Genomic DNA, 288,358 nt, shown 5'->3' with positions numbered 1-288,358 from the left:
CACTGTTGAGATTACATTAGTTTTTTATTATTAACAAAATGTTTTTTTATTGACCGTATGAATGGTTTCGTTTTCAAATAAATATTTGGAAACGAAAATGTACGCTTTGGTGTACTTTTACAGAGTTTTACAGGCGGCTTCCCACTGTGGAGCCAAGGCTTCTGTGTGGCAAAACTGGACGTGCACCGCCACTGTGCGGAAGGCGGGGAAGGTCATCCAATCAGAAAGATAGACTGAGAGTTTGAATTTGAGTTTAGATAATTAATTGGTTAAAAAGGAAAACAATCAAGGCATTGAGGATGGTTGTAATCCAGATTGTCCGGCCGGCTGGCGTCAGCTTTTTCATCACGTTATTACTCGTCAGTTCATAATGAACAGAGATTTCGTTTTAGTTTTTGTTGTCAGTACTTATTAAATTTCCGTTCTTATCACATAAGTGATGATGATTGGCTTAGGGAGAGGAAAATTTCATCATAAACCAATCAGAGGCAGAGTAGGGTGGGTATTCAAAAGCACACAGGCAGGGTTGCCAGGTCCGCTTATTAGCCGCAACTTTGGGCTTGGTTCGCTTACAAATACTGGTAGGTGGGGGTTGCATTTTTGGGCTTGTTTCTAAAGTGGAGTTGCTTATTAGGGCTTGCTCTCTAAACGTCTCTATATATATCCGTATAATAAGTTATTTAAACGCACGGTAGTAGGTCGCACTGCAGGATGTTTGCACAGCTCTGCTTCCTTCTCCGCACACACACAGGTGACAGTCAATGAGACTTTTCACATTTAAATTGCCCGAGTAATGGAGGTTCTTTAATTATTTCACTAACAAGTGGACAAAATATGAAAAGAATACAATAAAGATTTGTAGAAAGAGAGAGGATTAAAAGATTCAACTTCAAGAGGGGGACGATTCAAAGGCAGCGTGCAAATTCAGATTCTGTGTGAAATATATACTCATCATTCAGATCTTGTCCAGCATACCAGTACTGTTACAGTGAAAGTAAAATGGCTCGTTATATGTCACAAGTTCTAAACCATCTATTGTGTTCTGGTGTTCCACCGTCTAATACTGAATTTGTCTGTGTCTGTTACATTGTCCCACACAACAATACAGTGTAGTGTAGATAAGTGTACAATGTTTTATAATAATTTATTCTATTAAGTGGCAATTTAATTCATTTAACATATTCAATGTTGAGTTTCATTACATACAGTTCCATTAAGGGGGGTGTCCAAGCAATTTGACATATTTGAGCATTTTATAAAAAAGTAACACTATAGTTAGTTTTCTAGGTAATTAGTTACTTTTATAGTGCAGTAACTCAGTTACTAACTCAGTTACTTTTTGGGGAAAGTAACAAGTAACAATAACTAATTACTTTTTTAAAGCAACATTCCCAACACTGCTTCTCAACAGTTGGGATGTGGCAGCCCAGACCCCACCTATTCCTTTATGCACAAATCGCATCACATGCTTGGGTATCAATATTTCCCCCAAGATGACAGAGCTGTTCAATCTGTAGGAACATATTGATATCTATTCTCAGCAAGGCCGGATGTTTAATGCCCTGCCCCCTTACTGACCGCAGTCAATTTCAATTCAATCATCAATCAATTTTATTTATAAAGCCCAATATCACAAATCACAATTTGCCTCACAGGGCTTTACAGCATACAACATCCCTCTGTCCTTTGGACCCTCACAGCGGATAAGGAAAAACTCCCCAAAAGAACCCCTTTAATGGGGGAAAAAAAACGGTAGAAACCTCAGGAAGAGCAACTGAGGAGGGATCCCTCTTTCAGGACGGACAGACGTGCAATAGATGATACAGAACAGATCAGCATAATAAATTAACAGTAATCCGTATGACACAATGAGACAGAAAGAGAGACAGAGAGAGAGAGAGAGATGCAGGACAGACGGTAATGACAGTAGCTTACAACAACATTAATGAAAGTAATAATATTATCGTTATAGTTCTGGCTACTGTGGTACAATATGTTGAAAGTATATATTAGTATCTGGCAGTATACATGTGTGATAATAATCATATGTATATAATAACAGTAGAAGTATGACTAATGACTAATGATGGCAGCAGCAGTAGCAGGAGGCATCTGGCAGGACCACGGCAGCAGCACAACCACACACGTCACGCTATCCAGGCACCGCTGCGATATGAGTTAACCTGAGAGACAGTGGAGCACAAAGGCTCCGGAGAAGAAGCCGAGTTAGTGACATCCAGAATGGCCGAGTTAGCAAGATGCAGTAATGGGATACGAGAGAGAGAGAGAGAAGGAGGGAAGGTGCCCGGTGTATTATAGGGGGGTCCTCTGGCAGACTAGGCCTAAGTCAGCCTAACTAGGGGCTGGTACAGGGCAAGCCTGAGCAAACCCTAACTATAAGCTTTATCAAAGAGGAAAGTCTTAAGTCTAGTCTTAAATGTGGAGACGGTGTCTGCCTCCCAGACTGTAACAGGAAGATGATTACGCAGGAGAGGAGCCTGATAGCTGAAGGCTCTGGCTCCTGATCTACTTTTGGAGACTTTAGGGACCACGAATAACCCTGCGTTCTCTGAACGCAGTGTTCTGGTGGGATAATAAGGCACTATGAGCTCTCTAAGATATGACGGAGCTTGACCATTTAGAGCTTTATAAGTTAACAGTAGGATTTTAAATTCAATTCTGGATTTTACAGGGAGCCAGTGCAGAGAAGCTAAAACAGGAGAAATATGATCTTGTTTCTTAGTTCCTGTTAGTACACGTGCTGCTGCATTCTGAATTAGCTGGAGAGTTTTTAAGGACTTACTAGAGCTACCTGATAATAGAGAGTTACAGTAATCCAGCCTTGAGGTAACAAAAGCGTGGACCAATTTTTCTGCATCTTTTCGGGTCAGGATAGGCCTAATTTTCGCAATATTACGCAGATGAAAAAATGCAGTCCATGAGGTTTGTTTTAAATGAGAATTAAAAGACAAATCTTGATCAAATGTTACTCCGAGGTTTCTTACGGTAGTGCTAGAGGCCAGAGCAATGCCATCTAGAGAAACTATGTCATCAGATAAAGAGTCTCTGAGTTGTTTGGGGCCAAGAACAATAATTTCAGTTTTGTCTGAATTTAACATCAGGAAATTGGTGCTCATCCAGGTTTTTATGTCTTTAAGGCAGTTATGGAGTTTAGTTAATTGATTACTTTCTTCAACCTAGGCTGTCCTGGTGCCACGTGCACTGATGGGCATCCTTATGCTTGAACATGGTGTTAGTTATAGCCAAACTGCGACCCGCACAGAAGTCCAATAACTGCACACCACTCGGGTTCAGATCGGGCAGGCCGTTCCTCCCAATCACGCCCCTCCAGGTCCTGCTGTCATTGCCCGCGTGAGCGTTGAAGTCCCCCAGCAGAACAATGGAGTCCCCGGTCGGGGCACTGTCCAGCACCCGTCCCAGGGACTCCAAAAAGGGCGGGTACTCTGAACTGCTGTTCAGCGCATAAGCGCAGACAACAGTCAGGACCCGTTCCCCGACCCGAAGGCGCAGGGATGCAACCCTTTCGTCCACTGGGGTGAACCCCAGCGTACAGGCAGAGAGTCTGGGGGCTATCAGAAAGCCCACCCCGGCCCTCCGCCTCTCACCCGGAGCAACTCCAGCAAAGAAGAGAGTCCAACCCCTCTCAAGGACTTGGGTTCCAGAGCCGGAACTATGTGTCGAGGTGAGGCCGACTATATCTAGCCGGTAGTGCTCAACCTCTTCTACAAACTCTGGCTCCTTCCCCGCCAGAAAGGTGACATTCCATGTCCCAAGAGCCAACTTCTGTAGCCGAGGATCGGACCGCCAAGGCCCCCACCTTGGTCTGCTGCCCGATCCACACTGCACCGAACCCTTCTGGATCCCTCTGCGGGTGGTGGGCCTGCAGGCGGACGAGCCCTTGTAGCCGGTTCGGGCTGGGCCTGGCCGGACGCCATGGGCGAAGGCCCGGCCACCAGGCACTCGCCCATGGGCCCCAGCCCCAGGCCTGGCTCCAGGGCGGGGCCTCGGTAACCCTCCGGGCCGACAGACATGGCAGGCCCAAACGAGCAGTGAGGGTCAGCTGGGAACGCCTGGCGGAAGAACCTGTCAAGATGATCTTCAGCTCCCACCTCCGGGAGGGCTTCGACCGCGTCCCGAGGGCGGAGGGGGACATTGAGTCCAAATGGGCCTTGTTCCGCTCTGCCATTGTCGAGGCGGCTGTTGCGAGCTGTGGCTGCAAGGCCGCGGGGGCCAGTCGCGGTGGTAACCCCCGAACCCGCTGGTGGAAGCCAGAGGTGAGGGGAGCCGTCAGGCTGAAGAAGGAGGCCTACAGGGCATGGTTGGTCTGTGGGTCTCCAGAAGCAGCTGACGGGTACCGGCGGGCCAAGCGCAGCGCAGCAGCGGCAGTCGCGGAGGCAAAAACTTGGGCGTGGGAGGAGTTCAGTGAGGCCATGGAGAAAGACTATCGATCGGCTCCAAAGAGGTTCTGGCAAGCCGTCAGGCGCCTCGGGGGGGGGAGGCGGCAACTTGCTCACACTGTTTACAGTAGGGGCGGGGGATTTCCCACTCCGGGTCGGGGGGGAGGTCCTGCCTCAGGTGGAGGAGTTTAAGTACCTCGGGATCTTGTTCACGAGTGAGGGTAGGATGGAGCAGGAGATTGACAGGCGGATTGGGGCGGCGTCAGCAGTGATGCGGACGCTTAACCGGTCCGTTGTGGTGAAAAGGGAGCTTGGCCAGAAAGCGAAGCTCTCAATTTACCGGTCGATCTACGTTCCAACCCTCATCTATGGTCATGAGCTCTGGGTAGTGACCGAAAGAACAAGATCGCGAGTACAAGCGGCCGAAATGAGTTTCCTCCGCATGGTGGCCGGGCTCAGCCTTAGAGATAGGGTGAGGAGCTTGGACATCTGGGAGGGACTCGGAGTAGAGCCGCTGCTCCTCCACATCGAGAGGAGCCAGTTGAGGTGGTTTGGGCATCTGGTAAGGATGCCTCCCGGACGCCTCCCTTGGGAGGTATTTCGGGCATGTCCAACCGGGAGGAGACCTTGGGGCCGCCCCAGGACATGCTGGAGGGATTACATCGCCCGGCTGGCCTGGGAACGCCTCGGGGTTCTCTCGGAAGAGCTGACGGAGGTGGCTGGGGAGAGGACTGTCTGGGCTTCTTTGCTGAGGCTGCTGCCCCCGCGACCCGGACCCAGATAAGTGGAGGACGACGAGACGAGACGAGACGAGACGAGATGAGATGATTACTTTCTTCTGGCTTCATCGATAAATACAACTGTGTATCATCCGCATAACAATGGAAATTTATAGAGTGATTTCTAATGATGTTGCCTAAAGGAAGCATATATAGAATAAATAGGATTGGTCCGAGCACAGAACCTTGCGGAACTCCAAAACAAACTTTAGTATGTAAGGATGATTCATTATGAACGTCAACAAACTGAAAACGATCAGATAAATAAGATTTAAACCAGCTTAGTGTAGAACCTTTTAGGCCAGTTAAGTGTTCCAGTCTCTGTAGCAGAATTTGATGGTCAATAGTGTCAAACGCCGCACTAAGATCTATTAAATCAAGTACAGAGACAAGTCCTTTGTCTGAAGCAATCAGAAGGTCATTTGTAATTTTTTGACGTAGGCTAGCTGATATCATGGCATAATAAGTGTATTTTGATTTAATGTTAATCTGTATGTTTAATTGGATGCTAAGAAACAATGTGGACCATAGTGGGAAGAGTATGCGTCACTCGCGCGTAACATATTAAAGTATACGACCTCGTATCAGGAAAGAATTAAAGTTTCCTCTGATTATTTCTCAGAGGGACATATTCTTTACCACGAGGAAAATCTCAACCTTTTGATCAAGCTCGCCGCCCAGTTTTTGACCCAGTGAAATACCCGGGCGCTGCTTGCTCTCTCTCTCTTGTTTACTTCTCTTGTTTACTTCTCTTCTATCTTACTTCTCTTGTCTTCTGCGCTCTTCTGTTAATCCTCTCTTAATCTTAGTCTCTTCTCTTAATTTTTCATCTTGTCTTGTTTTACGCGCTCTTAACTTTTAACTCTTGCTTCAATTTTTTTCTCGTTTTTGTCTGCCGTATTTATTCGCATTTTTAACCTTTTTGTGCTCACGAGCAAAGTTATTTTTAACTTTGAAATTTTATCGATCCAGTTTTCTTTTATTTCCAGTGTTTTCAACATTTTTACGCGTAATAGTAACTTTGACAGCAGTATCGAACGGCCAGCGATATTGTTGTCACATTATTATAAACGAGTAACCAGAACGAAGCAGACCAGCACCTGTCAACCCAACTCTTCGCTCCAGATTCATAGGAGCCGGCTGCCAATCACTTGCCACAGTGATCCTCCTGCCAGCCAACAGGCCTTCTCCAGCATGGGCCAACCAGCTGGGTACCCACAGGACATCGCGAATTCAACCGCTCTCCCGGCTGTGAAACAGCCGTGCTATTCTGCTGGAAAACCCAGGAGCAGCTGAGCGACAGTCCAGGGACCCCAAAAAAGCTCCACCTGTGATCCCCGCTGTTGAAAGTAGGCCCAAAACTTCCATAATCTGAGTTAACTGCTGTACGGTGAAGAGAGAGGTCAAACAGGAGGCTTAGTTAATTATCCCGATTTTAATTTAGGTTTCATTAGGTCTAAGTGAATGATTTTGCGCATTACTGCGGTCCCCGTTTATCATATGCTGTCTCAGTGTTACTCTACCACTATCGCCAAACTAAGCAAATCAAACGAGTGTTACTTTTTATTTCATTCATATATATACTGTTAATTTTGTGTTGTGTCATATAATCATCATTTGCTATTCATTTACTCAGTGTTACTCATTTAGTTAAATAAATCTTCATTTATCGCCAAGTTGTTGTTTGTGATATATCTTGTGTACAGGAGCTGAGATCACTGTCTAGAGAATTCATAACCCAGATATTGAGATTGATTCATTATTGATAAGCGTGCTGACGAATTAAGTAATTTACGGAGTTATTAATTTGATTAGTCGCTTCCCTCGTTAGGAGGGTGGAGCCCCAAATTCATTATTACGAGTGCAAATATTCTAAAAGAGGTATTTCCCCTACATATCTCAACTTCTTCCCACTTCTTAAAACAATAACTGACAACATCCACTGCTGATTGGACTTACCACTTAACATAATAGGCAGAAAAGCAACAATAAAGATGTTTCTATCATGAGAGACACGTTTTTATAGTAAAAAGAATATTTATTAACATGTGCACATAAGAATGCAAAATGTGAAAAGTCTTCGGCGATTAGACCCCGTAGAGATGGTATGATTTAAGGAGGGTGATGAATCCATAGCTGAATAGGGAAATACATATTCAAATGGATTCACCCCCAACAATCAGATATTACATGGTTAGATATAGAACAGATGGCTTGCAAAGATATTTTCATCTCAGATTTACCATTTCTCGGCCAGTCCATTAAACGCCACACCTGTTTCAAATTAATAAGAATATCTGCAACTTTGACAGTCTGGTGGAAATTCCACAAAATCACTAATTCCACTTAAGGATCATCCATTTTCACTCTGATCTGGACCAATCCTGACTTTCTAAGTAACAAGAAACCAATTAATTTCCAAACCTGGTTAGAAAAGCAATCACACACTTGCAACACATCTTTCAAAATAATACACTGCTTTCATTTCCCCACCTGGTCCAGGAGTATGGCATCAGGAGCAAACAATTTTTAGAATTTCTACAACTCAAATTATCTAAGCCACGTATAGTATTACAACAATCAACCTTGATCTCCCTCTTCAAGCTCAGGGTTATTTCCACACAAACAAATCTCCTTTCCAAAATTTACAGAATAATCTCACAGTCTGATAAAATACTATTTGTTCCATCAACAAAGTGGGAAAAAGATCTGTCTGTTACTCCTGATGCCGACTTCTGGAACCAAATCTACCAAAACATCTACATCATATCAAAAAACCCAAATCTACAACTAATACTTTTTTTTGTTTTGCCTGTAAATCAATCCTAAGTACAGAGACAATTACTGAAAAAGAAATCATTCATTCAAACATTCATACATGCACACATAATTACACGCATGGACTCAAAATAAAGGGACAGTAGCTTAACAAGGGCATCATCAAAGACTAAATGCTATTAATAACAATGTTGAAGCACAACGTACAGTCAATGGTCACATTATTATTAAATAACTTAAAGTTTTGTGGGCACTTTATGCTGTGGTGTGTCTGTGTGTGTGTTGCTCACCTGGCAGCTGCAACTCCACCGCTATTTCCTTCAATGCTTCGTCCTTCCACCGTCCACTGTTTTAGAGCCACAACCAAAGATAGAGGTTCACAGTGGTCAACTTTCTTCTGGGATGGCCCAAAATTGCACAGTGAGCTTTAGTCTACATCCACCCAGTGAAAAATGGTTTAATTGTGAAAGTTCAATCAACATCTTCAAATGATTAGTGAGAAAACTTTAACTTTAGAACCAGTTCTGTATGTCTTTTCACTGGTGACCATAGACATTTTTTAAATGTATTTTCAATGGGAAAATGCTCGCATAGTAGAAAGGTCCATATGGTTTCACTGTATAGTTTTTTGAAATGAGTAAAATCACTTTAAATTATATTATAACTCATTGATCATTTCCTCATATTAGAATTTTCATTTAAAAAAAAACCTTAGTAGGTTATATGAAAATTTTAAAGGATTGATGACACTGACTATGTCCATGTCAAGTTTCATGGGATTTTACTGTTGAGATTTTGAGAAATTTAAAGGGGAAAGTCAGATCAAATTACACGCTGCCGGACCTGCTGGCCATGCCCCTGCTGGTGACGCCATTCCTGCTGGCTGTGCTGCTGATGTCGCTGAATACTACTATCATCGATAACTCCATCATTCGTCATGTCTCAGTGAAGGGCTGTGAGACGACACGTTTCCCTGGCGCTACAGTGGAGGACATGACCATCATGCTACCTCGCCTGCTGAATGGAGCATCCCAGAACTCACTGGTGGTTCATGTCGGAACTAGTGACATGAAGGCTGGTACCTCAGAACTGCTTAAGGAGGACTTTGTCAAACTGCTTGACACTCTCTGGCAGGCTGGCATCGACTTTGCAATCTCTGGTCCCTTACCATGTTTAATCAGGGGGTGTTTAGTGTCAGATGGGATATGTTCAGCAGGGATGGTCTGCACCTGAACCATTTTGGCGCCAAGCTGCTCTCATTGAACATACATGACACACTAGATTCCCTCCACTATTGACGTGATGTGTGCCCACCTGGTGGTCTGGCGTCCTCTACTGCCCTCAATGGCAATGCCAATTTTATCATTTCTGCCAGAATTACTGCAAGACTACCGCGTGGTGTCAGGGGAAGAGGTGTGGATCATCGTAACCTCTGCTCACTGAAATGCACACAGTTGCAAAGACTCTGTGATAGAGCTACAAGCAACACTCCTTCTGAACAATCTACAGGGTTAGATCCCACCCCAGCACTCCTAAACAACCCACATACTTTTAAAGAAAGGAAAGGCCTGGGACTAATTCATTTAAATATACAAAGTGTCCTCCAGCATCAAAAATTAGATCACATCAAAATACTTGTCTCACAGGCTGATCCTGATATTCTCATTCTGTCTGAGACTTGGTTAAAGAAATCTGTCAGTGACTCCGCTGTATCTTTGCATCCATTTAATGTCTTTAGATGTGACAGAATTGGGAAAGGAGGTGGTGTGGCCATCTTTGTTATACCTTGTTTTACTGTTTCTATTATGGATGCTATTACTGTACCAAAATGTTTTAAATGCTGACCTTAAAGATTGATCTGGGTTCGTGCAATTTTATCTATGTGGTTGGTGTGTACAGGCTTCCTTCAGCTGATGCCAGCTCCACTGATAGACTGGCAGAGATATCGTCACAGTATTTAGATAAGGAATTGATTGTTATGGATGACCTTAATCTTGACTGGCTAAGTAGTGCTCCTGATTATCTTAAAGAGGTTAGTGGAAACCTCTGCCTCGCCCAGCTGGTTACTGAGCCTACCCAGCCAATTCCCAAAAATGATTCAAGGTCTACCCTTATTGATTTGATTTTTTCAAATAAATGTGATAAGATCTCTGCATGTGGGGTCTTCCCACATGGTATTAGTGATCATTGCTCCACAGCATGTATCAGAGCTCAACACTGGTGAAAATGCAGTCATGCACTGTTCTAATAATCAGGCCTTTTAAAATGACCTTTTAATAAGCAATAGTCAGCTTAAACTTGATACTACTGATGTTCAGGTAGCCTTAGATTCTTTTGCTCAATCTTTTAACTTAATTGTGGATAAACATGCTCCACTTAAGAGGATTCGTATCAAAAAACGGAGTAACACCCTGGTTTTCCCAGGAACTGTCTTCCTTGTTTAATGACAGGAATGTAGCATGGTCACGTGCTAGGCGATCAGGTGACCCTCAACATTGGCTAACCTTCAGACAACTCAGAAATCAGTGTACAACTTGTGACGGCCCCTGCTTGGCTGCATTGGTTGGTTTAGTTAGTTTAGTTGATGACGTAATTGGTGACATGATGTGTTGTCTTTTCCCTGAGGTCATCAGCTGATTGTCTGGATCACGAGCACCTGGGCCCGGTGTGTGGACAGATATAAGCGGTGTTGGCTGATGCCGTGCTCTCTCTCTCTCTCCCGACTTCGCCAGCGCCCGTACTTTTGTTTGACTCTATTTTATTTTAGGTTATCTTCACAACACCACACCTCGCATGCTCCACACATCCACATGTACACTACTGATTACACTGACTAACACACCCCATACCTGCATTATGTTTATTTACGTTGTTTTATTTAAATGAATATACTTTTGTATTTGAGTTTGCGCTGTGTCTCTCCATTTTTGTCATCGCCTGTGAGCCGGGTTATGACAAACTGCAGTTAGGAAAGCCAAAACTAACTATTACCTTGAGCTTGTAGCTAGTTCTTACTCCAATCTGGCAAAGTTTTGGCGTGTAGTGAACTCAAGTAAAAGTAAGTACTTGGTGGGGCGGCAGTGGTTGGTGGGGCGGCAGTGGCTCAGTCCATAGGGACTTGGGTTGGGAACCGGAGGGTCGCCTGCTTGAGTCCCCGTCTGGACCAAAATATGGAGCGTGCACACTAAAAAATGCTGGGTTATTTTTTCTACCCAAATGCTAGGTTGAGCCTGTTGGGTCATATTTATGGGTTATTTCTAAGGAGTTGGGTAGTTTTTGTGACCCAACCAGTAACCTAGCTGGCTGGGTTAGTGGTTAGGTCAGCTCTGGGACATTGCCCCTCCCCAAAATTCAAATAATAACCCAGCAAGGAAGTACAGTTTACCCTGCAGCTGGGTTAAATTGTGGCGCGACCTCTCTCCTGGCTTCCCTCTACCTCCTGAGACGGTGCCAAGCGGCCAGCCTCGTGCTTTGGGAGGATAAAGTAAAAGAAAAGGTTTGTATGTACTTTATAAGTTACCTTATAACCTGTCACATACAAGCGAGAAATATCACTGTCTGTATAACGCTAGTTATCCCTACACCAGCTCCGTCATTTTAGCTAGCGGTTAGCCGTTGGCCAGATTAGCTTGCGTTGCTAGCTGGGCTGAAGTTAAAAGATTTTAAATTCAGTATGGTCCACATTTATTTTGGGACGGTTAAGGGAGGATGGTGAAAATGAGCTGTGATGTCGAGAAAGAGGTTGTGTTTCAAAACGCTGCTTAATAACAATATATATTGTCAGTCAAGCTAATATCAGGAAGTTGTTTATTTACAGTGTTCTGTCAAAATATGTTCCCCGGACAAAATGTGTTTCCCTCCGGGTTAACGTGAGGGTAAGGGGAAACACATTGCCGGGAGACACGTATTGACAGTAGAACAGATTTCGATATACCACCGACAAGGGGCCGTCATACAATGCCCGACCCAGCCCTCACGGACCCAGCCGTGGCTGGCTCACGCTCTGCAGTGATCATTTTGGCGTGTGGTCTGTTTGTTTCCGCAAGCGGCAAGCGAAGCAGTCAAGCAGCACAGAGCAGATCAAACCAGTCAGACACAGAAACCGCATAGAGACAGTCCGGTAAGTTGTCAAAATAAAAACCCCTGTGAGGTGGCTGTCCTGGGCCTAAACGTGTAAAATTGATGAGGTTTGCAGTTCTGTCTGCCGACGCTGGGCACATCCTGGAACAATAAGCTCACTTAGGTGCTAACGCTTTTGTTGTGATTTTGTTTTTATGGTTAAAACGCTACAATCTGATCACAGTTAGCACGTCGCTATACGTTAGCTTGCCTGTTCATTAGCACTGAATGTAACGTCACATGTGAGTAGAAAGTGAATACTACCCACATATGTCCATCATCAACAAGCAAGGAGACATCATAAAAGCTATGTTGTTGCTATGTTGTTGCTATGTTTAATTCTGTCTTTTTGTCTCAGGTTAGCTTTCTAAATGGACAGCTTTGTCATAGACAAACTGACAGAGTGGCAGCTTCCTGAACTTATAGATAGTTTTAAAGGTAAGCATATCACCTTTTTTTCTTATTGTAATGTTCCCTGCACCGATAACATCTGTGTGTGTAAAATTGGTCTTAAGTTTGTTTTTTTTGTTACTGAAGGATATACTGTACTTCTAGAATTAAAAGAATAAGTGTATAATAGTAGGTTTCTGGCCAATATACTTTTTTTTTATCCCTGTAACTTCTCAATTATACAGATTTGTATGGATTTTAATAACACTGTGCACATATAAGGGTATCAAACACCGGTACTCCACAACTTGGGCAACAGGCAATTTCAATTAGAAGACACTTTTATCCAAAGCGATGTACATCTGAGAGTTCATACAATACAAGCATGATCTAGTCAGAAGATAACATACACTCACCAGCCACTTAATTTGGTACACCTGTGCAATTGAATGTAATCCAATACAACAGCTCTGCCATACATTCTTTTACAACCCTTTTACATTTTCAGTTTTTGTTGACATTGTCAAAAAGGTGATAATTATACTTTGTTTATATTGAGGTTGTAGTGGGTGGTGCTGGCGTACTGGAGTAAATATATTGAAAAGTGTTCCTAATATTTTGTCCCCCTCAATGTATGTTAATCGATTGGACAAAAGTATGACACCGCTCAGTATAATGTACTCCAGTACACCACCACCATCCACTGTGAACTCAATAATAAAAATAAAGTAGAATGATCACTTTTCTGACAATGTCAACAAAAACTGAAAATGTAAAAGCTTCTTAAAAATAGAATTTATGATAGAGATGTTGTATTGGATTGCATTAGATTGCACAGGTGTACCTAATGAAGTAGCTGATAAGTGTCAGGAGGCAAATTGTGTGTCTGATAGGATGTGGAAGCCAACAGGTAGTGCATAGAGCGGGGGGGAAAAAAAAAAGCATTTCTTTTTATCATTCATGTCCATCGAGTGTGAAGGTGTTCATGAAAAAGCTGGTCTTTAGTCTTTTCTGAAAGACTTGGGATTTTTTTCTCTTTCCACCACCAGAGAACTACAGACCTTGGTTACTGGGATTTTTACTGTTGTCAAAATGACAGTCTTTGTGTTCTGTGTCTTTCTTGTCTTTCAGATCAGGGAATAGACGAGTAGAGTTTTCTGCTGTTAGATGAGGGGACCATCAGCTGTCTGATCCCCAAAATTGGCCGCAGGCTAAAGTTTGTAAAAAACTTTAGGGAACTTGTAAGTAGTTTGCTGCTGATGTAAGGGGCTTAATTATTTTACACTTCATGCTATTCTTTTTGCAGATAATTTAAGATACAGGGCGAGATGGCCTATGTTTGCTTTTGGTGCAAAAGGCAAATTCTTGGAGATGTCAAGAGTCTCTTTACACATTTACGTGCAGTACATCATGTTAACAGTTCATCAACATATTTCCAATGCAGTGAAAGTGGATGTGGCAGAACATGTTCTTACATCAGGTCTTACAGGAGACACCTAGTACAGCAGCATACAAACCAAGTAGAACAGACACTTGATGGGCCTCTGGAAGGTCCGCTCCAGCCTGATGTACTGAATGCTGAAGAGGAGCCAGTACAGGAAGCTGAGGATGAATGGGATGAACTACAGCAAGAGGGCATTACCAACAGGGTAGCCCTTTTTCTAGCTAATCTGAGGTCTAAATCCTCCCAAACATTTTCTAACTTAAACTTCATGGTTCAACAGACCTCTAGTTTAATTGCCGATATTGTGAGCAGACTACAAGCAAAGACTATGTCTTTATTTAGTCAGTTTGGTGTTGATCAAAGTCCACAGGTAGAGGAGCTCAGGCTGGAGTTCATGGAAGCAGCAGAGCCTTTCAAAGGACTGGAGACAGACTACAAACAGTTGCAGTATTTTGCCAAATCAGGAAACTTTATTCAGCCAGTTGAGGAGGTTTTGCCTGAGGTTTCCTATGTTCAGCAAAGGGACTCTGCCACTGGCACTGTCAGACAAGTTGCCGTTGCTGATTCCTATCAGCGTATTCCGCTGCCTTGCCTTCTAGTCAAGATATTTGAAATTCCTGGTGTTTTTCAGGCCATGATGGAATGGCAGCAGAGAGAGAGTGATGTGCTTCAGGATGTCTTTGATGGGGAGTTTTGTAAAACACATCCACTATTCTTGAAAGAGGTTTCAATCCCGCTTCTGCTATACAATGATGACTGTGAAACTGTCAACCCTCTTGGGTCGAAGACCGGGATTCACAAGTTAGGCTTTATATATTTCATCTTGAAGAGCTTGCCACCACACCTGCTGTCAACATTGAGGTCGCACTTCCTATTCGCAGTGTACAAATCAGATGATGCGAAGGCCTATGGACTTGATGCAGTACTGAGCCCTATAGTCGAGGAGATCAGGTGTCTTGAGAGGGATGGCATCACTCTTGATACCCCCCACTATCAAGGTGTTGTTAAGGTCACAGTGGTCCAGGTATTAGGAGACAATTTAGGCTTGAATGCCATTCCTGGCTACACTGAAAGCTTCACTGGAAACTATGTGTGTCGGTGGTGTAGAGTTAATAGAGAGGTTTTGAAGGTGCAGACACTGGAAGATCCTGCACTTTTACGTGATGTCTATACTCACGAGGCAGATTTGCATACAGCCAACCCCTCCAAGACAGGCCTGAAAAGAGATAGTGTCCTTAACAGCTTGACTTTTTATCATGTAACAGACAATGTCGCACCAGACATCATGCATGATATCCTGGAAGGGGTGGGGCCATATGAAGTCAAGCTTGTATTGAATTCGCTGATTGAGCAAAAGCATCTCACACTTGACAAGCTCAACTACAGAATCACAAGCTTTGATTACGGCTTTTGTGATGAGGGTAACAAACCTTCTGTGATAAGTAAGAATGATCTCAGAAACCTTGATGGCGCCATGCGGCAGTCAGCAGCTCAAATGTGGTGCCTGCTGAGGTTACTGCCGACAATGATTGGTGACCTGATCCCCATGGAGAACAAGGAATGGCAACTTCTCCTACTCTTGCTCTTGTGTTGTGGAGTTCATCTTCTCTCCTTCTCTTACAGTTGCAGCAACACTGTACTTGAGTAAAATCATTGAAGAGCATCACTCCCTCTTCCTGGAACTCTATCCTCACCTACATCTAAGGCCAAAACACCACTTCATGCTCCATTACCCAAGAGCAATTCGAAAACTTGGACCCTTAATGCAGTTCTGGGCAATGCGTTTTGAGGCCAAGCATGGATTCTTCAAGCGGGTCAGTCATGTCACATGCAACTTCCAAAACATCTGCAAAACCATGGCATTTCGGCATCAGATAATGCAATGCTACCATTTCCTGTGTGGCTCTGTGTTAAGCTGCAATGCAGAAGTTGGTCCAGGAGTCTCTACCTTTCTGGCCAACTTTGAGGGATTTAAAGACATCAAAAGTGGTCTAACAGGTATTCCCCTTTTCAGCGAAGTGTTTGTGCCCGCCTGGGTTACCTTTAAAGGCACTTCATATAGACCAGGCATGACAGTATTCCTGTCCTATGACCCAGATGGAGAGCCAGAGTTTGGGCTCATTAAAGCCATTTTAGTTCTGGATCAAGCAACACTCATGCCAAAAGTAAAGCTTGTTGTTCAGAGGTGGGAAACACAATGGTTTGAGAGGCACTTTTTTGCATACAGTGTGATCCCCACACACGGTTTGGCTGCTGTTGATGTGACAGAGCTGCTTGATCATCATCCACTACACGCAGTCAAGTCATACAGAGAGAATGATGACAATTTCTACATTTCCCTACGCTACAGACTTTTCTAGACTGAACTGCCACTGTGTGTGTGTGTGTGTGTGTGTGTGTGTGTGTGTAAATAGTATTTTCACAGTTGGGTTTATATCAGTGAAAATGTCTTGTTAGAAAACCGATTATTTAAAGATGAAGTATGTATTGTCAAAGTCTGAGACTGTTGGCCTTGTCTCAGACAAAGCTAGGGAAAGTAGTTCATAGGGATGTAAAGGTTTTGAACCGATCCGGAAAACCTAGGTTCAAAGGATTTAGGTTTAGGAACTCATTCTGTCTTCCCAAACCAGAAGTTTTGAAAACGTTTCTTTAATAGTTTTGAACCAAACCGTTGGTTCGGTGAACCGTTACACCCCTATTAGTCATTCATGCTGTATAAAAAGTCCTTTTCTACAATGCTCTCTATTGAACTACTGGGATGGGATAAGATTGATGGGATATATTGTACTGTACAGTAAGTATTTATACTTAATATTGGTTTCATCTCTTTTAATGTCTATAAGCCCAAAATGTTATATTAACCTGGCTTTTCTGCATAGATTGGAAATGCTGTGCCACCTACTATGCCACATGCAAGCTCTGATGTCCCACCAACTGCCACACCTCCATCCCCCATGGAGGAACAAACGGCACCAATGGATCAGATAGTGCCATTGGTACTACAAGTAGTTCCAGTATTTGTAAGTTCCACTTTTAATGAGGTTCTCTTTGCGTTTCAACTCCAAACAGTGATAAACCTCAGTCATGTTGTCTCTTATTGTCATTCTCAGGATATCCGCCAGATTCTCACAGCTTCACCTGAGGGCAGGCCGATTCTTCAGAGGCTTGATGAGGATGGTGTGATCACAATCAAGCAGAGACATTGCCTAGTCCGGATTCTGGTGTCACACTTCATGGAGAAGTTTGGAGAGAGGTACTTTTTTAAAATGGTTTTGTTTTTCAAGTACGCACACAGATGGGGAGTGGATGAAATGCATACTGGCGCTCTTTAATTTCAAGTTTAATTTTCAGTGTGAATCACAAATTAACTTAAAGGGATAGTCCAACACTTTGGCAAATTCGCCTGTTAACATACTCACTATAGTCAAATAAGTAGGTACATTCCATTTTCTCATCTGTACCTGCAGTGTGGAGTAAGCAGAGCCACAGATACGCTAGTTAGCTTAGAATAAGTTTAGCGTTTTTGTGTGCCGGGGGAAAACGCGAAGTGTATTTTGTGTTGCCTTTTACACTCACCAGCCACTTCATTAGTTACACCTGTGCAATCTAATGCAATCCAATACAACATCTCTGCCATAAATTCTACTTTTATGAAGCTTTTACATTTTCGTGTTTTTGTTGACATTGTCAAAAAACTGATCATTCTATTTTATGTTTATAATTGAGGTCACAGTGGATGGTGGTGGTGTACTGTAGGGCATTATATTGAGTGGTGTCCTTATACTTCTGTCTAATCCATTAACATACATTGAGGGGGACAAAATATTAGGAACACTTTCCAATATATTGCACTCTAGTTCACCAGCACCACCCACTACAACCTCAATATAAACAAAGTATAATTATCACCTTTCTGACCACGTCAACAAAAACTGAAAATGTAAAAGCTTCATTAAAAATAGAATTTATGGCAGAGCTGTTGGGTTGCATTAGATTGCACAGCTGTTCCCAATGAAGTGGCCAGTAAGTGTAAACTGAACTAAAACATTTTGAACTGGACTGGGGAAAAAAGTGATTTATTTTCCCTTTTTGCTGAATATGAGTTTGAAAATTTGAAGTTCTTTTGTGGTGGTAGATATTGAAAATTGAGTGTTTATTTTACTGCTTTTGCCATTTTCTACAAGATGTGTAGTTGAAACATGGAAAAATTAAGGGTGTGTTTTTTTTATGCATATATCCTTTTGTGGGGTTTGAAAATATTTCATATTGTCCTTGGTTTAAACTGGGTCAAACCGCGACAACTTGTCACGTGGCTTAGAACAAAACTCACTCACCCTTTCACTCTTTAGGCTGGTTCCATTAGCCTGACAAAAATGTAATAGTGTAATTGTGTTTGTCTATGTTTACAGCCCTACCTCTCAAACAAAAACGCCATGGCTTCATCTTTGGTTCAGACATTTCCCTGCTTGAAAGACACATCAGGCAGTGGTAATGTAAGTAGTTTTTGAAAAACTTCATAAAGGAATGGATGATGTCTAGAAAAATTTTAATTTTCTGAAGATGATGTGAATATGTTTGATAAATGCAATTAATGGTGCCCTTATTTAGTCAGTTTCGTGTAAAGAAGAGAATAGAAAAAGAATCATAATCTGTGCCATCTCTGTTCACACAAGATTTTAATTTCTTGCCAGGAAATATGGTATACCCAAGGCCGGAACCACCGTCCAGCCACTGGATTCCTCGAAGAAAGGCTGAGGAATATTAGGAAGAGGATGAGATCATTGAGCAGGCCTACCAGGCAAGAGGGCAGCGAGCCTGAAAGGGTGCACATACCAGGTAATGGTTGAACTGAAATATGCTTTATCATATAAATATATATGTTAAAGCAGAAGACCTATATAGTTTATTTACATAATTCTTGTGTGTTTTTTGTGTGTTTTTATAGACTCTACCATATCTGATGAGAGAGCTGAACAGATGAAAGAATGGCTGAGACACAATTCTCAGCCCCTCAGCCAGGTGGAGGCATACATGCAGGACACAGTCCTGTACAGGGCACAGTGGATAAGGGGACATAACTCTAAAAATGTATCGGAGATCCTCAAAGAGTTCCCGCATCTGACTACTCAAGGCATGGTATGTATCTAGTGTAATATAACTTTACATAATACACTTTGTGAAAAAAAGTCATTAAATTTCAAGAAAAAAGTTGTAACATTTCAAGAAATTTCCTAAATGTCTTTGAGTGTCCCTAAATTTGATCTTTTAGGAGTACATGTACTCCTGGGGGAAAATGTTAGCATAGAGCCCTGATTATTTGGTCTCTGTTTTGTTTATGGGGTCAGATGTGGACCATGAACATGTGGGCCATGAGTGGGAAAAGAACCACTGTTCTACAGGGTGTCAGCCGTTCTCCTGGCTTTTACACTCTTCTTATTCAAGACCAGGCCATAGGCTGGCATCTCCCCTTTTTTATGTTGCATTCTGTGCACATCAAGTCTCTTCTACACTGCTCCGTCACAGAGCCACTTCATGTAGCAGTGTACAAGGGAGAGAAGCAGAGCTCACGGACGTCTCTGAGCTCTGCTTCTCAGAATGGTACGTAGATCTGTGGTCAGTCCGATATTTGAGTGAATTGTCAATTGTCGGACCTGATACCAATATTGGACCAGATCAGTCTTAACTCTAAATAATTAGTATGGCAGATTTAATTCCCTCTCTTTAAATTGTTTTCCGTTCCTTAGATTGCACAGGACTTTCAGGTTTTACATGGAGAGGCGGCACCAAAACTCAGTGAAACATTGCTGCCTGTATACACTGAGAAGATCCTGAGCCTGGCAAGACGTGAAGGGAAACTTGCATTGCCTGCAGATGAAATGACACTGGGTAAAATATTATTTGTTGTTGCTGTACAGTATACTTGGCATTGATTTTATTATACTGTATTTAACTACTAAATGACCAAATCACATTATATTTATACCAATAAAATTGTCTCCCTACAGATGCCAAGGGGGAACTTACGTTCAAAGTATTACCTGCAATGCTTCCACCTACAGTATATAAAGTTGGCCGCAAAGTGTTCAGACACACGATTGAGGAATCCAGGTTGGCCTTCATTGACTGTAAACCTGTAAGTACAGTTTTGGATGTTTAAAGGGAAATGTTGCTCATTTTATCCTGCTTACTCTTTACTGTTGAATATAATCTTTGCTTTCTTTTATTTATTTCTTAGGTCGGAACAAACATGGTAGAGTACCTCCAGCACGCAGAGGTTTCGAGGTCATACCCCTACGTCCTCTCTCTGGGAGATGACCGCCAGTGCTCTTGCCAGTCATTCATTATTCTAGCAGGTCAGGCTTTGGAGCAGAGCACACTGCTTGGGGCAGTTGACGTCTGCTTCAAGGCATTTTATATCTTTGACATCAACTACCCCAAGCAGTGTGCCCCTGCTTGGGAATTTCTCCAGAAAGTGGTCTATGAAATGGGAGGAGGTGAGTCCACCCCTGTAAACTTTCTGCATACAGCAATACTTGCTTGCAAGTAGAGACTAGAGGATTCGATCATTTTCCTTCTGCTGTCCCCTGGCTGAGACTAGTTCTATGTATCTCTGGTTATTGGTATGTAATAATGTCCATTTAAAAGTCAAGAACAGTTTGGTTTTTGTATGTTTTTGCAAGTAGAGACTAGAGGACTATATCCGTTTCCTTCTGCTGTCCCCTGGCTGAGACTAGTTCTATGTATCTCTTGTTATTTACACTTAATAATGTCCATTTAAAAGTCAAAAACAGTTTGGTTTATATGGGTTTTCACATAGTTTTTAATAGTTATTGGAACACCCATACTAGAGGTCCTGCTTTTCCAACATACTGAAATATGCCAATGTTCATACACTGACAGTTGATCTCTTGAATTAGATTTTTTTCAAAATAAATATTTTTGTAAACTGTCAACTGTTTAAAAGTGCATTTATTGCATATATGTTAATCTTAATGTATTTTGTACTAGACCAGTATATCAGTCATTTAACTGTATAAAAGTGTACTCTATTGAACTTCTTTTGATTGAACTTTTATTTTAACTGATTTTATTGTAAAGAAACATGAAAATAATAACCAATTTATGTGGTAGAATTAACTCAGCATTGCAGTTAAAATGACCCAGCATTTGGGTTGAATATATAACCAATTTATTTAGTAGAATTTACCCAGCATTGCAGTTAAAATGACCCAGCATTTGGGTTGAATATATAACCAATTTATTTGGTAGAATTAACCCAGCATTGGAGTTAAAATGACCCAGCATTTGGGTTGAATATATAACCAATTTATCTGGTAGAATTAACCCAGCATTGCAGTTAAAATGACCCAGCATTTGGGTTGAATATATAACCAATTTATCTGGTAGAATTAACCCAGCATTGCAGTTAAAATGACCCAGCATTTGGGTTGAATATATAACCCATCTTGCTGGGTTAAATAAGAAACCCATCTTGCTGGGTTAAATTAACCCAGTGTTGGTTTGGTCCAATAGTTACCCAGTAGCTGGGTTGAAAACTACCCAGACTGGGTAGTTTTCAACCCAGCAGTTTTTAGAGTGTGGACTGGTGGCTGGAGAGGTGCCAGTTCACCTCCTGGGCACTGCCGAGGTGCCCTTGAGCAAGGCACCGAACCCCCCAACCGCCCGGGGCGCCTCACCAAGGGCAGCCCCCTCACTCCGACATCTCTCCACTTTGTGCATGTATAGGTCCTGTTTGTGCATGTGTGTGTCTTTCAGACCTGTGTGTAATTGACAAGCAAGAGTGAAAACATTGAATTTCCCCTCAGGGGGATTAATAAAGTAAATAAACTAAACTAAACTTTCTTTGAATGATGTATATGATGCTCTACATTCTATTGACCCTAAATTCTCTACCGGTGAGGATAATCTTGAGTCTTTTTTAATTAAATTATCTGCTCCTTTTATCACCAAGCAACTGACATCTATTTTTAATTAATCTATTGCCTCAGGTTGCTTCCCTCTTTTCTGGAAATCTGCCAGAGTGATCCCTTTACACAAGGAGGGTGATAGGGATGTTCTAGACAACCATCGGCCTATTCCAGGTTACCTTACCTCGCTAAAGTCCTGGAGACATTAGTCAATAATCATCTTAAACTTTTTCTATCTAACAATTCAGTACTTTGCCCGCATCATTTCGGTTTTAGAGCCAACAACAGTACAACTTCAGCTATTTCCCTGGTTACTAATGACATAATTACTGCACTAGACAAGAAAAACCATTGTGCAGCCCTATTTGTCGATTTGTCTAAAGCATTTGACACTGTTGATCATCACCTCCTGCTAAAGAAATTATGTAATATTGGCTTAGACAGTGGTGCCTGTGATTGGTTTCATGACTATCTATCCTCTGGTCGTCAGTGTGTGGGCGCCAGTAATGTCCATTCTGAATTCTTGTATGTGACCAAGGGTGTAGAGCAAGGTTCAGTTTTGGGTCCGGTCCTCTTCACAATTTTTATTAATGACATTTTCACACCCTTGACTGACTGTCATGCTCATTTATATGCAGATGACCCAATTTTATATTGTATTGCTGACTCTGTACAGCTGGCCATGGAGAAGCTTCAACTTTCTTTTAATGCTCTGCAGGAGGCCCTAATTAATATAAAACTAGTTCTTAATGCAGGTAAAACTAAATTCATGGTGTTTTCTAGATCAAGAAATATTGATTTTAATCAATTACAACTCTGTACTGTAAGTTGGTCCTCCACTGAGATGGTCAAAATATAAATAAATCTTGGCCTATGGCTAGATGAAAAATTGTCATTTAAATATCATATTAATAATCTTGCCTCTAAGCTACGACAGAAAATTACCTTTCTCTACAGAAACAGGTAGAATTTTCCTCTATTTAGCAGGAAGAGGATTGTTGAATCAGTTTTTTTCTCAGTTCTGGATTATGGTGACATAATTTATAGACATGCTGCAGTCACAACCCTCAAACCCCTTGACTCTGTTGATCACTCTGCGCTCAGATTCATCACCTGTACAGCATACATTTTAGGACATCCTCAGGTGTCAGGCTTCAGCGTCAGACCTTAGATGAAAAGGCATAAGGTCTCAGAAAAACCTCTGTCAGACGTCACACTAAACAGCCTCAGAAAAAAAGTCATCGGACCAAAAGGCGTCAGAAGAAAAGATGTCAGACCAAAAGGCATCAGAACAAAAGTCGTCAGACTAAACGGCCTCAGAAAAAAGTCATCAGACCAAAAGGCATCAGAAAAAAAGTCGTCAGACCAAAAGGCCTCAGAAAAAAAGTCATCAGACTAAACGGCCTCAGAAAAAAAGACGTCAGAAAGATCAGTCTCATAAAAACAGACTATTTTTATTTCTTCAAACTTTAAAGAAGCAACAGACAGCATTTTTGCCATATATATCATGAAAATAATGTGGGTTGCACAGGGTAGTATACACAGTAAAATCAGACTATCAGCGTTTACATAGGTTACTTAGTGACTTTGCAATAAGCTTCTGCAACCGGGGACGAATTTTCGCGGAAAAAATCTGCTTTACGGCAGGAAATGCGTCATGTATTACCAAACTGGTCGGTCAGCCAATCAGGGACTGGAGCTGGTCCTCATGAGGAACTGGCCGGAGCATGAGATAGTTGAGTCAGGAGCACAATGGCAGACGGACAAAGTTTGGAGGTAAGTGAAAAACAGCCTCCCAAAACAAAACGAGCTAATCTGTCTGAGGAGGCGAGGATGCAAAAAAAGGAGAGTGATAAAAGAAGAGGAAAAACAAGAGTAAACCTCAGTCAGGCGTTCAAGAGATGGAGGGAACTCCGTGACCAAAGAGGCTCCAGCTAGCTTTCTTTCTAATGGATCAGTAAGTAACACGGCTAAATGTTAGCTAGATGAGAGAGGACTGTACTGTACTGGCTACTAGCTCATTCCTAGCTGGCCAGCATCGCAAATTGCCACAACCAGGGACCAGGTAACAAGTGTTGGTCGGCTGACATCCTCGTTGCCATTCTACAGCAGCCCTCGGACAGTGATACCCCCCCAAATCTGATAATTGTTGCTCGGTCTCTTTACTCTTTATTTATTTAGAAGAGTGTCCACACACTTTCTCATTCTACATATACATAGAGGTATACTGGTGGCTTTACAGCCTACATTTTATTGATTATCTCTGATCCCCACAGTCAATTTGGTCGTTGCGACAGTGCGAGCAACACCGCTGACGCTAGGTGGCGCCAAGCTAAAAAAAAAACCCGAATCCTATCTGTTGCCTCTTTAACAGTCTGCAGACCATGGGTGCAGACTAGTAATTCGTTTATCTATCTCAAAAAAAAAACAGGGGATGCAAATCTCAGCAGGTAATAAATACACCTCTGCCGAATAATGCATCCAGGCTGTAATTATATTTCAGGAGGTCTGTGAATCAAAGGATTTTACCAGCTCATATTCTGGGTCCTTTTGGCTCAACAGTGTGAATTTCATTCATTTAATAATGACCTAAGCATAAATAACAGGGGATGCATTATTTGGCAGCAGCAATCAGTTCTGTCAAAAAATGCATGCACCCCTTAACACGCTCATGAAACTTCAAATCAAAGTTTGATAGGAACACCATCATGGCTTTATCAGCACATAGCATACTTTATTTGATGGGCCTTGACAGTGCGAATGACTCCTTACATTAATTTTCCGCATTTTAAAACCTTGTTCTTAGAGCTTTCTGAAATCCCATGCTTAAGAACGCAGCCACACAAAATAGTGAAGAGTTGGCTGTAACGCCCACCAATGTAATAACTGTCCACAAACCATAAACGTAATAAAAATCTGCAGCATTTAATGTAATAAACCCACAAATATAATACATTTTCCACAAACGTAATAGCCGCTGCCTAAATGTAACACGCGATTTCCCACAAATGTAATAACTATTATGTTTGCAGGGATTTATTACATTTGTGGGGAAGTGAAAATCTTTATTGTAATAACTTCCCACAAATGTAATAATACAATGAATAATGGTCGTTGTGGTTGTTGTTTGTTTGTTTGCCTATACACCTACTACTACTACTGACTGTGGGTGCAAAATCCAGCTGCTGACTCTGCAGTAAAGTTACATTTCAGGGAGGACCAGGCAACTTCCCCCTTTCAGTAAACACAGAGCAGCAGTACCACTAAACAGCTGCAATGTCTCTATGTGCGGACTGTGAGGACAGTTGCATTTATCTCATCGACGGGAAATCACATCATCTGCTATATGTGACGTACATGCCCTTATTTGGATAACACATCGTGGTATTCCTCACACACAGGAAGATGTTTTAAGTAGCAGGGGCTGCCAACTGAATGAATGAATGAATGAGTGACATCACTGTATTTTTTTCCCTGCTGTATGGCGCATTGCACATCGCCACTCACTAGGGTGCTGACTGGCTGCCATAAGCTACACACAGATAAAACATTAAGAAGTTCTAACAAATGCAAATTTTATTACATTTTTTCCATAAGGAGGCCAACAGTAGAATTCACCACATGACAAAAGCAGACAAGAACTACCGTAGTTTGAGCGCTGTCCTTGGTGCTGAAGATGTCCCCCAGGCTGTTACAGGCAGCAGTTATAACAAAATCACTTTAAGCGCTGTCCTTGGTGCTGAAGGTGCAAAAACAAACAAATGTCTATACTCAAAAACTCACTACCTCTGACATGACAAACCAAGACAGTGTCCATGGATAAAAAAACAACATCAGCAGAAAAAAAGAAGTCCTGCAAACCAACAGCAAGCTGCGATCACCATGGGCAAATAACGTCGCATATCTGTAACTAGAAAAGCACTCGGAGAGCGCAGATCTCCGCCAAGCAGCTCGGATTTCCCGGCATTTTATTATTTTATCCACTTCGCTTCAACCGATCACCACCAAAATTTTACCATCTGTTCCTTGTCCCATTATATTAATTATTAATTAATAATAATAATAATAATAATTAATTTCATCAAAATCCGTTCAGAACTTTTTGAGATATTTTGCAGACAAACAAACAAACAAACAAACAAACAGACCAGCACCAGCAAAAACATAACCTCCTTGGCGGAGGTAATAAAGAAATAAAAACAAGACAGCTGCTGGCAACTAACGCTGTTGCTGCTGCAGCTACTATTAGGCTACTACTGTTATCCAAACTAAATTAAATGAAGCAAAGATTGTTTAACCTATAATTCCACATTATGTTGCCTTCTTTCCACAGCTAATAAATTATTTCCCTTTAAAGAATGGCTCAGAGAAATGCCGTCTAGCAAAGTTAAATATTTTCACAACCATTTTAGTTATGAAATAGCCTTACATATGATATTCAAGGTGTACGCACACACAAGCAGGATCTCACACACATAAAACGTGACTGGAATTTATAAACAAGCGGTAAATGCACAGTGGGGGTTATTTGTTTTCTGTATTGGCGTGACGCGCTGTGTTAATTGAGTGAATCGTCCAAGCTGGACGCGTGTTAATTTGAGTTTGATCTAATTTAATTACACTAAAGTTGTTGAGTTAAACTAACCATACGAGTCCTTTTCGTTTTTATACAATTTATTGCTGCATTTTGAAAGCAAAAAGAGTAAAGTTTTTTGGGGGGGTTCATGTTATATCAGGGGTTTCAGCTTGGCACCATGAACCTGTGCCTCCCGTGATCTGTAAAAGTAGCGTTGTGACATAAGCTTCAGTTTCTGTTGTTGGCGAATTGTTACAAGCTGATGAATTCGCTGGTCAAGGCTAGGCAAAACGTTAGATGGATGGTTTGTCTCTAACAAAATACTTTCTGTAGACGTGCTGCAAGAACGGATTAATGCTTAATATACATCTGCAGCCAGAGCACATTACGCTGTCAATAGGTTTTATGTGTGGGAAATACCAGGGTGTGTTATCCAAATAAGGGCATGTACGTCACATATAGCAGATGGATGTGATTTCCCGTTGATGAGATAAACGCAACTGTCCTCACAGGCCGTGCCGGCACAGTGAGGGAGAAATGCATAGACTGCTTCATGTTGGAAGTGCTGTGGTCGAGCTAACTGGCTGGCCACCCCCTGGTTTTGCCGGGGGATCCGTTGTGTGATAGCGGAGCAGAGCGTCAGCAGCTGGATTCTGCACCCACGGTCAGTAGTATTAGTAGGTGTATAGGCAAACAACCACAATGACCATTATTCATTATTACATTTGTGGGAAGTTAAAGATTTTTACATCCCCACAAATGTAATAAATCCCTGCAAACGTAATAGTTATTACATTTGTGGGAAATCGCATGTTAGGTTTGTAGTAGGCAGCGGCTATTACGTTTGTGGAAAATTAATTAAATTTGCGGGTTTATTACATTAAATGCTGCAGATTTTTATTACGTTTGTGGTTTATTACGTTTGTGAACATTATTACATTGGCGGGCGCAGTTGGCATTAAGAAATAATGAGAGATTAATCAAGCAGACTATTCAGACCAATCCAGGAAACGCTACTTTACCGATTCTAATGCAACATTGATGACGCTAAACGTTAAAAAACTAGACTTCAGATCAGTGATCATCACTGATGAACCTGACAAAGAAGATTATTTCGTTTTTAAACAGTACTTTTCCTTAAAAATCAAGACGGTAGCTTTCCTTTCAGCTGTGCGCGCGCTCCCGCGAAGTTCATGCAGTTCTCGGGAGGCATGCAGATCTCGGCATAACACCGGCCATGCTCCTAGCATAAGAAGTACAGAGTTTTCACCAATACTGGCATCGGTTTTAAAGGAAATATAAGCAAATTTATGGATAAACTGTTCGGAGATCACAAAGATCATTCATAATTGTCAGTGACGTGACCCGCACAGCTGGAGGGCAAAACAGCGGTTCAACGACACGACCGGACACTGTACAGAGCAGCAATAAGGACTGTTAATTTCCCCATCTATCAACCCACGAATACTTAGGTCATCTCACTGATCATGAACATAAGAGACATTGTCAAACTACAAGTTTTGGGTGATTACGATCAGTATTCAGCTCTCGCCGCTGTATTTCAGTCACTGAAAACAGTCCCCGTCCGGAGGATCCCTCGCCTAAAAGCCCAGATCAAAGCTTTAAAACTACAGCTGTCATTTGGGAGGTGAAGGCTAGGGATGTATACCGAGAGCCGGTATTTTTTGGTACCGGTTCCAAATTTTTCGGTGCCAGAGAACCACTAAGATTCTGGATAAATGATACTGTTATCTGTATTTTTTAAAAGCGTCGACCTAACTGTCGATGTTATGTTAATCCCGTAGGCGGTATCAACAGAGCAGCAGCCATCACTGCTGGTTTGCTGATGCAGACAGCCCCATTCACAATCGCCAATCGACGTCAAATGAAGATGTCTGCAGAAAAAAACGAGGAATGCCACAGAGCCGTTACCAAGTTTATTGTGAAGGATCTACAGCCCTTAGCTACAGTCCAATCCAAGTGGTTTAGGTAGGTACTAGGCAGTAGCATAAGTTAGCCTATATTGCCAGCTGCTAGCTGTAACGTTGGTCCAAGTTTGAAGGCAGAGCGCTGTTAGCTGTCATACAACTAATTTTGTATTGCTTTTTCTGTGATGATTGTCAGGGAGATGACCAGAGCTCTCAACCCAGGTTACACCCCCCCTTCCAGGCAAGTCTTATCAGGCACCCTCCTACCAGCTTGGTATGGAGTTGAGAAGAAAAATTTAATAGCTGAGCTTGTTAATGTGACAAAAGTGGCCATAACCAGTGATGGGTGGACAAGTATCACACAGGATCATTATGTCACTGTCACACTCCACTATGTGAATGAGGGCCAGCTAATGCACAAAGTACTATCAACGCAGGCATTGTATGAGTCACAGAGTGGTCCAGTTGTAGCTGAAGAGATAGGAGACGTGCTTGCAGAGTTTGGTGTTAGAGCAAAAGTCATAGCCATGACAGTAGATAATGCAGCCAACATGGACGTTGCTGCACGAGAGCTCCAAATCAGAAAACTTGGCTGCTGTGCGCACATTCTCAACCTCAGTGCACAAAAGGTCTACACCATCCAAACTGTCGCCAAGTGGTCTGCGAAAATCCGGGACTGTGTTGTGTGGATCAAGAGATCTTCCACTGTGAAGAACGTGGTTGAGGAGAAGCAGAGACTTCTGGGTAAGAAACTAAGCCTCATTGTTTCAGTATCATCACTCAGACAGGAGCCACAGCAGGACTACATATCTAAATTGATTTCCATGTGTGTTTCCATATGTTTCAGGCATGACTGTCCATACTGCTGTCCTGGATGTGAGGACCCGCTGGAACTCGCTGTATTTCATGGTGGAAAGATTTATTGAGATATACGCAGCCATACAAGCTGCCCTCTTGGACCCATGAGCCAAAAAGCTGATGAAGAGAGACAGGTAATCTAGTAGGTTGGAATTCATAATGACACTGAACTAGTATTTTCAAATTAATAAATAACTCTAGTATTAACCATAATTATTGATTGAATGATCTGAAAAGTGACTATGCCAGAATGATGAACATTCATGTCATGATAAAACAAATGCAACTGCATGAGTGTACAATAAATACATTTTAATAAATTCATCTCAGACTTGAAAAGTTCACAGAGGACGACTACAAAAAAGCCCAGGAGTTTGTCAGCATCATTGCGAATAATGTACATGTCCACCCTGGCTGTATCAAGTGACAAACAAGCCACCTGCAGCCAGATTCTCCCTATACTCACAAAGCTTGAGAGCCACTTCAAAATTGCAGCGGATGACTCTCCGTTTGTGGCCACCATTAAGGAGAAAGTCTGGGGTGACCTGTCAAAACGTTATCAGGTGCAAAACTAAAAAAAAACCCACGCTATCAATCCAATTCATACATGGCTGGCTGCTCACCATAGAGACAAGATATACATTCATATTCATACTTATGTATGATGATGATGACACTTCCTTGCCTGCTCGTTTTTATTCCTTGCACTGCACATGTTGACTTGCTAAGGGCTTAAAAGGCAGCTGCTGTAAGTTGTTTAATGATGTTGCTGGTGTTACCCCCTTGTGGTAATAAAAATCGACTGAATCATTTACCATCTTGTAATGTCTTTATTTTTTACACTAAATTACATGTTGTGGTATCGATAAGAGAATTGATAAATATCGGTACCGATAAGGAGTATCGGTATTTGTATCGGTATCGATAAAATCCTAACGATACACATCCCTAGTGAAGGCAGGGTTTCCCCCATCGTTATAACACTTGCTCAAGTCGAATGAACAGGGAATATGAAAAAAAACTCTGCGTATCCTCTGAATAACATCTCTAGCTATTTCGCCGCCGCCACAACAACAACAACAACAACAACAACCTGCCTCTACAAACAAATGTTGCTCGTCGTTCTCTCAGCATGTGTCAGTTAGTTCACAAAAGCAAACATATTGACTCACTGTTAACTGGTAAGTTAGTTAGTTGGCTCCTCTGACCTGCTGCTGTTGCTGCTTATAAAATGCACAGTTCGTAGTGAATCCGTCTACGTTAGGACCATAAAGAAATATAAAATAAGACGCCCGTACGCACACTGCTTCGGCACATGGGCTACCGAAGCGGTGTGCGTACAGGACATGCAAGTCCGACACCCGATATCCCAAAAGTTTAGAGGGTGATGTTGAATTTTTAATGATTTTATATATATATGTATATATATATACACATATATATGAATAGTCAGTTTTTATATGAGACTGATTATATGACGACTTTTTTCTGAGGCCGTTTAGTCTGATGTCTGACAGAGGTTTTCCTGAGACCTTATGCCTTTTGATCTAAGGTCTTACGCTGAAGCCTGACACCTGAGGATGTCCTAAAATGTATGCTGTACACCTGTGATAGTTATGACCCACACCACTGTATACTGTACAATAAGGTAGGCTGGTCCTCTCTAGCTGAGAGGTGTAACAAACATTGATATTTGTTTATTTTTTAAGCCCTAATTGGCAAGCAGCCTCCTTATACACTGCCTGGCCAAAAAAAAGTCACCACCAAAAAAAAAGGTCATACACTCTAATATTTCGTTGGACCGCCTTTAGCTTTGATTACGGCATGCATTCGCTGTGGCATTGTTTCGATAAGCTTCTGCAATGTCACAAGATTTATTTCCATCCAGTGTTGCATTAATTTTTCACCAAGATCTTGCATTGATGATGGTAGAGTCTGACCGCTGCGCAAAGCCTTCTCCAGCACATCCCAAAGATTCTCAATGGGGTTAAGGTCTGGACTCTGTGGTGGCCAATCCATGTGTGAAAATGATGTCTCATGCTCCCTGAACCAGTCTTTCACAATTTGAGCCCGATGAATCCTGGCATTGTCATCTTGGAATATGCCCGTGCCATCAGGGAAGAAAAAATCCATTGATGGAATAACCTGGTCATTCAGTATATTCAGGTAGTCAGCTGACCTCATTCTTTGAGCACATACTGTTGCTGAACCTAGACCTGACCAACTGCAGCAACCCCAGATCATAACACTGCCCCCACAGGCTTGTACAGTAGGCACTAGGCATGATGGGTGCATCACTTCATCTGCCTCTCTTCTTACCCTGATGCGCCCATCACTCTGGAACAGGGTAAATCTGGACTCATCAGACCACATGACCTTCTTCCATTGCTCCAGAGTCCAATCTTTATGCTCCCTAGCAAATTGAAGCCTTTTTTTCCGGTTAGCCTCACTGATTAGTGGTTTTCTTAAGGCTACACAGCTGTTCAGTCCCAATCCCTTGAGTTCCCTTCGCATTGTGCGTGTGGAAATGCTCTTACTTTCACTATTAAACATAGCCCTGAGTTCTACTGTTGTTTTTCTTCGATTTGATCTCACCAAACGTTTAAGTGATCGCCGATCACGATCATTGAGGATTTTTTTCCGGCCACATTTCTTCCTCGAAGAGGATGGGTCCCCACTATCCTTCCAGTTTTTAATAATGCGTTGGACAGTTCTTAACCCAATTTTAGTAGTTTCTGCAATCTCCTTAGATGTTTTCTCTGCTTGATGCATGCCAATGATTTGACCCTTCTCAAACAGACTAACATCTTTTCCACGACCACGGGATGTGTCTTTCGACATGGTTGTTTAGGAAATGAGAAGCAACTCATTGCACCAGTTGGGGTTAAATAACTTGTTGCCAGCTGAAAGATAATCGCCCATGCAGTAATTATCCAATAGGAGGCTCGTACCTATTTGCTTAGTTAAATCCAGGTGGCGACTTTTTTTTTGGCCAGGCAGTGTATTTCATCAATATTAGAATGGTCCTCTGGATCATGCATGACTCGGTCAGTGTTTTGTTGCTTCTAAAGGCCCCTCATGCTTTCTCTGACCTTAGGAAATTAGCTTTCTCCTTCGATGCCCCCAATTCTTGAGACTTAATTTAAACATAATTTAAACGGATCCTATCTGATCACTGTGTTTCAATTTGTAATTGTTTTAGCTGACTATCATTTTACTAATTTTATCGATTCTATTTTTTAAATTATTTTATTGTTATGCCTGTTATATGTAATCTCTCTGTTATTGTTTTTGTTTGTAAACTCGTCTTCGCTGCAAATGAGGGAAATCTCAGAGATCGAGTGTTAATAAAGGTTGAAATGAAAATAATAAGATCATTCATAATTTCTTCATATTTATCTAACACATCCCCTTCCAATTTAATTGGGTGGGGCCAATGACAATAGTATGATGCGGTTTACTGTAAGGTTCCATGTTACATTGTGTCTGAATATGGATTGCTATAATTAAACAGGTTAAGCTCTAAATTATTTTGAAATATTGTTCCATGTGCCCCTTTGCACGGCCCTAAAACACAGTAGTGAGATACATAATTCTACCCAATGTTTATCAAAATGTCTGAGACTGTGTCAGAGAAACTAACACAAACAGATGAACTGAGGGAAGTAAATATGATGAAACAATCAGTGATTGAAGTGGTGTATTCTGCCACTGAGTGATTTTATGAGGACAAACAGAGTGGGCGGGAAAGGGAGAGGAAGGCTCTCCCTCAGCACACCACCTTTGTGAAGAGCTCTTCCCATTTGACAAAGGCCTAAACACACACTTGTGCACATTCGTGCATGAGCAGACACACACATATAGGCACACCAAATGAACTTTTGGCTTGTTATTCTCCCACTACATGGTGACAGAGGGCTGTCACTCCAAAGGGTGAAGGAAAAAACTAATTTGAATTAATTAAGACTTAACTGATAACTATTTTAAGGCCAATAATGATATTTACTTTCTTTAATTTTGATCACTTGAGGAGGGATCCGTCCTGGAAGAGGGATCCCTCCTCAGTTGCTCTTCCTGAGGTTTCTACCGTTTTTTTTCCCCCGTTAAAGGGTTTTTTTTGGGGGAGTTTTTCCTTATCCGCTGTGAGGGTCCAAAGGACAGAGTGATGTTGTATGCTGTAAAGCCCTCTGAGGCAAATTGTGATTTGTGATATTGGGCTTTATAAATAAAATTGAATTGAAAATTGAATTGAGATACTGATGGCTAGGTTTTTGTTGGGTGCAGGCCACTGTGCACAGTATTGCACGCACACAACTATTGAACAGGACTCCCGGGACATAGTCCATATTGTAACTGTGGACAAGCGTGAGACCAACAGGAATTCGGTGATCATGGAGAAGGAGTGCTTTATCATAACGATGGATATACTCCTTCAGGAAATGCGCCTGACGGAAGTGGTCACCGATGCCCATCCACAAATCACAGCTTTACTCAGTAAGAAAAAGGCTTTATTTTTTTGATTCTTGTGTTTGGTGTTGGTGTTTGTGATGGTATAAGCTATATTTTTTTGCTACAGATCCAGAATGGGGAAAATACAAGGGGCTCTAGTTTCACAGACCGGGCGTGGCGGGGGTGCAGTGCACCTTCGCTTCGCCAACTGGGTGTGGCCAGGCGGATTTTGCAAGTTTGGCACACTGTGCGCCTGGCGCAGCTACTCCTCTTTCCCACCTCCGTCCCTCCTACCTGCGCAAGTCGGAAAGAGGGAGGAGAGAAGGCGTGGAGTGGGTTTTACACACATCACACCAATCAAATGAGCCCCTCTCCTCGCCTTTAAATGCGCCGCGCGAAGGCGTAATGAGAGTTTACTCAATTCGCCATGGCAGAAGAGAGCAGCAGCGTCAGACGGCCAAACTTCTTCCAGGAGGAAACTGATGTTTTGGTCCGGGAGGTCCAAGCTCACAGTGTCCAAATATACGGAACTGCAAGCAGACCTCCACGGGCTGATGATGCAGTGACACTGGGAGGAGGTCACCACAATTGTAAATCAATGTTGCGTTTCTCTCGTGCGTGCGCGCTCTCTTTTTCTCTCGCAGTCTCACTCTGTTTCTTTTCTTTTGATTTTTCTAAGATGACAGATGCTGAATATATACTCCCTATCTGATGCTGTGGCTGTTTGTGGTTGGCTGAGAGGGATGTGAACTCATTAGTTTGCAGCTGTGTTGATCAAATCAGGTTGGGTTTCCATTACGCATGCCAAACGTGCCAAACGGTGCCAATCCCCTTTGATCTGACATCAGATGTGACAGGACAGTCGATATAGAGATACATTTATGTGCTGATTGCAGATAGTTGCATTGAATAGTGTTTATTTGGGTATTTATTGCATCGTTAATGTGCCTGATATTCTGGAAACCTGCCTGTGAGGTTTTGGTGACGTGTGCGCACTGTCCGCCCGTCAGCCAAACTTCGGCTTACACCGGCTGTGCTCCCCCTGCGCTGACAGTAGACCTGGTTTCAGCTGGCGAGCTTTTAGCGCACCTTTGGCAAAGCCTTTTGGCACGAAACTGTCACTGCGCCAAGCTGGATCTGTCGGCACCTCCCCCTGCTGCGCCACCACACCCATCTCAGCGCACCTCGGTCTGCCAAACTACCAAACTGAGCGCGCCTCGGGTTGCGCTGCTCACCCTGCGCCACCATGCGCTGCGCCGGGAAACTAGAGCCCAAGGACTGGGGTGTGAAACATTCCCTGGATAACTGGCATGCAGCAAAGAATTTGGGAAAAAAGCTGCGACGGGTATGATGTCTTTTTATATTATAAATGGGTTGTTGATGTCTGCATTTCCAGCCGTTTGGGCAAGGAAGGAAACTATAGCAGCAGTGTGTTGAATGACACCATCGCTTTTACATCTTGCTTTCAGGCTGGTACTGTGAGGAACCAGGCTAAAATCCTGACTTGGATAAAAGACATCGTGAACCATTTCTGGTATTGCTGCAAACTAGCCTCCTCTGAGGAGCAGTTCAAGGTATATTGGGAAAAACTGTAATGTTTGGGTAAATGACCAATGTTTTCGATTGGGCAGAAGGAGAGAGACCCAGTAACATGTTCTATTTCTGCAGCTGAAGTGGCATGCTCTTATGCACCATGTCCGCAACCAGCATACATGGTCAAAAGGATGCTGTGATCATGAGCCACTAGGTGATGACAGCCAGGAAAAGCACTGGATGAAACAAGGTAACTAATCTGATTTAGGGGATATTTCTGCTTTGAATGGGCTGTCCTCCTACTCACAACATAATGTGGTTACAGGGTCAGCAACTCACCAGGCACTTTCAGCCATTGTGTTGGATAAGCGCTGGCTAAAGGATGTGAGAAAGTTCATCACTTTCAGGTATTCACTCTGCAGTTCTACATTTACATCCATTATCAAACAGATATTCTTGGAATGACTACACGTGGTATGCATGTAGAATTGTTTTGTTGCAAGACAATTTATGATAAATATATATTATCGTCATATATATTATGATAAAAAAATAATATATAATTTATAATATAATGGGACCATATTTTTTCACTGAAAGAAATTTTGCTTGTGTGTTTTATTACATACCATAGGACTACCTCGGATCTGGAGAATTTCCAGAACCACATTTTGATGTATGCGGGTAAGCGGTTTGCCTATAGTCCACCTGTATACCGCACACGGACCCTGCTGGCGGCAATCAACTACAACTGCCACAATCAATGCCTTCCTGCACGCAAGAGAGATGGACACAAGATGTAGGTTTTCAGTACAGTTACACACTTTCGTACAGAAATCACACTGTTGTTGCCCAACAGTAAAACTGTAAAAGAGTGTTGTTTTTCTTTTCCAGGTACAGACGATACTACAATAAAAATGCTGGAGTGTCTATACGCTTAAGGAGAAGAAGAATTATTCCTACATCGTTGACCATCAGAGAGCCATTGTTGCCAGGAGGCTTGGAGGTGGAGCTGGTCTTCCAAGGAGGAAGTCCCTCAGACCTGATGATCCCAGGCGCTTGGGACTTCTGGCTGCACAACCACCACCGCCCACTGCAGAGCTGAGTGAGTGTCAGGACTCATGTACAGCGTGGGGAGGGTGTTCCCCAAAGTGACATCTGTGTGTGTGTGTGTGTGTGTGTCAGTGTGTGTAGATCTGTACATAGTTATTGAGGTGTGTCAATAAAAGCTGGTACACTTTTTGAAAATGACTATATTTATTTTGAACATTTTTAAATAAACAGGTAATCAAATTTGAACATTTATAAACAAGTAATCAAAAGTGGGTAAAAGGCAAATCAAGTCACATGATAAAACAAACTATTTACAATAATAACTATATACAATGTTTACTGCAACTATTCAGCTACGGCAGCTGGCGCTCCCTGAACCCAGTATACTGACCTCTTGGGTCAGGGAAAGTGTCCCTTATCCTCCACACGCAGCAGCTGGGTATGACCACTCTGTTCCCCACCCCATGCTGCCACAGCACAAACTGCCAGTAAGCTGTGTGCCTATACTTTCTCTGCTTTGTTCCCGGCTCCTGGTCATCGTCCACAGCAAATATGTCATTCCAGGCTGCACGGGCCAACCTCAAAACTCCTTCATCTAATATATAATACTGCATGTGAGCCATCCTGCTTATGCAGTTCTGCAGGGTCTGGCAACAGTACAGCCTTTCTATGTCAGTGTTCGTGTCTCTGCAATTTGAGCATGAGCACCAGGGAAGACCATCACCATCAGGGGCTCCCGGCCTGTCAGGGTTTTCAGGGTTTTCCAGCAGAGCCAACACATGAACCATAAGTCCAGGCATCTTGATCATAATTGTTTGTAGGAGCTGGTCTTTCTGTAGGCCTGCAAAAGCCTGGAGCTTTTCCTGCATTTCTTGGTTACGACAGTCTTGCAGATTCTGAAGCTGCCTCCTGCTGTCAGGGTCAATGTCCTCCCTCCTGGCTCTTCTGCTCCTTCCCCTCCTTGCTGCACCTCCCCTCCCCTCTCTGCGACCTTCTGAGGGACCAGGATCAGAAAGGGCAGAGGCAGACGTGGATGTGGATTCCTACAATGAAAAACATACAGTGCTTTGGTAGAAGTCCAAATGTCATACAATCTTACTAATACAATGTGTTTTGTTATCCATCACAAAGTAAGATTGGAAAAAGTTGTAATAACATCATTTGTTGTGGCTGCATGGAAAGTAATAACTAACCTCGATAGCTGCCAAAATAATTAAAGTTTTGAACTTCATGTCTGTTTACATTTCCCCAGAACAATAAACTAATACTACAGCGTGTTTACTTTACGTCAGTTTTGCCATTTCCCCGGATCAATCAAGCAATATGATAATAATAATAACAATAAAATTGATCATATTCGAATCAATAAAATAATGCTCCGGCACATCTACTTCATGTTTGGGTTGACATTTCCCAAAATAAACAAATGCTCCAGCACTTCACATCTGAACGGTTATGGACATTATGGCTATATGAGTACATGAGCGTTTTTTATTCCATTAATTCAATTCAATTCAATTCAATTTTATTTATAAAGCCCAATATCACAAATCACAATTTGCCTCACAGGGCTTTACAGCATACGACATCCCTCTGTCCTTAAGACCCTCACAGCGGATAAGGAAAAACTCCCCCAAAAAAAACCCTTTAACGGGGAAAAAAAAAACGGTAGAAACCTCAGGAAGAGCAACTGAGGAGGGATCCCTCTTCCAGGACGGACAGACGTGCAATAGATGTCGTACAGAACAGATCAGCATAATAAATTAACAGTAATCCATATGACACAATGAGAGAGAGAGAGAGAGAGAGAGAGAGAGAGAGAGAGAGAGAGAGAGAGAGAGATGCAGGTAATGACAGTAGCTTACAACAACATTAATGAAAGTAATAATATTATAGTTATAGTTCTGGCTACTGTGGTACAATATGTTGAAAGTATGTATTAATATCTGACAGTATACTTGTGTGACAATAGTCATATGTGTATAATAACAGTAGAAGTATGACTAATGACTAATGATGGCAGCAGCAGCAGGAGGCATCTGGCAGGACCACGGCAGCAGCACAACCACACACGTCACGCTGTCCAGGCACCGCTGCGGTATGAGTTAATCTGAGAGACAGTGGAGCACAAAGGCTCCGGAGAAGAAGCCGAGTTAGTGACATCCAGAATGGCCGAGTTAGCAAGATGCAGTAATAGGATGAGAGAGAGAGAGAGAGAGAGAGAGGGAGAGAGAGGGAGCCCAGTGTATTATAGGGGGTCCTCCGGCAGACTAGGCCTAAGTCAGCCTAACTAGGGGCTGGTACAGGGCAAGCCTGAGCCAGCCCTAACTATAAGCTTTATCAAAGAGGAAAGTCTTAAGTCTAGTCTTAAATGTGGAGACGGTGTCTGCCTCCTGGACCGTAACAGGAAGATGATTCCACAGGAGAGGAGCCTGATAGCTGAAGGCTCTGGCTCCTGATCTGCTTTTGGAGACTTTAGGGACCACGAGTAACCCTGCGTTCTCAGAGCGCAGTGTTCTGGTGGGATAATATGGCACTATGAGCTCTCTAAGATATGACGGAGCTTGACCATTTAGAGCTTTATAAGTTAACAGTAGGATTTTAAATTCAATTCTTGATTTTACAGGGAGCCAGTGCAGAGAAGCTAAAACAGGAGAAATATGATCTCGTTTCTTAGTTCCTGTTAGTACACGTGCTGCTGCATTCTGAATTAGCTGGAGAGTTTTTAAGGACTTACTAGAGCTACCTGATAATAGAGAGTTACAGTAATCCAGCCTTGAGGTAACAAAAGCGTGGACCAATTTTTCTGCATCTTTTCGGGTCAGGATAGGCCTAATTTTCGCAATATTACGCAGATGAAAAAATGCAGTCCGTGAGGTTTGCTTTAAATGAGAATTAAAAGACAAATCTTGATCAAATATTGTTCCGAGGTTTCTTACGGTAGTGCTAGAGGCCAGAGCAATGCCATCTAGAGAAACTATGTCATCAGATAAAGAGTCTCTGAGTTGTTTGGGGCCAAGAACAATAACTTCAGTTTTGTCTGAATTTAACATCAGGAAATTGGTGCTCATCCAATTTTTTATGTCTTTAAGGCAGTTATGGAGTTTAGTTAATTGATTACTTTCTTCTGGCTTCATCGATAAATACAACTGTGTATCATCCGCATAACAATGGAAATTTATAGAGTGATTTCTAATGATGTTACCTAAAGGAAGCATATATAGAGTAAATAGGATTGGTCCGAGCACAGAACCTTGCGGAACTCCAAAACAAACTTTGGTACGTAAGGATGATTCATTACGAACGTCAACAAATTGAAAACGATCAGATAAATAAGATTTAAACCAGCTTAGTGCTGAACCTTTTAGGCCAATTAAGTGATCCAGTCTCTGCAGTAGAATTTGATGGTCAATTGTGTCAAACGCCGCACTAAGATCTAATAAAACAAGAACAGAGATGAGTCCTTTGTCTGAAGCAATCAGAAGGTCATTTGTAATTTTAACTAGTGCTGTCTCAGTGCTATGATGCACTCTAAATCCTGACTGAAATTCCTCAAATAAATTATTATCCTGGAGAAAATCACACAGCTGGTCTGCGACTACTTTCTCAAGGATCTTTGACATAAAGGGAAGATTAGATATTGGTCTATAGTTGGCTAACACCTCTGGATCCAGGGTGGGCTTTTTTAGGAGAGGTTAATTACAGCTACCTTAAAAGACTGTGGTACATAGCCTGTTAATAGGGATATATTGATCATATCTAATATATGAGTGTTAACTAAAGGAAAGACCTCCTTAAGTAGCCTAGTTGGGATGGGGTCTAAGAGACACGTTGATGATTTAGATGAAGAAATCACTGCGGTCAATTCTTGAAGAGAAATTGGGGAGAAGCAATCTAAATATATATTAGATTCTACAGCTGTGTTTGAGGTTAGATAGGTAGGCCTACCATCTGAGGGCAGGAGGTCATGAATTTTGCCTCTAATAGTTAGAATTTTGTCATTAAAAAAGCTCATAAAATCATTACTGCTAAGGGCTAAAGGAATACAAGGCTCAATAGAGCTTTGACTCTCAGTCAGCCTGGCTACAGTGCTGAAAAGAAACCTGGGGTTGTTCTTGTTTTCTTCTATTAATGCTGAGTAATAGTTTGCTCTGGCATTGCGGAGGCCCCTCTTATAAGTTTTGAGAATGTCTGTCCAGATTAAACGAGATTCTTCCAGTTTGGTTAATCGCCAATTCCTTTCAAATTTTCGCGATATTTGTTTTAACCTACGGGTTTGAGAGTTATACCAAGGAGCAAACTTTCTTTGCTTTCTTAACTTCTTTTTAAGAGGAGCTACAGAGTCGAGCGTTGTTCGCAGCGAGCCTACGGCGCTATCAACAAAATGATCAATTTGGGAGAGGTTAAAGTCGGCACGGGAAACCTCTGTTACTGAAGGTATTGGTATTGAATTTAACGACGAAGTAATCTTTTCCTTAAATTTTGCGACAGCACTATCTGATAAACATCTAGTATAGTAACTGTTGCTGAGTGGCGTGTAATCGAGTAAAAAGAAATCAAAAGTAATCAGATAATGATCTGATAGCAAGGGATTCTGTGGAAAGACTTTTAGGTTATCAATTTCAATTCCATACGTCAGAACTAGATCGAGGGTATGGTTAAAACAGTGAGTGGGTTCATGTACACCCTGACTGAAGGCAATGGAGTCTATTAATGAGATAAACGCGGTAGCCAGGGAGTCATTATCAACGTCGACATGAATGTTAAAATCGCCTACAATAATAACTTTATCTGATTTAAGAACTAAACTGGATAAAATAGAATACGGGCCAGGAGCACGGTACACTATAACAAATAAAAGTGGCTGCGAGGTTTTCCAGGTCGGATGTAAAAGACTAAGAACGAGGCTTTCAAATGAATTATAATCTAGTTTAGGTTTAGGGCTGATTAACAGACTAGAGTTAAAAATGGCTGCAACTCCCCCTCCTCGGCTGCTGCCTCGAGGAATGTGGGTATTATTATGACTGGGAGGAGTGGACTCATTTAGACTAACATATTCATCTTGACACAGCCAGGTTTCAGTGAGACTGAGTAAATCAATATGATTATCTGATATTAATTCGTTTACTAACACTGCTTTAGACGATAGAGACCTGATATTTAACAGTCCGCATTTAATTCTCCTGTTTTGTCTTTCTGTCACAGAAGAGGTTTTAATTTTTATGAGGTTGTTATGCACAACTCCTCTTTGTTTAATTTTAGATTTAAATAATTTAGGTGGTCGGGGGACAGACACCGTTTGTATAAAACTATGAAAACTATGGCTGGGTAACTGAACTAGAAGCTCAGAGAGGCGTTTAGGACTGCAACTCTCTGTCCTGGTCTCAACTCTGGGTTGTCAGGGATTTAAATTACTAATAAAATTTGCCAGGTTCCTAGAAATGAGAGCAGCTCCATCCAAAGTGGGGTGAATGCCGTCTCTCCTAATAAGACCAGGTTTTCCCCAGAAAGTTTGCCAATTATTAACGAAACCCACATCGTTTGCTGGACACCACCTGGACAGCCAGCGGTTAAATGATGACATGCGGCTAAACATGTCATCACTGGTCAGATTTGGGAGGGGTCCAGAGAAAACTACGGAGTCCGACATCGTTTTTGCATATTCACACACCGAGGCAATATTAATTTTAGTGACCTCCGATTGGCGTAACCGGGTGTCATTGCCGCCGACGTGAATAACAATCTTACTGAATCTACGTTTAGCTTTAGCCAGCAGTTTTAAATTTGATTCAATGTCGCCCGCTCTGGCCCCAGGGATACATTTGACTATGGCCGCTGGTGTTGCTAACTTCACGTTCCTCAGAATAGAGCTGCCAATAACACATCCTTTGCAAACAATGTTGAACCACGCGAACCATACGAGCAAAATGCAAAATGCCACCATTCTTTGTGTCATTGTAGTTTTCAGTCACAGTAAACAAAACAATGTAATGATATTTTGTAAATATAGTGTAACTTATGCTACTTTACCTTGTTAGCGGACGTTTCCAAAAGAGGCTTCGAGATTCGCCGGTTCCGTCAACAAATTCACATGTATTGATTTTCCCCAGGGATGCTCATACAGCAGCAGTATTTACGACACTGCAATTGTGCTTCTCAACCAGCTGGGAGTAGTAATGAGTCCAAACTACCTAGTGTTGCTTTAGCAATGCACTAAATAACTTTGTCAAATCTGAGAGGTGTTGCTCATCAACACCTGGCAGTTGACTTTTACGTTTACATATGACATGCTAGGTATCCTCCTGTGTCTGTTGCTGATGTTCTGGGACACCATGTCAATTTACACCTGTTACCTGTATTGTGTCTTTTCAAAATACACTTCTGTTTTCACACTTCTGTTTTCACAGGAACTGTACAGTTTCTGCTTGCTCAACCCGGTCTCACTCCATTGGAGCTCGTTCAGCGACTTCCGGCATCAGACACCGACGACAAAGACATAGTTCCACGTCGAAATGATGCGTGGCCGGTCGCTGTTATTGTTTAATGGTGCCTGGTGGCCTCAGGGGGAAACACTGCGGGACAACAACAAAAATTAGGGGGGTGGAATTCCAAATAGAGTGGGCAAGAGGGGTTGGGGATGAGTACAACAACCACTGACTTTCACCTGGGAGGCTGGTGTTCGCTTTTTCTTTAACCCAACCTTGTGTTTTTGTTCCCTTAATCCAACCCCATGCATGTGCTGGCTAAACGTAACCATGTGTGTTTATTACTGAAGGAAAAAAAAAAACATCAATTTGAAGTGTGCATAATAGTGCGACATAGTAGTGCATGTACTTTGTAAGAGAGTGTATGCAAACTGTACATTTCCTGTGAAAACTGAAGTGTATTTTAAAAACAGACAATGGCCGCGTTTCCCAGTTAAGATCGATCTTAAGACTTAAGAGCACAGTTAAGAATGTCTTAGCTAAGAAGGGTCGCTAAGATAAGAGTGTTTCTTAGAATCCCTCTTAAGATTGCTCTTTAAGAAGCTCTTAAGAGGAGCTGTCCGCTACCGGGATGCTGAAACTAAATCAATCGATGTCAGGCAAATCGATCACCCACCATTTAATCAGTGCATAACCACCCCCCCCCCAGATGATCACGCTTCAACACCCAGGCGTGGTGCCCACCCTCGGTGCTCTCACCCAAGCAAGCTCCTTCTCAGTGGAGCTCTAAAGTTTTTTTTCTTTGGTGAGGGCAGGTGAGGGGGAAGGGAGGGAGAGACAACCGCATAAGTGATGATGATTAGCTTAGGGAGAGTAAAATTTCATCATAAACCAATGAGAGGCAGAGTAGTGCGGGTATTCACAAGCACACAAGCAGGGTTGTCAGGTCCGCTTATTAGCCACGACTTTGGGCTTGTTTTTTTGTAAAGTCGCTTACAAATATTGGTAGTCACGGGTTGCGTTTTTTTTTTTGGGCTTATTTCTAAAGTGGAATTGCTTATTTGGGCTTGCTCTCTAAATGTCGCTTTTCTCTATATATATCCGTCTAATAAGTTCTTAAAACGCATGATATTATGTCACACTGAAGGATGTTTCCACAGCTCCGCTCCCTCCGCCCCTCTCCTTCTCTGCATACACACAACTGACGGTCAGTCAGTGAGACTTTTCACATTTAAATTGAGTGATTACTGGAGGTTCTTACACACACACACACACACACACACACACACACACACACAACAATGCAGTGTAGTGTGTTACTTTTTGGGGAAAGTAACTAGTAACTATAACTAATTACTTTCTTAAAGTAACGTTCCCAACACTGCCTTCAACACACATTTTGCTGCTGCTGGAAATCCATTTGATATGGTTTACTCAGATTACTCTCTTAATAATGACCCTCAGGATCATGTGCTCCCCTTATCTCAGTTCACCCTTCAGACTGTCACTTCATCTGTTGTTAGGGAGACACTGCAAACTATTGATTGCAGGAAAGCAACTGGGGAGGTTAATTTAGACCCCTATTTCTTAAAGGTCTCTGCCCCGATTATTCCAGGTAAAAAAGTGGTATACTTTAGTATATATAAAATATAATTTAAGTTTATAAAGTTTATTCAAAGTACACTTTCAATTTTTGTACTTATTTTAAAGTATTTTAATATTATACTTATAAAAACTATACTTTAAAAAAAAGTTGTAATAAAATTCAACTGTAATGTACTAAAAATAAATATACTATTTTACCTTATACTTAAAGTATAATTTCAATGTAATTTTCTAAAATGTACTTCATTGAAAGTATATTATAAATAATATATAAGTACACTATTAAAAAGTAGACTAAACTGAAGTTACTTGTAAGTGATAATTTAGTGTACTAAAATAAAGTACTTATTTTCCAGTCATTCATAATACACTTTCAATATACTTTATTAAATTGTACTTTATTTAGAGTATAAAGTATATTAGAAATTATATTAGAAATTTACTATATATATATTTAAAATAAGTGTGCTTTATTTAAGTATATTAAAAGTATTATAGCAGTGTATTTTAAGAAATACACTAAATTTAAAATAAATAACTTAGTCACAAATAACTGTATTTGTATGAAGTACACTTATAGTTATATCATTTATGGTACACTATTAGTATACTTTATTGAAGTGTACTTTAATTACATTATATTAGATATGTATTAAAATGTATTTAAAATAAGTACACTTTAATGGAAGCATATTTAAAGTTATATTTCAGTGTATTTTGAAAAAAATTACACTAAACTGAATATACTTAGTAGTAATTTTGCGTACTTATGGAAAGTACACTCATTTTACTTTTTGTGTAATACATTATGAGTATACTTTACTAAAATGTACTTTAATTCTCCTCTTTTATTAATGAATTTTTAAGCAGTGCACTTTAATGTTAATACATTAAAAGTTGAATGACAGTGTACTTAAAAAATATACTATTCTAAATTGTAAATACTAATTTAGAGTACTTATGATTCAGATTCAGATTCAGCTTTATTTGTGTCCCCGTAGGGCATTTAGTGTTGCAGCAAGTAAAAAAGACATAAAAAATGTACAAGACATACAATTAAAAGTCTAAGAGGGGGGTATAATACAATGTGCTGAAACAACATCAGTAGCAGCGACTCAAATAGCCCGTACAAGATAGGAAAATCAGACCACTCACATGCCTTCCAGAATTTCCTTTCTTTGATAGACCGTGGTACTCTTGTAATCTCAGTAGGTGGCAAGATTGCTATAAGTTCCTTGTCAGTCTGCTCAGTTTTGGTGCCTATGTACCAGCCATTTTCATGATTTTCATGAGTAGCCAGCTGTCTAATAACTCCGAGACATACACTGTGCTGGTATTCAGGGACAAAGCCTTGGATCATTTGAAATTTGTCTAATTTCATTAGTTGACTTGGGCGTTTCACTCCCATGATTGGCTGCTGGGGTGTGGCCTTCATGGCATTGTCAAAATGCTCAGCTTCAGTATGAAGACAAGGCTCAGGACTAACATATGAATAAGGACCACCACCTCTTTGGTAACAGAAGTCACAACCATAAATCCCATTAAACTGTTTTGTATTTCAGAGCAGTGGCCTGGCAACTGAATCTGAACTACATACAGTACAGGCCAAAAGTTTGGACACACCTTCTCATTCAATGCGTTTTCTTTATTTTCATGACTATTTACATTGTAGATTCTCACTGAAGGCATCAAAACTATGAATGAACACATGTGGAGTTATGTACTTAACAAAAAAAGGTGAAATAACTGAAAACATGTTTTATATTCTAGTTTCTTCAAAATAGCCACCCTTTGCTCTGATTACTGCTTTGCACACTCTTGGCATTCTCTCCATGAGCTTCAAGAGGTAGTCACCTGAAATGGTTTCCACTTCACAGGTGTGCCTTATCAGGGTTAATTAGTGGAATTTCTTGCTTTATCAATGGGGTTGGGACCATCAGTTGTGTTGTGCAGAAGTCAGGTTAATACACAGCCGACAGCCCTACTGGACAACTGTTAAAATTCATATTATGGCAAGAACCAATCAGCTAACTAAAGAAAAACGAGTGGCCATCATTACTTTAAGAAATGAAGGTCAGTCAGTCCGGAAAATTGCAAAAACTTTAAATGGGTCCCCAAGTGGAGTCGCAAAAACCATCAAGCGCTACAACGAAACTGGCACACATGAGGACCGACCCAGGAAAGGAAGACCAAGAGTCACCTCTGCTTCTGAGGATAAGTTCATCCGAGTCACCAGCCTCAGAAATCACAAGTTAACAGCAGCTCAGATCAGAGACCAGATGAATGCCACACAGAGTTCTAGCAGCAGACCCATCTCTAGAACAACTGTTAAGAGGAGACTGCGCCAATCAGGCCTTCATGGTCAAATAGCTGCTAGGAAACCACTGCTAAGGAGAGGCAACAAGCAGAAGAGATTTGTTTGGGCCAAGAAACACAAGGAATGGACGTTAGACCAGTGGAAATCTGTGCTTTGGTCTGATGAGTCCAAATTTGAGATCTTTGGTTCCAACCGCCGTGTCTTTGTGAGACGCAGAAAAGGTGAACGGATGGATTCCACATGCCTGGTTCCCACTGTGAAGCATGGAGGAGGAGGTGTGATGGTGTGGGGGTGTTTTGCTGGTGACACTGTTGGGGATTTATTCAAAATTGAAGGCACACTGAACCAGCATGGCTACCACAGCATCCTGCAGCGACATGCCATCCCATCCGGTTTGCGTTTAGTTGGACGATCATTTATTTTTCAACAGGACAATGACCCCAAACACACCTCCAGGCTGTGTAAGGGCTATTTGACCAAGAAGGAGAGTGATGGAGTGCTGCGGCAGATGACCTGGCCTCCACAGTCACCGGACCTGAACCCAATCGAGATGGTTTGGGGTGAGCTGGACCGCAGAGTGAAGGCAAAGGGGCCAACAAGTGCTAAACACCTCTGGGAACTCCTTCAAGACTGTTGGAAAACCATTTCAGGTGACTACCTCTTGAAGCTCATGGAGAGAATGCCAAGAGTGTGCAAAGCAGTAATCAGAGCAAAGGGTGGCTATTTTGAAGAAACTAGAATATAAAACATGTTTTCAGTTATTTCACCTTTTTTTGTTAAGTACATAACTCCACATGTGTTCATTCATAGTTTTGATGCCTTCAGTGAGAATCTACAATGTAAATAGTCATGAAAATAAAGAAAACGCATTGAATGAGAAGGTGTGTCTAAACTTTTGGCCTGTACTGTATAAGGGCATGCACTTTAGTCTTGCAACCATTTGCCCAGGTGATGCCGTGAGTCTGAAGTTCCTGAAGTTCTTTTACAAACGGAATGAGGAGAGCCTGGATGTTGGGCTTGCTCTTTCCAAACCAAAGGCAAGGAACACAGATGTTGTTTTTCCGTTCTGCAGGTTGTAACTCAATGATCTGGCACTGAATAGGCCATATTTGGCAGTTAGAGCTTTTAAAAACAGGAATCCCATCACAGTTCCAGAGCAGACTGATGTCATCCTCACCAATTTCACCACTGTCTTTTAGCTTCCTATACTCTCCTCCAAATTGTATGTCACAGATGAAACCTGGAGTTGATATATGTTTTGAGATTTGGATATTTGGATTTTCAAGAATCGCTTTTATCTGTGAGGATAAACTGGTAACCAAAAAATATAAACTCATTTTTAGGCCAATGTTCACATCAAAGGCTAATTGACACAGAGCACACTGTGTCAAACCACATTCTTTTGTTCCAATATAGTTCAAACAACGATGACAGTAAAAATGTGGCTCATACTCTCCCTATTTACCGTATGATTTATGGAAGAGATATGAGGTGGCTGGCATCAATCTGGGGAAATGTTCATTAAAAATCTGGAGTAGATGATCCAGAGCAATCCCAGGAGGGTATGCCTCAGGACATAGGACATCAGAAACAGCAGACTCTGACCTTTGGTAATTGGTGCTCCAGCGTACAAAGGTTCATCGCCATCATTTTCATCCTAAATAGAATGGGAGCTCTTGATTAATAATCATACAGTATATTTGAAAAAATGTTCTCAATAGTGCATGTTCAAATTAACACTAGACCTGCAAGCAGTTATGAATGGGGGCCAAGCCTCCCTGCGCAACTCGGCCCCCGTGCCCCACGGAGCCCATGGAAGTCGGCCCTGAAGCATGACGGGCTCAGGGCGAGCGCAGGGACGCGGGCCGACGTCCGAGCCGTGGTATTTGCTGTAATGGGAAATGCGCCGGAAGTGTGAAAGGCTGAATGTGTGGCAATTTGGATTTATTGTAATAAATCACGCCCACTTTGACCAATTATTACTTAACTTTATGTCCGGCCTCAGGAGTGACCCCACATCACACTCACCAAATTTTGTTCAAATCTTGTACTTGAGACTTGATGTTTGTGGGTTTTTAGCACCCCCCATTAGCCAATTTACACCAAATTTGGCATAGGGCCTCTGGATGACCTCCAGAACAAGTGAATTAGGTTTGGTATTAAAAACATTTACTTTGACCAAAATATGAAACAATATGTTTTTTAGCTAGCAAAAAAGATTGTTTAGTTATAACTAGCACATTTTTGGAGTGCCAAAATCCTTTTGATAACTTTTGATCAGACACATCTGGAGATTCTATGTGCAAAGTTTCACACAGATGGCGCTTTAACCGTAGGAGTAGTTCAAAAAATAGGTTTTGGATATGTGGTGACTTAGCAAGGGAAAATTGCAGCAGAAGTGGGCGGGGCCTATGTCAGAAAACCCACCTCTATTCAGGAAATACATTGCATTGATGTCAATGAATGTGTTGTTTAAAATGTGGAAGGTACAAGCAAAATCGCATTTGCATCTGTCATAGCAACACCTATAGGCCGATTTGCACCAAATTTGGCATAGAGCCTCTTGATCACCTCGGGAACAAGTGACTTAAGTTTGATGTTGAAAGCATTTATTTTGACCAAAATATGAAACAATATGTGTTTTTTAGCATTCTTTTGATAAATTTTGATCAGACACATCTGGAGATTATATGTGCAAAGTTTCATGCAGGTGGTGCTTAAACTGTGGGAGGAGCTTGAAAAAGTAGTTTTTGGACATGTGGTGAATTAGCAAAGAGAATGTGCAGCAGAAGTGGGTGGGGCCTATGTCAGAAAACCCAGCTCTATTGAGGAAACACATGGATATAATGTTTATGAATGTGTCATTTAAAATGTGGAAGTTACACACAAAAACGCATTTGCATCACCATTTAGTGGAGCATATGTGCAATTTTGGTATGGAAGATCTGTGTCCTATTCTATATGTACCCTATAAATTTCACAGCTCTCAGCATAATAGTTCAGCTGTAGTAAATGTTTGTTGTTTATCCTACAATAAGCCACGCCCACATTGGCCAGTCATGACCACCTTCAATATATGGCCTCAGGAATGGCTCTACATCATACTGACCGAATTTCATAGAAATGGGTGTAGCCGTTTAAGAGATATAAACTTCCCATATTCGTAGCGCCTCCTAGTGGCCAACATTCACCAAATTCAGCTCATACCTTCACAGTGTCATGCCAACTAAGGATCTGAGATTTGGTGTTGATAGCATTAAGTTTGACTGAGATATGCAACAGTTTACATTTTTATAGCTAGCTACACAAATTTGTTCATTAATAATTTGCGGAATTTTTGACAGAACAAAATTCTTTTGATAAATTTAGATCAAGTCCAGGTGAAGAGTGTACGTGCCAAGTTTCACGCAGATCGGACAAAATCCCAAGGAGGAGTTCAAACAAGTAGGTTTTCCAGTTTTTGCGGAAAAAAATTATAGGCGGAAGTGGGCGTGGCCAATTGCAAAGTGATTCAGCTCTCAGGGAATTTAGGGAATCTGGGGATATAACGTTTTTGAATGTACGACATACAGTGTGGGAGTTATAGGCCAAAATGCGTTGGCCTTGGTTATAGCACCCCCTGCAGGCGGACATATGTAGTTTTTTGCGTCTGAGGTACGTGCAGGGGTCTGGACCAACCCTCCAAATTGCACCACCCTCACTTGCACGGTTTAGCCTGCAGCAACACTTTTATCAACGGAAGAATAAAAATAGAGAAACGCTATAAAAATCTTTACAAAAACAATAGGGTTTCTTGCACTGCTGGTCCTAGGAAACGCATCTGCTTGCATACGCATTCCCCAGTGCCCCTCGGGCTTGGCCCCCTAATTATGTGTGTGTGTATATATATATATATATATATATATATATATATATGTGTGTGTTAACCCTTCTAAACAGGTAAACACATCCAGTATCAAATAACAGCAAAGCTGTTTCTAGATGGAATGCATTTAATATATAGATGGGATACATTTAATATATGATTTAAGTTAAATACAAATAGCAGAACATATTTGTATTATTTTAAAAACATAATGATTAAAAATGAAATACCCTTTTGTGCATTATTGTGTTTAAATCTTGGGATCAGCAGCTGCGGGCACCTATGTCTTAAAGTAAACCATTTCCTCAACCTTTCCTAGAGTTCAATACATGTGCTTTGGTTGGTTTGCCTGATTGAACTTATTTTACTGAAATTTTGGGATTCACTGTGGGGACCAAAAATGAGGTCCCCATGGCTAGAAGCCTCCTAGAGCCGTAAAACTTAGAATATACGTGTCTCATGAAATTTCCTACAAGTGTCCCCTTGGGGTTATACACATGAAAAATATTAAAGTGTGTGAAATTTGATGCGCCCCTAGTGGACACACACTGGTACTGCAGTCCCCACGGGGTTCAACCGGAATGGTTGTGTGTGTGTGTGTGTATGTAACATTACTTACTCGTCTAAAACTCTTGTCTTTAACTGTCTATGTGAGCTGGAGGCTGAAACGGCGTGAGTCTGAGGTCCCGCCCAACGCTGCTTGCAGCTTTAATTTAATTTTAATTTCATTTTTAATTTCTATTTATGCACTTATTTTAATATATTTTATTTTATGTCTATTTTAATACCACTGTGTTGTTGCTGATGAGGGGAAGTGTGGTTGTTTTTTTTGTCTTTTATGAGCTGCTAGACAGTTGAATTTCTTTTCGGGGAACTATTCTATTCTATTCTATTCTATTCTATTCTATTATATTCTACATACACTATCATAGTAATATAAACATATAACATAATATACTGTCATAAACTACTATGAGTAATATTCATATTTCTATCATTACTCTAATTGCAGTTATGGTCATTACTGTTGGTGCTGAGCATCTCTTTCTCTCTTTCCCTCTATGTATCTTTTTTTTCATATGGATTACTGTAATTTTATTATGTTTATCTGTTCTGTACACAGGACATCTACATCACATGTTCGTCCTGGCAGAGGCATCTCTCCTCGGTTGCTCTTCCTGACATAGCTACTTTTTTTTTTTCCCTGTCTGAGGGACTGAGGGATTTCTGCTGTAAAGCCCTCTGAGGCTAATTGTGATTTGTGATATTGGGCTTTATAAATAAAACTGAATTGAATTAAATTCAATGGGAAACATTTGGTAAACATTTTATATGCTAAATGAACAGACTCAAATTTAAGTAATATAAGAAGTATCTATCATAGTAGTATATATGTATAGATCTATGACTAATATCTAATATTATAGCTGCATTAGATCTGTGCTGTCCTACTAAAGGAGCTGTACCTAAATGCCTCAAGTCATCATATATTTAAATGTCCAAATTCTTTTCACGCTGTTTAAATGTCCCTTGCTTTTGTTCAGTGAGAAGTAGTTGCTGGTATTTGCTGACAGGTATAGTATGGTGCAGCTCTGGGGAGCTGCCTCTTATTACAGAATAACAGTGACCTTTAAAACATCCCATCAGGCACCCTGGGTGTTCATGGTAAAACATCTGTTAGTGTAGCTCACAGCCACACACCGCCACCAGCACCATATCTCAGTGTCCCACTCTGCTCGCTTCAGTTCTGCTCCAAAAACTTTTTGGACGAAACTGCAGGATTTTGCATAATATACAGCATAATAGGGGACATACTCTTCTTTACTGTCTGCTGGACTAGGATGGTTTGTATCTGTTGAAGAAAGGGTTCAACAATCAGATTGTATGCCTTTTCCAAACACATATTTTTGTCTACGGCTGATAAGCTTGATATTTCAGTATCAGTTGTACATCTCAACAGAATGCAGCTAGTTTGTTTACAGTGTAAAATCAGGATTATGGACCATGAGGCTTTCAGCCTAGTGGCCTCGCTGTGACTCTGTCCGCATACAGGGCTGAACAAAAACAGGCTTTGTCCCAGAAACGCAATTTCGAACATTGCTGTTGGGCTCGCCCCTCCTCTGGCCTCTGTGAAAAACATCAAAATAACTGCACTGCGGTTTGACTCCAAATATACAAAAGGGCTGTTTGTGGAAAGTTGTTAAGTTTGACTTGACAATTATTATTAGAAGGGTACCAAGTACAATAGTAAGTGAGACTTAAATATAACATTTAAGTTTTAGTTTGGTTTATTTCAGTCATGTTCCAACTTATAAAAACTCAAATACACTGGCAGATAGACAATAAATAAACATAAAGTTAATGCTTTTTTAGCATTTAAAACAGACAAAACAAAACAGGTTATTATTGCTATTTTTTCTCTAGATTGCAATCAAATAATCTTTAATAATTATGTCCTGTTCCAGTGCCAGATCTAGTACATTCAGCACCCTAGGACTGTCAGCAAGCCAACTGTTTAGTCTGATAATCTCAATCACTTTATGTGAAGGTAAAACTAAAAGTGAGTGCATTCAAAATGCCAGTAAATTCCCCCAGTAATGAGTAATGATTTTAATATTCACCTTTGTTTTCTGTCCATATTTGGTTGAGTAGATGCTATTAGCACCCAGGTGACCGTTGCCAGCAGTGTTACTTGCACCCAAGATGTAAATAGCCAATGTAGCTATATACACTTTGTGTGCAAGGATCACAGAGTTATTTTCACCCACCCAGCAGTTTTTCACAGTTTTGTTGTTGCTGCTACTATCTTCTTTGAGCATCCAGCAGAGGTCTTAAACACATCTACACACTGTATTATATTTGACTGTACATTTACAGTAAATTACTGGCTACTAGTTGCATTACCTTCACAGTAAATTACTGTCATTTTTACAGTAAACTTGTGAAATGACAATCAATCAATCAATCAATCAATCAATCAATTTTATTTATAAAGCCCAATATCACAAATCACAATTTGCCTCACAGGGCTTTACAGCATACGACATTCCTCTGTCCTTTGGACCCTCACAGCGGATAAGGAAAAACTCCCCAAAGAACCCTTTAACGGGAAAAAAAAAAAACAAACGGTAGAAACCTCAGGAAGAGCAACTGAGGAGGGATCCCTCTTCCAGGACAGACAGACGTGCAATAGATGTCGTACAGAACAGATCAGCATAATAAATTAACAGTAATCCGTATGACACAATGAGACAGAGAGAGAGACAGAGACAGAGAGAGAGAGAGAGAGAGAGAGAGAGAGAGAGAGAGAGAGAGAGATGCAGGTAATGACAGTAGCTTACAACAACATTAATGAAAGTAATAATATTATAGTTATAGTTCTGGCTACTGTGGTACAATGACAGCTATATACTGTGATCTTGCAGTAGGTATGCCTGCATGTTACTGTGATATAACAGTGTGTTCTTGTAAATAACTGAATTTAACTAACTTTAAGTTTATGTACATTGGACTACTGCAATTTAGCAATATGCTCCTGTAGAATTACCACATTTCACTGTAATCTCACAGTAAAACCCCATATATTATTGTGATTTAGCAGTGTACTTCTGTAAAATTACTATATTTACCTGCATCAATTTCACAGCTTGTGAGGTGATAATAATCTAATTTATTGTGAAATATTATAGTTACATATTTATCTTCCTGGAAGTCTTATTTGACTGCTGGGATTTTAAAATCAGTGCTGTGGGTTGATTTAATTTTACTTTAATTCAAACTCTGAAGTTTTTCACCTTTGCCTTATGGTGAATTTTTTCCTCATAACACTTTTTGTACAACTTCTTGAGGGCTCAACCACCAACCCTGGCTGTCCTGGTACTCTTTTTTTGGCACTTGAACAATCAACATTATTCCTATTCTGTAGCCTGAAAATTACACTTCTAACACTGACTGAGCTGTTTTTCCCCCAGTGTTCTCCAGGGCTCGCAGTTATTGATTGAATCAAAAAAGCCGAAATGTCAGCAGGGAATACACACTTCAGCAGGCAGATTTATCAAAGGTTGCCTGTTAATAATGTCACACCAGGAAGACGGAGGGAAAAAATGTCAAGAGTGACATGCAAGGATTTCAACTGAAGACTAAAAATCTGGCAAATTGATTAATGCCCATGTGATTTGCTTTGATCATTGTTCTAATGTCGCCACATTCCTACTTTGGGACATAGTCATGGTACATTTGCACCAAATCATTTTTTCAAATTTTATGATAACATTTCTGTGCAGATTGAAAGCATGTGTGAAAGCATTCGTGATTCAGTGGGTTTGATGAAAAGACCAAAAGACCTTGTCAGATCAGGACAGCCTCTGGCAGAGAGCGCTGGTAGACTGGTAAGAGTGTTTTCAGCCTCCCGGTCACGGAATTTGGATGACTTTTACTTTCTACTGTGATCCTGCGATGGAGCATGTGCCCTGCACAACACAACAGTCTGCATGTGTGCCATACTGCATTGTGATTTTGTGTGTCATTTCTGTGCTATGCTATGTGCTTGCATGTGTGCATATGGATGTGTGCATGTGTGTGTGTGTGTCTGTGTTTTTTATGTGTGTGTGGTGGTAGCGTGAGCAGGAGTGTATGTTTTCAGTGCTTCCGTGACTTGCCAGGAAGCCCCCCTGCTGTGCTGCTGAGTGCCTCCCCTTCAGACGCATTAAAATAAGATGAGTGTGCCTATGTGTGTGTGTGTGTGTGTGTGTGTGTGTGTGTGTGTGTGTGTGTGTGAAGTAAAGAGGGAAGGAGATAGTAAAAGAACAGAGAAATAAAGAAGAGATTAAAGGATTGCAAGCACACACATCATGAGGCAATCTCTGTGTGTGTGCAGTCACACTGCACACATGCAAACATGCCTGTATGCATGTGTGTGCAGAAATGTGTGTGTTGTAGTCCCTCTGGGCCATTAAACTAAGATGAGTGCCATGTTGGACAGCAGAGAGGGAGAGATAGCAGAGGAAGAGGAGGAGGAGCTGTGTACATGGTGGGTAATTGGCTCTTAAGTGCAGCACGCGTATTTACCCAAGAGCCTCTCCTCTCCGTTCCTCTCATGGCTGCTGTTTGTTGGGCTGCAAACTCCATCCACTTATCTCCTCAGCCAGCAATCACTACAACCTTAAACACACACACTGTTTATCACTGACTTACATGTTTTCTTCTGCTCTTCTATTCTGTCTGGCTGTTCATTCTTACTCCTCCCTCCTTACCCCCTCCTCTTTGCCTCTTCCTCAGATACATACATATTCACCAGGGACAGCAACAGAGTACAGGGAAACAAAGCAATGCAGATGACTGCATACTATCAGTGGTGATTTTAGGATTTAAAAAATAGTAAGGCAACAACTATTTTGTACAGATAGAAAACCAGAAAATTACACAATTTTATAGTTTGGCATATTGTGGAATTTCACATTTCCCTCACAGTTTAACACAGGTGATAATCCAACCAAGCACTTACCTGTTCTCCTCAACTTGCTATACTCTGTATGTACCGTCAATTTGTGTAGTTATGTATGTTCTGTCAAGCAAGACCAGTTTTACTGCTCCTTGCTATAGATGCTTAAAGCCCATTCTTGACCAGGTACCAACCCCTTTCGAAAAGTGTCTTCTCTGACAAGTTAGCAGTTAGCCATTTTCTACATCTGAGATCATCATTTTTATTATCTGGTGATGTCATCGGGGTTATCTCAGCCTGGGATTGGAAAATAGACCAAATCACAATGCTTATTTACAGTAACTTCTAGGTAGAAAGTCCTTACGTCATGTAAACAAAATTAAATGGCACAGAACAAACGCTGCCTAAATAAGTTTTTAGCCACCTAAAAAAGGCCCACCAATAAAACAAAAGAGTCACTATGAGTTTAAGTGTACACTATAGTTAGAATATTTAGACAAAGTTTTTTTTACTGGGAATTGAAGCCCACATATCAAAGCCACCAAACTCCACTGATAAAAACAATCACTGGAGTTGCCACTATGGCCTGGATTGGTTCAGGCTGTTCTCGTAAACTGTACATACAAAATTATGAGCCAGTAATTCTTGCATAAACCACATATTTTTAACGGCTGGGATCCAATGACCAATGCGCTGACAGGAGTGAACAAGGAAGCCGTCCCGAGCAGTCTATATGATGTCCATGTCGACATATGACGTGCAGGGTACCCTGGGTGCGTTGGTTGTTGAAGTTCTGGGACACCCTGTCAACTTCAGCCTATTACATGCATTGTCCGTTTTAAAAATACAGTTCCGTTTTCACGGGAAATTCACAGTTTGCATACAGTCTCTTTCAAAATTAACTTACTGTGTCGGTACAACACCGTAGACTGACATTTTCTTTTCCGTCAACAACAAACACACGTGGTTACATTTAGCCAACACACATTAGTGGTTGGGTTTAGGCAACAAAAGCATGTGGTTGGGTTTAGGAAAAAAAGAACAGGGTGCAGTCATACAGGAAGCGAACACGGACTCACGGGTGAAAATCGGTTGTTGTTGGACCAATTCACCACTCCCCCTACCCGCCTCACTCAGACTTCCGCCGTCGGGTGCCATTACACAATAACGGCAACTGGCTGTGTATCGTGCCGAGTGTCTAACCCTGGAAGTCACTGACCAAACACCGGTGTTTAACGACTTCAGAGGGAGACTAGGTTGGTAGATGGGTAACAAAACACAGGACTTTCCTCAGGAGGCGGGTGTGTGGAACTGTTTGAACTCTGAGTCATTTTAAGGTACGTCCTCACCATATTTCTTTTTCTAAACCTAACCTCAGTAGCTTTACTTGCCTAAACCTAACATCCATATCTTTACGTTAATGAAATATCTATACGTTAAGCTGAGCAAATGTTAAAATGTTGCATACCCTTACACTGATATTGATTTATGGCTAAAATACATTTTGCTGTGACCCCGTCCACAGCAGTACATTGTTTGGCTTCCGTGCCTGTATTTTTGGTTTGGATCATAGCAAAACAACACAGTACATAAAATAAGCACAGCAGAAATGTCAGATAGTTTGGACCACATGCTTTTAAACGTCATAGTTAATAGAAATCAACAAGTCTGCCGATTTTATATATTTCTGCAATTGTAATCAACTGCCAGTTGTCTACCTAAAAGTCACTGTTGTTGTTAGCACAATGTCATGGTGATTCGGTCTATACAAATTTATAAATAAAAGCCTGCAAATTGAAGGATGTGGAGTTTGAAAGACCTAAGTGTTGTTTAAGCAAGAATAGGCACCATGAAGTGGAATAATTTGGACCTTGACCGATGCTAGGGACTAAACGTGATCTCTTTTTAAAATATGGCTTTTGTGATTGTCCCAGCTTTATGGAATTGCACTACTAATCACTGAAACATCCCTTTAAGGACCCTCTCTGTGGTTTTGTATGCATATTTGTATATATAAATGTACTTAATTGAGTCAAAATAGATCACCCATGTTTGCTTATAGTTTATTTGTTATCTGATCTTGTGACAAAAATAGCACAGGAATTCAATGCCTCTTAAAAAGACTCATATGTCTCAGCTATTAGAGCTCCCTTGAATGCACCAACAAGGAAGAGTTCTCAGAACTGACAGATGAACTGTATCAATCAAGATTCAGGTCCCCTAAAATTGACTTCAAAACCATACTGAAATGAACTGAAACTCTTATTGGCTGCCTGTAATGTAGAAAACAATTTAAAATCCTTTGCAAAAAAGTGAAAAAGAACTTTACCTGATAAAAAAATGAAAAAAATAAATACGCGAGAGAGGGTGGCTGGTTTGTTTTTTAAACTTCCACTTGCACCAACATGTGAAGGGCTCACTATAGTAAGGGCCATACTGAAACATATACAGCAGTAATGAGTGGGAGAGGACAGTGAGTCTGCAGCAGTGCTGCACTACCTCTCCACAGAAGCACAGGTACTGAACTAAAGAAGGTAACTCTCTGCAGGATTTTTAAGTGATTATGGCATATTTAAAAAGTTTCAGATGGGTTTAAAAAAAAGTAGGACACAACCCTACAAAAAACTGGTAGGGTTTGTGTTGCATTTACTATCAGTGGGCTATCTCATGTTTGGAACTATGCTGTCTGCCCAAGTGTCTCTTCTGATACTACCACCAGGGTCCGCTAAAGTGAGACACTTATAAATCCTACACACAAGTTAAGGTCCATCCTGCTACTTCGTAAGATGTTGTGCTGATACACAGAGACTTTTGCAACATTTACCTTACACTGCCTGTTCATGACAGTTACAGACCAAACAAGTGTCACAAACCTGTTTAGGAGTGGCACGTTACATAGTGCAAAGTATTGTGTTATTGTAATTGCACTACTTTTGTTGGTAACTAGACATGAAACAAATTACTTTTTCAATTAAACAATTAATTCAGTGAAATTTAAATGGGCTTGTTACTGGTTACTTTTGTGTGGTGGCCGACAGGGATAAATACGTTGCATATACAGACAGGCGCTGCATATACAGAAACGTGCTGCAAATAAGAAAACAATTGCAAAAGGAGAACGCTGCATACACAGAAATGTGCTGCAAATAAGAAAACAAATGTAAAAAGAAAACGTTGCCTATCCACTCATACAACAGAAGTGCTCCAGGACCTCTGGGGGCAGTGCTGAGCTTCCACCCGAGAGACAGATAACGGATGTATCAAAATGGAGCAGATATGGATGAAGGAAAGTTGGAGCCGGGAGAGGCTTTTTCTTTCTTTCTTAATTTTTTTTTTTTTTTTACATGTGGCCCTCATCTTTTACTGTATTATGAAAGTGCAGCTGAGTTACATAGCTGATGTTAGCGTGCTAGAGACTTTGAGTTCTACAAGAGTAGTGTATCTGTAATGGTAATGTTAGCTAACGTTACTGTATCCAACGTTACTTTCCTGGACAACCCAGGGATTTGTTTGCATTTAACGTTTATTTTCGGCCTCGTCTCCACATATGATTAGATACTTTATTGATCAGTGATGGGATTTTGAATCAGAGGAAGGTAGAAAGGTGATGAGGAGGGAGAGAACAGAGTAAAACAAAAGACAGGGTAAATGTCCATATCGAAAGTTGCATAAATTAAACACACACACACACACTGTCACATTCCTCTAATGTAACCATTCTCTTTATTTTGTGATGATTGCTATTTATGTGATTTTTGATTGAGTTTACTAAATGGATTCACCATATGTGAGCATACCTTCACTTTTTTTCTGTTCCTTCTTTGAAAAGAATGTCTTTCTCTCCCTCTCTTTTGTTTCCCTAAATTTGAAAAAGAAAATAAATTCAGAAAGAAAATAAGAAGAAAATACAGGAATGAGACATTAATGACTTTTTTTAAATTCATTACTCTTTTATTTACTATTTTTAAAGGGGACTTATCATGCATTGCATTGCATGCATGCCTTTTTCCTCATTACATATATATATATATATATATATATATATATATATATGTATATAATGTTAAAATATTGCATGCTCATATTATACATAGCCAAAGTTTCAAATAATGAGGGAAACGTACGTACGTAAGTAATCCCTGTGAGTAGAAAGCACAAGCCTCACACTGCTCTGAATGCCAGCTGATGTCATCTCGTGACATATTCCATATTTCATAAGCTCACAAGCACTTGGTTACTATAGTTTGTTTTGGTTGCATCAGAAGCAAAGGAGCAGGACAGAGTGGGCTCATCAGGATCTAAATAGCTTCTGTGGCTGATACAGTTTCAGCCAGAGGCTGAACTGAGGGGCTCCATAAAGGCCCAGTACAAGACAACAAGGTTTTTTTTAAAAAAAAACAAAACAAAAAAAACTAAGATTCATGCAAAGCTCTCATGGAGTCTGAGGATAAAACTACAAAATGAGCATAATAGATCCCCTTTAAGCTCACTAAAGGTCTCATCATTGATCTTTGCAGGTCATTTTGAAATACATTTAATATGCTAGTAACTGAATTAGGCAAGCAAGATAGTACCGAGATCCACTTGAGTACAAGAACACAATTTGAACTCTTAAACTTATTTTTCTTTACTACAACTACAGATCTATGTACCTGCACAAGTGCTTGGCTATGCATTAGGATGTGCACTGGTGGTGGGCATCTCCTCAAGTGGGTTGATTGCCATATCTTTTAGAAATTTAATGTTTTTGTCACACACACACACACACACACACACACACACACACACACACACAACAAAAGCCTGGGGAAGCTGTCATGGTAGATCCACAGAAAGGACAGTACATCAGTGGGAAAAAAGAGGAGAGTTTGCAAGGTCAGTGAGGTTATGTCAGAGACAGTGGATAGTTAGTTTTCCTAAATATTTAATCAATATTATCTAATTACCGTCTTCTCCCTGTGCTCTCACTGCTATTTACCTGCAATTGAGTTGTCATCTCCTCACGGCTTAACTTCTTTTTGCCCTCTGCACCTCTCCCCGTTATATTTCTTTCTACACACCTTCTCTGCTCTCCTTTTCACCTTTCTCCACCTTCCTCTTATTCAAAATCCCATCACTGATCAATAAAATGTCCAATCATGTGGAGACGAGGTAAAAAAAAAAGTTAAATGCAATCAAATCCCTGTGGTGTCCCAGAAAGTAATGTTAGTTACAGTAACGTTAGCTAACGTTACCACTACGGATACACTACTCTTGTAGAACTCAAAGTCTCTAGCACGCTGTCAGCCATGTACAGTCAGGTCCATAATTATTTGGACAATGATACAGTTGTCATCATTTTGGCTCTGTACACCACCACAATGGGTTTTAAATGAAACAATGAATACCTGCTTAAAGTGCAGACTCTCAGCTTTCATTTAAGGCTTTTTTCAAAAATGTAGTATGAACTGTGTAGGAATGACAACCATTTCTTCACACAGTCCCCCAACTTTAAGGGCTCATAAGTATTTGGACAAACTAACATAATCATCAATTAAACAGTCAGTTTTAATACTTGGTTGCAAATCCTTTACAGTCAATGACTGCCTGAAGTGTTGGACACATAGGCATTATCAGATGCTGGGCTTCTTCCCTGGTGATGCTCTGCCAGCCCTTTACTGCAGCCGTCTGCACTTCCTGCTTGTGTTTTGGGTGTTTTGCCCTCAGTTTTGGCTTCAGCAAGAGAAACGCATGCTCAGTTGGATTCAGGTCAGATGATATGACTTGGCCATTGCAGAACATTCCACTTCTTTGCCTTAAAAATGTCTTTGGTTGCTTTTGCAATATGCTTCAGGTCATTGTCCAACTGCACTGTGAAGCATTGTCCAATAAGTTTTGAAGCATTTGGTTGAATCTGAGCAGATAATGGTGCCCCAAACACTTCAGCTTTCATCCTGCTGCTCTTGTAAGCAAGACAAGACTTCACTAGAATAAATACAGAGGGTTTATCACAAGATGCAAACCATTGGTTAGCCTTAAAAATGGAAGGCCAGATTAGAGTTTGTCAAAAACCATCTAAAAAGCCTGTACAGTTGTGGAAGAGCATACTATGGACAGATAAAACAAAGATCAACTACCAGAATGATGGCAAGACAAGAGAAGGAAGAAGGGAAGGAACTGCTCATGATCCAAAGCACACCACCTCATCAGTGAAGCATGGTGGAGATACTGTTATGTCATGGCCATGTATGGCTGCCAGTGGAACTGGTTCTCTTGTATTTATTGATGATGTGACTGCTGACAAGAGCAGCAGGATGAAAGCTGAAGTGTTTGGGGCTACATTATCTGCTGAGATTCAACCAAATGCTTCAAAACTCATTGGACGATGCTTCACAGTGCAGATGGACATTGACCTGAAGCATACTGCAAAAGCAACCAAAGACATTTTTAAGGCAAAGAAGTGGAACGTTCTGCAATGGCCAAGTCATATCATCTGACCTGAATCCAACTGAGCATGCGTTTCTCTTGCTGAAGCCAAAACTGAGGGCAAAACACCCAAAACACAAGCAGGAAGTGCAGACGGCTACAGTAAAGGGCTGGCAGAGCATCACCAGGGAAGAAGCCCAGCATCTGATAATGCCTATGTGTCCAACACTTCAGGCAGTCATTGACTGCAAAGGATTTGCAACCAAGTATTAAAACTGACTGTTTAATTGATGATTATGTTAGTTTGTCCAAATACTTATGAGCCCTTAAAGTTGGGGGACTGTGTGAAGAAATGGTTGTCATTCCTACACGGTTCATACTACATTTTTGAAAAAAGCCTTAAATGAAAGCTGAGAGTCTGCACTTTAAGCAGGTATTCATTGTTTCATTTAAAACCCATTGTGGTGGTGTGCAGAGCCAAAATGACGACAACTGTATCATTGTCCAAATAATTATGGACCTGACTGTAAATCAGCTGCACTTCCATACAGTAAAAGATGAGAGCCACATGAGAAAAAAAAGAAAGAAAAAATAATACATACCTTTTTTATGTAGCGTCTCCCAGTTCCAACTTTCCTCCATCCATAACTTTATTCTTCTCACTCACTCATCTGCTCCATATTGATACATCCGTTGTCTGTCTCTCAGGGGGAAGCTCAGCACTGCCCCTAGAGGCCTGAAGCACTTCCGTTGTACCATACTTTTGTGTTGATCATAACAAACGCAGCCTGTTCCCCAGATTATTTTTTACAACTATGTGTGGATTAATAAAATAAATTAATAAATAAAATAACTGTAGCAGATATTTAAATGTAATGCAAAAGTTACTTTTGGTTTAAATTCAATTGGTAAAGTAATTCAGTTACTTTTAAAAGAAGCAACTTGTAACAAATTACTAATTTCAGTAACTTGCACAACACTGGTACCAAAGAATCATTGAATGTACTTTGGGTATTTTCAAGGATTTCTGAGTTTGATCATTGACTTACACTTGAATTGAATTAGATCCTTAAAGGAGCATTCTGTAGGATTTAGTAGCATCTAACAATAATAATAATACATTTTATTTGTAAGCGCTTTTAAAAATATTCAAAGACACTTTACAGTTTTTAAAAATCATAAAATAGAGCTAAGTCAGAATAAAATAAAACCCGAAAACAGCAATTAAACAGTATAAACACATAAACTTGTACATTAAAAGCTAATTTAAAAAGGATAGTTTTGAGCATGGTCTTGAATGTCAGGAGGTGTGTCCAGATGGGTTTGGGGAGTGAGTTCCAGAGGGAGGGGGCAGTGATGGAGAAGACCCTGTCCCCCCAGGTTTGGTGCTTGGTCTATGCAGGTAGTGAGAGGAGATTTCCTTCGAATGAGCGGAGGTCGTGGGAGGGGGTGCGGTGGCGGAGTAGGTGTGTGAAGTAGGAGGGGGCCTGGTTGTTGAGTGCTTTGTGTGTGAGGAGAAGGATTTTAAACTGTATGCGATGTGTGATGGGGAGCCAGTGTAGGTTTTGGAGGACAGGGGTGATGTGGTCTCGGGAGCGGGTGTGGGTGAGCAGATGGGCAGCGGAGTTCTGGATGTATTCTGAAGTTTATTGAGGAGTTTCAATGATGAGCCATAGAGGATGCTATTGCAATAGTCCAGTCTGGATGTGATAAATGCATGGATGAGGGAGTGCAGTTATCAAAGGTGAGGCAGAGGTTGTGGGTGGCTCTGGTACGGGATGTGGGGTCAATGATGATTATGTCTGATTTGTCACTGTTCAGTTGGAGATAGTTTGTTTGCATCCATGATTTTATTTCATTGAGACAGTTGGTGAGTGTGGAGTGGGTGGTGTTGGTGATGGCTTTGGTGGAGATGTACAGTTGGATGTCGTCTGCGTAGCAGTGGAACTGGAGGCCATGACGACGGATGATCTTGCCAAGGGGGAGCATGTAGAGGATGAAGAGGAGGGGATCAAGCAGTGACCCCTGGGGGACACCTTGGGATAGGGGAGCGTTGGGGGAGGTGCAGTTGTTTATACTGATGAACTGGTGTCGGTAGGTGTGAATTGAGGAGAGTGCTGTGCTGGTGATGTGGAGAGATGATTCCAGTCAGGAGAGCAGGATGGAGTGATTGGTGGTTTTGAAGGCTGCTGTGAGGTCAAGGAGGATGAGAATGTTGGGGTGTCCGGAGTCTAAGGAGAGGAGGAGGTCATTGGTGACTTTCAGGAGGGCTGTTTCAGTGCTATGTTTTGAACGGAAACCGGATTGGAAAGATTCAAACAGGTTATTGGAGGTGAGGTGGGTTCTGAGTTGTGAGGCGACAGCACGTTCCAAGATTTTTGACAGAAAGGGGAGATTGGAGATGGGGCGAAAATTACTTGGATTGTCAGGGTTTAAACCAGGTTTTTTGATGACTGGTGTGATGGCAGCCAGTTTGAGGGTTTGGGGGACGGAACCAGAGCTGAGGGAGGCATTAATAATACCAGTAATGAGTGGGGAGATGACAGGGAGGCAGTACTTAAAGGGAAATTTCGGTTTATTTCAACCTGTCTACTATCGTCCTAAATTTGTTTCAAGTGACTAGTGACATAAAAATAATAGTTAGCACGTTAGCCGTTAGCCTAGATATAGCCAGGGCGCATTGTAGCATCAGACCTGTTAAAAAAAAGTGCAAAGTTAGTCCACTAAACAAGCTTTTTTCCACAAAGACTCATATCATTAGGATAAATGTCAGAGAACATATAGAAAATGACATGTAAACATGTTGTCTTACCTTACCGGTGTGGTGCCATGTTTGTTTACCATTTAGCTCTGCTTTCCAAAGCGTGGATGATAGGATAGGAAATTAGGATGATAGGAGACAGGTTGAAATAAACCGAAATTTCCCTTTCATGAGTTTGGATGGTATGGGATCCAGAGTTCAGGTGGAGGTTTTTATTCTGGTCATGATGGTTGGTGCTGGTGATACTGGAGAGAAGTGGGATTGGGGCTGAATGGTGATGGGTGGTGAGGCAGGTGGGAAGATGGGAGGGATCCTGGAGGTGTTGAGGTTACTGTAGATGGTGTTTATTTTTGTTTGGAAGAATGTTAAGAAGGACTGGCACATTTCAGTCTTGAATGATGAAGAGGTGTTGTCATGTGGTTTGAGGAGGGAGTTTGAGAGCCAGACTGGATGAGCTGAGAGTAGTGGGTGGACCGGGCAGCGCTGAGTGCATCTTTGTATTGTTGTAGGTGATCGGTGTAGGCTAGGAGGTGAACTGATAAACCGTTTTTCTTGCAGAGTCTTGTAGACATACAACATAGTTGTATGTTGAATGTTGAGATTAGTGGAGTAGACCAAGTCCAGAATGTGACCACGGTTGTGTGTTGGGAAGTTAATGTGTTGGGTAAAGTTGAGACAGATGATGGAGAGATGGCAGATAACTGGGTCAAAAAGTCAGCAAGATCAGAGAGGAAGGAGGGATGTGGTTTGGGGGGCAATAAATGATGTCTGTGATCAGAGGACAGGGACCAGAGAGTTTGAAGGTGAGGTGTTCAAATGAGGGGGCAGGAGGGATGGAGATGGTGGTTGTTTTGATATTTTTTCTGAAGATGGCAGCAATGCCACCTCCCCGGCCTTCTGTAAGGTGTTTGTCCATGTAAGTGTATCCTGTAGGGGTGGTTTGGTTTAATGAGAAGTAGTCCAGAGGTTTTGGCCAGGTTTCAGTGAGACAGAGAAAGTCCAGGTTATTGTCCATTATGAATTCATTGAGAATGAGACTTTTGTTGTTGAGGGAGCGGATGTTGAATATAGCCAATTTCAGGTGACGTTGCTTTGTGTTTGGCTGTGAGCACCGGGGAAGTGGACAGAGATTGACCAGATCAATATGTCTTGTGCTAGGTGCATCTGATGATGTAGATGGTGTGGATGTGAGAAATAACAGATTGTAGTTGTAATGACCGAGGAGGGGAGCTAGAGGGCAAAAATGAGCAGCGTGGTGCCCGTGGAGCTTTGGGAGGAGAAGAAAAGTGAGTTGCGGGGGTGCGGCAGATAAACAGTCATTCACATTCACGTGTAGCAGTCTGGATGGCGTGTTGCAGGTTAGCCATTGGCATGCGGCTACCGTGCCAGTTTGGATGGACGCCGTCAGCAGGATGGAGTGGTTCCAGAACAGATTAACATTGTCTATGAAGTTGATATTGTGAGTGAAGCAGGTGGACTGTAACCAGGTGTTGAGGCTGAGAATCCTTGTAAAACCTTCTGCTCCGTGGGCCTCAGTGGGAATCAGCCCAGAAATAAAAACAGATTTCCCGCAGCTGGTTAAAAAGTTTAAAAGATCCTTAAAGTAATTTTTTTGTCAGTTCAGACTGTCTACGAGCGGTGTCATTGGAGCCAACATGAACAACCACTCGTTTTATGGAGGACGGAAGAGAGCACAGCAGTGCTGGGAGTTTTCTCAAGTATGACAGGAATTGTGGACCCAGGGAAACAGTGTGTGGCAACGTTGAAAAAGCAGACATTTCTGATTATTGAGTCTGCAACTATTAATGCGGTTGGGGAGACGAGTGGACAAGGAGGTGACGACTGCTGGTTCCCATTGCCTGGGAGAGTGGAGTCTGAGTCAGCACTGTGAGAAGGGGAAGTGGAGTGAGACACTGAGTGCAGTGCCAGACAGATAGAAGTCAGGAAAGGTTGACTGTCTGTCTTCTCTACTTCTGACAATCATGATCTTACTCTTTTCAGCATTGTATTTTATATATTTATATTGTTGTATATTATGATTATAAGGCCGTACACACAGGTCAGAGTTGGTCAACGAGACTTACTGGCGCAGGCCCAAATACTTGGCCTGGTGCATTGGATCAGCCTCCGGTAAGCTGTGTTGGTGGTCTTCCGTAGGGGTTAGCCCAGTGCTAACAGTGGTTACGCCATCTGACAGCTTCTGTCAACCCCTTTGTGCCTGGTTGGTTGCCTCATAGTGACGTTATTCTCCTGAAAGCTAACCAGCTGTTAGGTAGCAGCGAGATTCTAGCTAGCTTCTTCGGCTTGTTCCCAGGTAGTTCTGCTCTGTAAGGACGTGACTGTCCTTGCTGTTATGTATGGCTGATGTAGATGGGTCAAGGTCTGCTGTGAGTTGGAATATCCACCTGTGCCGAGGCTGTAGACCCTCTGTTATTTGAAACTAGGGCTGAGGCCCAGGTAGATGATGAAGTGGTGTTTCTAAGCATAGTACCAAAGCCTGGAGAGTTTTCTTCTTCTGACTGAGGCCAAACACTCAGGTCATCTGGGTAAAAGTAATGGTTGAAGATCTTGGACTGGCCTTCCTCTAGTGGTGAGGTTTCAAATACCCCTCCCTCTCAGGGGTCGACAATCCACAACTGTGGACCCACATGCGACTCTTTAGCCCCGATCCAGTGGCTCCCTGTCAGTTTGACAAAAAAACAAAAAAAAAACAAAATGAAATACGAAATTAATTTTGATTTTCATTGATTAAGGTTGGGGAGGTGTGGTAGTTAGCCCAGTCGCTTCATAGCAAAAGGGTTCCTTGTTCGAGCACAGAAGGGAGCCCTTCTGTGCAGAGTTTGCATCTTCTCCTCATGTCAGCGTGGGTTTTCTCTGGGTACTCTACGCCTCTAAACTGTCTCTAAACTGTCCGTAGGTGTGAATGTGAGTGTTAATGGTTGTCTTTCTCTATGTGTTAGCCCTGCAATAGTCTGGCAACCTGTCCAGGGTGTACCCATCCTCTTGCCCAATGTCAGCTGGGATAGGCTCCAGCCCCCCCACAACCCTCAAGAGAATAAATGGTTAGGAAAATGGATGGATGATTAATGTTGTGGGACTAAAGAAACTGATACATTCTCCAACTGTAAAAATGTGAAGCCTATATACCAAATTTATTTTTTTTTTTAAAAACATTTTAACAACTAAAATGTACATCAGACATCTAGAGCCTAGCACCTTTTTCTCTAGAATTTGCTGAACCTCATTAGGAGTGGCTAGTCATGACCCTAGCTAGGCTAGTGATGGATTCTAAAAAAAAGAGAAAGGGAGAAAAATGGAGAGTTTTATTGTTGTGTAGACAGTTCCTTTGCTTTCACTGCCAACTAAAAGTACCAAATAATCATAAATAGCCCACTGCAGAGTAGCCATCTTGTGGTAAAACACATTAACAAATGCCCATTTAGACATATTAGTAATGTAAATAGGCTAATTTAGACTTAATAGGTTGCGATATCTTCATTATAATGCTCAAATAAACTGTACACACAAATTTTTAAAAATTCCTTTGGGTCAAAAATGGCTTTTTTGACGGTAAAGGTTGTCGGACCCTGGTGTCGGAGAACCTACGGTGGCCTTCAGGTAAATTGCAAAGAAGTCAGGGTTTGGTTTGTCCATTCTGAGCTACTGCAGAAACATGGCAGTGCAACACAACTCTGTGGAAGAGGACCCGCTGCTTATGTAGAAGGGCTCATTCTAAGGTTATGAAAACATAGTGACAAACTTAGTTTCGGGTGATTATACACTAATGAAAACATAATTGTGAATATTCTTTTTCTGCCTATAGATCCTCCTAATTCCTACACACTGGACCTTTAAATATAACTTCCATTCAATGCAACTTCACCAATGTAGGTCACCTGGCAACCTCAACTGACAAGATGACTTATCTACCCATAAGCGGCCGACAACAGGAGGCGTAGGTGTTTGGCTGTACCCTAAACCTGGCTGTCCTGAGGCAATATGGACTTGAATTTGGTCCATGACCTTTTTCGCATGTTGCCCCTCCCTGTCTCCCGTCTTTCCTGTCTCTCTCTGTCTAATGAAGCAGACATGGAATAAAACTGCCGCTTGGCGAGGTGTTTAAAGATAATTTAGTGCATCTGTGCTCTATTCAAAAATGGAATGAAACTTTTAGAATATTCCCCAGATTCAAACCAGGTACTGTATGCTCATACACACATACACAAACACATGAAAAACAGTACAAAGTCATTTATTTATACAGCAGCAAATATCTGTTTCCAAATCTGTGGCTCACCTGAGTACAGTCTGTTATAGAGTTTGCCTGAAAGCATGAACTTTACTTAGTCATTTTTCTTCAGCAGACACAATATGGTGGCAAACACACTAAAGTTTGTCCCATAGGTGCCCTTAAATAACATCTGGTTTGTATTGTTAACATTTGTTCCAAAAACCAGGGGACCCAACAAGCTGCAAACCCGCTTCAGCATTCTCCCCCTGGTGTGAAAAGCATCTGGTAAAGAAAATTTCCCAATTAAAATCCAAAATATCATATTTTAAGAATCGTCTGTTAAGATCCATCAAAGTGTGCAGCCATGGGTGTGGCAAACAAACACAAATGTGTGTAGCTCCCGTGTCTCAGGGTTGACAAACCTTTTACATTACAACACCATGACATATCAGTAGCTTGAATGATGGAAGAGCGATTAGCACATGCAGGGCTAATTCAACCCATCTAAAAATCCTATCATCCCTCTGTCCCTCCCCGTTTCCCTGTTGGTAATAAGAGCTCCAGAATCCCAACTTAAAGTATTCACAGAGGAGAGATAAGCCCCTCTGCTCTGAGATTTTTTTTTAACTCCCGCAATGATAAACAGCTGCTGGAGAAAAAATAATATTCCTCAACAGAGTGAGAGAAACGGCTTATGTTTATGATTTCTCAAAACAACTTTATTTCTGACCTCTCCATAATCCCCAGAAAGTCTTTCAATTAGAGAATGGCTGAGATTCCCCCTATTTCTGAGTGCCCTGCTCCCAGACAGACTGGGGAGAGAGGGAGATAATTGGCCAATAAAAATGTAAATAGGGTGGTGGAGCAAACCAGCATGTGATGTGGAAGAAGGGGGTGCTGGTGAGGGAGGGAGGCGAGGTTTTGGGATAATCCACTGTGACAGGTTGTGTTGGTTTTGTTGGTTGCTAATTGGATGCTCACAGAGTTCTTTTCTGCATAAATACCATAATACCACACATACATGATTATTGATGGGAGCAAAATGAGATGAGGATGGCCCAAAGCCCGAGCAGTTTGGATGGGACCCCCGCTCTTCCCTCACCTGACCTCCTGGATGATGGCTTTGGGTAATAGGTGAAACTGTGGAAAGACATGATTTGATTTGTTTGGGTAAGAGTTCAAAGTAGGGTTAGACCTGTAATTGGAATTGACAGCAGACAATATAGGTCTTTAATTAAAACTCCGATATGATCTGGTGTAGTCTGGCTCCACTAAGATGGATGGGGATTCACACAGTGTGTACAATTATGTATTTGTTGAATTTGTTGAATTTATCACAGTGCTACACTAGCTGTTTACAAGACAGCTTTAGAAATACTTTGATCAGATTTAATTAGGCTATTTAATAAGTTTTACTGTATTTTCTAACTTCTGCCTAAAGTAGTAGTTCAACATTTAGGGAAATATATGTTATGTATGTTTTGTACAACCCGCAGATTTCCTCTCATTTCTGAGCAATAGCAGCTGCTTTTAGAAAAAAAGCTCTGATAAAGCCACGGTTCATCAACCTACTTGCTGTAGACAGACAGTCTAAAAACTGGTGAAGATGGTGGAGCATTTAGCAGCTATAGAGATATTTTACTCATGAGTAGGCCCATACTGAATCTGCGTAAGCAGAACTCCACAGATTTTAGGAATATAAACGCCGCTTGTAAAACTCAGAATGTTGTCACTGTCTCCTCAGCCTCTTGTGCATGTGTATGACAATTGTGTGTCGTATTCAGTTAGCATTAAAATTAAAGTTAGTGGTGTAGTGAGAAGAAATGTCAAAAATTTACTGTTAGTAGATTGTTCATAGATTAATTTTTGGCAAATTAAGTTTCGTTCTCTTGGCTCCACACATAGAAACAAAATTCTTTGGAAACAGTTGAGATGTTTGAGCACTTTAAAGAGATTGTTGACACTTCTCACAAAGAAACAGGGAAATACATGTTACATTTTAATGACCATGTGTCCCACATTTTGTTGATTGACTTTTCTAACAAATGTTTAAGTATTCATGATGAATTCAAATTTCTGATTCAAAATTTCTACTCGAATCCACTAAGAAGGGGAGAGTGGGGCACAACCACACATTTTAATTTGGGCTAAATGTTCTTAAAACAGCTTGAGATAACATGCACATCTCTGCTACAAATGAACTGTTGTTTTTTTTTTTTTTTGTAGAGCTTACCTTTCTACTCCAATTGCACCAAGAAGTGGTGGAAGTGAAATGTTACAATGTACCGCATGGGGGAGGCAGAGGGTTAGTTGTAACACTTGGTGGAAAAGTCTGTTTAACACAATTAATTCAATACAATTATATTTATATACTATAAGTTGATACTGTTTATGGATCTATCTATGATAGATATCCAAACATCTGTACATCCCTCATCTAACCACCGATGCTTCATGAATGGAAAGATGAGCACAGAAGGATATATAGTATGTGCAGAGTGATGGAAATATGTATGTGGATACCTATCAATCCATCTACATCAGGGGAAGGAAAGGTAATCATACAGGTATCCATCCATCTGTTGGTCTATCATCCATATTCAATGGTTGGACTGATAGATGTACACAGACTTGGATAACCTAGATCCACATGTCAAAATATAAGAATTGAATATATGAATACAAGACTGTGGACCTGTGTGTCAACAGATACTTGACAAATTAAAAATGCAAAGTATATCTAATTAAATTAAGGGCATTAGTTCAAACTGAACATAAGAACATAATAGAGAAAATGCACTATAGGCGGCAGGGGCAGAAATCCCAGGGGGGACATGTCCCCCTCTCAAGTAAAGCTGTACCCTCCTAGAATAATTTGAGACACAATTAATAATTTTTGAACAATGCAGTAGTATTTATTAAAAGCACAATGTAAGCGGTGCTCATTATAATCACACAATAATGTGCTATTTAAATTGTAAAAGATTTAGTCCCCACCCCTCCCATTCCTAGTAGTGGTATATCCCACACTCTTTCCAACGGGCGGGGCTAGGCTGGACCCAGCTGCCCACATCGCGTATCGCGGGGTAAGATGTACACTCACGCAGACACAGTTTAACTTACACAAGTTACAACACATCCCATTTACTGTTACAACACGCCCCAGGCCCATTTTTGTCCTCTGTGGAGGACATTGGTCTAACTAGTGTAACTCAAGTATTCTTTATGCTGTTCATTTGGGTCAAATTGTGTTCTGAAGAGGACATCCAGGGCTTTCTAATAGTAGTAATAGTAATAGTAATAGTAATTGATCATTTTCTGGCAAAAGTTATAATTATTTTGTTAATATTTAATCAGTTTCCTGAATATAATGGTCTTAACTTTAATTTAGAGAGATTTCAGAAATCCAGAGTAATTTTAACCTTTTCAAAATACACCTTTTATTCAATGTCCTCTATAGAGGACATCAGGACTTAGTACCCCCTGTCTTTTAACCAGTTTCCATGATTCAGCAGGCAGAAGGCCCTTAAGGGGAATGACGTTTTTTTCTCATAATTTCTAACACATTTTAAAGGTTAGTCAGTGTGAAAGCAGAAATTTGGCTTGGACGGAGACTCTGAAGTAATGTGTATGCAAGAATTTGGAGGTTTATTGGAAAATAACACCTTAGGTGCGTACATTCGTACATTCCCATGCATCTATGGTAGGATACTACCTAAAAGGAGGATTTCGGGAAACTTCTTGCTCTGTTTCCTTTAAACAATGACAATTCTTGCTGAGAGTGTATTCACACATACAATAGTATCTATAAAGCTTCACTCCACTGTTCTTTACCCTTCCTAGGCCACCACACACAATAAAGTTTACCTGGTCTTTGGGGTCTGTCACATAGGGGTCATGGGTCAAACTATGGGGCTCCCCATCACTTCTTATTGCCTGGGCGAGTGTTAAATGACTACATAGCAAGCATTACACCTCATCACATCATAGATAGTGAGGGGTGAGTGCAGTTGGACCACTAGGCCCTTAAACCCAGTGGTACAGGGTACCAATCCTGCACCCTGACTGCAACGTCAGGCCCATTGGTATAGCTATTAAGAATACACTCTACCTTGCTACAGCTATCTATCATAGTGTTAAGCATTGAAGACAGCCACATAATAATTCCAGGGGAGTAAAAGTCCTTTGTAGCTCATATATTTAGAGATAAAGCATAAAATACCCCGTAGTCCCATTATAACTCAATTGAAAGTCATTGACTAACTCTGGAAATTTAAGACCCGACTAAGTCCCGATGTCCTCTACAGAGGACATGTGATAAAAAATAAATAAATAATATTTTTGAATTTTTTTTTGATGCAAAACGTTTCTTTCAAGTCTAATACTTAAATTACATAAAACAAATCTTGATATCAAAACTTTTTTTCTTCTGGGTCCCAGGAGGATAATATAAACTGTCTACAACATTTCTACTGCACTGCAAGTTTAGTGATAGTCAAAGAGGACAGGAGAGAAAGAAGAGGGAGAGGACAGGACAAAAGCAGTCAATGGCGGAGCGGCTAGTATGGGTACCTGTCTGTAGGCTCTCCACCTGTCAGTGAGACAAACATGAAAGACGTGCAGTTTAACGGACAAGGTGCGGCCATTACGCGCGACTATTACGCACGGTTGTGAGGTGCGCAGCGGCAGATCTCACAGCACACTGTTTATAAACCAGTTTACCAGTTTAATTGCAGGAAATGTTTAGTTGTTAAGCCATTTCTCATGGCTTGAGTCTTGACTCTCTTGTTATCAATAACTTGCAATGCTGAGATAAATGTTCAAAAAAAGTAATTTATTACGAACAGGTCAATAAAACAGGTTTCAAAATTCAAAATACCTTGTAAACAAACGAAATATTCAGTATTACACATTTTCTTTGGTTACTTTTATTTCAAACATTTTTTAAAGTTATGATCTCACTGCCGGTAAAAAAAAAAAAACAGGAAACAAAAAAAATGGTTTGCTCCTGCAGCCAGCCAGAGACGAAGAATCCATTCCACACACCTGAGCCAGAGAAAAAAGAGGGAAAGAAGGAGAGAGATAGAGTTTCGGTCTTTGATGAATAAAGCCTTATAGTTTTGCTGCTATTAAACAATGAGAGACATGTTTTCTCCGTTTACTTAATAGCATAAATATTCACACTACTGCACACGGGGAGACAGAGACCTGCTCTGCTCCAGACACACTCAGCACCTTGGACAGCACGGCGCACCTGACTGTTGTCGATGTGTACAGTGGCGAGCCAGGAAGAACGGATGGAACGGAAGCACGGTGTGGCCAGCCATGGGATCCACCCCAAAGAACGGAAGAGCCTCTACTCACTTCACTCTCTGAAACCAGATAAGAACAATCATACACAAAATCTACCTGGGTAGTCATAGGAACATTTCATACATATGCACAACACAGGACTGAACTCTTATAGTAAAGAGGGGACACTTTTGTTTGAACTTTTATTTTTTATTTTCATCTTGAAAAAGCTATGTTTTTTTGTGTTTTATTTCTTATACACATCAAAGAATTATTCTTGTCAAACAATAAATTGTCAATGTTCAACTTTATGGTACTCTCTCAACGTGGGTCATTGAATAACTTAGGAGTCCAACTCTCTGAACCTAGTGGGAATGTGAGTGTCACTAGTATGTTTCCTTTGAGTACTGCTAAGGGAGCTACACTATGTTTTAGGAAAAAAGACAGTTATTAGTTGATACTGTATTGGATTCTGTCACTTACAAAAACAGCTCAGTCATCAAAACGCAAGTATGACACAGAAATGAACTTATGTCGCTTGAAAACACTCTGTCACTGAACTCCACTGAAACACATCCAATCTTTGTGGAATTTCGTGATCACCGTCTGGCAGTATTGTGATCAACTGGCCAGAGACACAAAAGGATCAACCCTGTGTAGCCACTTAAAAAGGCTGTGTTACAATTCACCCCACATTAGGAGTTTCCCCACACTGCCCTAGTGTTATTAGCCTGCTTGAGGTAATTTCAGGTTTTGATGTATTGTGTAAGATAACTTTTGCAAGCAATAAAAAATAAAAAGTGCAAAAATAAAAAAAAATCTGCAGAATTCTGCAGAATTTTATTTTGTATCACCGCTGAAAACAATTGAAAAAATCTGCAGATTCCATTTGAGCCTGCCCATGAGTAGATGGAGCCCAAAACAGAATTAAAATGAGAGTGACTATTGGACTAGTATTTGTCAATTTGTATTTGGTCAAGCAACACGACTCCAAATAAATGCTAATGTCACTCTGTGTCTGACAGATATGTAAACAGGCAATAAGAAATTAGCCATATCAACTTTGTAATTCATTCATTTCATTCAACCTTTATTTAATCTCGAGATATCATTATATCATTGAGGGACCGCCCTCATTTCCAATGATGTTGAGAGTACAGTTAGAACAGAATAAATATGATAACCAAACAGCGCAAGAGCAAATATGTATATATATATATATATATATATATATATATATATATATATACATACATACAGGCATATACATATACACATAAACATGCATAGACACCACATACATTAACATGTATATACTCATATACACACATATACACACACATATATACATACAAACGAGAGGATCACACACATGGTTCAGACAATCAAACAACAGAACAGTTAAAAACAGTCACATTCAAGAGTGGAGTAGTTTGTAATCATGGTTTTAAACAGGCCTGTAGATACAAGTGCATCAAGTTTTAGCGTTTACTGTAAGGTGATCCATGTATTGGCAGCACAAAAACTAAAGGCAGTTTTCCCAAGTTCAGTATTTGCACTGGGGACTTCAAGTGTCAGCCAATCAATTGAGCGAGTGGAATAATGACTAGTTTAATAAGCAGGAGATCAGTGGCAGCTGCTGGTCTTTCAAACAGGGGAAGCTCACTTTAAGTTTACATCATAAGATTTGTCATATTGTAGCGAGGCAGTAACTTACTAAAGGAACATTTAATTGAAGCCATTTTTCAACCACACTCGTGATTGATTTGATTGATTTTTTTCGGTCATTAAAAGCAACAGAAAAAAATATCAGCAACAAAGCACAAGTAAACAAAACAAGGACTGACCGAAAAGGTGTAGGCTGAATCAAAGGCTTATAACGCCTACCCTTATCACAAATAAACCATTTACAGTTGAGGACAAAATTGTTAGCCCCCCTACAAAAATGTCATTGTTTTAAAAGTATTTCCCAAGTGCTTTTAAACAGAGCAACACATTTTTAACACAGCTTTTTAGACATCCTAGTTTTATTTTGGATGCTTACATTAGTTTAGTTTGCACACAGAAATGAAAATATTCCACAAAAAACAAAAACTACCAGGGTCAAAATTATTAGCCCCCCGGATCCTAATAGTCAATTGTGTATCCTTTTTGCTGGATCCCAGCCCATTCTTCTTTGGCAAATCGCTCAAGCTCCTCCAGATCTGATGGCCTTCTGGCATGGACGTTCTTCTTTAGGTCACCCCACATATTTTCAATGGGATTTAAGTCAGGGCACTCAATTACATTCACTTTGGTCTTCTGGAGATAGTTCTTCACCAAGAGAGACGTATGTTTTGGATCGTTGTCATGTTGGAAGACGAAGCGACGACCTAGACCCAGTTTTACTGCTGACTGCTTAAGGTTTTCTTTCAAAGTCTCCACATATCTTTCTTTGTTCATGATTCCTTCCACCTTGACAAGATTTCCAATTCCAGATGCACTGAAGCATCCCCACAGCATAATACTCCCACCACCATGTTTCACTGTGGGGACGGTGTTCTTTGGGTTATATGCCTCTCCCTTTTTCTCCAAACATAAGCAGTGTCTCTATGGCCAAAGAGCTCTAGTTTAGTCTCATCAGACCATAGGACACGCTTCCAGTTGTGATGATTTTGGTTCCTGTGGTATGTTTTTGTGTGTGTTCTCTCTCTCCCTCCCCCTTTCTTCTGTTCTGCAGTGCATGTGTGTGTCAGGGGGCGTGGCTGTCTTCTCCTGCAGCAGCAGATGAGGCACACCTGTCTTCAATCACCTCATCTTCCTGTCTACAAAAGCCTGGTCTTCACTCCACTACACTGCCAGATAATTCCGTCATGTTCGGTAGAGCTCTGTGTTCTTACATTTTGTATCTTGTGCTCAACTTGCTGCATAGCCGTATTTTGCTGCCTATTCTTCTAGTGTTGCTAGAGGTTTTTGTACTTACCTGTGGTTTTTTCCCTGTTGTACTCAGGTCGTCCTTTGTGCCTCACAGTGTGCCTGAGTTTTTTCAATCCATCCTTCGGTGAATATTCTACGAGCCAGCCAGCTCCCTGCCTCCACCGCCTGCTCTTGTTTTTTCTTATTGTTAATAAACCTTTTTTGTGACTGACCTGCATCAGTATCTGCTTTGGGGTCCAAACAAAACCTGTACCTAACAGAATTATCTGGCCACCATGGACCCCGCAGATACTGAGAGGATCAAGCAGGCAATATCCTCTCAAGGAGCCCTTGTAGGGCAGCACGAACAAGCCCTACAGGAGATTGTGGACACTCTTCGCAACCTTACCACCAGTGTGACTCAGCTTGGCGGCCGTATGGACCAAGTCTCCACTCATCTCACCACACTGACAGCTCCAGTCCTTGCCCCAGCTCCCCCAGCTCCTCCAGCTCCAGCTCTTCCAGACATCCAGCCCAGCCACCCCCGTGAACCCTTCATCCCCACACCTGTCAGGTATTCAGGAGAGTTAGGGTCATGCCGTCAGTTCCTTCACCAGTGTTCTCTTGTGTTTGATCATCAGCCATTAACGTATTCTACTGATAAATCTAAGATTGCTTTTATTGTGAGCTTGTTAATTGAGAAGGCATCAGCTTGGGCGGTGGCTATGGCTAACAGTAACTCACCCATTAGTCAGTCTTTTCAGTCACTTACTGCTGAGATGCTGAGAGTTTCTGACCATCCGCTACAGGGTAGGGAGGCCAGTAACCGGCTTCTTTCTTTACGTCAGGGCTCAGATTCTGTTGCTAGTTACTCCATTGATTTCCGCATTCTTGCAGCTGAGAGCGGGTGGGATGAGAAAGCCTTACAAGGGGTGTTCCTTCGTGGCTTAAGTGAGGAGTTAAAGGATGAGCTAGCTGCTTGGGATGAAACCTCCTCCTTAGAAGAGTTAATTTCTTTGGCCATTCGCTTAGATAACCGCCTCCATGAGAGACGTAGGGAGAGAACAGGCAGGCAGAGTTTCCCTTTTCCCCTCTCGAAGCCCAAGTCTCCCCGGCAGCCGGCACCATCTGCGTCTCTGGAGCCACCTTCCTGCAGTGTTTCTTCGCCTACGGTCTCATCACCTCACAGCAGCGAGGAGCCCATGCAGCTGGGGAGGATGAGGCTCACCCCTGCAGAGCGTCAACGCCGTTTCCACCAGAGGCTCTGCATTTACTGTGGCCAGGCTGGCCACATCCTAGCCAACTGTCCCGCTCTGCCAAAAGAACAGGCTCATCAGCCACAGGGGGGGCGCTGGTGAGCAATGCATCTGTCATTTCTCCCCCCTCCAATCGCATTCAGCTTAAGGGTACTGTGTCATGGTCACAAGTTTCTCTACCTCTCCAAGTCTTGGTTGATTCTGGTGCTGATGACAATTTTATTGACTTTGATTTTGTTCTGCAGTCTGACTTACCCACAGAGCCCCTTCCTGAACCCAAGGACATTTTTTCCCTCGATGGAAAGCTTCTCGCCCGTGTCACTCACCATACTGCCCCAGTTTCACTGCTACTTTCTGGTAATCATCACGAGACTCTTTCACTCTACATCATTTCATCGCGCACTTACCCGCTAGTGTTAGGTCTCCCTTGGCTTAAGTTACACAATCCACACATAGATTGGTCTACCTCATCCATCACCAATTGGAGTCTGTTTTGTCACTCACATTGCTTACACTCAGCCATCCCCACCACTGCCACCATCACACCAGTTCCTCCCAAGCCTGTTAACCTCACCTCTGTCCCTGTTGAGTATCACGACCTCCAGGAGGTTTTTAATAAGGATCGTGCCTTGTCTCTACCTCCTCACAGGCCTTATGATTGTAGCATTGACTTGCTCCCTGGCGCCCCCTTACCTTCCAGCAAACTGTATAATCTCTCCAGGCCCGAAAAGGAGGCCATGGAGACTTACATAACTGACTCCCTTGCTGCTGGAATCATTCGTCCCTCTTCCTCACCGTTGGGGGCAGGGTTTTTCTTTGTTGATAAGAAGGACAAGACTCTACGCCCCTGTATTGACTTCAGAGGTTTGAATGACATAACTGTTAAAAACAAATATCCCCTTCCACTCATTGATTCAGCCTTCGGTCCCCTCCACCAGGCCACTGTTTTTTCCAAGTTGGACCTCCGCAATGCCTACCACCTGGTGAGAATAAAGGAGGGGGATGAGTGGAAGACTGCCTTTAACACTCCTCTGGGTCATTTTGAGTACCTTGTAATGCCTTTTGGATTAACAATGCACCAGCAGTTTTTCAGGCACTCTAACGATGTCCTGCGTGACATGCTCAACAGATTTGTGTTTGTTTATTTAGATGACATCTTAATTTTCTCTCGCTCTCTCCAAGAACATGTCCAGCATGTTAGATTGGTGCTGCAAAGACTGTTAGAGAACAGACTCTATGTTAAAGCCGAGAAGTGTGAATTTCATGTTTCATCTGTTAGTTTTCTGGGTTTTGTGGTGGAGAAAGGGCAGATCAAGACCGACCCTGCCAAGGTTCAGGCAGTGGCCGAATGGCCCACTCCTACAACTAGAAAGCAACTTCAGAGGTTTCTGGGGTTTGCAAATTTTTACCGCCGGTTTATCCGTGACTATAGTCAAATTGCTGCTCCACTAACCAAACTTACTTCTGTGAAATCTCCCTTTGTGTGGTCACCTGCAGCCAAAGCTGCATTTGTGAAGTTAAAGTGCATGTTTTCTTCTGCCCCTGTGTTGTCTCACCCTGATCCTGCAGCTTGTGGTAGAGGTTGATGCCTCGGACTCTGGTGTTGGGGCAGTCCTCTCCCAGCGCTCCACCTCGGACCAGAAGCTGCATCCCTGCGCATTCTTCTCCCACCGACTCACCCCGGTGGAAAAGAATTATGATGTTGGGAACCGAGAACTGCAGGCGGTAGTTTTAGCCCTCCAAGAATGGAGGCACTGGCTGGAGGGCGCTACTCACCCATTTGTTGTATGGAATGATCATAAGAACTTGTCTTACCTCCGTTCCGCCTGCAGGCTCAACTCACGCCAGGCTCGGTGGGCCCTGTTCCTGGGCTGGTTCAACTTCACGCTCACCTACCGGCCGGGATCCAGGAATGTCAAGCCTGATGCCTTGTCACGTCAGTTCGCCCCTCAAGTTGAGGAGTCATCTGAGGAAACCATCCTGCCATCTTCCTGTGTGGTGGGAGCAGCCAGGTGGGAGATTGAAGGGGTGGTCCAGGAGGCCCAAGAAGATCATCAGACTCCCGAGGATTGTCCACCAGACCGGCTGTTCGTGCCTCCGTCTGCCAGATCTCCTGTGCTCCAGTGGGGACATGGCTCCAAGGTTGCTTGCCATCCAAGTTTTCATCGGACCCTGGCCCTTCTTCAGCAGCGCTTCTGGTGGCCCTCCATGTCCGCTGATACGAGGGAGTACGTCTCCGCCTGCGCCGTGTGCGCTCGCAGCAAGGCATCTCACCGTGCCCCCGCTGGCCTTCTTCGCCCCCTTCCCATTCCTCACCGACCTTGGTCTCACATCGCCGTGGATTTTGTCACCGGCCTGCCTCCATCGGAAGGTAACACCACTATCTTAACTATTGTTGACCGTTTTTCCAAGGCTGTGCACTTCATTCCCCTGCCTAAACTACCTTCTGCTCTCGAGACTGCTACTCTGCTCATCCAGCATGTCTTCAGACTTCATGGCATTCCGCAGGACATAGTGTCAGACAGGGGTCCACAGTTCTCCTCCCGGGTATAGAGAGCCTTTTGCCAGGCATTGGGGGCGTCGGCCAGCCTGTCGTCAGGTTACCACCCACAAACTAACGGTCAGACGGAGCGGGCGAATCAGGACCTGGAGGCAGCCCTTCGATGTGTCACCTCTCATCACCCGGTTTCCTGGTCCACCCACCTTCCCTGGGTTGAATATGCCCACAACTCCCTGGTTTGCTCCGCCACAGGTATGTCTCCATTCATGGCATCTAATGGTTTCCAACCCCCACTGTTCCCAGCCCAGGAGACGGACGTGGCAGTTCCCTCAGTGCTGGGGCATCTCCGGCGTGCCCGCCGAGTCTGGCGTGAAGCCCGGGCAGCTCTCATCCGCACTGCTGCTCGGAACCAGAGACTGGCAGACCGCCACCGCACTCCAGCCCCAGATTACCAGCCTGGTCAGAAGGTCTGGTTATCCTCCCGTGACCTCCCACTTCAAACCGAATCCTGGAAACTGGCACCCAGGTACATTGGCCCTTTTGAAATTGATCACATTATTAATCCCAGTGTGGTTAAGCTAAAGCTACCTCCCTCCTTGAATGTCCACCCGTCGTTTCACGTGTCTCTCCTAAAGCCAGTTTCCACTAGTCCTCTGAGCCCTCCGGCCGAACCCCCTCCACCCCCCCGGATCATTGACAACCACCCTGCATTCACCGTCCGGCGGCTGTTGGATGTACGTAGGCGGGGCCGGGGTTTCCAGTATTTGGTAGATTGGGAGGGGTATGGGCCAGAGGAGCGTTCTTGGATCTCTCGCTCCCTCATTTTGGACCCTGATCTCCTCAGAGACTTTTACTCCCAGCACCCAGACAAGCCTGGTAGGCCGCCAGGAGGCGTCCCGTGAGGAGGGGGTACTGTGATGATTTTGGTTCCTGTGGTATGTTTTTGTGTGTGTTCTCTCTCTCCCTCCCCCTTTCTTCTGTTCTGCAGTGCATGTGTGTGTCAGGGGGCGTGGCTGTCTTCTCCTGCAGCAGCAGATGAGGCACACCTGTCTTCAATCACCTCATCTTCCTGTCTACAAAAGCCTGGTCTTCACTCCACTACACTGCCAGATAATTCCGTCATGTTCGGTAGAGCTCTGTGTTCTTACATTTTGTATCTTGTGCTCAACTTGCTGCATAGCCGTATTTTGCTGCCTATTCTTCTAGTGTTGCTAGAGGTTTTTGTACTTACCTGTGGTTTTTTCCCTGTTGTACTCAGGTCGTCCTTTGTGCCTCACAGTGTGCCTGAGTTTTTTCAATCCATCCTTCGGTGAATATTCTACGAGCCAGCCAGCTCCCTGCCTCCACCGCCTGCTCTTGTTTTTTCTTATTGTTAATAAACCTTTTTTGTGACTGACCTGCATCAGTATCTGCTTTGGGGTCCAAACAAAACCTGTACCTAACACCAGTATGCATAATCTTTCTCCAGGTTGTCCTGAGCATACTTAAGTCTGGCTTGAAGGTGTCTCTTCTTCAAAAGTGGAGTTTTTCTTGGTCTGCAACCTCACAGTCCATTCCTGTGCAGAGCTCTAGTGATTGTCTTCTTAGAGACTACGATTCCTGATGTGTAAGTCATTCACCAGTGTTTTGGCAGTTGTTCTGGGGTCTTTAGACACATCTCTCACTAGTTTTCTTTCCAGGGTCTTTGAAATCTTTCGCTTCCTACCTCTGCCAGGCTTGTTCTGTACTGTGTGGCTGTCTTTGAATTTCTGGATTATACTTCTCACTCCAGTTCTTGACACTTGGAAAGGCTTGAATAGCTTTGTATATCCTCCTCCTGCTTTGTGTGCATCAATAATTCTTTTCCTCAAGTCCAAACTGATTTCTTTAGTTTTCGGCATGGTGCTTTCTCAACTGACAGCTCAATGACCCATACTGAGGCTTTTATACCATGTTTTAACTTAATTGTTGAGTGAAATCACCTGATTCACCTGATCACCTTTAAGTACATCACCTGTGAAGTGAAAGCACATCATTGCACAAAAGTGGTTTGTGCAATGACTTAATAAATGGTCATTTCTTAAAGGGGGCTTATAATAATGTCCCTGGTCATTTTAGTTTTTTCTTAAATAATTCTGTTTTGGTGTGCAAATATAAATAATTTGTGCCTTCTAAAGAAAACTAGTATGTTCAGAAATGCTATGTTGAAAATTCCTTGCTCTGTTAAAAAAGTACTTAGGAAAATCTTGAAACTTCAAATTTCATAGGGGGGGCTAATAATTTTGTCCTCGACTGTACACTCAATGTGAGCTAATCCAAACATAACTACTACATAACTAACTTAGTGCATTTTCAGTCAACCAAAGAAACAACTTTCAGTCAACCAAAATACAAACTTAAATACTAATTGGTAAATTTTTAGTCAACCAAAACATAAGACACCAAGCAGACAAGACACCAAAAACAACATGACATGGATTCATGAGCTCAAATATAAGATATACTTACTATTTTTTGACAGTGTATTGCATAATTATGGTATTTTTATAAAGTGCTTTTAGTCTGGCCAATGTACTCTAGTTTTTATATTTTCAGAACAACTGTTCCACAAGTTCACCCTCTTAACTGATGGACAATGACTTTTGACATTTGTACAGATCTTTGGTTTTTCAAAAATGATTGTTCCCCTCAGATTGTAATAGCTGTCCCTCATAAGGATACTTTGTGGTAATTGTCCATTTCTAGCTTTATACATACTTTGTATTTTGTAATCTACAAAGTTTTGGAATTTGAGTATGTTATGTTGAATAAATAATGAATTGGTTGGCTCTTGATAGGGTTTTTTGCTTACAATACATTTTGTAGTAAGAAAATGGAGTGTGTTTGTTTTATAAGTGTTTCCCCATATCTCTACTCCATACATCATGTAAGGGACTATGAATGAATGGTAAAGTGTATACAAAGAGCTCTGGTTTAGGAAATCTTGAGCTTTGTGCAGGATTGCAATAGATTTTGACACTTTGGATTTGACATGATCTATGTGTGGTTTCCAACTGAGTTTACTGTCAGTTATTACTCCTAAAAAATTTATTTCGGTTACTATATCAATTTCATTTATTCTAATTTATCTCTCAGTGTTTGGAGCACGATTTCCAAATATCATATATTTTGTTTTACCAAGGTGAAGAGATAGTTTAACATCAAACCATTTTTTTATAATCTGCAGTTCTTCTTCCACTGTATCCAGAAGTTGTTTTAAATGTTCTCCACTGCAAAAAATAGTTGTATCATCAGCAAATAATATGCACTTCAGTGACTTTGAAACCAAACATGTCATTAATATACAGAATGAACAGCAATGGTCCAAGTACCGAACCCTGTGGCACCCCACACCTAACCTTTAAGTAGCTTGAATTTGTCACTATTTACACCATCTGTACTGCTTGGAGGGATAATCGAATTTGCTAAATTTCTTGCTACATTGACAAAATATTCATTAAAACTATCTGCTATCTGTTTATTTTCCTCAATCAAATGATTGTCCAAATAAAAATACTGTGGGTAATTTTGTTTTTTGTCTTTTTTTTAATGATTTCATTCAGAACTTTCCATGTGTTTTTAATATTGGACCTGTTTTTTTCAAGTAGTTTGCCATAATGTGTTTGCTATTTCTCATAATACTAGTTAGTTTATTTTTATGTTTTGTATCTGTTTTCAGTTTCCTTTGTTCTATATTTTATGAATTCCTTATATAATTGTTTATTTTTACAAGCATTTTGTATCCCCTTTGTTATCCATGGCTTGTCCACATATTTGTTTTCTTCTCTTTTAATCATAAGCGGACAATGTTTATTATACAAGTTGGATATAATTGAATTAAATGTTTTATAGGATTCATCTACATCTTCAACATAAATTTCACTTCAATCCTGATTAATTAGATCCATCCTAAGATGGTCAATGGTCGTCTAGCCAATTTCCTGGGCTTTTTTTCTTCATTCTTTTTACCACTGGATTCAAAGGAATGATCACTAACATCATTTATAAGCAAACCTCCAGTTATATTTCCCTCAGTAACATTTGAAAATATATTGTCAATGAGTGTAGCTGTGTTTAGTTATCCTGCTAGGGTGTGTGATTGAAGGATACAATCCCATACAGAACATTGAATTTATGAAATCTGTTATTTGAATTTGTCCATGGGGATTCAAGAGATCAAAATTAAAATCTCTATATACACAACTTATAATTATATTTTTTGATTTCTCTGATTTGATTTCAACAGTAACACATTCCATGATGTTTTCTATTGTAAAAGACATAATTTTTAACAATTTCACATTGGTAAGATGACTTAATATATAGTGCAACACCCCCACCCCTTTTATTCAACCTATTCATAGTAAACAAATCATATCCTTCAATCTGCACCATGGGAGTATGTTCATCATTTAACCAAGTCTCAGAGACAGCTATGGCAGAGAAATTCTTGTTGTATTGTTTCAGACAGTCCTGGATTTTTTTCCTACTATTGAAATGTATTATTGAAAAAGTCAGATCAATGATGACATAATTTCTAAATTGTTCCTCTGTAAAATAGTTACATTGCTGAATTATGTTGTGATAAAATTGTTTATCAGGGTCAATATCATGTTCAATATTGTGAAATCTGCGGTCTGTGAAGTCAAAAGTTTTTAAACAGAGTTCGTTCGCGGAGGGCTGAACAGAGTTTGTTTTCGTCACAGTTTCAGTACTTGTCGGTCCTTTATCATACAAGTCCACTCATGCCATAGAACCACAGCAAAACACACCTCAAAGATTTTCAGATGGGTTGTATAAACGGTGAAAATGAGCTATATCGCTTATGGAAATAAGAAACTCTGGACGGCACTCTGTCAGAAGACTCCATTCGCAAATAAGCACATGGGACTGAGCTCAAAATGCGACGATGCTGGTGTGTATTTCGAAAGCACTTTGCATCACAAAGGGGTTCAGCCTTTTAGACAGTTCCTCCAATCATCATGCATACACCGAACGTCCTCTCCCGCCTACCACTCCATTAGGTTCTAAGGAAGCTGAGCCTCCCTGGAAGTGATGATTTTGTTGCATTTATCCAATGACCGTCTCGCTTTGCTGCATGAAAAAAACCTGCTCAGCACTTTCTCACCGTGCTGACACGAGAATGTATGACAGAGAGGTCGCGTTTGAAAACTGGTGATAAACAGCTGACATTTGAACATCATGGTCATGATGTTAAACGCATCCTAGTTTAATGTCATTGGATGCGAGCCGTGCCTATAAGGAAAAATTACAACATCTTTCCTGTCAATATGACCAATTAGGAAGTATTATAAAGTCTGTTGTTGACACATTGTAAAACAACATATTTTGAAGGTCCCACTTGATGCTGTTTAAAGCTATAGATGTTGGAGAGCTAGCAAAATTTGAAAGCGGCATCTCCTCTAAGCTCCACCCCCTCCTCCCCCTCCCGTCAGTGCTCCGTCCAAAGCCACGGCCCCACACAAACTTGGAACGCGCATCCTGCAGTAGGAGTCAGCAGGGCAGAGGAGAGCTGAGTGAAATAACAAATACCCCCGAAGCAAACAAATAATTACCTGTCCAACAGAAAGACAGCAACCTCTGCACCACTTTTCAGGCCCTTCAGCTCCCTCAGTTGTCTCCACCGTTCAAAAGCTGCACTGATGTTGACGTCTGGTTTGTCCTCTTGCTTTATCCAAAGCCTTTTTCATCGTAGCCTTTTCTGCCTCCGACTTTCTTTTCTCAGCCTGTTTAGCGGGGCGAGCCATTACAAGTAACACTGAAAGTGGTACTTTTGGCTGCATTTTCTCTGCCATTGTTCAGCAAACTCCTGCTGAATCTGTATTTCTGCTGAGGAATGTCCTGAATATTTCTGGCAACGGTGACACGTGATGAGTGCACGCAGGGAGGAGGGGGCATGGGCAGGACGAGACATGAAGGCATGTGATTGGTTCTTTGCATTCGCACCGAATGGCAGGGATTGGTCAGAGTTTTTACGGGCTTGCAGCTGCCACAGAGGTCGGATTTTTTTCGTTCCTTTTTCTGAACACATTATGTATTGACTACTCTCAGGATGGAAGGACCATTTCACCCGATATAACAAGAAGTGTTTCTGAACAGGATTACCATCTATAGCTTTAAACATGCCTCATGGGTCTCTGGGGGTACCTCTGATAACATAATGTTAGGATAGATCAATTTTTTGTTAAAAGATGATTAGACATGTTTCCAATCTACAGTTTTGTTACAGACAAGGTTTGGTCTTTTGCATTCAGTTGGCGAGGCGGTGATATAGGGGGACAAATTACATAATTGCTGCTTTGTCACAATGTTGCAGAAGTCACAATTGTTCACTTGGATGCATTTTTTGATGGTGTGATTAATCTGAGGCGGCAAGGGAAATCCTGTTTTGCACTAAATGGGACCTTTAAGGATGAGGCTCATTGCATTATGTAAGCAAAAGTTTTCCTGATCCGTGATCGCTACATTAAATCGCACCAAAATAGATCAGTGTCACTGTGTAAAGTATGTGTCTAAGGTGGTCCAACCCTTCTACTTAACACATTTATTACTGTAACCATTGCATCACACCGTCAACCATTACCTATCCCCGCTATTCCTGTGTGGAGTCACATCTGCCTGGAGCCTCTCCCACTACTCACAGAGCGAGAGTCACGGTACACTGTGGACAGATTGTCACTCTATCACATTAACATCACACATCCAAACATTTCTCTTGCTGGCATCCAATGTACACACAATTATAACTAGTGTTACGCAGTCATGCATATAATACATACCCTCTTGCATCGGGTGGGGTTATGTATGTCTTCATCTTCCTGGGGTTCTCGTAGTACTGCAGTGCAGCCCTAAGGAAATATGAATATGGGCATTTTAGCTTTAATTTGCAAGCACACAGTATAGAAGTGAAAGGAAATAATGGGACAGAGAGGAGAAATTACATGATGTAACAAAGGTCCCCAGGAAACTGGGGTGTTGGTATCAGTGTTTCCTCTGGAATAGTTTTTTTATAGTAGTGTATTTCATAGTACCTTGTGTGTACCTTGGTTGTGTCTGTGTAGTAGTGTTGCACGCTATACTGGTGCCTGTGGTGTATCGCGGTGCCAAAACATCACGGTGCCTGCTATACCAGGTGCTTTATACAATGCTACTACCGTAAGATTACAGTACCAGCAGGACCATTAATGTTTCACCTGTGTTCCCTAATTCACTGGTTTCTGCAGTCAGAATATTATTGACACCAGCACCCCCTCTTCAGGCAGCAACGAGTAGCAGCGCTGCCTTTCATACGTGTGTGTTTATGTTTGTGTGAGCCAAACTGCGAGCATCATGGCAGAGGCTGCTCCTAGCCTTAGCTCCGAGTCTACACCATTAACATTACTTAAGAAGCCAAAAGTCTCATATGGAATTTCTTTGGCTTTTTTACCGGATGAGGACAACAAAGCTGTGGATGATGGACAGCCGTTGTGCAGGTGTTGCAATAAAGCATACAGGGAAAATGAGGGAACACATCAAATCTGCTGAAGCATCTCTATACCGTCACCCAGACCTAGCACTGGAACTGCAAAGAGCTAATGCGGTTAGTACGGCTTGAATGAATAAACATACTGAAATTAGGGATTGACCAATAATCGGCATGGCTGATAATATCGCCCGATATTCGGCATTTTTATGATAATTGGCATCAGCCATTTTTTCCACCAATAACTGATAAAATAAGTTTATTTTAAAACGCGTTCCTTTTAAAATAAAATCACTCAGCAATATGTCAAAACAACAACATCACTGGTATCCACACTAATAACATGATGCATAAAATAAGCTTATATGCAGATGATGTACTTTTATTCATACAGAACCCAAACAAATCAATCAAAGAACTTATCCAAACCATCAATACATACTCCAGTATCTCTGACTACACAATAAACTGGAACAAGTCCACCATCCTAGCATTAAACGGAGACAGCTCTCATGTAACATCACAGATCCCTCACTTACCACCCCCTACCGGCAACATCACATATCTAGGCATAAAATTCTCCTCCAAGCTGTCAGAGTTGTTCCACTTGAACTTCACTCCGCTACTAAAAACAATACAAGACGACTTAAACTGATGGATGACACTACCACTTTCAATTACAGGACGCATAGCAACAATAAAAATGATGATATTACCAAGAGTCAACTACTTATTTACAATGATCCCAACCCAACCTACAGCAAAATGGTTTAACACACTGGACACACTAACAACAACATTCTATTGGAAAAACAAAAAACCCAGAATAAAACTTAACACATTACAACAATCCAAACGTCACGGAGGCCTAGAAGCACCAAATTTCCACCACTATTATTTAGCAAATCAGTTACAATACCTCATCAAATGGATTCACGCAACTCATCACCAACACTCATGGATAGATCTAGAACAAACAGAATGCCAAGACATAGCATTAACTGACCTGCCCTTCATCAGCGACACAATCAAACGCCACAACTCTGACAGCTTGGTGGAAAGTCAATAAAATAAAAAACACTACAATCTCACCTACCACTCAAACACCCATATGGAACAATCCAGACTTCACTGCAAATAAATCACCTCTAACAGGCACCAAATGAAAAGAAAAAGGAATCATGCACCTCCACCACATTTTTAACCATAACACTCTTTTACCATTTCAACAACTTAGTGATACATATGGCCTTGAAACACAACAATTTCTACAATATATCCAATTAAAAAATACCATCAAAACAAAATTAGACATCTCAAACACACACCTAGAACAATCACAACTACTGGGCAGCATCAATAAAATCGCGAAATCAAAAAAAATCACTCTCAAAACTGTATAAACTTATATCCTCCACTGACAATACACATCATATTCCAATAAACAAATGGGAAAAAGATCTTAACATTAACACTGACAACCAATTCTGGAACATTTGCAACAACATTTTCAATATGTCCAGGAACACTAACATAAGACTGATACAATACAAGATCATCCACAGAACTCACATCACACAACACAAAATGCATTTAATGGGGTTGGCCAATTCAGACACATACACTCATTGTACACTCAATACAACAGATGACCACCTCCACGCACTCTGGCTCTGTCCACCAATCTAACAATTCTGGAGAGAAGTAACCACCATACTATCACAATTCACTGGCTGTAACATCCCACTGTCTCCGTCCATTTGCTTACTTGGCAATATGGATACATTTAATACAAACTCAAAACAAATCATAACACTCCTACTTGTAGCCCTATCGCCAAGAAAACGATATTATTAAACTGGAAAAATAGGAAAAAGGTCAACATCACACAATGGCTGGATCTATTAAGACAACAGATATCAATGGAAAAACAATCAGCTTTACAGACAAACCAATTGGAACAATTCAATAATATATACGCAACAATTCTCAGCGCAATTCCTTTGCCGGTGAGCTGATGCCACAACATTAATATAAGCAAACACAGGCATGTAGCTGGGGGGGGGGGCATAAAATAAAATGTGTATATGGGAACATATCAAAAAAAAGGAAGATCACCAAACAAAACCCATCCTATAACCCAAAATTCAAACCCAAACAGATCATACTTGATTCTTTTTTGTTTTTGTTTTGTTTATCTCAATTTTGTCTTGTTTGTTCTTGTTGTTTCCCTTTGTTTTTTTTTGTTTTTTTTTAGTTTTGTCTCTTTCTTTTTCTTTGGTGTTGCTACCACTGTCGCTATTGTTGTTGTTGTTTGAATTTGTTTTGTTTACATCTGCCTGTTTTATTAATCACTGCTTGTTGCAAGCAATTCCACTGCTTGTTATCTTTATATTTGTCTTTATATTTGTATATATGTATATATATTTGTATGCACTAAATGGTGAATAAAGGGGAAAAAAAAAAAAACGCGGTCCTCTGGGTCTTATGCAGCCGTCTCTCTCTGCCTGAAGTCTCCACTCTTGGCTGTGTAACAATGTCCCGCCTACAGCGCCCACTGATTGGCTACACAGCACAAGTGACAGCCAATCATCACTGAAGCTTCTAGTTGCAGCAGCACAGAGAAGAGAGGAGAGGTGAAGACTGCTCCGCAGAGGTGTGTTGTTTGAAGGTAAGGCAACAGAAAATGTCGAAGTTGCAATAAAAATCCTCTGCTGAAGTTTTAAAGACACTACAACCTTATTATGATCAGTTTCAATGACGTGCTTGACCAGAGAGTTTTTTCAAACACTTTACGGAGTTTCATCGCATGCCTCCTCCGGGCAGCCATTGGGAACAATAATGTCGTCTACAAAACAACTTCAAAATGGCTGCTAAAGCTAACGGACATGTAGAAGTTTACTTTACTGCATTTCAGCTGTGTATTGTCATGCATGGTGCTTGTATGTGTGTGTCGTGCTGAGAAACTGCAGCTCTGGTGACATGAAGTGTGTGTGTGTGTGTGTGTGTGTGTGTGTGTGTGTGTGCGTGTGTGCGAGAGAGAGACCCATTCTCACCAATTGCATCAAGCCTAGGATTTTAAATAAGAAATTAATCCTTCAAGAGAACCATCGGGTAATTACACAAAGATTAACTATTATTGTCATCTCACCTGTAATGGATGTGGGTTGGGTCTCTGCACAGTCTGGGGTCCTTGTATAGCATCATCTCCATCTCCTGGCCAAGTCTGATGTTGGTATAATACACTGCCTGGCCAAAAAAAAAGTCACCACCAAAAAAAGGTCATACACTCTAATATTTTGTTGGACCGCCTTTAGCTTTGATTACAGCACGCATTCGCTGTGGCATTGTTTCGATAAGCTTCTGCAATGTCACAAGATTTATTTCCATCCAGTGTTGCATTAATTTTTCACCAAGATCTTGCATTGATGATGGTAGAGTCTGACTGCTGCGCAAAGCCTTCTCCAGCACATCCCAAAGATTCTCAATGGGGTTAAGGTCTGGACTCTGTGGTGGCCAATCCATGTGTGAAAATGATGTCTCATGCTCCCTGAACCAGTCTTTCACAATTTGAGCCCGATGAATCCTGGCATTGTCATCTTGGAATATGCCCGTGCCATCAGGGAAGAAAAAATCCATTGATGGAATAACCTGGTCATTCAGTATATTCAGGTAGTCAGCTGACCTCATTCTTTGAGCACATACTGTTGCTGAACCTAGACCTGACCAACTGCAGCAACCCCAGATCATAACACTGCCCCCACAGGCTTGTACAGTAGGCACTAGGCATGATGGGTGCATCACTTCATCTGCCTCTCTTCTTACCCTGATGCGCCCATCACTCTGGAACAGGGTAAATCTGGACTCATCAGACCACATGACCTTCTTCCATTGCTCCAGAGTCCAATCTTTATGCTCCCTAGCAAATTGAAGCCTTTTTTCCGGTTAGCCTCACTGATTAGTGGTTTTCTTAAGGCTACACAGCTGTTCAGTCCCAATCCCTTGAGTTCCTTTCGCATTGTGCGTGTGGAAATGCTCTTACTTTCACTATTAAACATAGCCCTGAGTTCTACTGTTGTTTTTCTTCGATTTGATCTCACCAAACGTTTAAGTGATCGCCGATCACAATCATTGAGGATTTTTTTCCGGCCACATTTCTTCCTCGAAGACGATGGGTCCCCACTATCCTTCCAGTTTTTAATAATGCGTTGGACAGTTCTTAACCCAATTTTAGTAGTTTCTGCAATCTCCCTAGATGTTTTCTCTGCTTGATGCATGCCAATGATTTGACCCTTCTCAAACAGACTAACATCTTTTCCACGACCACGGGATGTGTCTTTCGACATGGTTGTTTAGGAAATGAGAAGCAACTCATTGCACCAGTTGGGGTTAAATAACTTGTTGCCAGCTGAAAGATAATCGCCCATGCAGTAATTATCCAACAGGAGGCTCGTACCTATTTGCTTAGTTAAATCCAGGTGGCGACTTTTTTTTTGGCCAGGCAGTGTATGTTTATCAAGTTAGTTGCTTATCCTAAAGCATGTATTAAATGCAGACATTTTGACCATGTACTCGATACGGTAGGCAGGGTTCAACAATGTTAAAATCTTAATCATGTCAGTGATCCAATTATGTACTTATGTGCCCCAACACCTATCTTTATTGTCCTTTGCAAACATTTTAATCAAATGACTATAAACTTTTTTTTCATGAGTGTGTTTCTAAAGCACTGAAAATAAATCAAATCAATATGCACGGGGTGTCAGTGGCTTAGTGGTAGAGCAGGCGCCCTGTATACAAGGCTGTTGCCGCAGCGGCCCGGGTTCAAGTCCAGCCTGTGGCCCTTTGCTGCATGTCACTCCCTCTCTTTCTCCCCCTTTCACGCTTGTCTGTGCCGTCCATTAAAGGCTTAAAAAATATCTTAAAAAAAAAAAAAAATCAATATGCACTGTTAACAGCTGACAGGTGAGTCATTGTTATCTTACCTGAGACAGATTTGGGTTGGGTCTTTCTGCTCCCTGTCCCTGTACAGTCTGTTGTCCTTCTACCACAACATCATCTCCAGCACCTCGCCCAGTCTGATGTGCATAAGGTTATGTATAATGTTAGTCACTTTAGTGTAAGCATGTATTACATTAACTAAATTCTAATAATTTACTCAGGTAGGGTATCCAGGTGTATGCGGTGATAGTTGATTTATCAAGCAATCATACCTGGCCCTAGTTCATCTACTTAGCCTGGGAGATAGATAGTCATTGAGTTCTGGACAAAATCCCATTCCATTCATATAAAAGGCATGCATAAGTATTAGAACACGATATACATACTTGATTCAAAGATGTTTCTTTCCTCCATCTGGTAGTTTTGGGAACGCTTTGGTTGCCTTCAAAATCACAATGTAGCTTGTAACGTTTTGGTAGCTGGTGATGGTTAAGAAGACAAAAAAGCAAATTCAGTGATGAGTTAATTAAAATAAATGACAGATGTTACAGCCTATTAAAATTTTATAGAAGATGGATGTAGTTGGCAACATACACATCAGTACTTACTGCTGTTCCTGATGGTCTTGGTGATTGTGTAGAATCATCCAGATATGTCTTGTTCCTTCTTTTTAAAGACATATCTATAAGTCAAGTCAGTCTATCAAGGAGAGTTAGGAGCATGGACGTATTATATTAACTGGACACGGTGGCGGAGGACGCCCCATTCATTCCTATGAAAGTTGCTCAGTGGTGCACGAAGCAAGTTTTTGGCGGTTTCCGGCTTTTAAAACAGCAAACTGTGCATGTTCCAGAGTCGCGACCCCTCACGAGTTTGCGCAGTATGCGGCGAGAAGCTACTTCCTGTTAGCCTATCCGGCTAACTTGGATGGGGTCCAAACAAATCAATATTACAGCCATTAAAAACAGGAATTGAACGAAAAAATCAAACGGTAGACGTATCTTTCCCAGTGTAAGTCAATGGGAAAAGGTGTTTCTGGGCCCAGTGCATCACGTGACCATATGCTGCATTCAGGTGTTGGAAGATCGGAGTTTCCGAGTCGGCAAGTCATCCTTCTGACTTTGTTGTGTTCATGTGCTTCAAGTGGTAACGTGGGAAAAACATGGATGCACATTTTAAACACAGAGCAATAGAGTGTGCCAGTAAACCCGGAACTCCATTAGCGTTTTTAGCACTTCCGGTTCTCTCGTCTAAAAGTCAATACGTTTTTTGAATGGGATTTTGGTAAAATGCCTCAAATAAGGTCTGTGGTTAACAAAAGCTTAAGCGAGTTTCAGACATAAAACACGTCAGTAAATACCCTACTTGTGAATTTTGAAGCTTTTACGTGTCGTAAAAAAAGCGGTTGCTAACAAGTTGCACAATACGACTACAAACCCTGTCGGGGACATTAAACATCATCACCCCCGAACAGGCGAGAGTGCTGGCAGTCTGCCACTACAGCTTCTTATTTAGCTTAAACAGTCCGATTTCCCCATTATACAATGTTTTTAAAATAAAGCAGCCAAAATCAGTTGAAAGCTTAGTGGCGGTGACATAATACTAATAATAATAATAATAATAATAATAATGATAATAATAATAAATCAATTTTATATAGTGCCTTTCAAGAAACCCAAGGTCGCTTCACAAGACATCAAGAGTCATGTGACCTTGGAGTAGTCATGTTGTCCGTTAACGCCTAACGTTAGCTTTTTACTTCTGACGATCGCATATAAGCTTCAAATGTGGTATGAAAGGTGTTCATATGTGAAGATTATCTCGCTAAACAAAACCTGTAAGTATCATAAACTTGTGTTAGCTACAGAGCTTATTTTCTGACATAATCCAAAACGCAATGCAAAAATCACATTCACTTTCTCTTCCAGGAACCAGCGCAATGCTAAACTTCCGAGTTTTGATGTCAGCCCTGGCACACTCTATTTAAAGGGTTTTACATAAAAGCAGAAAAGGCATCAAGACAGAAAAGTGACACAGGCAATTTAAAAACAGAAATTGAAAAGAAATAACACAAAGCAATACAAACAAAAATATTAAAACAGATGTTATGATTTAAGTTTATTTTAAGTTTTTAAAGTTTATTTACTTGATTAATCCCCCTGAGGGGAAATTCAATGTTTTCACTCTTGCTTGTCAATTACACACAGGTCCGAAAGACACACACATGCACAAACAGGACCTATACATGCACAAAGTGGAGAGATGTCAGAGTGAGGGGGCTGCCCTTGGTCAGGCGCCCAGAGCGGTTGGGGGGTTCGGTGTCTTGCTCAAGGGCACCTCGGCAGTGCCCAGGAGGTGAACTGGCACCTCTCCAGCCACCAGTCCACGCTCCATATTTTGGTCCGGACGGGGACTCGAGCAGGCGACCTTCCGGTTCCCAACCCAAGTCCCTATGGACTGAGCTACTGCCGCCCCAATTTATATCAGGAATCAAAAGAGCGCAAAATAAAACAAACATTAAAAAAACTGTAACATACTGTTTCGTATTTGTATTTTTGAATAGAACAGATAAAACGGGAAGACTGATACGTGATTTAATAAAAAAAAGTGTCTTACCCTTAAACATTTCTCTCATCTGCCACTGTCCTGTCAATATGACATCACTTTCAAGTCAAGTCGGCAACTCATGTACCAAATTTATCTCCGAGTTTCCCAGTTGTTTTTTCCCACATGAGGAGGCGTTCATGTGAATTTTCCCACTCGAAAGGTTGTTTTTCCGATCATTTTGACATCACATGAATGCAGCAATCGACTGTATAAAATCATGTGGCCGACAGATAGAGTTTACGGCGCTGGTTTGAATCAGCCTATTTATGACGGTTAATGCAGCTACATGCAAGTCGTGTCCTGTCGTGTACAATGTCGCAGTTTAAGCATGCGCTTTTTTATTTCCTGAACAAGACAGTCAGTGTGGATAGCACAGAGCTCATTAGAGCTGCTTATAAAAATACAGCTAAAAAACAGATCGCCAGCATGCCAGACGTCGAAAGTGAAGATGGCTGGATTAAAGTGGAGTTTCACCACCGAGGTCCACCGAAAGTAATGGCTGCAAAGATTCTTCTTTTGGGAAGTAAGTTGTGGTTAATACTCATTTTCCTAAAGGTCATGGTGAATTTGTAATCAAACCAAATTATCAATGCTAATGTTATTGTCTTTGTTTTATTAGCTGGCCACGTGGCTCACGTTAGCTATCCCTGCTGAAAAAAACAGCATGGACCAGCATAGAAATTATGCTGGTCCATGCTGGTTTATGCTGGTCTATGCTGGTCTGATGCTGGTCTATGCTGGTCTGATTTTGGTCTGATGCTGGACCATGCTGGTCTACGCTGGTGTGATTTTGGTCTGATGCTGATCTATGCTGGTGTGATGCTGGTGAACCAGCATGGTGTTGCTGGATTAAAATTTTTGCTAATTACTTTGTAGATATTTATGTAGCCAGTACTTATGGTCCTTGTAGTTATAACTTTTTCTTTCTAAATCCAAAATAACTGAAATACAAGAGAACTGAAACAGAAATCAGGCTAGCAATGTCAACGACTTATTCAAGGGAAGTAAATACATTTATTTTAATGACTTGACAACACATACTGCTGCCTCCATTTTCTTACTCTTAAACATTAACATCTGAATTAGGTTTATAATATAGCCCACTCAACAATCACAGGAAGTATTTGATAGCATCTCCATCATGGCAATATGCACTACATTCAATATTCACATTAATACATCTTACTACCCAACATATGAGATAAATCCATGCTGCCTAAAGCCTCTCCTGTCAGTCAGTCTTCAATCACTGTAAAACTGTAACAAATTACATCAACAGTGTTGCTACAATCATCAATCAGATAGTACATTCAAATCAAAATCAAATCAAATCAACTTTATTTATATGGCACTTTTCATACAACAGTAACATAAGGGGCCTCACAGAGGTTAAAAACAACAAAGATCCAAAACAGAAAACAAAAAGAAAAGAGAAAACCCAACCTGTTATATTCCTGTAACTTTGTAACTTTGTAAAACAATTCATCACTGACAGTTGCCATTGACAGGCCCCTTTACATTGGATGTGAAGTTTAGGTATAGCACTGTGTAGTGTAAGTGGTTATTTTGAATATATCTTGTTCTAAAAGTAAAAATTGCTTTCATTTTCTGCATATGTATTGCTCGGTGACTTGGCAGATGGCGCATGAAACTCCCTTGCTTGAATCATCAATACAAAAGATGAAAATCTGTTGATTTTAAAATACAATTCAAACGGACAAAAAAAAACTTCAGAATACTTTAATATTCAAAAAATAAGTCCTTGGATACTGTTCTTTTGTTTTAAATATATTACAGACATTTCCCTCATCTCTAAAGTTACAAGAAACAGCTTCAGAAAATTACACTTATTAATTAATTTTTTTCAGTGATCGGTAAAATGAAACCCCGATACCGATAATCAGCAAAATGCCGGATATCGGTATAATTGGTCAGGCCAATAATCTATTCCTACGTGAGTACATCTTATCAAGGAGGTGGTAGTGGTGGTCATGTGAAGTAATGGAGGTATTGTGAAAAAAAAAACACATTTGGGTGGTCTAACCTACTCTGCTAGTTAGTTCATAAGTCCAGCTTTCAAACAATACAGGGTTAAAAATATACTGGGTGCGCTGGCAGGATGACTTTTTAAGGGACAAATTTTGCTTCTCAAGGGTGAGTAATGATGGCTTAAAAAGATTCAAGAGCTTTATTTTCATCTCACCTGGGGCCCATTTCAGAAAGGAGGTTCAACAAACTCTGAGTCTAACCCTGAAAACTCTGAGTTGAGTTACCCTCAGATGGGAAACTCTGGGTTACCGGTTTCAGAACAGCTGATTCGAGTTAGTTCAGTCGACTCTGAGTTAGGCCGACAATAAAAAGCCATCATCAATGGAGCTATGATTCCACGATTCACCATTGCAACAGGTAAATAAAAGACAGCACCTCCATTTTAATCCAGCGGATGTAGAGATATTAATGCATGTGTATGCAGACGCATGCATTTGTCACAACATCTATCTTTAAAATAAAGAGCCTGGGTCAGGGCAAGGAAAGAGTCAGTAAGTTAACAATAAAGTTTTATTCAGTGTTGTCCGTTTATTCATGGTTTATCAGACTTACATTTCCTTAATGATGATAAAGTGGTGAAATCTGACTGTATCAGGCTGCAGCTACATTACATTTTAAATATATTTGTTCAGATTTAATCTGACGGGGAAAAAACAGGAGGCAGCAACTGAAACATACGATTGAAAATATATAGGCTATAGATCAAAGACATAGAGACATGACTGTAAACTCACAGTCTGACCCAGTAATAATATGTTTGGTGATTTGCACTTGAAAAAACGTTGAGGTTAAAATACAGTAGATTTTAAAATGTTGGACATCTATTTGTATCTTGACTCAACAGCATTCAGTGACTTGATTTCAGCTACAAATGTAGTAAATTTAAAGACACTGAAATGCTGTTAAAACACATTCAGACTATTTAAGAAACTCACTTTCAAACTACATCCTGCAGCTGCAGCTCGCTCGTGCTCACTCAGAAATATTAACATACAATCCCCAATATTAGGCTACAGGAATTATGTTCCATCAGTGCGACCAATGACATCAGTGATATAGATCATTACTCATTGATCCTACATGTCTAAAGCTTCATACCAGTTTTTAAAATTAAAATAATTAGGCCTATACATTATGTGCAGTAAATATTTCAGTGCAGGAGCTGCTCTAACAGACTGACAGCTGTCTGATCAATGTGCACAGAGATGTTATAAAAAATAAAAACTTCCACTCGGAATAAAAAGAACAGAGGTTTGATTCTGAGCTGAGGGTGAATTCACGCTGTGTAATATTTGAATGTGAAGACAAAAAACGATGTTCAAAGAAATGATTGATGTGCATAAAATCAGTAAATTTAGACCTGAATAACAAACTAATATCCAGCCAGGATTTAGATTGTGACAGACGGTAAATCTCCGCTAATTAATGCTCTTTGGTATGCGCTTTGATACAGACTGAATGAATGAGGAAATGAAACAGCATGTCTGACTCTGTAAGAGGGAGGAGACAGAGAGAAACTCGGGGTTTATTGAAGAAAACCTGCTCCCTACCAGGTTAGGTTCACAGACTCAGTTGCCATAGTAACTGACACTGAGCTTAAAGGATAACTTGGGTATTTTTCAACCTGGGCCCTATTTCCCCATGTGTATGTGTGCGTATGATTCATAGGTACAACTCGTTCTAAAATTGGTTCAGTATTGAGGGAGGCGTATGCAGCCGGGAGCCGCGAAACAAGCTAAAACGGTAACGGGGGCAAATACGTCCCAGGGGAGCAGACCGGGGGAGAAAAAAAGACATTTCTTTGCTCTGTGCTTTCAGAAAATAGTCCCACTGTGTTTGCCAGGGCATATCAGGCTATGTGATTATGCACAAAGATTGGTTAATGCATTGGAGCAATTTCATACAACTGCGGACATTTAACATGATAAACTAATTTCAGTTCAACATGGTCATTTGCTTTGAAGATTCAGTTGAAGCATAATGAGTGTTATATGTTATTAAGATGAAGTATTTGCTTGTTTTGTGGTTAATTATGGACATAATCCGTTTGACCCCATCATGCGGTCCGTTCGTCCCTGCAGACAGGGTTATATTGTTCCTTAAATGGCTTGATTTAGTTATCAAAGTTTCATTTTCTTAACAAAACATTCTAGTTCTCTTTATAACTGCATGTTATTCTAAAATAACTTCAAATCAAATCCTTAATCATTGATAAGTATGCGTGCTTCCCCCGCCCCTCCCAACAAAAATTTGCTCGTGTGCTCGATTTAGCTTATCTCGTGCGCACAAGATAGTTTTTTTTTCTTTTTGGGGGCCTTTAGGGGCTCCGTAGAATACACCCTAAATCTGTTTCCATCACACTTTTTCCACATTTCCTCTTTTTTGATATGCCAACTTTTCCACCTCCCTCAAGCGTAAAAAACTCATTCGAACTTTCCATTCAGGTTATTTTAAGCACAAACTGTGCAAATAAAAAAAGACTGATGGAAACCTCTCTCATATGCATTTGGGAAGTCACAAATGTCCGTCTGATCACCTGTTTTTAAAACCATGCATTTCTGCTCTAACCTGTCCACTGAAATCAGACACACTGAAGAAAAAGGGCTTCCACGTACAAGTCCGATATGTGACACAAACCCATAACCGTGTGATAAAGGAAAGGAGTCCTGAGTATGAAGCCTTTTGAAAAATACAGCGATTTCTGTACCACCCTCTGAGGGAAATGATATGATATTCTGGATTTCCCCATAAACACCATCACTCAGCTTTGCAAAACAGTCTCTGCGTCACTTACTGAGGGTATAGCTTTCGCTGGTATAAACCAGTCCATGTACCATTCTCCTGTGCGCTACCATTTCATCTGGTGCATGTTTTTGTGCAGACATGAAGGCATGTTTCTCATCATCAGTAGTTTCTGTGACCCTGCCATTATCCAGAACAGTTGTGTCTTGCCATTTTGTGGAACTCTTTACCCTTCGGTCATTTTTCATTTCCAAACAGAACTCCTTAACTTGCTCACTTTGTGGTGAAGAGCGGTATTGCTCTGTGCAAAAGGAACTTGTTCACAATCTGCAGAACAACACACTTTGTTCCGTGAACCAGTTTCAACAGACCACCATTTGCATTTTCAAAAACAAATGCTGAGTGTGCCCACAGTGGCCCCCACAATTTCACTGACTTTGCAAGGTGAGTTAGCAGGTGTACATTAAATGTCACTGATGCTTGCCCATACAGCGACTGAAACCTTGCCACAAACTCAAACAGCATGTTATCTGCTTTGTTGGTGTCTTGGAAGGTAACATTCTCTTTCAAAAGTTGAAATACTGCTGACACCAGAAGGCCTAGATGCTTCACATATCTTGGATGTAGCACACCATTCAGAACGGGCAAACTGTAAAACAGGAGCCAGGATCGCCACTCTGAGGCTTTCCAGTACTTGAACTCTGCAAGGGGTCTGGGCAGTCGTGTTATCAGGTGTGGTGGCTTTATGTCCTTGATCCTGTTTTCTAGCACTCTCATAGTGTTGGGACTCCCAGTGTAGTAGGGTTGACCACTGCTGTTCAAAAGAAGCTCTGTGAGCTGTCTAATTACACCGAGTAACACAGCATGCATATAATCTGGAACAAAGCCCCACACTATATCAAAATAAGGCACGTTTATGAGCGGTGATGGACCTTTCACTCCTCTGACACTTTTCTTTTGTGCTACTGCTTGCTCCATATCTGCCAGCATTTTCTCAGCTTCTCTGTCAGGATATTCTGTGGCAGTTACAGTGTACTTCACTTGTTTCTCTACCAGAGTACCAGGATGTAAACAGAAGCCACAACCAAAGTATCCATTAAACTGTGTGGTGTTTTGCATGGCTGGTCTTGCCTTTGAGTCTACACAACAACACAGTCCAACAATTTTGCTATTCAGAGAGGTTCCATTTTTTCTCCAAGACACACCTTTGGATGCCAGTGTTTTGGCCTGATCAACAAATGGTCTGAGAAAAATAGACATGACTGGCTCTTGAGACCCAAACCAAAGACCAGCAAGCACTACATTCTGGAATCTCATTTTGGGAGGGAGCTCGTTTAAATGCAGCTGTATGGGCCACATTGAAAATTTGGAAGACTTGGATACAGGTGAGCTGCCAGAATTGAAATTAAATGACAGATTGTTTGGATCTGAAAGAATTCCACCTGGCTTTGACAAGTTTTGATACTTTTCACCATCATAAATGTCAGAGATGACATGATCATTGCGTGGACTTTGGTGTCTGGAGCTCATGCCGTTTTGAATCTCAGGATTTTCAAGCAGTGCCTGAATTTGAGGTGCAATTGGTACGTTGATAAAAAAGCTTGCACTGTTCAAGGAACTGATTTCAATGGGAGCACTACAGGTTGCACACTGTGTTTGTTTTTGTCTTTTATGTATTCTTGTGTGCCAATGTATATTTTACAGGTTTTGCAGTAGAAGTGAAAGTCCACTATTTCTGAGTTGTTTTTAAAGACCTTATTGAACAAATATTTTGATCTGGGTAACACCTCTTTGCCAAACAGAGTATTTATGAACTTCAACAAATCATGAAGCTGGGTTCCTGTTATATTATGCCTTGCTGCATGACTCATTACCATGAGCAGCGCTCAGCCTTTGTTGTTGTACCTGCTGACATTAGTAAACAGTCCATGCCTGTATCAGAACCTATCTGTCTGAATGGATCATCTTCTGGAGGATCTTCAGTTTCAGAAATGTCACAGCCTTCAGATGATGAATCACAACCAAACTGCTGGGCCAGGTCACTTGGTTGCATCTCAGATGTACGGAGACAGCGACCAGGTGAAGACAGGAGCTATAAAATGATAAAGAACACACATTCATTAGTACCTGTGTTTACATAAAATGACAGTGAACCCAGAAATTAATATCTAGTTGGTAGATTAATTTGATGCACTAGCTAAGTCTGAGGTGAAGCCAAGCCTCAATACTAGCTTGACAAGGACTGGGCAAGTTTGAATTACTACATTTACATAATCAATCAGTCAACAAGTTTTAAGAAACAGAATTTCCCAAAACTAATGCAGAAGAGCTCACCGGGTCAGCCGTGTCATCTGGATCAATGTCATGATCAGGATGGCCAGATGGAGACCTCGTCTGCACAGGATGAAGAGACGGCACAAGCACATAGTAAAGATTAGAGATGAAACAATGTAAGAATTTCATAGCATGACTATAGTGACAAAAACAAATCACAGTTATCAGTGTTATTGCAGTATTGTTAAAATGTGATGAAAATGTTAAAAATGTGCAATCATTTCACTAGCGTAAACATTAGAATAATAGCATAGCCAATACTAGGGATGGCAGGGTTGCTGCACACTTTTTGAAATCAAATTTCATACCTCTACATAAAAAAAACTGTAGATAAATCACTAACCTCTACATCTGCAGTACTCTGGTATGGACTGGTTCTGTCCCTTTGATCTCTGTGATCGCCAGTGCGAGCCAAATCCTGAAGACCCCAGGGTCGTTTTAGAAAACCATTTCAGCAACACGTCACAATCTTGCAGGTGTGGTTGGTAGTAAAACTCACCGGGTCAGCTGTGTCATCCGAATCAAAGTCCAAATCAGGGTGGCCAGATGGAGACCTCGTCTGCACAGGATGAAAAGATGGCACAAGCACATAGTAAAGATCAGTACTATATGTAGTACTTACTAGTCTTACAACAAATCACAAGTTTCCCATGATATAGATCAAGGTTGATGGCCTGACATTACAATATCTCCAGCTGACTACTTCCTACTAACTTTTTCACCCTTCAGGGAGTAAACATAATATCACATCATACAGGAAAACCCTGTATGATGTGATATTATATCGATTCTTTGGAGAAAGATACAATATCTGGTGATATAATTAAGTCTGCCATGATACAATTTCAATTCAATCCAGAGGACTGTGATTGAAATGAGACAATATCATAGACCCATTTAACACAATCAGTTACATTTACAGTATATTATCTCACAAAAAACAACTAAAGGGGACTGTAATTATTGACCTCTTCCAGATATTCAAATGAAAAATTATATATTATTTTTAATAAAAAGAATAAAATAGACTTGTTATACTCATTGGTTTTTTGTAGTTGTAGTTAAGGTCTTTGTGGGGAAAAAAAGCTGGCCAATTTCAAAATAGATGTTTTTATATTATATTAGAAACAGCACAGACTTATGGGAAATGCATTTGCTTAAACTTAAAATAAAAAAAGACAACCGTTTGATTTATAGATGAATCAGCATTGTGTTTCATAATAACTCAAACTACTGTTTGTGTGCAAACACAATATTTTCACTTTGCAGCAATACCAGATCATTGATTACTGAAACGATATGTATGATATCGATGTATTGCTGAACCCGTCTCACCACAAATTTGAAGAGCACATTACTCTCTCACCTCAACATCTGCAGTGTGTGGATCTTTGCAGTCATCCTTAAAAGAACATACTCAGGTAAGACATAAGTTATAGATCCTTTGAATAATAGATTGAATTTCATATAATTGATACATGGGTTATCACATATTTCTCATGAAGTGACTTACATGCAAATGTCGACTTTCCAGTCTTGGACATGGTATTTTAATTGTACTGTTAGGCTCCAAGAACTTCTTGTACTTGCGTTTTGGCATTCTAAATTTAAAAAAAGAACATGGACATACAGCAATTATTGACTGAGCCTGATACATACTTTTATTTTATGTCTTTTCAACATACTGCAAATGTCCCCCCTGGTGTGTCTAGACGCCCAAAACTATGAGAAAAGATCACCCTCAGTGTTTCTCCTGCTCCATCTCTCAGTAAATGTGTGTTGGCTGGTGTTAACACCAAGCTAAAACTGATGCTGCCTACAGTTCTGTGATAAATCCTCCTTCATGAAGATTATAATGTTATTGTTATTAACTCATATCGCAGCGGTGCCTGGACAGCGTGACGTGTGTGGTTGTGTTGCTGCCGTGGTCCTGCCAGATGCCTCCTGCTGCTGCTGTTATCATAGTCATACTTCTACTGTTATTATACACATATAACTATTGTCACATATATATACTGCCAGATATTAATACATACTTTCAACATATTGTACCACAGTAGCCAGAACTATAATATTATTACTTTCAATAATGTTGTTGTAAGCTACTGTCATTACCTGCATCTCTCTCTCTCTCTCTCTCTCTCTCTCTCATTGTGTCATGTGGATTACTGTTAATTTGTTATGCTGATCTGTTCTGTACGACATCTATTGCACGTCTGTCCGTCCTGGAAGAGGGATCCCTCCTCAGTTGCTCTTCCTGAAGTTTCTACCGTTTTTTTTCCCCGTTAAAGGGTTTTTTTTGGTGAGTTTTTCCTTATCCGCTGCGAGGGTCATAAGGACAGAGGGATGTCGTATGCTGTAAAGCCCTGTGAGGCAAATTGTGATTTGTGATATTGGGCTTTATAAATAAAATTGATTGATTGATTGATTGATTGTTGAAGCTGATTTGGAGATGTGTTGTTTCAGCTTTTGGAAATATAACAGTCATTACCTAAGTTAACACCAAATCAGCATTATGAAGTATTATGAAGGGAAGATTCATTAAAAGGACATTTGTGAATTTTTAACAAATCATAACTAACCTTTCTATATTTCATCCAAACCATCAAAATCTGTAAGGCACTGCTTTAAAACGAAGTGAGTTCTTATCTATCTACATATCTCTCACACTTGACAGAAGACTGTTACCATGGCAACAGGGCATGGCCTAGCGCACATAGCCTCGCGCTTCCCGCCGTTCAAGTAGAAATCACTGCATCACTTAGAAATTCATTGGGATTATAGATAACGGTAACTGCAACTGAAAAAAATGTTTGCTTATGTCAAATATATTGATGATGGATGTAAGGAAATTGTTCCTACATCCTACATTAAGGATTTTGAAAGCGACTGCGACCCTTTAAAAATATACTGGGTGCGCTGGCAGTATGATTTTTTTAAGGGACAAATTCTGCTTCTCAAGGGTGAGTAACGTTAAAGTTAATGGTGGCTTGAAACGATTCAAGAGCTTTATTTTTCAATGAACACCACAACGAAATGTTTAAAAGCAACTAACGTTACTGTAAAGTTACCCAACAAACTGATATGGCATACTTGGAGACCTTTAACTAACACTACTACATACTACACATACTATATTTGGACCGCCTGGCAGTATTAAAGTCAGTTTAGCTTTCAAATAATGTCTGTTTGTGCTAGCAGCTAGCGGCTAACTTACGTTAGCTCCGTTTCCTCACTGATTAAACTTATACTTTTCTAACGTCGTCTTCACAAGTGATAGGCTTGCAATAGAGCCATATTTTTAAAATGACCAGAATTCTCCTTAAACATAACATAACTTACCTCCAAATGTCGTTTACATTGCAGAGTCCAGGGAAGAAATTGAGGAGGAACTGGCGAGGGGAAAATGAGTGCGAGTGAAGAAAGTCCGGAGGTACGTCCCAAGTCCCTTAAAATTTCTGCTAACCACTTAACCTAGCCACCTTACCTAACTGTTTAGTCCCTCCCACTTAGGAAAACATTTAAGGAGTCAGGAGTTAGGAGTGAGGAGCGAGGATTGCTGATAAGAGACATGAGACGGCCTTAGTCTGAAGCGTCACGTAAAGCAATGTCCTATTCTGGTGACGACGGCACCTATGGGCGGCACAGCTGGATCTGCTGCATAACGGAGCCAGTGTTTGGCGTACATCCCAAGTCACATTATATTCGCTGATCAAAGCCGTAACCGCCCTAAACCTCAGGAAGAGCACGAGGAGGGATCCCTCTTCCAGGACAGACAGACGTGCAATAGATGTCGTACAGAACAGATCAACATAATAAATTAACAGTAATCCGTATGACACAATGAGACAGAAAGAAAGACAGAGAGACAGACAGAGACAGAGAGACAGAGAGAGATGCAGGACAGACGGTAATGACAGTAGCTTACAACAACATTAATGAAAGTAATAATAATAATATTAATATTACCTACAGCCTATTAAACATTATTCCACTCACATGACATGCAGGACAATTAATGATGGGCAAATGTGTTTGTGTAGGTGTGTGTGCGTGGTGTTATATCACTCGAGCAGCTGCACATTTAACAGCCACGCATCACAGACAGTCCGCTGAACAACGCAACAGGTTGTGAATGAAATAAACTTAATAACAACATGACAGTCTTGCACGAAATATCATTAACGTTACTCTTTGTAGTCACGTAGGCATGTGAATTACAGTGTTTCATTGCAAAGAATGCATGTAACGGGTACACTTGCGCTATTTCTCCGCCATCTCGTTCAAATGAACCAGACGTAGGGGGCGAGTATTTATACGTCATGGCCTCAAAGCTGAAAAAGACTTCCTGTTAGGAACCTCTCGTGTTACCTTACTCATCGCACCTAACAGATCCCTCCTAACGCCTAACGCTAAGTCCTTACTGGCAGGAATAAGAGACATGAGACGGCCTTAAAGATAGAGTGGAAGGATCATAACAAAAAATACAAAAGACTGTAACGTTAAAAGATATCTGCCTGAGGTTATTAAATACCTGCAGCGAGCACCCCACCCCACCCCCCACCCCGCAGCAGAAACAAAAAGCGCGTTTCCCCATAAAGAGAGACGCTGTGCGCATTTACGCATGAGGCACAGCAGCGTCCCTTTTATTATTAATATTATTATTATTTATTATTTATCTGTCTATCTATGCAGTAGGGGCACATAATATTGATTAAACAATAAAGGCCAAACACAAGTTAATTACTGGTTGTGGTCTAATTTCGCCTCCAATTGCCCATTTGAAGAAGAAAATGGAAAAAGTACGTGGATTTCCATTATTTTTTTTATTCACATTGAAAAAAAAAATAATGCATTTAATATTTGTTTATCCTGTTATAAAACAAACAAGTTGAACACAGCTGTGGACGGAGGGGACACGCACCGTAACATATGCTCAGTTTGCATCAGTCATTTATTCATTTTAGCGTTGTTGTATTGCCAGCCTTTAGTAATATCATTAATTCATTTTACTACTTGGGATTCAGATGGATGAGTGTGAGCAAACATTCTCAATGTGACAGTTTCGTTTCAGTTTGTGGCTGGCAGCCTATATTAATTTTTTTTAATTCAATTCCGACCTTAGTAATTAAACAATATCTTTCACCGTGTTGTCCACGTTTATATATCCTGCATGAAACAACATGATGAGAACGTTCTCATCGTGTGCATTTTGTAGTCCATCTTCAGAACACTGTAGTTTCACCACAGTAGACCCACATCAATAACATCCGCCGTCGTATGATGACGTAGCCCAGCGTAAGTGCGGTCGGATTTTCTCAGCTCCGCGGTTCTCTTTTCCTAAGTCCTTATGAATTCTCCTACTCATCTTTCCTTGACCTCGTGACGTTTCCCACCAAGGTCAAGGAATAGTGATTAGGAATAGACGATAGGAGGGACTTTCCGACCGCAGCCTAAGAGACTTGGGACGTACCCCGGGAAAGCACTCCTTCACCGCCACCTTCCGAGAGAGCTGAAGCAAAAGCACAAAAAGTAACCCGGCAGCGCCAGTGACATCTAGTGTCTCGGAGTAATAACCTCAACTGTAGAAGTCTATTTGGGGCAGTCTATGCTTGAAACATTTTAGTATTAAACCTTGTGCATCTATCCAAATTAAAAACCGTCCAGCATCAGTCACACAATGGTTTCAGAAAGAAATATTTGAGATCAAGTTCCAATAATGGTATTAATCTATCCAGTAATTATATGTTGATTTCACACTGTTGGGTATGTTTGATTTGTTTGTATGCATGCGAGTCTTGTACTGATGTCTTTTCCTATTTATGCTTTTATCCATGTTTTCCAGACAAATCAGAAAAAAGCTGCTGAGGAGGGCAAAAGAGGAAACCTCTTGGCCATAATTCAAGAGAGGAAAATTAAGAGGAAACAGAGTCCACTCTGCCCAACCCCATCAAAAAAAATCAGAGAGCTTGTATTAGATGATCAGTTCTCTGATGATGAAGATGATGATGGTGGAGTCATTCCCCAAAAAGTTTTTGAGGAGGCAAAAAAAAAAATATCAAAAGAAATTCAATGAAGTTTCTCTGCAACTGCAGGAAAAACAAAAAAAGTAAGGGAGTTTTGAATAGGCCTGAGCAAAATGTATGCTTTTCTTTCAATGTCTTCTGACATGAGAATTGATATTTAGAGCAATGTGTGATTTAACCTGCTTGTCATATCACCCAAAGTGTCTGCAGGTCTTAAAAATGTTATATTTAATTTAATTTATCCATCTTTTACTTTGTATTTGTCAGAATGAGTCAAGCTTCTCTGTGTGAAAGCTTACATTTGATGTGACATATTTTTATACCTACCACTGAATACTGCCTTTGTACTTTATACTTGCATTTAATGAAATTTAATTTAATTTAATGAAATTTAATGAATAAGATCTGATACAGGATACAGATCCTCTACATCAGACTCAAAACAATAACAGTCATACAGTACAAAAAACACTCAATTATACAGTTAAAAACTTCAATAATCTATACATGTCATTTAAAATACATATAACAAAAATATCCAAGATAAATTCCACATTACCTCAACAATAATCAGTCTACAAAAAAATCATATCTTTGCTTTGTAATTATCTAAAAAGTCCTCATTCGCCCAGAATTTATCAAGCCAATTTTTAAAAGAATTCACTAACGGAGCCTGCACTACTTCCTCTGGAAGCTCATTCTATACTCTTACAGCTCTAAGTGTGAAAAAGTGTTTTGTCAGAGTAGATTAACTCTGATAACCACATTTCCACATAAAAACCTACTTCTACACTGGACCACATATACACTACTTACCTGCAATGCTTGAATAAATTAAATTAAATTAAAATTAGTGTAAGATGTATTGAAACGGTCTTTGAAAATACCTTTTCAATATATTTTTAAGTGTCTGATACCTGCAGACACCCTGAACACTATAGCAAAACTAGATGGATATACAGTGTTTCATGACAATTAAAAGTTTCTTGCTGGGGGCGTCGGTGGCTTAGTGGTAGAGCAGGCGCCCCATGTGCAAGGCTGTTACCGCAGCGGCCCGGGTTCGAGTCCAGCCTGCAGCCCTTTGCTGCATGTCTCTCCTTCTCTCTCTCTCCCCCCCCCCCCCCCCCCTTCACGCTTCACTGCTGTCCTGTCAATTAAAGGCAAAAAATGCCCCAAAAAAAAAAAAGTTTCCTGCTAAAAAAAAATCACTTCTGAAAGGGCTTATTGAGCTGTGTAACCATTATATTCCCAAAGTAATTGTGTTTATATTCATCAGTTCACTGTGTGATGTGATATTTTCTGTATTGTATGCCAAAACAGCATGATATGGAGCTGCTCTTACATAAGCTACATTAGGACAACATACAATTTAGATTTGGTCTTTTAGTGATTTCTGAATATTGACAAACTGTGTGCGCGTGCATCTGTCTCCACTACAAGTAGCTAGATAACATCACTTAATAAATTTCAGTAAAAATAGTTGATGTTTCTTATGTCAGTTAGTCATGACATATTTCCTTCTGTTGTAGGTTGGAGGAGCAGGAGAGGATCAGAGCAGCAGTTGAGGCTGAAAATGATACTCTTCGTGCCCTGAACATCAAATTGCAGCAACAACTGCTGAAGAGGCTGGACACCAATTCCTCATCACCAGGAAACTGCAGTGGTGATGACATTTCTCTATATGAAAAGTGTTCCTAATATTTTGTCCCCCTCAATGTATGTGAATGGATTGAACAAAAGTATAAGGAACACTGCTTAATATAATGCACTCCAGTAACCCACCAATTCCGTTTTGGTGTAAAAGCCAAGATTCAGTAGAATTTGAATTGGGCAACTGTAATAATTGTATTTAAAAATTGAATTTGAATAGCATAATTTGAATAATTGTATTTAAAAACTGAATTTGAATGGCATAATTTGAAATTGAATTTACTCTTTGAAACTGAATTGCAATAATTTGAAACTTAATTTAGTAAAATGAAATTGAATGCTTTGCTTTGAAATGGCATTTTATGCTAACTGCACATTCAAATCATACTTTGTGTCGGTCTATCAAATCAAATCCCAATAATATACATTTAAGTTGTGCTAACATGACAAAATGTGGAAAAGTTCAGGGGGTATGAATACTTTTGCAAGGCACTGTATAGCATATACAGTACACAATATATACATATATACAGTATATATGTAACATGTACATGTATTGAATATTGCTAGTCACTTGGGCTGTTTTTGTTGCACAAATGGAAGGAGCTGACACTTTTATTACATGTGACAAATAGATTGGTTGATTAATATTTGTTCTCTTTCTAGCTGTCAGAGACTGCACCGAAGCCACCCAAGACTTCACAAAGTAAGTGCAACAAAAATGTCACTCAAGGATTCTTGAAAATAAGGCCTGTATTTACTAAACTGGTATAAATGAAACTGTGAAAGTTCAGGCCCTGATGCAAGTTGGTGAATTGAGGCAAGGTGTCGCTGTTGATGTTTACATTGTGCTCTATTCTGTTGCAGAGTCTGACAGTGAGAATCCAGAGGAGCAGGAGAGGATGGAGCTGACTCTAGAAGGAGACAAAGTAAAATATTTGTCCTGTTTACTATAAATGCACACAATACATTGCCACGACAAGCATAGCTACAAAACTTTAACAGCTATTCTATGTGCATTGTTTGGGTCATTTCAAATTCTTACTAAAAGAAAAATAATACAGATATAATTTTTCAACCTGAAACTCCATGGCTTTGGTTTATTTTCTGTGAAGATTTGGAGAACATGTAAAAGAAAAAGAAATTCATTGAGTACACATGCTACAACACCCCATTTTGACCCACAGACACCAAACAAACTCACTCACTCACTCACTCACTCACTCACTCACAGACCATATGCAGAAACTGTATAATGTACATCTGTAGTATGCCTACCCTCAAATTCAGTGCATCATGTCTTGTGTAGACATGCACAAACACAATTTTATCCACCTCAAAATTAAAGATATATATTTTTCATATGTACTATATTTCATTGACAGCAACTAAAATAGTGTTAATTTCGTCCATGTTTTGTATTTCTATTTTTTGTAAATCATTTGCATTCTCAAACTAATTTTTGAGTCATTTCTGGACCCCCCAAAAAATTGACAATTTGGTTCTATTTTTCCTGTATTTGTGTAGGTATATATAGAACTAAACAAGACCTCTGCATCTGTATGGGTTAGCCTACCATCTAAACTTAAAGTGTTTTGACTTTTGTATGCAAATGTACAATCTGATACCCTGATTACTTTTGCTTTGGATTATTGTCAGATTCACTTGGGACAAGGGGTGAAACTCAGAAGAGAGCTGTGGAGGAGAATAAACAATCACACCCGTGATTCAATGTTTGTGAAGGAGTTGGGTGTGGCAATATGGGGCACCAAGACTATAGGGGAAAGGAGCCTTACAGGCAAGGAATGCCCCATCACCAAAACAAAAAGGATGCCTTTAACCCCAGAGAAACTCCACACATTGAAAGGTATGGAATTCTTAGCAGTAGAAACCACATTGTCTTTGCAGGATGCCAACAACTGATATTCATATGGAGTATTAAATCTTTCTTTGTTCTGGTGTGACAAACACTGTTTATCTGTGCATTTATTCTCAGTCTGCTTCAAGGATTGGCTTCAAACAAAAAATGTGGATGAGGCAGAGCTCCGGGCCAGATTGGGAAAGGCTGGACGGTACCTGACTGAAAAAATAATGGACATTAACAAACACACAAAAAAATAATCATGTTTTTAATGCAGATGTTGGGGTAAGTTTGCTGTTTGCTATGTTTTAGGGGGGATGTTATGTTATGTGTTTGCTTGTTGTTCTTTGTTCTTTTGTTGTTCTTATACATTAAATGCAGATGTTGGGGTAAGTTTGTTGAATTTGTTTTAGAGGGTATGTTAATAATATGTTATGTGTTTGCTTGTTCTTTGCTTTTGTGTTGCTCTTGTATATTAAATAGCCATACTGTTAAACCTACATTGTCTTTATTTTGGTAGTTATGAGCATGCATGACACAAAGAGGCATTGTAAAATTTTCCTATGCTCTGACCTTTATCATCATTCCAACATTCAATTCCACCTTGATAAACAAGTTAATATCCTCAATATCTAGTACTGTTGACCAGCATAATATCACAGTTAACTATTTTAGTCATCACTAGCATTTTGTTGTCTTTTGGTGCTGGGATGCTGGTCACCAGTAGCCTATTATGTTTTGTTCTGGTGATCCCAGCATCCAAGCAACCAACACAACAAAACCAGCATAAACCAGTATACCAGCATAAACCAGCATGAACCAGCATGAACCAGCATACCAGCATACCAAAACACAACAAAACCAGTATGTACCAGCATAATGTCTGCTGGTCCATGCTGGTCTATGCTGGTCCATGCTGTTTTCAGCAGGTGTATGTGTGTGTGTGTGTGTGTGTGTGTGTGTGTGTCCGCCCAGATGATTACAAAGCCATGGTTGACAAGAAAAAGCTGTTTGAAAAAAACAAGGACATTTGGAAAGAGTGGAAAAGATCAGACATGAAGAAAAAGCAGAAAGAGACTGCCTCCCAACCTCAAGGAATCCCAAAGGTTTGCTTATTGCTCTCTAATTTTTGTAAAAATTAGACAACCTTGTTAGCCATATATGATTTCCACATTTTCCTTCACTCCTCCCTTCACTGAAAATAAACATTTTCTGTAGCCATCATCAGCTGTTAAAGATGCTGCAAGAGATGCTGCCATAAACCAACTGAGGGACGAATTCCAGCATCGGCCTCAAGGTTTTTCTGCACTGAACGATGATGACGATACGCATATAAACATGTTTCCGGGCTATGTTGGTTTACAAACCGTAAGTCTTCAATCTAAAGCAGTTGTACCAAGTGTTTGTTTGATTTCTTTTCAAAACACATATCCCACAACAGTCAGGAGGAGATAATCTCATACAAAGAACTTCTCAAATATTTTCATGTCAAGGACCTCGAAGATCTGTATTAAGCCGTGGAACCCCATTTGAAAAGATTTAGACTCATAAGTCAGTCTTTCGACACTTTGCTTAACTAAAAACTGATGACTTTCTCCCTGATTTTGTGTTGAGATGGGCAGATACAATTTCAGAGTTTAAAAAAAATCCCTACTTTGCAGAACCAATAGTAAATCCAGGGCAGTCCTTCGGTGGTTCGCTGAACTCTTATGCTCGTAAACATAGTCCGACTAGAAACAGCGGTAGCGGTACAAAATCAAAGTTAGTGGATGTTTGTCGCGTTTGCGGCGACTCTCGCCAACTAAAAGAAACAAAAATAATCTTTTACAAGGCCATGACTCATCCGTCCGGCCGGACTATATAGGAAGTATATAGTATTTGTTCACAAATATTTCCGGGTAGAAAACCAGCAGAGTTCAGCTATATATATCTATATATCTATATCTATATCTATATATAGATATATATATCTTTATATATAGATATACAGTACAGGCCAAAAGTTTGGACACACCTTCTCATTCAATGCGTTTTCTTTATTTTCATGACTATTTACATTGTAGATTCTCACTGAAGGCATCAAAACTATGAATGAACACCTGTGGAGTTATGTACTTAACAAAAAAAGGTGAAATAACTGAAAACATGTTTTATATTCTAGTTTCTTCAAAATAGCCACCTTTGCTCTGATTACTGCTTTGCACACTCTTGGCATTCTCTCCATGAGCTTCAAGAGGTAGTCACCTGAAATGGTTTCCACTTCACAGGTGTGCCTTATCAGGGTTAATTAGTGGAATTTCTTGCTTTATCAATGGGGTTGGGACCATCAGTTGTGTTGTGCAGAAGTCAGGTTAACACACAGCCGACAGCCCTATTGGACAACTGTTAAAATTCATATTATGGCAAGAACCAATCAGCTAACTAAAGAAAAACGAGTGGCCATCATTACTTTAAGAAATGAAGGTCAGTCAGTCCGGAAAATTGCAAAAACTTTAAATTTGTCCCCAAGTGGAGTCGCAAAAACCATCAAGCGCTACAACGAAATTGGCACACATGAGGACCGACCCAGGAAAGGAAGACCAAGAGTCACCTCTGCTTCTGAGGATAAGTTCATCCGAGTCACCAGCCTCAGAAATGGCAAGTTAACAGCAGCTCAGATCAGAGACCAGATGAATGCCACACAGAGTTCTAGCAGCAGACCCATCTCTAGAACAACTGTTAAGAGGAGACTGCGCCAATCAGGCCTTCATGGTCAAATAGCTGCTAGGAAACCACTGCTAAGGAGAGGCAACAAGCAGAAGAGATTTGTTTGGGCCAAGAAACACAAGGAATGGACATTAGACCAGTGGAAATCTGTGCTTTGGTCTGATGAGTCCAAATTTGAGATCTTTGGTTCTGTGAGACGCAGAAAAGGTGAACGGATGGATTCCACATGCCTGGTTCCCACTGTGAAGCATGGAGGAGGAGGTGTGATGGTGTGGGGGTGTTTTGCTGGTGACACTGTTGGGGATTTATTCAAAATTGAAGGCACACTGAACCAGCATGGCTACCACAGCATCCTGCAGCGACATGCCATCCCATCCGGTTTGCGTTTAGTTGGACGATCATTTATTTTTCAACAGGACAATGACCCCAAACACACCTCCAGGCTGTGTAAGGGCTATTTGACCAAGAAGGAGAGTGATGGAGTGCTGCGGCAGATGACCTGGCCTCCACAGTCACCGGACCTGAACCCAATCGAGATGGTTTGGGGTGAGCTGGACCGCAGAGTGAAGGCAAAGGGGCCAACAAGTGCTAAACACCTCTGGGAACTCCTCCAAGACTGTTGGAAAACCATTTCAGGTGACTACCTCTTGAAGCTCATTGAGAGAATGCCAAGAGTGTGCAAAGCAGTAATCAGAGCAAAGAGTGGCTATTTTGAAGAAACTAGAATATTTGATTTGATTTATTTGGATCCCTATTAGCTGTGGCAATGCCAAAACTATTCTTCCTGGGGTCCATACAACATCTTTACAATGTATCAGTGCAATTTGCATCACATACAATATAATCCACGTTCAATTACAACATAAACACAAAGAAATACACACAACACAACAATACACGGACAATACAAGACAGCTCCCCAGGTCAGACAGGTCTACATGTATATTGGTCACACAAATAGAACTCAAATTTCTTTAGTGCCTTGATGTTACATCCAGCTCCATAGAAACTCAAAACCCAGAATCAACCAGATTTGACAGTTAGAATTAAATAAATTTGACAGTTACCTTTCTTTCCGTTTACATCTCCCCAGAACTATTTCTGTTGCAAGAAGGTGCAATTTTTAAGTAATGTTTGTACTTCCAGTTGTCCTATATTAAATCTCTATTGTGCACAGGTGTTTTTTGACTAACTTCTTAAAAATGATTTTACTATTTTCTTGTGTAATGTTTTCTGGTAATTTGTTCCATTCTTGCATAGCTCTGTACATAACCATTCGTTTAATTGTGTTTGTTTTTGATTTAGGTAGTGTAAAATTTCCTCTGGTAGCATGTCTGGTTGCATATCTGTGTCTGTCTGAACTAAAATATACATTTTTATACAAGACTGATGGTTTTTTTGTAATTAAAATATGTCTAAAGAAAACCAGAAGTGAATACAATAATCTTTTCTTAACCGATAGCCAGCCCAAATAGTTGTGCATGTCTATACTGTTTGTTCTGTAGCCACAATGCAAAGCTATTCTTGCTGCTCTATTTTGTACAATTTGCAACTTTTTAATATTTTCTTGTGATGTATTAGACCAGACTACTGGACAGTAGTCCAGAACTGATAAAGCTAAAGATTGTAACACTACTTTAGTTAATCTTATTGACATGAAGCCTGCACACCTTCTCACAACAGAAACAGCACTTCCCATCTTGGATACCATCTTATCAATCTGTTTAGTCCACAACAATTTATTATCTAACACAACACCCAGTAATTTTGTTTCTTGTACCTGTTTTACAGACACATTATTTATAATAAGATTCAATTCCGGCTGTTGTTGTAAAGTATATAATGTGCCAAATATAATACTGTTTGTTTTTGATACATTAAGAACCAACTTATTTTTTCTTATCCATTCCACCACAGATTGCAATTCCTGCTGTAGGGATGTATTTAACTCTGAACATTTAGGTTCTGACAACCAAATTGTAGAATCATCTGCATACATTGATATTGTAGCCTTATTTAATATAAGTGGTAAATGATTTGTGAAAATTGTATATAATAATGTTTTCAGTTATTTCACCTTTCACCTTATTTCACCTTTTTTTGTTAAGTACATAACTCCACATGTGTTCATTCATAGTTTTGATGCCTTCAGTGAGAATCTACAATGTAAATAGTCATGAAAATAAAGAAAACGCATTGAATGAGAAGGTGTGTCCAAACTTTTGGCCTGTACTGTATATATATATATATAGATATAGATATATATATGATCACATTTTTCACGTCACTATATCACCGTTTAGACCAATCTGATGTTTGTAAAGTCTATAAACACAATGATTGAACAAAGATTACTATTTCAATAACATGGTTATCGTAGATTAGCTGGGCTAGATGTTTGCCCTGTTAGCCCTGTTAGCCGTTAGCGGTGTCTGTAATAGGTAATAACTCATTAAACGGTCCGTGAAAAAAATATTTTTTTCCAGCAGATATCTTGGTTACAACATGGTTGAGCTAGCAAAGCAGTTTTGTGTTGCTATGTGTGGTATTTATTCAGTTTTGGGAAATCACGATGTCTAGAAAGCATCAGTGGCTGCAGCTGACAGGGTAAGCTAACAGCAGCAGCAAAACTAACATCAGGACGTCATCTGTTAAAAGCCCCCCGTTGTCAGATATGACATGAAACTACTCTGATTAGCTCAATCATGTTGTGACATCCGCTGGAAAAAATATTTTTTTCACGGATGAGCACACGTTTGATAAAACGGAGTTAAATCTCTCGGCATCCATTTTCAAGCTCTCTGTGTGTTTGTTTCCTTGCGGGTGAGAAAAGGGGGAGCGCACATTTCCGGGGGGTCGTGTCCTTTTAAAAATTGCAAGAGGCGTTGCTTTGTTGCCGGCCGTTTTCGCCAGTGTATTAAACACACTTTAGAAAGGAGTGTCCCCAGACTATCAGAAGGCAGAGATCTCTGATTGTCTGGTGGTGAGACTAGAAAAGATTTGATGCCAGGAGCACCCCATTAGAGAAGATCTTAGTTGTTAAATTAGATTAAATACAGAATTGTACAACTGTCTGTACTGTAGGTGGGGCGAGATCGTAACCTATGATCTGAATAGTCACTCTAATACATTCTCTCACTGGATTTCCCTTTAGCTGATGAAATGATAGTGAAATCAACCACTTTCAACCTGGTGTCCCTATTTTGTGCATGACATAGGCAACAAGTAAATTTAAAAATGGCATATCAACAAGCTCACAACAAGGCCCCTCAAGAACCCCTGGGGGTCCCCAGACCCCATTTTGACAACAATTAGTCTAGTTGGTTAGCAACGCCACAGAATGGGGGCAAATGTTAGAGCTGTTCAAAATCATCAAAAACACACATCTAACTGTGCCAAAATACATGTTCCCCACACAGAGAACCTTTCCTCGTTTGGCTGTATACAACAGGATGCAACAAATAGGGGCATTATGACAGTATAATGAACTAACTGTTTTTATTTTCTATTTTTCCGGCAGTTCGGAAATGTTAAGTCATTTTATCGACCAAGAATGGTGAGTTTTTGTTTATCAGGATCCCCATTACCTGACTATCATTGTCTAAAACAGTGTTTCTCAGACTTTTAAATTTCAAGGACCATTCCATTTGTATACTGTCAAGAGTTACAGACTTGTCAATTTAGAACCCCCTCAAGGAACCCTGAGAGTCCCTGGACCCCACTTTGAGAATCACTGGTCTAGAGTTCTCCATGATCTGTTTTGCCCCTTACTTGTGCTTTTTAATGATTCTCCAAAACATAGGCGTTTCTAGCCCGTTTTTGGGGGTGCTGAAGAACCCCTAAATTGAATCCCAGCACCCCTAAAATTTGAGAGATTTTTTATTTTTTTACTGTATGTACCTTTTTAACAAGCTAGAAAAGTGTCAAAACCATACAGTACTTGGTTGCAACGTAATATTTTAACAAAAAAAAATACAGCAGCACCCCCCTTGCCTAAAAAGGGTTTGATCCACCCCATCCCTCCCACCTTTCCCCGACTCGGGCTCTGAGCGCTCTATATGCACAGAGCAATGCGCTGCCTTCCAGAGTGGGTGATATGCAGTAGTGGTGTAAGTACCTGGCTTAAACCAGGATATGTGGCACATTTCTTAACTCCTACCACTCAATACCAACACATTATTATCATTACCAGTCCTCATTTTTGCTGCATTTAATCGTAGGTCACTGTTTATGTTGTTAGGTAGGAGTTAGCTGACGTTTTTTCTAGCTAGGAAACGTTACAGGTGGTCATTACCACTGTCCTCTGTTTGAATTGGAATGAGAGAAGCTAGCTGTTGTTTCATGTGCATGTGTTAATATTAAAGCCAAGGTGCTACTGACTAGCTAACTGACTGGATGTCCATTAACATTATAACTCCTATTGTGTGTATTTATTATTATTATTTTGTAGATTTCAAGCACTTTTCTTTTTTGAAGTGTATTTTTATTTATGTATTTGTATTATAATACAGACAAACACTGAAAAAGTTAATTACTGTTCATGTGTTAATGTTACATGTTGTGCATTGCATTTCAAATAAAAGTCCAAAAAATAAGTCCAAGGTCCATTTTTGGTATTTTTGGTACTCACTATAGGGGGCTGGTTTACTCCAGAAACATACATACTGTTTATCTATGTTGAGGAGCTGCTGTATGAAAATGAGTTATTCTCCCCCAGAAATTAGGGTTACAATATGTTTCTTTTATGATTCCAATCCATTCCTCTTATGCTGTGGCTCAGGTTTTAAATAACCTTTATCAGATCTGATGGTTTAGTCAAAGACTTTCCTAAAAAGTGTTGTGCTTTTCTTTCACAAATGTGGGAATGAAATTGAGTTAAAATGTACAAAAGAGTGAAATTTATCTTGCCTGGCCGGGCAGCTCTCTGGGTGCTCAGCACCCCTAAACCTCTGATCCTAGAATCGCCCCTGCTCCAAAATGTGCAGACATACAAGTAAATCCACACATAACATATCTTATATGCTGTACTGTGTAGGTGTGGTGTAGACCTAGGGGAGCAGCCCAGGACTTGCTTAGCGGCGCTGATTTGTGCTATGTAACTTTCAGAGTAGACCTTGAGAAGCAGATGACCACAACACCACTGAGCAATAACCCACACACAGTGACAAAACCAATTGATCCTACCTAGTAAGCTATTCAGACTCTGGTGGGGTGATGGAGTTGATGAAATTGAGCCAGCTTAAAATATGTGATGTGCATACTATTTTTGGTCTGTTTTTAACATGGTTGTGATAAATCGAACATGTCTTCCAGTTTCAAACATTTGAATACTTAACAGTTTTTAAGGTAAGCTAAGTACACACTAATATTTTGAGGATAATACTCCATGTTTTAGTGATCTGATTTACATGCATGCCACTGACAAATGCTTGCGCTGGTTAGACAGGGTGTATCATAGTGCTCCAAGGCTTGTCACAGACTTCAGATTTCTCACTCACCAGTGCACCTTGTATGTAGGAGTCGGGTGGTCTTAATTTACTTCACGTTGGCTCACTCACAGGTACTTATTTATCTAAAAATCCATCCGTGTTTTGCTTCCCTCCTACCTTGTGGGTATATTACACACAAAACCAGTAACTACAGTTTATGTTCAAGTAAGGCTGGGCGATATGACATGAAATTCATATCACGGTATAAATTGATTCCTCTCACGGTAACGGTATGCACCAGTTTCCCAACCTATTTGGGCTTCAATCAATCAATCAGTCAATTTTATTTATAAAGCCCAATATCACAAATCACAATTTGCCTCACAGGGCTTTACAGCATACAACATCCCTCAGGAAAAACTCCCCAAAAAACCCCTTTAACAGGGGAAAAAAAACAGTAGAAACCTCAGGAAGAGCAACTGAGGAGGGATCCCTCTTCCAGGACAGACAGACGTGCAATAAATGTCGTACAGAACATATCAGCATAATAAAGTAACAGTAATCCGTATGACACAATGAGACATAAAGAGTGAGAGACAGAGACAAAGAGAGATGCAGGACAGACGGTAATGACAGTAGCTTACAACAACATTCATGAAAGTAATAATATTATAATTATAGTTCTGACTACTGTGGTACAATATGTTGAAAGTATATATTAATATCTGATAGTATACATATGTGACAATAATCATATGTGTATAATAACAGTAGAAGTATGACTAATGATAACAGCAGCAGCAGGAGGCATCTGGCAGGACCACGGCAGCAGCACAACCACACACGTCACACTATCCAGGCACCGCTGCAATATAAGTTAACCTGCGAGACAGTGGAGCACAAAGGCTCCGGAGAAGAAGCCGAGTTAGTGACATCCAGAATGGCCGAGTTAGCAAGATGCAGTAATAGGACACGAGAGAGAGAGAGAGAGAGAGAGAAGGAAAGAAGGTGCCCGGTGTATTACAGTAGGTCCTCCGGCGGACTAGGCCTAAGTCAGCCTAACTAGGAGCTGGTACAAGGCAAGCCTGAGCCGGCCCTAACTATAAGTTTTATCAAAGAGGAAAGTCTTAAGTCTAGTCTTAAATATGGAGACGATGTCTGTCTCCCGGACCGTAACAGGAAGATGATTCCACAGGAGAGGAGCCTGATAGCTGAAGGCTCTGGCTCCTGTTCTACTTTTGGAGACTTCAGGGACCACGAGTAACCCTGCATTCTCCGAGCGCAGTGTTCTGGTGGGATAAAATGGCACTATGAGCTCTCTAAGATATGACGGAGCTTGACCATTTAGAGCTTTATAAGTTAACAGTAGGATTTTACATTCACTTCTGGATTTTACAGGGAGCCAGTGCAGAGATACTAAAACAGGAGGAATATGATCTCGTTTCTTAGTTCCCGTAAGTACACATGCTGCTGCATTCTGAATTAGCTGCAGAGTTTTTAAGGACTTACTAGAGCTACCTGATAATAGAGAGTTACAGTAATCCAGCCTTGAGGTAACAAAAGCGTGGACCAATTTTTCTGCATCTTTTCGGGTCAGGATAGGCCTAATTTTCGCAATATTATGCAAATGAAAAAATGCAGTCCGTGAGGTTTGTTTTAAATGAGAATTAAAAGACAAATCTTGATCAAATGTTACTCCGAGGTTTCTTACGGTAGTGCTAGAGGCCAGAGCAATGCCATCTAGAGAAACTATGTCATCAGATAAAGAGTCTCTGAGTTGTTTGGGGCCAAGAACAATAACTTCAGTTTTGTTTGAATGTAACATCAGGAAATTGGTGCTCATCACTTATGAAGTTTAGTTAATTGATTACTTTCTTCTGGCTTCATAGATAAATACAACTGTGTATCATCCGCATAGCAATGGAAATTTACAGAGTGATTTCTAATGATGTTACCTAAAGGAAGCATATATAGAGTAAATAGGTTTGGTCCAAGCACAGAACCTTGCGGAACTCCAAAACAAACTTTAGTACGTAAGGATGATTCATTATGAACGTGAACAAACTGAAAACGATCAGATAAATAAGATTTAAACCAGCTTAGTGCAGAACATTTTAGGCCAATTAAGTGTTCCAATCTCTGTAGCAGAATTTGATGGTCAATTGTGTCAAACGCCGCACTAAGATCTAATAAAACAAGTACAGAGACGAGTCCTTTGTCTGAAGCAATCAGAAGGTCATTTGTAATTTTAACTAGTGCTGTCTCAGTGCTATGATGCACTCTAAATTCTGACTGAAATTCCTCAAATAAATTATTATCATGGAGAAAATCACACAGCTGGTCTGCGACTACTTTCTCAAGGATCTTTGAAAGAAAGGGAAGATTAGATATTGGTCTATAGTTGGCTAACACCTCTGGATCCAGGGTGGGCTTTTTTAGGAGAGGTTTAATTACAGCTACCTTAAAAGACTGTGGTACATAGCCTGTTAATAAGGATATATTGATCATATCTAATATATGAGTGTTAACTAAAGGTAAGACCTCCTTAAGTAGCCTAGTTGGGATGGGGTCTAAGAGACACGTTGATGATTTAGATGAAAAAATCACTGCGATCAGTTCTTGAAGAGAAATTGGGGAGAAGCAATCTAAATATATATTAGGTCTTACAGCTGTGTTTGAGGTTAGATAGGTATTATCTGAGGACAGGAGGTCATGAATTTTGCCTCTAATAGTTAGAATTTTGTCATTAAAAAAAGCTCATAAAATCATTACTACTAAGGGCTAAAGGAATACAAGGCTCAATATAGCTTTGACTCTCAGTCAGCCTGGCTACAGTGCTGAAAAGAAACCTGGGGTTATTCTTGTTTTCTTCTATTAAAGCTGAGTAATAGTTTGCTCTGGCATTGCGGAGGCCCCTCTTATACATTTTGAGACTGTCTGCCCAGATTAAACGGGATTCTTCCAGTTTGGTTAATCGCCAGTTCCTTTCAAATTTTCGCAATATTTGTTTTAACTTACAGGTTTGAGAGTTGTAACAAGGAGCGAACTTTCTTTGCTTTGTTAACTTCTTTTTAAGAGGAGCTACAGAGTCGAGTGTTGTTCGCAGCGAGCCTACGGCGCTATCGACAAGATGATCAATTCGGGAGAGGTTAAAGTCGGTACGGGAAACCTCTGTTACTGAAGGACATGGTATTGAATTTAACGACAGAGTAATCATTTGTGAGAGCACTATCTGATAAACATCTTGTATAGTAACTGTTGCTGAGTGGCGTGTAATCGAGTAAAAAGAAATCAAAAGTAATCAAATAATGATCTGATAGCGAGGGATTCTGTGGAAAGACTGTTAGGTTATCAATTTCAATTCCATACATCAGAACTAGATCGAGGGTATGGTTAAAACAGTGAATGGGTTCATGTACACCCAGCCAATGGAGTCTAATAATGAGATAAACGCGGTAGCCAGGGAGTCATTATCAATGTCGACATGAATGTTAAAGGGAAATTTAATTTTTTTTCAACGTGTCTCCTATTGTCCTAAATTTGTTTCAAGTGACTAGTGACATAAAAATAGTAGTTAGCATGTTAGCCGTTAGCCTAGATACAGCCGGGGCGCATAGTAGCGTCAGACCTGTTAAAACGTAAGTGAACGGGCATCCTTCAAGTGCACATCACACTGGTAAGGTAAGACAACATGTTTACATGTCATTTTCTATATGTTCTCTGACATTTATCCTAATGATATGAGGCGGTCTTTGTGGAAAAAAAGCTTGTTTAGTGGACTAACTTTGCACTTGAAGGTTGCCCGTTCACTTACATTTTAACAGGTCTGACGCTACTATGCGCCCCGGCTGTATCTACTGTAGGCTAATGGCTAACATGCTAACTATTATTTTTATATCACTAGTCACTTTAAACAAATTTAGGACGATAGGAGATAGGTTGAAATAAACTGACATTTCCCTTTAAAATCGCCTACAATAGTAACCTTGTCTGATTTAAGAACTAAACTGGATAAAAACTTGGGGCCAGGAGCACGGTACACTATAACAAATAAAAGTGGCTGCGAGGTTTTCCAGGTCGGATGTAAAAGACTAAGAACGAGGCTTTCAAATGAATTATAATCTAGTTTAGGTTTAGGGCTGATTAACAGACTAGAGTTAAAAATGGCTGCAACTCCTCCTCCTCGGCCGCTGCCTCGAGGAATGTGGGTATTATTATGACTGGGAGGAGTGGATTCATTGAGACTGACATATTCATCTTGACACAGCCAGGTTTCAGTGAGACTGAGTAAATCAATATGATTATCTGATTTTAATTAGTTTACTAACACTGCTTTAGACGATAGATACCTGTTATTTAACAGTCCGCATTTAATTGGACTGTTTTGTCTTTCTGTCACAGAAGAGGTTTTGTTTGTTTTGTTATGCACAACTCCTCTTTGTTTAATTTTGTATTTCAATAATCTAGGTAGTCGGGGGACAGACACCGTCTGTATAAAACTATGGGTGGGTAACTGCACTAGAAGCTCAGAGAAGCGTATAGGTATTTCAACATTTTCCGTAAATGGTGCATTTTCGACTTTGTTGATCATCTTTGTATTGACCATTGTGTATTACGGAAACGCATTGCATTCACTGGATAAATAAAAAATTGGACACCTTATCTCTTAATTATGAGAAAAGATCTCGTAATTATGAGATCAGGAAAGGTGGCCACTGCTTCGCTCAGAACCACATACTGAACACCCACGAAGGGGGGTCGGAACTACTGTAACCAGCTGCCACTCGGGTTGTGCCATCTTGACTATATCCCATATCTTTATTATAATGTGTATATATTGTAAATTACGATGGAGTATTACACTAAGCAAGGACAGTGCACACCGTATATTTTAATCTATTTCATACTTCAGATTTATATTGTTTGGCATTAATTGGTGACAGAAAAGAACGAATTTCATTCTGCAGGGAAACACGTGTCCTACTGTGCATATTGAATATTGAATCTATTTTTTATGAAGACCCTGTGTGCGCTCAGAGCTGTGGCACAAGTTACGCACCGAAATCTGTCAGAAGAAAAATAATATTAAGATGAAAAATAAGTAGGCTGTGTGACTTATGCCCTGATGAAGTGGTGGGTGATCGATGTGCATCGATTGATTTAGTTTCAGCACCACGGTAGTGGCCAGCTCCTGTTCAGATATAAACAGAATGAAAGCGGACAAGGTAATTACAGAACTTGTCTTGAGAAATAGCTTTCAAATTGAATCAGAGATTAAATGCATTTTCAATAGAGGCAACTTTTTAAAATTAGGCTATTGCTTTCTTTTCACTTTCTGTATCCATTTAAGATTTTACTTGAGATCGCTCTTTAAGAAACTCTTAACAGGAGCTGGCCTGATTTCGTAATTACGAAAAAAATTAGACACTTTATATCGTAATTATGAGAAAAGATCTTGTAATTATGAGATCAGGATCTCGTAATTACGAGATCTTTTCTCGATATAAGGTGTCTAATTTTTTTATTTATTTTATTTATTTTTTTATTTAGTGAATGCAATGCACTTCCGTAGTGTATCATATACAGACCAATATAATAATAATTTGTAATTTTTTGTGGCAAAGGTGCCAAATTCTAGAATTTATTTTTATTTTTTTTGAGAAATTCCCAGCAAACTTTTTTTTTTTAGTTCTAATATTTCTGGAGAAATATGTCAAATATTAATAACAAAATAGTCCAAATACAGTATTTTGTGACAAAGTTGTAAAATTTCATGAAAACAAATATTTTTTTACTCAAATTGATAAATTCTTGGAACTTTAAGGGGACCCCATTTGAATTCCAGGTGACCCCACTTGGGATCCCAACCCCAAGAGAACTCAGAATTCGAAATCAAACATATCACTCAATGGTGTAAAAAGATATGACTCTTTTTGACTTTTCTTGACTAACACTAATAAAGTTGCATATATTTTAAATAGAAATTGTACTTAAGTACAGCAGGTATGTGCTCTGTAAAGGAAAACGGTGCAAAAGTGACACTTTTTGGTTTTATTTTGAAGTGAGTTGATTACTTCATCAGCAAGAGTTATCACGGTATGGCGATACAGCAAATATCTCTATCTTAGGCCAAATTTATATCGTTTATATCCTATATTGCATATATTGCCCAGCCCTGTGTTCAAGCGACTCCTTACTGTCCCTAAAGTTTGAACTTAACTTGACAAAAACAAATTCATGTGCATTGCCACTGCAGCTTGGAATCAATTGCCGACTCATTTGAAGTTAAGGACTTGATCATGCTTAGGTCTTTTTAAAAGTTTACTGTCCGATCTGATGGCAGACTTGAACAGACAGTGCACCTGCTTCCCAACTTAAATGGTTTTGATACAAAATTCAGGTATTATTTCAACTGCTAGTACAAACTTATTTGAAATATTTAATGTAAACGTTCATTTTATGTAAGTATCAATTTGTGCAGCTGCTACCCTTAACAGGGCTCCCTCGAAAAGTGATAATGTATCTCAATGGGATTTTTGTTTAAATAAAGGTCAAATAAAATGAAGTATGTGTCCTTTGTTTTAAGAAGCTGCACATTTGGGCCATAAGACAGAGGTCATTTGTTTTTCAAATGCATACCATGAAACACGTCTCTGCTGTCTGCTTTCAAATAAAATACCCATTCTTATTTCCTCAGGTCAGCATTGAAAAGAAAGGACCTGATGATGCAGAAGAGCCAGAAGGACCTGATGATGCAGAGAATATGGATAATGAGGAGACTGTGGATGATGAAGACAGTCAACAAACCACCTCATCCAAGACGGTATGTCGTTGCTCCAATGGGTCCTGGATGTTTTTCTTTTTTGTTTTCCTTTCGTTTTTTCTGTCTGTGACTGATATATTAAATAATTTCCTATCTGTATTAATAATGTACTTTGATATCAGTCACAGCCTGGATTTCTACTAGTACTTCCAGCATTGCAGGTCACAGAATCTGATAGCCTAGGTCACCAAATTCAGTGTAACACCGGGTAAGGAAGCGCAACTTTGCCAGGCAGGAGCTTATTTCACTTATTTTCACAAAATCATCATGAACGTTACCTACAACAATAGTGTGACATTCGCTGCTGATGCAGGTCACATTAAAATGCCTGTCATTACCAACTTAGGTTACATAACGTTGTTAACTTTAGCAAGCTATCTTAACTCTAGCAAGCTAACTGATGACAGGCTCTCCGTTAGCAACAACTCATGCTCTCCGTCAGCAACAGTGCACATTTTAATTAGGGATCGACCGATATGTTTTTTTTTAGGGCCACTACCGATACCGATTATTAGTAATCAAGGAAACCGGTAACTGATATTTAGAACTGATATTCATTTGCCGTAAAAATTAAAATTTTGGTGTCAAAATTTAGAATAACACACTTGGGATTAGACTGAATACAGTATACTGTTTGTTTTTTGTACATTGTGAAAATCTGTGATAGAAAGACCTTAAACTTTTGTAGAATAATACCAACTCTGACGCAAATCTTGTTTGAAATGGTTCAAGCAATTGTTTTATTATATAAAAACAAAAAGTGCAGAGATCTTTGCAGGCATTACACACTGCCTTTCCTGGGGTTGGTTGTGTGAAATACTGGCATACAGCACTTTTTGCCCTTCTCTTTGGTCCATCCATCTGTAATTAGGATTAAGAAAAAGAGACACATAAAGAGAGTGAGTTAAGAAGTGAAAATGTATATATACAATATATATACTTAATTTATTATAGCAAAACAACTTTGGAAAGTCTCTAGTTGGTTTCAATTCTTTAAATACAGTAATGGAAAGAAATATTTACGGTAACACTACATAATACGGCCCGCGACTTAGAGCGTACCTACCGTTCACTTTGCACCTAATTTAACAGAAGTACTGCATACTCACCCCCCCCCCCCCATTTCCCCCATGTTTTACAGTATAACTAGGCTGCTTCTTAGCGCGTAACTACCATTGACTTATGTCCTACTTTACACCAACTTCCACAGAAGTACAGAGTAACTCTTACTCACTTCCCCCACTATTTCCCCCGTGTTTTACAGTATAACTAGGCTGCGTCTGAGAGCGTAACTCCCGTACAATTACGTCCTACTTTACACCAACTTAGAGTAACTCTTGCTCACTTTCCCCCGCTACTTTTTCTGTGTTTTACAGTATAACTAGGCTGCGTATTAGAGCGTAACTCCCGTACAATTATGTCCTACTTTACACCAACTTAGAGTAACTCTTGCTCACTTTCCCCCGCTACTTTTTCTGTGTTTTACAGTATAACTAGGCTGCGTATTAGAGCGTAACTCCCGTACAATTATGTCCTACTTTACACCAACTTAGAGTAACTCTTGCTCACTTTCCCCCGCTACTTTCCATGTGTTTTACAGTAACTCCCGTACAATTACGTCCTACTTTGCCCGGACTTACAGTGTAACTCCTCCTGGTCTTTTTTTCCCCACCAATCATTTTAAGTACCAGGTATATTAAATTAAATAGTCTGCTGTACAACATGAGCACAGCCTTTCGCTCTTTGCAATTGTTACAATCTTGTTTTTTCTAAGTGTCAGCAGGCAAATTTCACCCCTATTCCAGAGATGTACTATTCATTATGGTTTGGAAAAATAATGTTGGGAAATGGGAATACGGTATGGAAATTGGCTAATAACAGGCTGGCTGGTAGCAAACTTACCTCTCTAAAATGCACATCTATGGAAGTCTCGTACTGTCATCCAAGGGCAAAACACAAACTATACAGTAATAAATCCACAATAATGAGTCATTCAGAGTTATAAAATGTTTTTATTATGTGATTACACAGAAAACACATGACAGGCACTATTCCTCTCAACCATACTCCGTAAGTACAGTAATTTTTATTTATTTCATTTATCCTTTATTTACAGTCAGGTCCGTAATTATTTGGACAATGATACAGTTGTCGTCATTTTGGCTCTGTACACCACCACAATGGGTTTTAAATGAAACAATGAATACGTGCTTAAAGTGCAGACTCTCAGCTTTCATTTAAGGCTTTTTTTCAAAAATGTAGCATGAACCGTGTAGGAATTACAACCATTTCTTCACACAGTCCCCCGACTTTAAGGGCTCATAAGTATTTGGACAAACTAACATAATCATCAATTAAACAGTCACTTTTAATACTTGCTTGCAAATCCTTTACAGTCAATGACTGCCTGAAGTGTTGGACACATAGGCATCATCAGATGCTGGGTTTCTTCCCTGGTGATGCTCTGCCAGCCCTTTACTGTAGCCGTCTGCACTTCCTGCTTGTGTTTTGGGTGTTTTGCCCTCAGTTTTGGCTTCAGCAAGAGAAACGCATGCTCAGTTGGATTCAGGTCAGATGATATGACTTGGCCATTGCAGAACATTCCACTTCTTTGCCTTAAAAATGTCTTTGGTTGCTTTTGCAGTATGCTTCAGGTCAATGTCCATCTGCACTGTGAAGCATCGTCCAATGAGTTTTGAAGCATTTGGTTGAATCTGAGCAGATAATGTAGCCCCAAACACTTCAGCTTTCATCCTGCTGCTCTTGTCAGCAGTCACATCATCAATAAATACAAGAGAACCAGTTCCACTGGCAGCCATACATGGCCATGACATAACAGTACCTCCACCATGCTTCACTGATGAGGTGGTGTGCTTTGGATCATGAGCAGTTCCTTCCCTTCTTCCTTCTCTTGTCTTCCCATCATTCTGGTAGTTGATCTTTGTTTTATCTGTCCATAGTATGCTGTTCCACAACTGTACAGGCCTTTTAGATGGTTTTTGACAAACTCTAATCTGGCCTTCCATTTTTAAGGCTAACCAGTGGTTTGCATCTTGTGATAAACCCTCTGTATTTATTCTAGTGAAGTCTTGTCTTGTTTGGGGCACCATTATCTGCTCAGATTCAACCAAATGCTACAAAACTCATTGGACGATGCTCCACAGTACAGTTGGACATTGACCTGAAGCATACTGCAAAAGCAACCAAAGACATTTTTAAGGCAAAGAAGTGGAATGTTGTGCAATGGCCAAGTCATATCATCTGACCTGAATCCAACTGAGCATGCGTTTCTCTTGCTGAAGCCAAAACTGAGGGAAAACACCCAAAACACAAGCAGGAAGTGCAGACGGCTGCAGTAAAGGGCTGGCAGAGCATCACAGGGAAGAAACCCAGCATCTGATGATGCCTATGTGTCCAACACTTCAGGCAGTCATTGACTGTAAAGGATTTGCAACCAAGTATTAAAACTGACTGTTAAACTGATGATTATGTTAGTTTGTCCAAATACTTATGAGCCCTTAAAGTTGGGGGACTGTGTGAAGAAATGGTTGTCATTCCTACACGGTTCATACTACATTTTTGAAAAAAGCCTTAAATGAAAGCTGAGAGTCTGCACTTTAAGCAGGTATTCATTGTTTCATTTAAAACCCATTGTGGTGGTGTACAGAGCCAAAATGACGACAACTGTATCATTGTCCAAATAATTATGGACCTGACTGTAACCAGGTGAGTCCCATTGAGATTGACATCTCTTTTACAAGGGAGCCCTGGCCAAGAATGCAGCAAACCAAAATTACAACAATAAAACATCATAAAACATAAACAGTACATAGATAGGTACATGAAGTACATACAGTACACATCAAACTGTAATCAGTGTCTAAGTAGATCTTTATTTCCCTGTAACTAGTGTCTAGATATAGCCTACCTCTCCTCTAAGTACTGCCAAACTATGGAGAACCGGGCTGTATTATGAAGTTTGCACTGTTATCCCCTCCTTAATGTGTAAGTACACCCTAGCTCTCCTGGAGGTACACGCTAACTACGGGGAACTGGGCTGTATTATGAAGTTTGCACTGTTATCCCCTCCTTAGTGTCTAAGTACAGTCTACTACCACTGTAACTAATGTGTAATTAGAGCCAGTGAGTTAGAACACAGTTACTTCAATGTTTCACAAAATAACATCATCTGAAAACAATCCAAAGATGAAACTAAGTGTCCCTGACAACATAAAATAACACATTTCTACTAGTTATTGTTATTTACGTTCAGTTTTGTTCCTTCTGTTATAAACTGTTCAATTTAGTCTTGATCCTTTATTGTGATCCGTTTGGTTTTTCTAAGTCAAAAACAGTCAGTCAAGTCAGTTTCAGTTGACAAATGTACTTTCTAAGTCAAAAGTCAAGTGGAAAAGATCATTGTGGTACTAATATCATACTGGAGTGTGACACCCAGTGATGGAGATGGAAGAATGTATGAGCTCCTCCGTATAAAAGGTGATCTTGATCCAACTCCTTGGGTCAAGGCAGAGATCGGGGTCATGGGTGGCTAGCCATCTCCCTCGTCAGGTTGAATGTCAAATCCACATGTAATTTTCCACAGAATCTCTAAAAAAACATCACCTGTGCAGAAAGAGAGGTATTACTATGTTGCATCATCAACTTCAATTTCTTTTTGTGGTCATCATCATTATTACGTAAATACATCACAGTAACACAAAGTGAGCAAACTTTTAACTGTAAAGTTTTTCTCAGCATGGAATACTTTATCTTGTCTTTACATTTCACATCATGAATCATTAGCCTTTTAAACCATAACAAGTGGATTACATTTCCTTTTGAACTACAAAGTTTGTGTTTTTAAACATTCTTAACTGTTTTCCACTTAACTATGGATAACAAAATGTATTTCAAAAATATAGGCTACATCAGTGCACACACCGTACTACACTTGACTATTCATCGGTCAAATAGCATTCATGACCCAACTATAATGGTGCAAATGTATACAGTACACTAACACAAATACAAACGGCAAGGGGCCACGAGGCAAAACGAGTGCAGCATTTTAGAGTTACAAGTAGGTCGCTAACAGTAATTGCAATGCCAAGTAAGTGTAGTGTAGAGGGGAAGCACACACACTATAGCTATGTCCCGATTCGGGGTCTGCATCCTTGAAGGACGCAGCCGCGAAGGCTGCGTCCTTCAAGGATGCAGGGGCGTCCTCCGAACACCGCCTCAACCGTTGTGAAATGGGACGGTCTAGCCTTCGGAGGATTTCCTGGTTCATGATTTGTGTCGCGTCACGACACAAGGGGCAAAGGCAGTTAATATTTTGTAGTGGTTTTTATTATTGTATTTTATTTATTATATTTTCATGGAGGAGGAGTTGCGTCGGCAGCGGTGGAACCGGCTTATTCACCTTATTTTCAAACACGGAAGTAAATAGTGATCAACTTCCGTTTTTTTGTGCGTGACTTCCGGTCAGCCGCTTTCCCTCATGCTTTCCCTTACCGGAGCTAACGGTGCAAGCTAATTTTTTTTTCAATTTTCAGTTGTTTATGTTAGTCAATCAGTTAGTTAGTCAGTTAGTTAGTTAGTTAGTCTGTGTATTTTGTATAGATAACTGTGCCCACGTTTCCGTTATAAAGGAAATTTATTCCCTCTAAACGCAAATAAATCGCACATCAATCATAAACTATGAACCAAAAAAGCACAATCTATCCCGAGTGAGACAAACTACTTGATCCCTGTCTCCAGTGTACCAGCAGAGAACCTGCAAAACCGAATCAGCGAAAAAACACACCGGGCTACACAGCCTCTCTACCTGAGCAGCTGAAGCTGCGGCTCACACCCTCGACACACAGACACACAGACGGCGCTTCTGCATGCCAGCCAAACGTGTGCGCACCTGTGAGAAATAAATATGTGAGGTGTACGCTGCTTTTCTATCTTTTTTTTCCTTTTCTTTATTTCTTTCTTTCTGTCAGCGACATACACTCCTAACACAGGACGGGTTGTTTTAATTGACTGAGTTGATCATTAAGCCATAGTGATGCGCGGATCGGCTCTGATAGCACCTGAATCAGCATGTACGCATCAACCATCCAGCCGTTACAACATGATTGAGCTAGCAAAGCAGTTTTGTGTTGCTATGTGTGGTATTTATTCAGTTTTGGGAAATCACGATGTCTAGAAAGCATCAGTGGCTGCAGCTGACAGGGACAGCTAACGTTAACACTAGCAGCAAAGCTAACATCAGGATCGTCATCCGTTAAAAGCCTCCCGTTGTTGGATAAGACATGAAACTACTCCAATTAGCTCAATCATGTTGTAACTAAGTCATCCGCTGGAGAAAATATTTTTTTCACGGGCCACTTTGTGAGTTTAGTGAGTTATTACAGACACGGCTAACTGCTAACAGCTAACGGTTAGCCCAGCTAATCTACGATAACCATGTTATTAATTACACACAGAGAAAATACTAATGTTTGTTCAGTCATTGTGTTTATAGACTTTACAAACATCAGATTAGTCTAAACGGTGATATAGTGACGTGAAAAATGTGATATATACATATATATAGCTAAACTCAGCAAGGTAAACAACAAGGCGATTCCCATTTACACAGTGGTAAGAGTGCTGGACCGGAAGTGTCGCACAAAAAAACGGAAGCTGGCTGCGTTCTGTTTTGCCTCCGTGTTTCCGTGAAAAATAAGGTGGATATGACGGGCGTCTTCTGCAGCACAAGCTAACATTGCTAGCTGCGTTAGCATCAACTCACCAAGACGTTGATAAACGCATTAACACTCCCACAGCACAGGTCCTCGGTCCCTCCTTCACGTCTCCTGCGAGGATCTCGGAGTGTTACTGTTGTGTTTATAGCAACACTTCTCACCGTAGACATTGTGTAGTTTCACTTGATTCCCTCCGTCGTCTGACTCCTGTGCCTGCGCAGTACAAGCTTGTCCCCTCGGCCTCGCTGAGAGGTGGTACTTCCTGTCTTAACCAATGGGAAATGTGCACCTCCCTGTTTGACCAATGACTGCAGGTCTAAGCAGAGTGGCTGTGATTGACACCTTGTTTGATCAATGAGACTATGCCAGAGCGATCTCGTAATTGACAGTTAACAACGTAAAACCTAACAAACAAACAAACAAACAAACATTAAAGCAACTTCAAGACAACTGAGGAATCATACGGGAATATTGTAAGAAAATAAACCGGGTACTTTCTCTGTTGACAATCTCAAGCAAACTATGTCCCTCTGATGTTACAGCAAGGGACCTGTGATTAGGTGTTCTGTTCAATTCACTTTTGTGTCACAAACTAATACCATACAACATGTCATCAGACAATTTTTGCATAAAATAAGAAAAAAAGAACTGATGAGATGTCAATCTCAATGGGACTCACCTGGTTAAAATAAATAAAAATTACTGTACTTACGGAGTATGGATGAGAGGAATAGTGCCTGTCATGTGTTTTCTGTGTAATCACATAATAAAAACATTTTATAACTCTGAATGACTCATTATTGTGGATTTATTACTGTATAGTTTGTGTTTTGCCCTTGGATGACAGTACGAGACTTCCATAGATGTGCATTTTAGAGAGGTAAGTTTGCTACCAGCCAGCCTGTTATTAGCCAGTTTCCGTACTGTATTCCCATTTCCCAACATATTATTTTTCCAAACCATAATGAATAGTACATCTCTGGAATAGGGGTGAAATTTGCCTGCTGACACTTAGAAAAAACAAGATTGTAACAATTGCAAAGAGCGAAAGGCTGTGCTCATATTGTACAGCAGACTATTTAATTTAATATACCTGGTACTTAAAATGATTGGTGGGGAAAAAAAGACCAGGAGTTACACTGTAAGTCTGGGCAAAGTAGGACATAATTGTACGGGAGTTGCGCTCTAAGACGCAGCCTGGTTATACTGTAAAACACATGGAAAGTAGCGGGAGAAAGTGAGCAAGGGTTACTCTAAGTTGGTGTAAAGTAGGACATAATTGTACGGGAGTTACGCTCTAATACGCAGCCTAGTTATACTGTAAAACACATGGAAAGTAGCGGGAGAAAGTGAGCAAGGGTTACTCTAAGTTGGTGTAAAGTAGGACATAATTGTACGGGAGTTACGCTCTAATACGCAGCCTAGTTATACTGTAAAACACATGGAAAGTAGCGGGAGAAAGTGAGCAAGGGTTACTCTAAGTTGGTGTAAAGTAGGACATAATTGTACGGGAGTTACGCTCTAATACGCAGCCTAGTTATACTGTAAAACACATGGAAAGTAGCGGGGGAAAGTGAGCAAGAGTTACTCTAAGTTGGTGTAAAGTAGGACATAATTGTACGGGAGTTACGCTCTAAGACGCAGCCTAGTTATACTGTAAAACACATGGAAAGTAGCGGGGGAAAGTGAGCAAGAGTTACTCTAAGTTGGTGTAAAGTAGGACATAATTGTACGGGAGTTACGCTCTAAGACGCAGCCTGGTTATACTGTAAAACACATGGAAAGTAGCGGGAGAAAGTGAGCAAGGGTTACTCTAAGTTGGTGTAAAGTAGGACATAATTGTACGGGAGTTACGCTCTAAGACGCAGCCTAGTTATACTGTAAAACACATGGAAAGTAGCGGGGGAAAGTGAGCAAGAGTTACTCTAAGTTGGTGTAAAGTAGGACATAATTGTACGGGAGTTACGCTCTAAGACGCAGCCTAGTTATACTGTAAAACACAAGGAAAGTAGCGGGGGAAAGTGAGCAAGAGTTACTCTAAGTTGGTGTAAAGTAGGACATAATTGTATGGGAGTTACGCTCTAATACGCAGCCTAGTTATACTGTAAAACACAGAAAAAGTAGCGGGGGAAAGTGAGCAAGAGTTACTCTAAGTTGGTGTAAAGTAGGACATAATTGTACGGGAGTTACGCTCTAAGACGCAGCCTGGTTATACTGTAAAACACATGGAAAGTAGCGGGGGAAAGGGAGCAAGAGTTACTCTAAGTTGGTGTAAAGTAGGACGTAATTGTACGGGAGTTACGCTCTCAGACGCAGCCTAGTTATACTGTAAAACACATGGAAAGTAGCGGGGGAAAGTGAGCAAGAGTTACTCTAAGTTGGTGTAAAGTAGGACATAATTGTACGGGAGTTACGCTCTAAGACGCAGCCTGGTTATACTGTAAAACACATGGAAAGTAGCGGGGGAAAGGGAGCAAGAGTTACTCTAAGTTGGTGTAAAGTAGGACATAATTGTACGGGAGTTACGCTCTAAGACGCAGCCTGGTTATACTGTAAAACACATGGAAAGTAGCGGGGGAAAGGGAGCAAGAGTTACTCTAAGTTGGTGTAAAGTAGGACGTAATTGTACGGGAGTTACGCTCTCAGACGCAGCCTAGTTATACTGTAAAACACATGGAAAGTAGCGGGGGAAAGTGAGCAAGAGTTACTCTAAGTTGGTGTAAAGTAGGACATAATTGTACGGGAGTTACGCTCTAAGACGCAGCCTAGTTATACTGTAAAACACAAGGAAAGTAGCGGGGGAAAGTGAGCAAGAGTTACTCTAAGTTGGTGTAAAGTAGGACGTAATTGTACGGGAGTTACGCTCTCAGACGCAGCCTAGTTATACTGTAAAACACATGGAAAGTAGCGGGGGAAAGTGAGCAAGAGTTACTCTAAGTTGGTGTAAAGTAGGACATAATTGTACGGGAGTTACGCTCTAAGACGCAGCCTAGTTATACTGTAAAACACAAGGAAAGTAGCGGGGGAAAGTGAGCAAGAGTTACTCTAAGTTGGTGTAAAGTAGGACGTAATTGTACGGGAGTTACGCTCTAATACGCAGCCTAGTTATACTGTAAAACACAGAAAAAGTAGCGGGGGAAAGTGAGCAAGAGTTACTCTAAGTTGGTGTAAAGTAGGACATAATTGTACGGGAGTTACGCTCTAAGACGCAGCCTGGTTATACTGTAAAACACATGGAAAGTAGCGGGGGAAAGGGAGCAAGAGTTACTCTAAGTTGGTGTAAAGTAGGACGTAATTGTACGGGAGTTACGCTCTCAGACGCAGCCTAGTTATACTGTAAAACACGGGGGAAATAGTGGGGGAAGTGAGCAAGTGAGCGGTAGGTACGCTCTAAGTGAGCGGTAGGTACGCTCTAAGTTGCGGGCTGTATTATGTAGTGTTACCACATTTACATAAGTACTGTTATACTAGTACTGTTAAGTATAATTTTTAAGGTACTTGTACTTTACTTTTCCATTTGATGCTACTTTACTTCCACTCCACTACATTTAACAGAGAACTGTTATACTTACTTACTTTCTGCTCTTATGATATATGTCTTATGTTCTCTCACAGGTACATCTGATCCAACCTGATGAAGTGCAAACCAATAAAGTGGCAGGAACAGGAACCTTGGCTCACTTCATTTATTGATAGCTTTAATAGTTACTTTTCAGATTTCTTTTTTTTTTCTTTTTTTTACATCAAATAGTATATAGTATAATTAGTTTATAAATAAAGATTAAACTTTCAGTGGTTACCAGACTTATTTTTATTAAAGTAATTTGTAATTACATGTATTTAATATACCAGTTACATTTCATTTTTTCAGCAAAATGAGTACTTCGACTTTAATGCCAAGTAAATTTAATTGATATTCTTCTATATACTTTTTAAATGCAGGTCTTGATTTTTTGCATTGTAATACAGATACAAGTAAATGATCTGTTTATTTATTAATGTGATAGCAGGGAACCTGTCATTCAAAACTAGGCACAATGCATTACTAATGATTACTAACATAGACGAATACTAGTACAGTGCCCGTTCTGTCTTTTCTGTACCTTGTGAAGACGTGTTAAGTTACTGCTGCTAACACACAACACTTCCTGCTTTTGCTGCATTACATTAAAAGCTGTCGCATAAGAAAATAACGGGACCTTTGTTGTGAAAGTTAATGGGAAGTGATATGCTTGGAGTAGCAGAAAATTGCATATTAGAGTTATAAATTAGTATGCGCTTTGTAGGTTGCTGTGACTATTGTGTTAACATGTAGCCTACCGGTAAATGAGGCAGCCAGTGGGAAAAACTAATGTAAGCTACAAAACTACTTCACATCGTTTGCTGAAGCTACCGAGCATGTACACACACACACACACACACACACACACACACACACACACACTTACTAATGACATCATTGAATAATCAATAATAGCATAATAGGCTACCTAACATGCGCAAGCACACACACAATAATGGTAAGATTTTATTACAAGGAAGCTATAAATATCATAGTAAGGCTGCTTATCTCTACACAACAAATGCAGTAATGTTAGCTAGCTAACATTACAGTACTAACATTACATAGTAGTTAGCTAACTAGTACCTACATTGTAGTTGCTAACTACAAAATAGGCTGATTTGATGACAATAATACTATACTTTATCACACAAAAGTCATGGATGTGGAAAATAAGTTCATATTTTATAACGTCATATGTATTCCAAGATATAAAACAAATATAATACTAACATGTCTGTGGTATAAAAATCCTCCTGGGTGGTGAGACTGCTGGCATTACATGTGTAAGTGCAACAGTAAATGTATACCTGACAGTCACAGTCAATAAGAATCAAAGACTCCTAGGTCTAACCCTTGATATTCCATAGGAAATGCTTGGGGTCATTTTTGACCCCACTTATGGAAGAGTGGGGTAGTGATACAAAAACAACAATTTCTTGAAATGTATATAATTTTTTTAAAAATGCAAATGGCCTCATGTCAAAAACATGTTTTATGAGGAATACCTGGAATATGAAATGATAAAAACTTTTAATTCCATAGATATTGAAGAAAAACAACCCCTGGGGTCATTTTTGACCCCACTTATGCATCTAAGGGTTAAGAGGCCATAAAATCCAAACTGTTTGAGTAATGTCAAAGTTATTCAGATGATCAGATGATGTTCAGCAGGGGTTGAGCTGTCATGTGTGCGAGTGTGAAGCCGATACCATAAACGGTGTAGGAGGAAATATTTTCTGAGAAAGAGAATTTTTGAAAAACATGTTATTTTGAAAGGGCAAATAGCTCACTTCCTGTTGGATTTAGGTCAGGGGTGTCAGTGCATGATTTGTATGTGTTGATAAGATAAACAAGCCAGTTTAGGTTTTGTCTTTCTACGACATTCCTACGCGCCGCAGCGGCCATTTTAGTGTGTCTAGGTGGTGCAAAAATCGTCAGGAGGTTTTGTGGCACGTCACGGCATGCCTTCAGCCAAGGTCCCTAATTGAAATAAAATTTCTCATTCCACAGTCCAGTCCAGTTGTGGCTAATGTGATGTGTGTTAGTGTGTGTGTGTGTGTGTGTCTGGATTCAGGTGGTGTTAAACACTGCCATGAGTACAGCTCTTCTGTCACTCCATGAGGGTGTGGAGAGGGTGTCAATATGCCCCTCTCCACCACAGTTCTTAGTGGGTCCAGTCTCCTGCTGAACACTGAGCCAGCTTTTTTAACCAGCTTGTCCAGTCGCTTGGTGTTTTTGTCTGTCAAGCTGCTTCCCCAGCACACTGCAGCATAAAAGAGTGCACTGGCCCCCACCGTATGATAGAACATGGTCAAGATCTCCACACACATCAAAGCACCTCAGTGTCCGCAGGAAGAACAGGCGGCTCTGCCCCCTCCTGCAGAGGGTGTCATTTTTAGATGACCAGTCCAGCTTCTCATCCAAGAGGACCCCCAGATATTTGTAGGTGTGCACCACCTCAATGTCCTCTCCCTGTATGGAGACTGGTTGATGGGGTGACCTCTTCTTTCTGAAATCCACTACCATTTCCTTGGTTTTAGCTGTGTTCAGGTGGAGACAGCACTTACTGCACCAGTCCCTGAAGGCATCCACAAGGTCTCTGTACTCCTGCTCCTGATTGCTCCTGATACAAGCCACAATAGCTGTATTGTCAGAGTATTTTTGTATGTGGCAGGACTCTGAGTTGTGCTTAAAGTCCACTGTGTAGAGTGTGATCAGGAACGGTCTTAAAACAATTCCCTGTGGAGCACCAGTGCTGCTCCTGACCATCCTGGAGACACAGCTTCCAAGCCTGAGATACTGAGACTGCTCTGTCAGGTAGTCTGTTATCCAGGAGGTCAGGAAGCGGTCTACTCCCATCCCCTCCAACTGGTCTCTCAGTATAGGGGGCTGGATAGTATTAAATGCACTTGAAACGTCAAGGAAAAGGATCCTCACACACATCCCGGCTCCTCCAAATAGGTGTAGGCCCGATGCAGGATGTAAAGAACTGCATCTTCCATTCCAGTGTGCTCCTGATAGGCAAACTGGAGGGGGTCCACAGCATCAGTGACCTCTGACCTCAGGAAACGGAGGACCAGGCACTCCAGGGTCTTCATAATGTGTGATGTTAAGGCCACTGGTTTGTAGTTATTTAACTTGGCTGGGTGCCCCACTTTGGACGCAGGTACAAGACAAGATGTTTTCCACCGCACCGGGACTTTGCCTGTTCAAAGACTCCTGTTGAAGATCCACTGAAGGGGCTCCACTAGCTGGGATGCACAGTCTTTCAGGAGCCTTGGACACACTCCATCTGGGTACACAGACTTCCCTGTACGCAGTCTCCCAAGCTCCGCCCTCACCTTGTGTGCTGTAAAGGACAGTGGTAGTTGGCCGTGGGTGGTAGATGTTGTAGTTGTAACTGTAGCTGCAGTAGTGGGGGAGGGGGAACTTCCCAGTGACAGTGAGCAGGAGCAGCAGCAGCAGCAGGTGGCTGGGATGTAGGGATAGGGTAAACACTGCCTCCACCATCAAACCTGTTAAAGAACAGATTGAAGTCTTTGGCTTTGTCCACACCATCCATAACCTGGCTATTCTTTTTTGAATAGTCTGTGATGTTCCTCAGTCCCCTCCACACATCTCTGCTGCAGCTTACTCTCCACCTTTCTTTTGTAGTCTACCTTTGCCTGAATCAGTCTCCCATTCAGCTCATGCTGAACCTCCCTGAGCCTCTCATTGCCCCCCTTCTTGAATGCCAGCTTTTTCTGGTAGATTAGCTGCTTGATATTTTTTCAGGGTTTATTATTGGGAAAGCAGCGTACAGTCTTCACTGGCATCACAGTGCCCCTACAGAAGTTTAAATATTCTGTCAGAATGTCCACCCTTCTGTCCATGTCCATATTGTTGTCCTGTGGTTCTGGTAGTACTGTCCAGTCTGTACATTCAAAAAGTCACTGAGAGACTCACTGGTCTCCAGGGACCACTTTCTGACTGAGCGGGTGGTAACAGGCAACTTTAATACATAGGGTTTATATGTAGGCTGGAGAGAGACCAGATTATGATCTGATCTGCCAAGAGATGGTAGGGTAGCCCATTCTTGCAATGAATGCACAACAGTGCTGGATCTGAATCTTAGCAACATTTTCATGGATGATGTCACATGCCACTCTGTTGCTGCCCATGGTGAAATGTAAACAATGATGGCGACAGTGTGTGAAAACTCCCATGGTACATAATCAGTATAAGACAATAATAATCATGTGTTAATAATAGTAGAAGTATGACTAATGATAACAGCAGTAGTAGGAGGCATCAGGCAGGACCACAGCAGCAGTGCAGGGCAAGCCTGAGCCAGCCTCAACTATAAGCTTTATCAAAGAGGAAAGTCTTAAGTCTACTCTTAAATGTGTCAGAAATTTGGGATGATCATCTCACAGTGTGACTGCTGTTACGACCTATGTCTACTAACCAACAACAGAAACCCAGACAAACAGATGCACTAAAAGAAATGTGTGGGATTCCAGCAAAGAAAAAAGCTTTGTGGAGTGGTGGCAGCAGAAGCTTGCCTGTATGATGTGTCCTCCAGCTCTTACCATGATCGCATAAAGAAGGACGAAGTATGGAAGGAAATAGCGGTGGAGTTGCAGCTGCCAGGGGAGCAAATTCTATTCTGGATTTTACAGGGAGCCAGTGCAGAGAAGCTAAAACAAGAGAAATGTGATCTCTTTTTTAGTTCCTGTCAGTACACATGCCGCCATGTTCTGAATCAGCTGGAGAGTCTATAGAGACTTGTTGGAGTAACATGATAATAAGAAAATGAAGCTCAGCCTAAGTTCAATCAGGAAGACTTTCTTTATGCTATATCCATTCATAATTCTCTCTCTATCACACTCCCACCACTTCCACCAATCAACTGACTATGGGCATTCCCTCTCTTGGTTAGCCAATCAAAGTTTGCCACAATCTTCTTCAGCCATTCAAGTTGCAGATACCAAACTTTTAAATCTATTCTCCTCTCTCAGCTGTCATTTCAGGCAGAATCGTTGTGACCCCCTCCACCCCATTCACCTCTAGTCACCTTATCCAGAGCCTGGGATGAGCTCATCAAGAGCCCACCCCTCTTCACATCCAGATCCTCAGTTCCGTCTTCATCTCATCTCATCACCACCATTACCACCACCAGCATCTACAGATTCCAAAGGGGGGTTCCCTTACCGACTGCATCTTTACCACCCTCCTGGAATAGATGACACCACAATGGGGTCTCATCACCAAAGAAAAGTAAAAGAATATATTTTACTCTCAGAACAAGTCTCTCCTTATTGAATTGCCTGGAAGTAACAAATGCGACAGTATAGGCCTAATTTTTGCAATGTTACACAGGTGAAAGAACATGGTCCTTCAAGTTTGTTTTATATGGGAGTTAAAGGACAAAGCTTGATCAAATATTACTCCAAAGTTACTTACAGTGCAGCTGGAGTAGTTCACAATTTCTCCCGTCACAGCCGTCACTTTGACCAATAGGAACACAGAGCGACCTGCTGCCGTGGACAACTATATGACAACAACACCCCAGGGTTTTTGATATTTCCTCTAGGGATGTTACCACAACAGAGTAAAAAGGGAAAAATTTTGGTGTTAAACAGCAGAGACACTTTATCAACCCGGTGGGTACTGCCATTATCAAATCAAATCAAATCAAATCAAATCAAATCAAATCAAATCAAACTTTATTTATATAGCACTTTTCATACATTAAAAATGCAAGACAAAGTGCGCACACACACACACACACACACACACACACACACAGAGTCAATATTGTAACATGGCACAGGGCACTGAGGAACCAGGTGAGGAAAAACCACCTATGGGGAGCTCATACACACTGAGAGGTGTCACAGCCTATGGCAGGGCTGGAGTGGGACTCATTTTCAGCCCTGGAGTTTCATGCCTCAGACCGGCCCACTTTAGATCACAACCTATTATAACCTTACATGTTAAGTCTACAATAGTACACTGTTCTCTAAAGCCTCGTAATTCAGTGTATTTTTCTAAAATATTTCTAATTCAGTGCAAGTATGGGTTGCTTCACAATGTAGTTTTATTTCAACATGAGTGCACATCTCCAACATTATTCTTTACAACACAACATTCTTTTCAACAATATCAGAATCTATATTCTGCTCAAATAAGTGTTCACAGATATCCAAACCTTAAAAATGAAATAAAATAATAAATAAAAAATATTAATAATTTAATATTAAATATTAAATTTGAAAAAATAAAATAAAAAGTGTTGCACTCTCTAATAACACCATCTCTCAGGGTTTTCCCTGGGTTTTTTCAAGACCAAGGTGGCAAAGGCCTGTGGCGGGGGGCATCCTGACAGCTTTTAGATACGGCCCCCCCCTCTATTAAATATGAAAGGAGGCCCCCACATGCTTGAGCTTTACACTGCTGACTTGTATAATCAGAACAGACATGTCCTGTGATTTTCAACCTTCTATGATTATACACTGCCTGGCCAAAAAAAAAGTCACCACCAAAAAAAAAGGTCATACACTCTAATATTTCGTTGGACCGCCTTTAGCTTTGATTACGGCACGCATTCGCTGTGGCATTGTTTCGATAAGCTTCTGCAATGTCACAAGATTTATTTCCATCCAGTGTTGCATTAATTTTTCACCAAGATCTTGCATTGATGATGGTAGAGTCTGACCGCTGCGCAAAGCCTTCTCCAGCACATCCCAAAGATTCTCAATGGGGTTAAGGTCTGGACTCTGTGGTGGCCAATCCATGTGTGAAAATGATGTCTCATGCTCCCTGAACCAGTCTTTCACAATTTGAGCCCGATGAATCCTGGCATTGTCATCTTGGAATATGCCCGTGCCATCAGGGAAGAAAAAATCCATTGATGGAATAACCTGGTCATTCAGTATATTCAGGTAGTCAGCTGACCTCATTCTTTGAGCACATACTGTTGCTGAACCTAGACCTGACCAACTGCAGCAACCCCAGATCATAACACTGCCCCCACAGGCTTGTACAGTAGGCACTAGGCATGATGGGTGCATCACTTCATCTGCCTCTCTTCTTACCCTGATGCGCCCATCACTCTGGAACAGGGTAAATCTGGACCAGACCACATGACCTTCTTCCATTGCTCCAGAGTCCAATCTTTATGCTCCCTAGCAAATTGAAGCCTTTTTTTCCGGTTAGCCTCACTGATTAGTGGTTTTCTTAAGGCTACACAGCTGTTCAGTCCCAATCCCTTGAGTTCCCTTCGCATTGTGCGTGTGGAAATGCTCTTACTTTCACTATTAAACATAGCCCTGAGTTCTACTGTTGTTTTTCTTCGATTTGATCTCACCAAACGTTTAAGTGATCGCCGATCACGATCATTGAGGATTTTTTTCCGGCCACATTTCTTCCTCGAAGACGATGGGTCCCCACTATCCTTCCAGTTTTTAATAATGCGTTGGACAGTTCTTAACCCAATTTTAGTAGTTTCTGCAATCTCCTTAGATGTTTTCTCTGCTTGATGCATGCCAATGATTTGACCCTTCTCAAACAGACTAACATCTTTTCCACGACCACGGGATGTGTCTTTCGACATGGTTGTTTAGGAAATGAGAAGCAACTCATTGCACCAGTTGGGGTTAAATAACTTGTTGCCAGCTGAAAGATAATCGCCCATGCAGTAATTATCCAATAGGAGGCTCGTACCTATTTGCTTAGTTAAATCCAGGTGGCGACTTTTTTTTTGGCCAGGCAGTGTATTTATCCTTTACAGCAGGCACATCCTGACAGCTGAGAATATTACTGTCAGGTATTGTCCCGCCTCTATTAAATATGAAAGGAGGCTGAAAATCACAGGACATGTTTGTTCTGATGACACAAGTCAGCTGTCCTGAAATGTGTGTTTCTCTTCTATAATACATATTCTACATCTTGGAGGCGACGTCTTACCACATACGGGCTTTCTTCGCCTTTCAAACGGGGCAGAGCTCCGTTGGAAACATTAGGAGAGACACAGCCCGAGGGGGAACCGGGATCTGACACAACACCGGAGGGAGAAGCAGGTCCATGGAGCTGTGCGCCGCATGAAAAAACAAGCGCGTCGCACCGAATGCAGTCTGCTATGGTGTGGCTTTGGGTTGTGGCGCATGACGCGCGTCTAGATTGAAAATGGGTTTGTGCGCGCAGAAGACGCTACATCTGAATGCCCCTCATGCACACACACATTAGGATGCATCTGCCAAAAAAAAAAGAAAAAAAGAGCTGCCAGTGGAGGCGGCCCAGGGCCAGTGGTAGCAGCATACATGATACCCAGTGCAATGACTGAACACCGGCCCAATAAAAGAAAATAACTGAACACCGGCCCTCGCCGGCCCAAACGTCAGACTGGCCCACCGGGAATTGTCCCAGTCCTCCCAATTAGCCACTCCAGGCCTGGCCTATGGCCAGAGGGAGCGCCACCACAGAGACCACCCCGACCCAGATAGACCGGGGTAGACTCCACAAATGGTGCAGAGCCTCCCAGTCCTCCGGACCTGAGGGATCTCGAGGACGACATCCCCGCGGGCAGACCAGATACACCTCCCAGTGTGGAGGCCCCCCATGAGGAAACACTGGAGCTAAAAACTAAAAACTAAAAGACTAAAAAGCAATAGGATAGGATGAAAAAAGTATGAGATAAAATAATGATAAAATGCATAAAAAATTTAGGATTTAGAAAAAATTAAAGATTTAAATAAGTTTAATAATAACAAAATGCATAAAGATTTAAAAATAAATCATTTAAAAGCATTAGAGATTAAAATAACATAAAACAGAAGAATAAAAAGAATAAAAGAAATCAGTTAAAAGCCAAACTAAAAAGGTGAGTCTTGAGCCTCCTTTTAAAAACATCAACAATCTCTGCCGTCCTGAGGTTCTCCGGCAGGCTATTCCATAAGTGAGGGCCATAATGGCTGAATGCAGCCTCCCTGTGGGTTTTTATTCCAACTTTTGGAATGATTAAAAGGCCGGTGCCGGAGGACCTCAGGATCTGCGAGGGTAGATATGATAAAAGCAGGTCAGATAAATAAGATAGCCCAAGACCGATAAGACATTTAAAAACTAATAAAAGAACCTTCAAATCGATCCTGAAACACACGGGGAGCCAGTGCAGGGATTTTAAAACCGGTGTAATGTGCGCCCGCCCTCTGGTCTTTGTCAGCACTCATGCGGCTGAGTTTTGGAGTAATTGCAGGTTAGAGATGGTCTTTTCGGGAAGACCAGAGAGCAGGGCATTACAGTAATCTAAACAACAAGAAATAAAAGCACCTCCATGTTAGCTTGAGAGAGAAACAGGCGGACATTATATATTCTTAAGATGATAAAAACCTATCTTTGTTACATTTTTTATGTGTGGAATAAAACTAAGCTCAGAGTCAAAAATGACGCCCAGGTTCTTCAGACATTGTGAAGGTTTAAAATCTTGTAGTTTTGGTGAAAGTTTCTCTCTCTTGCCTCCAGGACCAATAATTAAAACCTCTGTTTTGTCCTGGTTGAGCTGTAGGAAATTCACTGCCATCCATGACTTGATATCTAAAATACAGTTAAAAAGGGTATCAACTGGCCCTGTGTCATCAGGAGACACGGCGACGTACAGCTGTGTATCATCTGCGTAACTGTGGAAGCTGATGCCGTGCCTCCTGATGACGTCCCCAAGGGGAAGCATGTATAGATTAAAAAGAATTGGACCTAAAATTGACCCTTGGGGCACCCCACACCTAATAGCAAAGAATGTATAATGGAGATGGACATAAAGGAAGAAAATTGAAAAATAGTGACTTTTACTTTCAACTACAGAGGCTACAGCTTCATTTGAAACAGACTGCATTATAAACGGGCCGTTATTTATTATTCCCTCTGTATTTTTATATTTCTACTTTTGATCCGCTCCCATTAAAGTTAATGCATTGTGCTGTCATTTCAAACTCAACACTTCTGTATCTGTTTCAAATTAAAAGGTCCTTGTAAGTTCGGTTGAGAGAATCCCTTCATTTTCTAAATAGGCTTTTATCGTGAAAGATTTGCAGGAACTTGTTGTGGAGGATTCAGTGACTCTTGCATGTTTGCATATGGTACTTCAAATGTAGCTACTTTCTTTCTTTTTTTTCTTTTTTTTTACATTTTTTCAGGTTCCTGGCCATTGCTGATTTTTTTGCATCAAGAATAGTTGCCCAGTGTTTACTAAACTCTGAAGTAAATACGCTTAAAGGCCAGCTAACCCTGCTGTCTTGACACAAGCAGCCAGAGTTTCATCCTCACTTAACTACACAATATTAAATATTAAAAACCACATGCATAATTGCTCAGCTGTTTTCACACAGATTGGGAGTAGAGTTGCGGGACTTCCTGTGGAGCATGGAACGTTTTTTTTTTTTGGTTTTTGTTTTGGAAATCAGAGGATCTGTGAAGACTCACTTCAAGATATCGCTACATCTTACAAGCAAACTGCAGCTGCATCAAAATCTTTTTTTTTTTTTTTTAGGGTTAGGGTTAGGTAGGTTGTAGGTGGTAGGGTCTTTCCATTATGTATGCATCAGTTCTGGCTTTAAATTTCACTTTACATCATAGAATGTATCTGACAGGCAGCTCTCCCCACATATGTGGAGAAAACAGGAGGGGACTTCTGACTGAAGATGAGAGCAGCAACAAGCGTATTTGGAACAACTGAGAGTTTAAAATTTTACACAAAGCTTTGAGAGGGGATCAGAAACTGCTGCTCTGCTCACACACATAGACTCTGCTGTTTGTCACTGTTAAGGTTTTTCCCTGAGCCACCCACCTCCTTAATCCAGTTGGTCCCACCTTATGTCTGACTGAAGATTTTTATTTTGTTAACGTGTTAGCCATTGTTATAGCCTCCATACAAACAGAAAAAAAAGCTGGCTCAAATAGGGGAAGGAGGCTGCAACATATAAAAGAGGACGCCACAAGCTTTATTGTTTAACCCCAAAGCATTTAACAAAGGCACACACAAACTAAAGGAAAACAAAAAGGGACTGGAGACCCCGGCCAAAAGGAACAAAAGGAGGAAAAGACACTGGGCCAACCATGCAGTGGGTTGTTGCTCCCAGCGTCTCCCCCAAACTACCTAAAACAGAAGTTAAACAAAGAAGCATATCAAGGTAAGTTATAAAACATAGCTAATTAAACGACACAACAACATGAGCTAGTTGTCAGTAGCTAGCGCTAGCTACCCTCAACCCAGCATGGCCAGATATGCCTCGGTGAATGTCACCTCAACGTTGCGTTAATCAGCTAGCTGACTTTTTTTTTTTTTTAGACTTTTATTTATTTGCATATATAAGTATAAAACAAAACAAATACATATACATATATCTCTTGGTAGAGAGGAAGATAAGGAAATGTGAAGGTGAGGTCGGAAACCCGGAAGGCTTATAGAGTGACCTCACCTTGACCCAACAATAATTTAAGCAAAGAAAAGAAATAATATTGGCATACCTTGTGTGAGGTAGAGAAAGAGAATAGAAAAAAAAGTAATAATAGTAGTAATAATAGTTGTAATAATAATAGTGATAACACTGAATAAATAAAAGGGAAAAAATGTGACAGAAAAATTAAGTTCAAGTAAAACAAAAACAGTGTGGTACTAGGGAAGGAAAAATTGGACAGTCAAACCAATTTCTGCTGTTCTGTTAAGTTCAATAATAGTTATTTTTTAAAATATTGCCAAGGAAGAAGAGCTGTCAGCCAGTTGGTGATATTCATTCCACAACAAAATCCCTCTGTATTTGATGGTGTACTACCCTCTGGTGGTTTTGCAACGGGGTCAGTGCAGGTGACCTGCTTGTCTTGTTGCATGCGAATGGAAACTTGAATTTATGCGAAAGTATTGTTGAAATTGATTTGGTAATACATGACTTTGGTGGATTGCTTTGTAGATGAAGCTTGCTAGCCTGTAAAGGCTGTCACTCTGTGTGTGAATGTTAATTTGTTTCAGACTCACATTACTAATTTTAACTTTCTCCTGTTTCATGATACATGTACCCTAAGCCAATTTGTAGACCACATTTCTTTTTCTAACTGTAAAATGTGGCATTGAAATCAAAGTGCTCATTAAACATAAGGCATTTCAAGTAGGCTAAACACACCCATTTTTCATGATGCAGGGTTGGTATTGATAGAACTAATGACTGAAAAGCCTACTGAGTTTAGTTATGGCAGAGAGGGTAAAAGCGGAGCAGTAATGAAGGATCTTTGGTTATGGGTAGCTTGCTGAATTATTTTGATGTACAGTGGGTATGTTACTTACTAATATGCAGGCACTCTAATTAAAGTTTTGTGCCATTGTATATTAATTAGCCCACAGTGTCAAACTTGAATCAGAGCAGTTATTATGCTCAACTATAATGTTGCTCCTGGTACAATTCTAGTAAGGTAAAACTATTTTTTTTTGTCTGTTTCAAAGCAAGCATGACTGCCACCTGCAAAGATATGAGGAACTCACCTCAGCAAAGAGAAAAAGGAAGACTGGGACTCCCTCTGCCTCCATCAAGCAGGCCATGTTAGTGAGTACCTGGACTATGCCTCAGAGATCAATTGATAAGGCCATTGTTAAGTATGTGGTCCAAGGACTCCAGCCATTCAACATTGTTGAACAAAAAGCATTCAGAGAATTTGTGGGAGAACTTGTGCCAAATGTCAGAATCATGTCAAGATCCATCCTTACATCGATGATTGATGATGCCGCTAAACAAATGAAGAGTGAGGTTATTGAGGCCATGAAAGCAGTTGATCACAATGCAACCACTACAGACTGCAGGTCAGCCAGGCGGCAAAGCTTTATTGGGGTCACTAGTTTAAAGAGATGGTCAGCAGCCCTGGCCTGTAAATGATTAAGAGGCTCTCACATTCGACCTACTAGCAAATACGCTAAATGACATCCATGCAGCGTTTGAGATTCAAGGAAAGCTAGTCAGAACAATGACGGACAATGGCTCCAACTTCGTCAAAGCTTTCAAAGTCTTCGGTGAAGATGAAAATAACAATGCTGGTGCACTAGTTGAGTTGAGTTGAGTTGAGTTGAGTTGAGTTTTTTGATACATCTTCACTTCACTGGATCAGGACAATGGTTTTGAGTTTCACCTCCCGAAGCACCAGCGTTGTGCATGCCACATTCTTAACATCATAGCTACTGCTGATGCCAATAAGGCAGTGTCCACTGAAGCATACAAAAAATTGTACTATTCAGCATTGGACAAATGCAATGCACTTTGGAATAAGTGTGCAAGATCCACAATCTTGAGTGAAACTGTCGAAGATGCCAGCTCCCTCCAGCTCGTGCGACCGAATGTTACAAGGTGGAACTCTGTGTTCATGGCTGTGGAAAGACTGCTCAGGATAGTCAAAGACAAGGGAGAGGCAGCAATGAGAGGTGTCTGCACAGATTTGAAGCTTCCAATGTAAGTACTGTTTCATATTGTATTCTTTCTGTTTACTTGGACAACATTGTATTTTATCCAGTAGAATGATGAACCAGTCCAATGAATGATGATGATCCAATGAATGTAGCAGTGCTGTTTTGTGTCTCTTATCGTTTGTATGTTGTTTTTGTTTTTATCACAGGTTTAATCCAGCTGAACTTGCATTCCTCATAGAGTATGCTGCTGTCATGACTCCAGTCGCCAAAGCAACAAACATCTTGCAAGCTGAAACTAATGTCCAGATGGGGTGGCTGCTCCCAACCGTGAAGCTCCTGACAATTTTTACTCTTGTGTGAATATATCCTCAACAACACACCTTAGAATAGTCATTCCTGCATTGCAGGAAAGCTTAAAGTCTTGTGTTACAATGGGTATCGCTTTCATTCTTTTAACTTATTTTATCAGTGATTTATTAATCATCAAAGACACACACACATTGTGACAACCAACCCCATCGCGGGGTTGGTTGTCACACACTATGGGGTTGGTTGTCCCATGTTATTTCAATGGGAAAAATTAAAAAATGATGCCAACTTTCAGAATAAAATTTAAAAGTGAATTTTTATTCAAACATTATAAACATGAAGGAACATTAACAGGGCACATGGAACATCATATCCTTGAGGTTTTTGTTGAACTCTGATATCAAAACACTGGAGAAATCATAGAACATAGAATAATTCAAATAGACTGAACAAGTCAGCTATTCACTGTCTGAAACACAGTGATGACAGATGAAGGGTCTGCACTCTCCAGATATGCAGAGCTCGTGTGCCCACTGCTTGCACATCACACACTGCTCCCAGAACTCCTTTGAATGGCTGTTGGAGAATGGTTCCATACAAACAACACAGAAAGATTCCTCTTCATCTGATGAAGACTCCTTTTCACGTTTCTTCTTTGTCTTCTGTTGCTTTCTTGATGTTGTTGCCTTTGGGTATAGACATTTCCTCTTCTTCTTTTGTGCTCTCTCTGCTTTTTCCTGTTGTATTTGTTGCTTTACTGGGGTGTCAGTGAGGATGGAGCTTGACAGAGTTTTCCTCTTCTGGGCTCTTTTCCTGGCTGGAGCCTTTGGATAAGGCCTCAGCTCTTCTGGAGTCACTCCTCTCTGTCCAGAGCTAGTGGATGGTTGTGGAGGAGTAGTGGGGTGAGCTGGGATGGGCTGGGGTGCACTGGAATTAGCAGCAGGGATGGGCTGGGGTGCACTGGGCTCGGCAGCTGGGGTGGACTGGGATGCACAAGGCTCAGCAGCTGGGGTGGGACGGTCTGTTGTGGTAGCTGGTGCAAATTCTGTCTCCGGGAACACCTCTCTGTTCAATGGATATATTCCTGTTGCCCAGAAACCTGCCTGGATGTTGCTCAGAGTAAATGCGAGAGGGAAGGCTGTAGCCACAATTTTGGGGATATCATAGATAGTCATGGTTTTCCCAGGGTTGTTCAGCATCCAGGCAGAGGAGGCGGAGTTGATTTGCCTCTTCAATGGGCTGTAGACAGACACATCCAGGGGCTGCAGGCGATGGGAGCAATGTGGAGGGAAGGACAACATCACAACTCCATTGTTCTTGGCATACTCCAGCCCCTCTACAGACAGGTGGGAGCTATGATTGTCAAGGAGCAGGAGGCATGGCTTCTCCCTGCTGCATCTTGTATGCGCCACAAAATGCTGCAGATATTCTGCAAAATGCTCCTCCTTCATCCAACCACTTGGATTTGCTGATCCTGCACTTCCGGTAGGGGCCGACAGTAAAAAGTGACTGCGGAAGTTCACCCTGGGAAAGATGAAGAATGGGGGTATGCTATTCCCAGTGGCAGAAATGGCACAGGAGAGAGTTACCAGGGTTCCTCTCTTGGCAGAGGTCAAAGATCCCACCTGTTTGAAGCCTTTTCTGGCTACCACCTTATTTGGCTTATGGACGGTGGTAATGCCTGTTTCATCCATATTCCAAATGGACTGTGGCTGAAACTTATATCTTGCCATAACCTTCTCCAAGTTAGCGAAGAAGTGGTCCACGTTGTGCTTATTAAAAGCACTGGCACGTGCTAGGCTGGTGGCCTCGGGGGTCCTGATTGAAAGTGACGGGTGTCACTTCAGAAACCCAGAGAACCAATCTGGCCCTGCTATACCGTTTTCTGCCCAGTTAGTGCGGACAGCAATATTATTGTGCACTGCAAAGTTGTACGCCAGTTTGTGGACTTCAGTTGGAGAGAGGCCAAAATAGATGTCAGAGGCTTTTTTTATATATTCCTCCAGCTGATGTTCCTGCTCCTCACTCAGAACCATACGGTTCTTCACATAGCCCACTGGCATCGATGGGCAGGCGTCCCTCCCTGCGATCTCTTGCTCATCTATCTTGGAGCAATATCTAGGCAGTGTTCTATAATTTATCCCAAACGTCTTGGCAGTGCTCCGGATAGTCTTCTGTTTTAATTTCACCTCCCTGACTGCCATCATCATCACATCTGCCGGGGTCTGGCCTTTCTCTGTCTTTTTAACAAAATTTCTCCCCATTTTCCTTTACATAAAAGACAGAATTCAATATTCATTTTAATTAATACTTAATACTTACTTCTACATCATACTTTTCAATAGTAACAATTGTTTTGTTATAAACCCAACTGATTTTAATTCATTTTAATTTAATTTTTTAATGGTAACAATATTTTGTTATAAAACTAGCCCAGAAGAAAAATACTGACAAGCTTAATATTTACAAAGTGACATGAAAAACAGCCATCTCCTGTGAACATAGGGAGTGTGGGGTTGGTTGTCACATGTGACACATGTGATAACCAACCCCCTCAAAATGTGACAACCAACCCCAACTGGAATTTTTGGCTAGCAAGAAAGCTAGCAACCATCCAGTAACTACCTGGCTAGCAAATGACAACCAAAACTATAGCTTTCCCTTCATACTTTTTAATGGTAACAATTTCTTTGTTTGAAACCCATTGTGTAAAAGCCCAGAAGAAAAATAGTGAAGAGTGTAATATTTACAAATTGACATAAAAAAAAGTTATATCCTCTCACCTCAAGGTCAAGCATCACGCTCTAGCAAGGACTATGTAAATTAACTCTGTTCCCAATTCTGGTCATTTCAATAGCAATATTGTGTGACAGTGCCCTCTGGTGGGCGAGTTATAATGAGCGTGACAACCAACCCTTGTGACAACCAACCCCATTCTCCCCTACTGCAAACCGCTTGTGGATGCCTTGCAGATGGGCATTCAGGACCGCTTTGGGCCCATGATGGAAGAGATCAAAATTCCAGACATATTGGACACAGGAAGATGGCACAAACAAAATTGGTAAGAAAGAATAGTATATGGGTGTATTATGTGTGTATTTTACCAATTTGCAATCATAGTAGTGACAGAAGCACATATAAAGGAAGAATGTAGCAAAACAAAGGATGGGTGGGAATTTATTTTTAAGACCTTACATTAAAATGAACACTTTAAATAGAATAGAAAAATCTTTGGTTACAGTCATGACATGTTTTATTATTATCATTATTTATAATATACTCTTGGCTTTCAGGAATGGACTACATCAAACTACACATTGAAGACCCCTCCTTGCAGTTCAGTGAGGCCAACAGGTCCAGCTCTTCTGATGGAGATGACTTCTTCTCTGGCTTTCAGGAGTCGAAGGCACAGGACAACGCCAAACAGCTAGATGCGTACTTGTCCTATTCAGCAGATAACATGGACTTGATAAAATCTTTTCCAGCTGTCTGCAAGTTGTCTGTTAAGCTGAACACACCTTTACCGGCATCAGCAGCCTGCGAAAGGCTATTTAGTATTGCAGGATTAGTCTTTAGCCCTAGAAGAGCGTGACTGAATTCACCCAATTTTGAAAACCAACTACTTTTGAGGATAAACAGCAATTTTCTTACTTCCAAACAATGACTGTGCTTTATGCATACGAGTTTCAGAGTGGAATAAGGAAGAAGTATAAGCAGGGAGGAAAGAGAAGGGAGGGATTGAACGAAGGGTAGAGGGGCAGATATTTGGTCTCTTTTTGTTTACAAAGAGTTAAGCTCAGTGTTTCAAAGTGCTCTGATCACTGGCTTTGTTTTGACAACAGAAATACTTGTACGTGGGCTTTGAGAGCTCAGGTTGGTCTAACAAGTGATGTAAGCGCGTTCTTTTAAGGTGCTGAATTGGTTTAAATATCCTGATGGTTTGCTGTCAAAATATTGTTGTTTAGCCCTTCTGTTTTGGGCCTTCTAAGTTTGTTTAGAGAGTGAATTGAAGACTCCATGTACGTGTACTACGTCTTGTACATTCCCAGCCTTGTATTGCTGCTATAACCAAAGGAAGTTTGAGTGTCCTTCAGGCTAAGCGTTTAAAGATATTGCATAAACAATATGATATTCAAACTTTGGACTACTTTCTTTTTTAACTACATAACATAGCCTATTAAAACTTCATACTTGTACTTTTACTTTCAATACAATACTACTTAAAATACACTACTTTTAATACTTAAGTACAAGAAATATTGAATCCTTTAATACATCTACTTGAGTGTGGTGCTTAAAGTAGATTTCAACTTCTACTGAAGTCATTTTTTTGGTGAGCATCTGTACTTTTACTCAAGTCTGGGTCTCTGGTACTTTATAGATCTCTGGTTAAACCTAAAGTAAACAATAGAAACGAATAATGTAACTACCAGCAATCTCCAGTCCAAACTAACACAACAAACTAAAACAACAAAACCCCAGCACCTGAATGACATGGGGGATAAGAACCTGCTTGGGGAGAGAAAAAAAAAAACAAGGGAGGAAGAAAAAGACTCCTCACTACCTGTGCAGTTGTGTGTCAAGTGCCGATTGCACTCAGGTGCTCAGTATTCAGAGGAAGGAGGGAGACAAGGCTGACAGAGAGAGAGAGAGAGAGAGAGAGAGAGAGAATGAGAGGGAACACGCTGCTGCACATAATAGCCATAGCCAGGGGCGGGGCTTCAGGGGGTTCTGGGAGGGCGGCAAGCTGGGCCTCTACCACGGCTGAGGGGAGCTGGAGAAGGCGGGCCCTCCCATGACTTGTGCCCAGAGGAGCACAGAGTATGGGTACAGTCTGTTTAACATCACCCATCATGCAGATTTATACAGGGGTTATATAGGTTGCCCCAGTCAGGACTGAGTCATGGTTGCTAAAAACTTTACAAGACCGACTGACTTTAGTGATGTAGTAGGTGTAAAATATTGAATAAAATGTTGTGCTGCATGACTGGCTTTATTTTCACTCTCACATGTAACTTTATGACGCGCAAATTTACAAGTGGATCGCCGATAAGTGTATTTTGGGTAAAACTCATCACCAACCGTCCACCAACGTCATCATCAGTCACTTGTCAACAGATTGCAAACTAGGTGGAGCATTTTTACGGACTAAGTTAACATGAGTGGCACTTCATATAAGCATAAAAGTGGAGCGGCAAAGCGAAAAGAAAAGGAAAAAAGAGAGCAAGGAAAAGCCAAGTTACAAAAACTGGACACATATTTTGTTCGGTGTTGATGGACTGAGAGTCTCATCCTACTCTCTAATGTGCTATGTGTGAGCTCAGTCCTGCGTGTTCTTTAATGAAGCAATAGGAGAAGATATTCGGTCTCAGTTAATGTAGTTTATTAAGCAGTAAAGGAATAAAATTACAGAGCTCTGGGTCTCAACTTCACGTCCCTGACGAACAACAAAGGTGTGTCAGTTCACGAAGTCTGACCTCCTGTCCTTTCCCTGACCCAGTATATTTGAGCGTAACAGAGTGTCATTGTGCACGCAAGGCATTGTCCTCTTCTCATTGGCAGTTCCACTTCCTCCTTCACCACACCACGCCCCTGCCTCGTGTTAATCTGACTCCTTCCTGCTGGCGGTGGGGGCGTGGTTCCTGTTTTGAAAGACAAAAGAACAACACAACTCCCTACACGTGCTGTACCTTACTATCTGTATATCACTTTCTATTCTTTTTACCATATATGAAACTAATTATCTAAGCATTGCGGTATGTGCTCCTCAGACTTCATGTCTCTTCCTCTCCTGTACTTTTCCACTTCTGCAAAGCAAACATATTCAGATCAGCTGAAATCATCTCAGTATTCTCATTGTTCACACATCTAAAACTTATATAGTGAAACACAACTTATAGTAAAACACATAACATCATTCTATTCCCAACAGTGTCCTGGAGATGAACCCGACTTTTTTGTTGGCAGCGATTCAGGCCCGCCAAAACTGCCAGGACAGCCAGGGAGCCAGGTTAATTACAGGTAGCAATTCTAACAATCACTATACACAATGTGTGAGTTAGTTGTAAACTGTTGGTGGTTGTAAATTGTAGTAGCTCAGCCGCCTAGCTTATATCCCCTACTTTCTCTCTCGGAGGTATAGCGGTGATGTCAGGGACTCAGCAGTTGCTAGCTGCTCCAGGGTAGAGCCAGACCTGGTGCCTGACCAGCAGCCCCCCTCCTCACCCGCGCTGGACACTGGAAATGAAAGCAGCAGCAGGTCTCCTCCCGCTACAGGTGACACGCAGACCGCGGATGATGAAAACCCTCCTCTGGAATGTTTTCCGACTGATCGGGCCAATTTTGCTGAAAACATCCAGGACGCCAACATTAAAAGATATATCCTTAAGATGGGCCCATGCAGACCCAAAGGTCCATTTCCCACTGATAACGACAATCGGTGTTTTTCGGAAAGTTATTACACCTCTACCACTAAAGTTGGGATGAAACTTCCCCGCAGCTGGATGTGCTATTCCCCCAAATTAGACTGCTGTTACTGTGAGCCTTGCTGGCTTTTTGCAAACCGAAATGCCCCGTATTACAACAATGCATGGGTAAACGGAATAAGAGACTGGAAACATCTTTCTGCCAAAGTTGAGAAGCATGAACCCACGCAAATACATCTTGGTGCATGCATAGTCTACAAGCAGTGGAAACTCAACAGCACAATAGACGCTGAAATGGAGAGGAATGTGCGTAATGCAGCCTTGTTTTGGAGACAGGTCCTGGAGCGCATTGTAAATGTCACTCTTACTCTGGCTTCATGCAACCTGGCATTCAGGGGGCACAGGGAAGTTCTAGGTCAGGGAAATGCTGGCAACTTTTTTGTCAATAATCGAGTTATTAGCTCGCTATGACCCTGTTTTGAAAGAGCTAATCAACCGACCAGAAGGGTCAGTGAAATACCTAAGTCACCAGATTCAAGATGAGATTATTTACATCCTGTCTCAACGTGTGAAAGCTGACATAATTAATGAAATAAACGAAGCCCCGTTTTATTCCATTATCATGGACACAACGCAAGATGTGTCAAAGATAGACCAGCTGAGACAGGTGTACCGTTACGTAACTGTTGTTAAGAATGACATGGATATTGCAACAGATATACAGATCAATGAAGTGTTTTTGGGTTTTGAAGCGACTGTGGGCTCATCAGCGTCAGAGCTTGAAAACCAAATCCTGGGCTCTATAGAGAAAAATGGAATAGATCTGTCAAAATGCTGCGGACAGGGCTATGATGGGGCCGCGAATATGAGTGGTGCGTATTCAGGCGTACAGGCAAGAATAACAGAGAGGGAGCCCCTTGCCCGTTATGTTCATTGCGCTGCTCATAACCTCAACCTTGCTCTCAACGACTCTGTTAAAAATGTCCCTGGAGTGAAGCAGTTCTATGACACTGTAGAGAACCTGTACAACTTTTTTGGTCACAGTATCAAACGATGGGCGCTCCTCAGTGAGTTAATGACGCCAGAGAGCAGAACTGTCACATTAAAACGCCTCTGTCCCACTCGCTGGTCATCTCGACATGATGCGCTTTTTGCGTTAAGGCACAGATATGGAGACATTATAAAAGCCCTCGTCAAAATATCCCTGACCAGTGACAAAAAAGAGGAGCGTAGTGAAGCAAGTGCGCTCAAGAATGCCATAAGCAAATTTTCTTTCATATTTTTGGTCAACATGCAAACCAAGATTCTTGAGTGTATAAACGCTGCCTCACAGTTACTGCAAGCTAAGGACGCGGATATTCTGAAAGCATCTACTCTTCTGCAAAACGCCATCAGTGTTTTGATGGAGTTTAGGGAGCAATTTGATGAGGCTAACTCTGCCACTCTTGCTCTAGCTACAAAATGGGGAAGTCAAACGCAGTTTGAAGCAACCAGGGCCAGAAAAGTTAAGCGTCACTTTGATGAACTTTCTGAAGACAGCCGCCTCACTGACGCAGAGAGCAACTTTCGGGTGAACGTTTTCAATGCCTGTCTTGATATTATCATCCAGCAACTGTCCCAAAGATTCACCAGCTCAAATGGAACTGTGAATATGTTTGAGGCAATTCACCCCAACACACTGCTGCAAGCAGGAGATGAGGAGTTACACCAAGCTGCCCAGCGGCTTAGTGAGCACTACAGTCGGGACATCGCCCCCAGCTTCCCTGGCCAGCTGCTTTGTTTTAGAACCTCTTTCAGGGACCAGATAACAAAGCAAAAGTCTGTAGCGGATCTGGCAAAAATGCTCCTTGTCAACCACCCAGCAGTAACTTCTACATTCAGTGAGGTTTGCACCGCCCTCCTTTTATTTTTGACTCTTCCCGTCACCGTTGCAACCTCTGAGCGCTCATTCTCCAAGTTAAAACTCATTAAAAACCACTTGAGGAGCACAGTGGGACAGGAGAGACTGAGTGGACTTGCCATGTTGTCCATAGAGAATGAGAGATCAAAGAAAATGGACATACAGAGCATCGTGGACGAGTTCGCGGAGCGCAAGGCTCGTCGTATGCCCTTCAAATAGTGGTGAGTAGGCCTATAGTACTTCATATTGAAACTGTGTTTGTGAACATGTGGGCCGCTGTGCCAGTTTTACTAAACTTTATAGCTACTGATACAGGCTCTGAGTTGAAATAGTTAAAGTGGGTGTGAAAATGATGCGGTCGCTATCCGTGGTGCTGAACTGCTTTGACTCTGTGTTGTTTTATTATTAGTGACCATGTAGCCTAATGTTTTTGTTGTTCTCTTGGTTTGTTATACTTCATGTCCGTTTGATGGACTTCAAAATGACATAGTCGCTCTCCGTGGTGCCGAAGCTTGTAAGCCCCGCTGTTGCGGGCATGTGTATGTTGTAAAATGATGTTATCATGAGCTTTGATTTGACTCTGATTTGTTCCGCTAGTGGCCATAGCAGTTGATAAGGTGATAATAAGTCATGTGTGTGTTGTTTCAGCTTGTTATGTAGTTTCTCTGCCAGCAAATGGTGTCTTGTAGAATCAATTACTGCAACATGTAAGTAAGTTTGTAGAAACCGACAAACTGGACCAAAGGTTTTGATTGTAGAGTAAATATTTATAAAATAAAAATATAGTCCCTTTCACACATGCACTGAAATCCAGAAATTATCTACACATTATCTACACCCAGAGGAGCTGTATGTGAGAACGCAAACATCTGAATCAGTTGGATGGGACACTAAATAGACTTTACCCCACCAGCTCCCAGTACAAAAAAAAAGATTCAGAATAAGATTTCAAAACAAGACCATAAGATCTATTGCCAGGTAGGTTTTTTACTCACATGGAATTTCTTTTAGTTTTTGATGCACCACTTAAACATACAACAAAAAATATTAAAAGGAAATAAGAATAAGGTGAAGTACTGCAACACTCAGGAAGATAAACATAAATAGAAAAGTAACAATAAAAATATGATGAAGATACTTTTAAAAAGTACTATAACATAAAAAAATATGTACAACATAAATGTTTCATAATAAAAGAAGCTCTACAGTTTTGTCCAGGATGTGCAAAATATTAATAAGGGGATTCAATACAATTTTAATTCAGTTTTAGTTATAAAGCCCAATACCACAAATCACAGTTTGCCTCAGAGAGATTTACAGCATACAACTTCCCTCTGTCCTTTGGACCCTCACAACAGACAAGGAAAAACTCCCCAAAAAACCCTTTAACTGGGAAAAAATGGGCAACTGAGGAAGGATCCCTTTCTGATGATGGACAGAGGTGAAATAGCTGTTGTGGGCACAGAACAGATTAACATAATAAACGTACAGTGATCCATATGACAAAATGAGATATTAAGAGATGGAGAGACAGAGACAGAAAGTGAGAGAGAGAGAGAGAGAGAGAGAGAGAGAGAGACAGAGAGATGCATAGTAAACAGTAATGACAATAGCTACAATAACATTAATTTTAGTACTAATATAATGATCATAATAATAGTATTTTGATAGAATATGTGTTTTATGAGTATATTAATATATGATAGTATATGTGACAATAATAATCATATGTGTATAATAACAGCAGTAGTATAGATATCAGGCAGGACCATGGCAGCAGTGCAACCACAACCCACGAACCAGGTGTAGCGCGATTTGAGGAAACCTGTGAGACAGGGGAGCACAAAGGCTCAGCAGAAGAAGCTGACTTTGTGATATGCAGTAATAGGACGTGAATGTTAGCAAATAAAGAAGAACCAACTTTTCAGAATCTGAGAGTGAGAGAGAGAGAAGGAGCTCAGTGTATCATAGCAAGTCCCCTAGCACATTAGACTTGTATCAGCCTAACTGGTCCAAGGCAAGCCTGAGCCAGGCCTAACTATAAGCTTTATCAAAGAGGAAAGTCCTAAGTTTGCTCTTAAATGTGGAGACAGTGTCTGCCTCCCAGACCGAAACAGATAGATGGTTCCACAGATGAGGAGCCTGATAGCTAGGGTTGGGAATCCACGGTACAATATTATCACTATACTTAAGTCACGATACAATATTATTGTGATTTTAAATATGTTCAGATATGCTGAGTATTGTGATAAAATACATTGCAATATTGCGATTATCACCTCCAGAGATGGTGGTCACTGGCTATTCATGGGCGGGGATGTATGCTAATTGCTGACTAATGGATGCATGCCGCTAATTTGATTGGCATCCATGAACATACACATGTGCCTATGATCAGATCTGAGTTTCCCACAGGGTTCATTTTTAGTACCAAGGTCTTTTATGTGCAAATCTACTCATCGATTTATTAACATTTCATGAATGAGACCCAGTGTCTGTAGTTCAGAAAACAAAAGAAAACAGTTTCTGTAAATTATATTCAGATCAGGGGCCTATTGCACAAAACTAGGATAAGGGATTAAGCCGGGATATCTTGGTTATTCTGGCTCAATTTATCCGTGATCCGGTTGCACAAAAGCGGGATAGTGGAAAGCGGGACATGTTATGACATAAATTACCATGGAGATTTATTCTGTGGACCTAGCCTGCTCCAGACCAGGCTAAATTCCAGGATCTATTTAATCTCATCCCTTATCACAGTCAGCAGTCACCACAAACGGAAACCAATAGTTATTCCACTGCCCACAGCACATTGTTATCATTAATTGCAATCATTTTAGATAAATGATGATTTTAGATGATTTTGCAGTCATTACATAATTTACAGTTTCCCATAGACTATACAGTATCTCACATAAGTGAGTACACCCCTCCCATTTTTGGAAATATTTCATTATATCTTTTCATGGGACAACACTATAGAAATGACACTTTGATATAACTTAAAGTAGTCAGTGTACAGCTTGTATAGTAGTACAGATTTACCTTCCTCTGAAAATTACTCAAAACACAGCCATCAACATCTGAACAGCTGGCAACATAAGTGAGTACACCCCACAGTGAACATGTCCAAATTGTGCCTAAAGTGTCAATATTTTGTGTGCCAACCATTATTATCTAGCACTGCCTTAACCCTTTTGGGCATGGAATTCACCAGAGCTCACAGGTTGCTTCAGGAATCTCCCACTCCTCCATGATGACATCATGGAGCAGATGGATGTGAAGACACCTTGCGCTACCCCACCTTCAGCTTGAGGATGCCCCACAGGTGCACAGGTGAGTTTAGGGCTGGGTACATACTTGGCCAGTCCATCACCTTCACCTTCAGCTTCCTCAGCAAGGCAGATGTCATCTACTAGGTGTGTTTTGGGTCATTATCATGTTGGAAAACTGCATTGCAGCTCAGTTTCTGAAGAGGGGCAATCATGCTCTGCTTGGAATTCATGTTTCCCTAAATGAACCGAGCTCCCCAGAGCCAGCAGCACTCATGTAGCCCCAAACCATGATGCTGCCACCACTATACTTGACTGTAAGCAAGGGACAGTTGTCTTGGTGCTCTTTCAGCATGTGTGGCACCTTGGTGAAGAGCACCAAGACAACTGTCCCTTGCCTACAGTCAAGTATAATGGTGGTATACTGTGGGGTAACCTCAAGCTGAAGGTGGGGTAGCGCAAGGTGTCTTCACATCCATCTGCTCCATGATGTCATCGTGGAGGAGTGGGAGAGGATTCCTGAAGCAACCTGTGAGCTCTGGTGAATTCCATGCCCAAAAGGGTTAAGGCAGTGCTAGATAATAATGGTTGGCACACAAAATATTGACACTTTAGGCACAATTTGGACATGTTCACTGTGGGGTGTACTCACTTATGTTGCCAGCTGTTTAGATGTTGATGGCTGTGTTTTGAGTAATTTTCAGAGAAAGGTAAATCTATACTACTATACAAGATGTACACTGACTACTTTAAGTTATATCAAAGTGTCATTTCTATAGTGTTGTCCCATGAAAAGATATAATGAAATATTTCCAAAAATGGGAGGGGTGTACTCACTTATGTGAGATACTGTATATAAAGCATACATCCCATATAAAGATAAATACACATCAAAGAGTAACATGATGTTCCTTTATTGAATAAGGATAAATCAAAGCAAGTAAACCATCAGCTCCTTTCAAAACTGAAGTCACACAGTGACTCTACAAGATAGAACGCACAGATTCAAAGCATATTATACAACACAAAAATAAATACACATTCAAAGTTCTGTATATGATACACCCCGCATGTCTGCACACTGAAATAAATGCAGGACAAATCCATACACAACAAATGAACAGACAAATGAATGATGCAGTAGCCTCCCTGCAAGCTTGTATACACACAGTATACAGCACAAGCAACATAAGAGGCCAAATCAGTTTAAATTGAATTAAAAAAAACAACACAAATTCCTCTACCAATGCAGGCCATATTCAACTGAAATTCACATCATGCATCTCTGCCACTGCAGGACATATTTAACTGAAATTTAAAGCATGCATGTTAACTAAAATAATTTAACACATATTGGTCCCTGACCAGCCGACCACTGTCGTCATCAGGGTAGATGGCAGGATTGTCCCAGTCCATGTGTGATGGCACTCTGGGGGCCCTCTCCTTTCTCAGGCAGGCCACATTGTGGAGGACAGCACAGGCCACAGTGATGTCACATGCCCTCAAAGGGCTGACCCTTAAGTGGTGAAGACAGTGAAAGTGTGCTTTCAGGAGGCCAAAGGTCATTTCGATCCTGGCCCTTGTCCTGGCATGGGCATGATTATAGTCCTGCTGTGTTTCCTGAGGGTCTGTGTATAGTGTGAGGAGAAAAGGCTGGCAGGCATACCCCCTGTCCCCCAGCAACACACCAGAGAATTCACCTGTCAATACAAAATCTCATCATCACAACCTCATAAATAGAGTGACATTCTTGACACAGCCATGATGTAAAAAGTGGTTATTACAGTTTTTGTCCGTTGCTTGAACACGTTTTGCAAAACTTGGCTCATTGTGTCAAAACTCTACACACAAACAAATAAGACACAACACTGGGAAATAAACCATTCACATCTATGTCAAATTGAAACTCTGCTATCAAAACCTAACAATCCTTTGTCAAAATGTCACTCTAATGACAAAATGATATCCACTTGCATCATATGAATACACTTTCATATCAGCAGCAACACACTAGTCTACTTTATGTAAAACACTGCAGTCTTTCGTTTTCACTGTTTTTATTCAGTTCCACAGAAGGCACGTTTTCACAACAACCAAAAAATGAAATACTCAATTCAAAATCATTACATTACAGTAGTGTATTTTACAGTACAGTAAATTCAGTTAAAGACAAAAATAAAACAAAAATAAAACAAACAATACACTACTGTAAACACAGAAAAACACAATTGTGCACAAGAGGGCCTATGGATCTGTTGGGGTCTGGCCACAGGATCTCATCAACATCACAAGCAATGTCTTCTCTCGCTAAGCATCGGGGAAAATATCCCCTTGTGTGCCGAATCCATCCCTGAATTGACCTTACCTCAATGTCTCCGCAGGCCTGTTCCATTGCCTGCAGAAGAGGCATACGGGCATGTGGTTGGCGGTCATATACGCACCATCTCCAAGCTGAAAAGAATTCCTCTATAGGATTTAGAAACTGCGAGTAAGGGGGCAAGTACACAACTTCAAATTGATCATGATTGGTGAACCAGTTCTGGACTAGAGCAGCCCGATGGAAACTAACATTATCCCAGACAACAACAAACCTGGGCTGCTCTGGTCTATCCCGTACAACTGCATCATGAAGTGCATCTAGAAATGTGATTATGTGTTATGCATTATAGGGACCCAGTTTGGCATGATGGTGCAGTAGCCCTCGAAGACTTATGGCGGCACACAATTGTGCACAATTGCCTTTTGGCACAATTGCACAATTGTGCACAATTGCCTTTTGGCCAATTATATTACGTCCCTGTCGTCTGTTTTTGCTAAGGTTGAATCCAGCCTCGTCAATGTAAATACATTCATGAGGCTGGGCAGCTCCATCCATGTCCAAGATTCTCTGTAACAAAAAATACATATTGTGGATGGCTTTACTCAAAGCACACAACTACACTACTACACATACAGAACCGCCCCACCCCACCACACAGGCACCTGTGTAGCTTTCTGAAAGTATCTATGTGGTACTGATCCAATGGTACATATTCAGCTGTTACTGGACTGTACCCATTCTGTATTGTAAATGTAAAGGACTGTAACACTTACCTGTACATATTCATGTCGAAGTTCCTTCACCCTGACACCGTTCCTCTCAAATGAGACCCTTTACAATTGCTTGATGGTCATGTTGTGCTTTACCAAGATGCGTCTGATAGTGGTAATGCTTACTCGATTTATGTTGTTGAATACTTGCCTATCTGCAAGTATTTGTTGCTGTAGCTGGTGGAGACGGGTTGCATTGTTTGCTCTGACTAGGTTCACTATGGCAAGTTCCTGCTGTTGGGAGAACAGGCGTTGGCGTCCACCCCCAGTAGGTCTTCTAGCCATTCTGTAGAAAAATGCAACCACAAATTGTTATTGTTTGCTTCTTTTTTACAGTACTGTATATAACTGCACTTTACTGTATTTACCATACACAGTACTGAAACATCTCAACATGTTATCACGGTATGTTTCACAAAACTACCACTTTTGTTTGAAAAGGAGCATTAGCCACCCTGCAATACAGTACATGTGATATGGTAACGTGGTATGGTACAGAACTGTAAATACTCTAGATACAGTCTGAGTAGAGTAGAGAGCTGAAGACATACCTGTTTTCCAGTTGCAATGTCCTTATTATGGATGAAACTGTGAAACAGCTTAGATTAGGGTGGACTCTCTGCCCAGCTTCCCTCATGGTCAGGCCATGGTTTATGACATGGTCCACCAAAGTTGCTCTTATGTCATCTGAAATAATGGTCCTTGCGTGGCCTCTTCGACCACGTCCTCCTCTCTCTCTCTGTCTTCCTCTTCCTCTGCCTCTTTCTCTCCCTGCCTCCATGCTTGCAAAGTTCTCAAAATGGCTTAACTGAGGCCTTTTTGTAGCTGGCTGATTGGTGTTCAGTTTTGTAAGTATTTTCAGGTGTGTGTCTAAGTATTTTCAATTAACCAATGTGTGTTGTATTTTGAATAGATGTGTTTTCCCAATGGTACCCTGAGATTTCATTTTTTAACTAAGTGTCTTATGTATGAAATAGTGTATAGTGTGCAGGAGCAAGTGTGTTGCAGAAAGGAGCAAGTGTGTTACAGAATTGCAACTAAAGTGCAAAGCATTGCTTTTGTTCAAGGTATAGTTACACTTTGTTTAAGGTATAGTACAACAACTTCAAGTTATGTTACTTTGGTTTAAGCATGTGTCTATAGTGTTCAAGCAATGGGTAAAAACTGTAACAGAGGTTGTGTGGCTCACCTTGTGATAGGCGCTGATAGATTCCAGAGGTCCGAAAGACTTGGGAGTCATGGACCGAGCTGGGCCACTTTGCCACAACATTGCTGATCAGATAGTCAGCACTGCAGACCATCTGAAATTATAAGATGAAGACTATTAAACCAATCAATGCACATCACTAGCAATGCACAGTGTTCGTTAATCGACAATATCAAAAAGTCATGTTCACCTGAACATTAATGCTGTGAAAGGATTTCCTATTCACAAAATCGGGGGATTATATATAAATATATATAGACATATATATATATATATATATGTATATATATATATATATATATATATATATATATATATACAGTACAGGCCAAAAGTTTGGACACACCTTCTCATTCAATGCGTTTTCTTTATTTTCATGACTATTTACATTGTAGATTCTCACTGAAGGCATCAAAACTATGAATGAACACATGTGGAGTTATGTACTTAACAAAAAAAGGTGAAATAACTGAAAACATGTTTTATATTCTAGTTTCTTCAAAATAGCCACCCTTTGCTCTGATTACTGCTTTGCACACTCTTGGCATTCTCTCCATGAGCTTCAAGAGGTAGTCACCTGAAATGGTTTTCCAACAGTCTTGAAGGAGTTCCCAGAGGTGTTTAGCACTTGTTGGCCCCTTTGCCTTCACTGTGCGGTCCAGCTCACCCCAAACCATCTCGATTGGGTTCAGGTCCGGTGACTGTGGAGGCCAGGTCATCTGCTGCAGCACTCCATCACTCTCCTTCTTGGTCAAATAGCCCTTACACAGCCTGGAGGTGTGTTTGGGGTCATTGTCCTGTTGAAAAATAAATGATCGTCCAACTAAATGCAAACCGGATGGGATGGCATGTCGCTGCAGGATGCTGTGGTAGCCATGCTGGTTCAGTGTGCCTTCAATTTTGAATAAATCCCCAACAGTGTCACCAGCAAAACACCCCCACACCATCACACCTCCTCCTCCATGCTTCACAGTGGGAACCAGGCATGTGGAATCCATCCATTCACCTTTTCTGCGTCTCACAAAGACACGGCGGTTGGAACCAAAGATCTCAAATTTGGACTCATCAGACCAAAGCACAGATTTCCACTGGTCTAATGTCCATTCCTTGTGTTTCTTGGCCCAAACAAATCTCTTCTGCTTGTTGCCTCTCCTTAGCAGTGGTTTCCTAGCAGCTATTTGACCATGAAGGCCTGATTCGCGCAGTCTCCTCTTAACAGTTGTTCTAGAGATGGGTCTGCTGCTAGAACTCTGTGTGGCATTCATCTGGTTTCTGATCTGAGCTGCTGTTAACTTGCGATTTCTGAGGCTGGTGACTCGGATGAACTTATCCTCAGAAGCAGAGGTGACTCTTGGTCTTCCTTTCCTGGGTTGGTCCTCATGTGTGCCAGTTTCGTTGTAGTGCTTGATGGTTTTTGCGACTCCACTTGGGGACACATTTAAAGTTTTTGCAATTTTCCGGACTGACTGACCTTCATTTCTTAAAGTAATGATGGCCACTCGTTTTTCTTTAGTTAGCTGATTGGTTCTTGCCATAATATGAATTTTAACAGCTGTCCAATAGGGCTGTCGGCTGTGTATTAACCTGACTTCTGCACAACACAACAGATGGTCCCAACCCCATTGATAAAGCAAGAAATTCCACTAATTAACCCTGATAAGGCACACCTGTGAAGTGGAAACCATTTCAGGTGACTACCTCTTGAAGCTCATGGAGAGAATGCCAAGAGTGTGCAAAGCAGTAATCAGAGCAAAGGGTGGCTATTTTGAAGAAACTAGAATATAAAACATGTTTTCAGTTATTTCACCTTCTTTTGTTAAGTACATAACTCCACATGTGTTCATTCATAGTTTTGATGCCTTCAGTGAGAATCTACAATGTAAATAGTCATGAAAATAAAGAAAACGCATTGAATGAGAAGGTGTGTCCAAACTTTTGGCCTGTACTGTATATATATATATATATATATGTTCTTATGATCAATCAGCATACACATGCACACACACAAACACACACACACACACACACACAAACAAACTTGCATACATATAATGAAACAGCAGAGGAGCATGGAGCAAGAGGAGCTAAGATAAGATAAGATAAGATAAGATAAGATAAGAGGAACTTTATTTATTTTATTCAATTAAGTCAGTGAGCTCATCTATTTATCAAAGAGTTACACAGTCTGATGGAGTTACATTTACACAATTTCACTCACATCTGCAGTCAATTTCACTTACAGTTTCAACTGATTCATAATCAGCGTACAACTACGTTTTCGGAGATGTTAATTAACTATTTGGATTGTAATTGTGATGGTTTCAGCGGAGCAGTGAGTGTGTATTTGTGCACTACTTACGCATTCAGGCAGTCTGCAATACTTTGCCACGCTTTCTCTCGTTGTTTTATAACTGCGGCAGTGTTGCCTTTCTTTTTGATTTGATCCTTTACCTCTTCGTAAGCCTCCATGAGGATTTCTTCCTCTACCAGGGAAAAGTACGCTGCTCTTGTTGCCATGGTGAACCGGTGAATCTGTGATCGATGGCGAGGTCTATTTGAGGAAGTCACGTGTGCGCACTGATCCAGGATTGGTTTCACCTGGCTTGATGAATCCGTGTCTGCTCATCCTGGCTTGGTCTGTGTGCAACCAATTAAGCCTGGACGCTCTTGTTTTGGATTCGTTAAACCCAGCTTAGTCATTTATCCTGGATGTCTGAATCTTACTTTTGTGCAACAGGCCCCTGAAAGTTCTCCAGCAAGAAGGATGTTGTGGACCCCCATGTTGTTGAATGACACCATACATGTCTATATGACCTCATAGCTCAGCTCTGTGCTTGACTAGAAATGTGTGGAAAGCTTTATTGCAAACAAATGTGCCATAGCATCATCTTAGCAGGTAATTACTTTCTCTGCTGCAGGGTGAGTTTCTGATGAAACTCTGCTAGCTGTAATACTGCAGTCAAGGTCATTTACTGTTATTAATGGCCGTGTTTCCCAGATCCATTTAAGAAGATTTTAGCGCTAAGAGATTCTTAAGAACACTCTTAAGACTCCCATGAAAGAAACGCGTTTCCTAGATGCACTTAGCTTAAGAAGATCTTTCACTAAGAAGGAGTTGTAAGATTGAGCTGACCCACTCTGAACAGTCTTCTTAGCGACCAAACGCTCACAGATCCACCCACGGCAGGCACATTAATATTACACTAAGAAAGGAGATATTAAAAGAGTGTGCACCGTATATATTTGGATCTATTTTATACTTCAGATTTATATTGTTTAGCATTAATTGGTGACAGAAGAGAACAAATTTCATTCTGCAGGGAAACATGTGTCCTTACTGTGTATATGACAATAAACACTTTGAATCTTGAACCTATATGTTTTATGAAGACCTTGTGTGCGCTCAAAGCTGTGGCACAAGTTACGCACTGAAATCTGGCGGAAGAAAAATAACAATAATAATATGAAAAATAAGTATGAGGAATAACAAGTGTGTTCCTGTATGTGCTGTGCACATCAGGCACACAAATAAAATGAATCGTCATGACTGTCATTTATCATAATTTGTCCACACATATCTCACATCTGCATGCACATATGAGATAGTTTACCACACCCAAAACATGCGTCAGGGATAAACAGAAACACATCCACCCTCCAAACAGGTGTAATTGAGCTCAGCTGGAACCTCATCAAGGGACGCTCCACCCGCTACTCATATAAAGAAGTTGCCAGTTTATACCTGGCGTTTTGTCAGATTCTCAGTGTAGATTACTATACCCATAAAACTGTCAATTTTGTCCTTCTGTGAACTGGTCACGTTAAGATGATCATTAGCAGAGACACAACATTGATGAATACAAGTAGGATACAATGTGGTCAGGATACAATGCAGGTCCTTAAGTTCATTTGTCCTTTCGGCCGTCTTTCATATTTTTGTTTATAATACATTTCCTCATGATTCTCTTACCAAGACTACTTCTTATTTAGTTGAAGTCCTGTTTTCATCATAAAAATATGTCATTAACAAATATTTATCATCTTAGTTTTTCATTAGAATTATTACAACACACATACACACGAGCAGCAGGGAATTGGTGAGTTAGGTAGCAGCGCTGTATGTGACTTATTCGCTGATTAAGTGGTGTGTGATCGATTTGCCTGACATCGATTGATTTAGTTTCATCACCACGGTAGTGGCCAGCTCCTGTTAAGAGCTTCTTAAAGAGCGATCTTAAGAGCGATCCTAAGAAGGGCATTAAGAACACATCTGGGAAACACTCTTATCTTAGCGACCATTCTTAGCTAAGACGTTCTTAACTGTGCTCTTAAGTCTTAAGATCGTTCTTAACTGGGAAACGTGGCCATTATATGAATCTCTCCATTATCCAGAGCTATTCAAAAAGTCTGGGATAATATCTAGTGCTAATAACCATCACATTACAAAAGGTACCAGCTCTTAACTAGCAGCTAATTCAACCGTCCTGGCTGAGGCATGGGGTTGGAGCAGACAGCTTTCAGGCCTGTGTGCAAAGAAAAGGATAGCTCTGTTTCACAGTGTACAGTCCTTTATGTTCACTGATGTACTGGAATGAGAATAAATGGCTGACAAAATGTTTCAGGAGAGAGATCTGTGGGGTGAAAAACATGTGAAATACCCTGAAATGCACACTCACACATGCGCACACACACATACATATATCCCAAGGTGCTTATATCAGACACAAAAAGAAATAATTCAGCTTTGCACTCAGAATCACCTCTGATAGTCCCAAGCCATGAAATTTCAGCTTTGGCAAAGCAGCGGCCACAAAAAGGGACGACAAAACCGAATCATACAAACACACGCAGACACTCATACACCCTCCCACATACAGGCCTGCCAAATCTGCATTTGGCCAGGGAACTGTCTCTCTCTCTCTCTCTCTCTCTCTCTCTCTCTCTCTCTCTCTCTCTCTCTCTCTCTCCCTCCCTCCCTCTCTCTCTCTGTCGATGTCTCACTCTCTATCTCTCTGTCAGTGTAAAGACAGCCTGGTGCTGGTGATTGGTGCCTGATGGGCTCAATGCCACGAAGGGGCAGATGTTAAACTCTGGCCCTCTCCTCTCTTACATAACTTCTCCTTTATCGGGCCAATTCTCTGCAGTGTAATGAGGCCAATAAAATCAGTGCCTCGTTAGCATACTTATGTAAGCTGAACTAATGAACTGGGCCCAATCCCTGATCCACAAGGAGAACCAGGGTATATTTAGAGTCTGTATATTTATATGTCTATAAGTATTTCATCAATACCAGCAGAATTAGTTTTGAACTCGTCATGTTTTTTGTTTTTTGTCAGCCTCTGTAGTCAGGAGTCAGCTTCATTTTGTGATCAAGAGCCATGGAAATGGTTTATGGCACAGTCAACATATTCTCCCTTTAATCTGCTGAACACTTGCATTAGTGAGCGAAGACAGCGAGGCAGCATAGCATAAGCCATCCTGAATGCTTTCTGGGGTGACAGTATGAGAGGTGAGGGGAAAAAAAAACAGAGAGGGTGAGGGACGGGTCGGGAGTGGATGAAGGAGGAGGACTGAGAGAGAGAGAGAAGGAGGCTGGAGTAGAAGACAGGGTTAAGCTGGGTGAGACAGAGACACAGCATGTCAAAGAGAAGGGAGGAGAACAGAGCAAGAGGAGGGCGAAAGGCAGAGACAGGAGGGTAGGGAGGGAGTCAATAGGGGAGAGCAGGGAGCCAGGGCTCCTCCGTGGGGGTTTGACTTCTCCCCCGCTGTTCCTTTTTCAGCTTTTTTCTAAACCTTATGTCTGGAATCTCACTTTATTTCTTTCATGACATCTTCGCCTAGTGTTGTCCACGCATCAGTGCCCTGCCCTCCTTCCACTGTCTGCTTCTTCTTCTGTCTTTACAGAGTCATGGTTGGAACTCTAGGTGTAGATATGTATGTGTGTGTGAAGTGTGTCTGTGTTATATCTAAGCTGGAGTTCCAGATAAGCCTCTCCTAAACAGCGTGAGATCGACAGAGCTGCAGGCCGCCAGCTAAGATTAGGTACACCCACCCTCTGAGCAAACCCTCAGGAAACCCAGCTAACACATGGACATTTACTCAACTACCTAGGCACTTGTACTTTACTTAAGTACTTACATTTTTTTGACGCTTTATACTTATACTCCACTACATGTCAAATGTCATACCTTTATTCCACTATATTTGACAGCTTTACATACTTACACAAACAAACAAAATAATATTTTATGCAAACACATGACCAGCTTTTGTACTTTAACTTAAAGGCAAACTTTGGCATTTTTGAACATGCACCCTGTTTTTCCATGTCTCTGTGCCTAAGTGACTCATGAGGATGAAAATTATTTATATTGGTCTGGTACTGAGAGAGAGCGCTGCAGATGGCATGACAAAACAGGCCGCAATGTTATCCCTAGGGGCAATTGTCCGCAGTCAATTTACATCCACTGAAGAGCTTGTATTTGCCACTGACAGGCTCAGATTGTTATTAAATGTGACTCACAACATAACGGAAGAGACCCTACAGCAAATTGAAATGTTTTTCCGTGCCTTCTGCTGGTCTGTTTGGGTGGCCAAGTCTCACTCAAGGAGAATCTTCAGCCATGACATTGGAAATCTTTCAGATAAGACTAAGCTATGCTTTCTGTACTCCAACACAACAAACTTTTCCAGCTACTCTTCTCCCCAACCCTTACAAATGTTTCCAGTCACCTCTTGTAAGATTTCAGAACAAGACTTCTCCTTGAGTGAGACTTTACCACACAATGACAAACAGACTGGCGAAAGATACAGAAAAATGTTTCTTTTCTTTGTAGAGTTTCTGTGATGTTGTACCACACTTCTATTGACAATCTGAGCCTGTCCGTGGCAAAAAATTAGCACTTTCAGTGGATATTATTTGATGGTGCACAACTATCAGTAGAATTACATTGCAGCCTGTTGTGCAGTTGCAACTGCACAGGAGGTCTCTCTCAATACTGGACCAGTTTCAAAAGTTGTTGTTCCATTAGTCACTCAGACACAAAACCATGGAAAAATATGGTTCAAAAATATCAAAGTTTCCCTTTACTGGAGTAACATTTTGAATGCAGTGTTGAGTTTGTTGATGAAAATTAGGCCAAAAATTTTTTGGCAACAACCTTTTGTCCATGACGAAAATGAGACGATGGCAAGCAAAGAACAGATCTTGATAATAAAAACTACGACGAAATCTCTATTTCATTTTCGTTGACGAGATGAGATGTGATGAAAATGTTGGTGGTGGACTATTGGACATTGAAGGCCGAGAGTGGCCGTGCTTGCAATTATCTTCAAATGCTGCATGAGCAATAGGCTGGCAAACTGCGTCAGAATGTTTCCCTAGCCAGCAAAAACACTTACACCGGAGGAGCATCAGCTGCTGGTGTGAGTTGTGAGCTGTAATTCAGAAGTAAATAATCAGTTGTGTGTGTCATAGTATGCAAAACATTGCCTTCTGGTTTTTATTGGTATGATCGGGTAACTCCATATTTTGTTTATTATTTAAATGGTTTGATGTTTGTTATTGCTGTGTGCTATGAAGCAATGGACAATATTGATTATTATTCATGTTTATTATCGTTGTGCGCTACGAAAGCAATGGACATTATGGTGTGATTATTATTGTGTACTGTGGAAGTGTTGGACTGTTGACAATGACCTGGGATCATAAACTGTAATCAAAGGCACATGTTGCTGCAGGCGGACACACCTGAGCCTCATCACATCAGTGATTGCAATCACCGGTTGTTCCTCCCACTCCCTATAAGGGTGTGCAATTTGAACCCTTATCCTGTCTTAATACCTCAACGGCGCCCTCTTCCTAATGTCTTCCAGGTTGATCCAAGCCAGATCCAGGGGGAAAAGGATCTCGTACTGAAGACTTCGGACCCAGGGGTCGTTGAGGTGGATGTTCAGGCAAGCCACATTACTACGGAAGATCCACATCTAGTCAGTCTGCTGAAAGGTGAGGGATTGACGACAGAACAACAGCAGAAAATGGACTCCCTGTTGCAGCGTTGGAGGGAAGTCTTCGCAGCTGGCGACGAGGATTTTGGACAGACCAGTGCAGTCCTCCATTCAATCCCCACAGGGTCTGCACCACCCAGCAGGGAGCGCTACAGACCAATTCCACCAAGTCTCTGCCCTGAGTTGAGGGGGCTGCTCCAAAACATGTTGGACAATGATGTCATTAAATAAAGCTCCAGCCCTTGGGCGGCGCCCATCGTCCTGGTGAAGAAAAAGGATGGATCATGGCGGTTCTGCATAGACTACCCTCTACCCAGGATAGAGGAATCCCTCGCCAGTCTCAAACAAGCTGCTTGGTATTCCACCCTTGATTTGGCCAGCGGATTCTGGCAAGTGGAGATGGATCCAAAAGACAGAGAGAAGACTGCATTCACGACCCCCTTGGGCCTCTATGAGTTCCAGAGGATGCCCTTCGGCCTATGCAACGCACCAGCAACATTCCAACGGCTGATGCAGCGGTGCCTGGGCGGGCAGGTCAACGAGTCTCTTCTTATCTACTTAGATGATGATGTGGTGTATTCTTCTGATTTTGACACCCACATCAAGCACCTGGAGCAGGTCTTCGAAAAGCTAGCTGTTCATGGCCTGAAACTGCAGCCCCATAAATGTAGCCTGTTCCAGAGGAAGGTCACCTACTTTGGCCACGTCATCTCCAAGGATGGAATATCCACAGACCCTGAAAAGACAGCTGCTGTGAGAAATTGGTCCATCCCTTTAACCATCAAACAGGTATGGTCATTTCTGGTAGGATATTATCGGAGGTTCATCAAAGGTTTCTCCAAAATAGCAGCACCCCTGAATGCTCTCCTAGTAGGCACTGCTAGTATGCGGCAAGGAAACAGGACGGTTGATTGGACTCCAGACTGCCAGGTGGCGTTTGACACCCTGAAGACCACTTTGGTGAGTGCCCCAGTTTTGGCCTACGCAGATTTCTCCAAGCCATTTCACTTGTACTCTGATGCTAGCTTAGGGGGCTTGGGGGCCATACTAGCACAAGTGCAGGACAGCCGAGAGAGAGTAATTGCCTATACTAGTAGAAGCTTGCACCCCACAGAAAGGAATGACAAAAACTACAGTTCTTTTAAACTGGAGTTTCTGGCCCTTAAATGGGCTGTTACTGAAAAGTTTAAGGATTATTTGTGGGGCAACAAATTCCTGGCTTTCACAGATAACAACCCACTTGTCCACCTGGACAAAGCACACTTAGGGGCCACTGAACAGCGCTGGGCAGCCCAGCTGGCAAATTTTGACTTTGAGTTGAAGTATTGCCCAGGTATCGCTAATCGTAATGCTGATGTATTGTCCAGATTGCCACAGGAGACAGTACCTACACAGCAGGCTGAGATGGTACCTGCACAGCAGGCTCAGGTTTCAGCAGTGGAGTTGGATACTGCCCCTGATGCTGGAAACCAGTGGAGGGACTGGCAGGAGGAAGAGCCAGCATTGGTGCAAGTGAAGGAATGGGTGACAGAAGGCCACCCCCTAAGGCCAGAAGAAAGGAAAATGAGCCTGCCTGTTGTAAGGCGCCTCCTAAGAGAATGGAGCCGGCTACACATCCAGGAAGGTGTGTTAAAGCGTAGGGTCCTGGAGCGCCATACCAGACTGAGTCTTTCCAAAATTGTGGTGCCCATGAGTAAAACCCATGAGCTGTGGGAGAAGTATCACAACACCTCATGCCACATGGGCGTGGCCAAGATGGAGGCCTTGCTGAGGAAAGCCTTCTACTGGCCAGACATGACCACAAACCTGCAGGAATAGGCATCAAAGTGTGTGAGCTGTGTCCAACAGAAGAGGGGTCCAGAGGTAAGGGCACCTTTGGTGCCTATTCTAACATCATATCCCTTGGAAACTGTTTCAATTGATTATTTGTTTCTTGGTCGACATGGCGACACATATCCTTATCTGTTGGTCATGACTGATCTTTTTTCCAAGTATGGATGGGCTGTCCCCACTAAGGATCAGATGGCAGCCACCACAACTTGTGTCCTATGGCACCACCTCATCCAACCTTGGGGCTGCCCAGAACAGATTTTGTCCGACCAAGGAGCAGCCTTTGAGTCTTCCCTGGTAGCACAGCTGTGCAGCCTTTACGGGTGTACCAAAGTCTGAACCACACCTTACAGGCACCAAGGAAATGGGGCCTGTGAAAGATTTAATAAGACTCTTCTGTCTCTTTTAGGAACACTGAGTCAAGAGGATCAAGTACACTGGCCGGACCACTTGCCTACTCTGCTCCAGATGTACAATAATACAGTCCATGAGACCACCAGACTGACCCCACACTTCGTCATGTTCGGCCAACATGCCCGCCTGCCTGTGGGAGACTGCTATTGGGGCACCACCACTGACCCAAAGACATGACCTGGAGGGCTGGGTTCACAAAAACAATCAGACTCTGCACAAAGTCTACCAACAGGTGGCAGCGAAGACGAGGGAAAGCCGGATGCGGGACAAGGACAGGTATGATCAGAAAGCAAAGCGCCTCCCCTTGTTGCCCGGAGAGCGAGTGCTTTTGCGGAACTTCCATCGCAGAGAACAAGGCAAGCTGGCACCTCACTGGCAGCCTCAGCCCTATGTTGTACTCAAACAACCACACCCTGACCTGCCAGTCTTTCAGATCAAACCGGAAGGAAAGAAAGGTCCTATTAGGTCCATTCATCAAAATCACCTCCGACCCTGCCCCTTCAAACCTCCTGAAGTGCTACCACAAGCCTCACAGACTGAAATGAACAATCCCAATTTTGCCAATGCTCAACACCCAAGTCCCCCATTTTTACCTCTGACGTTTGTGCCCACAACATCTGCTCCTCCCACAGGCCCCTTGGAGAATGATGTAGTAGCTCCTGCCATAGCACCTCCTGTAAGCCAAGAGCTGAGCGATGGGCCACTTCTACGAAGGTCACGGAGACAGAACAGGGGTAGGCCACCAGACAGGTAAGGACATTGAGACTTCGTCGGGACGACAACTGTTAAAGGGGGGAGGAGTGTCATAGTATGCAAAACATCGGGTAACTCCATATTTTGTTTAATATTGAAATGGTTTGATGTTTGTTATTGCTGTGCGCTATGAAGCAATGGACAATATTGATTATTATTGATGTTTATTATCGCTGTGCGCTACGAAAGCAATGGACATTATGGTGTGATTATAATTGTGTACTGTGGAAGTGTTGGACTGTTTTACCTGGGATCATAAACTGATAACAAAGGCACATGTTGCTGCAGATGGACACACCTGAGCCTCATCGCATCAGTGATTGCAATCACCGGTTGTTCCTCCCACTCCCTAAAAGGAAAACGTCAGATTCCGATGGTACGCTGGACTGTGGACAGGTTGCTGTTGTCTCCTCCTGCTGCGGCTGCTGTCTCCCTGGATCGCGACCGGACTCACACTTCCCCTCACAGCGCTGACTCCCTGGCTTGGTGGTGCAGATCTCCAGACTCTGTTGTATCAACGGGAAGTAATCATTTTCTTCACTTGCTGTGTGTGAGTCCCTCTGTATTAGCAGAGTATGTGCTGAGTCCTATTTTTTCCTGTGTGTTGAGGGCATCGGGCCTGGGTGACGGCAGAGCAGTAGCGGTGGTGGCATGATTGGATTGATGGGCATTCTTTACTTTACTTTATTTATTTATTTGATTAGGACAATGCACATTAATCGACATATCAGCAAGAAGCATCAATATAAATATGCCGGAGTTAGCACAGTTGCTAAATTGCGTCCGTTGTCCTATGGCAGGTGCCATAAAAAAAAACATACAGACAATACACCATGACAAATGGATAAAACATGTAGAAATCTTACACAAAAAATAAGTCCTGATTCACATAAAGGTTAAAAGTCCATACACAAAATAGAAAAGACGAGGAGGTTACCCATGAGAGCAGGTCTGGCTTGTTTACAACCACTGTTCAGGGTCTTTTTAAAGGTGGTGTAATTGTCACAGTTTCTAACATGAGCTGGCAGTGTGTTCCAAGACTGAGTTCCTCTTTTTTAACAGGTTGCTAAAAATTAAGATCAGAATCGAAGATTACCCCGAGGTACTTAAAGTGTTCAGCCATATCAAGTCTCTCTTCACCCACCATGACTGATGGTTGCTGTCCCTCTGTTGGCTGTCGGGAGAGAAACATACAGACTGTTTTTTTTGTATTCAAATGTAGACAACAGTTTTGGAGCCAATGGCACACTGGCACCATGGCTCCTGAGAGTATTGCAGCAACTTCTTGGATTGAGTTGGCATGACAGTATAATACAGTGTCGTCGGCATATAGTTGCATTTTTATATTTCTACAGACATTTGGTAAATTATTGACATATAGGCTGAATAAAACAGGACCCAGTATTGAGCCCTGTGGTACTCCAGCAGAACAAGTGAGGTATGAAGACAGCGAATCACCAATTTGAACTGCCTGTTTTCTGTCCGACAGGTATGATTTCATCCAGCAGAGAGCGCTATGTGAGAAGTTGAAATGAGTTAATTTAGCAATAAGCATATCATGATTAATGGTGTCTAAAGCATGCTTTAAATCAAGAAATACAGCAGCTACAAAGCCACCCTGATCCAAAAAGCTCTTTAGGTTTTCTAGGAAATAACAGGTAGCTGTCTCTGTTGAATGAAACATTCACATTATCATTCAAAGGGAAGTGGCTAACTTAGAGGCCAGATTGGCTTTGAATTTGCCGGCAGCGGGACAGGCTGGGCACTGATTTTATTGTTTTCCTCTTGTGGCAAGTGGAGGTTGGGGATGAATGTGTTGCTTAACAACGCCACCTTGGGAATTTCGCCCCAAGAAGTAGTTACTATTTTTAGGGAGGCTAAAGGTCACACAGGTTCGGATCACCACTGGGCAGGAGACGGTGTTCAAGGTATAAAAATATCCTTTATTGCACAGATTATTATTAAAAAGTCTCAGAATTACCAGTCTGAACCACAACGACATACTGGGCCAAAAGGGGAATGGACAGGGCTGGGGCTTACCGCAGAGGCCTGAAACCAATGAGGGAGGAAAAAAAACACCTAAGCTATCACCCGTGACACTGCATACATGCACACTGAGGAGAAGTGAAGAACCTGCCACCAGGGATTGGGGCGTTGCTCTGGGCCCACAGCACCTGTCCACAGGGAGAGAGGGAAAATTAAAATGGCCTTACAGTATGACTGGTCTTACAACACACGCACGCACGCACGCACACACACACACACACACACACACACACACACACACACACCAAAAACAATAAAGTAATATGGAAAATAACCAAAACAAAAAGGAATTAAATCTTCAATTAACAAAAACGAGAAATACAAAAGAAATTTGACTGAAATTAATCAGTGTTCAAATCAATTAATCAAACATATTAATCATGAATCAACAAAATCAACAGCAGGACCCCAGAAACTCAGGAGACCAGTTAGGCCTCCGCCAGCAGCTCAGTGATGAGCAAGCGTCTGTCAGTGTTATGTGCTGAGGGTTCTGGCCCCCACTTAACCCAGAAAAAACAAAACAACAAAATAATCAAACGTTAAATGACACTAAAATAGACGAACCAAACACAATGCCAAAACAATAGAGCCAAACCAATAAAGCCAAACCAGCAGCGTCATCCAGGGAGCCCTGGCGATGAATTAATATTTAAATGGACCTCACCGGCGCAGTGTCACAGCAGGCCAGGCAGCGGAGTTACTTCCACGGCTTCTGCCTGATCCAAACACGAGGAGGCACAACCACACCAGGAGGGCTTCCAGCGGGGCAACCTGGCCCCACGGCAACAGTAGTCTGCCACACTATTATGCTGCGAGAGGAGACGTGCACCACGATGGCAAAACACGCCAGACAGCGCTCACGGCCACGCCACAATGGCTCCACCACACCTGCACAGGCTCTGCCACGCCACGCCAGGCCACAGCCACCACAGGGGACGAGTGGAACCGGAAGAGAAGAGAGGAACGGCAGGTGTGACCGGACCAGTATATAAAAGGTCCGTGGCGCCGCCCAGCAATCACTGGAACACCAGAGAAGCCAGAGCCCTGCACTGGGAGGGGTAAGGAACAGTGGAACCGGCTACACTCTGACAGTGGCAGGCAGTGGCCGGAGATCCTGGCACTGGGTCCACGGATCGGATTGCAAAGTGTAGGGAGCCCCGCTGGCTTTAATGAAGTTATTTTTCTGCTTCTTAACAGTGAAATGAATAAGTCAGAGTTTACAATGAACCCTGGTACAAATCCTAGTTGTCTCATGTTAGTTATTTGTGGTGTCAAAGTTTTTGAGAGCATAAATAGATAGATGTTGAGCTTTTCAAATGATGGTCAGTGAGTGTGTGCTCATACATCACCCCTTAAAGCCACAGTGTGTAGGAATTTCTCCCATCCAATGTTGAAATCATATATTGCATTCAAATGGATAGCGCACTTTAATGCCTCGCTGTTTCAAACGTCACTGTGAGTGATGGATCCCATATGAACACACTATTATCTGACAAAGTTATAACAGTTTTCTGGATATTCTGCTTTTCTCTGCCCTCTTCTCGCTGGTTTGAAGTGGGAAGGCTGAATTGGGAAAAGGTATGTCACATACTTCCATGTATCAGGATGTATCACACATCTGCTCTGAGCTGGATTATAAGTAGCCTTGCCCTGTTTGGTACTGTCTCGTCCACTCTGTGATCAATCAGCTTTTACCATCAAAACAATACCATGTGGTGTGTTGCTAACTCCAGCAAGCCTGCTGGACCTATTTTGGGAAGTGGGCGGTCTTTTACTAAAGAACTGCATATGATTGGTTAGAAAGTGTTTCTGTAATGAGATTGGCATTTAATTTACCTGCTTCCTTTACAGTATATCAAAGTTGATTAATTTGTCATCATTTGAATGTTTTTTGTTTTGTTAAGTATTTCTATCACTGAGTCCTATTATGAAGTATTTTTACATTGTAGTATTTGTAATTGTACTTACTGGATACTAAGTTCTTCCATCACTGCATATGAGACTCACACTTGGATGCCTACTCACACTTGGATGCCTACACACACTACACTGCAGTACATAAGGTGTTGACAGTTACTACACAAAATAATGTAAGCAAAGGGAGGCTATTTTAGTTTGCTCCAAATTTCATGTCTTACATTTACAGTCCCTCCTCCTTTTCTTCTGTCTGCAATGTTTCCATTTGGGAAAGTAGCTAGGCCCAAGATTATAGTCATCAAAGGCTGGGCATTATCTTTCTGTTTTAAAAGAGAAGGGGGGGAGGGGCAGCAAAGAGGAGGAGGGGGAGGAGAAGAAGGAGAGGTGGCTAATAATTGCAGCTGGCTAGTTTTAATTGTGCCCGGAGTCCCTGGTGTTTGCAGGGGCCAATAGAGGGACTAAGGCCATGTTGTGTTGATCAGCATGCTCTTTTCTGTTCCACACAATATCACACATAACCATAAAGGCTCATTGATTCTGACCCACACTCACACACACACACACACAGAGCATTTTTTAACAGCAGCCAAGCTGTCAACAATCACAACAACAGTGACCATTATGTGCAGCCATACCGCTGCCCCCCTGCGTGGCTCATTCCCACAGAGTAAGTGTGTGTGTGTGTGTGTGTGCGTGTGTGTGAGCATACAGGATGTTTAGGAGCGTCTGTGTTCTTTGAATCTTCAGAACATGCTGTCCAAAGGAGCCTCTGCCAAGTGAAAGTCAGTGGCCAGTGGTGATTTGCTGGCCAAACACTGACTGCTGAGCATTCAATAATTTTTTTTTTTTTTTTTTTTAAATCCACTTTGATTTAGCTAATTTGCATAAAGAAGGAGAAACTGGCCCTCACTGAATTTTAAATTTGGGGCTGTCTTTAAGCTATCGCCCCGGTTCGCGTGTGTGAAGTTGACCAAGGTTGTTTGTGTTCAAAGGGAGCATACTGCAATCACCCTGGTGGAGAAAATCCTCACCATCTTTAATCAGGAGGAGAGAAGTGTGTCAAGGCAAAACTATCCTCTTGTCTGTCTAAATGTACTTTTTTTTCTCACCCATCCTTTGTTTGATGCTCATCGAAAGACACAACGAACAGAGTGAGTGTGTGTGTAAGAGCAGGGAAAGAGAAAGAAGAGAGAGTGCGTGCGAGCATGCGAGGGAGAGATTCATTATTCGGATAATGAGTCCGTCTGGGACAATGTGAGACAGTTCACTTCCCCTGTGGTCATTTCCAGCATTCAGGGAGAGGACACTTTTCCAGCTCGGAGCCAGAGGACGCCGAGCAGCGGCGCAGCCTTGTTAGCATGCCTGCCAACGTCCGCCACCACCATGCAGAGTTCCATTCAAGAGCACTGTCAGGTATGCCTCTTCAGGAGTTTCTCTTTATCTACAGGTTGTGTAGTTTTTGTCCTCTGGTTAAGGCATGCTCAGTACATTCAGAGGGTTTTATTGTCAGTGTGGCCCCAGCGAAAACAGGAAGTGACAAATCCTGCTTTTCACTGAAAGCCATATATCTTTAAAAAATGGCAGCTTGACAAAAAGTTGTTTATTGTAGAGAATGTAAACAGGCCACATTACCCAGTTATTATAATCAGTACACATGGACATATTTTTGTGGGTTCTGCCGATCCGATGGGTTTAAATTTTAATTAAACTTGGATACTGTATACCAGTGTCGCCCAGTTGGGCAAATTTCTATTTAACTGTGTGGGTAAAAATGATTTTGAGCAGGGTGTGACCATTTGGGCTACATTTTGTACCATGTGTGTGGTAAATTGACCACTCCTTTCCTCTGAGTCTGACAGAACACCAGTCAGGGGCCGTAGTTAGGATGGGGTCCAGTGCATGTTATTATAATGGGCCCTAGTGCAAGATTTTGCATCTGAACTGGCTACAACTTGACATTGGACAACATCAATATACATATTACCCAGCAATTATCAGCATAAATCTGTATATTACAAAAACACCTAATAAAATAATAAAGTATTCATTAGCTAACATAACATACTCAACAAAGCAGGAATCACGGTTCTATAGATATGTTATTTGTTGTTTTGAGGGTGATTTTTGTGAGTTTGTGCGGCTTATTTTATTTTGCTTACCTCATTCTCAAAATTAGTGTCAGTCTCTCGGTATCTGATGAACCGGGACAGCCATCCGAGTTCCTTCAGGATCGGTGGCACCAGTTGGCTTCCACCAGGGTCATGGGTCTTTCCATGTGCTCTCTTTTTGGCCTTTACAAAACAGTCCTACAGGTTCTTCCACATTTTACAAGAGAAATTTGGATCCTTGCCCAGTGCATCCGCTATCTCTCTCCACAAGTTTTGGGCCATTTGATGGTTATACAAATGCTGGTATGAGCGTACCAGCTTAGTTATTCTTCCCTCAAATGAATCCATTTTGAACTGAGCGACACTAGCGCGGCTTGTGAAAAGTTTCAAAATCCTGGAGGGGCGCAACCTTGCGAAGCGCCAGCGCGCACCGCTATCGGTATCGAGTATAAACTAGGCTTTACACTGGGACCTGTAAATTTTGGCTTGTAATTTAAGCTTTTCATCGACCTTCTCAACAATAAAATGATTAATATATCCCTCCAATGCTTAGTTTAGGCCCTTTAGGCTTCTTCTCAATGACATCTGATCCTTATGTCTCCAAAAATCATCAGTTGCCTCCTGCGAAATGCCGTGTATTGTGACACTTTGACACATTTTTTCCGAGTGAGTGGAGAGGGGTGTGGCTTAGCCATAGGTCAATTGCAAATCGCCTGAAAAGCAGAGCATAGATTTTTTATTTTTTTTAAATAGATTTTTTTTTTTTGCCGTTTTTGCCTTTAATTGATAGGAGAGCTAAGCCTGAAGGGGGGAGAGAAAGAGGGAATGACATGCAGCAAAGGGCCACAGGCTGGCGTTGAACCCAGGCCCCTGCGGCAACAGCCTTGTACATGGGGCTCCTGCTCTATCCACTAATCCAACGACGCCCGGCATTATTAAAACAATTGGAGACTGAGAACAAACTGATGGTTTTGGTTTCATTTGGATTCAGCCAAAATGTCCAAACTTCACCGCAATTGCAGACTCGCAGACTTTGCCAGTCTGCGAGTCTGCAATTGATGTGATGTTGTGGGTTTTACAACTGCCGAAATGAATGTGTAAATAGTTACTGATAGTTAAGCCTATTAAATGCTACTTGAATTGTGTAGGCCAGAAATAATATTCAACCACATCATAATATAGAGATATATTGAAGTCTAGGCTGTAGAGGGACTGAAAATGCATTTTATCTCCAGGCTGCAATATCAGGCAGTGAAACAAAAGAAGGTTTCTAATGTAAGTAATATGCAATTTGTAGGGTCTAATTCATGAAAAGTTAGTAAATCTGTGTGTAGATTTGCACATAAAAGCCTACGCTACTAAAAACCTACTCCGGATTCAGGAACGCTGCGGGAAACTCAAATTTGATTGTAAACACGTGTATGATCATGAATACTATACTTAAGAGGAAAAAATGTATTTCTTTCTCCATTACTATTATTTGATAACTTTCACTACTAGTTACTTTACAAATTAAGACTGTTGTACAGAAATCAAAAATTATACATATAATATATACAGCTGTAGAGGTTCTTCTTACAGCCTTTTTTGGTGGTATCTCTCCAACTGTGTGCCAGAGTATTTGTACATGCACAACACCTGCCCTTATATAGTGTTCATTCATTCTTTATTTCAGACCCAGGGGGATCCATATCACAATTAAAAAGAAACACAGTAAAAAAAGCAGCAGAGTAAAATAAGAAAGAAAAATAACACACAAGATACACAAAATACAAAGCCTTCCACAATGTTCAATGTCTAACATATAGACATGTTCGCCAAAGTCTGGAAGAAAATCTGATAGAACTGTGTACAGGGTTACTTATGTGAATAGGTTACTTCTGATCAAGTGGGATTCATCATTCAGCACACCTGGGTAAGAGCAGATCTGGATGGTTAAGGTGCATCTGAAGTTGACTTTTCTTATTTTATTATCTTAACAGAAAATCAAGAGAAAATATGAGAGAAATTTTGGAGAATGTTGCTGAATGAGGCCCAGCGTTTATAAATGAGGCCTGAGAAGTAAAAAGCAACAATGGATCATTTTGTTCCAACCAACCAAGTGTGTAACCCAAGCTGTAACAAGCCTGAACCATTGTTAAGTAAAAAATGAAAACCCGGTCAATAAAAACTGGCATGTACACTAATTAGAACACAAACTTTCCATTTAAGTAAACAAAATATTGAGGTATGAGACATTCAGACAGCTGCAGCATTACTCTTTTGTTCTTTTCTTTTGGATTATTCTTAGCTTCATGCAGTGTGCTGCTGTGTGGTGCATCCCAATCACTGGAATAAACCTCAAAGTATGGATTTTTCCATTGAGTTGAGCCGCCAATCTAGCACCCATGGCTGATATGATTTTACCCCAGCTGGGTTTGCAGCTTGCTTCCTGATGGGAGAATCAGGATCGTTAATCAATAGACTCTCTCCCTCTCTAACTCCTCCTGTCTCCCTACCTCAAAAAAACAAATGAACAAAAGAGCAGCCTGCCCTCGACGACAAGGAGGTAGGCAGGAAAACAAGTTTGTGGCAAGAAGTCAGGGCCCTTTCAAGCTTTCTTTGAAGCACCTTAGTGAATATGTCATGTTGTGACAGTGTGCTCTGCCTCCACCTTTTGTCTTTTCTCCAGTCACGGAACCATGTCCTCCTCCTTTTACTCCTCCACTTCTTTTCTCCCGAGTCAAAAAAACATCAGGCTTGGTGGGCAAGCCCTGCAGGAGAGAAGAAAAGCCGGTAAGATTGTGCAAGGTCGGAGATAAGTGGAGGTATTAACTTGTGGAATGAGACAGAAAGAGACCAACAGAGATGCACATGCATGCCTGTATGCCAGTGCACGTGGTTCCATTCAGAGCTGCTGCTACAGTACTGCACACAGGAAGCATGCATGGTAAATTCCATTGTCATTAATCACAGTGACAGGCCTTTTGTTGTCACTTAGCAGTTGTGTGGTGCTGGGCACCATCACTCTACTGTTTATGATTACACACTCATACAATACACACCACAGTTGCAGGTACATGTGGGACCATGCAGGAGATAATGCTGGCAGTGATTGAAGTTGCAGAGATGATCATCTTGCTGCAATAGTTGTGTGTGTCTTCTTAACTGAGAATAAATCAGGGGTTTTGATATTAAGGTTTTGATAAAATGTAACAGCCTGGCTCAGGGAAGGACCACATTACTTTTAACCTTAAATTTACTTGACAAAAATATAAGCAAAAATACTTTATAATATGTAAATATGTAACAAGAGTGGTGTGCATGGGTAGGGAATGTTGTGTCATGTACAAATGGCATGAACATGAAACGTAAACGTAACCAAACAAAAGCCCATGGTAAGAGACCAACCTGATCTCACAGAAATACGTGAAATGACCCCGACCTCTTAACACCACATTTCATGGTGGAGGCACATAATGGGTTAAAATTATGTACTGTACCACGGAAACAATGCCAATGTAATGTCAATTAAGATCCTTTTTCGTGGTGGACAAACAAATTCCCTGGTTCAACAATGTCACATCAATGTCATTTTCCTCAATGATATCTTGAACATTTCTGTATACACACAAAAACATGAAAGTGTCCTTGATATTAAAACAGCAAATATATTCCTCTTTTATAATTTCCCCTCAATAACAATAATAACTAGAACTGCAAGCAGTTATGGACGGGGTCCAAGCCTCCCAGCGCAACTCAGCCTCCATGCCCCATGGAGCCCACGATAGTCGGCCCCAAAGGATGATGGGCTCGGGGCGAGCATCAGGACACAGGCCAATGTCTGAGCTGCAGTATTCACCCTAATGGGAAGTGCACTGGATGTACCAAAGGCTGAATGCATTTATTGCAATAAGTCATGCCCACTTTGACCAATCATTACCAAACTTTGCAACTGGCCTCAGGACTGTCCCCACATCATGCTCACTAATTTTCATACAAATCCAATCAACTTTTATGAAACGTCATATCTCTGGGTTTACAGCATCCACTAGCAGCCAATTTGGGCAGAATTTGGCAACGAGCCTCTGAACGACCTCTGGAACAAGTGTATTAAGTGTCATGTTGATATAATTTAGTCTGACAAAAATATGCAACAATATGTGTATTTTAGCTAGCAAATTTATTTTGTCGTTAATAATTCGCACATTTTTTGACCGGGCAAAATTCTTTTCATAATTTCAGATCAGGTCCATCTTGAGAGTTGACCTGCCAAGTTTCATGCAGTTTGGACAAAATCTGTAGGAGTTCGAAAAAGTAGGTTTCGGATGTGTAGCGACTTAGTGAAGGAAATATGCGGCGGAAGTGGGCAGGGCCTATGTCAGCAAATTCAGCTCTATTTAGGGAATACGTGTATATAAAGTTTATGGATATGTGATTTAAAATGTGGAAGTTACAGGGAAAAAAACGCGTTTGCATCTGTTATAGCGCCACCTAGTGGAGTATCTGTGCAATTTTTGGTATGGTAGGTCTTTGTCTTATTCTACATGTACTCTATAAATTTCACAGCTCTCAGTACAATAGTTCAGCTGAATTAAAAGTTTGTTGTTTATCTTGTAAAAAGCCACGCCCACTTTGACCAGTCGTGACCACCTTCAATATATGGCCTCAGGAATGGCCCTACATCGTACCCACCAAATTTCGTAAAAATCGGTGTAGCCGTTTGGGAGATATAAACTTCCCATATTTGTAGCGACCCCCTAATGGCCAATGTTCGCCAAATTCGGTTCACACCCTCACAGTAACATGCCAGCGATAGATCACATTTAAGAACATTTAATTTGACCAAGATACGGAACAGCTGCGTTTTTATAGCTAGCTACAAAAATTTGTTTGTCAACAATTTGCACATTTTTTGACCGAGCAAAATTCTTTTCTCAACTTTAGATTAGGTCCTTGTCAGGAGTGTACGTGTTCATCCCAGTTTCATCCCAAGGAGGAATTCGAAAAAGTGGATTTTGCAGTTTTTGCTATTTCGGCGGGAAAAAAGTATACTGAAATGGGCGTGGCCTAGCCCACGTGATGCATCTCTATTCACGGAATCCAACAATATAAGGCTGTTGAATGTACCACATATTGTTTGGAAGTTATAGACCAAAATGTGTTGGCCTTAGTTATAGTGCCCCCTAAAGGTGTACATGTGTCATTTTTTGCGTCTGAGGTACGTACAGGGGTCTGGACCAACCCTCCAAATTGCACCACCTTCCCATGCACGGTGTAGCCTGCAGCAACACTTTTATCAATGGAAAAATAAAAATAGAGATGGAAAATAATAAAAATCCTTACAATTACAATAGGGTTCCAAGCACCGCTGGTCCTGGGAAACGCGTCTGCTTGCATACGCATTCCCCATGCCCCGCGTGCTTGGACCCTAATAATAATAATATGATTGTTCGGCTGTACTAGATATTGGATATATTCATTAGATTTACTTTTTTACAACTCTATTTGACAACTCTACAACCGGAGGATCTACCATCGCCAAAATGCCATTTCTAGAGTACTAGTTAAAATATCTGAAATTAAACAACATCCTTACTTTTTCTTAACAAAGTTCATCTAGGTGCAGTGTAATTACTAGTTCGACTTTACTAGATATTTGATACATTCAGTAAATATATCGTTTTAGGACCCTATTTAGAGCCCTACTTTGCAAATCAGAAGAACTACAACTATGTTGCTGATATATATCAAGCTGCATGGTGCGGTCCTAGGGATTTTTTTTTTTTTTTTTTTTTTTTAATATTAGTGTTTTTCCTAGATTTGGAAGTTTTAAATACTGAATTGAGAGTACACTGTGGACTTTAAGGGGATGGTAAACTTATTTGTGTAATCAGATTTTAAATATCTATTTATTAAATGGGTGAAAATTAAGAGCTCTCTATAACAGTTGGTCCCATGTCTGTACCTCCTTTTGTTGCTGAATTATAAGCCTTCAAACATGCACTGAGGTCAAGGTTCAAAAGGTCATTATTTTAAAGCAGGAGCCACATAGAATATTCACATGAAGACATATGTTACTCTCCAGGTTGAGACCTTTCCAATGATGTATTTGGTTTAGCTCTACGTCAAAGTTTTGATTTTTTTCATTTTTTGGACACAAGCCATGCCAAGTCTAGTTTCAGAGAGCACTTTGAAGGCCCAGTGTATAAAATGATTTTTTGTTTGCTTGCTTTTTTTTTCTTTTTTACTGTAAATAGTTACTAAAATGAGTCATCCTCAGAAAATACAATACAACTAAAAAGTACACCAATAACAACAATACTGAAATAAGCAAAAATAATATTAAAATTATATTGAAATTTTAAAAAATTTACAGAGTGGAATAGTAGCCTAATAGTCGGGAAATGGTATATAAAACATATTGCAATGAAGTGTATGAAATATATGACGGTTCCAAGAGCAACAATGTGCATAAATCATTAAATTATGTAACAGTGGAAGATGAATGCAATGCACAAACTTAAATCCAGTTTGATAAAATAATATGAAAGTGACAAGTTGTTACGACCGGCTCTCACGCCGCAACAAAAAGAGGGAGATGCGCACGCACTGATCAAAGTTTAACAAAAGTATTTATTAAATAAAGGCTGAAGAAGGAATGGGGTGTGAGTATCAGTATCAGTAGTGTGTGTAAGGGTGTGACTGCTGTGAACAGTGTATGGTGTGTGTTGTATGTGTGACAACATAAGCTAACAAAGGCAAAAAGGGGAACAAAGGTCTGCTGTGGTGGAAAGTCAGAAAGAGAGGCTGGCGCCCGGGTAGGTGGGTCCATTTATCCTGCAAGTGCACCAGCCAGGTGCACCTGGTTGGCAATCAGGCACCAATTAGTCCTGCAACAGAGAGCACAACCAGTACACAGGAAACAGGGCCACAAGGCCACAAGGCCGTAACACACGTGCAGAGATTAAATTAGGGATGTGAAATGTAGAGTCTAGTTTGATCCTCCTGTCTTCATCCTGTTTATATTGCCATATTTTACACACACACACACACACACACACACACACACACACAACACACACACGACTTCATACATATTTCCAAAAAAGAAGCATAGTCAATACTCCTTTTCCACCACAATTAGCACAGGTTTTTTTAAAATATAGGAAAACCCATAAATACGTTATAGACTCCATTCCCATTGCTAGTATGCCAGAGCTGTATACATGGTGTTGCAGCAGTATGCCTTTCTGCGTGTGTGTGTGTTTGTTTGTTTTTTTTTGTTTGGGCTTTTTTTGCTGTGTTGCAGTCAACATCATGGACAGTTGGGAAAACAGGTTAGTAAGCAGTAGAAAGCCGCATGGAAGCCTGTTAAAACCTTACAGTGGATACTCCTTTTTAGACTTTGTCTTACTTATTCAGTCTCTCTTTCACACTTGGTGCAGACTAATTTGGATTGACGTTTGAGCACTGCTTGGATGGTGATGGATAGTATTTTGTGGTGGTGTGTCATTGCATGTTGCTGGTTAAGGGGTCAGTATTAGCACATTTACCCGAGTGTTGTGTTTCCATTAATGCCAAAGCTGATAAATACCCATGACTACTGCAGAGTAATTTGACCCAGGTGTGAATGCAGATTGAAAGCTTTTCTCGTTACATTAAAAAGTCAGATGTTAGTGGGTGCTAGTGGGTTCTTCTTTGTGCAGTGGAAAGGGGGCTCAAGACAGGAACTAGAAGGCTATCAAAGCCTGTAATGTTAAAGAGCATCTTAAGAAATGCCAACAACTTCAGCAGTAACATTTTGATGATTAACTGATTAACTACATGATTTCCTAACTTTAACTAGAGTCTGTCTTGCCATGGGATCACTCCAGCTGCTATACAGAAATCTGGGACTTAAAATGAATGTGAGACAGGGTTAATCAATCAATCATCTATCAATCTGTCATTTATTTATCACATGGAATTATACAACGTTAATGTTGCAAGTAAAATGTGATCCCATCAGCTCCTTTAACTAGTGCAATGTAATTTAGTCCTTTTTAGCCTTTTATGTCCTTAATAATTGCATAAATGTTTCCGGATGGTTCTGCTAATCCATGGTTTCTGGTTGTGGAATGATTTAAGTGTCCACACATCCCTATCTCAACAAGATGGCCGTATGGTCGCTCCCTCCACAACACGTGCAGCGGCTCCACTTTGCAGCCGCTTCAGTATGACCATAATGTAATAGCAGTGATTGACAGCAGGAACAGGACAGCACCTTGCATTTCCACTGTCACACCAGTCCTTATTCACTGTAAAACACACTCTTCCTCTGCACTGTCAGATCAGCATATAGAATAAGAGACACCTGGTTAGATGGCACTGTCCAGGGCTTTCTGGGCCAGATTTCTAAGAAACAAAGTGTAACCCCTAGTTGCCAGAACCCTAAAAAAATCAAAAAAGTGTGATTTTAATGTAAGAAATAATATTGCACATAAATAGTAATATGGAATGACTGTAACTGTGAAAGGAAAAAAAAAGTTGTAAAACCAAGATAAAATGGGTGCTCTGTAAAGTAATAGTGGTTATTGAAAATAATATCATCTGCAGATAATTACAAGTGCCAATATTAGCAGAAATTCTAAGTGAAATAATAATAAAAAATCATGGGAAGTTGAATCTATGGTCAGAGGAACTGCATCTGTGAAAGTCTTTCATGGTTAATTTCATTTTTGTTAGCCATATCAATCAAATGGTCAAGCCCGCCTGCTCACGTAGTTGAGATCGTGTTGAGACATGATACTACCTCTTTTCAGAGCCATAGAATAAACATATTTTATTGCCCTATTCAAGGGCTCTGCCTCTTTCTACCTGAGCAGAGATCAGTGCAGACAGTGACCGCAGTAGACACGAGTAACTAAAATGTCTGTGTGCTCACAGTGATTTACCACAGCTTTCTAAAGTTCTGATACTGACTATGAGAAAAATATCTCCCCAACCAGATTCACTGACCCACAAAGATCTGTGTTAGTTACAATCCTGCTGCTATTTGCCAAAGGAAAAGTCTTGGTGAATGACTGAGATGTTAACGTGCTTGCTAATGTGAAGCATTATGACATTTGTTAACATAGTAAAAACAACAGTAACAATGCTATTGCCATATTAAAGGGGAAAGAATATAATAATGATAATAATAATGATGATGCATTTTATTTGCGCCTTTCAAGCCACTCAAGGTCGCCTTACAGCAAAGAGACTTTATAACTAAAAAAACCTTTCACTACTCTATCAATGAACTACTAACACTCTCTGCTGTTTCCTCCTCCTTCTTCCTTCCTTCCGCTGTCTTCGTTGGTTCATTTATACACGCGAAACGCGTTCTCTGACTGGCTGGATTGTCCGCTTGGTCTGCCGTACATACATGGCGGCGCAAGATGGCGACCTCTCTAAAGCAAGGCCCTTGCTATATATATATATATATATAAAAGCATAATTGGGCCATTCTACAGAATTGGTGCAAAGTCAGAGTTGGAAACATCTTGAAATAAATGTGTCTTTTCCCCAAAACTTTTCATGTATGTTAGTTGTATAATATCCAAGGTACACATTTCTAGTAGTTGTACAGTTAATTCTCATTTTGTATTTTCATACAGTTTTGGAATATTTTTCCTCTCCCAAAATTTGTCACTACCGAAACACAATGAAATATCACATGAAATAAATGGTTATATTAATCTATAAAAATTTTGTTTATATCTACCTTGTAAATATATTTTTTTGAAATTTTATTTTTCAAAATTCACAGGTAAATTGAAAAGTATATAATTTTAACAAATTTTTTAACCATTATTTATCAGAATCATTGGATTTTGAATCCAATTTTTCTTTGAAAAGGGCATAAAGTTGTTCATAATAATTACAAACTTTAGGATTCATTAGTTTTAATACACATTGAACCAAAGACCATCACAATATCTTAGTTCATAATTCAATATACTTTATTTTTGACAAAACATCACATGTTTCGGTAGTGACGGCACATTTTCGGTAGTGACAATACCATTTCGGTAGTGACCACAATATATTGTTTGTCACGGCTGAATAAGACTGTCATCATTTTATGTCAATAAAAATTACTAATAACTCATAAATGTTGAACACATGTATATCAGACACACATCTGACATTAAATATCTGAAAATGACATAACAGTGCTTGAATTTCAGATTACACCTTACTGAAGAGGTATTGGATAGTTTCGGTCTTGACGAGACTGCAAGTGAGAAATCATAACAAAATCATAACATGTTGATTTTTCTACCTAAAAAAAAGAAAACATCTCACAATATAAACTGTTTAAGAATCACTTTGTTTTATTATGAACAGCAACATAGACACTGAAAAGCTCTGTAGAGCTGAAAAGAAATGCAGAGCGATAATAATTCTAAAGGAGCTCCTCTTTTTAAACAACAGAATAAAGCCACAGTATGTATTTAAAACGGTTAAAACAATGAGAAAACCTTCTTAACAAATGTCTACAGAACATGAACACAGAAATTAGTGTGTGTGTGTGTGTGTGTGTGTGTGTGTGTGTGAGAGAGAGAGTGAGGACATGCCTGCTCGTGACCTGTTGAGGTGGACAGATTAGGGTGACGATCTTGTCTGCCGTGTACCAGATCTTGTCCTCAACTAGTGGCCAATAAAATCTGTTTCGTCCAATGTTGTGCATTACCCTGACCTCCACTGCACCTGAAGACATAAAAAGGGCAAATGACATGACTGGTGATGTTACTTATTCGAGTGTTATGGAAAATTAGAATGGAAAATAGTTTATAGGAGAAATAAACTGTTTGTATATTATAAATGAAAATGAAAATATCTCACCTTCATCCACATCTTCAATAATCCCAGGATATGGATCACTTTCATATGTGACCACGCACCATTTGCCAACAAGGTCTTCTGTGATGTCGTCAACTGGACACAGAGTCCCTTGACATCCAGAGTTTGAGGTTGGGGTTGGTGGTTCAGCAGATGCACATACATTTCTTGAAGGCTGTGTCGGTGGTGCAATGTTGGTGGACATTGGCTCGAAACAGGGGCAGATTGCTTCTCTGTTGCAGAAGCAACTGAGCACTCTATGATGGATGGTGCCTGGAGTTGTACAAATCACCTGATGGATGCTGAGTGTACCTTTGATGGTGGGCAGCTTTTCTGGCAGGCGAGCACTTACTTTTGAAATCTGTTCTTCTTCCACATAAAAGAGTTTGACTTTGGTGAGAGGAAGGAGTGCATCATACAGTGCTTTTGCTGTTGGTATGTCAGTACCTCTGGCTACCTGTGAATCTGCTGTTCTCTTTATGGTGGCTCCGACACCATCAGCTGGCCCTTTACCATGACCAGCTTCCAGAAAACTCCAGTTCACAGCAGTAAAACCCATCTGGAAAGGAATGGTGCTCATGAAGTAAAAGTTCTTCTTGCCTCTATACTGCATGGTTGGCCCATCACTAATGAAGAAGAGTTTTTGAACTTTTGGATGATTCACTCTCAGGAACTGAAGAACTGGTTCAAGTTCAGCCCAAATGGCAGCAGGATCATGTTTCATTGAGGGTGACAGGGCACAGAATGTCAGAGTATTTTCTGTGGTGTACAAAACAGCATTGTGTAGTGTTGTCTGTCTATGAGATGCTCCAAAATGGACTTGCTGTACTTCCTTAGAATATTTGCACTGCCAATTTTCTGCGTAGTCAATGTGAAGAATAGCCTCATCTTCTTTCAGAGATCTGTGCAAAGACTGTAGCTGTGTGTATTGATGTTGGATGTTGAAGAGATGCTTGCACACCTTGTCTTTCATTTCCTTCTCAAAATCTTCCAGTAGGTGCTTTGTGCTACCCTCACATCTCTGTTTAATGGTTTTTGTCACAGTGATCATCTCTCTTTTCCCATCCTTTTCTTTTTCATAGTCTTCTTTTTTTGTGAGCCACTGGTACCACCATGTGACCCCTGCTCCTGAAGTCTTTTCGCTATGTGTGAGCGACTTGTTCTTGCATGAGATACATTCTCTGTACATACAAGCCTTAACCTGTGTGTCACAGCACAACTCCTCTGCCACTTTGTTCAAACTCTGTGAGTTAATGATGCCAAGCTGTTTTAGCCTCTCTGCTTTCATTTTGGCATTGTCATGCACTTTGCAGACACATGTCTCCCTGTCACTGATGTTTGGAGCAACAATCCAAAATGGCTTTATCCTACAGAAAAGCGAATAGGATAGCTTTAGATGAGGCATCTCCAACATCAGTTTCTGATACAAATTCAGCATTGTGTCAGACAGAAACCTCTTTTGTTTCTTTGTTTTAAATCTTGTGATTGTTTCCTTCTTTCCTGCTGATATCCGACTATTGTCATCTCGACTCAGAAATGTTTTGACGATGTCCATGTTTTTTTGTTTGTGATTTTTCTGATAGGTGAAAGTAAGACATGGGTGGTTTTCAGTCTTGTTGAACACTTTGTGGGAGACACCAACACATTTTCTCATTGTAGAGACAAGTTTGTACTTCCTCAGTAGCCCGGTTGTGAGAGATCTTCTGAATGAATGTTTGTCTTTGTAGCTCGCAGATTTGTATTTTTCTTTAATTTGATGCATGAGTATGTTGTGAAAAAGTAGGGTCTTTGTCACATGTTTAGGAAATCTGTACTTCTGTGCATCCATCTGTGTTTTCGATCTCGGAGATTTAGACAATTCTGACATTATCTTCTGTCTTAATCTTTGACATCGCTTTTTATATCTTTCTTTCTTCCTCTGCATTCCTGCTATCTTCTCTTCCAATTTCTTTAATTTTCTGTATCTGTTCATTGATGTTCTTTTGGTCGCTTTTTTCCCCTCACTCTCACTGGAAGTGCTGGGTGGCGTGTCCCTGCAAACAGCTTTTTCTTTCTGCCTTTTCATCATCCTGTGTTTTTTCTGTCTTGTCCTCCATTCCTTTCTTTGCTGTCTTTGCTCCCTTGCAGATAATTCCGTGACACTCTTCAACTTTTCCTCTTCCCTTCGTTTGTTATTTCTTTCTCTTTCCTTTTTTAAGTACTCTTCGTACTTCACAGGGTCATCCCTCAACCTTTTTCTGTACTCCCTCAGTCTCTCTGCTCCTGTTTTTGCTCTGCTCCTCTGGTTATTTGGCTTACTGTCTCTCTCCCTGTATAAGTTTACCATAGAAATTAACATTACTGACACATTTTAAGAAGTCAGTAATTAGAAAGCAGTGGCAAAAACAAGTGTCAATCTGAGCCTGACCAATGGAACTAATGGAACATGCTGACTTAAAGGTGCAGTCTTCATTTGTAATCCAATACACTTTTTGTCAATTTCAGCAAATATCTCTTCACATTCCATGATGACTGCTCTGTGTGTGCACTCAAAAACATACTGGTGTTCATACGCAGTAGGTAAAGGTAAAGGGGAGTGTCCACCAACAGAGGGAGGAGTTTCCATTTTGTCACTACCGAAACAATCATGTCACTACCGAAACGTCACCACATGTTTCGGTAGTGACTGTTTCGGTAGTGACAATTTTAGATAACTAGCTAGCCTAGCTTAAAGAGGCTGATCAGCTCATGGTTAGCTAGCAGTTTTCTGAACTATTGCACACACATAAAAACTATTTTTTCTGACATAAAACCAAAAAAAGTTTGTTTAAGTGCAGTAAATAGGTGTTCGATAGTGATGTCTTTTAAAGTTACACACTGATTTTCAGACTTTTGAACACCTTTTCTTCAAAATGATGAGACCTAGCTACTCACCATGCAGCCAAAACATGAGAGGGACAAAGGAATACTTCCTGATAAAAAAATTAGAGGTGTGGCTTAAATCAGTCTTAGCCTATGGACTAAAACCTACAATGTTTCGGTAGTGACAAGAAAATGAGGGACAAGATTTTTTACACACATTTTCATGATTTACAAAAAATATATAAAATCAATCTACTTTTTTACACTTCCATTTCAAATAAATCAAAAAGACCCTTCTAAAAAGAACAAAAGAACGTTTTATAAAAATCATTTCACTATCATTTTCATGAATTGAAATTTAGGAGTTGGGGTTGGGGACAGCCACCTCACAATGTAAAGTACCCTATAAATGATGATTTTATATATATTAAGCATACTGATATCTTAAATATCATTTGGTGTTTCAATAGATAACTGCAAGATCTTATTAAACATGTAAAATTTGCATACTTAAATGTTTTTTAAATTTGGTTTTTTGTTTGGGGACAGCAGTTTGCACCAATTCGGTAGAATGGCCCAATTATAAGGCTACGAAAACCAAACAAATGTCTAAACTATGTCTTATATAGAGTCGGCCGAGGAACAAGGGGAGGTGGCACTGCCACATGTCTCCTCTAATCTGGTGTCTGAATTATTCCCGATGTTCAGCCATTACATTTTGAGTGTGTTTTTGTAAAGGTAACTCTACACGAGAATAAATATCTAACTATTGGAAATATTTACAGACCCCCATCTGCACCTTCTGGGGGGGGGGTGAAGTGTAGATGACCATTTCTTTTGTTTTTACCACGTTCAGTTCCAGAAAGTTATAGGTGCACCACTGAATGAAGCATCCTCCATCCCCCGTCTGGCCCTGTATGCAAATTGACGTGGATCCAGCTGTGGTCTGACGACTGGCAGGATGATGTGGAGGATGAGTTTTTCCAGGCATTTCATTATGATGGAGGTGAGTGCAACTGGACGGTAGTGATTTGGTGCAGAGCGGTGTGGTTTCTTGGGTACAGGGATGATGGTTGATGTTTTCCAGATGGTGGGGATGGATGCTGACCTGTATGAGTCCCAGAAGATGGAGTGAAGAGGGGGGGCGAGTTCCATGGCGCAAAGGTTTAACACCTTGGCTGAGATGTTATCAGGCCCGGGTGCCTTTCCAGCTTTGCACTTGCTCAGCTGCTGCTGCACATCCATTGTGGTGAATGGAGGGTGTGCAGGTACATCCGGTGGGATGGCATTGAGCAGCTCCTAAGAGTGGTCTTGAGTGTCGAACTGTGTGTAGAAGGAGTTCAGGGTGGCACCAAAGGTGGTGGGATCTGTGATTGTGGAGTGAGCCTGACTGGGTAATTGACCGGTGAGAACTTTTACTTTATGGAAGGCTTGTTTAGTGTTCATGGTGCTGAATTCCTGCTCCAGTCTGTCCTTGTATTTGTGTTTGGCCTTGATGATGTCAGTCTTTATTTGTCTGTTGAGCGAGCTGACAGCAGTCCAGTCCTTGCATTGAAAAGCTTTGTGCATTTCCCTCAGGCTGTTTTTAATTTGGTAAGTGATCCAGGGTTTGGAGTTAGGATATCTCCTGACAGTTCTGATGGGGATATTTAGCCATCATGTGGCTAGCACCCTCGGCTACCAGCTCTGCTGCTGCCCCAGTGTTAGCACTTGGTGGGATGTAAACACAGCTGATTACAACAGTGGGGAATTTTCTCGGGAGGTGGAAGGGACGCAGTGACAGCGTCAGCATCTCCATGTCAGGTCTACAGACTGTGCGGTGGACTTTGATGTTTGTGCACCGGCTGGTCCTGTCAGCCTGCAGGATGGAAAATCAATCAATCAATCAATCAATTTTATTTATAAAGCCCAATATCACAAATCACAATTTGCCTCACAGGGCTTTACAGCATACGACATCCCTCTGTCCTTATGACCCTCGCAGCGGATAAGGAAAAACTCCCCAAAAAAACCCCTTTAACGGGGAAAAAAAAACGGTAGAAACCTCAGGAAGAGCAACTGAGGAGGGATCCCTCTTCCAGGACGGACAGACGTGCAATAGATGTCGTACAGAACAGATCAGCATAATAAATTAACAGTAATCCGTATGACACAATGAGACAGAGAGAGAGACAGAGGGAGAGAGAGAGAGAGAGATGCAGGTAATAACAGTACCTTACAACAACATTATTGAAAGTAATAATATTATAGTTATAGTTCTGGCTACTGTGGTACAATATGTTGAAAGTATGTATTAATATCTGGCAGTATACATGTGTGACAATAGTCATATGTGTATAATAACAGTAGAAGTATGACTAATGACTAATGATGGCAGCAGCAGCAGGAGGCATCTGGCAGGACCACGGCAGCAGCACAACCACACACGTCACACTGTCCAGGCACCGCTGCGATATGAGTTAATCTGAGAGACAGTGGAGCACAAAGGCTCCGGAGAAGAAGCCGAGTTAGTGACATCCAGAATGGCCGAGTTAGCAAGATGCAGTAATAGGATACGAGAGAGAGAGAGAGAGAGAGAAGGAGAGAAGGTGCCCGGTGTATTATAGGGGGGTCCTCCGGCAGACTAGGCCTAAGTCAGCCTAACTAGGGGCTGGTACAGGGCAAGCCTGAGCCAGCCCTAACTATAAGCTTTATCAAAGAGGAAAGTCTTAAGTCTAGTCTTAAGTGTGGAGACGGTGTCTGCCTCCTGGACCGTAACAGGAAGATGATTCCACAGGAGAGGAGCCTGATAGCTGAAGGCTCTGGCTCCTGATCTACTTTTGGAGACTTTAGGGACCACGAGTAACCCTGCGTTCTCAGAGCACAGTGTTCTGGTGGGATAATATGGCACTATGAGCTCACTAAGATATGATGGAGCTTGACCATTTAGAGCTTTATAAGTTAACAGTAGGATTTTAAATTCAATTCTGGATTTTACAGGGAGCCAGTGCAGCAAAGCTAAAACAGGAGAAATATGATCTTGTTTCTTAGTTCCTGTTAGTACACGTGCTGCTGCATTCTGAATTAGCTGGAGAGTTTTTAAGGACTTACTAGAGCTACCTGATAATAGAGAGTTACAGTGATCCAGCCTAGAGGTAACAAAAGCGTGGACCAATTTTTCTGCATCTTTTCGGGTCAGGATAGGCCTAATTTTCGCAATATTACGCAAATGAAAAAATGCAGTCCGTGAGGTTTGTTTTAAATGAGAATTAAAAGACAAATCTTGATCAAATATTACTCCGAGGTTTCTTACGGTAGTGCTAGAGGCCAGAGCAATGCCATCTAGAGAAACTATGTCATCAGATAAAGAGTCTCTGAGTTGTTTGGGGCCAAGAACAGTAACTTCAGTTTTGTCTGAATTTAACATCAGGAAATTGGTGCTCATCCAAGTTTTTATGTCTTTAAGGCAGTTAAGGAGTTTAGTTAATTGATTACTTTCTTCTGGCTTCATTGATAAATACAACTGAGTATCATCCGCATAACAATGGAAATTTATAGAGTGATTTCTAATGATGTTACCTAAAGGAAGCATATATAGAATAAATAGGATTGGTCCAAGCACAGAACCTTGCGGAACTCCAAAACAAACTTTGGTATGTAAGGATGATTCATTATGAACATCAACAAACTGAAAACGATCAGATAAATAAGATTTAAATCAGCTTAGTGCAGAACCTTTTAGGCCAATTAAGTGATCCAGTCTCTGCAGTAGAATTTGATGGTCAATTGTGTCAAACGCCGCACTAAGATCTAATAAAACAAGTACAGAGACAAGTCCTTTGTCTAAAGCAATCAGAAGGTCATTTGTAATTTTAACTAGTGCTTTCTCAGTGCTATGATGCACTCTAAATCCTGACTGAAATTCCTCAAATAAATTATTATCATGGAGAAATTCACACAGCTGGTCTGCGACTACTTTCTCAAGGATCTTTGACATAAAGGGAAGATTAGATATTGGTCTATAGTTGGCTAACACCTCTGGATCCAGGGTGGGCTTTTTTAGTAGAGGTTTAATTACAGCTACCTTAAAAGACTGTGGTACATAGCCTGTTAATAAGGATATATTGATCATATCTAATATATGAGTGTTAACTAAAGGAAAGACCTCCTTAAGTAGCCTAGTTGGGATGGGGTCTAAGAGACACGCTGATGATTTAGATGAAGAAATCACTGCTGTCAATTCTTGAAGTGAAATTGGGGAGAAGCAATCTAGCAATATAATATATATTAGGTCTTACAGCTGTGTTTGAGGTTAGATAGGTACTATCTGAGGACAGGAGGTCATGAATTTTGCCTCTAATAGTTAGAATTTTGTCATTAAAAAAGCTCATAAAATCATTACTGCTAAGGGCTAAAGGAATACAAGGCTCAATAGAGCTTTGACTCTCAGTCAGCCTGGCTACAGTGCTGAAAAGAAACCTGGGGTTGTTTTTGTTTTCTTCTATTAATGCTGAGTAATAGTTTGCTCTGGCATTGCGGAGGCCCCTCTTATAAGTTTTGAGACTGTCTGTCCAGATTAAACGAGATTCTTCCAGTTTGGTCAATCGCCAATTCCTTTCAAATTTTCGCGATATTTGTTTTAACTTACGGATTTGAGAGTTATACCAAGGAGCGAACTTTCTTTGCTTTTTTAACTTCTTTTTAAGAGGAGCTACAGAGTCGAGTGTTGTTCGCAGTGAGCCTACGGTGCTATCGACAAAATGATCAAAGTCGGTACAGAAAACCTCTGTTACTGAGGGACTTGGTATTGAATTTAACGACGGAGTAATCTTTTCCTTAAATTTTGCGACAGCACTATCTGATAAACATCTAGTATAGTAACTGTTGCTGAGTGGCATGTAATCGAGTAAAAAGAAATCAAAAGTAATCAGATAATGATCCGATAGCGAGGGATTCTGTGGAAAGACTTTTAGGTTATCAATTTCAATTCCATACGTCAGAACTAGATCGAGGGTATGGTTAACAACACAATGAGTGGGTTCATGTACACCCTGACTGAAGCCAATGGAGTCTAATAATGAGATGAACGCGGTAGCCAGGGAGTCATTATCAACGTCGACATGAATGTTAAAATCGCCTACAATAATAACTTTATCTGATTTAAGAACTAAACTGGATAAAAACTCTGAGAATTCAGATACAAATTCAGAATACGGGCCAGGAGCACGGTACACTATAACAAATAAAAGTGGCTGCGAGGTTTTCCAGGTCGGATGTAAAAGACTAAGAACGAGGCTTTCAAATGAATTATAATCTAGTTTAGGTTTAGGGCTGATTAACAGACTAGAGTTAAAAATGGCTGCAACTCCCCCTCCTCGGCCGCTGCCTCGAGGAATGTGGGTATTATTATGACTGGGAGGAGTGGATTCATTGAGACTGACATATTCATCTTGACACAGCCAGGTTTCTGTGAGACTGAGTAAATCAATATGATTATCTGATATTAATTCGTTTACTAACACTGCTTTAGACGATAGAGACCTGATATATAACAGTCCGCATTTAATTCTCCTGTTTTGTCTTTCTGTCACAGAAGAGGTTTTAATTTTTATGAGGTTGTCATGCACAACTCCTCTTTGTTTAGTTTTAAATTTAAATAATTTAGGTGGTCGGGGGACAGACACCGTTTGTATAAAACTATGAAAACTATGGCTGGGTAACTGAACTAGAAGCTCAGAGAGGCGTATAGGACTGCGTCTCCGAGTCCTGGTCTCAACTCTGGGTTGTCAGGGATTTAAATTACTAATAAAGTTTGCCAGGTTCCTAGAAATGAGAGTAGCTCCATCCAAAGTGGGATGAATGCCGTCTCTCCTAATAAGACCAGGTTTTCCCCAGAAAGTTTGCCAATTATTAACGAAACCCACATCGTTTGCTGGACACCACCTGGACAGCCAGCAATTAAATGATGACATGCGGCTAAACATGTCATCACTGGTCAGATTTGGGAGGGGTCCAGAGAAAACTACGGAGTCCGACATCGTTTTTGCATATTCACACACCGAGGCAATATTAATTTTAGTGACCTCCGATTGGCGTAACCGGGTGTCATTGCCGCCGACGTGAATAACAATCTTACTGAATCTACGTTTAGCTTTAGCCAGCAGTTTTAAATTTGATTCAATGTCGCCCGCTCTGGCCCCAGGGATACATTTGACTATGGCCGCTGGTGTTGCTAACTTCACGTTCCTCAGAATAGAGCTGCCAATAACCAGAGTTTTATCCTCAGCGGGTGTGTCGCTGAGTGGGGAAAAGCGGTTGGAAACGTGAACAGGCTGGTGGTGAACCGTGGGCTTCTGCTTGGGGCTGTGCTTCTGGCGAACCGTAACCCAACCTCCCGGCTGAACGGGAGTTGCCGGAGGACAGTTAGCAGAGGCTAAGGCTATGCTATGTGGCTCCGCACTGGCTACAGGGGGCTGGCTAACTACCGCAGCTACTGAATGGTTTTCCATGGTGCGGAGCCGCGCTTCTAATTCACTAAGCCTCGCCTCCAGTTGTCAAGACTGACCTCCGTGTCCAGGACAGGTTTCTGTCAGGGCGATGATGTATGCATCTCTGAAGGCCCGCTCCACTCGGCATTTGGCATGCAATGAATCCATTTTATTCCAGAGGGAGGGTACATTTGCCAGTAAGATGGAGGGAAGAGGGGGTCTGAAAGGATGCTTCCTCAGCCTGGTGCATACACCTCCTCCTGCCTGTTTCGCGTTGCGGAGGACAGTAGAGCGTAGTTGGAGAAGCTCTACCAAGCTGTAGGTTAGTTGTTTGTACCCGCCGACCTCTGGTAGTAGCACCAAGCAGTTGTTGAGGATCCATAGTAACATGCATGTAATCCACAAAACCTTGTACAGATCCAGCATCCTGAGTGCGTGACTGAACAAACTAACAATAACGGACTGGGCAGTAACCGACATTAGACAGTATGAAAAACACCAACCCAAACGAGACGCCGACAGAGTGTGTCGTCGCAGCAGAGCATGCGCCGTTACCAATTCTGGACTATGCTGATGTTGTGTATCAGGCAGCATCCAGCACAAATCTTCTTTCTCTCACTGTATCTTACAATAGACTTTATAGATTTGTTCTTGGCTGTCCTTTCAGAACTCATCACTGCGTAATGTATGATGCTCTGAATTGGCCTTCCCCTACTATAAGAAGACAGCGCCACTGGCTTCAGTTTGTCTTTAAGTGTATTTATCTTGATTACCCTTATTATCTCAAACAATTTATGCTTCCTTTCTCCTCCAGTTATCAATTAAGACACTTGGCACTTTAAATAGGATTTACAAAACGATAATGTGATGATAACGATAAACGAGTGCCTAACTACAAAATTAGTGAAATAAAATAGCACTTCAACTAAACAAAATTAGGAAGCATAATTATATACCTACCTGATGGGTGAATTCCAGGTTAAATCTGAAAGGAGAAGGGAAGGTTAATGTGGATAATGACCATTACTTTTGAGTGTGCATTATCATGGTTACGCATAGCTTGACCTTTGAAGTGTTAGACAATTTGTAATTTGAAATTTCTCACCTATGCCAAACTATCTTCCAAAGCCACACACACTTTGAGGAGTGATTGTGGATGCAGCCACATGCACTGTAGCAGTGGTTGTTGTTGCTTTGTCTGTTAAAGCTTAATGAAAGTAAAGCCTATTTTAACAAGACAATTCTCCATGCAGTGAGTTTAATTTAAGTAGGGCTGCTGGCTGGTACATAGAAATATAGTTGAAGTAACTGCTGTCCTTCACTATCTGCAACTCCCCTCCCCAAAAAACAACAACAAACAGCAATATACATTTCCCACAAGCAGCTGAAAAACTAACATCTTAATTTTTATTTTAACTTATCATTGTGACAACATCACATTGTGACATATTGTCACAAACAAAAGAAAGCAGTCCATCTGGAGAGAGATCACGGAGGCCGTTAACGACTGTTCCGACTCTGGCAGCCTGCGTTCAGAGAGCGATGTCAGAAAAAAGTGGAAAGACCTTCTGAGTAAGGCGAAGAAAGATGTATCTGCGAAAAAAATCCCTGTAACCGGTGGGGGACCTCCCCCGAAAACATCAATATATAGTGACATTATTGTTGATATGTTTGGGGAGGATTCCCCTGCTTTTACTGGCTTGGTCGGTGTGGAAAGTGGCAGTGTCGACCCACCACTGGAGGAGGAGGATGCAGCGGATGTGATTCAACTAAGTGATGAGAGCATTACTCTGAACTGTGAAGGTGTGTAACCTATTTCCCATAAACTACCCATTTAGTTTCGTATTTATTCAGGTCAGATTTAACGAATTTGCTATTTGATTTCAGACTCGACCGACGCCTCTCCTCCTCAAACCGGCAGCAGCGGAGCACCACCCAAGAAACAGAGTACTCTGAACTGCGATGGTGTGTATTTCACATACGGTAAACTTCCAGGCCTGGCGCCAGGATGAAGTTACTGAGGGGGCGGTTAAAAATTATGAGGGGGCAAATCTTTGTTATGCAACATAGGTTCACAGTGAGTTATAAAGAGCGTGCAGACGTGCGTAATTGTCACACGTAATGACAGCTCGTTGCCGGTGAAACACAATAGACTGCACATCTTCTTTCAGGTTGTCTCATGACAGATGGAGCTGACAGACAGACAGACAGACAGACAGGTGGAGCAAGCGGCAAATTGGTATGAAAGCTGGTTCAGGGCATATTTGTCCATTTATTAATAAATATGGAGTGGAAACGCTCATGCATGTGCAACAAGTTCCTACATTAATTGAGAGGCTTTACAAATATGCCGAAAATAGTGTGTATATTTCTGGCTTTCTGCGTACATATTTTTATCATGTCATGAATCTACACAGTTTTTCCACTAGCCTAATCTGTCACCCAAAGCTGGATGTCCCCGATGTCAAAACTCATCATCCTGCTATGTCTGGATGCATGTCTGACATAGCTATCCAGCAGGAAAAAAACGTGTGTGGCATAGAACATAGAAAAATAAACCAGCTACATTCTGTCTTACCATTCCTCAGTAGAGTTGTGTTTGTTTGTTGAACTTTCGGAGTAAGCGAGGACCCACTGGCCTGGGCTGCAGTCTCTTCTGTAGTTTTTTTTTTTTTTTTTTTTTTTTTTTTTTTACAAAACCATGTTCTTATATCCATCTTTGGCTTGAACTGCTCTTTGGGCAAAAAACACACTAATGTGATGGCAAAGTAAGTTGACCAAACTATTTAGCAAGCAAGCTAGCTTAAATCACATACTATGGTGCGCCGTGAGGCCAAACCTAATACAACACGCAACAAACGGCGCTGTCCATGGTTCTGAAATTACCGCAAATAACAGGGGGTTATGGTGTTTCACTCTCCTCTCAAACACCATAACCCTATGTTAAAAAAAACTGGTTGGTTGGACCAGTATTTTTGTAAATTACCCATTTAGTTTTGTATTTATTCAAGTCAGATTTAACGAATTTGCTATTTGATTTCAGACTCGACCAATGCCTCTCCTCCTCAAACCGGCAGCAGCGGAGCACCATCCAAGAAATGGAGGAGACAGTGTGATCTTCAACAGATACTGATGCAGAAGGAGATCATCAGAGTGGAAGCTGAAACCAAAAAATTACAGACTGAACAGGAAGGTTGGAGTTGGAGAAAGAGAAATTAAAGTTGGAGATACAGTTGCAACAAGTTAGTAGGCCCTCATCTCGCATTTTTGAAGAGGAGGAGCGGTCCTACGTGGTTTTTAATTAGCCTATAGTGGCCCAATAACAACACAATGTAATGTAGCCAATCGCATATTTATTTAGTAACATTGGTGTATAAAAAATGATAATAATAAAATATTTATTTACAAACAGTGTATAATAATAATAATAATAATAATAGGCTAATAATAGTAATACAATATTTATCTTCAAACATTGGTATATATTAATAATAATATAATAAATACATACTTATTTACTAACATTGCTGTATACTACTACTAATAATAATAATAATATTTATTTACAAACATTGCTCTCCATTCTCATTCATTTGTTTTCTTTACAACGAGCAGGCATTTAGCCAGGAATTATTTTGAACTGAAACAATATATCAGTAATAGTTTGACAAGGAGCTGATTAAGATTTTTTTCAAACAATAAGAGAGATCTGTGAGAACTTATAAGGTGTTAATTAGGTGTGCACAGACTAGACGTCCACCGATGTCATCCCGCACTACAGGGACTGCAGGGTGCTCTTCTTCCTCCTGCAATGGCTGATGGTGTTGCCTGGGGAGAGGGATCCTCTTGGTGATACAGATGTTATGGAGGACCGTGCATGCTGCGACCACAGTGCAGACTCTCTCTGGTTGCATGCGCATCTCCCCTTGAAGGCAGTGAAACCTAGAAAATATAGCAAACTATTAACCCACATTTCTCACTATGTTTATTCATTTATATAGTCTATTTTCTTTATCTTTGTCTTCTTCATTAGAATCAACATGATGTGAGGATTTTTTAAGTTAAAAAGTGGATGAATTAAAGTCCCAAAATGGGCACATAACTTGGTCAGCTCTGTGTGCAGTGATCAATCAGCACCATGAACAGCGTCATTTCTTCCTGTCTTTTTTTTTCTATCCCGGATGAAAATGAAATGAAGCACAATTTTATTTAGCTTTATCCTGCATTTTCCAAGTTAAGTAGACCTATACCTCCATGTTTACACATTTGTTCAGTTATTTAGCATACATTTACATACAACAGACAGTTTAGACACTAAATGAATATTTTAGAGTAAAGACAGCATAAAGGCAATTATTGAAATTTAAGTGGGAGTAATGGAAGTAATAGGCTGATAGTAGGCTATTTTTTGGGCATTTTTTCAATAAAATGTGCAGATAATGTAGCTTGCCTGCGCTTGAGAACTTCAATGCATCGCTCAACAACTGATCTACTGGCGGCGTTGATGCTCATGCTGAGTCCTCTACGCGACCATTAGTGTCATCAGCCAGCGTTTCAGTAGGTAGCCACTGTCACCCAGCAGCAGCCCTGTCACCCTTCCAGCCTCAAACTCCTGATACAGTGCACTCTCCCGCAGGATGCGTGCATCATGGGTGGATCCAGGCCATCTTGCCGCCAAATTGAAGATGAATAACGGGCATCACAAGCAACCTGTACATTGATTGAATGGTATCCCTTGCGGTTGACATACAGATACTCGTGCTCAGATGGTGCCTGGATCCAGACATGAGTCCCATCGATGCAGCCCACAATGCCAGGAATGCCGGAGGCCTGGCAGAACTGCTGCTTCATCACCACCGCCTCTGCTTCAGTGGGGAGGTGGGTGTACCGGGCGAGACGGTGGCTCAGTGCCAGTGACACCCTGCGGATGGCCCGACAGGATTTGTGGACACGGATCATGTCTCCAACTGTGTTTTGAAATGCACCGTTTGCATAAAAACGAAGTGCAATAAGTAGCTGCAAAGTGGGTGAGAGCGATGCATTGTGATCCGACACATACTCCAAGTCCGGTGACAGCTCTTCAATCAGTTCCAACAGATATCTCCTACAGAAACAAAACCTCTCAATCAGCTCCTCATCCCTGTAGATCTCCAATGGATTGCTCCTGTCCCTAATAACTCTCTCCCGTCTAAAAGCCCACTCACTGTAAAGGCGATGTATAAGACACGCCATGGTGAAATGAAGCTGTGTTACCATAGAAACGGCTTAGATTTTGACCTTACGCCTGCTCTTGACTAGGCGTAAGATTTACACCTGGTCTTAGTGAGAAGAAGGCTTAAGCCCTATTGGTGCAACCGGCATAACTATTAGGTAGGACTTAGAACGCCAAGTTACAACCGACTTAGCTTAAGACCAGGCTTAAGACCAGTTGGTGCAACTGGCCCCAGATTTTCTGCCATTTATATCGTCTCATCTTGAAACATGAAATCCATCAGTCAGCCCCTCATTAGGGGTGGGGGGAAAAATTGATACATCACAGTATTGCAAAATTTTGCGTGGTGATATTGTATCGATACACAGATGCCAATTATCTATCTTTTATTATATACATAATTAATTTTTAGAAATACACATTTTGGCACTAGAATAATAAAAACCAATTGCTTTCTGTTGCTTATGCTTTTTTTTTCTTTGTGAGGTGAGTAGACATCTGTCAGCATTTGGCAGGAAGTTCATTAAAACAAAGATGGAGGCACCGGATAGATCACATAGAAGGAAAGACTTGGATATGACACATGGGATTTGCAAGCAGTGTCATATCATAATAAAATACTCTACTATGAACATGAGGGCTCACCTCACACTCCACCATCCAGAGATAGTTTTAGCCGCTGACAGCCAAGCTAACACTAAACCTGCTCCATCAACCAACACTGGAAAAACTTAGCTTGACAAAACTACCATCCAACTCTGAGAGAGCTAAGAAAATAACAGTCTATCACCTACTTCATGTGCAAAGGTCTGCATCCATACAGCATTGCTGAACATGAAGGCTTTTGTAAATGCTTAAAACACTGGAACCCAGGTATGAGACTCTGCCCCGACATTTTTTTCACCGACACAGCTGTACCCAAGCTTTACAGAGAAGTGAAGTTTAGGAATCTTTGAGTACAGCAGGACGTGTGGCATTAACTTGTGATGCCTGGACTTATCTCACAGACGACTGCCGACTGCTGTCTCACGTTCGCCAAACTAGAGCAGTACACGAAAGTCACACTGGAGCAAACATTGCAGACCTTCTGCAAAATGCAGCACAAGAATGGGAATTGCTGACAAAAACCTTGTCGTTGTAACAGACAACACTTCTAACATGGGTGTTGCCATTCAGTTAACAGGATATCTGCATGTGAAGTGTTTCACTCACATGCTTAATCTGGTCTTGCAGAGGGCGTTAAATCTGGCAACAGTTCAGTTTGTCAGGTTTATGCAGCATTTCTGACAGGTTTTGTGACAGTGTTGGTCAGTCTGTCTGCTTTGCATCACAGTCTGCTGCAATAAAAATGATTAAAGTCAGATGAACAGGCTGAAAACTTTATCTTCTGAGGCAAAACTGATGTTGACAAAGTTCTCCTGCCGCTTAGTCAGTGGACTTTCACATTTAAATATGACATGTTCATTGATGGCATGACAATTTTCACAATAAACTTACAACATAGGTAAAACACTTCTTTTTTAGATTTACTTCATGGTAAACATCATGGTTTGGCTCACAGTTCACATGGAAAACAGATTATGGGCTCCCAGGTGAAAGTCCTTCTCCTCTCCTGCTTGCCCTATATGGACTTTCTTGCTCTTCATTTCATAAAAATTCAGGGTGGCATTGCAAACTGCAGCCCACCAATGTGTATCATACTGCCGAGAGGGGTTCATGTGTGTGCTCATGTCTAACACTGACATCCACTGACAAAGCATTGTTATTTGACATATTGGGTTGTTTCCTGCCTCCTCTAAAACCATGCGCCTGGTGCATATCATACCCCCATTGAAAGATGCCTGGGAGGCGGCTGTTTTTGTCCTGTTTGAAACCAAAAGTCAACCAAGTTATTAATTTTAACAAAGTGTAGTATGCTGCATGTCTAGCATAGAGTACCAGTACGGCAGCACTATGGTGCAGTGGTTAGCAACAATGCTAACAATCTAAAGACATGCAGGTTAGGTTAATTGGTGCAAATTGTCCGTAGGTGTGAATGCAAGCATGAATGGTTGTCTGCCTCTATGTGTTAGCCCTGCAATAGTCTGGTGACCTGTTTAGGGTGTTCCCTGCCTCTTGCCTAATATTAGCTGGGACATGATGGCTGTCCTGGGCAATAGTGAGTGTTGAGTAGCTCCGCCGAAGATTACCACTTTAATCCAGTTTTACTTGGAGATCTATGGTATGCTTTGAGATACTGGTCGTTTTAACCCTACGTTTTAACCCTATGTTCTGTGATAGTAAACGGTTTTAACGATTGCTTGTTTTTACCTGGAATTTTAAGTCACCCTCCACAGACAGCCTTGCTGCTAGCATACCTCAGCTTGTCTTTAGCATTGTAGCTAACCTTAGCCAACCGACAAGCTACCACCACTGCTGGGAGAAGGCTAACAGCCTGCCAGTTTGGTTACCGGAGGCCGGAACACAGCAACAGGCTCAGTCTCTGAGCCTGCTCCCGCTACCACCAGAATCACCATGCCTCCACTTACCTCATCATCAGGCTGCGATGGCTGTGTCCGCCTGAACCAGACCATCTCCGAGCTGGAAAATAGGATATCAACCCTGTACCAGCTCCGAGACAAGGAACAGTTACTGGATTCCCTGGTCACCCTTGGCCGTGTTGCCATCACCACAGAAGCCGCTGAGTTGGAGTTGACTGTCCTGTGTCTTGACACCGTCGCTGACCAGCCTCAAGACCACTGGACTCAGTTAAGAGCCAGACCCAAGTCTGGCTAGCTCCACTCCTGCAGTGGGAAGCTCCTCTCCCGGTCAAATCCATCTCAGGATCTCACACCCCACTGGATAAATGAGGAAATCAAAAAATTGAAGAGAAATTGTAGAATACCTGCGAGATGATGGAGGAAAAACAAATTAACCATCAACTACCAAATTTACTGTGAACAGGTGATTATCTATAATAAGGCAATAAAGCAATCAAGACAAGCACATTTTTCAAAACTCATCAACCCAAATATTTTTTTAAACAATACATCATTTAATTAATCCTGTTTTTAATAACACAAACAATATGTCATCTAACTCAAAGTGTGAAGACTATGCAGCCCATTTTAATAATAAAATAGATACCATAAGGTCAGATTTATCCTATTGTCAAACCTTGGATTTTAACACCCATGAACCTCGTTTTGCAGGTGGGGAAACACTAGAGAAATTTGTCCTGGTTGATGCTGAGATGTTAATAAAGGTGATTTCCCAACTTAAACCCACAACCTGTATTTTAGATCCCATTCCCACATCCTTTTTCAAATCAGTTTATGGCTTTTTAGATGAAGATTTGCTAAACATTATTAACTGTTCTCTTCAGACGGGTGTTTTCCCAACCTCTCTTAAAACTGCAATAATCAAACCCCTTCTGAAGAGAAACAATTTAGAACCATCAGTTCTCAATAATTACAGACCTGTATCTAATCTGCCATTTTTAAGTAAGATTTTTAGAAAAGCTTGTTTTCAATCAGCTGAATGATTTTTGAAATTCTCATGATATTTTTGAGAAATATCAATCTGGTTTCCGGGCTAAACACAGTACAGATACAACATTAACAGAAGTTGTAAATGACAGGTACAACATGGATATAAAGAAACTTTCTGTTCTTGTTTTGCTCGACCTAAGTGCAGTATTCGACACAGTAGACCAGGCAATTCTCTTGGATAGACTTCATACCCTGATTGGCCTCTCTGGTACTGTTTTTAACTGGTTTAAATCATATCTTACTGGCAGAGAATTTTTATAAGCATAGACGAATATTCCTCAGAGAGCTATGAATTGAATTGTGGTGTCCCCCAAGACTCAATTTTAGGTCCAACTCTTTTTAATCTTTATATGTTGCCACTGAGGGATGTCATCAGGAGACACGGCATTCATTTCCATAGTTACACTGATGACACACAGCTTTACATAGCCATGTCTCTTGAAGACACTGGGCCAATAGATGTCCTTTTAAAATGCATTTTAGATATCAAGTCATGGATGGCCGATAACTTCTTACAGCTCAACCAGGACAAAACAGAAGTACTTGTCATCGGTCCTGTAGCATACAGAGAAAAACTTAGTTTAAAACTCAAGGCCCTGGCCTTTAACACATCTGAGCAGGTAAAAAACCTTTGTGTTAGTTTAGATTCAAAACTTAATTTTAATGCTCACATCAATATAATAAAGAGTGATTTTGCCAGATCATTGCCAGAGTGCGGCCATTTTTATCCAAAGCCAACACAGAGACACTAATGCACGCTTTTATCAACTGCAGAATTGATAATTGCAACGCTCTTCTGGTCACTCTAAGAAATGCATTGCTCCACTACAGCTTCTTCAGAACTCAGCTGCACGAGTTCTGACGAGGACCAGAAAGAGAGCAAACATTACACCAATTTTAAAGTCTCTGCACTCGCTACCTGTCTGTTTCAGAATCGATTTTAAGATCCTCTTAATGGTTTTTAAAGCTCTTAATGGTCTTGGTCCTAATTATTTATCTGATTTGCTTTATGAGCCCTCTAGAACTCTCAGGTCTTCAGGCAGCAGCCTTTTAATTACTCCAGAAGTTTTAACCAAAACATAGGGTGAGGCCTCCTTTTATCATTACGGCCCACATTTGTGGAACAGTCTGCCTGAGGACCTGAGGAAAACAGAGAATGTGGACATTTTTGAAAGCAAACTCAAGACCTACCTTTTTAGTCTGGCTTTTAACTGAGTTTTATTTATTTTATTATTTTTACCTTTTTAGTTTGGCTTTTAACTGAATTGTATTTATTTTATTATTTTTATCTGTTAGATATTTACTGAATTTCAATTTAATAAAGTTATCTTTAACTGTCTATAGTATCGATTATCTTCTCTCTGGTGTTTCCTCACATCAAAGTGGTGAGTGCAGGATAGTGTTTCCTCAGTGTTTTTAAACCTGCGAGTGTGTGTGTGTGTGTGTTTGTGGATGTGTGTGTGTGTGCGTGCGTGCGTGTGTGCATGTACGTACGTGTGAGAAGGGGGGATATCTCTTGTTTGTTGTATTGTTTTTATGTAAAGCACTTTGGGCTGCTTCTTTTGTATGAGAAGTGCTCTATAAATAAAGTTTGACTGATTGACTGATAGGCTCCAGAACCCCGGCGACCCCTAGCAAGATAAGTGGTTACGGAAAATGAATGAATGAATGATGTAACATTACATTAGTAACAAACATGCTCATTTTAAGCCAAACCATGATGTTTCATTACAAACCTAACCACGCATTCTTGTTGCCTAAACCTAAAGAGGTAAACATAAAAAATTATGAAAACAAAAATTATTTTGGGTAGCTCTTGATTCTACCCCCCAGGGTCCAAGGATCTTAAACCTGACTATCCTGCCTGTTCCAGTCTGCCAGTTCCCCCACAGACCAGGAGGGCATTCTCCTCTCCACATCACTGCTGTCCTTCTCCCAGTGCCTGTCCTAATAAACACCTGTTTGCTCCTGTTCCTGTCGTTTTTCATGGAGATATCCTCGCTCTGATGGTAACACTGATTCTCACTGTTGTAAACTACTCATTTCATCCCCTTACCCAGACTAACCTCCACTGAGGAAACTTCTGAGATAATGCTTAACAATGTTTTTCATCTGCACAGCCTCCCCAGTGCGCACATACCTGTGCCTAAACTGTGCATACCAACGTTTTATGCAAAAACCCCAGCAGGCTGTTCTCATAAAGTGTATGTTTTTGTACAAAAAGTGATGCAACAAATGTCATACATATTCCACATATTTTGAAAGGCTGCAATCACATGACCACCTTGCTGAGAGAAGTAAACAAGAAAGCAGTTTCAAGCAGTCTTGTAAGGGGCCAGGTTGGGGTAGTAGATGGGTCACAAAAATGCAGACTTTCCCCTGAAGATGTGTTCAGAACTGTGTGGGCATCCATGCCATGTTTCTTTTCCTAACCCTAACCACAGTAACTTTGCCTGAGGGATTTCTGAGTTCTTGACATAGCAGAGGTTGACTATTCATTCACTCTTGTGCAACATCAACAGACAGCAGGAATGATTCCAAAAGTATATTTATTCATAAAGGAAGCAAAGCAAAACAAAACACACAAATTCTAACAAACTAACTAGATATAAGCTTGGTGTGTGTGTGTGTGTGTGTGTGTGTGTGTGTGTGTGTGCGAGAAAGACAAAGGTGGGTGTGGGAAACAAAGGGCCGTTTGTCCTACAAAACAAAATGGCTGACAACAGAGAACTACAAGATGGCCGAACTGAAGCTGGCTTCAGGTCGAGGGTGGGTTTGTCTGGCCATGTGGTCAGGACAAATGAAAGTATGCAGGTCTCAAACGTTCGTAATAATCTCTAGGATTCTCTCAACCTGTATGTTTAATTTGGAGGGCTGCAACAATTGAACCAATCTCGTCAGCAGAAGAAAATTATTTTGTCAGTGCTCGACGGAGCTGGGTGTAGTCATTTCTGACACTTGGAGGCTGACACTGAATAAACTTGTGAAGAGCTTTTGAGCTGGTCTTCCACAAAAGTTTAATGTTCTCCCTTTTGGTTCTCTAAAATAATCATCAGTGTATTGATCATTGTTTTCTGGATTAAACATTTTATTGTCCTTGGATAAAAACTCAAGCACAAGGCAAGAGCACTCTGATGTCCTCTCTGATGAAGGTGAGACTAAATTAGCATTTCTAAGGACGTGTGAATCACGTACAACAGGGGCCTCATGTACAAAGACTTGCGTGGATTTCCTACTGAAACATGGCGTACGCTTAAATCCAGAAAACGTCTTACGCATAAAAATATCCAGATGTATGAATCTGTGCGTACACATGAATCCAAGCACATTTCCTTTGTACATCCCAATCAACGCGGAATTGAGCGTACATGTTGGAGTACCCGGCCTCTCCCTGTCCATGCTCCTATTTAAATATGCAAATCATATTTAAATGAATCCTGCACCTAAGATTCCCCTATCTGCATGATCAGAAAACTAAAACAAAAGAATGAGTAAGGCGGGAAAAAAGAAAAACTTCACAGAATGCGAACTGGAGACGCTCACTGAAGTGGAGGCGCACAAAAATGTACTTTTTGGCACGCTGTCCTCCGGCATCAATACAAAACGCAAGGTGAGTGAGTGGGAGAGTGTGTGTGAGGCTGTCAATGCTGTGGGGACAGAAAAGTGTACACACACAGAATTAAAAAAGAAGTGGTCCGACATTAAGGTGGACGTGAAGCGGAGGAGGGCTGCCCACCGCAAAAGTGTGGCTAAAACAGGCGGGGGGACAGGAGAGGAGGAGATCACCCCGTTTGAACAGAGAGTCGCCTGGGGTCAGTTGAAAGCATACAAATAATTATGTGAACTGGATTTACAGTTTCCATTTGTTAATTTTATACACCACTTACACGGATCACACACTATTGTTGTAAATTAATGCAGAATTGCACCGGGGAAAGGGTGTGGCTGATTAAGAAACATCACACTTTACGCACGGGTTTATTGACATGAGTACTTTACACATAGAGACAATCAGGGGCTTGTTAGAAAGCTGAAGCTGTAGTTTAACCAGCAAAAAACAGCAAGTCACTAACTTTAACCACTGACTAGTATTGATGCTGTGAAGAAAGGATAATATTTGGGGGCGCACATATTCAGTGTGCATCATGGGGATTGATATTAGGACAATTAAACAAATAAATTACTCACCAAGAAGCCACCCATCGCGCACAGTGCCAGCTAGTAGTCTGTTCCCAACCATGCTGTTACTCAGAATGTATGAATCGTGCGTTAAACCAGGCCACCTCGCCACAATGTTGATTAATTGCATTTGCGCATCACATATGATCTGTTCATTGATCGAATGAAAATGCTTCCTGTTGACATAAACAAATTCATCCTGTGATTGTGCTTTTATACTGTAGCCATGTGTGTGCAGTCGATAGCTCCGATAACGTTAGGAAAACCGGCTGTCGTTGCAAATTGCGCTTTAATGTTGGCCTGTTCAGCTGCATTGTATGGGAATTTGATATACCTGGCTGACATGCGGATAATTCCGTCCCACGCAGCTGGCATGGCTCGGCTCAGGGTCGACTGGCACAGTCCCGATCAGTCGGCCAGCTCCCTCTAGAATACCCCTGGAGCTAAGGAACCCCAGTGTGGTCAGAACCTGTATGGATACAGGCAGCGCATGGCTCCTCGCCATGTCGCGCTGCCGGCTGCAGCTCTGCGCACAGTTCCAGGAGGACTGGCCTCAGGAACCTAAAGCAGCTGATGAGCCAGTGCCATCTGTCTCTGAACACACGCTTTCTTCGTATTGCGCCATTTACAAATCTTCTACTACTGCTAAAGCAGCCGTTGTTGTTAACAGTATTTTCTGCACCACTTTGCGCATGCTTTTATATCCACTCATCTAATTGCAGACACGTGGGTGTGTTAATTGTTCATCAGTGTTAATTGTTCATCTCTGTGATGTGCACATCACTCTGAGGACTAATTGTTTTCACATTTATTTATTCTAACAGCTTCTCAGCATCACCTCTGTGTCGCCCAAGGATCAACAGCTGTAGAAACGTGCGTACGCCAGCCATGAAGTTGGCGTGAGGCACCGCACATTTCCACGGCCATTTCACTCTTGATACATCTGAACTTTGCCGTGGAAAAGGACGTACGCCACGTTTTTGTGCATACGCACCCTTTGTACATGAGGCCCCTGGTCTCTGTGGTTGAAAGGCAGGGGCTGAAAGGTTTTCAACCCCTCTTTCCCTCTGTGCAAGTGTCAAACTGAGAGGGACATGGGACAGAAAATCTTGAAGATAAACTACATGCATCTTTAACATCTGTGTCCGAGACATGTTAAGTCAGGTCACTGTTACTTCTGTCTGTTGGCGAAGGTTGGGGAACTGAGTTGATTCCCAAAGACCTATCGTTTGGGGGGAAGTTTCCACTTACTGAGCGGGGGAGGTGTTAACCTCTCATCCAGGGAGGAGTGTGAATCAGAGAGGTCGGAATCACACTGGCTGTGGTGGGGCTAGATGTTCTGGTCTAACTGCTGAATGGAAGTCCTCTAGGTAGCACATGGCTTTCTTGTTAGCCATCTGCACTTCATGGAGGAGAAATTTCAATTCAGTTATTCTCTTTCGGTCCTTTCCTAAATAATTTTGTTAATACTGACATGATTTGTCTATAAAATAACAAAAAAAAGCAAAAAGAACAAAAAAACAAACAAACAAAAACCGAAAAGCACTAAAGGAAATGATACACCCTATGTTTACTTAGTTTGGTTTTACATTAGAGACATTTTTTTGTGATTAATTATCTTATACCAAAGAAATGCGCTCTCGCCCCTTTCTCTGGCAGCTTTCATTGCAGGCAGGAGTTCCTTCCTTTTTTTGAAGCACAGCCTCTGGAAAGTGTTCATTTAGATGGATGTTTTTACCTTTTAGGTATTTTGCCTTCTCCAGTACAGCTTCCTTGTCCTTGTACCTTAGAAATTTAACCACAATGGGTCTGGGCCTGATGGAATTCCCATTCTTAGGTCTCCTTGTTCAATGCACTCTCTCCAAAGTGACTTTGCTATGATCAAGTTTTAATTTCTCTTGCAACAACTGCCTGACTTTCTCCTCAGACTCTCTCCATTTCTCATCTGGAGACTCTGGAATGTCACCCACCACTATGTCATTCTGCCTGCTTTGCCCTTCTAAGTAGCTGGCTTTAGTGTCCAAGACCAGAAGAGATTTGGCCAGTTTACATATGTTCTGTGTGTTTGAGGGACATCCAGTTGCGAGTTAACTATTAGTTTTCAGTTCATCCTCCTCTCTCTGGGTGAACTGGAGACTTGTTTTCAACTACTGTACCTCCTTCATGAGCTCATCCACTCTCTGATTAGCAGAGGCCAGGGTCATTTGTGTAAAGCTTCTTTAACTGTATTCTTGTTGTAGCATTAATTCTTTAAAATGTGCTCTTTCTTGTTCAAGCAGTTCCCGTACCTGAGTTAGGGAGATTGTGTCCTTATTACCACTGTTCCCATTGTTCCTCGGCATGATGATGCTATTGGCTAGTAGCTAATAACTAGTTGATGGGTTGGTCTCAGCACATCAAAAGCCCCCCGCAATAACTGGATTACATCCACTGGCAGGAAAAATTACCCACAACCAGCTGTAAAGTTGGTACTCTCCCACTCCAGAGTCAGCTGACAAAACTGGCCCCTGGTGGTTGCTCGGTGCGTGCTTTCCAGATGAGCCGGCCCGCTATCGACATTGCATCTCGGTGGCCTCCCAGCACTCTCCTGCTCCAAGGTTTGCTTGAATGCGACCTGTTGTGCCAGCGGCTTCTCAGCGCTTTCCCAACCCTCCTCCATCCCCTCCTCCTGAGGGTTTCAGCGGCCGTTCCATCTCGCTTTGCTGGCCTGAGTGAAAACTTAATGCCAGTGGACATGATGACAAACAGTCCCGCTGTCTAAAATGTCCGTTCACCAGTTTTTAGGTGTAGAAATGTAGCTAAACTTTGGGTAAACAAGTGACAACAACAAGCAAGCAACTGAGTGACCACAAGCACTCTCTGAGCAACCACAAGTGCTCTCTGTTGCACTGAATGTTCATTCATATACTGGTGGCCGAGGCTGCCATGCAAGGTGCCACCTGCTACTCAGTAAACCATTCACACAGGCCACAACACAGTATAAGTGCATCCCATCTGAAGCAATTTGGGGTTCAGTAGGCCTATCTCACCCATGCCTTCAACATGCAAACCAGAGAGGCTGGGGCTTGACTCTCCATAGACACCCGGCTCCAACTCCTGAGCCACAGCCACACCAAGTTGAGACAGAGTTAGAGCTCTTCTCTCAGGAACTTCACTATGACTATCTGCCTCCTCAATACAACACATGCACTTACCTGTGCTATGCACTCACCTTCTCATATATATTTATATCTATATTTATACAACTGTCCACACTGTATATACACACATCTGGTCTGCAGTGTATACACCATATCATTCATCCAGCTGTTTATTCTGTATATATTATCTCACTATTGCAACTGTTGTACTTACACCTGCACTGTACTGTTTATATCTTAGTGTATTCATATCTACAACGTATTCTACATTCTGTGTTTATTTTATATATCGTTGTTTATTCTGTGTATTACTTTGTACATTACTTTGCACTCAGTGGTGTAATGAAATGAAGTAATAATACTTTGTGGGAAATAGTCTTTTTGAATATCTGTACTATACTTGAGTTTTTATATTTCTGTCTGTTTTCACTTTTACTCCTTTACATTTCCCAAACAATAATGTATACTTCTACTCTTCTATAAAATCAGGTTTGGTTGAATCAGTGGTCCTAGCTTGCAAGTTAGATCATAGGTTGATCACATAAGATTACACATTAACATGTGCTCTCATAGCAGCAGTTAGGCTTCAATTTCCAGTCAGGTCCCAGTGCGCTCTCATTCTGAAGTCATAAAGTGTACATCACTACTTTCATATTGATATGATGTTACATTGATTCTTTGGACAATGATACAATATTTGCCTGTATTACAAAATCTGCCACAGTACGATTTTGATTCAATGTGATTTAGAGGCCTGCGATTGATACAAGACAACATTATCTGCCCATTTAACACAGTCAGTTACAGAAGAAGCTGCCACCCCTTTCTTTTTTGCTTTTGGCCATAAAAGTTAAAAAAAACACATAAATAATGTAAATAATTGTAACCTGTTAAAGGGATAGTGCACCCAAAAATGAAAATTCAGGCATTATCTACTCACCCATATGCCGAGGGAGGCTCTGGTGAAGTTTCAGAGTTCTCACAACCCTTGCGGAGATCCCAGGGGAGAGGGGGTAGCAGCACAACTCCACCTAATGCAGGCTGGGCGCCCCAGATTAAAACGTCCAAAAAACATATAATTGAAACCACAAAATATCTCCATACAGCTCATCCGTAGTGATCCAAGTGTCCTGAAGCCCTGACATAAAATGTTGTTTGGAAAAACGTCATTTGAACTCTTTTTTTGCCTCATTGTGGCCTGTAGCTCTAACTGCCTCTCTGTGGACTGCGCTCACGTGTGTGCGCTTATGCGAGACATGGGCACCGCCTTCATGTGTGTTTGCGTGCTTTTGCTGGTCTCGCATGCAAGCGCGCACATGTGAGCTTGGTGTAAACAGAGGCAGTCAGAGCTACAGGCTACAATGAGGCTAAAAACAGAGTTTAAATGACATTTTTCCAAACAACTTTTTATGTTGGGGCTTCAGGACACTTGGATCACTATGGACGAGCAGTATGGAGATGTTTTGTGGATTCAATTAGGTGTTTTTTGGATGTTTGGTAACACTTTACAATAAGGTACACAAAATTAGAGTAGTTACTGAGGAACTAATGAAGAACGAATGAGGAACGAATGAGGAACTAATGATGAACTAACCATTAGTTAATGGTCAGTTCTTCAGTAACTCATGATCAAATTTCAGAGGAGTAGTTACTGAGGAACTAATGAGGAACTAACTATTAGTTAATGGTCAGTTCTTCATTAACTCATGATCAAATTTCATAGAGGAGTTAATCATGACTTAGTGATTAATGAACTAGTTACTTCATCAGTACAGAATCATTACTCAATAACCTGTCCATTAGTTAAGTTACCTCTCTCTCTGAAACAGGCTAGAGTTACCCTTCTTTCTCTGGTTTGAGTTACCTCCCTTTTTGAAACGGAAAACTCAGAGTTTCCCTCATTTCAGGGTTAACAGACTCTGAGTTTTCACTAAACCTGCTTTGTGAAACGGACCCCAGTTCTGTACTGCTGCCCGCTGCTGACATGCGCAATGACGTCATGGTGCTGCATTACAAGTGGTGCATTTTTTGAGTGGTTTTGCACCACACACAACGTGGCGCTAGAGGAAAACCTTTTCACTCTGCGTATAAAAATGTGAATATCTCAAAAACTAAAAAAAATTACATGGTTCAAATAACTTTTGAAGTATTAAGAAATATTTTGTTTTTTCTTTTTTTGTGTTTTTATTTTGTAAAATCTGACTAAAAAACGTTTGATTTTTGTATAGTTTTTAAGGACACAATTTTAACATTTTAATCAATTGGTATGGTTTATTAACTTACATACCAATTTAGCTTTTTTGTACAGGTTTTAGAGATATGAAGCATTTAAAAATATTCCAAAAATTGACATCACATCAATAAGCAAAAATACCATGTGAGCACTGGTGGACCATTTCCATTGCAGAGTTCAAAGGGTTAAACGAACAGTGAGTGAGAAAAAGTATAAATAATACATGGGACTTGTTAAGCTATAAGTAGGGCAAACTGTGTAAGTCACAAGGCTAATTTATGAAATGTAAAAGCACTTAATAAGCTAATAATGGGTCACTACCAAAAAACAACTGACATGTCTATGAACTGTGACACTTGTAATTAAGCCAAATTACTTTTGCCAAATGATCTTGTTAGTCTGTGTTTTATGGCTGTTGGGGAAAAAAATTGCCTTCAGGGCTTTAAGCCAGATAGTGAAATGGTATAAAGTAGGCCTATACTGCCCTTAAAAGGATAGTGCACCCAAAAATGAAAATTCAGCCATTATCTGCCGAGGGAGGCTCAGGTGAAGTTTTAGGTTCCTCAAATCCCTTGCGGAGATCCAAGGGGGGAGGGGGTAGCAGCACAACTTCACCTAATGCAGGCTGGGCGTCCCAGATTAACACATCCGGTAACACTTTACAATAAGGTACACAAAATTAGAGTAGTTACTGAGGAACTAATGAGGAACTACTGAGTAGTTACTGAGGAACTAATGAGGAACTACTGAGTAGTTACTGAGGAACTAAGGTACACAAAATTAGAGTAGTTACTGATGAACTAATGAGGAACTAATGAGGAACGAATCAGGAACTAATGAGGAACAAATGAGTAGTTACTGAGGAACTAAGTTACACAAAATAAGAGTAGTTACTGAGGAACGAATGATGAACGAATGATGAACTAATGAGTAGTTACTGAGGAACTAAGGTACATAAAATTAGAGTAGTTACTGATGAACTAATGAGGAACTAATGAGGAACGAATCAGGAACTAATGAGGAACAAATGAGTAGTCACTGAGGAACTAAGTTACACAAAATTAGAGTAGTTACTGAGGAACTAATGAGGAACTAACAAAGTAGAAGAAGTAATGAAAGACAACTCATTATGTGTCACTTTACTTCAGGACATAAAAAGGTTAAGCTCTCGGTCAGTTACCATAGTAACAGACTCTATGAACCTAACCTGGTCGGGACCAGGTTTTTCTCAATGAACCTCGAGTTTCTCTCTGTCTCCGCCCTCTTTCAGAGCCACACACTCCATTTGATTTCCTCATTCATTCAGTCAGCAGGCGAGTTTTGGCGTAGCCTAGTTCTGCCGTCTGTCATTTAAAAAAATCATTAAAAAAATCAGAGTCAGTATATTACAAGTCCATTAGGCACAGTAGGTGGCGACTTTTTTCATTAACATGGCATGTCCTTTTGATAACGATCCCGTGGATGAAGGTGCAGCATTACTGTGCAGAGAATTAAATATTTGTCAGGAGATGGTTATCAGACCGCGCATAGATGTTTTAGCATTTCCACACAATTATCTTTTTGAGCGGTACCGTTTCACGTCACAGTCCATCATCTACATACACAACCTAATCCGTCCTTATTTGCAACATTACCAATCGTAGTCATGCTCTCACATCCCAGCAGATATTGTGTGTTGCACTGCGTTTCTTTACAAATGGAAGTTTTTTGTACAATGTCAGAGACGCTGAGCACTTGAGTGAGGCAACTGTACATGTATGCAGGGCGGTCAGAAAAGTGTGCTCGTTTTACGGGCATCTGCCTTCTTTCTGTTGGCTGAGTAGAAGTCTGTGTTAGTTTAAATGGGCTTAATTATTTAACAGAACATGATATAGATGAGAAGACATTTATGTGTGTGAAAACAGCATTATGTTGGGGATAAAACAACTGCACAGTCAAACAGCCACTTAATATTTATTTTACAATGTAAAACATGATCAAAATGAGGTACCCCCATGAGATTATGCCGAGGTCTTACCTGTTTGAACAATGTTTATATATTTCATCCTAAACTGCTGCCAAGTGCGCTTCTCCTCCGCGGGATTGCACCTAAATGAAATAAATTAATAGGCTACCATTCAAGCAGTTTTCCCCTGTAATATTATTGTGATTGCAAAGGACTACATTTAAACTTATGCATTCTCCCACGCCGTCTCCCTCTCTTTTGCAGCTGCAGCGGTGTTGCACTTCTTTTTGAAAACGTGTTCAAACTCGCCCTATGAGTGCATTAAGATTTCTAATTCTAGTGGGGTGAAAAACGCAGCCCTCCCCGTCCCCGTTGCCATGGTGACTCGTCGAATCGGGGCTCCATTGATGCTGGCTTTTTATAGTTGTGGTGGACGCGCTTAACTCCAGGTGAAACTACTCTGAGTTGATTAAACTGATTCAAATCAGCTGTTCTGGAACCGGAAACTCAGAGTTTCCTATCTCAGAGTAGATCAACTCAGAGTTCAGAATTAGACTCAGAGTTTGTTGAACCTGCTTTGTGAAACGGACCCCTGGGCTTTTACTGATGCACTTTTTACTTGATTAGACTTCTGTTTTCATTAGGATATTTTTTCGTTATTGTAGGCTATAATTGTTTTCAGTTAATCAGTGAGATCACATCTTAAAAAAATGTCTGAAAGAAAAGTAACCGAAAAGGTGTAATACTGAAGATTTCGTTACTTTGAATTTGGAAACTTGTTTTGTTGACCTTTTTGTAATAAATTACGGAGCCCCGCAGTGGCCGTGAGAGGAAAAAATATACATCGTACTTTGTAATTTGAATCCTCATTCATTCATTCATTCAGTCATTCACTCTGCACTTGTTGCTTTGCATGGGATTGTTGTCAGCAAAAGGCAATTAACGAGGATATTGAGAGTTTTAGAGGATATTCTGTGTGTAAAACTGTATGTAATATATTATTTGTGTTCTTGTGAAGAAATCCCGCTGGCTCTGCTGCGCCTTCCCAGTTCAATTACGCACGGCACAGGTGCTCAGATGCGTGTAAAAAACCCATGAATGAAGCAGCAGTCCTGTTCTTGTGTCCTGTGCACTGATGTCTAACGTTTAACGCTTGTTGAGCCGTTATCATGTTTAATTGGCACAGCTCTGACAGCCGAAATACACCTGGTTCCGGCAGTATTCGTCAGTCGGCGGAGTGGTGCATTTTTTTTTTTTTTGTTTTGTTTTTTTTTTTAAAACTTTTTAATTTTTTAATTTCAACTGAGGGTGCAAAAATAATAAATTGATGGTAGCCTACTGCATGCTTTTGCACACTCGCAGAACCGGGAAGCTATTTCTCACACAAATTGGTGAGGTGATCCTCTTTTTTCCTTTCTTTTCTCTCTTCTCTCTGTACAAAACTGTCATTGCGCCCCACGTGAACAGCTGACTTTGCTACGAGCTGACTGGCAGTTGAAACAGGCGACTTGCCTTTTGATCTAAAACCAGCCACTGGTGATTGCATGAAAGGCATCTGTCAATAAGTCTCTTCAATGTCTTGAATAGAATCTTGTACAGTAGCCGAACTGTATAGATCTGGTCAATACACAGTACGTTAAGACTTTACTTGTAGACTGAGTAATAAGAGATTATAATCACAACTTTACATTTGACAAGTAGCCGAAGTTTTCACATACAGTACAAAGACCCCTCTGTTTTGATGGCGGACAGTTTAGTCAAAATAAAAAAAAATAAAGCGGCCCGGCGCAGTTTTTGCTATTTTGGGCAAGAGAATAAAAACAATTATTAAAGGGGATGCTGAGCAGTAAGATCCGTTGTGTAATTAAACTGATAATGCACATTCAGCCACACACTACGCTAACAGGCAGGGTCCCCTCTGGTTTACACGTATTGAATGTTGTCGGCTCATGTCGGCTGCTGGAATGTGCGCGCTGTGAGCTGCCCTTCCCCCTCCAATGCCAGTGATTTAGCATAACTATGCTCTAATCTTTTGTTTGCGTACTGGGTTATTATGCGGGAAGAGAGAGAAGACATTTCTACACTGAGTCTTTTTAGGCTATATGGAGTTTTTCGATGATTTTGTGATTTTTCGTTTCATAGCTTTATTAACTTAATTATTCTGATATTGTAAAATAAACACATTTAATTTTTGAAGTGACGTGACGAGAAGTTCTTGAATGTGTGTTGGAGCCAAGTGTCCCTGGCTTTCATGGATAAAAAGCAGACACACTAACATACAGCAGGAATTCACTGAACTAATTTTTATGTTGGCTCTGACTGGGAGAAATCGAGTGTTTGTAGCCTATTTAATGATTCTTTTTTAATTTATTTTATTAATTTCTCTGCCCACTGTAGCAGTGGGCAGCGGTACCGATGCAGGTTATATAGTAGCCTATCCTACAGTGGAGCCTTAAAAATCAACAGAGAACCAAATCAATATTTTTACTGTCATGTCATTATAAGTTGAACTCAGGTTTGATAATGGGTAAAATAAAAAATAAATAAAAATAAAAGGTGGTCTTGCGCACTCCTGGCTCGATGCTGTCTAACCAGAGCGAGGTTCTGCAGGCATGAAGATTTTAAGCCCTCTCTGCACAGAGATGCATTTATTTATAGTAAACACATTTTATAGTGAGCGGCATACATATGTCCCCTACAAATCCCAACCGTGTTTACAAAGTTTGAACGAACAAGACGGATGCAATCAGAAAGGAAACGGAGGCTGCTCATTGATCCTTTTGCCCCTGTCTGCAGGGACGATGGTTATTTTCTGAAAGCACAGAGCAAAGAAGTGTCTTTTTTTCTCTCCCGGTCTGCTGTCAGCAGCAGCGGGGATTTCAGCACCACGCCTGGGCTTTCGTTGATTGTGTAGCCTAATTGTGTTTGCACCTTCAATAAAAACATGCAAATGGCAAAAAACCTCTACTGTCTTTCTTATTACATTTTGAGGAAATACCACTCCGCTGCACACTGCAGCTGTGTAAAATGTCATACAAAAATAAATATAAATTCCAATAGAATAAGCTTGCCTGATTTACTGAAAATAATTATACAATAACGAAAAAAATAATAGCCTAACGAAAATATAAGTCAGTCAAGTGTGTTTGAGATCATCATGCACAAAGATCAGTTTGACGCCTTGAACAAATTTAATTCATTTTCGGACATTAAACATGAGAAGATTATTTCAAATGGACTTTCTCATTTAGTAGAAGACTCAGCTTAAGCATTAATGAGTGTTACATGCCAGTAATATGAAGTTATTTACGTGTTTTGTGGTTAATTATACCGTGGATCCTTTCGCTCCTCTCATGTAATCTGTGCGTCCTGCATACAGCAGCGCACGGGACCAATGAGCAGCCTTCCTTTCCTGTCAGATTGACTGTGACTCGTTCATCCAAACTTGGTCGGGATTTGTAGAGGACATGTATATGCTGCTCACTATAAAACATGGTTACTATAAATAAATGCATCTCTGTGCAGAGAGGGAAATATATGCTGCCTGCGTCTGAGCAGGAGGCTACACAGTAGAGATGCGCGTCCTGGCTGACGCACGGCTATCTCGCCATGCAGATCATTTTGGATTTATTTTGAGATATCTGATATTGATGCCTCCACCCTCCAATACGGTGGAAGGCATTTCATTTGCGATGCTCACAACATTGGAAACATTTAACAGATTCAAAAGTACCAGGGACACTCTCTCTACAAAGACAAATTGCTGGTGAACTTATCAACTAACATTTTTACCAGCCGTGACACACCATGACGCCTGGCATTGTTTTCACCTTGTGAGTGAGTGAGTGTGTGTGTGTGTCATCGTGGCAAAGTGTGGTCCACGGCTGCCTATGCACAGAACACACATAACCATTATGCCATGTCTTAGTGGGACTGTCCAGTGATTTCAGGCGTTTAAATTCCTGTATAGTAACTAATGCCGAAAACTAAGTAGTGAACCAACTGCATGTAGGTACAGGGTGGCAACGCCTCTAGGTCCCTGCTCCAGCTGCAGGTAGCTTGTGCGGATCGATGTTATTTATTTCTTGGATCTTCTCCAAATACCTCAGTTTGAATCATGATAACATGGCAAAAAAGTCCCACAAAGCACGGTAAATGAGATGGAGTTTAATTACACTGGGGTAGCCTAATTAACGAGAAACACAGGGACAAGTAGGTTTTGAAAGATAAAAAGAGAGCGTCCTCTTGGCTTTTCACATGGTAATATTATTTTAAAAAATATGGGTTGCATACAGTAGTTGTAATTCGACCTAGTCATAAAACGCTACTAGGCTAAATAGTGGCTCTGTGGAGCCATGGACCAGCTGATAAGCCGTCTTTCCCAAATCTGCAGATATTACAGTATTTTGGTGATAATCACTGCTCCTCCCCGTGGACAAATGAAGCATTGCAACTGGTTTTCACACAGGTCTCTAGGGGCGTTTCAAGCATTTCCTACGTCATTGCGGGGGATTAAATTAACTCCATGGAGCAGGCGGCAGGCTTGCACGGAGCAGTCACAGATCTGGCACGGACCTGCTGCGGACCTGCCGAGGTTCAGTCATGGAAACGGGAACTTTTGAGTGGCTCCTACTGTAAACATTTGAGCAGATTGATTCAGAGTTAGCTGCTTTATTCACTCATGACGAGACTTCAGCCTACCAATGGTGGTGAAAACACAACATAAGGACATATTTCCTTTTCATATTGATTTTTAATGCAACCACTATTGTCAAAAACAGGAAAAAAGGATTGGAAACCCTAATAGTTGAGTTCTCTAAAAATGACAGATCTGAGTTCATTTGGCTTTTTCAAAAGTTTTGTTACTTAGATTGACTGTTCATGAATACAGCGTTCCACAAAGCTCCCTGTAACCCATCAGTTTTCTGAAAGGGAGTGACAAAAGTCTCAACATCGGCCAGGCCAAAGGTGGCCAGGTCAGTGATGTCTTCAGGCCAGTTGCTTAGGTCAAACATGGTGGCAGCGGCCTTCAAGACACCCTCATCAAGGTTGCCAAACCGCGTGGTGAGGTTGTCACAGAAGCCATTGATTAGTTTCTCTTTCACTTTGTGGAAGTCATCATCATCCACTTGTTTCCTGTTGAGTTTTACACCAGAGAAGGTGTTTCCAGGAAAAGGTCCCACTTCATCCAGGAACTGCTTCAGATGCTGACCTGGGACTGTCTGAAATACAGAAGAAAAAAACATTTACTGTCATTTACTGAGCCTGATGAAAAACGTCAACTGTCAAAATGTATGAAATGCTCCCTTAAACGTACTGATAGAGAAGAATGAAGTCAGGCTATGGCGTTAGCAAATCAGCAGGAGTTAGCATGAACATAACACAGCCTATATCCATTAGCCTGCTCAACATAACACACAGCTCATCGATGCTCCTAACACATTCACTCTGCTCATTCTGGTTCACACAATTTACTGTCACTCTTGTATCTCAACCATATGCATCTTCACACACATTCACGCACACATAACTCACACAGAATGTCATTAGCGATGCACTTAGCTGCCGAAGCTACACACACACACATGCACGCACGCACACACACACACACACACACAAACTCTTAATTGCAGTTAAAGTCAGTGTCTCTGAGTGTCACAGTTACACATTAAGGTTCTGTTGACACATACTACTGTCTTCTGGGTGTTCATTATCCTCAGCTTACCTGTAGGAAATTTAGAAACATGACTGGCTGCTATTTCAAGCATGACCTTCATCTCTGTAGCTAAAGTTGCTAGCCTAATTATTACTGACTGAATGAACCGAGTACACCTCTTCTGATTAACTGTAACGTTACCGTCATTATCATAAACATCAAAATTTAGAACACAGTCACATTTTATAACTTTGTAAGGCCACCATGTACATGATTAGCTGAGTTGCTAGTGTAAGCTATCGCAAAGAACTAGAACTAGTTAAAAAATCAACAGGCTAACGTTAGTCTATAGCCTACTATAACAAACTAACTTACTACAGGGGCAGAAACAGAGTTGAGTTCCGTGTGTGTGCATGCGCATGCATGTGGAGCCAGATCAGGTGCAGCAAAAGCCACTGTATGTTTACTGTTCATCATTCATCATGTTCAAGTTTTTATTGAAATTATTCAAGCGATAAAAGCGACGTTCAGATACCCATATGTAATGACGTTGTAAATAACCATTTCGAGATTGCTTTGACTTTTTTTTTTTTTTTTTTTGCTGTCCCGGAATTGTCCCAGACACATCATCTTTGTGTCCCAGTAGCAATTTTTATAGTCCCCAAGACGTCGGGAGTAGTTGGTAGTTTCAAGCTGATAGGATCTTATAGTGTCTTATAAACCAGTAATATATGTGGTTACTGTTCTATAATTAATCCTTATAAATCATAATTAATGTAAATAGATATCTTATTAATTAATATTTAGGATAGCTTTATAAACTGTTATCAAGTTTCTATTAAGTGCTTATAATGCTCCTATATGCAATAATAACTGTTAATTGTGCTATAATTAACACTTATAAAGTGTTATTAATGGTAATAAACATCTTATAAGTGCTAATTACCTGGTTAATTGGTGCTTATTAAGCATTCATTTACGCTTATTACAGTACCTTAATATAAAGTGTTACGATAAAATTACCTGTGATTCTTAAAAACAATAAAAATCAGATACTTCAAGACTTTTACTCAACTAATATTCTAATGGGTTACCATCTGAAGCTCAGGTCATTTTGTTTATGTTTTTGCAGTTTCATCACCACTAGAAATCCAACTGTAACATGTATGTCACTATCACTATTCTCATTCATATTTCAAGATGCTTTTAAGTATATTCAGCCTAAAATGAGGCTGAAATGCTGGAAATCAGAATAAAAGTACAGAGTTGCTGCTATTAAGACGATATGGCATCTCATCTTGCTTTGCTATGAACAGGCAGGTTTTTGGAACGTTGTAGACTAGTGCACTGCAAGTAGTTACAAGAATCTCCAGCACTGCACCGCGGTGACAAGTGCCTGCATTGCATCTGAAATGTTTGTTTATAGTTCTATGTGTTTTTCTTGTGACACAAACCCGACCTACACATCGCTGTAGTGTGGTCTGTGCTAAGTTAGGGGCGATCTAGCAGAAGACGAGCAAGATGCGTTTAACAGTGCTTTTGTTCATCTTCTTGGCAATCTCCCTGTTGCTGCGGACTGCCATTCATTCACTGAATCTATGAGGCTACGCACCAGGAGTACGCTGTAGAGTACGCGCACGGGGAGCAAGCCACCTCTACCTACAGTCATCTTGGCTAACACCCACTCCTTGGTGAAGCAACTTACAGAGCTACAGGTACGTCTCAGAGTATCGGGAAAGTTGCTTGCTGTGCTTTACTGAAACATGGCTCAAATAGACGATTGATAACTCATCACTTAGAATCACAGGGTTTAGCAACTCTATTAGACTGGACCATGATGCACAGGTGACTGGGAAAAAACTGGGTGGGGGAGTGTGTGTTTATATCAATGAGGGATGGTGCAATAACTACACATTCAGAGACTCTCACTGTTCGGAGGACACTGAGCTGCTATCCCTGTCACTGAGGCCATACTACCTGCCCAGGGAATGTGGATAAGTGTTTGTCACTGTTGTATATAATCATCCCCGTGCTAATACCAAGGTCGTGGCAAATAGGATATACGATACAGTGGCTAAACTAGAAAACATCACCCCTGATGCGGCAAAGATTATTCTTGGAGATTTCAATGGGTGCTCCATTAAAAGCGTACTGCCCAACTACCATCTTTTATGTCAAGTGCCCGACAAGGAGGGAGAAAACTACTTACTAGCTACTTACAGCAGTATCATCATCCAAAAATAGCATTCTTCTGATAGAAATGTTTTGGGGATTTCTCTGGGAGTTTGTGTCAATAACTGAACATCTAACTGTCTAACTGAGCATGTGCAGATACTGCAGATATTTTTGATACTTTTTATTTAGTATTTTCAGCTTAAGATATGACAAACAAACAAACAAACAAACAAACATTCAGTTTACAAAAACATAGGGGCTCCTCTGTTGGCAATATTATGATGCATGTCCAGTGACTCCAAATGTCTTGTTTGATTGATAGCATCCTCTATTCCTCTAATGTAGGCAGACCATTTCTCCCATTTCCTGTGGAAGATTACTCCTGTGGACCTCAGACGGAAAGTCATCTTTTCCATTGCATAGATTTCTTTAACTCCATCCACTGATTGAGACGTGGGGTCTCAGGTTTTTATACCAGTTCTTTCTGATTGTTTTTTTTACAGGCCATTAGCAGTATTTTGCACAGATACCAGTCTTTCTTTTTAATCACATCATCTTTCAAAGCACATAAATACAAAACTCTTAATCTTATATCCCAAAATCTTTCCCACAGTTAGACATATATTTTCCCAGAAAGTTTGGATTTTGGGCATAATCAGAAGATATGGGAGTGATCAGCGTTCAAGTTTCCGCACTGCCTCCAGCACTGTTCCTGTGATTGAGATAAGATAGTTTTTTTATTCTTCTTTTTATAGGCTTCAGTCAGAATATCTATCACTGCATTACCCTCTCTAGACAATGTTGGTTTTATTTTTTTATCATAGTAATCTCTTATTTGTAGGTATCTGAAAAAGTCTTTGTTTTCAAGTCCAAATTCCTTTTATAATTCCCCAAAACTTTTTAAGAATCCACTGTTAGTGTACATACTGCTATAATGCCCTTGTCCCACCACTGTCTGAAACCAACATCACTGACTCCTGGTTTAAATTTGGGATCTAGAGCAGGCCAGATTGATGTCCCTTTCCATATTGTATTCTTTCACCATTTTACTCCAAATATCCATTGTTTGTTTAATAATTTAATTGTTGCTTTTTTGAGACATTTTATTTCCTATGTCTCCTAGTGTTGCTTGAATATGGAAAGTATCTATCTTGCCCTCTATATCTTTCCATCTTGCCCGATATAGAGGGCAGCATGTACAAACCAGGAACCTCCCTTGAGCTACATAAAAGTATTGTTTCAGGTTGGGCAGGGGCACCCCGCCCTCCTCTTTTCGTAATTGAAGTGTCCTATACCTGACCCTTGGTTTCTGTCCAGCCCAGATAAATCTAGATATAAGTTTGTCCCAGTGTCTAAACTGTGTCTCTGGCATCATTTGTGGGATGGATTGAAAAAGGTATAACAATCTTGGTAATACATTCATTTTTATTACCTCAATTCATGTCTCAAAATCCATGTTGAAAGCTGACCACCACCTGATATCTGTCTTTATATTGTTATTAATGTGATTATAATTTATTTCAAATGTTTTATTGAGATTTATTGCCAATATTACACCCAGATATTTGATCACTTTAGCATTCCATTTGATTTTGTATTTTTCTTTAATTTCTTGGCCTGGAGAATAATTTAATGTGAGAATGTGTTTTTGCTATTTTTAATTTATAGCCTGAGTATTTACCATAGTCCTCTAATATCGACATCAGTTTAGGAAAAGTTCTGTCCAGGTCTTGAAGAGTCACAATAACATCGTGTGCGATGAACCCTATAATATGTTCCTGTTCTCCTGTTAGGATTCCTTTTAAATTGTTGCTCTGCCTGATCATTTGTGCCAATGGTTCAATAAATATTGCAAACAAGGTAGGGCTAAGGCAGCATCCCTGGCGGGTCCCTCACTGTAAGACAAATCTATCAGTGAGATGTCCATTAATTTTTATACTTGCTGTAGGTTCTTGATAGAGGCTTTGAATACATTGTATTGATTGTTTTTTAATCCCTAGTCTCCCCAGTACCTGATATAGAAATCTCCAACTGACACAGTCAAAAGCCTTCTCTGCATCGAGGCTCACTAACACTGCTCTCAATCCCTGTTTTTGAATCTGGTCTATTATGTGTAGGGTACGCCTAACATTATCCTGAGTCTGGGAACTATGTGTAGTTTATACAGTACATTGCTCCACCACACATTAGTTATGCTTAATAATCTTTAACTTAAAAGTGAAAGGCTAAAGTTACTTACTTCATCAAATGCATATTGTTGTCTCAAACAATGTTTGGGTAGGAGTAATTCCTGGACTCAAAATATTTTTTGGAGGTGCTCTTTGGTTAGGGATACATGTAGACATCACAAAGAAGTTTCAAAGCAATCTTTTTAAAAAGTCAAATACCTTTATAATGTCATGGTCATATTAGACATAGAAACAATCTTCAGCGCATTTCAGCCCCAGTCTTTCTTGAAGGAACAAACCAAATTATTTAATATTGGCACAAACAATCGTCTAGTGATATTCCTAATAGTTTTAACGCATTCCTTGACCCAGAAAATGTATATTTTGACACCAAGATTGACCTTCTCAGGTCAGCTTGGAAGCTGAGATATTGCCACTTATAGGTTTTACATGGCGGCCCTTCCACCATCATGATGAAGTGACTCCCCTTCTAAATTTAAAGTTATGATGTTGACGAACGTGGAAAAAATTTGGTGCTTTTGTCCGGCGCGTCCCCATTATTTTGCTAAGCCGTCTGACTAAAAGGAAATTAAAGCTGCAAGCGGGATTGGGCGCGACCTCGGACTCACGCCGTTTCGGCCTCCAGCTCATGCAGACAGTGCGAATTAATCGTAAAAGTCGAAATGCCGAGCGGGTGTGCCCTTTTGGCTACCCTCTTGATGAACAAAAATGAGAGAATGTGCCCTTTTGGCTGCCCTCTTGAGCTTCTTGCGCACCAATGGGGCCCCATGTCATGCAGTAGGTGCCCTTTTTTCCTTTTCGCCTCTGCCCTTCAAACATCCTGAGTCCATCACTGAAAGGGAGAGACAAGCTGTGAGAGCAGGCAGATTGAGATGGCTTTCAATTGTATCAAACTCCTCCCCTTAATTCCCAAACCGTGGGTCCAATCGTCAGTTTGAGCATACTAGCAGAGAGAGATACTCTCGTCCCGAACACAGCCATATAGGTTTCATGTTTGTGGAGTCAAAAATGCGATATTGGTCACAAGTTTAAGATGTCTAGCTCACAGCTGACAATTTCTCCACATTTTCAAGTTACTTTCTCACTTCCTGTTGGATTTAGGTAAGGGGTGTCAGCGCATGATTTGTAGGTTTTGATGAGACGAACAAGGCAGTTTTGGTTTGATGTTCCTACGACGTTCCTACGGGCCACAGTGGCCATTTTAGTGTGTGTGTAGGTGACGCGAAGATCGTCAGGACGTTTTATTGCACGTCATCTTGAAGAGCCCATAAAATCAAAACCGTTTGAGCAATGACAAAGTTATACAGACAATCTGTTCAGCAGGAGTTGGCCTGTAATGTCTGCGTGTTTGAAGCCAATACGATAAATGGTGTAGGATATTTTTTGGAAAAGTTTGAAAAAGAGCATTTTTGAGGTGAAATCTTACTTTGAAAGGGCAAATAACTCACTTCCTGTTGGGTTTAGGTCAGGGGTGTCAGCTTGTGATTTGTAGGTCTCGATGAGACGGACAAACCAGTTTTGGTTTGATCTTTCTACGACATTCCTACGGGCCACAGCGGCCATTTTAGTGTGCCAAGGTGGCCCTAGAGAGCCCATTTTGGCACTTTTCGGGTTACTTTTTTCATTTTATCAAATTTTTCTCCAGTCCTGACATGCGTGCCAATTTTGGTGAGGATGTGAGCATGTTTAGTGGGTCAAATTCAATCTCAAATAGGCGGTGGGAGAAAAAGAAAGAAAGAAAGAAAGAAAGAAAGAAAATAATTAGAGCTGCAAGCACCGTTGGGCGGAACCTCGCACTCGTGCCCGTTTTGGCCTCTAGCTCATGTAGTCAGTGTGAATTATTTATGAGAGTTGAAATGTTGATAAAACAAACAATGTCAGGGGTATGCAAGGTCATTTTTGGCAATAGAGGGACTTAATTTTACAGTACGTCACAATATGTATTTAACAGTCATAATCACAGAAGTAGCAACAGTATTATATTAATAAAGGCTGTTCAGGCCAATTCAGGGTCTGCATCCTTCGGAGGGCGAATTTGAAGGCCGCTTATGTCACAACGCTGCGCAAAGGCTGTCCCAATTCATCCAAATTCGAAGGCTCCTCCAAATGCAGCCGACAAATGCGCCCTCCTTTTCCCTGTATTCGGAGGATGCACCGCGACTATCCTTCGTGGCCTCCCATATCCCAAGATGCTTTGCGCGCCTTTGTTCAACCCGGATCTTTTTGACGATGGCGGCAAACACAAACAGCGGCAGCGACACCGGCACCGAATACACTTTCAAATGTAAGTAACGGATTTTTACTTAACGCCAGAAGTTCAAGGGGCCTTAAAACCTCTAAATGGCTGTTAAAATACGTGACGTTAGTAATGCTAACACGTAGCCACCGGAATGTAGAGCCAGCTCCGCGATGTAACCTTAGCTTAACGTTAACCTGTTGATACGAGGAGCTCAGTTAGCCTTTAAAAGTAATGGTAACAGTTAAAGCCTTAAACCCCTTCACTTTCAATTGTTTAAAAGCTCGGAGGGTGACTCGTTATATCTTATTGTAACTGTGGAGATGTTGTAGGATGTTTATACCTCACATCAGGTGCATAAACGCACCGCAGTGAACAAATATAAAGTTAATGAGAGGATAGGTTGTGAGTTGTGTGTGTGTATTTCTAGGCTGTAAAACTGTACTGAACTAAACTAAACGTTTGGATGGAATATAGCCTAGAGTTAACTTCAGGAGCATTATTGTTATTGTCGTTATTAGGCCTATATATGTATATCATTTTGCCTGTTGACATAAGAGAAAATATGTCTTACATTTCATTTTGTTGTAGGGAGCAAGGAGCAAATGGAGGAATTTATTAAACTCAGGGGTGAAAACGACCACCTCTTCACAGGGGCCAAAAATACGGCCACACTCGGATGGAGATACCTGTTAAGGCAATAATAAATAGCCCATCTGTACTCTACACATATTTGTATGTAAAGGTTACTTAAATTAACCCAAATCCTGTACAAAGTACAAATATAATCCTAAGATCACAAGTTAATGTTGTTTTTAGGTGGTGGTGGGAGTTTAATGTCTGTCCTGATGTCACCTTTTGTGATCTTGTGTGTTTACCTTTTGTAATGCTTCTCTCTTGTTTAGAACAATCTTTCAAAAAATGGGCCTGGAGGGGAAAGTGGAGCCTCAACAGGCAAAACAAAAATGGGACAACCTAAAAAAATATATATAAAGTATGTGCAGGTTTGGATAATGATATGGAAACTACATTTGTTTTAACCAAGTTAATACTTCGATAAAGAAATGTAGAAAAAACTCCAAGGCACTCTGCCATAGTAGTTAAAATGCCTTTATTCTTTATTCCTTGAATCTGTTTAACTTCCTGTTGAAGGCTTGATGCCGAAACGTGTCGAAGGACTGTCTTTTTAAGGTTTATATGACCATGGCTTAAGAATAAAGGCATTTTAACTGCTTTGGGAGAGTGCCTTGGGTTTTTTTTTCTTCGTTTCTTTATCACTACATGAATCCCATTCCAAAGAGCATCTCAAACATACCTCTTTTTGAGTCCATGATAACCTCCTTTTCAAGACTTTTTTAATAAATACTTTGCAGAAAATTGCTGCTGTTGTGATTGATTTCCTCTGCCTTAGGAATGCAAAGATCCAGGGACAGGGCAGGGGGTTGGCGGGAAGCCCACTGCTGCCACCTGGCCCTGGTTTGTCCTCATGGATGAGGTTTTAGGACAGAGGCCTTCCATTGCCCCTCCTGTCCTAATTGCCTCCATTCCTGAGGACACACCAGGGCCAGGTGCTGTAGTGGGTGAGCAGCATGAGGAGGAGGAGGAGGAGGATGAGGAGAGGCAGCCAGGGCCTGCAACAGGAGGGACACAGAAAAGAAGAAGGGAAAGATGTTGGAGCTGATGAGAGAGGATATGAGGTTGCAGAGGGAGGCTGAGGAGAGGAGAGAAAGAGAGAGCCAGGAGAGAATGGACAGACTTTTTAATTTACAGGAGAGAATGGTTGAGAGGCGGTGATTTTTTTTAGCTTTTTTTTTATCCTGTTCAATGAAGTTTTATGTGTTGCTGTTTTCAAATGTTAATTTAAAATGTTGTATATAGTTATTGTTAGTTGTTGATTAAAAATATTATATAGTTGTTCCGTTATCTTTTTCAAATGTTGTATATAGTTAAATTAAAGTCTTGTAATCATTATCTGTTCCATTTCTTATTTACAACTAGAGTAAACTTTTGAACTACTTTTCAGTGACAACACAATTTATTTTTTTCTCATAACTATTTACACAGATACAATCTGACCATTTTTAGCTATTTACAAGTGGGCATTCTTAACATGTACAACTATTTACAAATGATCAGCAGAAAATTATGAAACACATTACTAACCTATTAAATAACAAAAAACTACATTTATTTACAGTATGATTATTGGCTGAGCAGGAGTCCCTGGTGGTGCTGCTGGACTGGATGGGATGCCACAATAAACACCCTGGAGTCTTCTGGCTGTGAGTGGGATATCATGTGGGGGGCGGGGGATGCATGTCTCCACTGTTCACCACATCGTCCATCAATGGGGTTTGTAGGGCTGACGCAATCGACGGCTGCCATGTCACTAAAATGTTTAAAAGAGAGACAAGAATAAAACAAACAAAATACTACTGCACAACTTTTTAAACATCCCACCACAACCTACTTCAACAAACAAAAATTTACAAAACACTTTAAATAGGAATAGCTTTAAAATTATTTTACTTGCCCTCTAAAGGTAATCATGGTCAAGGACACCCTCCTCCAGGGCATACACCTCGGCAGACAGCTGGTTCCGCCATGGAGCACCACTGACTACCTCCAACCCGTTCTCCCCCTCATCCTCTGGCATGTCGTCCTGCACTTCATCCTCTGGGGCCATGATGTCACCAGCACCCAGGCAGATGTTGTGCAGGACGGTACATGCTGTTATGACCTGAAGAAAAGAAGGGAAAAAAAGATTAATTTAATGTAATTGTAATTTAATTTGAATTAATTTACTGATATTCACCATTTAACAATAATTCTGTTGTGTAATGACATACCTGAGGCACAAAGGTGTGGTGCACCTCCAGCGCTTGGAGGAAGATGGCCCTAAACCTCATCTTCATCATCCCAAAGGCACGCTCTATGATGGAGCGTGCCCTGGAATGATGGCTGTTGAAGCGCTGGGCTCCCACACCTTGTACCGGCCGCTTGTAGGGAGTGATGAGGGGGAGTGAATGTTGGAGGCACGGGTACCCACCGTCTGCCAAGATGAAGTACCCTGGAGGAGGGTAGATGGCCCGCCTGTACAGTGGGCTGTGCCGGAGTACCCTGGAGTCATGCACCGACCCCGGCCAGCCCACGTACGTGTCGATGAAGCGGCCCTGATGGTCACAAGCTGCTTGCAGGATTATAGACGCAAACAGTTTGCGATTCCTATAGCACTGACCATCAGGGCCGCTTGGTGGCTTGATCCTGACATGGCAGCCGTCGATTGCTCCAGCAGCTTTTAGAAAAGCTCTGTGTCTTGCCAGCCCTGCAAACCCCTGAGTTACTGCCGCCAGGTCGTCAGTGGTCTTGGGGAGGTAGATGACCCTGTGGCGAATGGCCACCACCTCCTCAGTAACTCGATGAATGATGCGGTGAACAGTGGAGCGAGGCACCCCAAACACCCTTGAGACCACCCTGTATGATGTCCCACTCGCCAGCCAGAAGAGAAAGACCAAGGTCTCTATTGTGGCACCCCATCCATGTCATCTTTCCTGGTGGAGAAGGTCCAGCAGCACCGCCAGGGACTCTCTGCTCAGCCTGAAATCTTGTCGGGTGTCATGATCATCAAAAAATATTTGTAGAACCAGAACATTCATATTAAGGCGGCAGTACATCAGCCTCATCTGGATGGGGAAAGGAGGGTAAGAACAGGAGAACATAAATGATTAAAGCAACAATAGCTATTTAATTTTAGTTAATAAGACAATGCTAGTTAATGTTATAGCTTAGATCAATAATGCTTTATTTGCCTGTCTATCCACTTTGGCTTCTCAATATGGTTTTGATGTTTAATGACACAACATTACATTCATCCTGAACGCAGACATATAGTTTTTATGTGTGTGGAGTCAAATATGCAATCTATGTCACAAGTTAAAGTTGTGTTGGCCTTTACCTTTTTTCCAGAAATTTCTCCTCTCAGCTTACATGGGAGTGAATGAGAAAAAAATCGGCGCTTCCTTCGCTTGGGAGCTCACTGACCCAAATGTTTAAGTGTGAGTGATCCACGGTGATACCAGTGCGACCAGGACAAATTTTCCTACTTTTTTTTTTGTGTATGTATAGTGAAAGTTCTGGCCTTGGCAGCCAGTTAAAGACAGAAGTTTTAGATGGTTTTTAGACCCTTCTTCACTCTGGCTCACAGCATTCCGTGCAATACACACACATTATAAACTGACAATTTCTCCACATTTGCTCATGGTACTTTCAGAGGCACAGATTAAAAACGGTAAAAGATATAAAAAAGATATGACATGGGTGAATAGACGAGACCTGTCGCAACATTTGAGAGTTGGAATGGAGTCTGTAGCACCAAGTATGGAGAAGCTGTATAGATTAGACAAAGCCCAAAGATTGGTCCCTTTCTCCCCCTGCTCCCATTCATTTCCTATGGGACAGCTTTCGAAGATCATCAGGACGTTTTGTGGTACGTCACCTTTAGGAGCCCATAAAATCCAAACCGTATTGACAAAGTTATACAGAAGATCTGTTCAGCAGGGGTTGAGCTGGCATGTGTGCGTGTTTGAAGCCGATACGATAAACGGTGTAGGAGGAGATGTTTTTTGAAGAAGAGCATTTTTGAGACAAAATCTTATTTTGAAAGGGCAAATAGCTCACTTCCTGTTGGATTTAGGTCAGGGGTGTATGCGTGATTTGTAGGTCTTGATGAGATGAACACGCCAGTTTTGGTTTGATCTTTCTACGACATTCCTATGGGCCGCAGTGGCCATTTTAGTGCACCTAGGTGGTGCTAGAGAGCCCATTTTGGCACTTTGGGGTTTTTTTTTTTTTTTTTTGCATTTTATCAAATTTGTCGCCAGTCCTGACATGCGTGCCAATTTTAGTGAGTATTTGAGACTGTTTAGGGGGTCAAATTTGGCCTCAAAGAGGCGGCGGGAGGAAGACTAAAGAATAAAGAATAAACGCAGCAAAAATAATAATAATGGCCGAGGTCTCTAATAAGCGTATCAGAAACAATAGGGTCCTCTGCCTTCGGCCGAGATCCGTAATAATATTAATAATAAACGCACCTAAAACAATAGGGACGTCTGCCTTCAGCTGAGGTCCCTAATAATAATTGACTTTAGAAGTGGGAGCTACACCCACCAGCATATGGTTATTAATGGAGAAAGTATTGAGGTTGTGGCATATTATAAATACTTAGGAACAATAACAGACGACAACTTGACATGGACCTGTAATACTGACACTATCTATAAAAAGGGTCTACAGAGACTGTATTTTATGCGGAAGCTAAGACAATTTAGAGTGGATAGAGACATGATGTTACTTTTCTATCACTCCTTTGTCGAGAGCATTTTATTTTTCTGTTCTGTTGCCTAGTATTTCTCCTTGTCAGTAATAAACAAAAACAAATTAAACAGGATAGTTAACATGGCCAGCAAGATTGCTGGTCAACCACTAAATAGCATGGCCACACCCCCTACACCAGGCATATGAGTTGTTACCATCAGGCAGGAGGTTCAGGCTGCCTTTTTTCAAAACATGTAGAGCCTGCAGGTCATTCATTCCTAGCAGTATAGCACTGTCCAACAAGAATTTGAATGTAACTGCACTGCAAATGCACTTTAATAGCACTCTGCACTTTCTCTCTCTCAAATAAATGTCATAATATGCACAACTGCACTTTACCATTCTACTTATGATGTGTAGAGGGGTCTATATCTTTTGTCCTGGTCTTGGGGGAGAAGGTGGTGTTGGGAGTCACAGGACCACAGATGTTTTGTCATTTGGTAAAATCTACACTGGACATTTAAAGGCTTTTTCCTCTGCATGCTCTTTGTTCTCCAAACAAAGACAGCTATTTGACACTCATCTTCAGGAGGTCTCACCTCACACCTCAGTGAGACACAAGTCTCACAACTTGATTGGACAGTACTGTTACAGTGACATGCCTCTCTGTGATATCACCAAACCCTGTAGAAGGTCTGCTCCCTCCAAGCCATCTCTCTCTTGCTCCAGGTGCTGAGCAGCTCACACCTTTTTCTGGCTGGGCCTGGACCAGCACAGAGGCCCAGTCCCTTGCTCCATAGCCCAAACCACTAAATGGAGGGCAATTGATCATAGACTCTCTTGCAAACACAAGGTTTGCAGCTAGCTTTCCAGCAACAAAGAGAACCAAGTGAGTTAGCACCCAGCATCTAATCCTGCTAAACCCTGAGCAACCAGCTTCCTCGGAGTTTCACCTTTGGAACAAAGGACACAACAAAGACTGCACCTGGAAACATCTTCCCAGCCTTCTTCTGCCGGCTAACAAAGCAGTACACCACCAAGTGACTCTTTCTCCCATCCATTCAAAGATCGGTAACATAACAACTGGGCATAGCTTATCACTGCTTTGAAGGCTAAGCAAGACTGTTTAACTTGTTGTATGTGATTTAATGCTGTCATTGAGTTATCGTTGTGATAGTTTGCAGTTAGGTCATCGATTAGTTGGCTTCGCCAACGCTAATTGTTTAGTTTGCTAATACTGTTCACAAACAGATTCTTGCACCCAACTAAACAATCTCTGCACTAATCCAGACCCTTTGCAACACACGTCACATTGACACAGACTCATTAAAGGGCCAGTGTGTAATATTTGGCATGGTTTATTGTCAATCTGAATCTGAATCTGAATATTCTACCCATTAATATGTTCATACAAGTGTATGATCGCTATAAAATAAAATTCGTTTGGTTTTCGTAGCCTTATAATTATGCTTTTATATATATATATATATATATATCAAGGGCCTTGCTTTAGAGAGGTTGCCATCTTGTGCCGCCATGTATGTACGGCAGACCGAGTAGACAATCCAGCCAGCCAGAGAACGCGTTTCGCGTGTATAAATGAACCAACAAAGACAGCAGAAGGAAGGAAGAAGGAGGAAGAAACAGCAGAGAGTCTTAGTAGTTCATCGATAGAGAGTAGTGAAAAGTTTTTTTAGTTATAAAGTTTGCGAATGGACCACACTTACCACGCAACAGGAGAGAATGAACCCGAACAGTCATCTGCGAGGAAAAGAAGACGCAGCTTCACTCCTTGTCATGCAATCTCTGCGGCGCTTTTCCTCCTGATGATATATCTCCCAACGATGGTAGCAGTAGCACCGAATCCCATTCTGTGCATTCAGCCTCTCTTCTCACCCGCTCAGCATCAAACACATGGAGTTCCTCATCTGTATGCTCCGGCTCAAACAGGTATGGCTCTGGGTCTGTGTCCGCTACAAGAAACTCTTCAAAATCGCGTTCAAAGTCGTCCATTGCAGCTACTATAGTCCGGAGATATTGCTAGGCTAAATAAACAGCTGAGCTCTGTTTACCGGCTACGCTGTCAGTCAGTGTGCGGCCTGGAGACTGGCGGAGCAGAGAGGGGAGGGGGGTCCCCACTCGCTATGGCAAACGAGTATGTGTGTAAAGTTATGAAGTGTGTCTGTTACACTAGAAGAGTCAGAGTTTGGGATGGAGTGGAGTGTTACCGGAGTTTCTGGAGTGCTCAAATAAACGGGCCTTTTTCCCAAACGCTCCTCTGGTCTCCTGCTCGTGAGGGATTCATTACAATATCATAACATGGTTTAGAGTTCTAAATAAACATTCACCTCGTCGCTAGATAGACCTACTCCTGAAAAAGTCGTGCGCAAGGCTTTTTGTCCCTACGAGGCCACCGTCATTTACCCGACGAGAGGGGTGAGCGAGTGAGCCCTGCAATCTAGAATTTGACCACTGATGTCACTGTTTTCAACCCATTTTACACACTGGGCCTTTAACAAACAGGCTTTCAACAGAGCTACACCCAAATAGGCATTTCAAAGTTCCCGCTTCTTTTCCTTTGTCTTCGTCCTGACCACACGGTCAGACAAACACCTCCCCCGATCTGAAGCCAGCTTTGATTCGGCCATCTTGTAGTTCTCTGTTGTCAGCCATTTTGTTTTGTAGGCCAAACGGCTCCTTGATCACCACACCCACCTTTGTCTTTCTCTTTTCTCTCTTGCACACACACACACACACAAATACACACCAAGCTTGTATATAGTTAGTTAGAATTTGTGTGCTTTGGTTTGCTATGCTAGTTTGTGAATAAATATAATTCTTTGGAATCATGCCTGCTGTCTGTTTAATGTTGCACAAGAGTGAATCAATAGTCAACCTCTGCTGCGTCAAGAACTCTGAAATCCTTCAGGCGTTACTGTTAATTTTGGTTGTTGTCATTATTTTAATTATTAATCAAAACTCCAAATTAATAGTTTAGCGTATTTTATGAGACTGATATCTTTAACTGGCTATCATTTTTCCCTTTACGGGAATGGTGTCCCACGAGGTGATTTAATGTTAATTAAGTCACATTATTTAACATAATTATTAATTATTGATAATAATTATTAATTATTTCCGATAGCCAATTAAATCCCTACATATTTGGTGCCCCTTGGTGAGACCAAATATATTGATTCCAACATTTTTGGTGCTGCCGTGTGAAGCCCAAATTTATGTTCCCAACAGTGGGTTGGGGGGCAGAAACTGTTGTCTATCCTGTCTTGTCTAGTAGTAAGCTGTATTTCTTTTGTCTAGTCCCTTTTGTCGAGTAATTGTACCAGATGTGCTGTATGGCAGAGAACAAGTTTCCATAAGGACAAATATCTATCTATCTATCTATCTATCTATCTATCTATCTATCTATCTATCTCAAGTACTGATTGGACTTAGTGTTGCACAGAAACATACACACAAAAAAAACAGTTAATACAAGCTAACTGACTAAGAAGCCATAGAAATGCAGATACAAATGCATACAAATTTGCACACACACAGACTTTCTCTCACACATATATGGATTTACAGTGTCTAGTGTTTTTTGTCCATCTGCTTTATCTCAACTGTTGGCAAACAAATGAATAGCCTACATTCAGACCAGATAAGCTCATAACTGTATGTGTGTAGTGGTTGTCTGTGCATGTGTTTGTGTGCGTTTAAAGGCTTTAGATGGTGCTTTAAGGCACCAGAGGCATTATGCCCCCAAGATACAAAAATTTGGACTCAGCCATTATCCTGAATGTGTGTATGTGTGTGCATTATCCTGACAATGCTTCTGGGTCAACTTGCTCAGTATTGAACTCTATTTGACCCTACCTCCCACGATGCAACACTTCTAGTAACCTCCCACGGCTTCCTACAATTTTTACCGTCCTTTTCTATCATGGGCACAAAGATACATTCATTGTCGCTGATACACACACACATGCTGAGATGCTGACACAAACACACACCTCTGTCCTTTCTCTGGCGGAGCTGTTTGCTCTCTTTCTCAAAGTGTCAAAGAGCTCTCAAGCTGTTTGGTGACAGTCCTTGTTTATCTACCTTCACTCCTCCTCCTCTTCCTCTTAATATTCCTCGCTCATTTTTTTATAAAGAGTAGATAGAGAGTCCATCATGGATAAAGAGATCCTGAGACACACACTAGGACTGCGAGAGGTCGACCCTGTTGTCTCTGTAATGAGTTGCACAATACCTGAAGATCTACTTCTGTCCTTTATTCAGGCACAGGAGTGTGTGTGTATGTGTGTTTCCCTGCTACCTCAATGCTGATAGGTCACACACACAGCGGGGCCGTCACAGTTATCAGCTGGTAAATTTGTCCGGTATTGATTCTACACTTTAAATGAAAATGGGTGCTGGGAGAATCATAAAACACTGCAAAATGAATTGACATAACTGTTTCCACCTTGTAAAATGAACCTTAAGGGTGCAAAGACATTGCTTCCTATAATCGTACTCACATTGGTATGCCCGTGTATGTACAAACGTAGAAGTATGTCCTTAAGGCAAGTAGGCTTTTGTTAGAAGTGTAAATGAGCAAGGAGATGTGTTTGAAGATGACAGGAGGGGGTGCCTGCAGTCACATCCGATGGTCTTACCGTCAGTATTGTCATAAAGTCTCTGCTCATCATTATGTTCATCCTCAATTACAAGTATTCCCTTAGTGACATGACTCATAATAAACACATGGCTCTTAAATTAAAGTGAAAGATTTTCATATATCATTTGTTTTGCTCCTCTTTATTGATTATTGCAGTGGCATCATATCTTTCCAGGAAACAGTTACTTGGCACAATATGTGATGTGCTTTACGTATCTGATGGGAGCAACAGTTATGTGTCTGAGATAAACAGACACTCTTGTCCCATCCCACTCCCAGTTAGTTAAGTTAAAAAAAAAACAAAAAAAAACTGTCCTGTCCCACTCCCAGAGGAATGACTCCTGTGCTTACTCCTATTACAACAGCTTATTTCTATAAAAAAACCTAAGTATTCAGTTTCAATTTTTTTTCAATTTCAGTTTATTATTGCTGCCATTCTCTATTTACAGCATCATACAGTGCATAAAATGTCCAGGTGCTGTAAAGAATATAAAGCAAACACGACATTCAACATGGACAGGACAACATTAAAGTGCAATTAAAGGACAACTTCGGTATTTTCAACCTGGGCCCTATTTCCCTATGTGTATGTGGGCGTATGATTCATGGGTACAACTCGTTCTAAAATTGGTTCAGTATTGAGGGAGGCGGATGCAACTGGAGCCACAAAATGAGCTAAAACGGTAACGGGGGCAAATGCGTCCCATATAAGTTTGCACATTAAAAGTGCTTTTTTTTACCACTGACCAGTTCAGATCGCCAGTGTTATGAGTGCTATGAGTGGAGTCAGCTGTCAATCAGTGTTGGAGCAGAGAGGGGGAGGGCTGCCCATCTGGGTACTGTAAGTGAGTATGTGTGTGTGAAGTGTGTGTTTTTTCACCACTGACTGGTTCAGATCGCCAGTGCTATCTCTGCAAATAGCATACTAACTTAGCCTTTACCTTACCTTTGAGCTGCATTGCAAAAACTGAAAACTAAGTAAGATGAAATATCTTAGATCAGGGTGATATATGCTTGTTTTTTGTCTGATAAGATAGTTCTTCTCAGTAAGCAGTTTTTATGTTAGACTTTTTCACTTGTTTTAAGTGTTTTAGTCCTTAATTATCTCAGTAAGATATTACAGCTTGTTACTGAGATTGTATGACCTAGTCTGAGTAAGTACATGCTTGAAACTAGAATATCAACAGTTACAAAGCTGTTTCATCAACACATACAAGTATAAAGCTGTTTTTTCCAAGTAGTAGTTTCTTATTTCAAGCATGAAATAAGAAATCATGACGCTATCATAATTTTATCTCTTCACATAGTTAAAACAGATGGCAGCCAAATAGAATCAATTGTTTTATTGTCAATGCAACAATAGAAAATATGTAGTCATATACTATAACAGTTGGCACAGTACTGTAAATTAACACTTGATATTTAAACATTTAATATGTAACATTTTAAACACTTTCAAACCGAAATAGTTTATCATTATACATTCAGATAATTCACTGTATTGTATGTTTTCATCTGCTACTTGATTTGATCTCCCAAGGTCAAATTACAAGGCTACTAAAGCTAGTCATACCGTATCTGGGGAAAACACCATGAGTTATTTTTTAACTGTTGTACAACTCTATTACATCCCCAAGATGGTATTTTACCTGTACAAAGGTTTGGCTCTTGCTGCTAGTTGTGTAATACGATGTAAAATCCACCAGCTTTTCAGCATCGACTAACTCAGTAGCCTGCGCAAGGTGTGGGACCGCAACTTGATATGCCATGACATTTCTATCAAAGTGTATAGTTTGAAATGGTTGGTATTCCAAACAATAAAGACTCGAATCAACAAGATATATGTTTTTTACCAATCCAAATTCTGGCATATTACCATTCACCACTTTGGCAAGGATCATTGACTTCTGAGTTATGTATTTATTGCCATTTATCATAAGCCATTTGACTGATACAGCGTGGTTTACTTCATCATAACCTAGGAAGTCTCTCAGTTTTCCTTGTAAATACTGTAGATCTTTAATCTCAGATACAGGTCCCATCTCCCTTTCATTTGAAAAGACTGGGTGTAATGAAGGGTCAGCATTTTGGCAGCGTTCATATATCTGGTTCTGATTTATCAAAGACTTGCAAATGTTTTTAAAATTGAGCTTCGAAGCCCATTGTTTAAAGAGGCAATGTTTAGATTCAAACCGCATACACATATGTCTAACCATTGGACCCAATGATTTAATCTGTGATGGCAAATGTATCAGATAATGCTGTTTAGGTGTAATATTGCGTTCTGGAAAAAGCTCTTTCCAATGCTTCATATGATTTTCAATTAATGACTTCAATCTAGAAACAGTTGTAATGGTAAGAATAGGTACAAACACTATCTGCACAATCTCTATTAGCTCATTTATCAGATGCACATATGCTATGTCTTCCAAACTTCCCAAAACAAATGGTAATATCCTTAGCAGGACAAGAATTTGCCCAGACGACTGTTTTAATTTACCATCACTTGACATTAATGTAAAATTGGGAAAAGTGAAATTGGGGATGGCCGATCTCTCACATCCAGAGGGGAATAAGAGAAACCCAGTCCAGATCTATCAGTCCTGACTGAACAAGATGGTGCAACACATTCTTAATTTCCAAAGGAGCTGTACCCTCCAGAATTACATGCATAATGTCTTGAGGAGTTTGTTGTATAATGTCAAAGGCAGGGAATTCGACTAATTTGCTCCTTCGATTGATCCCATATGTTGTTCTCAAGCTGTTGCGAAGGAAGTCTGTATCTGCCTTTTCTATTTCATCAGTCTGTCTGATATGCCTCTTCAAGGTTCTTTTAGTAAATGCATCCTCGTTGAAGTGTGACTGCATGTCCTCAAAAGAACACTCACAGTGTCTGCATTTACTGTAGGCAAAGCCAACACCCTCCTTGAACCCTGCCAGTTCATGCTGTGCCAGAGTGTCACCACAGATGGAGACCATGGCACCATAAATAGTTTTCTGTCCATTAATTGTTTGCATTTTAACACCATTGTACAATGCATCCATGTCTGCTTTGATTCTGTTCAGTATTACATTTACACCACATTGACGGAGGTCTACGGATCTAGCCATGGCAAGTAGCCTAATAGCAGCAAGTTTAGACCTGTATTTTGGATTTATGTTTGCTAGGGTGTAATACACCATCAACAGCTTATTTTTTGATGCAAAGGATCCTAGTGGATTACAGATCTCTATTTCATCTGTGTACGGAACAATTTGCAGTGCATTTGGTTTCTCTGAAAATAAGGGATGTGATTTTAAAAGGGAGCCATCAACAATGTCCTGAAAAAAACCCTCCTTGCACCTTTCTGGTCCCTTTTCAATAATAGAGAATATCTTCGGGTGTGATAAGAATTGCTCTAGACTTTTCACCAATGGTATGTAATGAAAGACTTTGTCTTTAATGAAAAAGTCTTTTGATGCTCCATGTTTCCTCTTGCATATAGTTTGAGAAATTGGAATTTCCTCTGCATCCAAAATGCTTAACTGCTTCTTCGTAACATTGTTCTGTCGAAATGTTGTCGCAACACTCGTGAATGGGTCAACAAAACTGTCAAACACATCCATTACTTCTTTTTGAAGGTGTCCTGGTGTGTTTTCCAAATGCTTCTTTAGCACCTGCTCTATCTGGCTCCTGAGGTTGCTCACCAGTGATGATTGGTACTGCTGCACTCCAGCAACAATGTCATTCATGCCTCTCTGAAAATGAGAAGAGTAACACAACTTCATGATACATGTAACACACAGTTTTGCTTATGACATAGACATTATCATAGGCAGATGACTGTAGTGAATTGGAGAACACGGCAGGCAGGTTGACCATCAACCATAACAGGACCTTTTCAACAAGCTCTGTGTAACTGTAAATGAGCAAATAAAAACTGTGGTCTGTTTTGAAAAAGCATCTTACCTGTGACAGACGGCGATTGCCCGTGCGTTTATCACAAAGGCAGTGGCCTGTGTGGTCAGGTCCTAAAAAAAAAATTAAGTTGTATTAAGTATCCTGATGTAATGTGATCTGACATTCATAGTTACATGTCAAGCACAATGTTAATCATAGAATAAATAGTCCTTTTAAATAGTCCTTTAAATGTTAAATTATCTTTGCTCACTACATCTAGCATGTTTTAGCTGTCATATAACATTTTGTCTTTTCATTCATAAATGAGGTGTCAAATCACACATTGCTGTAGTGTAGTTGGTATTTAGCTAATATATGCTCATACCAATACAGACAACAATGTATGGGACCTCAACCTGATATGCAATGGCTGGGAATTTACTGGCCTCACTATTCTTTGATGGTCAATTTCAGTAGACTGTCACCAGGAGAATAACTTACAGGTTGTACTATGGCAGCTCTGTCTTGGCTAATGTCCATTTGCCCTTCATCTGTATCAGTTGTACTGAGCAGTTGAGAGCTGGTGATGCTGGAATCCTGTGAAAGTTAATCAGATTTAATGTTGTGCTATGTCACATATAAAGGAAACAAATGACTTGACATTTTACTTAATTTCCCAGGTGTATTTCATTTATTTTTATATTTAAATATTTTCACACAAACCAAGCAGCACATTTTCATACAAGTTAAGCATAATTATAATCAGTTTTTCTTCATTCATGATGTCCTGTCACCTGTAGGACCCTCTGACTGATTGACTGCTAGTTTGTGCCAGATAGTTAAACTAATGTTGACAAAGTGATATACGATCGGAAGTTTCAATTCAATTCAATTCAATTTTATTTATAAAGCCCAATATCACAAATCACAATTTGCCTCACAGGGCTTTACAGCATACGACATCCCTCTGTCCTTAAGACCCTCACAGCGGATAAGGAAAAACTCCCCCAAAAAAACTCTTTAACGGGGGGAAAAAAACAGTAGAAACCTCAGGAAGAGCAACTGAGGAGGGATCCCTCTTCCAGGATGGACAGACGTGCAATAGATGTCGTACAGAACAGATCAGCATAATAAATTAACAGTAATCCATATGACACAATGAGACAGAGAGAGAGAGAGAGAGAGAGAGAGAGAGAGAGAGAGATGCAGGTAATGACAGTAGCTTACAACAACATTAATGAAAGTAATAATATTATAGTTATAGTTCTGGCTACTGTGGTACAATATGTTGAAAGTATGTATTAATATCAGACAGTATACTTGTGTGACAATAGTCATATGTGTATAATAACAGTAGAAGTATGACTAATGACTAATGATGGCAGCAGCAGCAGGAGGCATCTGGCAGGACCACGGCAGCAGCACAACCACACACGTCACACTGTCCAGGCACCGCTGCGGTATGAGTTATTCTGAGAGACAGTGGAGCACAAAGGCTCCGGAGAAGAAGCCGAGTTAGTGACATCCAGAATGGCCGAGTTAGCAAGATGCAGTAATAGGATGAGAGTGAGAGAGAGAGAGAGAGAGAGAGAGAGAGAGAGAGAGGGAGAGAGAGGGAGCCCGGTGTATGTCTTTGTCCGTTGTGTTTTATTTTGAAATTTACAGGATGCTCTGTGGGTTTGACTTCCTGTGCGGTGTATTGTGGCCGGATCGAGCCATTGATCACGTGGCCTTCACACGTCAAGCTACGTCAATTAGATCGCCCAACACAGGAAGTCAAGTGCACAGGGCATCCATTAAATTTCAAAATAAAATATAATGGACAAACTTCCGATCGTAAGTCGTCACCTTGTCAACATTAGTTTCACCTACTGTAACAAGCACCAAATCATCAATCAGTCAGAGGGTCCTAAAGCTAACAGGACGTCATGGATGGAAAAAGATGGTGGTAATGGTAGCAAAGTTACTCACCTGTGCCTGCAGCGGTTCTTGATGTTCCTCTTGTGGCCGATCATTTGCGTGGTTGCCATCTCCTGCTCTGGTGCTTTCAAGAAGATGTTTGGAGTGTCTTCTCTTTACATGATGATAGAATGAGTTATATATGCGATATTCCTCAGTGCACCCGTCAATACCACACAGCAACCTGAAGTCAGGACTGCGGCTGTGCATTCGATTGATGTGGCTCAGTAAGAGTTTCAGCGAAAAAGTGATGAAAAATGAATGAAAAGTGATGAACGAGGCAGATAACACACCACAAAATAATTTTGAATTTAACAAAATAATATTCAAAACATATGCACAAGTAGCGTTAGGTCTGCAGTCTCTGAAAAAGACGGGGGAAAAGTACGTGAAACGATATATTGCTGATGTATTTCACTACATTATCTAGCAAAATAGGGGACTTCTATGAATTAATCTTCTTTAAATTAGTATTTATAATGGCCTCTATGGGAGTAACCGGTTGCAGTGATACATTTTTGAATATGCTGCAGGAATTTCAAATTATGACTCTGTCTGTTAGTCATATTCTCCGTTTGTACAATATTTACAACATGTTTGTCACCCCCCCATTTTATGACATGGTACCTTCCAAATGGGAAGGCGCCAACAGGGGTCAGTCAGCGGTCGGTTCAGTTGCAGCCGCTGTCTAGTGCTTTAGCTGTCTTCCATGTGCTGTCTGAAGTTAAAGCCGTTTCAAGTCCTCTAAAGTCGCAACGCCATGGATGAAGATGAAAGGGCTTTTTCCGGTATGGATCCTACAACAGTCGCAGTATTGAAAGGTAATGTTAATTTGCTTTTGCCTGTCTTTGCAAGTTAAGCTAATTGTGAAGTTGGCTAACAAGTGCTAACATGCTAATTTTAACAAACTGGTTTACTTGCTGAGCTTTTAACTTACATGTGGGCTATGAACAGTTAGTAACTACACTAACAGTCATGCCTTCAAAATGTATTGATAGTGTTTTATTGCCAGAAACCGTTTTAAGGTACAAAATGCAGGGAGTTAGCTTAGTTTAGCTTTGGCTTAATTTGTTGGTTTATGTTAGCATGACTCATGCACCGTTTTCCAAGAGACATGGCGGGAAGGTCTCAGACCGTCTGTGCAGTGGGGGTGGTGGGGGGGCATATTCGCGGGGCAATTGGAACACTGTACAATTAGCTATTTGGCACGCTTAGCATTTATTAATGTTCCAGCACGATCTGTGCATGCATATGTGTGTGCGCAAGAGAGAGACCTAGTCCAGCTGGGGAAGGGGCTGACTGAAGGAGATGAGAGATGGCGGCTGCCAAAGTCTCCTTAATTAATGGGAAACACTGGTTGATGTGTTAAAATCATTTCTGCCTTTAGTGGAAATGGCAGGCAGACTTGACCTTAATGTAGATACCTATTCCTGCTTGGATGTGTGCTTCTCTGCTGCCACCATCAGCACATTCTCACCCTTTGAAATACAGATTGTGACTTAACAACCAGTTTATTACATTACTGTATATTTACAGTGTATGAGTATGTGTTTTTCAGCTGCTAATATCAGCACAGACATGCTCCCAAGTCTTTCTAAGGAGGACCTGCGTGATCTCTTTCCAGGGCCTGAGCACTTTTTAAGAAGGAGAGCCATTTGGAGGATGACACATGGAGAAAATGAGGTGAATTTTAACATTGTGGAGATTTAATCATGCTGTGATTCATAATGTCAGTGAGGCATTGCCTTTTTGGTGTTGTTTTTTCTAGTGCACTGCTATTAACTTATAATTACTACAAGATAAATGTTTGGCTTTTTCAGGGTGAAGAGTCAGACCAGCTTCGACCAGGCACCTCCTCTGGGACTTTTGAACATGCCAGCTCCCGCTGCCCCACTATCCCAACCCTTTTGCCCACCCCTTCTTCCTCCTCCCCTCTTCCCCCCCCCCACTTCAAACCCAGGAGACCAAGATGTTACCAGCAGAGCTGTACAGCTTGTAAGTCCACAATATGTTGTATATACAGACACAGAGCTGGAGCAGTCAAGAACCACCTTTTTCGAAAAACAACGTGCTGGACAAGAAGGAGACTATACACTCTCCAAAGAGCTTCACTGTCGCTTGATAAGGAATACATTAACAAGCATGATTGCCATCAAGAGAGCTGCAGGGGATGACTTCCAATATCCATGCAGCCGTGAGCTAACTGTGATGGCTAAGCGTCTCATTGAGTACTACCCAATGCTGCGGGACAGGTCTGCAGCCAGTGGAGCTGAGTGGGTAGGAGGATATGCTTCATTTAGGATCAGTGCTTGTATGGTTTAATTTTATTTTGATTAATGTGATTTTTATACAATCTGTTTTGTGTTTTTGTCAGGAATCTGTGAAGAAGCAGCTTTTGAAAAGGATCCAGAATGTGACAACCCCCAAAAAGAAGCAGGGAGCAACTCCTTCAAGAAAGGCGACGGGGCATTAGCTTTGAGAGCAGCAGCAGCCAGGAGTCATGCACTGATGACACCGAGTCCAATGCTTCAACTTTAATCTTGGAAAGATCACCACAGTCGACAGGCAGTTCCCCAGAGGCTGAACAGGTGGATGGTAAGAGCACATATTGAGATTGTGTTTTGGTGTTTAAACTACTACTGGTACTGAAATTATTGAAATGATTGCCAGTTATCATTAATTATTAATTATTCATCAAGTAAGTAACTTTGGGTATTTGTTGTTGTTATGTTTCTTCAAACTGTAATGGTAGAAACAGTGGTTGTAAATTCATTTCAACAGGAGGGCCTGAAACAACTGACAGCCCACAGAGCCAGGCAAGACACTACAAAGTTCTGCAGGATCTATGCAAATCCAGGCCCAGACCCAAACAACAAGGATGTTGCCCAGCTGTTGGACCTTGAATACCAAGCAAGACGGGCTTATATTGACTCTGATGTTATGAAGGAGCAGGACAGGCCTACCAAGATTCTTCAAGCATATCCCTGCTTCAGAGAAGTGGATCATGTAAGCAAATCAAATCATTTTAAGTTTGTTTATGTTTATGTTGATTATAGTTGTACACATAGTAATTGTGGATACTGTTTCAAGGTTGCAGCAACATAGATGTTTTCACAGAACTTTGTGTGGGAAGATTCTGTTATAGTTTCGTCCTATTTGTTAAATTCATAAAGCAGTTTAGTCCACTTCCATCCAGAAACTGCTACAAATTAGAAGTTTTGTTAGATAGATTTTGATTGGAACGAAATTTTAAAAGATATTTTTCTACTTGTCTTTCTGTGGCAGATAATGGATGATCTGCAGCAGATCCTCAATCAAGGAAACTCCCACTTCATACCTGAACTGAAGAACCGCTGGGGGACCTTTTGTGAGAGGGCCCAGTTTTATGGAGTTTTCAAAAAAGTCATGAGGCCTCCGTTGGCGAATAAAGGTAATTACAGACTTAATAGAGAGTCCTTAATTGGTGGCAAAATGTGTTTGCTGTGGCATCCCTAAATCCCATGTTAGTGTAATGGGTTGTTTTTTTTGTTGTTGTTTTTTAAATAACTGACTTCTGTAAATAAAATGAGACTGTTTTGTTTTTCACAGTAAAGCAAACCATTGCCATGATGAAGGCTTTGCCTGACATGTTCCCATCACCTATTGCTCCACCCAAGAAGTTAGGACATGCAAGTGAGGGTATGTTTCACATCCTTGAGGTAAGAAATTTATGCATGTGTGACAGTATACAGTTTTTCTTGTGTTCCACTACTTGACCATAGTCTCTAAACAGTGAATTGTTTTGTGATCATTTTTCTTTTTGTGTTTCAGTCTGCGGAAGACCCCAACACTTTTCTTCAGGCAAGACCACCCTTCAGCCCTGTGGTCATTGTCTGCGAAACCAACTGCATACTGGCCATTGGAACCATGCCTGTGCTGATCTTCCCAAAAGAGGACATCTCTGACAGTGTGATGTATATCATGGCATGTTACTACACATTTCACCTCACATATCCCAAGTGCATAGCCACACTCCTCTCTGTGCTGCAGACAGAGGTCCTCATGGACACCATCCACGACCGAGACATGACTTCCTCATATAAAAAAGCTATGGCTGAGTGGAAGAAATGTATCACTGAGTAGAACATGAGTAATAAAGTTGATGCCCTGTTCCAGTAAGGTTTGCCTTGGATGATACAGTTTGTTGAGGTGCCACAGGAATTTGGCACTGTGTCAGATGTTTATATATTATTATGTATATTATTATACAGTTAACCTTTCAGTTTACCAGGCTTTTAATCTTGACCAGTGGCTATCATGTTTTGTTGTGCTCATGTGCATCTAAAATATAATAAAGAAGCATTTCATTTAACCAAGTCTGTGACATTTCTTATTCTAGTACTGTCAGGATCACTGATTATTAAGCATTAATATGATATATAAATTCCACGGCTTTTGCCTTATTTCAAGAATTTTAAGAAAATTATTCTACATAATGAGAAAAATATTGTTAACTGTATCAAGAAAAGTACAATAGTTTTTAGTATAACTTTGCTGGTTTCAAGAAATATAATGCCTAGTGCATGTCATTATTGCAAGATGATGGCACAAGCATTTTCTTAATTTAAGAACATTTAAAACATATTGAGAAAATAGCTCTCATATATTTCATTTTAATCAAGAAAAATGCAATTGTTATTAGTGAGAATACAATAATTTTGAGGTATTTGTGTGCTCATTGAGGTTAGATATTTTTTACTTGTTTTGGAAAGTCTTGACAAGTCAAATTTTCTTGTTCTGTTGGCAGATAATTTTGCTCATTTTAAGTAATATACACCTAATTTTTGTACTTTTTTTTCTTGTTTTTAAATGCTGGCTTTTTGCAGTGTGTGTGATGTCACGAGCTTTGCTCCACTGTGTCTGTAGCTCTCTCTACTCGTGGGACAGCCGTTTTCTTGAGGAAGAGGTGTTTCGGGATTGGATGTCTTCTCTTCTTCGGCTGACAGTAGTCATCTTGGGAGAAGTGAGCACTGCCCGACCCGATGGTCTGCAAGGCGCAGTGTCTGGACAGGAGTGTTAGCATCCATTTGTAGCACAACTAGCCACAACGTCAACATCTCGCCGTCCGACAAAGGCAGCCTGTGAAAGCTGTACGGGGTGTTGTGCGTCATCCCGTTCTTGCATTCAGGAAAAAGGCCCGTTTATTTGAGCACTCAAAAACTCCGGTAACACTCCAGGGGGTAGCACGTAAAAGACTCCGTCCCAAACTCTGACTCTTCTAGCTTAACACACACACTTCATACACACATACTCACTTACAGTACCCAGCGGGGCAGCCCTCCCCCTCTCTGCTCCAACACTGACTGACAGCTGACTCCACTCATTCACACTCACCACTGCTCCAGGGCCGCTACAATATGATATCTACAGAGACAGCACTGGTGATCTGAACCGGTCAGTGGCGAAAAAAAGCACTTTTATACGGGACGCATTTGCCCCCGTTCCCATTTTAGCTCGTTTCGTGCCTCAATACTGAACCAATTTTAGAATGAGTGGTACCCATGAATCATATGCACACATACACATGGGGAAATAGGGCCCAGGTTGAAAAATACCGAAGTTGTCCTTTAAGTGCATTGTGAATACTCATAAGAATAAAAAAGGTAAGTGCAGAGGAATAAATATTGAGTAGCAATAAACAGATAAAACAGCAAAATGAAAATCTGGTTAACAATTAAAATTAGTTTCAGAGTGTGGCCAGGTTAGTCTATGCAGTGTCAGTGAGCAGTCATACAGTAAATGTCTGTGCTGTATAAGCAATCAGTATAGCATAAGGCTGACATAACAGCTGGAAAAGCTATATTGTACATGTTTTTTTTATGTCATAAAAACACAAGTATTTTTTTTGTAGTTTTATTTTAATTTTTTATACTATGTTTATGTTTTTTGATTGTTGCAATACTTTGTCTTCAATTTTATTTCCTCTTTATATGATTATTGTATGCAAATTTCTTGTGAGTAAAGGCCTACTTGCTAATAAACCTTATTCTGATTCTAACTGCCACAACCATATGGAAAATAACTAGTGATTCGTCGGTTAGCTCGATGCAAAGACATAATGAGAATTAGTATTAATGTGCTAACCAAAGTTAGCATCACGTTTGTGATAATATTATCATAGCAGATTATCCATTTTACTTAATGTTATGAACATAAAATGATATGTGTGCTCATACTGACTGGCATAAGTTATTGTTACTGGCCTAAGGATGCCAACACTCTTTATAGATAAGCCATAAAGGTATAGAACAATAGATGTAGACATTACATACAAAAGACATTTGAAAATAAAGAGTATAAAGTTTAGGATGATTTTATGGCCTCCTGTGGTGAAGACTGCAGACTGCAACAAGCTTAAATTTTGCCTGATTAGAATTCCGTCCTTGTTCAGTGTTCATGAGGTTTTTACTGCTCCAGAGCAGGTTAACTTTAGGCTATCCGCAGTGATAGTGCTGCTGCTTTTACACTCTGATTTCATCACTGCAGCTCGGAATAATCTGAGACACCTGTGTGATGAGAACTAGGATAAAACAGATGATATTTTATAAGTAAAATAATCCACACACTGTTAATTGTCGCCCATTATTATAAACACCACATTTTGGTAGGATAGGCCTTTTACTCACCACAACTGCAGAGGCTCCCAGCTTCATTTGAAACAAACTACATTATAGACGGTCTGTTATTTATTAATCCCTCTGTGTGTTTATATATTTACTTTTTATCCGCTCCGTTGTCTTTGTAAAGTTAACATATCGTACCGTCATTTCAAACTCAACACTTCTTTCAAATTAAAAGCCCCTTATAACCTCGGCTAGAGAATCCCTCTATTTTCTAAGTAGGCTTTTATTCTGAAACATTTGTCAGAACTTCCTGTGGAAGATACAGTAGCTTGATAGTTTACATATGGCGCTTCAAATGTAACTCCTGCCATCTGTTGATGCTTTTAGGTGACTACAACAACATGTCGGCTGGCACATGAACAGACATAATAGTGAAATAAAAATAGGACAAGAATAACCCGATGACATCACACACGCCGTGAAAGACGACCAGGGATAATTGGTGAGTACCAGCGTGTAGCGTGTACCAGGCATAATGCAAGTCCTGAGTCTGAAATATGTCTGTCAGCGAGTCCTACTCCACCTATTTAGACTCCACCATAGACAACGGTAGCATTTCTCCAACCACGTAGCGTTATCTCCGTTATTAGAACCAAACGACAGCCGTTGCTGTTTCGGAGCTGAAGGACCAGCGTTCTAAAAGTAACGGAAGTAACTGATGTCTTGTTTGAAAATGTACTTAAGTATTTGATTACTCAAACAGCAAACTAACACGTTAGGTTACTCGTTACTGCAAAAAGTAATCAAAGTACTCTAATGCGTTATACCCAACTCTGGTGATGACACAGTTCAAATTAATGTTTGTAGTAAGATGACATGATAGAAACAGTCTGAATAAATAAAGTGTGAACACTATAAATAATAGCTCCTTCAGTGACAGTCTTCAGCATCCATGGTGTGTGAAGGAGAGACTTAGGAGAATAGAGATCCACTGCTCCCAGTAAAAACACCAAAACTGAGTCATATTTATGTAATAGATATTGGATGTCAGTGCAACATTTTGCATACAGTTGTATTATAATGATTTTGGAGCATTTACATTTTTGTTGATTTATTTTATTTATGTTTAACATGATGAAGCTGACTAACGTGTTGACATTATGGCTGTTCTTTAGCCTATATACATTCAGATGTTGTTTAATGAATTACACAATTGTAAAACATACAGTATGTTTTCCTCAGGCTACAACAATCAAAATCTATGACTGTTGCATCTCAGATTGTCCCACTGTTCACATTTCTTGCATCAATATATTTTTTGTCAGATGACAAGTAGTAGAGAGACTGGAGGAGATGGAGGAGGAGAGGCAGGAAGAGAGACAGAAGGAAATGGAAGAGAGACAGAAGGAAATGGAAGAGACAGGAGGAGATAGAGGAGAGACAGGAGCCTCACAGGTGAGATTGAATCGTGAAGGATATATGTTGATAGTGAGATTCAGCATTGTGACTAGGGGTAAGTAAAAATATTGATTCATGCATAATATAAGTTTTTACCCCATATCAATATCAATTTGGATCACTATTGCCAATCCAACTGTAGACCGCAGGCTGGTACTGAAGTTACGTCCCTTCGGAGTATACTGTTATTTTTATTATTATAGTTTACCCTGGGAAGCACATACGGACAGATGTGATGAAGTTATCAGTGTATATTCATGTAACTGATAACATTAGAGAATGCATAAACCAAGACATTCTTGTATTTAGTGTAGATATCTAAATATGCATTATAAAGCAGTGATCAGTTTCACATGACTTGAAACTGCATCAAAAAATCATCAACGTACAGGTCGCAGCCATGGAGCACTTTTACGTCCCTACCAATGTGAAAATCAAACCTACGCCCTTGCATTGCAGAAACACAGAGAACTGCTGTTTATTACAGCTTTGCTTTATTTCCTGTAACTCTAGCCATCAGTTCCATTCAGGATAACATTCAGGGCTCTAGTTTCCCGGCGCAGCGCAGGGTGGCGAACCCTGCACAGAGCTGGTTTCGAGCAGCGCAACCCGAGGTGCGCTCAGTTTGGTAGTTTGGCAGACTGAGGTGCGCTGAGATGGGTGTGGCGGTGCAGCAGGGGGAGGTGTTGACATTTCCAGCTTGGCGCAGTGACAGTTTCGTGCCAAAAGGCTTCGCCGAAGGTGCACTAAAAGCTCGCCAGCTGAAACCAGGTCTACTGTCAGCGCAGGGGGAGCGCAGCCGGTGTAAGCCGAAGTTTGGCTGACCAGCGGACAGTGCGCACATGTCACCAAAACCTCACAGGCAGGTTTCCAGAATATCAGGCACATTAACAATGCAATAAATACCAAAAAAAAAAACACTATTCAATGCAACTATCTGCAATCAGCACATATCTGTATCATGTATCTCTATATCGACTGTCCCGTCACATCTGATGTCAGATCAAAGGGGATTGGCACCGTTTGGCACGTTTGGCACGCGTAATGGAAACCCAACCTGATTTGATTAACAAAACTAATGAGTTCACATCCCTCTCAGCCAACCACAAACAGCCACAGCATCAGATAGGGAGTATATATTCAGCATCTGTCATCTTAGAAAAGTCAAAAGAAAAGAGAGAGCCCGCATGCACGAGAGAAATGCAACATTGATTTACAATTGTGGTGATCTCCTTCCAGGCTACCTTTGCATCATCAGCCCGTGGAGGTCTACTCGCAGTTCCGTATATTCGGACACTGTGAGCTTGGACCTCCCGGACCAAAACATCAGTTTCCTCCTGGGAGAAGTTTGGCCGTCTGATGCTGCTGCTCTCTTCTGCCATGGCGAATTGAGTAAACTCTCATTATGCCTTCGCGCAGCGCATTTAAGGGCAAGGAGAGGGGCTCATTTGACTGGTGTGATGTGAATTGGCTGTGTAAAACCCACTCCACGCCTTCTCTCCTCCCTCTTTCTGACTTGCACAGGTAGGAGGGACAGAGGTGGGAAAGAGGAGTAGCTGCGCCAGGCGCACGGTGTGCCAAACTTGCAAAATCCACCTGGCCACACCCAGTTGGCGAAATGCAGGTGCGCTGCGCCCCCGCCTCGCCCAGTCTGCGAAACTAGAGCCCTCAGTATAATATTAGCTCTACATAGGACTGCATTAAAGTTACCTTTCCACGCTTAATTACCTGGGTTATTGAAATGTTTCAGCTTCTGTCTATGCACAGTGGCTTTCTAATTCATTCTTTCAGTCAATTCAGAGCTCAATTTGCAACAAAGTTAAAAACAAATGAGCTGACCTGTAACATTAAATTCTGGTTAAAGAAAAAGTTCATCTCTGTTCTGAGTTTGTGACACCACAGAAAATGTGCTATTAACCATCTGACCAAATTTGAATGTTCAAAGAAGTCGCCATTTAGGCTTTATAAAGGTAGGTTTCAGTGTTGTAAAAAAACAATGCCATCTTTCTGCCCTGAAATGCTAGGTGCGTGTGTGCTAAAGGCCAGTGGTCCAATATTGCAGCGACATTGACAGTTTTCAGTAACAAGCTGACGCAGTCATTTATGTTTGACAAAGTGATAAAGCAAGGTTCTGAGGAAGTTATTAATAACTTACAGAAACATTGCGTGCAATAGTCCACCTTCCACCATCTCTTGCCCTCTCTCTGTCACACACAAGCCCTTTTTTCACAGAGACCATACAACCGTGCTGCTAGGAAGCCCCTTCTTCATGTCACCTTTGCATTTTTACACAGTACCAAATGACAGCAGCATCACGTCAATCCCATGTGTGATTATAGACAGCATGCCGGCATTGCTGAATCAAGAGAGGCACAATGGGCGTGACATGAAGCACAACAGTGTTGTTGTTTAGCTGTAAAATGAAGAGGTTTGTGACCCAGCCGGTGGGCAGTGCTTCGTTTTGCTTACAAACTTTATCATTTTACAGCTAAACAGTATGTTTCTGGAAGCATTTGAGGAGCGAAATAGGCAATGCAGTAACGAAATAGGCAATGCAGTAACAGAATCTTGATAATTATGTGATCAGTGCTGCTTTCTTTGACAGTGACTGCAGTGCCTGCAGTGCCCATTAGGTTCGAGTCACACAGCCAAGCATGCTGTTTTCTAAAAAGTAAATACCTGGTAAGCAGAAGGTCATTTAGCAACACTAACTGCTGTTCTCGAGGTATTTCCAGAATCCTAGAAGAGTCTTACACTGAAATGGATAAAACATATTCCATCTGATGTACAATTAAATAAAAAAAAGATTTTAACCTGACTATAGACCATACACTGTATAAAAATAATGGACGTAGCTATTGTGACTTTACCCATTGGTTTGTGGGCAGCTGTTTTGAAGCTTCGAGTTCAGTTGCCATGTTGTTGTTTTTTTGCGCCAGGAGTGACCACGTTTGGATCAGAAGGTGGAGCTTTGAAGGAGTGAGGGGTGGATCTGAATCATAAACTGTAGCAACAGCCTATCACTCAAGTGGCTCCACTCTTAAATATGCTTTATTCTAAACCTTAATAAAATATAAATGGGTGAGTTATATAAAAATTTAGCCCCCTGTATACTTGTCATGAAGGGGGAAAGTAGCTATAAAGACCAAAAGAGTTTTTTGTACCATAAACATGTTTATTTCTGCTGTAAAGGTGGGGTCTGGTATGAAATTATGAAATAATAGCAAGTAACATTAATATAATTTTTTTTCTTTTTAAGGCTGTAAGGGATGTGAGGTGAAGACGCTGCATGAGGGGAAAGGGATGTGTGTGCCAAAGTTCTAAGAACAACAGGATGTTAGTCATTGTAGCTGAGTGTGTTTATCATTGACTCACAACTCAGGTTATTAAAGCCCCATCTCCATTAAACACTTTCGGTATGGTACCTTTGGAACCAAAAGTACTCTGCAGACATGGTACCTAGACCCTAGGGTTTCCACCGCAAACATTACCCTTAAATGTGGGCGGGTTGTTGTCACTCACTGCTCCGTCCAGCACTCACTGCATTTCCTTATCACCAGTGACACAAATGGAAGTCTGCGCCTCATTTATCATTTGCAGAATGGGGTTGCACACCAATATTTTCAGAACAAAATAAATAGGCCGCAGTGAGAGTCTCTCTTTACACGATATTTAAAAATTCGAGTTTGTGCATTTAGTCCATCTCAGGCAAGCTTGGGGATTTAGTGTTTTGTAGCCCGCAGAAACAACTCTCCTCATCACTTTTTTTTTTTCTCTGAGTGAGGGTTACAATATATCTAGTACACATAATCTAGCCGAAATAAATATAATTAAGTTCCATTTCCACTGAGCAATATGATACAGTACAGTTCAGTCTGGTACACTTTTTTTTCCGTTTCCACTGTGAAAAGTTGTGGATGGTACCAATGGAACCGTTTCGAACTGTTCCCATTTTTGGTAACCCTTCTGTTGAGGTACCTAGCTCACAGATCACAGACCTAAAAGGTGGAGCTGTGAACACTGTAGTGCATTCATTGGTCAATAGCGGATGATCACTCTGCTCAGGGCTGAGCTGTTGCTGGTTTTGAGGCTCATGGAATCACTATACATACCGTGGAGAGTTTTATTAGCATACTGTAACTATGAAAATAAAGGATCTTTTCCTGCCTCTTGCAGCAGCTGTAGTCTGAGAAAAAAATAACTGAATGCACTGGGCCCACTGCCAGCAACTTTTAAGGTGGAGCGTTTACTTGTAATGTTACCTAATGTAAGGTGACGACATGAATCAATCAACACACCTTAAATAGTCCATATGACAACTCTGACCATGACTTTAGTTTTTCTATGACATACACTTTTAGTAATGAGTGGATCTTTAAGTGTTTAAGTGACTTAAAAACCCTAACCACCTGATTACTGCAATTTGGATCAAAATCAAGCTTCATCTTTTGGTCATAACTCCTCTTGTCAAATATGAACATACAGACATACCAGCTCAGTGGCCTTATGGTAGAGTGTCCGCCCTGAGACTGGGAGGTCGTGGGTTCGATCCCCGGCCGGGTCATACCAAAGACTATAAAAATGGGACCCATTGCCACCCTGCTTGGCACTCAGCATCAGGGGTTGGAATTGGGGGGTTAGATCACCACATGATTCCCGAGCGCGGCACCGCTGCTGCTCACCGCTCCCTCAGGGGATGGGTCAAATGCGGAGAACAAATTTCACACATTCAGGTGTGTGACAATCAGTGGAACTTTACCTTTACCTTTACTTTACTTTATGATAAACATACTTTAAGATACAGCACAACTTCCACGTTCTGAGGATGTTGCTATCTCCCTATAGGTGTTGATATTGTCAGACCTTGAAAAGCCCTTATTTATCAACACATTTTGATTCAGCTCTAACCAAATTTGACCAGGGACATACAGTGGCACGCAAAGTTTGCGCACCCCTGGTCAGAATTCCATTTACTGTGAATAGTTACTTAAGTACAAGATGAATTGATCTCCAAAAGGCATGGAGTCAAAGACACATTTCTTCAATATTTTAAGCAAGATTACCTTTACTAAAAGAGGAAAAGGGCCCGAAGCACAGGTTTGGGCACCCTGCATGGTCAGTACATAGTTGCACCCCCTTTGGCAAGTATCACTAGTACTACTATCACTACTAAATACTTTTGTAACCAGCTAAGAGTCTTTCAATTCTTGTTTCACACATTTTTCCTGCAAAAGGCTTCTAGCTCCGAGATTCCTGGGCTGTCGTGCATGCGCTGCTCTTTTGAGGTCTATCCACATACAGTACAGGCCAAAAGTTTGGACACACCTTCTCATTCAATGCCTTTTCTTTATTTTCATGACTATTTACATTGTAGATTCTCACTGAAGGCATCAAAACTATGAATGAACACATGTGGAGTTATGTACTTAACAAAAAAAGGTGAAATAACTGAAAACATGTTTTATATTCTAGTTTCTTCAAAATAGCCACCCTTTGCTCTGATTACTGCTTTGCACACTCTTGGCATTCTCTCCATGAGCTTCAAGAGGTAGTCACCTGAAATGGTTTTCCAACAGTCTTGAAGGAGTTCCCAGAGGTGTTTAGCACTTGTTGGCCCCTTTGCCTTCACTCTGCGGTCCAGCTCACCCCAAACCATCTCGATTGGGTTCAGGTCCGGTGACTGTGGAGGCCAGGTCATCTGCCGCAGCACTCCATCACTCTCCTTCTTGGTCAAATAGCCCTTACACAGCCTGGAGGTGTGTTTGGGGTCATTGTCCTGTTGAAAAATAAATGATCGTCCAACTAAACGCAAACCGGATGGGATGGCATGTCGCTGCAGGATGCTGTGGTAGCCATGCTGGTTCAGTGTGCCTTCAATTTTGAATAAATCCCCAACAGTGTCACCAGCAAAACACCCCCACACCATCACACCTCCTCCTCCATGCTTCACAGTGGGAACCAGGCATGTGGAATCCATCCGTTCACCTTTTCTGCGTCTCACAAAGACACGGCGGTTGGAACCAAAGATCTCAAATTTGGACTCATCAGACCAAAGCACAGATTTCCACTGGTCTAATGTCCATTCCTTGTGTTTCTTGGCCCAAACAAATCTCTTCTGCTTGTTGCCTCTCCTTAGCAGTGGTTTCCTAGCAGCTATTTGACCATGAAGGCCTGATTGGCACAGTCTCCTCTTAACAGTTGTTCTAGAGATGGGTCTGCTGCTAGAACTCTGTGTGGCATTCATCTGGTCTCTGATCTGAGCTGCTGTTAACTTGCCATTTCTGAGGCTGGTGACTCGGATGAACTTATCCTCAGAAGCAGAGGTGACTCTTGGTCTTCCTTTCCTGGGTCGGTCCTCATGTGTGCCAGTTTCGTTGTAGCGCTTGATGGTTTTTGCGACTCCACTTGGGGACACATTTAAAGTTTTTGCAATTTTCCGGACTGACTGACCTTCATTTCTTAAAGTAATGATGGCCACTCGTTTTTTTCTTAGTTAGCTGATTGGTTCTTGCCATAATATGAATTTTAACAGTTGTCCAATAGGGCTGTCGGCTGTGTATTAACCTGACTTCTGCACAACACAACTGATGGTCCCAACCCCATTGATAAAGCAAGAAATTCCACTAATTAACCCTGATAAGGCACACCTGTGAAGTGGAAACCATTTCAGGTGACTACCTCTTGAAGCTCATGGAGAGAATGCCAAGAGTGTGCAAAGCAGTAATCAGAGCAAAGGGTGGCTATTTTGAAGAAACTAGAATATAAAACATGTTTTCAGTTATTTCACCTTTTTTTGTTAAGTACATAACTCCACGTGTTCATTCATAGTTTTGATGCCTTCAGTGAGAATTTACAATGTAAATAGTCATGAAAATAAAAAAAAACGCATTGAATGAGAAGGTGTGTCCAAACTTTTGGCCTGTACTGTACTTCTTTATGATGTTTAGGTCTGGGGACTGTGAGGGCCATGGCAAAACCTTCAGCTTGCTCCTCTTGAGGTAGTTCATTGTGGATTTTGAGGTGTGTTTAGGATCATTGTTCTGTTGTAGAAGCAATCTTCTCATCATTGCCAGCTTTTTTATGGTTGGTGTGATGTTTGCTTCCAGAATTTGTTGTAATTGAACTGAATCCATTCTTCCCTCTACCTGTGAAATGTTCCCTGTGCCACTGGCTACAATACAAGCCCAAAGCATGATTGATCCACCCCGTGTTTAACAGTTGGACAGGTGTTCTTGTCATGAAATTCTGCACATTTTTTCTCCAAACATACCTGCTGCTCCCTTGTTCATTGCAAAAGGTTTGATTTTAACTCCATCAGTCAACAGAACTTTTTTTCCAAAAAGCATCAGACTTGTTTAGATGCTCCTTTGCAAACTTCTGACACTGAAATTTGTTTTGAGGACACAGGAAAGGTTTTCTCCTAATTACTGTTCCATGAATATCTTATTTGTGCAGGTGTCGCTGTACAGTAGAACAGTGCACCACCACTCCAGAGTCTGATAAATATTCCTGCAGGTCTTTTGCAGTTAAATAGGGGTTTTGATTTACTTTTCTAGCTATCCCATGAGCAGCTCTCTCAGAAAGGTTTCTTGGTCTTCCAGACCTCAACTTGACCTCCACAGTTCCTGTTAACTGCGGTTGCTTTATTACATTAAAAACTGAGGAAAAAGCTACCTGAAAACACTTTGTTATCTTTTTATAGCCTTCTCCTGTTTTGTTGGCATCAGTTATTTTAATTTTCAGAGTGCTAGGCAGCTGTTTAGAGGAGCCCATGGCTGCTGATATTTGGGATTAGGTTTTAGAAGTCAGAATATTTATAAAGCTTTAAAACTTGCATCATCTGGCCTTTCCTAATGATGATTGTGAACAAGCCATAGCCCTAACAAGCCAATTATGGCCTGAGACCCTGGTAAAAGTTGTCTGAGAACTCAAATGTCTTGGGGTTCCCAAACAATTGCATGGTGCTCTTCTCCTTTTTTTCACTCCAAAATTGCACAAAACAAAATTAATATGCTAATCTTGCTTAAAATGTTGAAAAGCATGTTTCACTGTATGTGCCACTGTATATACAAGTAGTTAAAATCATGATTAGTCAGTAGTGAACATTCAGTGTTCATGTATAGTGAGAAACACCCACATGCTTGGACAAATACAAGATTTCTTCAAACAGTGGTTCTACAGCACCCCAATATCACCTTTACAAGTGCAAAGAAAAATACGTTTGCAAGAAAATGAGTGGTAAAACAACCTTTTAATACTAAAATGTAGTGGAAATAAAGTTTCCATTGATGCCTCACTTTAAATGAAATGTTACTGTGAACATGAAAGTTTAATTTGATACAGATTAAAGTCACAATAAAAATATTGTAAACACCTGCTTTAAAATTCAGTTCTAACCATCAGATGAGAGCTATGAGTCTTTTTTATTATTATGAAGATGGAAATGGGTTTGAGCCTTTCTCCTGCACCTCTATAGTTCATGAAGTAATTTAATATAAAATAAGAAGGAATCATAGCTTTCATCTCTCAACCCAACTCTTTGCCTGTTGTGTGTTTTGTGGTTTACTATGCTGTTCTTATATTGTTCTTTTCTGTGTATTTGATTTTCTTTTGTTGGCATTATTGATTTTGTGTTTGATACCAACCTGCCAATGGGACTGGAGATGGAAATTAGCCACCTGGCTATAATCTCGTGCATTTACATGTAAATGTCCATTAATGTATATTGTCCCATTTTCTTAAAAAATAAATGAATGTCAAATCTCAAAAATCTGGTTGGTTTTACCATGGAGCAAGTGTTGTTCTTGTTTCATTTAGTGAACATCATTGCCACTGCAAGCAACAAACACATTGTTAGTGCTGCCTCTAGTCCATCCTTAAAGGACAACTTCAGTATTTTTCAACCTGGGCCCTATTTCCCCATGTGTATGTGTGCGTATGATTCATGGGTACAACTTGTTCTAAAATTGGTTCAGTATTGAGGGAGGCGGATGCAACCGGAGCCGCAAAACGAGCTAAAACGGTAACGGGGGCAAATATGTCCCGTATAAGTTTGCACATTAAAAGTGCTTTTTTTCGCCACTGACCGGTTCAGATCACCAGTGTTATGAGTACTATGAGTGGAGTCAGCTGTCAGTCAGTGTTGGAGCAGAGAGGGGGAGGGCTGCCCCGCTGGGTACTGTAAGTGAGTATGTGTGTATGAAGTGTGTGTTTTTTCGCCACTGACCAGTTCAGATCGCCAGTGCTATCTCTGTAAATAGCATACTAACTTAGCCTTTCCCTTACCTCTGGGCTGTGTGATTTCACGAGCTTTGCTCCACTGTGTCTGTAGCTCTCTCTACTCGTGCGACAGCTGTTTTCTTGAGGAAGAGGTGTTTCGGGATTGGATGTCTTCTCTTCTTCGGCTGGCAGTAGTCATCTTGGGAGAAGTGAGCACTGCAGACCCGATGGTCTGCAAGGCGCAGTGTCTGGACAGGAGTGTTAGCATCCATTGGTAGCACAACTAGCCACAACTTCAGCATCTCGCCGTCCGACAAAGGCAGCCTGTGAAAGCTGTACGGGGTGTTGCGCGACATCCCGTTCTTGCGTTCGGGAAAAAGGCCCGTTTATTTGAGCACTCCAAAAACTCCGGTAACACTCCAGGGGGTAGCACGTAAAAGACTCCGTCCCAAACTCTGACTCTTCTAGCGTAACACACACACTTCATACACACATACTCACTTACAGTACCCAGCGGGGCAGTCCCCCCTCTCTCTGCTCCAACACTGACTGACAGCTGACTCCACTGATTCACAGTCACCACTGCCCCAGGGCCGCTACAAGAGATAGCACTGGCGATCTGAACCGGTCAGTGGCGAAAAAAAGCACTTTTATACGGGACGCATTTGCCTCCGTTACCGTTTTAGCTCGTTTCGCGCCTCAATACTGAACCAATTTTAAAACGAGTGGTACCCATGAATCATACGCACACATACACATGGGGAAATAGGGCCCAGGTTGAAAAATACTGAAGTTTATTTACTTTAATTACCAACACAGAGAAGCTGGACAATTAAAAGAATGTCTGCCAGAGGAAGGAGGCTTATAGTCTGACTGCAAAAGGTTGTAGAATTCAGTTCATAGCTGTTATTTCATTGCTGTCAACTGAATGTAACTTACGCTGTCAATGCTAAATGTTAGGTGTAGTAATAAGGAAGGTTATGGTATGCTTGAGGAAGATACAGTTTAATCTGTATTTTACAGGCATCTAAGCAGTAGCAAAGAATGGGTGCAATGCAAGTGCTGCAATGAGTTAGCAACAATTTAAAATTAATGAATACACAAGTAATTAGGATTCTAAGAGGGGGAAAGGGCACTAATAAAAAGTAGTAATAATCCATTTCACTGTAACATGTCAAATTAAGCAGGAGAATTGAGAAAAGCAGTTACAGTAAAAGCAACGTATGTTTCTGCCTGTTTTTATGCCCATTTTCAATTTGTGAAAAAAGGTGGAAACACTGGATATTTGAAACCAAAGTCGAATTATAATTATTAGATTATTACAAAAACTTTATGACGGTTACTTATCGTAGGTGGAAATGTTGGTGTATTGATAAGAGCAAAATGCAATGGAAACAGGTCAGGTTAAATAACGATGTATGTGGAAAGATGTAAGGTAGTGTTATGTTTCACTGGTGCTCTTTTAAATATGTCTTTATCTTTAAAGGCACCCAACTGCAGAATTTGCACCACCAACTGTAAATGTTCTGGAAAATTCCATGAACAGCTTTCTCTTTGACTTTAACTCATGAAGTCCCAGAGTGACACATACTTAACATCCTGGTGGATCATGTGACAGGTCATGTGATTTGGTCTTCCCACAACAACATTTCCAAGGTGTCTGTGTGCCAGGTTACCACTAGGGGCAGAGCTAGCTAAATTTAAAAAGCTTGTTTTTGGTTGCCAAAGGTAAGATTCAAACCATTTAAGAATTGTAATGCTTATATAACAAGTCCTTTATTACATTTAACCTGTTGTGAACACATTTCATGAACAAATTGATATAAAACAAGTCAGGTAAATATTGTTGTGACATATATGTCACATCGGACCTTTAACCTTAAAATTGTCATGGAAAACCTACTGTGACATATATGTCACAATAAGAATTTTTTTTTGTGATCTGCTCAGTTAACTTAACTTTTTCAATGATATTTAGTTAATACATTTTATATTGTTCAATTCAAAGCATATTAAAACAAATGTAAACAAAAAATCACATTATATGAATCCAATTATTAACAAAATATATGAGGAAACCATTTTTACCCATCAGTGAATAAAAAAACAGACCCTATATCACTTTGTTCTACCCTATATCATTTGAAAATTTAATGAAAATAATAAATAATAAAAATTGAAAACAATAATTGAAAATTGAAATTTAATTTTATCTGCATTACGGATAAGAAGCGATACAGTGTTCAGGATGCACTGACAGTCATCCAGGGAGACGACAGTGACTTTGAGGGATGTGAAAGTAGCTCAGATGACGACCTTGAAGACCCTGATTACACTCCCAGCAACAAAGACATGGAGAATGACAAGTCAAGTGAGTCTAGTGATTCAGACTGCAGTCAGTCAGGTGATTTAGATGAAGTACCTCAACAAAGATGAACCCTGGACAGCAAAATACAACTACCCAGTAAGAGTTTTTATTTTTATTCAATTTGCAAATTTTTGCAAATGTATTCATTTGTGTGTTGTAAAACAAATATGAAAAGAAAATGTTGTTGTTAAACCTAAGAGGTAAAGTTAGAATCTTTGTTACCAAACAGAAAAACATGACCAGAAAAAGACTGTAGCTCAGTTTTTTTACAGCTACAATGGCTTGTTGAGAAGACCTCCAATATGATGAGGCAGTCTTTTTTTTAATTCAATTTGCAAATTTTTGTATTGTGAAATAAATCAAAATTTTGTTGTTAAAGATTTTGTTGTTAAACCTAAGAGGTAAAGTTATAATATTGTGGAAACACAAATAAAAAGACAAAGCTTTGTTATCAAACCAAAAAAGACTAAGGCTGATTAATTTTCAAAAGAGGAATGAATTTACCATTAACACCCATTGACAGATCTTTGACACTAATGAGTGTTATTTGGAGAAAAATGTCAGAAATGTGTTCTATATGGTCTATTTAGTCTATTTTATGTCCCCCATAATTTTCCTTGATGGATAAATTATCCAGGTTCTTAACGCCCAATGTGACATATATGTAACATTACAGATCTCTGACAGTGAGGGGTGGTATTTTGAAAAAAATGTCAGAAATATGTTCTATGTGGTCTATTTAGTCTGTTTTATGCCCCCCATAATTTTCCTTTAAGGAGAAATTGGTCCAGGTTCTTATGGGCTAATATTTACATTTAAGTAGTGGATGGCAGCATTGACTTTTACACCTATGTTAGATTTAGTCTTAGTCTTGAGATGAAAATGCTTATTAGTTTTAGTCACATTGTAGTCATTTTTATCCTTCATAATTTTAGTCGACGGAAATTCAAAACATTTTAGTCAAATTTTAGTCATTATGTTTTCTAAATGTCATTAAACTAATCCAGTGAGGCTAATTCATATATCAGAAATTAGAATCAAGATGATAGGTTGTATAAAAATTTCATTAGACATTTTTTTTTTCTACAGCTACAAATAATTTCTACACACTTATAAACTGTCATTTCTCCAGCCATTTTTGTCAGGCTTAAGGGGTGATTTACAAGCACACACTTACTGATCATCATTTAAAAAGCTCAACATCTCTCTACTTATGGCCTCAAAAACTTTGACACCACAAGTAACTAATCTGACACAACTAGCATTTGTACCCAGGTTCACTGTAAACTCTGACTTGTCAATCTCAATGTTAAGAAGCAGAGAAATAACTGCAACATTTTAGTCTGGAGGTTTAAACTTGGCACAGTGCTTTAGTGGTTAGCACTGTCGCCTCACAGAAAGAGGGTTCCTGGTTCAGGAGGGAGCCCTTCTGTGTGGAGTTTGCATGATCTCCCCGAGGGGTTTTCTCCAGGTACTCCCACAGTCCTGATGTGAATGTGAGTGTGAATGGTTGTCTGTCTCTATGTGTTAGCCCTGTGATAGTCTGGCGACATGTCAGGGTGTACCCTGCCTCTCGCCCAATGTCAGCTGGGATAGGCTCCACCCCCCTGCGACCCTCAAAAGGATAAGCGGTTATGAAAATGGATGGATGGATGGTTTAACTCATGTCTCACAGAGCTGGTGAATAAAATTAAACTTTCATCTCTGTCAGAGAAAACTCTGCTGAGTTTAGGCTGTTTACTTACAGCACAGCTACACCCACAAATAACTGAGCCTCATACCTGCCTGTCAAACAGCAATCAACCCATAGACCTTCCCAACTGAGTGGAGTCCAGCGGGAATCAGCTGTGAAGTCTGGCGGCTGGTGGCTGCTTGCTGCATAGCTAACTGCTAACAACCACTGCTGTAACTAACACATTTCACAAATCCATTCAGCAGCTCCACCATCCACAGTCAGAGACACACCGATGATTATTTAGTGCTGAATTACAGCTCACAGCATGCACCACCGATGTGATGGTTTTTGCTGGGTAGCAAACCACCCTGGGGCAGACTGCTTACCAGCCTGTCACTCATGCACTTGGCTTACAGTGTCCAATAGTCCACCACTAACATTTTCGTCACGTCTTGTCTCGTCTTGTCATGTAAACAAAAATGAAACATAGATTTTGTCTTAGTTTTATTGACATCTATTTTTAGCCAATTAATGTCTCGATTTTGTCATGGAAAAAAGGTAATTTAGGAAAAAGTTTGACATAGTTTTTGTCAATGAAATTAACATTGGTGGATGGAAACGTGAATTAATTAAGTTTTCTGTTATTTCAGTTAAACTTTACATTTGAATGGAATCTTGACTAAAAACTCCAAGATAACTGTGGGTGCAAAATTACTTTGAACATCTGAAATCTTCCCAGGTACAACAAAAACCCCAATATAGCCAAGTATTTGATCAATCATCAAAGAAGGTTCAACTACTCCCTCTCATCACTCTTCCTACCTGACCCAAGTATTGTGCTGACAGGCAGTGAATGTGATTACATCATGTACATCCCCAGTGCAGAGAGACTAATTAGCCAACACAGTGCAGCTGTGGAGGCAGGCAGCAGGTCAGAAGGGTGATGAGGTGATGAAAAACCATGCTGGACAGGTGAGGCATGACTGCATATGAAAAAAAAGAAAAACAGAAACAAACAGCACAGACAGATGGAGATGAGGGAATGGGGAAACAGGGGCAGATGAGGGAGAATGGTATGATGCAGATGTTGCCAAAACATGACTGCCAGTCAAAGTAAAGTTCATCATTTTGAGCAGTATGCTTGTTCAGTCTCTGGCAGAAATTCAGTAGATGATAAGATTGATACCACTCAAGGTACTAGGACTTGATATTTCAATCCCTGTGGTAAGTCAGTAGTGGGACAGGGGTGGTGAAAGGGAAAGTAGGTACATTGTTGGGGTCATCAGGTACCCCATACTCCCACCTGCTCCCTCACGGTACCGCTGCACACAATTGATCTCCCTGGTGTGTGTGTGTGCATCCAGCAGATGCCAGAGACTCTCCTGCTGTCTGCTTCAGCGTGGCTCGCTGAAGCTTTTGGACTGATCCTGAGCCTCAAGAGGCCTCAAGTTGGGAGGATGAACTTTACTATTGTTACACCTACGACCTAACATTACAAACTGTCCTTTTTGTCGGTGGTGCTGCATTTGGGTTCTCATCCATTGCACTTGCTGGGCTTGATCTTCATCCATGCCTTAGTATTCTTTTGATGAAGCTTTTCCAGAAGACAGCTGTTTGCAGTGTTGTTATATTGTCCAAGTAGGCTTGTATTTGTGGTAACCTCTAAACAAACTGTAGCTGTTTTCCTCCCACAACCCATTTTCAGGCTTGATAATGAGCTCCCTTGCCAAAGTGAAGGCCAATAGGAGATGGTGAACCTTGCCATGATGCCTACTTCCAATGGCTGTCAAGCTGTGGCATAGTATGATGTGAGACATACTGGACCCTGGAAGGAGTATTTTACCAGATCTGTCATTGTTGCACAGACCTGAATTGATTAAAAAGCAGACCACAGTATTTAATGTGGAACTGATCCATAGGCATTGATCAGGTCAAGGAGCCTGTCCTTACTGTCCTGGCATCCCGAGAAGCCTGCTATGCCAGCTTTTTTTTTTAAATTGAACTCAATCAATTAACTGGTTTTGTTTCCAATACTTTGTAAGTCTCTGTCCCAACACACTGAATAAGGTCTTGTCTTCGAGGTTTAGAAGACTTATTTGGCAAAACTGTTCAATTGTGGACACATTTTTTTTTCTTTTGGGATGAGCACTCTCCCCCCTCTTTGCCAGGCGAACTGGCAAAGACTTATGTTTCTCTGGAGGAGAATCGCCTGCACCGATGCATAACATCCCATAGGTAATCAATTGGATTTAGGTCAGGGGAATGAGAGGGCCTGTCAATGGCATCAAAGCTTTCACCATCCAGGAACTGCCTACGCTGCACCTGTGTTAGGTCTGACAATCACCCTGAGGCGACTTTTATCACAGTACCTAAAAGCAGCCAGGGTGCTGTTGTCTATGACATGGAGGTCTGTGCGACCCTCCAAGCAGTGGCGGCTGGTGAAAAATACTCTAGGTGGGGCTGTGCCATATTAAGTCAGTTTCAGTAACTATCCCAATACAATTTAACACAAACAACAGGATACCAGTGCTCTGTGAAATAGTAATTATTTAATACCAGTATTAAAAAGTTGAGGCATTCTTGCACAAAAACATAAACATCATATTGCACAAACACAAGTTTTGCATTTGAAACTGAACATGTAAACAAATTACTTAATTACATTGACACATTTTTACACACAAGGCTGTTGACTGTTACGCCAGTGCCCCCTTGTGGCGGAGGTGCACAGCTGAGCACATGAAACGGTGTATTAGTAGTAAATAGGCAACGCAAGAGACACACCACCAGAACAGAGTGCAAAGTGGACTATATACAATAACATAAAATTATATAGATTGTAGTAATGTATCTATGAAATTTATACTGTATAAAGGATGTATAATAAAGAAATGAATATAAAGTGGCTGAACTCAAACGTTTGGCTGCAAGAATACTGTACAGTACTTTATGATCAAGCTAAATGTTACTAATGTGACTGAATGTTAACTGATTTTTCAACTAGTCGATCAAGACAAATATTATCTGCAACAATTTTGATAATAATGTCAGCATTTGAGTGATTTTCCAAGGTAAGATTCCAAACATTTTTTTTCTTTAAATTTTGATTTGCTTCTTTCATATGTCTAATATGAGTCAATGAAAAAACATTTTATAGACTAAACAATCAAGATGATTGAATTATGAACAGATTAGATATACAGTAGTATTAGCAAACACACTACTAAGACAAAATATTAGAAATTTCTGAAGTGCAATGTATTGCTGGATGATGTCTTGTGCCAAGGTCAACTACAGTATCTCACATAAGTGAGTACACCCCTCCCATTTTTGCAAATATTTCATTATATCTTTTCATGGGACAACACTATAGAAATGACACTTTGATATAACTTAAAGTAGTCAGTGTACAGCTTGTTTAGTAGTACAGATTTATCTTTCTCTGAAAATTACTCAAAACACAGCCATCAACATCTAAACAGCTGGCAACATAAGTGAGTACACCCCACAGTGAACATGTCCAAATTGTGCCTAAAGTGTCAATATTTTGTGTGCCAACCATTATTATCTAGCACTGCCTTAACCCTTTTGGGCATGGAATTCACCAGAGCTCACAGGTTGCTTCAGGAATCCTCTCCCACTCCTCCACGATGACATCATGGAGCAGATGGATGTGAAGACACCTTGCGCTAGCCCACCTTCAGCTTGAGGATGCCCCACAGGTGCACAGGTGAGTTTAGGGCTGGATACATACTTGGCCAGTCCATCACCTTCAGTTTTCTCACCAAGGCAGTTGTCATCTACTAGGTGTGTTTTGGGTCATTATCATGTTGGAAAACTTGATAATGAAAACTTGCAGCCCAGTTTCCGAAGAGGGGCGATCATGCTTTGCTCTGAATTCATGTTTCCCTAAATGAACCGAGCTCCCCAGAGCCGGCAGCACTCATGCAGCCCCAAATCATGATGCTGCCACCACTATACTTGACTGTAAGCAAGGGACAGTTGTCTTGGTGCTCTTTCAGCATGCGTGGCACCTTGGTGAAGAGCACCAAGACAACTGTCCCTTGCTTACAGTCAAGTATAGTGGTGGCAGCACTCATGCAGCCCCAAACCATGATCCAAAACCACATCCATCTGCTGTGGGAGAGGATTTCTGAAGCAACCTGTGAGCTCTGGTGAATTCCATGCCCAAAAGGGTTAAGGCAGTGCTAGATAATAATGGTTGGCACACAAAATATTGACACTTTAGGCACAATTTGGACATGTTCACTGTGGGGTGTACTCACTTATGTTGCCAGCTGTTTAGATGTTGATGGCTGTGTTTTGAGTAATTTTCAGAGGAAGGTAAATCTATACTACTATACAAGATGTACACTGACTACTTTAAGTTATATCAAAGTGTCATTTCTATAGTGTTGTCCCATGAAAAGATATAATGAAATATCTGCAAAAATGGGAGGGGTGTACTCACTTATGTGAGATACTGTAAAGAAAGATTTGGTCAAGGGAATATGTGTGTGTGCGTGTGCGTGTGCGTGTGTGTCTGATATCTATTTGTACAGGAATTTTGCCCTTCTGTCCTTCTGAGTGGCAAAGCTCTCAATGACCCTATTATTGAAGTCAGGGATGTTTCTGACAAGGTTTTTCTCCATGGAGAGCATGGCCAGAGCATTCAGGCGATCCTGCGTCATGGTGTTCCTCAGGAAGGTCTTGATCCTCTTTAAAGTAGAGAAGCACCTCTCTGATTCTGCTGTTGTCATGGGTGTGGTGATGAGAATCTTGAGAAGACTGACAGTCTCAGTGAATGTGGCCTGAGGGTTGTTCTCCATGAAAAACTGGAACAGAGTCAATGCACCACTGCAAGCCTTGAACTCGTCGTTCTCATAGATGAGGGATAGCTCTGTTCTGAGCTTGGCCTTGTTCAACATGGGGTAGACCTCCACGGTGGTTTCCAGTGCTGCATCCGGGAACTGTACAATGCGTTGCACAAACAAGTCTCCTTGCAGCAGAGTGGCACTGATGAGGTGCTTGGTAAAAAAGAACCGCTCTCTGGCGTGACTCAGAATGGTATCACATACCTATGACATGATACATAAATAAAAAATTAAAAAACAGGTCAGTACACATAGTAAACATCAGAATTTAATTTTCACATCTGTTAGTCTAAATGTCATCAGTACCCTCTTACGAGATGAGCATGTTATTTTGTAAGATGATGGGATAGCTTACTGCTTAATATCAGGAATGTGAAATAACCACATCTAAACACTTCAGTGTCTGCCTTCCTCAGTACATGTGTGGTGAATTGAACATGGCGTAATAAAAACAAATATATAACTCTTAATATTACTCAGGAATTGAGGAAGGTAGACAGAGAAACATAGCAGAGGGTAATTTTACACATTAATAAATAAAAAAAGTAAAAACACCTAATTGAGTGTAAACAGAACTGTAATGTTACAGCTTACCTCTGTAGCCAACTGCTGCTGTTCTCCTTCTCCAAGTGTCCTCCGTTTCTTTGTGGGCTGCTGCTGCACAGATCTACTGTATTCCTCACCCAGAGAAGGAATGGAGTCCCTAATCAAAAACACAAGTTACCATCCACAATTACTGTTTCAGAAACTAACATACTGGAGACATAAAATAAAACAGTCTTTTCATTGTGTTTAATAGACTGTATACATTATCATCCTAAATGAATTTCCTGTTTGCTGTCTTTAAAATGATGAAACAAGTATTTATGAGTTGCTGTAGTGTCATTTATGTTTTTACACTGTTTAAGATTGCAAAAAAAAAATATCATAATAAGGATTTTTCTCAGCTAATGATAAATAATTATTTACCTGATGTTTTGCATGCGGTCGGTGAACCTCTGAATGACTCCTGTGATGTAGACCGAGTCGATGTTCCTCTTCTGCAGCTGGTTAAACAGCATGTCCACGTGTGGCATGATTTTGTGAAACAACGCCAGGAAAAAGCAGAAATCCTCATCTTCCAGCATTCTCACAAAGCCCCCAGCCTCTCTGACAGTTAGAGGATCAAAGTCACCAGAGTCTCTGATGGTCTGGAAACACTGAAGGAGGTCATCCCTGTGCTCATACACAGTGTTAACAGCACGACTGGTTGTCGAAGTTCCATGAAGTCTGTGCGCCACCACTTGATCTAGCACACTGGTTCGCTTGAATGACCCGGAGAAGAACGCAGCAAATCCACCAAGGTCTGAAAAGAAAGTACTGATCCTGGGCATGTGAGATGTTGCCTGCTGCATGATGGGGTTGAGCTGATGGGCATAGCAGTGGACGTAGTGTGCACTCGCGTACACATCCCTTACTTTACGCTGCACTCCACCTGTGGCTCCCCTCATCACTGCTGCCCCATCATAGGCCTGGGCGATCAGTCTGCTCTCCTGTCCAGCAGGGAGGATGGTGCTCAGCCTCTCCAACAGTGCTGTGGTGATTGTGTCAGCGGTTGCATTCTGAAGAGGGATGAACTCGAAAAAACGCTCTTGGATGTTGTTATGGGTGTCGATGTACCGTAGCACAAGTACCAACTGGCAGCGGGTGGTAATGTCAGTTGTCTCATCTGCCTGAATAGCAAGATAATCCGCGTTTTTTACTTCCTCCAGAATTTGAGTTTTAAGCACTGACAGCATGCAGTTCAACAGTTCGTTCTGCACAGTCTTTGAGGTGCCTTTGAAAACCCTCGCTGTCTTCAGGTGCTCCTCCAGTACAGCATCGAGCGAGGCGACCAGATCAACTAAGCCCCTGAAAACACCTGGGTTGTCTGAGGACTCTGTCTCATTGTGGCCACGCAAAGCCAGCTCAAAAGCCCCACAGAATTTAATACAGTCAGTTATCTTTGATAAAATGTGCCTGTTCTTATCCACCTCTTCGTTGTGCTTCCTCACACCAATCCTGCGACCTTCGTCCAGCTGCGTAGCGATGTTAGCTCTGCCTAGCATGGCTAGCTTGACGGTGTTCTCCATATGTGCCCTCGTACACACGTTTCTTAATCTTCTCAGATAAATGCTTCATGTCCCTCACTCCTGTAACAGTCCATGTTGTATCTGTCCCCGCCGTTTTACAAAGTAAACATGGGAAGCAAAATACCGTATTTACATGACTGCATCCAGCTAGCCAAGCCTTCCCGTTGTACCAAATACGCGAGAAGCCTCTCGTATACACTTTACCTTTTTTCACTAGCTTGTTGGCTAATTTTGATGTCCGGTTGATCTGGGCCGAGCTGTTTTATTTGTAATTTTTCCACCAATGTTCTCCTCTCAAATGGAATTTAGAGAAGAGACCTGATTGAATTCGGGGGCTGCTGCTGAAATCCTCTGTCTTGAATGTCCGCGTCCATCATTGTCAATGTCTTCAGATATCCACTCCGTCACCGACAGACTCGGCTGGGGGCGATAAATTAATCGCCCTTTAGGCATCAGATTCGACGACGCTGACTGGATACATTTCTGTTGCTATGTGCATATCTAATGTCAGCAACAGGTCAGCAATTGGCTGCGCTGCTGCACTGACTGGGCGCTGTTTCTATCGCCCCACAAGCTCCGATGATGTTAGGAGATGACCAGGAAGCTATTTTCCCCCAAAAATATGATGATTTATATTTTATATACGGCATGTTTTGGTGCATTTTAAACACACTCATACTCAAAATAAGTGATTATTGTTAATTTTAAAAATGTGTATTAAAAAAAAAAAAAAAAATCCAAAAATACCAGGGGGGGCGGCGCCCTAACGCCCTCTATGGACCAGCCACCACTGCCTTCAAGGATATGCCTCCCCAGACCATCACTGACCCACTGCCAAACCGGTCATGCTCAATGATGTTAAAGGCAGCATAATGTTCACCACGGCATCTCCAGACTCTTTCAAACCTGTCACATGTGCTCAGTGTGAGCCTGTTCTCATCTGTGTTGCCAGTGGTGGACCTACCAATTCTGGTGTTCTCTGGCGAGTGCCAATCGAGCTGCACGGTGCTGAGCTGTGAGCACAGGTCCCACCAGAGGAAATCAGGCCCTCATGCCACCTGCAGGAGTCTGTTTCACTTTGGTCAGAAACATGCACACCAGTAGTCTGCTGGAGGCCACTTTGTAGGGCTCTGGCAGTGCTCCTCCTGTTCCTCCTTGCACAAAGGAACATACCAGTCCTGCTGCTGGGTTGATGCCCTTCTATGACCCTGTCCAGCTTTCCTTGTGTAACGGCTGGTCTCCTGGTATCTCCTCCATGCTCTTGAGATTGTGCTGGGAGACACAGCAAACCCTCTTGTTGCCGCACATATGGACATGCTATTTTGGAAGAGCTGGACTGCCTGTGCAACCTGATTGGGCTGCAGGTACTGACTCATGCTACCAGTGATCACAAGGACACTAGTAGAACACAAAACTAGAGAGGAATCAGTCAGGAAGGGTAAGGAGAGCAAACCATTCCTTTTTTGGGGTTGTCTTGCTTTTGTCTGCCTCTCACCTGTTTTCACTTTCATTTGCAAAGCAAGTGAAATTGATTCACAATCACTTGTGCTTCCTACATGTACAGATTAATATCCCTGAAGTTTAACTGACTTGGTGTTATACTGTGATGACTAAGTGTTCCCTTAAGGTTTTTGAACAGTGTATATATCTTCAGAATGTTACAGTTACGGCTGAAAATGACAACAGAAATAAGTTTGCAGATTCTGCATATCTCTGCAGTTGTCAGTTGTCTACCGGAAAGTGATTGTTTATGTTGTGGGGGTGAGATTGTCATATCCTCACCTGCAGAGTCTGTGTTTTTCCACTCCCTCCCTTGTGTGTCTCACTCTCTCCTAGGGGCGGGTCCCTGGCGCAGGCAGTGGCTGCAGGACGCACACCTGAAGCTCATCACCTCATCACCACTCAGCTCTAATACTCCGGCTCTCCTGTTATTCTTCACCAGATCGTTACAGTTCACCATGCGGTAACTCTCGTCAGGCCGACTTCCAGTTTGTGTGGATTTCAGTGTTTATTCCTCGTGCTTCCTCGTGCTTACCTTGTGTTTTCTTGTGTCCCAGGAATCATCCAGCTCCTGCTCGGCCGCTGCCTCCCCGGATCCGCTCCAGCCCCGGCTCCCCTCACCACTACCCTCCACGTGCCATCACCTTTCACCCCCACGCCTCTGCTCCTCTGCCTTCCTTGGGCCCCTCCACTGCCTCGCCGCCTGGATCCCCTCCTCACTTCCCGCTCCTCGCCCCGAGCCTCCTCCTTCCCTTCCAACCTACCATTCCCTCACAAAATAAACCTGTGTTCGTTGCTCAGCTCTGGGTCTGTGTCCTGGTCCTCTACACCCCCCCTGGTTAACACAGAGATTGGTGGTATGACAGTGGGGACAAATATCGCTTCATCTTTTGGCTTCATCAGTGTGAATGGTTCTGAGATGTCCTTCAACCTCCTCTTTTGATGTTTTCAGGGATTTGCTTTTCTCTTTCATAAACTTAAACGGATCTTTGTAAAAGTCTTCTTGATTTTTTTTCTTCTCTTTGTGTCATTTCCTTAAATTCTCCTCTTTGTGCAGCTTTGAGAGCTTCTGATTTATTTCCACTTGAAGGAGATTGATGTCCTCTCTTTCTTCTGTTGTTGCTTTTTTTTTCACAAATTCCTCAAGCTTCTTCTTTCTTAAGTAAGTTGTTGGATTTTCTAAAGAGGACAGGATTTGAGGGGTGGAGGCATACTTTTCTTGCTGACTTGTTTCCTCACTCCAAATTTCTCCTCTCCATAGCTGTACATCGCCTGTCTGCTCCAACTTCTTTTCTGCTGATCCCTTGATTCCACTTAAGATCAGGCTCTGTATTGATGGTTTCTGACTCCTTGGTCATTTCACCATTGACTTACATCCTTGCATGTTTTCCATTTTATTATGTGCCTGGTTGTGTCTTGGACTGTTGCTTGAAACATCTTTTGCCTTCACTGGTGTGCTGGTGCTCTGCTGACTGTGAGGTTCTTCCTGCTGCTGAGCTTCTGATTTGACCCCTGGACAGTATCTGGTGGATGTGGAGTCCTGGCTTGAAGATTTTTCAAGCAGTTCTTCCTTCCTTGATGGATTTTAAGACCATGATTTGATGTGTGTATGGCAAATATTAGTGTAAATGTAAATTTACTGTAACATAAGGAGACTGATATCACTTATGTCTGCGTGTCAGTTTAAACACTAAGCCTATTTTATAGGCCTCTGCTCAAAAACTGCATACCCATAATGAAATGAATATATCTCTGCAACCACAAGGTCTGTTTGAATACTTTTGGTGTCATGGTAAAGGGAACACTTGTGAGATTTGTTAAGATGTCTAAATATAAGTATATGTGTTATATGTGAAGAGTAAATGAAGATAGCACATAGCACAAATGAAACATTTTGAGGTTTGCCAAAAAAAAAAAAAAATCATTTTCAGGATGAGTATCCCTTTGGAATGATGCAGCTGCAGCTCTAAACCTCTATCAAATCATAGTACAATATGTGAACATTAACTCTGCAAAGGTTGATTCTGATACTGAAGCAGAACAATAAAAGAGAGGTTTTAGTACAGAAAATTCAGGCAAGCTCTCCAGAATTGCACCATGTTTGCATGTGATTTTTGTCATGTACAATCCTATATCTTTAATTTTTTGTTTCTGTAAATCCCTAACGATGTTTAGATTATACACATACAACTGTATATTGATTGAACTGTCCGTTTAGTTTTTTTCCTCTAATTCCCACTCCAAACTGACCAATACACACCTACTACATTTTAAAATGATTTTCTATTCTGAGCTTTGAAGGCCCATATCTCTGTGACAGCTTGGTCGATTTGAGTGATTGACACCTCGTTTGATTCGTTAGAGCCAATAGAATGACGCTATACCCACCAAAACAAGAGTAACAGCACTGTAAGCCAATCAGAGTCAGCAGAACACGTTGTGGGGAGATGTCAGCTGCTGTGAGTGGTCATTGTTATGCTTACCCCTGGAACCTCCGGCCGTCAAGTTTTCCGCCTGGATTCATTTGAATGATGGACAACATCCGGTAAACGGGAATGAAGCTAATTAAATGGCAGAATGAGCTTTTCACGGCAAAAAACAACAAAGTAAGAGAGATATTACAAAAATATTTTAGCAAAAAGATTTCTGTTGTTGTTCTCTGGCCTCTAGCTCCCTGATGCTTTGGGGTAGAGTGCTTTGCGCATATGTGTGGAAACAGCTTTAATTTGAGATGAACGGCAAGTGTTTTGCATAATGTGTGGTCGAGTTAGAGCCCGAAATATAGCGAATGGGTCGGGATATTCATGCTGTATGGAGTTGGATTTGTTGTTGTTTATTTAGTTGTTGTTTGAGCTGTGTTTGGGGCATGTAAAAAGGCTTTTTACAGCCTTGTAGCGCAGGTTATGCTGTTTAATTTGATGTGAACATCACTATATTCTTTGTGATCAGTATATTGTTTCACACTGTGCTTGCAAAGTCTCTCTCAAAGTCCCCCCATTGGGGGACTTTCAGGCTTAACAGTTTTAAGCAGTAGCTGGTGGATAAGCCCTGCTCAGCATAGAGCAGGCATGAAAATCGCTCACCTTTCGGCGAAATTTGCCGTTTTGAATACAAAATAGGTGACCTACATGAATCATGTAGATCTGATGAGAAAATATTTTTTGGGGGGTCTGTGGAGTGAAGCCACAAAAAAAAAAAGACGGGAACGTAGGTGTCAGTCTTGTGTTTTGATGCTTGAAGGAGGAGATAAGAGCGGCCTCCTCCAATACGAAAGAGGCTCTCGTTTTTCTTGAAATCTGTTTGGCTCAGCCGCAGTCATCAGTCATTACTCATGGCAGACCAGGCTAGTTTGACCGCCAGACAGAAAACATGGATAAAAATTGTAAAAAAAAAAAAAAGAAAGGGTGGCATGGAAAAAGAAAGAAAGAAGAGAAAAAGAAAAAAGAACTTAAATCTTTACAAGAAGAGGCAGCAAAATTCTCCAAAATAACCATCCTTTGGAGGGAGGTGGAGCTGGAGCCGAAAGTGCCATTATAGCATGTGTATTAACGTTAGCTAACGTTTGTGTAATGTGCAAGTTTGGCTTTGGCAAATTGCATATTTCTTCTAGGTGTCCGTTTCAAAATGCCAACTAGCCTACTATGTATTGCATTAGGTCATTATAATTTAAACCGGTAGTAAAAGAAAATATGTGCTTGCTTTTTTCCTGTGGAGGCATGCAATTAATATTAGGTGGTGCTCCCAGTCCCAAGGACAATGAAGCTGAGGGACAGACCCCAGTCGTGATGAGGAGGAGGATGAGACCAGAAATATGACAGGTGCAATGTGAAGGCATAGCCTACTGGGAACTGCCCATTGGTTCGACATCCCATTGTTCCGACCATATTAAACTCATTGTTCCGAAGTCCGTTCCGAAATCATCATGATGCCCTGTGGTTAAGGTCTGGTTAGGTTTAGGCACAAAAACCACTTGGTTAGGGTCAGGAAAAGATCATGGTGTGGGATAAAATGAAAAAGAAAGTGACAAACACATAAGCCGTGAGCCTGCTCCGCCTCAAGCCGGTCGCGGCGCACCATACGCCCGCCGTAAGCCGTTCAGCACCGCGGACAGTCGGACTAATGGGATGTCGAACCAATGACATGGACCCTAGCCTACTATGCATTACATTTTAGCCAGAGGAAAACCTTTTTAGTAGTACTAAGTGGGATTTTTTTTGTTGTAGTAACAAGTTGACTAAAAGTTGGCTATAGAGCCTATTGCCCATTTTATATCTCCTTAGCTCATGGCTGTGAGCCATTAAGATATAAATTGGGCTTAAATACAAGAGCAGGGCTGGGCAGGACAGGGCAGACAATTATATTGTGCATAAAATTAGATGCATTAGGATAGAGTCATATGCTCTTATTTTAAGTTAAATAATAAGGACATAGCCATTTGTGGCCAATTTATTATTGCATTTATTTTATAGTCTGGAATTAAACTGCTAATTTTCTTATGCAGTTGATTCTGAGGACAGTGTTTGTGTAGTGTGTACAAGCATATAGAGGATTATAGGTAGAAACGTGTGGGCCGGTGCGCCTGAATGTCCCGGGCTGAATTTGTGTCCCAGTCCTGGTCTCGTCTCTTATACAACATATGTGAACATGTAAAGATACTTTATTTGCACTTAATTATACATTCATACTTTTGTTTTGTGCAATCTTGTAATTCTGCATGTGACCACCACTACAGTCAATCTAAAAGAAATCAGATATGAGCATTTGGAAGCTCATTTTTCCACCAAAAAAAAAATCAAGGAGCATAATCCTGGGACCCCCTAGCAGGTGCTGGGTCTCGTATCCTCACCTTTTTCACCCCTGACCCATTTTCATGCCTGATAGAGTCTGGAGAGGGAAACAGTTTGCCTAGTAGGGGTGCAAATCACTAGTTTCATCATGATATGATATATCAATTCTCAGGACAATAATATGATATTTGCTAATATCACAAAATCTGCTACAATACAATTAGGTTCAATTCAGGAGCCGCACTCAATTTAAGATGACATCATATGTCCTTTTAACACAAGCCGTTACATTCATATTATATATATATATATATATATATATATATATATATATACACACACAGTACAGGCCAAAAGTTTTCTTTATTTTCGTGACTATTTACATTG

At 41.1% G+C, this 288,358-nt stretch overlaps 1 protein-coding gene and 3 pseudogenes across 5 annotated transcripts; 3 read left to right on the top strand and 1 right to left on the bottom strand.

The window, feature by feature from the left end:
* Nucleotides 1–12,465: 12,465 nt before the first annotated feature.
* On the top strand, nt 12,466–27,012 carry LOC144462746 (uncharacterized; annotated as a pseudogene).
* A 130,870-nt stretch (nt 27,013–157,882) lies between these two features.
* LOC144463793 (uncharacterized) lies at nt 157,883–284,944 on the top strand. 5 transcript variants are annotated; one of them, XR_013491793.1, is made up of 5 exons: nt 157,883–160,488; nt 184,093–184,216; nt 187,583–187,686; nt 283,521–283,647; nt 283,742–284,944. XR_013491793.1 is itself a non-coding variant. In XM_078169289.1 (5 exons), exons 3-5 carry the CDS (start codon nt 187,593–187,595, stop codon nt 284,025–284,027), a joined length of 507 nt encoding a protein of 168 aa, XP_078025415.1. In that variant the 5' UTR covers nt 183,791–183,954; nt 184,093–184,216; nt 187,583–187,592; the 3' UTR covers nt 284,028–284,944. The 5 variants fall into 5 exon arrangements, 3 of the variants coding, with proteins under 3 accessions (XP_078025480.1, XP_078025415.1, XP_078025444.1); XM_078169289.1 differs by lacking the exon at nt 157,883–160,488 and adding an exon at nt 183,791–183,954; XR_013491794.1 differs by lacking the exon at nt 187,583–187,686.
* LOC144462636 (uncharacterized) lies at nt 165,102–167,266 on the bottom strand (annotated as a pseudogene).
* On the top strand, nt 254,138–257,499 carry LOC144462472 (uncharacterized; annotated as a pseudogene).
* Nucleotides 284,945–288,358: the final 3,414 nt, after the last annotated feature.

The sequence above is a fragment of the Epinephelus lanceolatus genome, chromosome 1 (assembly GCF_041903045.1).
Source record: "Epinephelus lanceolatus isolate andai-2023 chromosome 1, ASM4190304v1, whole genome shotgun sequence".
Lineage (NCBI taxonomy): Eukaryota > Metazoa > Chordata > Actinopteri > Perciformes > Serranidae > Epinephelus > Epinephelus lanceolatus.
This window is presented reverse-complemented; position numbering and strand designations above follow the sequence as displayed.

Excerpts from the sequence above, each read along its gene's own strand:
- LOC144463793 (XM_078169289.1), top strand. The coding sequence starts at position 187,593 with ATGTCCTCCTCCTTTTACTCCTCCACTTCTTTTCTCCCGAGTCAAAAA. Across the intron at positions 187,687-283,520 it reads GCAGGAGAGAAGAAAAGCCG|GGGCGGGTCCCTGGCGCAGG; the intron begins GTAAGATTGTGC and ends ACTCTCTCCTAG. Across the intron at positions 283,648-283,741 it reads TCGTTACAGTTCACCATGCG|GAATCATCCAGCTCCTGCTC; the intron begins GTAACTCTCGTC and ends CTTGTGTCCCAG.